At 46.9% G+C, this 238,466-nt stretch overlaps 1 protein-coding gene across 10 annotated transcripts; it reads right to left on the reverse strand.

Moving 5' to 3' along the window:
- Nucleotides 1-18,950: 18,950 nt before the first annotated feature.
- Arnt2 (aryl hydrocarbon receptor nuclear translocator 2) lies at nt 18,951-162,793 on the reverse strand. 10 transcript variants are annotated; one of them, XM_075953259.1, is made up of 19 exons: nt 162,577-162,793; nt 124,741-124,855; nt 118,175-118,222; nt 111,408-111,621; nt 108,345-108,558; nt 79,771-79,873; nt 74,622-74,687; nt 73,843-73,928; nt 59,056-59,132; nt 57,486-57,620; nt 55,628-55,702; nt 45,751-45,902; nt 39,861-39,933; nt 38,922-39,045; nt 36,035-36,134; nt 33,705-33,843; nt 32,689-32,839; nt 23,620-23,756; nt 18,951-21,793 (listed from the first exon to the last, which is right to left on the reverse strand). In XM_075953259.1, the coding sequence occupies exons 1-19, from the start codon at nt 162,605-162,607 to the stop codon at nt 21,695-21,697; spliced, it is 2,139 nt and encodes a 712-aa protein (XP_075809374.1). In that variant the 5' UTR covers nt 162,608-162,793; the 3' UTR covers nt 18,951-21,694. The 10 variants fall into 10 exon arrangements, with proteins under 10 accessions (XP_075809374.1, XP_075809365.1, XP_075809371.1 ...); XM_075953250.1 differs by having other exon boundaries at nt 111,408-111,609; nt 162,577-162,751; XM_075953256.1 differs by having other exon boundaries at nt 23,588-23,756; nt 111,408-111,609; nt 162,577-162,751.
- Between the last annotated feature and the right edge of the window lie 75,673 nt (nt 162,794-238,466).

Consider the following 238,466-nt stretch of genomic DNA (forward strand, 5'->3'; position numbering starts at 1 on the left):
AAAGACAGTACTGATTAGACTCAGTGTGTTACTAGAACTTAATGGGCAATTGGGAGAGGAACATGGTTGGAAGTCCAGGAGGAGTTGGAGGAGGAAGAAAGGTAATTGTAATCAAAATATATTGTTTATATGTATGACACTCTCAAAGAATAAATTAGAACATTAAAAAAAGTCCAACCACTGAGCATTGATTAAATGAATCCATTTATGAAAGGCAACCTAATAAAAATAATTGGAAATAATTATATGAAGACTAATGACATGGCTGAATAAAAATGCAGACTATGAAATATAAAACCCTAAATATATTTTTATATGTATAAATATATGGAGAAGGAGGCTTTAAAGACATAGCCCAGAATATTAACAGTGAAATAGATATAGAAAAACAAGTGGACAGTGCATCGATCCTTCCAAAATAAAAATCCCCAACAGGATTACTATGTGATTCTGGATACGGTAAAAAAAAAAAAAAAATTAAAATCAGGGTTTCAAACAGATATCTGTAGACTGTGACCCTGGCAGCATTATTCACCATAATCAAAGGGTGGGCATAAACTAAGGTTTTGTCCCAAGTGCTTTATGATGTAATCCATATGCCCCAACTCATACACTTAACACACAGAATAGTTTTAGTATAATCCTAGGGCTTGACACCATCCCCATAATCAGTTTTAGAAAGTTTTTGATGCTTCCAAGGAAGCTGTGAGCCTTTATCAGTCACTCCTCATTTCTTCCTGCCTAGTCCTGAGCCCTGGACGAGGACCGGGTACTTTACATCTTTGTGTCGAAGGATAGAAGATCTGGCAAGTTGCTATCACTTCGTTAAGTATTTCCAAGGTCTGGATGTGGTGTAGTGTGTATTAGGATAGTATTATTTCTATGCATAAATATATATTGTACAGATTTATTCGTCTGTTTATTAGTTTGTGAGCAGTTTTGGCATAGTAAATAATGCCGCTATGAGCATTCTTATACAAGGTTTATTTGTTTATTTGTTTGTTTGCTTATTTATTGATCTATTTAGTGAGGATCCCTGTTTGATTTTCTCCATCATACATTAACTATGTTATTTGAAGAACTATTGGATCTTTTTTAAGTGTTTGCCATCGACCACTCTCAGCAGCATTAAACAGATTTGGTTTTTGCTTTTAGGTCTTTGATAAACTTTTCAAAATTACATTTATTTTTTAGTGTGTGTGTACAAGCAGGCATATGGGCGTGGTGTGTGTGTGTGTGTGTGTGTGTGTGTGTGTGTGTGTGTGTGAGAGAGAGAGAGAGAGAGAGAGAGAGAGAGAGAGAGAGAGAGAGATGGATGTTGCTTTTCTCTTTCCTTCCAATCCATCCTATGAGCCTGGAGATTAAAACTCAGGTCATCAGGCTTGGCTATCTGCTGAGTCGCTTGGCAGGCTCTGGTAAATTTTGCTGAGAAATGGTATTTTCTTTTCCTTTTACCTGTGGGTGTCCAGCTTTTCCTTTGCGATTTGTCGAGAAGCCCATTCTTTCTCTCCCGGATTGGTTTCTTCTCATCTCTGTTCTTGTCCGTTCATCTATGTGTTTATCCTATTCCATTTCCAAACTTGGATTACTGTAGCCCTGGAGCGGGCTTCAGATCGGAAAGTTTGAGCCTGCCAGCATGGTCTGTTTTAAAGACATTCTTCCTACTTTGGGTCCTTTGAATTTCTGTGCTAGCTTTAGAATTCATTTGTTGATTTCTGCAAAGGAGTCAGCTGCGATATTCAGGCATCATACTGAATTGTTTTCTTGTTTTGCTTTAAAAAATCTTTTTATTGTTTGAGAATTTATAGATGCACATAATGTCTTTTGGTCAAATCCATCCTTAATCCCACCCTTCTGATTCCTTCTTTATTTTCCCCTCCCCACTCTCAACTTCCTGTGCTTTGCTCTATGGGTATGGGGTAGGACCAGCTACTGGAGCATGTTTCTCTCCAGGAGCACATTCTTAAAGACAACTGAGTTTCGTTCTATGAGCAGCCATCAGTTACCACTAGTTCCTCAGCTAGGGGCGGAGCTTCCTGAGCCCCTCTCCCTTCCACGCTGGGATTCCGGATGATTTAATCTTTGATCTTATGCATATAATGATAGTAACAGCCCTGTGCAATACACCAGGCACACAGGTCAGTTTGATCTGTGTTGTCCTCTAAATAACAGTGGGTCTTCTAATCCATAAACATGGTTGTCTCTTGATTGATTTAAATCTTCTATAATTTCTTTCAACAATATTTTTCTTTTAAGAGTTACAAATTACGTAGTGATTTCCTACCTTCATATAAGAAATTACAGTAACTTTCTTCCCCATTCCCTTCTCCCATCCTTTCTCCCAGTGGAGCCCCCTCTTCTCAATAAACGCCCCTCTTCCTCTCATATCTTCTTCTTGTGTTTCACCCACTGAGTTTAGTTTCCTGCCCTACCTCATCCATTTTTGGGTTGTAAATTATAGAACTCTTTTGTTAATGGGCACATTTTTGTGATAGGATATGAAATAAAATGTAACATTTTCTATTTTAAGGTATCATTTGGTGTCACTAAGAGCATCCCCATGGCTGTGCAAGCACGACCTGCACCCATCACTAGAATGCTTCCATTCATCCAAATGAAACTCCCTTCCATTAAGCAACAACTTGCCCCTGCCTCCTCCTCTGAGAGCCTAGAAGCAAGAGTCCCACCTTCTGTCTCTAGAATTTGATTGCTCCAGATCCCTTGTGAAGAATCATACAATACATGGTCTTGTAAGCAGAATGTGATCAAGCTGTCACAGTCAGACTCGAGTGAGCAGAGCCAGGAATTAAATCTTCAGAATGTGCTTTACTTAGGGCAGTCAGTCTGAGAAGACGGTGGAGTCCCATCCTAGAGATCTAATTCCGTCTCTCTATCTCCAGGCAGCAGACTCTACAGGGAGGAAGGACTGGGAGGAACAAAGGCAGTCATCAGCAGTTCTGTATCTCAGCCTTGCCCCTCTGGTCAGGTAGGGTGGTCAGCCACATCTTAGAGACTTAGGATGTCTTTGTTTCTCATGCTATTTATCCTTATTCTCTACCCTCAGTCGGTGCCTGGGCTCAGGCAATCTTTGAAACCCGAGTCAAGTTAGGTTCTACTGGCATCAACACTGTACTCCTCCAGGTTCATCAGGAGGAGGGAGGGCTTCAGGGGAGGGCCAACGCACAATAGACCACTAAGAGGTGTGCGCTTGCTCAGCTAGGGATTTCTACAATCTAGAGTTCAAGTGCGTCTTTATAATAAAGAACCTGAAAATGCTCCCTTCTGTTCTTTCTGCCCTCTGTCCGGCTTTTATTTGTATGTGTCTGTTACACATAGCGCAGTGTCTTCAAGGTTCATCCACACTGCAGCACGTGGAGCATCCCTTTCCTTCGAAAGGCTGCTATCGCATGTGTCCGCGGTTTCATTTACCGTAGATACTTGGTTCGTTGCCCCCGTTCGGTTCTTATGAGAAACACAGCGTTAACATGGATGCGTATGTGTCTATCTGAGTCCTACTTGTAGTTCTTTTGGATGAATCCCAGAAGCAGAGTTTCTGAATCATCTGGTGACTCTTTTTAATTTGGGGGTTATAGATAATTTCAATGTGCCTTTTTTTCTGTTTTCTGATTTATGGTGTGATAATAGACATTATTTTTTAAAATAGTAACGATGTGAATTCAGTCTGTATAGGAAGAACAATGGTTCTGCCACCCCCTCCTCCATCTCTCGGGATCTGCGGACCTGCTGTGTTTACAGCGGAGCCAATACATGTTTCTTGGAGTTATTTTATGATCATGTGGTAACTTATCTCCTTCCTTCTACAGCCTCGTGATTCATAGCAAGTACCCTGGATGTCTTCTGGAGCAATAAGGCTTGACTCTTGAGTATTCTGCAATCCCCACCCCCACCACCACTCAGTGCAGAGGCACTGACCTCCCTCAGCTCTGGACACTTCAGCTATGGACGCTCCAACAGTGTGGTCTTCCTTTTCCCAGGCAGCGTGTAAAATGGGCAGGGCCGAGTTCACCCGAGAAGCCTAGCTGAACGAGCCAACACGCAAATGAGAACAAGAGCCCCGGGACTTTCCTAAGACAAACAGAGGATCTGAAAGAACAATATTTAGCAGAACTCAAAGCTTCCCCTCCCAGATTAAGACAACAGCTTGGAGCAGATGACTTAAAATATTTAAAACCCACTTTAGTGTTAATCCAAAAGAGATTTTTGTTTGTTTGTTTGTTTGTTTTGCTCAACACAGTTCCAGACAAGGTACTCAGGAATGGAATTAGAGAGATGTGTTGTGGACAGAGGCTCTCATTGCAAGGCAGGTGTTCTAGCGACCCTTGTGTGGCCTCCTCTCCACCTTTGGCGGGTCCCCTCTGTCACCCATCCTTCTCTTGGTTCCATCCAGTTACCCAACTGCGTCATTTCCTGTGGAGTTGCCACTGTCCCCCAAGTCCTCGGGATTCAACTGAGCCCTCTTAGGAAATCAAGCTACCGACATTTGCCCTTTGGCAAAAGTGAGTCAAGGCTGGAGGGCAATCGTCAGACCTTCCTCTTCTGCAGGCCAAACTCTCCAAGGGCTGACACCACAGAGTTCAGATGCAAACGGAAGTGACCGGGCTCTGGCCCCAGGCCAAGGGTGGACTGAAAACAGGAATGGGACTGTAGGGAAGAAGCCACAGAGACCGGATATACAATGTTTCCAGAGGAGTCATCTTGGCCTTAAGTCCCAGATGGCCCAGATTTGAGCTTGGGTCAAGAAGCTCCAGCTATTACAAGGACCAATCTCTCACATCCTAGCTGACAATGGAGGCTGGTAAACATTTCAGATCAAAGACCTCAATCTTGTTATCTCTCGTGAATGTCAAACTAAGAGTATATATGTATTAAATATTCAAATTAAATATATACACATATAGTTTTATATATTTGTGAATATATTTAATTAAAAAATATATACTTATATACATGTATATACTTTTAATTTAAAAAGAAAAATATATTATTGTGTGCATATGCATGTTCTTTTTTGCATGTGAAGTGTGGAGAGGTATATATGTTCCACACTGTACAGGTAAAGAGGACAACCTTGAGCCAGTTCTTTCCTACCTTAATGTAAAACCCAGGAATTAAACTCAAGTGTCCAGGTTTGTACTCCAGTTTCGTTTATCCACTGAGTCACATTGCAGGTCCAACAGCAATTTTCAAACTATTAAAATCATTAATGGGAGTAGAGTTTTATTCTGTAAACTGTCAAGATTGCAAACTCAGCTATGGTTTCTCTCCTTTCTCTGTTCTCTCTCTCTTCTTATTGGCTAACTCTTTTTTTTTTTTTTTTTTTTTGGTTTTTCGAGACAGGGTTTCTCTGTGGTTTTGGAGCCTGTCCTGGAACTAGCTCTGTAGACCAGGCTGGTCTCGAACTCACAAAGATCCGCCTGCCTCTGCCTCCCAAGTTCTGGGATTAAAGGCGTGCGCCACCACCGCCCAGCTTTGGTTAACTCTTGTATCTTAATTTAGCCCATCCCCATTAATCTGTGCATCACCACAGGTCGTGGCCTACTAGCAAGGTTTCAGCCCATCTGTCTCTGGTGGCAGCTCCATGGCTTCTCTTACTCTGCCTTCTTTCTCCCAGCATTCAGTTTAGTTTTCCCCACCTAGCTAAGTTCTGCCTTGTTATAGGTCCAAAGCAGTTTCTTTATTTATTGATGGTAATCACAGCATACAGAGGGAAATTCCACACCAGACCACTTAATTAGAGTGGCCATTCTTCATTTTTTTAAAAAATGTAATTTTGAGAGGTAAGAGAGAGGAAGGGGGGGATCCTGTGTGTGAGTCCTGGTGCACATGTGGACGTCAGATGATCACCTCTGGGAGTCAGTTCTCTTCTCCCACCTATGGGTGCAGGGTCTTTCATGTTTCTGTGATGCTGTGTACTTCAGCCTAGCTGTCCCTCAAGCTTCCGGGTGACTCACTTGCCTGGGCCTCCCAACCTGCTGTAGAGATCTCAGGATTACAGGCACATGCTGCCGAGTTTGACTTTTTACATGGGTTCTGGGGCCCAAACTTATGTCACCAGGCCTGCCGGACAAGCACTTTGTCAGCCACTGAGTCATCTCACAGGCCCATGACTTATCATTCTTCTAGTCTCGAAAAGAAAAGAAGATCCAGGTTCAGTCCCACGTGAGAAGGACTTGCCCCATGGGGAATTTGGACACTTGTTCAAGACAAATTTTACATGAACAAGCATGGCTGGGATGCTGTGCACCCCCCGACACACACTCCTTACACTCATGATCAGACTCCCAGGCTCCGTTCCGAACCATGGTTATAGCCCAAGGCCAAAGACATCTTCAAAACCTTATTGTTTCCTTGTGGAAGAATAGTCACATGAAGTCTCAGGGTGAGAGCTAGGCTCTGTGGTTGGAGCAACAGGCAGTTTGGAGGAAGACTGTGCATACAGCAACTGCGCAGAGCTGGAGAAGGCTATTGTAGGGAGGAGTACCGCTTTAACAGGAGCCCAGTGGGAAGGGAGACAGCTGGTTGTCAGAGGTCTCTGAGTGATGGGATTCCATCAGTCAGAGGACTCACGGGTCAAAGGTCAGGGTGAGAGAAGGTGAGCACTGAATAGAGGAGTATGGACTCTGAAGCCAGAGCACGGTGTTCAAATCCCGGCTCTGTCACTTGCTAGCCATTTGGCTAGGTAAGATGAAGCTCCTTTCTCACTTCTATACAATGGGAATGGTGATTGCTACCACACTAAGATGCTACAATTACATTATAAGATAGCATTACATTATAAGAAATTGACTGTCATGTCCAAAACTCGACAGTGAAATTTCTTTCTTTTTAAGTTTTATATGTATGAATGTTTTGTTTACATGCACGTCTGGCCATCACATGCATGTTTGGTGCCTCCAGTGGTTCTGGATCCCCTGGAACTGGAATTATAGGTGGCTGGAGACTGCCATGTAGGTGCTGGGAATCAAACCTGGATCCTCGACAAGAGCAATGAATACTCTTAATTGCTTAGCCATCTCTCCAGTTCCTCTCTCTGTTTCTAATCATCCATTTCAAAACTATCTGAGGGCAGGAAATAAAGAACATTAAACAAACGGTGCTCACAAGCACTCAGGCAGATGGTGGCCATCGAGGGTGTGAGCCTTCCCCAAGACCTGTGACATAATGCACTCTTTATTTCTAGTCCCTCAAACGGCACAATTCAGGAGGGTTGGGCCAAGAGGAAACGCTGCCACATGCCAAAATGACAATGTGTTACAGATGATGATTTGTAGGGATTCGGGAAGCAGAGGACGACCCATTAACTTGTTTTTCTATTTCTGTTTAACGGTTTACAAAACTATTAATCAAAAAGCCCGTTTGGCTGAAAAACATCGGTGATGAGTAGCCGACACCAGTTTCTGTCACACTGGCCCTTCGCTGGTGGTTTCAGTAGTTCGAGACCGGACGACTTAGCGGTTCAGCTACTGTGGAAGGGATTTCACAAGCTGCGGGCTCTCTCTACTGCCTTCCAGACACCAGGGCTTGTTTAAACAAGCACGGGACAGAGATGAAGATTCCTAATAGTCATTTTAATCCATTTCTTCTACTGGGTGCTTATGAGACTTTGATTAAGCAAGGTAAATTGGACACTGTCACTGTCCCTCAGGATAGCTTGTCATGAAAAATATTCAGGGGTTGTTTCAACGTCAAGTAACAACAGCCCTATATCAGAACCACAGTGTGAGGGAGTTCAGAGCAAAAGCAGCCCACCAAACACCAAACAAGGCTGTCATCAGAGGTAGCTCTCTGGAGGGTGAGGTCACTGGAGCTATAGTGTCCTTAACTAAGGCTTTAAGTCTCAGATGTAAAAGCTACTGCAGGGGCAGAGACAAAGGAAGCCAGAGACAGGCAGTCTGCAGAGTGGCCAAGTGTGGGTCGGAAGGAAAGGACTCCCTGGCACCCAAGTTGGAGTCCAGTGGGGCCTTAAAGGAAGGTTCTGGACGCCATCAAATAATTGCAGACTCTCCCATAGGGAAGTATACAGTAAGAAATACAGGCCAGTCTGATTTGCATTTAAAAAGGATTTTTAAGGTGTGTGTGTGTGTGTGTGTGTGTGTGTGTGAGAGAGAGAGAGAGAGAGAGAGAGAGAGAGAGAGAGAGAAATAGAGAGAGAGAGAGTGAATGTGGGTGCCCGTGAAAGCCAAACGAGGTTATCAAATGCCCTGGTGCTAGCGTCACAGCCAGCTGCTTCAACGAGGTGGGCTGGCCAGCAACCTCCTAGGATCTGACTGTTTTCATCCCCAGGTTATTTATTCAGGTTCTGGGGATTTGAACCTACGTCCTCATGCTTGACCCTACCTTCTTCCCCAGCCCTACACTTTTATACAACTGTCTTGCAGTCAGTTCACACAAGCATCTTCGGGGAACATATGAGTAAACATGTGTGATGTCTATACTTCTAGGTAATAGGGGAGAATCAGGTTCAATAAATAACCTTGCAGGACCAGTATTGGGCATATGTATTTGTGACACCAGTCCTACAGAGATGTAACAGAAAGGTCTATTCACCCCAGCCAGGGAACCGATGGCAGAGCAAAGCAAAGATACAACTGAAATCCAGCTTGTGAAGCAATAAGTATATTAGGATTGCTTAGTGAAGTATGGGAAAGGGGCCGCTTAAAGAAGCAGGAATGAGTTAAGTGCAGTTGTATCACTGAAAGCCTTGCCCAGCATGGGTGAAGATTCATTAAAGACGGCATCCTGGGGACCTCTGCAGGACTTGCCAGAAGCTTAATAAGTCAAGGAGTCTCTTCTACACAGTTGTGCCGATCTGAGTCTCCTCAGCAGGGCTTACTGCCTTTATAACCTTGAGTAGGGGAGATCTTGTATATCTGCTAAGTTTTAGGGAATTACTGAGATTTGTGAGTTGTTTACTTCCTGAGTCCTAACAGCATTCCTTTAGAACGTCTCAAATCTTAGTGAACTTTCTCCCAGGATGGAATGTCCCAACTCAGGGGTAATTGATATACAGCAATTTTGGCTCATCATTGGTAAAAAGGGGCATGGCTAAAAGCCACTGAACACTTAAATCAACTCCTGTTAATTCTACTGCCTGCTAGGGGTAGATAGAGCCTATTCCTGCTACTTAAGTAGAGTGAGACAGGAAAAAGTAGGGAAGAGAGTAAAATATCCATAGCTTCATACTAAAATTTTCTTCATTATGTAAGTTACTAAAGATATTTCTTAAGCTTTTTTTCTTGGACTGAATAATTTTTGCAAAATAAATTCTGGTTATGGGTGAACACGTTTTGCTGGATATACATATTAGTTTCCATGACTTGTACTTAGAGAAAATCCTGTACTTAGAGAAAGTCAGAAACTTGCAATGATCTTCTCCAAGCCTCCTGTGACTCCATCCCAGCCTACAACGCTACATCACTGGGCTCATATGACCCTGTAGTGAAGGGCAGTATACAAGTTTAATTTTGGCTTTGTAAGACAACTGTGGGACACCACAGGCTCATCCCATGAGGCTGAGCCTGGCTGTGGGAACTCATGAATGACCATCCTTGTAGAGAGAAGTTGGGATCACTGGCTAGACAGTCCTCAAACTTGCAATGATTTGATTGGCCAGTTTTCAGCTCTCAGATGGTACATTGGAAAGAAGATGTACTTTTCCGGAAACCATATGTTGATGCGATGTGCCCATTTAGCCACTCCCTTCCTCACTCTGAGGACACCATTCAATAGACTGCACTTTATTATAAAGTGAGCTTTGTGTTACACGACTTTGCCAAACTCTAGCAGTGTCCTGAGCGTCCTTAAGGCGGGTATGTCATGCTATGATGTTCAGTAGGTTAAATTTATTAAACACATTTTTATTCATCATATCTCAACTAGCAGGCTTATTTTAAATCCCTGGAAGTCAAGGAGTATCTGTGCATTTCGGACTAGCTACTGATACAGGAAGTGACCCGAGGAGTCTCCCAAAAAGACAACAACAACAAAACCCAATACATATATACACACACGTGTATTTGTTTTTACTTCTTTTCTTTTAACCTTCCTTTCTTCCTGACTTCCTTCCTTCCTTTCTTTTTTTATTCGACAGGGTTTCACTATCTAGCTGTCTTGTAACTCTCTCTGTAGACCACACTAACCTCAAACTCATAGAGATCCACCTGCCTCTGCCTCATGGGTGCTGGGATTAAAGGTGTGTGCCACTACACTTTGCTTAAACTTTATTTCTAAATAGATGGGAAATAAGTAATTCCATCAAGCTCCCAAGAGAAACTTTTTCTTCTGTGAAAGTTTGCTGGGACACCAAACCTGTCAATCTTTGCAAACAGCTTCACCATCGTTAGCAAGGTTACCTTCACTTGCTCCTTGCAGGCCTGGCCTCTATACTTCTGAGGCAGAGCCTTTGGGGACCTGCATTTCCCTGTAGGGGATGTATGTACCTTGAGAAGTCTCCTATCACCCTTTCCCATGTACTAGGACTGTTCCGCCAAGTCTGTCTAGCTGTCAACAGCTGATGCATGTGTGAATATGGAAGCATGTTTGTGTAGATCTAACAGAGGCCTTGAGATGTCATTGTCCCCAGGTTTATGGGAGACTCCTATGCTGAGTTGCTAATGTCCTCAGAAGATGAGACACGGAGGCAAGAAAGAGGTGATGGGAAGTGGGCAGAGGTTAGAGGCATGTTGCCACATGCCTTGCTGCTATAAGAAGCTGAAAGAGACCAGGAGCTTGCAGTCTGAATCAACCCTGCAGTGCCTGGGCTTCCGGCCTCTGTTCCCCATAGTGGGAGAATATGTTTGCTTTGTCTGAAGCTGCCCAGCTTGTGCTGACATGCTAGACGGCAGCTGGAGGGGAGGAAGACACCAGCTGCTGCTCTAAGATGACCCCCTGGGCACACAGGTGGAGAAGGGTGCAAACTCTCTCCTTCTCAGAACTCTGGAATCATTTACACACACACACACACACACACACACACACACACACACACACACACACACCCCTAGATTCCCCATGAGAAAACATGGTATTTCTTTCTCCATTATGGTTTCTTGGCCCACCTCTCCCGCTTTTATCCCTCTTTCAACTCCCTAGAAGTAGCCCTTCTGGTCAAAGAGGAATAACAGGCATGGGTGTTTAAGTGGAGAGAGGAATGAGAGGGTAGAGTGGAAGAGGCAGTATGTGTCTGGGAGGAAAATGCTAAGGGTGTTTGAAAAAGCCACAGGCTGGTCTTGAACTCACAGAGATCCGCCTATGTCTGCCTCCTAGTGCTGGGATGGAAGAATGTGTTCCAGGGCTGAAGAGATGGCTCAGTGGTTAAGAGCACTTGTTGCTCTTGCAGAGGACCCAGGTTGATTCCCAGTACACACATGGTAGCTCACAACTGTCTACTTTTTTTTTCTTATAAAAGGAGTTTAATAGGCGCTACCCTACAGAGGGGATGATGCAACTTCCATAAGCCACAGGTGGCCAAATCCAAAGCTCAGTGCCAGTTATGGGATACCTCTACTCGAATTGTTGGTTGGGGTATCTCAGAGACCCCCAAGTCAACAGAGGCTCTTGACTGCCCACCGGAACCTGACGGTAAGACCCTATGGCGACACACTTTTGTACAGGACATGGAGAAATGATGTTGGCAGCTAAACGGACATAGTACCGGGCTACCCCTCTCAAGAAATATTCCTGTAGCCATACTTTCGTGCAGCTCCCAGAGAAAGTTAGCAAGGAACTCACGGCCGGCTAAAGTGCAGGGAAGGTGTCAGGGGAGTACTGAGCCACAAACCACACAGCTGTATCACAGAAATTCCCTGAAAGCAGAGGGATTGGAAGAGTCAGAGGTCAGAGAAGACCAGACCAAACGCTATCTTCTGGACATGACAGGATGGCTGTCTGCATAAGACCCACACAGGATCTGCACAGAATGGAGCCAGTCAACATTCCGGCACAGAGCGGGAACGTACGGGCAAGCACCCAGCTGAGGAGATATTGACAGTTGATGCCCAGGAGGGGAAAAGTCAGTTTCTCTAAGTGTGTGACTCTGGTAGGTGGGCCTAGGAGGAGTTAGGAGAATTGGGAGAGCAAATTGAATCAAAATATATTATAGGCATATATACAATTCTCAAAGAATTAGTATATTTAAAAAGCATCCCTTCTACATTCACGTGACATATGTATATATTTGCATATATATGTACTTAAATTTAGCTTCTGCATATGAGAGAAAAATGTGCACTACTTGCCTGAGACTGGCTTAAATTAATGCTATCTCCACTCCTATCTATTTCACTCCAGATGACACAGTCTTGTTCTACGCTGGATGAAACTCTATTACATCTTCTTTATTTGTCTGGTGGGACAGTTAGGCAGGTTCTGTATCCTGTTTATTGTGAATTAAGCAACATGTGACCATGGCATGGTAGCTTAGACTTCGAGCTCAGCAAGGATCCTGGGAGTCATGCAAGAGTATACACGTATGCGTGAGTGTGGCACGGTAGCTTAGACTTCGAGCTTAGCAAGGATCCTGGGAGTCATGCAAGAGTACACACGTATGCGTGAGTGTGGCATGGTAGCTTAGACTTCGAGCTTAGCAAGGATCCTGGGAGTCATGCAAGAGTATACACGTATGCGTGAGTGTGGCACGGTAGCTTAGACTTCGAGCTTAGCAAGGATCCTGGGAGTCATGCAAGAGTACGCACGTATGCGTGAGTGTGGCATGGTAGCTTAGGCGTCAGGCTCAGCAAAGATCATGCGCTGGTTTCTCCTCAAGGGAGAGAGACTGTTGTCTGCAGAGGTCTGGCTCAAAGTCTGCTATTCCTCCAGGATCTGAGTTACCAAATGAGCTCTCGGTCACCACTGCTGCTGTGGCGCGGACTCAGGCAGAGCAGGCAACTCTGACTGGTTCAGGCTTCTCCACGTAAACGTGTAAAGGCCATTCTCGACCTGTCTAGCGAGCTGTATGGAATGGAAACAGTCCCTCGGTTTCTGTATCAGGGTCTGACACTTGGTCTTGCTCATCTAGGTCTTGTCTGGGTGAAGCTGTGGTCTGTGTGTGTCTATGCATGTTCGCCTGTGTATGCAAGTGTGCGCACACATGTGTGAACGGAGGCCAGAGGCTGAAGTCAGCTGTCTTCTTTGATTTTCACCTCATAAGGAGGCGAGATCGCTCACTGGACCTGGAGCTCACCAGCCAGCTTGCTCTGTGGGTCTCTCCACTTCCCGAGGGCTGGGATTATCGGCTGGCCATCGAGACCTCCCTGCATTTATATGGACTCTGGAGACTGGATCGCTGGTCTTCACACCTGAGTGACAGGCACCTCCTAACCTATTGAGCCATCTCCCCAGACTTCAGCTTTTCTCTCTTGCTAAGGCTTTCGGGAAGGAAAAGAAAACTCTTTTGAACTTCTAGACTTCTTCCTCATCTGAGAACCTGGTCTCAGCTGTTGCTGAGATTCATGCCAGCTCCTGCCTTCTGAGGGCTTGCAAAATCCTGTCCACTTCCTCCTCTCCAGGACCCTGCCTTTCTTGCCAACAAATCCTGGGGTCCTGGGCTGGGTGACCAAATGTCCTAGTTTCTCAGGACTAAAGGCATTTCCTGGAACGTGGGGCTTCTGCTGCGAAGCGTGGAAAGTCCCAGGTAAACAAAGACAGGCTGCTCCTCCCAGCTCGTGTAAAAAACAGGTTTCTTTGAGTTCAAAGTCTTGTCCACATCTTTAGTATCAGAATAGTACAGAAACAGTCATTTTTCTTAAAGGAAAGATTAAATGTGTCCATCACAGGAAAATGTCCCAAGGGCCTGACATGTTCTTCCTAAGAGGGTAACAATAGTTGGCAGAATCTCTGCTTTCTCTGACTTCCTTAGCCCGGCTGCTTGCTCTCAACCCTAACTACCTCGTTTATATCCACCATAACACTGAGGGCAATGATCCTTTGGATTACAGGTCAGTCTGTGACTGATCCTTGTAATCAGGACACAGTGAGACCCAGCATTTCTATCCTGGCTACAGCTACACTTCTGCCTCTTCCATTTCTTCATCTTCAGGTCATTTGCCTGGGACATACCTTCATTTTATGAGCTGGCCCCAAGACTCCATAGCTGCCTCATGGTGGCAGGGAATCACCTCTTTCCCCATGCTTGTCAATCTTGTCTGTTCCTCACCCAGAATCTTCATTGACATGGAGGATCCATTTAGATGAAATGCCACCCTCTGCCCCTCTGTACAGGACCTCATTTTCCTTCCATCATCAATACACAAAAGCAAGACCGACTATCTGGACAGCTCTCCAATAAAACTAAGGTGCAAAGCCCCAGGATCCCCTGCTGAGATGCGTGTTTTCCGCATCTTTCTGATCCTGGCCTTGCCTTCTTCTCCCGGCCTGCCCTTGATTCCAACCTGTTTCTGCTGCTACAACCAGATGCCAGCCATGTGTCCACCTCATCTCTCAGCCTCCACATCACAGCTTGAAACGGGAATAAAAAGACAAGATACTGGCTTATAGCCAGCAAAGGGTTGGGGCAGCTGAGACGCACCTGGAAGTCACTAGTTTGCCATCAGTCAATACGGGCTCGCTCTAGACATGGGCCGTGAAGAAACAGCGGAAGACCCAGAGTGCAATGAGTTAGTGAGCTTTTAAAGGAAAGGAGTTGCTGGGCGGTGGTGGCGCACACCTTTAATCCCAGCACTTGGGAGGCAGAGGCAGGTGAATCTCTATGAGTTCAAGGCCAGCCTGGGTCTACAAGAGCTAGTTCCAGGACAGGCTCTAAAACTACAGCGAAACCCTGTCTCGAAAAACAAAACAAAATAAACAAACAATAAAAACAAACAAAACAAAACAAAAAAAAGGACAGGAGTTGAATACCATGGATTCTGAATTATGATGAACATAAACTCATCAACCAAAGTCCAGAGGCAACTTTCACCAGGAGTAATTTTTTTTTTCTCCTAATTCTTCTACCATGGTAGCTGGTAGCAAGCTATTTGGACCCTTAACTCCATGCTTCCTCACCTGAAGACAGAGCCTGCATGTCTCCAATGGACCTTTATTCTGCCACGGAAGGCGGACCTATAATGACTAAGCTTTAGTACTTACTTGGCTCTTGATGATCCTTGATGATCAAGTAGCTCTGTGAACTTTCCCCCCAGGAAGCAAAGGACACATTTTGCCATCAAGATGACATGGCTCAGGTCTGTGGACCCACCTTAAATGCAAACATGGCAGCAAGAGAAACAGGGTGACCATTTAAGGATGTAGAGAAAAATGAGCAGAAATTTCTTCTTCCTTTGAGGAGCCAGGGGAGAAGAAATTGCTCACAGGCTAACAGATCATGATTGTGAAATGTGTTCTTCGCTCATTAGCAAACTACTTAATTTTTTTTTTCATTTATGTATTTGACTTTTAGTAAAAATGTGGGAGGAATCAGGGGCTGGGAGGTTGTGTCTAAAGAACCAACGGCAGGACGCGTGCCAGGCATTCTAATTTAGTGTCCTGCAGGGAGACCGCACCTGTGGCATAATTTATTAGAGTCTTGGGATTTGAGATGGGAATGCTTTAAGTGTTCCCTGGAAGAACTGAGCTCAGAAGCTGTGAACCAGCAAAGACACTATTGTAAGCATTGCAGCTCAGATGGGAAAGGATCCCAGCAGTCAGGAGCCAAGGAATACTGCAAAGTCACTGTAAGCTAGCGGTTTGCAGCTCTGATCGAGGGAAAGGTTTCCCCAATGCAAGTGTAACAACTCTGCTCCCACAGGGGAATGTTTTCCCCAGAAGTTGCTACAACTCTACTCTGGAGAAGTGTTACAGCTCTGCTCAGGTCCCCTGGAGGGTAACAACTCTGCTTTGCCTGGGGAAAGTTTCCCCAGTAAAAAAGTAAAAAAGTTTCCCTAGTTACCATTCTGCCCAACTCCAGCTCCGGTTCCGGCTCCAGCAAAAGTTGTTACAGCTGGGCTCAACTCTTGCAAAAATGTCACATCACACAACAAACCTCTGTCAAGAGATTTGCTGGGAAGAATCCAGGAGGCTGGCTATCTCAGGTGAGAAACAGCAGCAAACTGAACAGGGCTTGTAGAGGGTTTCTCGCGTGGGGAGGCGGGCAGAGCTTTTCAGGGTGGCTTGGGATTGGTGGATTTTTGTGGTCTGATTCTGGGGCAAGATCAGGGATTGGTGGGATTTCAAACCCTGGTCCAGAGGTCAAGTCAAGGGCAGGGTGCTTTGCCAGTGGTTAAGTCGTGCTAATCACCTCAGCCTTTCCTGAAAGCAGCCCACTTTTATGTTGGTGCCCAATGGGTATCTTATTCCTAGGCTCTTAGCACATTCCAGAAATTTGTGTTCTGCTTGCTCGTCTCTTTCCCTGGGGATGGGTGACTCTTTATGCCCAGGAAATCTAGGTTTTCTTTATGTTAACAAAACACCAGCACCATGCCTAACAGGTGGTAGGTGTCACATAACTGTTTACAGAAATAACATGCTGGAGAAGGTCAACAGGCAAAGTGACCTTCCACGTAGCAACTAAAGATGTGCCTTAATTTCCCCGGTGGAAGTTGAGGGGAGACAGGGAGATGATGGTGATCTCTGGGCAGCAGCCTAACACATACCACAGCTTTCCCCACCCCCTCTCTGAATTCTGAGCAGCAAGGCCCCCTCACTTTTCAACTTGATCCTCCCTCCACTCGCTTCTTGATAATGAATTTGTATGTGGTCAGATGTGTGCAAGTACCTGCGCATGTATGGGAATGTGAAGACAGAGATTCACCTTGGATGCTCCTCACGAGTCATCTTTTTTATTTTTGGCTGTTGAGCCCCAGGGATCTGGCTATCTCCACCTCCCTTGTGCAGGGATTACAAGTGAAAGCCACTTAGTCACAGTTTAATTCTCAATAATTTTCTGTACTCTCCACATCACTTACGGGCACCATTAGGAAAATAATTAAGTAAAGCGTCTGCTTCGTTTCACAGTTTATCGGCAATGGAAGGAACACAGCTAAGGTGTCGGCCCAGGTCCTTGCAAGAATTTGGCTTTGCTGTCTCCTCCTGCTGTGTCCCTGCTCTGCAATCCCCCAGCTTCCCATCCACTTGTGCAGACAGGGCAGGCTGGTCTTAGACACTTCCCTGCTATCCCCTTCCCAGGCTAAACCCCTAAGGATTTCAGGATTTTTCAGGAAACAGGTGACAAATAACTTGTTTTCTTCTTCCTCTAGTGGATAATTTGTTTTTTAAAAATAATTTTTATTATTTTATAAGCAACGTGTACTCTTTAGAAAATAGGTCTGTGATGGTTAGCATTAATTTTTTACTTGACAGACTAGAATCCCAGGCAGATGGTCCTTTGGTATTCTTTGTATGTGTGTGTGTGTTGGGGGGGGGTATCATGAGTAGGATTGCTGACGTGGGAAGACTCAGCTTCATTGTGGGCAGGACCATTTTCTGGATAGGGGATCTGGGCTGTGTATATAATGTAGAAAGTGAGCTGAACACTACACTGCCTTCTTCTCTGTTTCCTGACTGGATGATGTGACTAGCTGCTTCATCCCTGTTTCCTGATTGTGGATGGATGGTATGACCAGCTGCTTCAAGCTCAGGCTTCCTTGACTTCTCGACCGTGATGAATACTTTCTAGAGCTGTGAACTAAAATAAACCCCTTTTTCCTCAAGTTGCTTTCATCAGGGCGTTTTATTATTTTATCAAGCCTGGCAGTGGTGGCACACACCTTTAACCTCAGCACTCTGGAGACAGACAGGTAGATCTCTTTGAGTTCAAGGCCTGCCTGGTCTACAGAGCAAGTTCCATGACAGGCTCCAAAGCTACAAAGAAACCCTGTCTCAAAAAAAAAAAAAAAAAAAAAAGATAAAAAAATAAAAGAAAGACAATAAAAAAAAGTCCTGTTAAAACTTTGTAGGAAGCCAGGCATTGGTGCCACACACCTTTGGGAAGCAGAGCCAGGTAGATCAGTCCAGGACAGCCAGGGCTACACAGAGAATCCTTGTCTTGAAAAAAACATACAAACAATCAAAACCAAAACCAATACCAACAAAAAGCACAGTAAGGAACCTCCATGTGATTCGACCATACTATTTTCTTATGAATGAGGGTTCCCCCCCCTTATTCTAAACAACATTTGTGATTTTTAGAATTCCTCTAGAACTAAATATATTAACCAGAAATGCCATATCTGTATCTGCTTTGTATGTGAATGCATATTTGAGATAGCTTCTCACCGTGTTGCCTAGGCTGGTCTGGAACTCCTGTGCTCATTCAGGCAATTCTCACTCCGGCAATCCCACTGCCTCAGCCTGCCTAAAGCTGGAACTGTAGGCATGTGCCACACTTAGCAGCCTGTCTATGAATTCTCGGGAAAACCACTGATGTGCTATGGTTCAGCTCTTCTCATTGGAACTCAGATTTCTGTCTTGAGTGGCAGGAGTAGTTTCTTGTACCCAGAAGTTCCTGGACACAAGTCTTCCTCAGATGTGTGACTCAGGGTTCCTCTCTTGCAGGAATTCTCTTGAAAGTCTTTGGAAAAACAAATACTTTTAGTGTCTGTGAAGTCCAATTTTCTAGAGAACCTTGCCTTACACAGAGTTTCAAGACCAGTGGTTCTCAATCTTCGTAATGCTGGGACCCTTTCATACAGTCCCTCATGCGACGATCATTTTTGTTGCTACTTTATAACAATAATTTTGTTACTGTTATGAATCATGATGCAAATATTATTTTGGAGGTAGAGATGTTTATCAAGGGAGTCACACAGATTGAGAATACTGCACAGGAACCCATTTGTTTCCTTTCCTGTCCTAAGTAGCTAGAACCTGCAGAGTGTGGCTCCTTAGCATGCCTGCACTGCGTGTCCTTGATTGGCTGGAGGTGGCGTCTCCCAGACTCCTGGGGGCAGGTGCCTCAAGTTGATCAATTACCAGGCTGGTCCTGAGGCACTCGCTGCTCAGAGCAAAGTCATTTTTTATTGTAATGAAAATTTAAAAGGAGTTACATTAGTTACACATATACCCAGTGACTTTAATACCTGTTAGTCATACAGAACGCTCAAGAAATACAAATGATTTACCCACGGCACAGTTCACATCCATAAGAAGAAAGGCTAAATGAGAGATGAATAAGTGCTTGCTGTCCACGGAAGCCTGCTTGTGAATTTCCTCTTTAAGGACACAGATGGTGGTTAGACAAAGCAAACTGCTGGGCCCCGCATGGCCTGTGCACAGCTCCGTTTTGCTACAGCCAATATCCACAAGGCTGTGCAGGTTGCCTCAACAAACCCCAGCTCAGGGTACAAGGCATGGCATGTCACATGTGGAAGTGTGCTCATGCCCTGTGAGCTCTCTCTTCAAAGTTGTCTCAGAGTCTAGGCAATGGAGGAAGCGAGCAGCCAGGTAGCTGGTGACGCCTCAGTACATGGAATGTGGCCAAGTTACTCAGCTATATATTTTTGAGATTGGTCTCATGATGTCACCCAGGTAGATCTTGAACTCCTAAGCTCACGACCTTTCCTGCTTCAGTTTCCCCGGTGGTGGCACTTCAGGTGAGCATCAGCTTGGCAGGATAGGGTTGGGTGGACTGGCAAGTTAGGACATAGCAACCCATGGCCACTTACAGAGTGGCCTTGTTTCTGTTGGTTAGCAAATGACTTGTTTTTGCTTGTGTGATAGGCCATAGCCATCACAAAGCAGATGAGCTCACACTGGGGAGTGACAGCCTATATAAACTGTGTCACATACCCAAGAAAAGCCTCTCCAGAGGCAGTAAAAAAACCAAACCCACAGCTCCTATACCTCTTAACTTACAAGCTAAAGGCCATGGCTGTTGTCATCCCTGAAAAGGATTCTCCACTCCTGAACTTAGCTTTGGGCCTTTTTCTCTTTTCTAACTTATGCTCACCACCTGAGGCCAGCTCCAGGCTGCTGGGGACAGAAGGTGCACCAGACAGCATACATAGGAGACCTACGTGGGATTCTGAGGCTGGGGTGAACCTCAGGCTGTGTTATTACTCTTCATGGAAGGGCTCAAGCTGTCTGAGGACCTCTGGGGCCAGAGTTTGTCAGCGACAGGGATCACCAAGGGCATCTGCTGAGTGAAGTAGAGATTGCAGGTGAATCCTGTAAAAACCCAAGTACGCCCTGGACAACGCTGAGGTTGGAATGCACTGGCCATCTCTGGAGCCTTTAATCCACATGTTCATTCTGCTCTCATGAGTCCTGGAACCTATGTACTCCCAGCATCCCAGGAGCCAGGCAGCAAGGCAGGGCTGGTCTGAGAGTTTAGCCTCCACGTTTCTGAAAGAGCTCAGGAGGTCCCCAGGGCCTGGGTAGGCCTTGGTGGCTTCTCTCACACCTGGGCATTAGTGGGCTGATCCATGGCCACGGATTACTTAAGATGGGGCTCGATTAAGTGAAGGGAGGCTGGCAGCACTCGCCACGGCACATGGGATGGGGGAGGAGCGGCAGGACCTGAAATTGGGGTGGAGTCTGAAGCTCTGTCAAACCTGACACAGGGACTCTGGTGTCAGAGATAAGCCAGGCAGAAGTTTCTAGTGGTTAGCTCGTAGTTCCACCGTAAGACCACTGTAAGAATGTGCCCAGAGCCGGGTTCCCGGCCTCCAAGGCCTGTCTGTGTCCCTTCTGAGGTACACCTGGCTTTTCTGTCTGCTGAGAACCAAGGCTCAAGGGGCTCAGAGCACCCTTCCCCACCCACAATGTGGCCCCACCTCAGTTACTGAGCAGAAGGTGTCAGGGACACTGAGAGGTGTAACCCTGTACAGAGGGCCAGGTGTGACTTCCTGGATGTTGGGCAGGAAACAGCTCGGCTCTGCTACAGAGCAAGAAGAATGCAGTGACCTCTGTGGAATCAGGACATTGTCCCTCAGGCCTAGTAAGGGAAGAGTGAGAGCTAAGGTTGCAAGGAGGAAGGGCTAAAAGCTTGACGTGGAGGCTGTCTGTAAAAGGGTCAGAGGACTGAAGAACTGACTTACAGAGTGAACAGCTCCCCAGCCCTGACTCCTGGGGACAGTGCTGGAGGGTTGGCCTGTCAGCCCAGCTCCCAGGCCCCTGTCAAGCTGCCCTCTGAAATGCAGCTGACTGGGGACAGCTTCTCCCACTTACTGGCCACACACGCCAACACGCCACAGTACATCCACCGAGTCACAACTTTGATTCTCGCTGCACAAAACACTCCCGGCCCCAGGCTATCCAGGACAGAGCATGGACAAAGTCTCAAGTCCCAGTGCTCCTGGCTCCAGCACAGGATGTGGAGGTTACTGCCTATCAGCCCGACCTGAAGCCCTCAGGCAGTAGCTGTGAAAAAGCAGAAAGAAACCCAGCCTCTGCACCAGGCAGACCTGCTGGTGCTGCAGCCATTGCGGATGCCGAGCAAACTTGGTGGGTGCACACTGTCCATGAGGAGATTATTCACAATGGAATTTAAGGACCCTGGAGGCCCCGTTCCGAGCACACAGATAAAGTACAATAAATACAAAGATCCCAAACCCAAGAAGCCAGGCCTGTGGGTTAGAGCCAGACAGATGATGCCATATCCAGGGAGACGGGAAGTCAGGGTGGCTTCTGGGGACTCTCCAGCAGGGCAAGCTGGGTGGGTAGGGGTGGTCCCTTTGGACATGAGCATCTATGCCATGACAAGAACAGAGCCTGGGCAGTAGGAGCCTGGCTTTGCCTGAAGCTACTCAGAGAATGGAGGGAACATGCCCAGGTCAGCAAAGTCCTCGATGTTATAGTTGCCAGTCCCCTGTGTCGGGTCCCCCGGCATAGGCAGCATGTCCTGGAGAGGAAAAGAACAGAAAGTCCCAACGGTCAGCAGCCTCACCCGGAGCCTGCCCTTGTCCCGGAGTCCAGCCCTGTCACTGATCCCCTTGGCCATCTCTCTAGTGAGCAAGTGTTCCTTTGCATAGCTTGGTATCCAGGATCAAATAATTTTGGGCTTCAGAGATCCTCAATACCTGAGCCCCCCTGGGAGCTGCTCTCCTGGGGGGTGGTCACGCTGAAGGTAAACACTGCCAGGTCATAGCCTTTATTCTAAAGCTAAGCCCACCGGTGGAAAGAGCCCATCTGGGCAAGTAAGGCCTAGAGCAGTAAGACAGACTGAACAGTTACGTGACTGTCAACCAAGCAGGAGCCTGAGCAGGTAGGACCTGGGTGCAGGGGCCAGTCAGGGTTGGTGGTGCTATTCCCGAGTGAAAGGTTGGTTACTTTATCTAGTCCTAGTTGGCTAGACCTTAGACTACCTGTCCTGAAAACATTGGGGAGTTTCAGTTCCTTAGGGCAAAAGTTCCACTGGGCTTTTGTCCAATTCCCAACCCATAGAATAATGGTGGGAAAAGAATTAATTCTGCGGTCAAACGTGCTTGGGAAACCAAAGCATGCTTTCCTACTATCTAGAGACCCAGTCCTCGCTGGTATCATAAAGGCTCTGGTAAATCCTGCAAGAAGGAAACCGAATAAGTTGCTTTAACGGGTGTCTCACAAAATTATTGACCAAGAAATTCTTTTTGGCAGCGTGACCTTGAAGAGACACACTGTTAGGAAATTGTGCCTTTTAGGGTCGCTGTGTGAGGTGAACAGTGGGTGAGGGCTGGTCTTTACAACGGGAAGGAAGGAAGTCAAAGGGAGGCCTGGGAAAGGCACCTCCCTGTGCTGGGAAGGGGGTACGACCCTGTGGATCTGAGTGACACCTAGACCTAGATCTGGGTCTGTGAAGATTACACTTGACCAGGTGGGAGTGAAATGGGTGTGTGTGTGTGTGTGTGTGTGTGTGTGTGTGTATGAATGGGACATTGAACCTTGAGCAGGAAGAGTGTGGCCTGAGCCTCCTACAACTTGGCTCTTGCCTGCAGCCTTGCTGCACAGGGCAGGCAGCACTCTGGGGGCCCTACAGAAGAGCCTAGGCGGCTGCTAGGAGGCTGGGTGGGCAGTCCCAACTCTGAGGGGAGAAACCTGGGAGGCTGAGCCCTGTGTGATTAGCTACCCCATGGCCTTGTCATCAGCACGGTGAGGTTGGTCTGTGCTGGGAATTGAGAACAGCAAGGCATGTCTCCAGTAGTGGCAGTGTGGAAGCAGCCTGGGATCCTTAGCCGGTATACAACCAGGTCTAGAGAGCTGAGCATTGCTCCAGCCGTCATGGGTTGAGGGTCTGGGGAAGGGAGTCCTGTCTCCTGGTTGCCATAGTGGAGAGGAGATAGGCTGAAGCAGTCTAGCCCCTAGGGACTGCAGCTCTTGGAAGTTGTACATACTGCCATGGTGAGCATCGAGGTCCTCAAGCCCTTAAAGGGGCATGGACCGTGCTCCAGAGTCCTACCGTCTTTGGCTCCATACATCCCTCCTGAGCAACTTTGGGGTGCGGCTCAGAAGGCAGCCTCCCCTCTGTGGGTATATCTGAAAGGCTGAAGGCCTGTCTGCATCTTCTGTGCACCCTCAGGCTTTGACCGGGCAGTGGAGGACCTTCTACTTGGGGGCTTCCCATATTACAGGCTGGGTGGGATCTCTTGCTGGCTACCGGGTAGGGCAGGCAGAGGTGCGGAGAGGGGCATAAGGAAGCAGAGAAGGCGCAGGTACCTACACCTACGAGAAGGCGCTGCTCGCTGGATTTACCTGGAACACTTCAGTCTGGCCAGGCTGCTGGTGGGAGTGCTGCTCACCGCTCTGCTGTCCGTGGTGCTGGCTCTGCCACTGAGACCAGACCTCCGAGGGCCGGCCCTGGAATTGCCCGCCACTCTGTCCACTCTCAGCTGAAACAGCCAATGGACACGACACTGACTGTCATATTCTGTCACTTTCCCCCATCCTACTGCCACCCGAGGGCTCCGCACTCCTGAGAGGCACGTCACACCCAAACAGGCTTTTTTTCCCCTGGCCAGGAAAAGTAGCTTCTGCTAGAATGTGCCTGTCAGGTGACCGGAGCTCCAATCCTCAGAGCCTTCTATGCCCATGACTGCTCATGGTGGCCTCAAAACAGAAAATAGAAGGAACAAGAATTCTGTCTAAACTATTTTGGCAAATACACATATATATGTATACACACACACACACATTAAAAAGAATATTGAGTGTATGTGTGTGCACTCATGTGGACGTGTGTGCATGCACATGCACATCGCACACGTGTGAAGTGTGCATGTAAAATACAAAAGACAAGATCAGGTGTCCATCCTTATCCTTGCAGCAGCCACCTCCTCTCATGGCCTGTAGACAGGGCTTTTCACTTCCGGTCTCTCTCCCATGGAGTTCATCACAGGGTCTTTTGCTCAGTCCCTGCTCGGGCCATGGCTTCTCTCACCAGAGTGCCCGTCCTGTAAGCTCACTGTCCCTACTGTGTTCTGAGTCCCCCTGCCATCCACTCCCAGATCCACAGGGCTCTGCCACCACCCTCCTGGGACAGAGAAATTGCCTACAGATGGCAGAGGGTTCCTCAAATGTGGCTTCATTCTTCTCCTCCGGCCTCACGTCTCTCTCCATATCTTGGTAACCCTACCCTCTGATCCTATTCACTTGGCAGAACTTGGGTGTCACATTCTGTCACTTTCCTGGTCTTCATGCCCTCGTGTTCTTTCCTTTTTAAACAAATAGAATTCGTTGGCATGTGCACGTATGGTGTGTGTGCGGATGCACACGTGGGGGTCAGTGTTCAGCTTCCACAGTGGGCTAAGGCAATCGTCAAACTCAGGTCACTGGGCTTGGACAGCAAACACTTGGACCCACTGGGTCAGCTCACTGATCCTGCCACTTGCTCCCTTGACTGGCTTTGCTCCTGCATTTTCTTGGTCATCTCATGGTCATTTCTTATGGAAATGTGAGCCCACGCTCTAGTTTCAGTTTGGCCTTCTCTCAGTTTGCCCGCAGCACCTGCGCCCCCTTTTACACAGTGTCCTTCATATTATTCTGACACCCTAGGTGGAGTAACAAGGCCTGGGTGTGCCAGGCTGCTCCGAGATGGTACTTGGAATAGAGATAGCTTCAGTAAGTTCTTAAAGAAGGGAGTGAAGACATAGGAAGGAGGGCAAGGAGGGCAAGGAGACAGGAGGAAAGAAGAGATAAAGGAAGGCGGGAAGAGAGAGGAGAGGAAGTGAGGAAGGAGGTAGGGGAGGGAGGGAGGGAAAGGGGAGAATGTGGACATGCTGTGTTGGTCCTCTTTGCATCTGAAGCCTCCAGATGACACACGAGGCATGATGAAGTTTCCTCAGTTGTACCTCAGGGATAATCGGAGGTAGTGTGAGGAGAAGCCGGAGAGGCCCGGAGATGATTAGCTGATTATTCATACCTGGGGGCACGTGGTTCTATTAATTACAGATAATATATTTCAAGATAAAATTTTTTTAGCCTTCTGAGACGGTAAATGCTGTTAAATATTTGCAACAAGGAAAAAAAATCAATTAATGATGCTGCTTTGGGAATGAAATGGAACGCTGAAGGATGGAAATGACAGTGTTCTGAAGCGATGAGAGCTGCGTACAACGTGGTAAGCTTGTCCTGGGGACATTATTTCAGTTCATTTCCAAGTCTAAGAGGTGAGTTTATTATCCGTGTTTCTTCAGATAAGGAAGCTGAGGGCTCGATGATATCAACAGATCTGTCCTGTTCATTTATTATATAAACCTGGAGGCTGAACTTAGATCCTCCTGACACGGAGCCTGCTTGCATCCATCAGATAAATACAGCTTCAGTCTAAGCCATCAGATAGTATGGGGATCGGCTTCATCTGCTGAGGGTGGCAGACACAGCTACAGCTCTTCTGAGGGGAACATAGGCTACCATGGGGTGTAAGAATAGGTCCCACCTAAACCAGTCTTCCTGGAGGAAGCCAGTGTGACCTGAATGAAGGGTAAGGGTACCAGTCTAGTGAAGGAGACTAAAGAGGCCCCTAAGGTGTTTCTGTCGTTCTAGAACGGGACTAGTAACTCCTCTAACTACAAAATAAGCATGACCTTCAGCATGGCCTCTCCTGGCTGAGGGAACATTGTGGGGCCTTCGCCTAAACCTCACCACCTGCTTTGTGAATGGTCAGCATGTGGCCTGTTCCCAAGGGACACAAAGAACTGCTTTCTGGAATAACCAGTGGTCGCCAAATGTCATGAGCTGCGTTCCAGTCATACTGCCGTGATATCCAGCTGCTGCTGGCCCTGGATAGATGGGTCAGCGTCCTGCTAGGCCAGGTGTCTAAAGCACTACACCTCCCATCTGAGGCAGCTGGGTGAACTTGCAGACCCCCTAGGGCAGGCTCTGGTCCTGCGGGATGGAGGCAAGGCTGATACCTTGTATCTTGTTAGTTGAAACTTAATGATACACTACATTTTTCCTGGGAGGCTGCACTGACTAGAAATTGCCCTGGGATTCCTGTGAAGTCAGAACGTGCAGCGCTGTCGGCTTTAGGGGAATGGTTCTTCAAGAAGGGAACCACTGGCCCTTCTCATTCTCACAGACAGCAGGATGCAGGCGGATAAACAGACGGGGAGACTGATAAACATCCTTCTTAAGCAGACATCCAGCCCCAACGGGGATTAGCCCAGCCCCTCAGCAGTGCGAAAGCTGAGGACTCCTGCTGGGTAAAATGAACGTGTTTTGAAGGAGGTAGCAGCTTCCTACATACCTACCTCCTGAGCGGACAGACAAGGACACGAACTTTTCAGTCCTCCGGCAGGGAGCTCACCTTTGAACATTGATTAGTAGGGTCAGGTATGTGCATAATTTCTCCAAATTTGTAGGCTAAAAATGTACATGGCTGAGATTTGGGGCAATGTTAGGGGAAGGAAAGGCAGGCTTGCGTCCTATTTCTCGGTGGAAGACACTTTAGATGTTTTTGGAATGATAAATTCCATTCTTCTCCAGCCTCCACTCAACCCAGACCGGATGGGGCACGTGGTGGGGGCGAGGAAGGGAATTCCTGGTGCCTTCCAAAAGAGGCTTGGGGGGGGGGGGCACTGGTGTCTTCTGCTGTGGCCTGATTTGATCTGGTGTCACCTGTCTAGACTTGTGTCATCATGATTGAATAGCTGGAACTATCTCAGCCTAAAATTGAAAAGCAGATGCAGAGGCAAGACATGCTGGGGCTTGCTAAGCCACTGTCTCTGCAAGCACACTGCTAAGCAATTCAGGCCGCATATAAGCAATGGTGGAGCAAGGGAGAGAGGGGATTCCCTGCTTGTTTTGGCATCTTGAGCAATACTCTCTGTGGGTTTGGCTTCCTATGTTTCTACAAGAAACACTGTACATCAATGACCAGATTGAGACAGAGCAATTAACCAATTTGGGGACTCACGTTGTACATTCCCTGACAGTCACCAACTTGTTTTATCTTAGCTCTAAATCCAGGCTTCATTGCCCAGCTTTGAGATACTGAACTGACCCCAGTTTCTGCTGTGCAAGTGGGTGCAGAGATGTACCAAGACTAGCTAACATGATAAACACCCTGAATTTCTGGGTTGCTGTCTAGTAGGTATGCACTACCAGAGTAAACACATGGTCACTGAATCCGGCTTTCCTGTCTGTCTGTCTGTCTTTTCTTCATTCTCTCACTCTCCTAGTCATATTTCTAGGAACAAGCAGTGAAGGACTTGGCACAAACTGGGCCTATCAAGAGCCTGGCCAGGTGATCAGGAAAGCAGACTCTTTTGAGGACTATGCTAAAGAGATGGGAGGAATAATTATCCCCTCAGTGAAATAATGGAGTCACACCCTCTAGAAGCCTGGCTTACAGATATTTACGGTTAAGCCTGCCTGACTCTCTTACGTTCTAACTCAAGAACCTTCCTCTTTGAATATCATCTAAATCCCTAAACACACTTGAGCCAATGCTCTGAACTTTCTCAGTGTCCCTCCTGAGACCATGCTTGCAGGCCTCCACTGCTGACCTTAACCCAACGGCAGGAATTTCTCCCTTTTCCATCTCCCTCCTCTGGAGACATGCCAGTATTTACCATTTGTCTGTCATGTTGTTTTTCTCTAAAATTCCAGCCGAGAAGGAAGCTTGAGAATCATTTTATTAGAATTTTAGAGACCTTCTCGGTCAGCTTTTAAATAATTTTACAAAGGGGACTAAGAAAGCACAAAAGGGAACCTAGGTTCTCTGTGACATGGGGTGACCACAAACAGACTTTAAAGCCACTCCTCTGGGGACAGGATAGATAACCATATCTATCAGGTAAGCCCATCCTGGTGGCCAAACCCCCAGTGGTTACTCATGGCTTAGATTCCTGGTGGGAAGATTTGACCTCAAGGCTTCTCTTCCCATTCTTTGAAATCTGCCTTCATAGGAAAAGCACATCTCTCCTTCCTTCCTCTCCAGACTCTCTCCCTCGGGGATAAGGGCCACTGGTCTAATGACATTAAGTTTAACTCCCCTTTTCTCCCTGGGCAGCAGGGCTATTCATTTGCATCACCACTGCCAGTCCCTTGGAGCCAGAGAGGCTGTGGATGGAAAGGAGGAGAGAAATAAATCAAGAAGACTAGCAGAATTGGCCCACAGACCCCGGACCAAAACAGAGGGGATTAACACTGCCTTTGGCCAGCAGGGTGTATGATCCTAAAGTCCCCAAGTAGTTGCTTTTTTTTTTTAAACTGGATATAGTTGCCACATAAAGGCTGAAGGGACTTTTAATCTAAGTGAACTGTTCTAAACAAGATGCTTTCTGAGGATCTTCAGTGTTTGCCAACTTGGGACATGACAGAGCCTCTGGTCTCAGGCCATACCATCCTCATGTGGAGCTAGGACCTCCATGTTATCATAGAACATTTCCTCCTCTCACGTGCTACCAAAGTAGCAACTCAGAAGCAGGCTGAACACAAGCCCCCTCCCTCCCAGATCTTTCATGGGCTTTTGCTCCATCAGCAGCTATAAAACCAAGGACCTAAAGCTATGGAAAATCAAAGTAAGGCCCAGGTGACATCTTTTGGTGTTCCTGGTTAAAAATCAGATTTCTTTGTGGCAAGACATGAACTCTCCTGCTTTGAAATGAGACCATAATACTGTCTACTCTTTTTTGTCTATATCTTTCTTCTTGCACACAACTCCATGCCAATGTACAAGATCTGTCGTATGTTCATGATTATCATGTCACTCACTCTTAATTTCATGTGTTCCCCTGTTTCCTGCCACACCTCTGCTAACCTAATTCAGGTGCTTTTTAAATTGAGGGGAAAAATGGGGATAAAATTTGATCTCTACCAATCAAGATAACTTGTAGTCACGACCCCCCTTGGCTGGGAAATCGTCCTTGCTGACTTAGGTATCCCCAGAAACAGGGAAAGCATACTACCCCAATTCTCAACTCTTGGGCTTTGGTTTTTAGCACCCAAAATAATTCATGCTTTACAGAATATCAGCAGAATTTATATGGAGGCCAATAAGACCATGCATTGGCATAGCTGCCAACTGGGTCTTATCCCGGGAGACAGCTGCCGATCCTTGTCCACGCCTAGTCTGTGCGATGCACCGATCCCATGAGGACTCGTGTCCTGTGATAAATGAGCATGTGGGACCCTGTGTGTGATCAGCCAAGTTGTGAGCCAACAAAAGCCACGTGACCACTGAAGCAGCGGTGCCCATGTGGTTGCTTAGCACCCCAATGCAGCTAGGGCCCTTGATTGCATACCCCCACACCTTTCTCTAACAAGGCATTCATTCATACCCCAGAACCCCCTCCCCATTCTTTCTTCTTTTCACTTTCCTGGATGCCTGCCAGGATCATGAAAGACTCAGACATGGCACCATCACAGTTCTTTCCCTGGCTTTCCTAGCACCCAGGATACACTCCTGGTGTCTCCAAGCTTACTTTATTTTCTCCTCTCTCTACTGAGGAAACTCTGTGGTGGTACAGGAATTTGGGGCAGAGAGGAAGAATGAGATGAGAGCAGCGGCAGAGCCTCTGTTCGAAAACTAAATGTCCAACTCCATAGCTGGGAAACGCAATGCGAGCCAGGCTGGGACTCTATGCTCTTTCTCCTCTCAGGATTCCTGTGCTGCCGACCCTGTAGCATGACACAGCAACTATCCTCAGTTCCTCTCTGTTCGCTTACTACAGAGTCCTATTCCTGTGGGTATGGAGATAATTCCTGAGGCAGAAAGAAATTCCCTGGGTGGGAGAGTCTCTGGCTGCTTACACTTTTAACCTTGAATGGCAATTTAAAAGAGAAAGAAAAAAAAGGCCAAAGTCTTTCATATAAGCAGGCGTCTTCTCTGAACCAACTAACCCACCAGTTCAGGTTTGCTTGCCTGTCTACCAGCCCCCTCCCTCCTTTCCTCCTTCCCTCCTTTTTTCTGTCCCTCCTTCTGTCTTCCTTGTAAAGAAACCTTATTCTTTTCTTTTTTTCTTCCTGAGACAGGGTTTGGTGCCTGTCCAGGAACTAACTTGTAGACCAGGCAGGCTGGCCTTGAACTCACAGAGATCCACCTACCTCTGCCTCCCTAATGCTGGGATTAAAGGCGTGTACCACCACCACCTGGCTAAAGAAGCCACCTTCTGTTAAGGTAAAGAAACACTCCTGAGATGTTCCCAGCAGGAACTTGCATCCAACATTTATGACTTACTCCCAAGAGTGATGATGCAGGTAGTTGGTTTAAATCTCAATAGCATTTGGGACACAGATATGTCCCTGATCCTTTGGGGGCTATGCTCAGACATTCTTAAAAATGGTGGGGGGTATCAGAAGACGGGAAGAAAGCTGCTTCTAATGGGCAGGGGACACCTCCTTTTCACCCCAGAAGCTCTAGGACTTATCTGTGTCCATTTAGGACCAGCATAGGGAACTTTTCTCCAGTTCCCAAGGACTATACTTGCTTTGACGCAGCCTTGAGAACTAAGGCAAGGTTAAACCTGGACAGTTGAAAAGAGGGGGCTACACCCCATTTCCCCTGTAATGCTGCAAGGTGCTGCTGTCAGCGCCCCAATGAAGACCAGGGTTATATGTGTGTGGTGCCCGGAGGCCCCCAGGCAGAGTGGTATCTTTCATCCACAGGCAGGATTGAGCCGGGCGTTCACTGAAATATGCATACTGTTTTAACTGTTTCATCTTTATTTAATAATTGATGAAACTGACCATTAATGGAGACTGCTCTATTTCTTCTCTCCTTTCCCCTGCACCCCCTGAGGTTGACAGCAAACCTCTCCCCCAGGTCCTCTTTCTAATTATACTCTCTCTCTTCTGACCTTGACCAAGGTTGCCCCACCCCCAGTAGGACCCTGCTTCTTGATGTCCTGGCCAGTGGAGGCTGAGGCCTCCATTAGCAGGGATTCACAGCCACCTTCTCAAGGTAGCATTCTCCACAGCCACTGATGGCTCCGGAGGGGGTCTCTGCTGGGCTCCTTCCCTCTCTTCTCCTCAGCTCCCTTGCTCTGTTCCCATTGCCTCCCCTGGTCATCCTTACAGCCAGGCTCTCAGACATGCTATTCCTGCATCCTGCTCCACAGCAGATCTCTCTCTCTCTTATTGTTTTTATTGAGCTATATATTTTTCTCCCCTCCCCTAGCTCCCTCTCCCTTCCCCTTCTCCCCTCTCCCATGGTCCCCAGTTCTCAGTCTTATGGGCCACTTTCCCATAAGATCGACAGGTGAGCCACTTAAACGGAAGCTCTGAACTTGGCAAGTGAAATTGGGAGGTTTAGGCTTGGCTTCCTGCTCACTTGAGGGTTTGCAAAGAAAATCCCTACATGCCTCTCTCTTGGATGCCACCCAGTGACGGTACCACGAGGGATCAGGCAGGGCCACCCCTTCTGTGGAGTGTGACCCCGGCCATGGGAGAGATGAGAGTACGTATCAAACACACCAAGAGCAACTGGCAGAAGTGCCTGAGACAGAGGCAGAAGACACAGCCACAGCCACAACACCTTTAACAGCCTGAGCCTTTCTCACAGAGCAAGGAAACATTCACAGGAGGTAGGGTCCCCTAGTGACGGATGACATGAAGTTTTTAGGATCTAGAATCACCCAGGAGACAAACCTCTGGGTGTGTGTGCGCGGGAGTTTAGAGGCTGGATTAATTGAGTTTGGAAGATTCATCCTCCCTGTGGGGTACCACTATCCATGGGCTGGGGAAATAAAAATAAATATGAAGGAAATACTAGATACGCAGTAAAGAGTGAGCTGAGCACGGGCACTGGTCTCCTGATGCCCAGCTGCAGCGACAGTGTGACCCTTCCCCTGTGATGATGGACGGACCCTCAAATTATGAGCCAACATAAACCATCCTGCCCTGCAGTGACCTCTGCCAGATATCTTGTCTCAGAATGAGAGGAACATAGCATACACCTTGCAGTATTAAGAAAGGGAACTTTCTGGGTTTGCTGACCCAGCCATCCATCCCTGGCTTCTCTGGGTTTCTGAATGGAGAATGGAGAACGGTTTACTTCTGGGATGTGAAAGTCTCTGCCTTGGGCCACGTAGGGTTAAACTAGCAGCGGAGTCACATCATAACACAGGGAAGAAAGGGTACCATTTCTGCCTTGCAATAGCCATGCTGAACCACAGTGTCAAGGTGGTATACTTCCAACACTTAGGACACCCAAGGCCCTCTTGATTGTAGCCAGAAAGGAGAGGAGCTGGGGCACTTCAGGGGCCCTGCCCCATATCCTGAGAGCTTGGGGCTTTGCTCTATACTCTGGAGGAAGCCCTGGTTCAGCTCCTGGACACAGGATGCTCAGAACATGAGTTCTTTCCTTCGTTCCCCACCTACCGAACCCCGGAGTCCTGTTGGCCAGACTGGGGTAGGCGTTTCCACTCGGCGAGGAGGCCGCTGGACTGGAGAGAGGACTGTAAGAGGAAGGGTCAGCAGGGTAGGGGTGGCCCGATCCAATCCCGAAGGCAGATGACTGCGTCTTGCTGGGCTGGGGTAGGATTTGTTCTGGTTAGGACAGAAAGAGGCAGGACCAACCCGCCTCCCATGAGCCCCACCCTTGAGGTCCCTTCAGGAACAGCAGGCCCTGGTTCCCTTCACTGCCTGGGATAAGCTCAGTGTGTGTCGGCCAGCCAGCATCCTAGCCCTGGAGACGTGGGGTGGAGCTGGTTAACATTACCTTGAGGACTACAATGGCCTGGCTTCTCCAAGTTCAGCTTATAAAGTCCCCTCATCTGAATATGACCTATCATTCTAGAACCTTCCAGGGAACCAGATTGGGTATTTATAGACCCTCTTGGCACAGTAGCTACCAGAGCTCCAAAGTGATGGGGGGCTTTCTTTTTTCTGGAGAAGCTTTGGGTGCCTGATTTATTCTCTCTCTCTCTCTCTCTCTCTCTCTCTCTCTCTTCCTCTCTCTCTAGTTTTATTGATTTTTATTGAGCTGTACATCTTTCTCTGCTCCCCTCCCTGCCTCTTCCCTCCCCTTCAACCCTCTCCCAAGGTCCCCACGCTCCCAATTTACTCAGGAGATCTTGTCTTTTTCTACTTCCCATGTCAATTTGATCTATGTATGTCTCTCTTAGGGTCCTCGTTGTTGTCTCGGTTCTCTGGGATTGTGATTAGTAGGCTGATTTTCTTTCTTGCTCTCTTTCTTAAGAGAAAGTTGTGAGAAGGGGTGTTGATCAGAAATCCTTGGGGACCCAGCTCTCAAAGTGCTCCACGGGATGGCAGGGACTCACGAGGAACTGGCTGTTCTAGCTGGGAGCACTGACCTACCCTCAGAGTTGGGATAGCAGATGGTATGTGTTCTGTCACTCTGAGCACCCAGGGTCGTGCCTCATAGGCATTCATACCTGCCCTGGGAAGGGTGGACGGCTGCCTGTCCATGCCACCTGGCCTTGGTTCAGCTGCCGGGAGATCTGGGATATGTTCTGGCCCGTAGAGGAGGAGGACTGGATGTCATTCACTCCAGGCACATGGACCACAGAAGAGCTAGGAGAAGGAGATACATTTATTCCCAGAAAATGGCCGGCTTTCCTGAGTCTCTGTCAAAAGATTCCACACCTGCTCTCCTTCCTCCTTGTACACTGCCCAGGGGTCCTTGCCGGTTTCTATTCTCAGCCTCCTTCTCCCCCAGGGTCTGTCAGCTTTTGGATTTTCCTACCACTGTCTTCCACTGCTCACCCCCAGATCTCTATAAAAGATTTCATTCCAAGAAGAGACACGAGTCTTAGAATACAAATCAGACTCCCGGCTACCTGCTCTCCGTGCTCTGGTTAATTTGTCCCTTTGGGGCCCTGAGGAAGCTTCCAGACTCTGCACATAGGCAGCAGGCTGTCAGTTTCAATACTGAGACAAACTGGGAATGGAAGGCCGCTGCGAGGGGCTCAGTCAGGCATGTTTACCTCTTCGGCCCTCAGGTGACTTAACTTGCTGCACTTTTACTGGGCACCTGTGGTATGGATCACAGTTCCTAGCTCTCTGTGCGCCTGGAGAGGATGCCCTGACACCATCTTCACTATATCGCCAGGTCCTTCTTCCAGGAGTGTTTTGGGCGATGTTGACGGTAAGCCCATTGAAAATGGAAAAGTCTGGAGGGAGACTTATACTGCTCCAGGCCCTACCTGGGTCTGTGCTGGGGGCCTGTGGATATACTGAGTGAGGTGGGCTGTGCCTAATTTTAGGTTTTTAGGTGGGTTTTGAAAGAAAGAGTGTATTCAAGCCTTTTCCTGTTTTCTCGGACTCCTTGCAGATTGGAAAGCAACTTTGGCTGTTCAAACATCACGTCTGTCTTTCTAGCTGGGTCGACCTAACAACACACTAGCTCTTTCCCACTTCCCCCAGGATGTTTCAGTTCAGAGGGTATTTTCTTTTTGCTTTTTTGTTTGTTTGTTGTTTGAGACAGGATTTTTCTTACTTAGTGGCTTTGGCTGTCCTGGAACTCACAGAGATCCGCCTGCCTCTGCCAGAAGGCATTTTTAGCCCAAGTGCTGGCATAAAGGATGTATGCCACCATGCCCTGCGGGGGATATTTTATTTTTGATTCGGTTTTCTTTTAAAAAATCAGTTATATTAATTATACAAAGTATAATTAATACTGGCCATGAATTCATGGCGATTTTCTGCCTCAGACTCTTGAGTGCCGGGTTTATAGATGACGGCAATCATGCCTAGCTCCCAAGTAATGGATCTCACCATGGTACTATCATATATACACACTTCCTCTGCAGCTCCCTTTCTATCAAAGGACATTTTCTTGTTCTTGTTCCGTGTGGTGCTCCTCCAATACATGCCTCAGCCTGCATAGCCCTCCCTGGGATGCTAAGGAGGAACAGCTGTAACTCTGCCTGGGTTTTTTGGAACCAAGCACTGGCCTTTGTGCCCAGCCTCCCTAGGGCCTCTGGTCACACCTGCTGCTGATGTAGGAAGTCTGTTCTTAGAACAGCAAGAAAGGGAGATTCCTATCCCATTGTGGCCAATGTAGTTTCTGGGCACTGAATTTGCATGCCCAACCCTGGTCCCTGCAGGGTCCCTGAAGCCCTGCTAAGAATTGGGCCAAGCTCAAGTGGGAGGTAGGGAAAACGCCACCTTGCTGGGTCTGGGGTATGCGAGGCTTCCAGGGATCTTAGAGGTAGCTGGTGGGGCATAGGAGAATGTCTTCCCTGAGGATTGCTGGCCTGTCCTTTGGTAAAAATCCTGGGTTCAAGCTTGCATTTCCTCGGAGAAACTGGAGGCCGGCCTGGTCCTCAGCAGTGATGTCAAGCTTCCTCAGTAAGCTGCAGCATGCCCTGATGCTAAGCGAGGCACCCTGCTTAGCTTGGTGCCTCGAATGGCCCTTGAGGCTGAGGCCCAGATACGACAGACCATCTTTTCTCCTTGCACTCGGCCATGGTCTCAGCAAAATCAGAGAAAAGGGCAGTTCTGGTTACTTTCTCAACAGCCCTATCTTGATCTTGGCACCAGACTCCTCCCCTCCCAGGATCATAGAGAGGCTGATACCTTTGGTGTCTGAGAGTCACTGACACTCAGTGCTTATGGAGGGACTGGTGGGCAGAGCCAGCAGTCCAGAGTCTCCATCCTGGCTCCACCCCACAGCACAGCAATGACCAGTCCCTATTCAGCTCGCAGAACCAAGGCTGACATTCAGGCTTTCCTTCCCACCATTCCCCTCCCTGGCACCTACCTGAAGGCCTTGCCCGAGTGCCCGGCAGGGAATGGACTTCCTTGGGAGTAGATCTGCTGGCTGCCGGATGCCGAAGCTGAGCTCATCATCTTCTTTTCCGCTAGGAAAACCATAGGAGTTGCAGGTGAAGGTTCCCGCACCCTTGTGCTGCGGGCCATGCAGGGGCACGGGAACGGAGGAGGTCCACAGAGGATGGCCTCCTCACCTTCGCCCTTGCATGTCCCCTCTTAGGTGGTCTCTCCTAACTCCTAGGGTGGCCCCGTCACCTGAAGGCAAGCCATTGAGAGTGGGGAGGGCAATGCTATATTCAGTATTCCCAATTTCACAGGGGGGGGGGAGAGCACACAATAGGAAATGGGCGAAAATGTGAGGACACCCTGGGTAACCTCAGCTGCCTGACCTTGGACCTCAGCTCTGCCCTTTGTGTTACAACTGCTACCTGGGATGCTCTTTGGACTTGCCCCTGCCTCAGTTTCTCCACCTGAAGAAGATAACTGCAGAGTCTATGGCACAGGACTGTGGTGAGGATTCTGTGTGTTAACACAGGTCAGATGTTTGCTGAGGGCAGTGCCGGGAAACCAGAAACAGCTTACACGTTTGCTTCCATTTTTACAGATGGAAAAACTGAGGCCCTGCCTGTCCCAGGTCACGGGACACCAAGGAAGGACCCAACTTGAATCCCGTCCAGGGCCCCTTCCCCCAACCTGATCAGCAGGTACTGAGGGATACCCCAGACTGACTGGCCAGGACAGCTGGGTGGTGCTGCCTGGCTTTCCACCAGGGGCTCTGGCAACACTCAGACCCAGGCTAGGCTGAGTCACCAAGACCACTGCTCTGCCAGAGAGGTATAAGCCTGCAGGGACAGGCTGAGAGGACTGGGCTCAGGTCACAGCCAGGCTTGTCTAGAGCTCTCATGGGAAGGAAGGGGCTCTCGGTGGTGATGTGAGAAGCAGGAAAGGATGCGGCCTCTAGACAGCCAAGTGTCAACCAGAGAGCACCCCTCCCTTGGCTCCATGATGCTCCTGAGGCCCTAGAGCAGCAGTTCTCAACCTGGGGGTCTTGACCCCCACAGGGTTTATCAGATAGTTACATTACATTCAATATCTGATATCCTGCATATTGGATATTGACATTATGATCCATAACAGTAGCAAATTCAGTTACAAAGTAGCAACGAAATCATTTTCCTATGGTGGGCACCACAACATGAGGAACGGTAGTAAAGGGCCACAGTATTAGGAAGGTTGAGAACCATTGGGCTGGAGCATCATGACGCCGATATGTCCCAATCATACTGTCACTCTCAAGGCACCAAGAGGAAGGACACCCAGCCTGGATGCAGGACAGTGACGATTCAGCATGTGTGCCCTCCTCCCTGACTCCCTGAGCCCAGCTTCCTGGGCGGCCAGAGTAGCAATGGGAAGTAGGTGATTAAGCTCATGGCCCTGGGGCTAGGAGACCACACAGGAGCCAAATAGCCTACTGCCATCTCTGTGTGGGGCTCTAAAGCAAGCCATTGTTAGATTGGAACCATGGGGCATCCTGAAGGGGCAGGAGCTCAATCTGCAGCCTCATCACAGGGCCTTAAGGGTGGGGCATGACGAGCAAGACTTGAATGGGGAGGAGAGAAAGTGAAAATGGACAGGGTAACGAAGACTCAGGCCACCCTCTTCTATAAACAGTTCACAGAGGCTGGAGGGTTAGCTGAGTGGTAGAGCTCTTGCCCAACATTCTCCAGCACCACACAAAGCAAGCGACAGTCAGTCAGTCAGTCACAGACAGACAGACAGACAGACAGACAGACAAATCAGCTACCACTGCACACAGCACGACTTTAAGCAAGCTACTTTTTTTCTCATGCGCTTTGGTGGTAAATAGTGGACACATTGTTCTTCTATGCTCTGGGACTCTGGTAGGGTACAGTACTTATACATGTACCAATATATGTTTATATGTGTATATTTACACATATAATCATACATATGTACACATTAACATATGTGTTAATGTATGTCATTTAATAATATATAAACATGAATACATCACATATTAAATAATATATATTAGTGTATATATATTATTTAGTCTTCTAAATCTTTCTGTTTTATTATTTTCATTGACCTGATTTGTTAAAAATGAGGAAAGGCTTTCTGAATTCTACTTTTTGTTTTTTTTTTAAATTAGTTTCTTCCTGTGCTTGTGATTATTTTGGCCTTTCTGTATTTCAAAGTTCATGAGATTTATAGTCAGTTCTGCCCACAGGGACATTCTGAAGTCTTTCTCTGGTGACACTGTACTTCCCCACTGGATTTGAAAGCATCTTCATCACTCGCCCCTGAGGGCTCAATAGTTCATCTCATTTTGTTCTGATTATGCTGGGTTGTGACAGCATGCTAATTGGGGGTTACTCATCTGTCGTCCTTGAATATTATCTTGACTTATCATTTTCGATATTCATGTTTCCTTGCCATCTTACTTTATTTTCCTTTTGAAATTTTGGTGATTTTTTTCTAAGTTTCTTTTCTAACTGAGAGTCAAAACAACCACTTTCCCTCTAAGTTGTTTTCTTGGGTATTTGGTTACAGTGGTGAAGTCTGGTGACTAAGGCATTGTGTAATGGATTAGACTTTGTGTGCTCTGACCTTTTACATTTTAGAGATGAGATGCCATGGCCTGAGGCTGGGTGTCACAGGTGATCAGGAAGGAAGAGGCAAGGACAGGAATACAGAGACTCTGTCCTGACTCCTGTACAGGCTTCTTCCGATGTCCTATGGCCGTCATACAAAAGTCGCCTTTCCTGCTCTTATCTCTAGGGTGGCTATCTCCAGATGGTCTGAACGCAACTGTAACCCTGCAGCCTCACGGCGTAGCACTGCCTGCCACTTACACGCACTGATGCCCGCAAACATCTCAGCGAAACGAGGGTCTCTCTCTTGGGAGAAGATGGCATCTGCCTTTTCCACAGACTTCCCCGCCTCATGAACACTGGCAGGTAGGTTGGGTACAGGGACCTGTGGGCACATAAAACACAATAGCAATCCACACATAAGGCACAGAGGGTACTTCCCACGAGTCACATGCTGTCCCCTGCTTATTCCCTTTGGGTGGAAGGGCTAGTGTTCAAGACTTGACTATTTTTGCAAGGTTGGTAGCTTATCCCTGAAGATCAAGGGCACCTGGGTTGGGAAGTGTGAATTAGGGGTTACAGGAGAGACGCCAGAGTCACAGAGACTTTTTCAGTGGTAAATGAAAAAGAGCCAACCTACTACAAACATCAGGAAGACAACAGCCTAAAGGTTAATTTGGGAATGAGTTAGGTACTGACCCATCTCAGTTTCTCTGATGGCCAGCTGTCAGAAGCAGGACCAGAGAGAGGAGGAGAGAAGAGGGGCAAGAGGAGATGAGAGAAGGAAAGGAGAGACACGGAGTATGACAGGAAGAGAAACATTAAAGCAAAACAGGTGTGGGAACAAAGGTGAGACAGATGCTAGGAAGCCAGGGAAGCCAAGTCCAGAGCCTGCTCTTGCTGGCTTCTGCACCTGTGAGATAGGCCCACACCGGAATTTCCCTCTGTCCCCTAAAGATACTCAGTGTTGGCAGACCAAGGCTCACCACCTGCACTCTCCCGACTTTCTGCTCCGTGTGGCTCACTTCCAGAAGGAAGAGCCACAGTGGGCACCAGGGATAGAAAATACTATTACTACCTCGGAGATCGGACAGAACAGAGCGCCTTGGGATATAGGGAATGAGTTTAGCTTTAGTTTAGGGTGAGGATTCTGGGGCGAGATAGGGCCAAACAGAGAAGAAGAGCTTCCCAGAAATTCACCTGAGATAAGTCGTATGACGACAGCCCATCTCGCTGGTGTACCTCCAGTTCTGCCTGCTGCTGTTGAAGCTGCCTGTGAAAGAATAAAGTCAGGGCAGTGTGAGGGAACCGGAAGCCGAGAGGCGGAAATCACACTCCTCAAAGTCGCCTAGTAGCCCATGCTCAACAGATCCCTTAAAAGGCTTTCCGCTTCTATTTTATTTCATCCCCTGCATTTCAGACTTAGGCATCTCCATGAGCTGTTAAAATGGTAAGGTGAAGAGTGTGTGGGTGTGGGCATGCGCATGTGTGTTCTGTGCGCGTGTAGAAATCACAGGCTGGCATCAGGAGTCCTCCTCAGTTAGTTCCCACCTTATCCTTTGAGGCAGGATCCTTCGCTGAGCCCACAGCCCACCAATTGGCTAGACTGGCTGGCCAATGAGCTCCAGGCATCTATCTGTCGTGGCCCCAGCAGCTCCAGGGTTACAATGAGCTGTTTACATGGATACTGGGGATCCTAACTCAGGCTCTCATGATTGTCCTGTGCTTTTTCCACTGAGCCATCTCCTCCGCCTTCGAATATTTTGGAGACAGGGTCTTGCTATGCACCCTGGCCTGGCCTGGAACTCTTGATCCTCCTGCTTCAGGGTTTTCACTTCTAGGAAGATAGAGAGGCGCCGTCACGCCTGGCTCAAACAGTAGGCTTCATCTAATGACTTTTGTTTCATGCAAGGTAAAAAGTATAGTACTAAAATTGTTTTAAAAGCAAAATTGAGGAAAGCAGTTGGTTTCAGCCCCTAACAAAGCCGCTGGTTGTAGTGTGCACACTTGGCTATCCGGGTGCATGTCTTCTTCTTCATCTCGCACCAGATTCTCATGGGGGTTATTTTATCCACATGCTAAAGTCGAGAAGCTGGAGCTGAAGGCTCGGGGTAGGTCAGAGATGTTCGGCTACAGCAGAGCAGGGTCTGACTTCAGGGTTGGTTCTCGAGGCGGTTGGCTCCTCTTACTCTGCTAGGCACCTCCTGCTCTGCCAGGCTGTCATGTTGGAGTTCTGGGAAACACCCAGCACCTTCAAGTTTTAAAGTAGGGAGACAGGATTGCTATCAGGGAACAGTGAAGCCCCTAACTCAGATGCTACAAGCAAGGTAGAGAGCAAGGAACTCAGTTCTGGAGACCCCAGGGAAGAGGCTCTGCTGAAGAACCTGCTGAGCAGCTGCTACGGAATCAAACTGAGATGTCCATTCAGTGAACTAGGCTAAGGCAAAGCAAACCCCCATAGCCAAAGACCAGTTCTGATGATTCATTCAGAAACCCCCAGATTCTTGCTCTGGTGGAACTGGGTGCCAGGGGAAGACAGAGGAAAAGACTGGGGTTCTAAGGGAGTGAAGGATTTGCCATCTCAGGATGGTACAAGAGCCGAGGAGCAAAGGCAAGGACGGGACTAGAAGTGTGTGATGTTCCCCAGGCAGTGGAAGCCCATCAGCAGAATGGAGCACCAAGAGTAATTTTCAAAACAAATGGAGATTTCAAAGAATTTTAAAAGAGGGTTAGGATGCAACAGAGTTGGTAGAGCACTTGCCTAGCATGCAAGAAACTGGGAGTTTAATTCCCAGTGCCACACACAGGCAGTTCCGGAGACCCTTGCCTGTAACCCCAGAATCTGCAGGAGAATCAGCAATTCAAGGTCATATTCAAGGCCAGTCCAGGCAACACGAGACCCTTTCAATTTTTTTTTAAAAGAATCAATATAATCTTAACTATAAAAGAAGCATCACCGCACTTCCTTGTTCTTACTCCATTATCTACTTTGTTTCCTGTTCCCTGCATCTCGGGGAAGGATGATGGCTCACTGGCAGGCTGCTATAAGACAGATCACCAGTACTCCGCCAACACTTTACATCTTTACGGTATAAGACAATCAATTATCAGATAGAGGAGACGAGGCTCGGCAAGTTTAAGTGGTGTCCCCAGACAGAACGTAGCACAGAAGGGATTCTAATTCAGTTTGGCAGGGCTGTGGACCTTGTACTTTCCCCTCTGCCCAGCCCAGAATAAACACCCCCCCACACGTCCCAGGGCTCCTGGGGGGGGGGGACTCTGGACACCTGGCATTGACTCAATCTGGATAGGAAATGATATGACCCTGTATCAGTTCAGAGAAAGTGCCCCTTGGCCTTGTGGGTTGGCTCGACAGCAGCCTGATGAAGGTGACCGTCCCCTGAGAGGCCAGAGAAGGACATGGGCTAGGGTCCCAGACACTGCCTAGGTTCAGAGCCTGTGATGGGAAGAGCCTCAGACCCTCACTGACTGGCAGTTGTTGCCTGGTTTGCAGAAAGACAGCTCCAGCAAGGAAGACAAAAGAGGACGGTGCCTTTGCTCCCAGCACACACTCCTGGCCCTGCTCCTTAGGCTCTGGGGTTACTGTTTATATTCTAACTCCTTCAGAGATTGCATACAATCCATTCTCCACCTACTACCAAGCAGGTAACTGCTACAGAAGGAGCTGAGTATGTGTGATCATTGGCTAGCTGAACCTTGGGCCTAGTGGGACTTTAAGAACCCGTGTTCGTACTCACATAGCTGTGTATACCTGCACACATGCACAGATTCATGCACACATAAGGACACATACATCTGTACCCAAGCATCTGTACACACACGGGTGTACACATGTTCCTGTGCATGTATACACACACTAGGAACCTGTGTCCTGAAAACCTGAGACAACCCCAGACTGTGCTATTTTAATAACAGAGGCTTGGCCTAAGGAGACTTGCATGTGAGTTCCCTGAAGGAAGGTAGGAAATGAAAGTTCAGGAAGGAGCTAGGCTGAGCCAATGTGAAAAAGACGGACATGATTGGCACCTAGTTAGCCTACGACTGGTCTTTCAGAGTATCTGCTCCCTAACACCAAGACCTGGCACTGTTCCGAGATGTGTACCCAGTCAGTGTGTTGCATCAGCCTGTTTTTCTGGGCCAGGAAGAAGTCAGAGGTGACAAAGAGCCTTTTCAGCAGCTTAGCACAAATGCTAAACACCCAGCGCTTGCTTAACTTCGTCAGGAAGTTGCTTTTGGATGCTCTCAGCTGAAGGTTACTGGGCAAGCAACTCCCCGCTCCTCCCACGAAGCACGGGGCATTGGAGGATCATTCCTAATTAGCTGCCCTACAGCTGGCAAGGCTGACCTCACAAATTCAAGAAAGCTCGTCTACTCGCACGTGTGGCTAGCACTGCCCTCTACCGTCTGCAAGTGAGCTTTGCAGCCTTACCACTGAACACCTCACCTACCGTAGAAAACTGCTGCTGCTCTTGATGCTACAGGTATCAATCTCAGGGGCTTTCTGATCTGCGTATCCTCCAGGAGCTACTGAGAATGAGCGGCCTGAGGAGGCAAGATAGTCCACCCCTGAACGAAATGCTTTTCTTTCTTTTCAAAACTGCCTGGCTTTCGGAAAAGAAGGCCAACCCTCTCAAGTGGGGCTGGCTTGCAGAGGGGAGTGACTTTGCTTCCGGGCCTCATGTCAAGGCTGCCTCCTGGGGGTGTTCCACAGGCCCTGGGGGACTGGTTTGTCTTCTTCTTCTGTATCTATCCACTGTCACCTGTCTTCCCCATGTTCTCATGGTTTTGAAGCCTGAGCCTTAGGTTTTCTGGGACCAGGTTCCCCTTAAGGACAAGAACAGTGATGTAGCCATCTTGACTGGCACAGGCCATGTCTGGTCATGGTGATCAGGAAGATCCAGCTTCATTAGTTGTGACTAAACATGTGACTCTGACAGCAGAAGGTTAACAAACACTGGAAGAGGAGAATGATGAAAACTTAAAGGCGCCAAACCTCCCCTCCAGACAAGGAGCGTCAGTCTGTCCTTCTCATCCAAATCTAGAAGGCTGCTGGGTGCCCGGCCAAGACTCAGGGCTGTTACTGTCGATGGGGTGGCTCTGACGTGAGAGAGGAACAAGCTTCATCAACAGGGAGGACTTAGGGTCGACAGTGTGGTGCAGATGGCATTCTCAAAGCTCAGGGAGCAGCGTCACCCATAGGGAGTAGGCAGCCTCAGGGCCCCTGCTCTGTATAGGCCTGTGCACACAACCATGAGTTACGAAGGAACAAAAAGGGATGAGGGCCAGAGAAGGAGGCAGAATCCAGAGAGGAGGTGGCTTTCCCTAACAACCAGCCAACCTGTTGGCATCCAAAGCGGGGAGATTCTGGAACAGTGTGCAGGACTCTGAGCAGTTGGTGTGTTTGTCTATTTCTATGACTTCTTGGCAGCCTGAATTGGCAGGTGTGAGGCCATATTGGGAGAGACAAGCCTAACGGCGGAGATCTGGCTCACACAGGTGCTAAGCAGGTCAGGGCTGGCACCGTACGTCTTATCCCTCTCCCTGGCAAGGACCTCGAGCCCCCAGATTGTGGGTACCCAAGAAGCCTGTCACTCCACACCTGGAACTCAGCAGCACCCGGGCCCTCCTGCTCCTATCTGTCAGCCTTCCTTAGCTTCATGAGACCTAGGATCAGATACGGGTGTGTCACTCAAGGGTGCCTTTGTGGTTCCCAGGTAAAGAGCACCCCTCTACCACACTGTGGCATTGATGGGGAGAAATGGGATTCCCTCATTTCGATCAAAAACCCAAGACAGAAGAGGACATAGAAAATTGAGATAAGATCATCTTTTTGCCCATCTGGATCCACGGCTTCTCATCTTTCTTCTGTTCCATTTACAGGTTTGACCAGCAGATGGGGTAGAAGAAGAATCCAGCTGTACCAAGTACAGAAAGGGAGAAAAATGTCTCGAATGAGAGCTGGTGCAGCAGACAGTTGGGGGGGAGTTCCTGGGAGCAAGAGTTGTGTGCTCCGGATGGCGTGCGGCAGCTGCTGGACTAGCGTGAGAGCCAGGTTGCAAGGGGCTGGGATGAGCTGAATGGTAGCAGTGGCCGGGCGAGGCCTGGTGGAAATGAATGCTCTGATGGAGGATCCCCTGCTTCAGGAGATGAGGCCAAGAAGGCCGTGGGCTCAGGACCATCCCCGACTGAACCTGGGAGATGGAGTTTGGGAGGTCCAGTGACCATGAGTGGCAGACACAAGGGCAGTATGCCAGTCTCATACATTCTTTGTCACCCTAGACGTGGCTTCCATGTGCTGTAATTCACTGGGACACCTTTGTGTCCACATGGTTCCTTGCTGGGTACGGTTGCCCCCTAGCTCACACCAGGGTCACACCTGATGAATCCAGCATGGGTGTGGTATTGAAAACAAGCACCAGTGCCCCTAACTCACAGCACCAAGTTTAGCCACACACGGAGAGTGATGGCTGTTTTTTTTCTCATACGTGTGTGGCTACGTGGAGCTGCCTCACACTGCCACAGCTTAGCATCCTGGGAGCTTTCTCTTCAGCACATTGCTAGCACAGGGGAGGAGCAGATTCAAGTTCAAAGCGTGGTTTCCCTTAAACGTGCAGCGCTTTCACAATACAGTAAAGTTAAATCATGGAAAACGGAGAAGCAGGTAGACCTCTGAGACTTCCAGGCCATCTTTGTCTATAAAGTGAGTTCTAGGTTAACCAGGGCTACAAAGTAAACCATCTCTCCAAAAAAAAAAAAAAGTCTCCAGAGCTTCCAGAAACTTCTTCTACTCATTAGCATCAGCAGGACCAGGAGTGGCTAGCACCACAGAATGTGGAGGCAGGCATGGGCAGAGCTCTTCTCTGCTTGGCCTGAATACGGAATGGATGCACGCACCCCACAGTCACAGGAACCCAGAGTCTCCCATTTTTTTCCTCCTTCACCCTGCAGGGGTTTCAGGCTGCAGCTACAGCCTGCGGGGGAGGGGGCGGAGGGAGGGAGCCTCCAGCAAAGCCGGTCAGGACGCGATTCCTACGTGAATAATCAGCCCAAGAGGGGACGGAGCACGTACTTGACATTGGTGTTGGTGCAGATGACATACTCGATCTCATCGGAATAGGGGTTCTGGAAGGTGAAGCTGCTGGTGCGGATCAACAGCCACTCCCGGTTCTTGGTGCGGAACCGATACATGACAGACAGCACTTGGCCCTTCAGTTTAACCACCTGCAAAAACATTTGGACAAGGAAGTCAGCAGGAGGAGGAAGAGGGAATGGGTGGCCAGCTGCTGAGAAGTCAGCAGGACCTCAGAGTGGGGTGCTGCGGCCAGCAACAGTGGGGGGGGGAGAGAGAAAGAGTGGACGGGGAGCAGCTAAGCTCTCACTTCCGTCTGCTTCCCCTTGAAACAGAGAGGGCACTGCCCTTGGGTCATTCAATAACAGTCAATGCTTCTTCTAATTTAGTAGATACAAATCAGATTGTGAGAACACCTTAAAAGTTGTGTTTCTTTCTTCCTTTCTCTTCCCTTCCTTTCCTTTCCCTTCCCTTCCCTTCTCTTCCCTTCCCCCTCCCTCCCTCCTTCCTTCCTTCCCTCCCTCCTTTCTCTCTTTCTTGCCTTGGGCATGACTGGGTTGGATGCTAACACTCTGGAGTAACTGTCTCACTGAAGCGTGCAGCAACAATGCATCATGGACTTAATTCACATACAATTTTAACCTCTGTTTGACATTGTAAAATAGATCAAATAAACTCTCAGGAAGGAGGTGAAATAAAATGATAAATCTGTATGCATTATTTATAAGCACGTATTGATCTGCCACTACTTTCATGTTGTGGCACGGTTTTCAACGCACTTTCATGGACACCCTGTAATGCAGCCCAGCAGGGTCTGGATAGGTGGCTTCACTGTTTACATATGGCAATACCAGGATGCAAAAGAATTAAGTTCTCCAAGACCAGACAGTTTTGGTGGTAAAGAGGGGACAAGAACTGTGATCTTACAGCCACAGTTTCAAGCTTATCTCTCTGGAGACAGCTTGTTTTCTCTCTCTATTCATTCACACAATACAAAGGTATACAAAGGAGGCAGCCAGGTGTTGCTCTCACAGAAGAGAAAGAAGTGGGTGATAGAGAAGCTATCAGAAAGACAAACAGACCTCGCCTGGACGTGACAGTCCCCCAAGGACAAGATAAGGCAAGCAGAAGTCCCTTTTGTAGGCACGCACAGCCCTCAGGTCCTGGGACTGTGAAGTCTGCAGTCTTCCTGGGTCTGAATGCAGTCGGATTGCTGACAACAGCAGAGCCGGATTCTAGAACTAGGCAAGGTCAGAGTCCTCCCAAGAGCACTGTGTCTGCATCCTGCTTCCCATTGGGGGTTTGCAGTCTCTCCCATACTGTACACAGCCTGCAGACATGTGACTGAGGCTCACACAGTCGAGCCCAGTGCCTGGCACAGAGCAGCACCTACTGCACACCTCACAAGCTGACTTTTCTTCCACAAGGTCCCTGGAGAAAACCAGGCGCAACCACACTGCACAGTATCAGACAAGACCCTCTTGGGGAACATATGAGTGATCCAAAAACCAGACAGAAAGCTGGAAGAGGCAGCGGTTTTCCTTGTCAGCACCCAGAAGGAGGCTGGCTGGGGGGTGAGGTAAAGCTGCCCTTCTCAGAGGATGCTGCCTCACAGACAGCTGGTCCCTGTCTCAGTCACTGTTCTACTGCTGTGAAGGGACACCACGGGACTTGGTAAGGCACATGCGAGGGACCTGCATGTTCAGAGGCTTAATTGTTTATCAGCATGGCAGAGAGCATGGCAGCAGATACTCATGGTGCTGGAGAGTAGCTGAGAGTTACATTCTGATCTACAAGCAGAGAGGAGAGGAGAGAGGGGTGAGGAGAGAGAGAGAGAGAGAGAGAGAGAGAGAGAGAGAGAGAGAGAGAGAGAAGCTTTTGAAACCTCAAAGCCTACCTCCAATGTGGTGGTTTGAAAGGAAATGGCCCCCAGCCCCAAAGGGAGTGGCACTAACAGGAGGTGTAGCCTTGTTGGAGGAAGTGTGTTACTGTGTGTGTGTGGGGGGGGGCTTTCGGGTTTCTTGTGCTCAAGCTACACCCAGTAAGACACTTCCTGTTGCCTGTAAGCCCTGATGTAGGATTTCCAGCTCCTTCTCCCACACCATGTGTGCATGCATGCCACCCTGTCCCACCATGATGATAATGGACTATAACCCTCTGAAAATGTAAGTCACCCCAATTAAATGCTTTTTCTTTATAAAAGTTGCTGTGGTCATGTTGTCTGTTCACAGCAATAGAAACCCCAACTAAGACACCCAGTGGCACACATCCAGCAAGGCCACACCTCCTAATCCTTCTCCAGTAGTACAGCTCCCTGATGATGAATCATTCAAATGCATGAGCCTTTGGGGGCTATTCTTATTCAGACCATCACAGCCTCCTAACAGAGATGTGACTCTTCCCTCACAGGAGCCAGAAACCAAAGCCACATCCTCTCAGGCCAGCAGCCTGAGGGCTCCCTTGGTGCCTATAGCATGCATGCATAGACCTCTGTCCTCTGTCCTGAGTGTGTAGAGGGTGTGTGCTTTCTGTTTCTTCCCACAGGAAGATCTGAAGGGGTGTGAGAAATCTTCATGGTGTCAGTAGATCCTACTTGTATAAAGCTAAGGGGGTGAGGGTAGAGAAGAGAGGAAGAACGTTGACAGCCCTGCCCCACCATTCCATGAGGCCATACAGCAGGATACTGCGTTAGAAAGATGGGCTACTGAGGCTTTGGAACCACAGGCAGGGAAAAAACACGGGCTTGATCTGCATCTTTGGTTTACCAACCTTAACACCCTGTGTTGAGTCCCCATTGCCTCAGTGAATGTTCTGTTCCAAAGTACCTGTCACCCAGCAGGGGCGAGGGAGACATGGAGAGCCATAACCCATAGAATCTACTAAAAACCCACAATGAAATGTCAGGGGCTCACCAGGAGAGCCAGGAGTTGGCCTGCTGTTGAGGTCCTGACCTGAATTGACGCCCAGACGTGTGGCTAACTGAGTCCACAAAAAACTTGAGAAGGCTTAAAAATAAGGGAGAGAGAGTTTAACACAGATTTTTGCTGTTTGTTGGTGGCGTGCTGTAGAGAGATTTCCTGATTTGGCAACAGCAGCAGAAAAAAAAGCTGCGTTATCTTAAAGCGCTGCTTCCTGGGGCTGTGCCGCCAGTGCAAACTCTGGCTTTATGTTTGTGTTCCCGCTTGGGATCGGAAGGAGAGTGCTCTGAGACCGTGACGAAGACTCAGAGCTCCCCGCCTGCTCCTGGGCAGAAGGCAGAATCAGGCTTAGGCAGGCGGAAGAGCATGGCGGATTCCTGCCGCCATACAGGGACGTGTTTTCAGACTGCGCAGTGCTCTGCGTGTCAGATTTGGATGTAACTTTGATGAAAAGAATTTCTGTGCTGCATGCTCAGTCTCAGAATTAAAGTGCTGAGTGCCGCTCCTACCTGGTAGCCCCAAGAGGCTTCCTGACTCAGCTTTAGCTGCAAAACCCTGCAGCTCATTAAGAGGTCCTGCCACGAAACACTTAAACGGTGTTGATGAAAAGCTGAACACATGCTTTTCGGTTTTCAGCCGTAGCAGGAAAAAAGCTGCGCCATTTAAAAATGCTGGCTTTCTGGGCCATCCTGCCAGGGCAAACTCTGACTGTTTGAGGCAGGAAGGCTGGCTACCGAGAGAGGATTTGAGTGTTGTCTGTTGTAGCTCGCTGGCTGGCAGGGACCTTGAAATGCTATAAATGTGGCTACAGCCTGTATATCAGCCATGAGGCTGGAAAGCTAAGGATCCAGCTGTCAAAGCCACACCTTTAGTCCTACTGATATTGCTTGGTAAATTAAAGGCTCTTGTGGTCAGAAAAAGAGAGATATACAGTAAAGAGAGATTCAAAGACAGAGAAAATTTCTGAATGGTTTAAAGTGTGTTAAAATATATGCAAGCTGAAAGTTGAAGTTCTTAAAGCAAAAAACAAAAAAAGGAAGAGAGTTGTTGTGTGTACACACCTTTAATCCCAACACTTGGGAGGCAGAGGGAGATAGACCTCTGTGACTTCAAGGTGTGGTAGCACACGCCTTTAATCCCAGTGCCTAAAAGGCAGAGACAAACAGATCTCTGTGAGTTCAAGGTATAGTAGCAAACACCTTTAATCCCAATGCCTGGGAGGCAGAGACAGGCGGATCTCTGAGAGTTCAAAGACAGCCTGGTCTACAGGGTTATTCCAGGTCAAAGATATGCGCTCAAAAAACAAAACCTTAACCTAGGAATGTCTCAGCTTAGATTCTTAAGCGCCTAATGATTTAAAGGCGCAAATCAAAACTGCTCCTGGATAGTAAAAAATTACAGATTCACAATAGGACAGATTCAGACTACTAAATGAGTCACACTGTTGGATAAATGTACGTTGGCTTGGGAGAGAGAAGAAAAAGAATATAGAGAATAAAGTTAATGGTTTAAAAAGAAAAAAGTAAAAGTAAAGTCTTTAAAGAGACAGAGTACAGATAGTTATAGATATAAATAAAAATAAGCCGCGTAAAGATGGAAAATTCACAGAGAGTCTGGATTATGTACATTGTGTTTTCTTTAAAATTTTTGACTGTGAAGGAGCTAAGTACAGAGAGACATTTCATTATATGGGCTGCCAAGTGGAACCAGAACGGATATCATGAGGGTATGATTTCAGAATTTGGGTCTAAGGATATGATGCTTTGGAGAGAGTCTTCTTTTGTTTTCACAGAGGATGAGACTCTATGGATTTCTTCTATTCCGATTTGGTATGATGGACCACGTCCTCCTGAAGGGTTGCTGTGAACATCTTCAGAAAATTGCCTTGCTCAACTGACAACTGAGATAAACCTGGCACACAGGTTACACCCTAAAATCATTAACGACGCCCCCATTCAGCAGGAAGCAGTTTGGAGAGAAAAAACTGCGCCCATGTTCCCAAAATATTGTTTATAAATGTTCTTTTACATTTAAAGGGGGAAATGATATAGGTATGAATAATTTGCATTGATAGAGATTTAAGGTCAATTTTGTTATATGTATAAATGTTTCTGATGTAACTTTTACTTATAACTGTTTTGTTATATGTAATTTTGCTATGTTAAGGTTAAAGCCTTCCTTTTTTTGTTTAAACAGAAAAAGGGGAAGTGATGTGGGAGTGTCATATCAATCTGTTGATTTCATTGGTTAAGCAATAAAGAAACTGTTTGGCCCTGTGGGTGGAGTAAACAGAACAGAACGCTGGGAGGAAGAGGAAGTGAGGTCAGACTCGACAGCTCTCCTCTCGGGAGCAGACGCAAGAGAGACGCCATGCTACCTGCTCCAGGGAAGACGCACACCATGCCCCAGCTCCGACCCAGGATGGACTTAGGCTAGAATCTTCCCGGTAAGCGCACCTAGGGGTGCTACACAGATGATTAGAAATGGGCCAGAGCAGTGTTTAAAAGAATACAGTGTCTGTGTAATTATTTCGGGGCATAAGCTAGCCGAGCCGGGCAGGCGGCTGGGGTGTTTGGGGACGCAGCCCTGCCGCCCCTATTACTACACTGAATGAAGAGTTCCAGAGGGAAAGGAGGGTAGGCATGACACTGGCAAATAAGACTGAGGGCTCTCTTTGTGGAGAGCACAGCGGGATAACCATGTACAGGCAAGAAAGCTGAGTCGTGATGGGGACTGAACTATGCATGCGAGCCGGGCTAGTTTATGTTCCAGAGTGACCACCATCGTGTGCTTCACTCAAATGTGGGGCTAGTAGTACAAGAGACTGCAAAGACCCTAAAACCTAGCTCAGTTCGGCTCTTCAGGAAAGCAGCTTTCACGGGTATCATCGTCATCATCGTCGTCATCGTCATCATCACTGTTACAACCACTGCCATCACCTTAACCACCACCATCCTCACTGTCTTTGTACATGTTCTGTTCCTCTAAAGAGATACCCTAACCATGGCAACTCTTATAAGGGAAAATATTTAATTGGGGCTGGCTTATAGTCTCAACTCAGAGGTTTAGACCATTGTCATCTTGGCATGACGCATGTTGGCAAGCAGGCAGATATGGTGCTGGAGAGGAGATGAGAGTTCTGCCTCTGGATTCACAGGCAGCAGGAGAGAGAGGGAGAAAGAGGAGAGAGAGAGAGAGAGAGAGAGAGAGAGAGAGAGAGAGAGAGAGAGACTGAGACTGATTGCTGGGCTTGTCTTGAGCATTTGAAACTCCAAAGGCTACCCTCAGTGACAAACTTTCTCCAATAGGCCACACCTATTCCAACAAGGCCACACCTCCTAATCCATGTCAAGTAGCACTACTGTCTAATGACCAAGCATTCAAATATATGAGCCTATGGGGGCCATGACTATTCATAATACCACAATTACTATCCCCATTATCACCCACCACCATCGTTACTACTACAGCCATCACCCTTACAATCGTTACTATTACCATCACTTCACAATCATTGTCAATATCATCACACTAATTATCATCACTATGACAATCACAATTATTGCCATCATCCTCATAACATGACCACTACCATCATCAACATTGTTACAACCACTACTGTCATCATCATCATCACCACTGCAATCACTGTTATCACCACAGTTATTGCCATCACCACCATCGCCATAATCACCACCATTATCATCATCATAATCATCTATAGGTACCACAGTCAAAGCCAGTACTAGTACAACCATCAGCACCATCCTAGTCATTACCATTATTACCGTTATCACTATTACTACCATTATGATCAACACTATCATCATGAGTGAGGACCACAAACCATCATCATCACCATCGCCTGCCATCCATCCTGCCCTGGGTCATGAGAGCAAGACCAGGGCCTCCAGAGCATCCACTCCCATCTCACCCAGGCTCCACTCTATCCTGTCACATTTGATGGTGTAAACTACAGATGCCACGGGAACCTCACAGGTTTGGGAACAAAAGGAGTTGAACATCTCACCCTGGTAGCCAGCTTCAATAACTTGTATTGAGACCTGCTACCTCATCCCTGAGTGAAAGGGAAACTAAGGCTGTGGCACCAGAAGGGGAAGCCCTGGCTCAGGTCCAGGACACACGGGCAGCGACTGTATAGCCGTTAAGACATCCCAAGGCACACCCAGACTTGGCCCGAGTTTGTGTTCTTTGGGCACTGGCCACCAACAATGAAGGGGACCAATGTTGATAAAGGGAAGTGGTTTGTTCTTGAGAAAGCTGAGTCAGCCCTTGAACTTTGGTTTGAAACAAAGCACTGAACTGCCCAGACAGGAAGCCCATAGAGCACACACACAAGTTCTGAATTTAGTGTGGTGTTAGTGTACCTTCCCAGGGGGCGGGAAAGTGAATCGGCTCCCAGAATCCGCTTTTCAGTCGGTTTGCCAAGAGGTCAAACAGAAGAGAGAAACTTAGAGCAGGCTCCTACTCCACACCCACTCTTTCTGTTTAGACATGCTTCATCATGATGGCAGTGGGAGTGGATGATACTCTTAGTCCCATTGTCTACTAGGGAAAACATGAGGACAGTATTTATGGGATAGGGTTGGGGGTTCCATGGAAAAACACGTGAAGAAGGATCTGGATAGTTACTGGAAACAGGATGACAGATCCATCACCATGAGAGACTCACATCCATATACCCAGAAAGATGAAACCCGCAGAGCCCAAAGCTGGCTAGGCAAGTCACCGTCACTTCTGCACACTTAGCAAACGTGGCACAAAGCATCCTGGTAAAGTCTCCCCCATTCTGATTTCACACTGTCCCCAAATGGGAGTCAGCTGATCTGCTTAGGCAGCTTGGTTCAAATCCGCCCTCATGGAGATGATGCTCACAAGTACGGGCATAGGGGTCTGCCCAGAGTCAAGCCAAGTTCCAGTGAAAGAGATGAAAAAAGAGGAAATCAACAGAACAAACAGCACGTGGTAAAGGAGAAACGAGGGGTACAGGAAGATCAGACAGACCTCTTTCTTAGCTGCTGGAAAGATCTCACAGATGACACGGGTTGAGAGCTGTCAGCCATGTGAAGAGCAGGGGGTCATATTCCAGCCAGGGAATGGCTAAGTCATAGCCAGAAGATGGAAAAGAGAATGTTCAAGAAGTAAGGGGAAGCCAGTGAGACTGAGGAATCGTGTCCAAAGAAGCATGGAATGAGCCTGAAACCATGGGAAGAAACAAATTTTAACTGTAGGTACGTGGACCATGGCTGGCAAGTTTTAACGAACTGTGTGACTAAACCCAGTTTGTATTTTTACAAAGGCTTGGAGTGAAAGGACAACAGAGAGAGAGAGAGAGAGAGAGAGAGAGAGAGAGAGAGAGAGAGAGAGAGAGGCAGGGAACAATTGCTCAGTCAGTTAGGAGGGGGCAGGGATGACAGGAGGAAGCAGGGAGACATCATGGTGTCTTGTTCTAGGAGGACCTGCCATGAGGTCTGTGCCTAAGGGATGCTGAGCTTTGTCCTGGGCAACTGGCTGGGAGTGGTGTGAGGGAGGGGCTGCCGTATGCTGGGTGTGGTGGACCCTGGCCCCTGGGATGACAGGTGAAGAGCTGCCTGGAAGGAGGCAGGCAGAAAGCCAGAGGACAAGTGGGCTGGGGCCACCCTGCAGTCGAGGTTAGGAGGAAGAAGTTCTCTGGTTGATATCCTCCCGGCTGCAGAAGAGTGTGAAGCAGCCGACCAGGCAGGGCTAGGGAAAGGAAAGGAAACCGGAGTGGGAAGGAGTGATGTCAGAACAGAACTGAGGTCAAGGAGGAAGCCCCTCCCCCCAGTGTCACGTAGGTGTGAAACCAGAGGCCCAGGTTTCTGCAGATGAGGCCTCCCCCGGCTGAGACTGAGAAACTTGTAAACCAAAATGCCAAGCAAGGTAAGCCCATCCTCCAGATGATAGCAGATTCCTCCCTCTTGAAAAGTGACTCAAAGGAAGGTCTCTTATGTTCATTTTTAACAACCTCCCCCCCCCCCAGTACGTCAGAGTCTGCCCGAGGGAGTTCTCCCCTCCCCCCAGGCCAGTTCAGGAGCCAACAGCCCTCCTTCTGAATTAGCTCTAACTTGCTGAAGTGTGACACTCTGTCCCTTTGCTTCAGTGAGCCTCTCCTAACTCCTGCCACCTTCCTCCTGGGACTCATGCTAGGGGTGTTGGTTATGAAATGATGCACACGGTGCCATTCTTATGGTGACCGTTCTGCCAGGCTGCCTCTCCCCCACTCTCCCCATCTGAGTGATTCTCTCCTTAAGTTGCCTTCCATGTCTGACTCTCAAAGGTTTTGCACAGCTTTGAGACCCATCGCTCATTCTAAAGGTCTGGCTTATCTTTCATTTCTTTTGTGTGTGTCCGTGTCCCTGGGCTTCCCAAGCAGCCCTTCAGAGCTTTGTTCTGCTTACACATTCAGAACAATTGCTACTTACCATCATGTGACCTGGGAGATAAGTGAGGCTCTACAGCGCTGCACAGGAGGCCCCAGACCCGACCTGGCTGGTGTCACCGCCCTCTACTTCCTCCTTGTCAGACCCAGGAACTTCTGAGGACCCTCCTAGCGGGCAGGCCACACCAGCATGTCTGGCATGGCCCCTCCTTCTGGCATGATCTCCCATGTCTTCTGTACTGTCCCTTGACAACTCATGTCAGCTGTGAGCTGGCTCTTCTCCCCAGTTACCCTCTCTAGACTTGGTGCTTGGGGACACTCTTCAGAACCTGCCCTCCTTTCCTGCCATATAACAATGACAATGACTTCCTCATGTATCTCACTCCCTTTGCCTGAACTCTTGCCCAGAGTGGGTGGGTGACATTATAGGAGGGCACTCCCAGCCTGGTAGCCCACAGTAGCCTCCATTCCTCTTGCCATTGCCTCCCCGCCAGGTAGGTCGCTAGGCAGCAGCAGCAACAACAGCCATGGGCAATACCTGCTGGAAGCTCTCCCGGAGGTGGCTCTGATCCTCAGGGTGGCAGAATTCCAAAATATCCTTTCCCAGAAGGTCCTAAAGGGGACAGATAGTTTTAAAAACCCCAAAGACCACTCTCCATCTCTTACCCCCCACTGTAGAGACAAAGGTATTGCTTACATCCCTGCGAGCCCATCTCCTCTTGCCTGCCCACCATAAAGTTAAACATAGAACGGCCCTTCCTCCTGTCTGCATCCATTCTAAACCCCCCCTGGCTCAGTCCTCACTGGTTTCTAATTTTGCTTGGGCGCTAGATCAGCAACTTCACAACACGGCTTTCTTCCTGTTTGCCTGGAAGAGGCAAACTGCAATCAACATATTTTTAAAAAAACATCCAAAGTAAGCTCAAGAACAGACACTGCTGCCCACGAAAACTAAAACTGTGTAAGAATGGAAAGGAGTGGCTGAACGAGGCCACAATAGCTGGGCTTGCCTCAAGCCTGTTCCTTATTGACCTTCACTAGCCCAGGTGTGATTCGAAAGATCCAGTCTTCATCTCCAACTTGGGTGTTTTACAGTGAATGGGAGAATACAAAAAAAAAAAAAACCATCAAAGAGCAACTTGAACACGTTCCAGGGAAGTGTCTTAAACGGCAAAAGATATGAGCTCGAGGATGGGGACCTGCATCAGCATGAGATGCTTGAAGCGAGCTGACTCAGCGGTCAGGGGCAGCTCCTATGTCCCACCCAGGAGCACACAGACGCTCAGGAAGCTGTTGCTGCAGGATGCACCGATCTGTCCAGAAATGTAAGGGCCATCGGCGTTTCCCTTATTCTATCTGAGAGGTGAGGTCACAGTTCGCACGAGCCTAGCTTCAGAATTATAGACAGTCTCTATAATGTTTCTGGTTAGGACTGTTCCTAGTTCTAAAATCTACACACAGGGCTGATTCCAGCATGGATAAAAAGTTAAGCAAATAAAAAAATTACACAAGCAATTAAAATAACTCATGTTAACACATCTCAAAGCTTCCCAAAGTCTGTTTCTTAGAACAAAGAGCCCTTCTTTTTTAATGATCTTTTTTATTTAAAAAAACTATAGAAAAGGTAAAAGGATATATAATAAATACTTGCATGTTCATTATATTGATTTAATTGTCAATATGTTACTAATATTTTCTTTCCTTTTCTTCATAGATGTCCATACACAAATGCAGCTGGGAGTTTTGTGTGTGTGTGTGTGTTAGCTAGATCAACTGACAATAAGTTGTAGATCTTATAACATTTCACGAAGTCTTTTATCATTAATATAATAAATGTCAGCATACTACAAAGCCAAAACATGATCACACCTAGGAAATCAGTGCTCATTTGGTAACATCTCCATCCTCCCACACTTGTCCCTAAGTGTCTCCTCTGGTAGACATCCTTAGGTTTAGGACACAGCTTTTCACTACAAGTGATTGAGGTTCCTCAGCTTCACCTGGGTGGCTCCTGCGTTTCCCATGCCACTAATTTTTCAGGAAGGATCTGGAGCAAAGACTTGAAACTATGCCTCAAGTAGAAAGGTTTCTCCAAAGGATGAAGCAACCTCCCTGGGGCATTGTGACACAGACTCAACTCCCCCTCCTTTGTGAAAGCTCGGTGAGAGCCACAGAAAGGCTAGGACCGGAGACAAGCAGTCCACTTAACGTGGTGCTGTCTTACGATGAACAGTTTTCCTTGGGAAGGGTGTCAGTCTAGACAGACAGAGAATCTAGACCCCGACGTGACTTCTCCAAGAGGTCATGGCGCTGAACCTTGAACAAGGAAGATGCACACATTTTGAGAGAAGCTAAATCTTCCACCAGCTTTTGGGAGCTCAGGGCTAGCCACTGACCTGGGGTTGGTAGCCAATCACACTGATGCATCTTGGGTCCACAAATGTGATGACCCCATCGGAGTTATGCCGGGACAAGAACTCTGTGGGCACCGACATGCCGCTCATGTCCATGCACACAGGAGAGCTGGTCACCTGGAACAGAGGGTGGATAGCGGGCGCAGGTGAAGACCTTGAAGCTCATACACAAATCCTTCTGTGCCACTGGAAAGATGAGCGTGGGGGATTTAACCAATGCTTGGCCACTTTCTTTACATTTCTGAGCACTCGTTCCCTTATTAGTCAGTGGAAATAATGGATAATTAGAATAATTTATAATTGTGATGCCAAAAGAGATACTGCCCGCTATGCTGGGGGATGGCTGGGTGCTCAGTGCTGCCACTTTCTCCCTCTCTCTTCTTCCTCTCTGTAACTGGTGTAGAGACTCAAAAGGTACGTATTTCTGGACTGAATTCACCCAACCATTCTTGTTTTACACCCCAGTGAAGACCCAGTGTTTGTTTTAAGTGAATGAAGCGCTTATTCATTTGTTCGAAAATGGTCAGACTTAGGAGACCAAAGATGTGAAACACGAGCCTTCTGGATTGTCAACCATGCCTCCCTTCTTCAGTTTGGAAAATACCGTGAATGTCAAAGCAAGAATGAATGAGCCAGTTGACTGAGTGGCTGCTGTATAGCAGATACCAGGTAAATTTAAACGTTTAAGTTTTATTTATTTACTTAATGTGTATGAGTGTTTGGCCTGCATGTATACCTTTGTGCTTGGTGCCTGAGGAAGAGGGCATCAATTCCCCTTGGGATTGGAGTTGCAGACAGTTGTGAGTTGTCATGTGGGTGCTAGGAATCAAACCTAGGTCCTCTGGAAGATATTCCAACTCTCTTAACACTGAACCATCTCTCCAGCCTCAAGTGAATTCACTTTTAACAGGACAGGGCCCCTAACCCAGAGGCCCTTGTCAGGCAAACGAAGTTGAGGTGGGAACTGTGTGTTGTGAGGGAGCGGCATCGTCTAGTGTGAACTAAGGAGATTGGTACTGAGTTAGGGTCTCAAGGGTTGTGAAGGCAGGAAGTACACAGAAGGAATGCTGAAATCAGGACGGCAATTAACGCAAGGTAGAAGAAACAGCTCGAAAATACTCATGGAGGTGGGGAACCAAGTGGTGGCGTCATGGGAAGGGAACAGTGTGGTTTGGTAAGAGGATGTGGTGAGATAAGAAGGGAAGGAGAGGAGGATGGGATGATGAGTTTGGACTTTGTCCCACAAGACCCATGGGAGACTTTAAAGGTGGTTATCAAGGATGTGACTTCTGGAGGAACTCACTTCTGCAGTAACCTGTAGGTGGGAGAGAGGTCTGCTAACCCTCAGCACAGTAAGGCCTCTGTGGTGCATCCTTCATGGTACCCTTCTTTTATCTCCAGGCTCAGCCTTATCCTTACCCAGAGTGAGGCACATAACCCCACAAATACTGAGTACATGGTACTTCCAAATGAAGAGACACCCAGACTCAGTCTCTTGTTTCTCACAGTAACAAGCCCTCATTGGAGACGAAAACGACAGGCATTTGCCTACCTGGAGCCTCCCAATGGCCACAAGGCAATATTTACTGCCTTGCCCTACATCAGCGTCTTCTTCAGGGATGGTCATTCCTGAAATGAGACATGCCAGCATCATCAACAAGCCCAAAGTTACTGACTAAGTGGGGAAAGCACCCATGATTTCATTCACGTAATGGAGACTACAGATCCATTGCTGTCACTCAGAGCTGGGAAGCTAGCCAGCTGCTCAGCAGCCCCACACCACTTCCTGTGCCTCCCTGCCTGACAGTGCCTGATGATGTCATGGTCCATCACCCTCTGCATCTGTGGATGGCACAGAGGCAGTGACGGAAGGTAAGATGGAAGTCACTCATCTCTACGTATGCACAATCTCGCTGAGGGAGTTGAGTGAAACACCAATAGGAAGACTAAGTCGGTCTTGTTGACATTGCAAACAATTCACCTTTCCCTTGAAGTGCAGAAGTGGCGTGCACTTGTTGGCCATTTTCTTGTTCTTGTTGTTGGTTTTTATTTGCTTGTTTGTTTAAAGCAAGGTCTCACTATGCAGCCTTGGCTGTCCTGAAGCTTGCATAAACCAGGCTGGCCTCAAAGTTACAGAGATCTTTCTTGCCTCCGCTTCTTGAATGTTGAGATTAAAATCATACGCCACCACATCTGTTGGTGCAAACGTGTGATCCCAGCACTGAAGGGGCAAAAATGAGCAGATCTTTGGGGCTTGCCAACAAGCCAGCTTAGATTATTTGGTGAGTTCCAGGCCACTGAGAGACTCTTTCACAAACAAGCAAACATACAAACAGGGTGAATGATACCCAAGGAACAACACCTGAGGCTGCCCTTTGCCCTCCACATACATATACGTACATACATGCACACAAACATTTACCTGCATAGACATGAACATACATGTATACAGACATACACGGTACATCTTAGGAACCCTTCAGATTTGTCCACAGAGCTAGCTCTTCCCCAGTTCATTCTCAGGACTGCACAGCACTTAATTGTGTTGATTCGCCATGTTTACCCAACCATCTCTCGTGTGTGAATGGTGAGGTGTTCTCAAGTGTTGTGGAATTAGAAACAATGAACATTCTAGAATGTATTATTTATTTATCATTGGAGTTGTACCTGTAGGGTACCAGTTATCTAGAAATGGGAATGCTGAGTCAACTATAGATATTCTTTCTGTTTTGATAGATTTCCCTCCAGATGGGCTGTACCAGTTTGCATTCCAGCCACTGATGTCTGAAAGTCTGTTCCTCCATGTTCTTGGCCAACAGAATGTGCCGTCAGTTTTTGTCAGTTTGACAGGTGAGAATAGATGTCGTAATTTGCATTTCAGTCATCAGTGTTACGTTTGAACACCACTTTATGTTTGGAACAGCTTTTGCATTTGGAGTTTTAATGAATTTTCTGTTCAGGTTCTTCCCCACTGTTCTGTTGGGATTTTGGTGACCGGCTCTCCAATGTTGTTTATGAGACATGTTTGCTATATCCCAGGATGGTTTTGAGCATCGCATGTAGCCAAGGATGACTTTGAACTTCTTATCCTTCCGTCTCCACCTCCTGGGAGATAGGATTATAGCTTCACACTATCACGTGGGGTCTCACTTGAAAAGAGCTGTCTCTGCAGAGAAAGATGCTATAAGTATGTTCTCCCATGTGGTCCTCTGTCTTCCACCTTTGCTTATGATGACGTGTCCGAACCACCGTTAGAAAGCCCTTTCTCTACAGAGATTAAAATGGCGTCTCCTTGCTTTCCCCTGGTGCTTTCCTGGCCTCAACATTTACATTTAGCTGCTCAGACACTCAATTACTCTTGCGTAGGGTATAAGATAGATATCCATGTTTGTCTTCAATTATGCGACTCTTCAGTTGTCCCACTGATATTTGTTTAGAGTACAATGATCTGAAATACCACTTCCATCCTGTGACAAGTCCCGATGCATGATTGGGTCTAATTATGGACTTTCTTTTCTATTCCACCAGTCACTAATCCGGCCCAGCCCCAGTGCCATGCTACCTGAACTACAGGCACTGCCCTGTGTTCTAATGTCTTCCAGTACATCCTCTGTAGGGTTTTCTTGGCTACTCTTAAATGTGTTTTTCCACATGAAAGAAACTTAATATCAACTTACCTAACTTCATAAAATAGTTTGATGATAGAGTTAATAGGCTTGGTTAAATTTATAATTTACTTTCAGGAGAAATGATGTCTTCGAAATATTGATGCATCCTCCCAAAGCACAGGGCAAGGTGTTTATTTTTATCTGAGACAGGGTTTCTTGGTAGCTTTGGAGCCTGTCCTGGAACTAGCTCTTGGATTTCAGGTTGGCCTCGAACTCACAGAGATTCACCTGCGTCTGCCTCCCGAATACTGGAATTAAAGGTGTGCGCCACCACCACTTGGCAAGGATAGACATGATACTGGCAGGTCCTACAGTTTACCTTTATAGACCATACAAGATGAAATGATGGTTTGTGATTGGATCAGGTCAGCAGAAAAGTAACACATGCAAAGAGAAAAAAAAAAAAAGGATCAGCTGCCAGAGAATCTTTGTGGAGAAAAAAAAAGTCAAAAAAGAAACAAAAAGCTTCTCCTCTTCTTCTTCTGGAAAACACCAAATGGCGGATGACGCCGGTGCAGTGGGAGGGCCCGGAGGACCCGGGGGCCCAGGATTAGGAGGCCGTGGCGGCTTGAGGGGCCGAGGCCGTGGTCGAGGCCGTGGCCAAGGCCGAGGCCGCGGGGCTCGCGGAGGTAAAGCTGAAGACAAGGAGTGGATTCCCGTCACCAAGCTGGGCCACCTGGTTAAGGACATGAAAGTCAAGTCCCTAGAGGAGATCTACCTGTTCTCCCTGCCCATTAAGGAGTCTGAGATTATTGACTTTTTCCTTGGAGCTTCCCTAAAGGATGAGGTTCTGAAGATCATGCCCGTGCAGAAGCAGACTAGGGCAGGCCAGCGGACCAGGTTCAAGGCTTTCATCGCTATTGGGGACTATAATGGTCACATAGGTCTCGGTGTCAAGTGCTCCAAGGAGGTAGCCACTGCCATCCGAGGGGCCATCATCTTGGCCAAGCTTTCCATTGTCCCTGTGCGGAGAGGCTACTGGGGAAACAAGATCGGCAAGCCCCACACTGTTCCTTGCAAAGTGACAGGCTGCTGTGGTTCTGTGCTGGTGCGTCTCATCCCTGCCCCCAGAGGCACTGGCATAGTCTCTGCTCCTGTACCCAAGAAGCTACTGATGATGGCTGGCATTGATGACTGCTACACATCAGCCATTGATGCACTGCCACCCTGGGCAACTTTGCCAAGGCCACCTTTCATGCCATCTCTAAGACCTGACCGCCGACCTCTGGAAAGAGACTGTGTTCACCAAGTCTCCTTATCAGGAATTCACTGACCATCTTGTGAAAACCCACACCAGAGTCTCTGTTCAGAGGACCCAGGCTCCAGCTGTGGCCACCACATAAGGGTTTTTATACAAGGAAAATAAAAGTGAATTAAGTCTGTTAAAAAAAAATAGAAAGAAACAAAAAATCAACAGCACAGCATCCTCCACCTAGGCTGTTGAAACTCTTTATACTTGGAGAAGCCTGGGGACATCTTTGAGTTACAGCTCTGCATACCCCACAGAAGAAAGGCACAAGCATAGTTTTGTTTCTAAGCAGCCAAAACATTCAGGGGGCTGGAAAACCGCATAGAGGAGAGTCAAAGAAACCCAGGTTAGAAGGCAATGTTAGCAACACACATAGCGGTCCAAATACAATAGTATCGAGACCACCAAGAAGAAATCAGGAAAGGCACAAAGCATCCTGGGACGAGAGTGCATGCTAGAAACAAGCAGTTCAGAGGGAAAGACCCACAACGTTGTCTGCCCCCAAATGGAATTTCCCATTAAACATGATTGAAAAGGCCACATCTCTTCTGAGTTCACACCAGATATCAGACAGATACGGCTTACGGGATGACGGACATGTCTAGAGATGCTAGCAGGCAGGGAAGGGAACACTCTTATCCTCCTCTGCAGGTACTTCCGTGGTAGCTGTCAATCTAAATCATCATCTTTGTACTACTTCTGGGCTTGAGCTTCAGAAACGTCAGAATTCATGGACAGAGAATCCTCTGCAGTGTGGACACTTCGCGAGCCCTACACCAGATTCCAGACTGGAGATGAGAGTCACGCTCCCCGCTGGAGAATGAATGACTAATTAAACGGCATGTAAAAGAATGAACTCATATAAACTATGTTTTCTAAAAAGAGAACAACACTAGAAGATAGTGCGCTTGACCTTCAGCGAAAACTCCGGGGCAGAAAGGGGTACTGCTACTGTTTAATTTAAACCTTAAACAAATTTATAATGGGCTTATGAGCGAATTTTCCTCTATCTTGAATGGTTTCCCGTATCTTCCAAAGTTTTATTAATGAACACGTTCTACGTTTTCATAATTTTTCTAAAAAGACACAAAATAAGGTGGGTATGGTGGTGGCCAAGCCTGTAACCCCAACACTTGGGAGGCTGAGGCAGGAAGAATGTACATTTTGATTTTAAATAGGCTAACCCATGATGCTTTGGTCCTTAGGCTTCCCACTCCTGAGAAGTCTTCTTGTGATGCTCTGTGCTCTCTTGCCACACAGAATCGTGGGTGTGGCATAGTGATACCCCGACTTAGGGCCCCGCCCTTCGGTTAGCGGCAATATGCCTGGTGGCAGCAGAGGCTTAGCCTGAACATTAAGCGGAGACACCACATTCTGTAACCAGTGTGTGGCTATCAAACTAGGAGGCAGAGAAGCACCTTTACTGGCTAGGCTGGGCGGCTGCTATTGAGTGGTCTGCTGTTAGATTTGGACTTGAGAAGCAAAACTCCATTCCCAGAAAAAGGGGATCTGCTCCCTATGGCTTCTTTTTAATGCCACCAGGACCACCTCAGCTACGCCGCCCTCAGCACTGACACAGGAGGTAGGGTCATCCTGGGGCTGAACTAGCATTCCCTGTGCTGATCTCTGCCTAGATGCAGGGCTCAACGATGATTCAGAAGGACTTGAGACCATCCTTCCTTAGGACGGAAGGTGCGTGCTGGCCCGTGATGCTGCCCCAGGCTCTCTGGCTGTGACATCATCTAGGTACAAGTACCAGGTAGGGGCCTGACCCTCTGCTGCAGAGGAGGGAGAAGCTTGTGTTTAGTCTTTGGAGCTCACCAGCTGATGGAGAAAACAGATTCAGCTCCTTCTGATGCCATGTGCTTAACAGTGTCACAGGGAACGGAACAGGGCCTGGAGGAGGGCCACAGGGCCACCGCTGGTGCCAGAGTGGGTGGAGAGGATTCAGGAGGGAGTGCTTCCTGGCAGGAACTGCAAAGCGGTTTTTAATAGGAACAGACTCATTCCAGCTATTCTAACAGGTTTTAGCGATTCCCTAATCAGCCTCACAAGCTCATTTCACCCCATATTAAATTACCTCGCCCTCCCTGGATAGCCTCTTCCCTCCCGTCAGCCAGGAGACTGTAAACAATGCAAATGAGATGGAACTGGAAACTGCTGTTGGGAAGGGAAGGTCCGCAGGGGCACACGGGCCAAGGAGGCTTCTTCATTCTTCACCAAAAGATTACAGGAACCGAGGGCAGAGACGTGCAAAGTGGGGCTGTTTTGCAGTCTCTCTGGAAAGAGGCTGTCCCTGGCCTTCACCTCCTCCTACGAATTAAGACATATTTTGTGCGTTCCACAAAAACAAAAGGCAGAAGGGGAACAACTGTCTTTGATTCAGAGCACTTGCTCACGCACGGCCCGCCGCCAATGCCTTCCCTGAGGAACATTTGTAAATTTTAGGGAAAAAAATTTACTTTTGCAAAAACACATTTGGGAAGCAGTCTCAATAAAGATAAAGAGGTTTCATCACTGTAGGCTTCTCAGAGACTGCACCATTGGCCAGGAGAGAAATGCAGAATGTGAGGTTTCTCAGTGGATTGCATGGAATCCTTTTGTTGTGGTCTAGGGACTTTTTATCTTGGTAGGCATTTTGAAAAGAATGTTGGCCTGCAGGTGTTTTGTATTTCAGGAATCTTGCTTGGTAATCCTCAAAGCCGATTTTCCAGTTGGTAAAGGGAAGCCACGGTGGTTACTGGTGCTTTTGGACCTAGCTGTCCCTTCCAATTTACAATAAAAGGTGCCAAGGCCTGACGTGGGATCTGAAGTGTATCTCAGAGCCAGAAACTGGGGAAGGTTTGCAAGGGTGGAGTTGTTTGGGGGATGCATGGATCAGGCCAGGTGGGCTTGAGGAAGGACACAACATAGCCTTCATCCCTGTAAATGCCTGAAGATTGAATGGAAGGTTTGCATCAGAGAGTTAAAGCTCAGAGTAAGATCTGCTTGAGATAAGGCCAGAAGAGGGGCAAGTCCCACGGAAGAGTCAGAGACTCCTCGGAAACTGCATGGCTGAAGATTTCCAAGATTCTCACTGGGGCTATTTGTGACTTGTAACCTGCCACTCTGGCCACAGCCCTGGAAACAGGCAGGTGAAACTTGGTTCAGGTGTTGTGAAGACTGCCACGAAGCCAAACATCCCTCTTCTGTCCTTGTCAAGGACTCTCAGATCTTTCCAGAACCTTTGCAATGGATGACAGAGCAACTCTCAGCTGTCAGAATGGACCACCGCATAGCGACTCATCCATGGTGAGGCGCATGGAAATCAGAAGTGTGGGGAAAAGAGGACATTAAGGGAAGGAACCAGAGCAAATAGTTTCAGTTGCTTTATAAAAGAGATGGAAAAAACATCTAAAGCCAATCCTCATGGGATCTGGAGGAGGTGATGGCTGCAGAAAGACAAGACTGAGTTTCGATGAAAAGCACACTTGTCACATTACAAAAGCTAAAAATGGAAATGGTAGCCACGAATAGAAAATCAGGTCAAGAAATTCTAAAGAAATGAATATGAGGAGCAAAATTCTAAGTGGGGGCCAAAGTCGACCCAGGAAACAAGTGTGGGACTTGAGGCATGAACAGAGCGCCCAAGACACAGGGCAACTCTGGAACCTGCAGAGAGAGTTCCAGCCTGCAACACACGTTGAATTGGTCTAGTTATTAAAATGAACCTCACTGGGGTATCTGAACAAAAATTTGAGTTCAAGGACTTTGGGAACTAGTCTACGCATGTTCTAACTGGAGAGGGGGAGATTCTAAAAGGAAAACCAAGGCAGACTTAGCCATCTGTATGCCGGAAGGTAGAAGCTAACTGCCAAAGATGCCGGGAAATGTCCCCATGGACACCTGACCTCAAGAACTCTTTTTGCACAGGACAGTGGGAAAATTCTCAAGTGGGGAGGATTCAGGAGTGTGGTGCCTGCTCACTCTTCCAGATGCATGTTATTTGGAGCCTCATCTTGACATGGAGGAACAGGTCAAATAATGTCAGAGTTCTGGTATACGGAAACAGGATGGACCAATGAGATCTGCTTACTACCCGGCCAACTGAACATAACATGCAAGTGGTAGAAAGGGAGATGATGGAAGGTAGGTGAGGCTTTGATAGATGATAACAGATTTGAGAGAGGAATAGATGAGAGAGATGACAGCCAATAGATTTGATAGATAGGTTGGTGACAGATGAATGATAGGTGATAGGTGACTTTTTTTAAAAAAGGTTTATTTACTTATTATGTATACAGTATTCTGCCAGAATGCCAGAGGAGGGCACTAGATCTCATTATAGATGGTTGCAAGCCACCATGTGGTTGCTGAGAATTGAACTCAGAACCTTTGGAAGAACAGCCAGTGCTCCTAACCTCTGAGCCATCTCTCCAGCCCCAGAGGATAACAATTTTTAAAATGTACTTTACTCTTTGAGAATTTCACACATGTATACAATGTATTTTGATTTTATTCACCCCCAACTCCTCTTGAACTTCCCTCCCATATTACCTTTATGTCTTCTTTTATCTTTCTTTTTATATTAAATTTTTCCTTTTGAGATAGAACCTCACTGTATGACTCTGGCTGGCCTAGAACTTACTGGAATTAAAGGTGTGTGGCAACACGCACAAGAACGTGTAGCTACATAGATAGCAGTTTGGATAGATGATAGAAGATGGATTATTGACAGATTTGAGACAGATCTCATAGATGGCAGATGATAGATAACAGCACATAAATAGGTGCTGCAATATAACAATGACCAAATAGTTGACATTCAAATTCTAGTCAAGATCGCAACGTGATCTGTGTGCTATTTTTGGAGTAAGGGAAGCCAGCGAAGCCTAATGATGACGTAATGATGACGCAAGCAGACAGACTCTGCAGTCAGACCTCCTGAGGGCGGGCTGTAGCTTTCTCACCTGCCTCACGTGGACCTTGCCCACTGCCACCCCTGCCCCATGTAACCTGCTTTGTCCTAGCTCCCTCGCATATCCCTGCCCTCGTGTCTCTCAGGAGTGAGAGACACGGGCACTAGTCTTCACTCTGCCTGTTCTACGTAGTTCACAGAACACCCTTCACAACCTGACACACGGAAAGCAGGGAAGGCTCCAAACTCTCAGGATCAGCATTCCATCCCCAAGATCTGATGCTGCTCCCTGGCGCCCCACCCACAACCCCGGTCACAGCATCCCTGTCCTTACTCCTTTACTAGCCATGGGTGCTAGGCTAACTGCTTCACATTGCTGTCTTTAGGTGTCCAGAAAGGAGGAAATAATAGTACCTGCACCTTGCCATGGTTCTTATGAAAATTAAATACGTGAAGCAGGTCAAGCGCTTTTCATTGAGCCAACCCTTGGCAGTCTCTTCCCAGTGAAGGGAGCCACTATTGAAAAACCTGATCTGCAGTGGGAGCTCAGAACACATTTATGGAGGGAACAAGAAGAGTCACTTCCTCCTGCCTGAGAATGAAAAGCCAGAAGACTGTGACTGTCATTCTCCATCTCAGAAGCTAACATGGTGGCTTTGACATCTAAAGAGATCCTGAGTATGTCACATGATAAGGCAGGATGGCTGGGGGCTGGGGAGCATAGGGGTACAGCCACTGCCTGTGATTTAGTGGCCTCAAATCCAACACACAACTTTTGGAGACTCTCACATGGTAGAAAAACAAACAGAGCATTCAACAAGGAAACTGCCAGAAGCCCAGAGCTGTTGGGGATGAGCTCATGGCGGGGCCGAGTTGTCGGGTGAAGTATGAGCCTGACCCCAGAGGCTTCTGGCCAGAACTGCAAAATAACCTCAAGCCTGTGGCATGCTGTGGCCACAGCTTACTGAAAGTCAGCAATGAAGTGAGAAAAAGACACCCACCTCATCCGTGAGGAAAGTGCTTAGTGCCAACACAAGCTCTTTCCAGCTCTGGATTGCCCCAGGGGTAAGTCATCAACTCTGGTGTCAAACTCCCTAACCTGGGCCAGACCTCGGCTCTCTTGGGCAGCCATTCTGCTAGGTAACCAGGCATTCTACATGGACTAGGTGGTGAGCCATGCCTCCACTTTAGAAATGACCCTGCTTGACAGTGAGCCCTCTATGAAAAGCAAGGCGCTGGGTGGTGACAATGGGAGAAAATAAGTCACACTTCTGGAAATTTAGTGTCCTTTAGACTCTGAGCACACCCCCAATGTATAAAACGTACCCTGCTTTGAGTGGTTTGTGACAAACTAAACAACCGCACGATGGGAACGATGGGAAAAAGGAACTCAGTGCCTGATAGTCCAACTCTAAATACTGGACCAGTACAGTGTAAAACGTTGTTAGGCTAATCAGGAAGGCTACTTTATAACAGAAAGGGCTTCTGGAATATACCAGAATCTACTTTGAGGTTTGTATAGCATGGGCAGAAGGAAGAAGAAAGATTCACGATTATACAGTTAACTGACCCAGGCCCAAGTGCACGTGTTATGAGTGGCTGTCAAGAACTCTGTCCACACAGCTCTGGTTTGCACTGCAAAGTCCATCCTGGCTGCTAACCTTTTCTGGAGGTTGGGTTCTGATATTTATAGTGACTTTAGCTAGCCATCATAAATCTTTTCCGTAACTTAGTCATTGTTAATGATTTGGGAGTTTGAGCAAGCAGGGCCAGCATTGTAGCTAATAGTCCTTACCAGGAGCTGTTTGCTAATCTAGTACCCCAGTTCCATGACCTTAGGAAAAGGTAAAAAAGTCATGACTTAATTTAGCCACTCATCTAGACCTCACACTGTCTTTAAGTGTCTTAAAAGAGCTCCATAAACACTGAATTCTATAAACTTAGAAATTCCTTCAATTCCTCTAGAGTCATGATTTTTCTCTCTTTTTTTAAAAAAAACAAGAGCCCTTCTTTTTTTCACTATCCCCTCTCCCATCCACCCACCCATCCATCCACCCACTCGACCTGTCTTCATGAATATAATGTTTGCTATCTGAATGATGTATGGGGATGAGAACAGGAACACAACATATGCCCTTGGGTCTTGCAGGATGCCAACAGTAAGGTAGAATTGGTGTTTTATGTGTGAAGAATGCAGCCATTAATCAAGAATCAGTATCGACAGCCATGGAACAAGGCAGCAGGGGCAGCTAGGTCCCCTGTAGGCATGCGTGAGTCATGATACAGGAAGATGGCCTTCTTCTCCGGAACCCCTGTCTTCATAGATGCACCCAGGAGAAGAGCAGACCAAGAAGGCAGATAATGACATGCTTTAACTTCACTGTAAACCACACGATCTAATCATCTTGGATACCTCCTCTGAAATTTCAGATTGATGTCTCAAAACATCATTTTCTCTGGTTATTAAAGTCAGGTTAAACTTTGGGGAAATGCAGACATGAACAGAGAAGAAAAAGCTCCGATAATCCAAACACAGAAATAAGTGATTAATATTCCAGTTTTAACATACACCAATCTTTTATTCATTTATAATTTAAGAATCAAGATGTATATGTCTTATAACCATTTCAAACCAATTATTCATAGTTTATTTCATTCTTGAATATCTCATGTTCTCACTGGTGTCTGTCCACCGTGCTGGTGTGTATAGATTCCACAGAATTTTAGCCAATTCTCTGCCAGTGACATTCAGATTCACTGGGTGCTTTCACGATTGCTAAATTGTGCTAAAGCACACAGTCTACAGACATTTCTAGTCAATTTTTAGAGTAAATTCCCATGAATCTGAGTGCCGGATCATAAATTGCACACTGTCAAATGTTTGACACATAGCACCCCGTTCTTCTGCTCAAGCACTGCACTAATTTGCATTCCTACCGGCGCCGTAGAAAGCATCTTTTCTTTCCCAACACTGGGCATCATTTGCTATTTCCCTCTTTGGTCCATTAGGAGGTTAAGAGAAAACGGTACCCAATTGTTTTAAAGTGCAGCTCTGGTTAATCATAAAAACTGTTTTTTTCCATAGCTTAATGTGTCTATCTTGCATTTTTAATGCCCGTTCATGCCCTTGGCTCGCTTCTCGCTTCTGTAACTTTCCTCTTTTGCTCCTAGCTGTGCCTCCTGGAACTACCCTGAGACTAATTCCTCCTTCAATATGACACCCCCTCAAATACTTGAAGACAGCAATCATGTCTCATTTTCTCTAAGTGGAACACCCTGGCTCCTTCAGCCATTCCTTAAGTGGCAGTTTCAAGGACCAGTATTTAAGATGAAGAACAAGCCCTCCTGCCCCCGCACAAGCAAACAGCAACAGTTCTGAGACCCTTGCAGCTCCAGGGGAGCTCATCCTCTGAATGCCACCATCGCCTGCCTCTTGGGCCACAGCCTCTTTTCTCACAGAGGCTGAGAGAGTTTTACCATGCTAATGGCATTCGTCATGTGAAACCATGGGTGTGGAGCCCCCCAAAAGGGGCAGAAAAGCAGAGTATTGAGCACAGAACCAGAAGAGGAATTTGCCTAGTATAGTAAGCATGATGAACTAACTTAAAGCAGAGAAAGATTCAGTAGGAATCGAGGCATTCATTGGCATGGATCCCAAGAAGGTTTTGAACTACTGATGAAGACTGGGTATGGGCATTCTTCAGGGCAACTCTTCTAACCTCAGTTGGCTTAGGGGCTCATCTACCCCCAAGGATGACTGTCTTATAAAACACTTTCCTATCACTTCTGGACACACGGTCTCCCCATTTATCTGAGGACTCCTAGAAGAATGGGCCTGGGGTGTAGCCCTGAGAGACTGGCAAAACAATGGCCACACACACCATACTTACTGGATAATGGAGACACTGCTGCCTGGCTCCCTCTCAGCACCACAATTGTTTGCTCTTATTTCCACCTCCTGGAACAATCTCCTACTACAAACCTACTTTCTCAAGCACTATCTGAGGCTCCTAGGAACAGCAGCAGACGGGATCAGCCATGCCGTTTACGAAAGGCCTCGTACTATTACTGCACTGCTTCTTGCTAATTCTTCCGCTGCTGGGAACTCTGTATTCCAGGGGTCTAGCTGGTTCTGTAGCACTATCAGAACTGAGGGAGCGGGTCTCCTAAACTGAGGGTTGGAGGCCTTCTCAATCCCTGTTCTTGGGTCTGATTCAGGCCTTTGGCAAACAGCATACTGACAGTTTAATAAGTTGCACTTCCTATGTTTTAAAGATATCTTTTAGGGCACAGGAAAGATGGTACAGCAATGAAGAGCTTTGGCTGTCCATCTAGAGGACCTGCATTGGACTCCCAACATAGTGGCTCACACCATCTGTAACTCCAGTCCCTGGGGATCTACCTCTTGCAGGCACAGCCTGTACATGGTGCACAGACACACACACAAAACTGCCATACACATTAGGAGAAAATGTTACCAAAATTTTATGAGTTAGAAACTTGAAACCCCAAATTCTTATGTTGATGGTATTTGGAGATGGGGCCTCTTGGAGGGGATGAGAGTTGATTCAGATCCTATAGTGACCTCATGATGATGTTAGTGGCTCCTTAAGAAGGAGAGGCTGTGTGTGTTGGCACACTCTAATCCCAGTACTTGTGAGGCAGAAGCAGGTGGATCTCTGTGAGTTCAAGATCAGCCTGGTTTACATCATGAGTTCCAAGCCAGCCAGGATACATAGTAAGAAGACCATATCTCAAAAAATAAAAGGAGAGAGACCTAAGCTCATAGGTTCCAGGTGTCAGTTTTCTCCCCAGATGACACCCTCTGTCATAATCTGACACACAACCAGAAGACCCTTGCCCAATGCAACCCCTTAGTCCTGAAGTCTCCACCCTTATAACTGTAAGAAATTTCTTTTCATTGCAAATTATCCAGTCTGTAATATTTTGTGATAGCAATCCAATAAAGCCCAAGAAAATGCTTTAAGGAAAAAAATCTTTTTAACTGACAGGTTGTGCATACATACATACATACATGTATACACACACGTGTGTGTGAATACATGTGTATACATACATAAAAAGTCAGTGTGGGGTGTTTAGATTGTACAGTTTTGAATTGCAGGTGCGCAGACTTTGCCAATACCATATTACTCTTGCGATCGTTCTAATGTCTGGCATGGGGAACACTCAGAAAACAGTTATTATTCTTACAATTAGGCGTGCATTTCAGAATTCTGGAAAGGTGCTGATGATATTCACAGACATAAAAAAAAAAAAACCTCATCCTTTGAAAAACCTTAAACAGTACGGAGAAATTATCTTACTTCCAGACAACCCATGGTACGGCTGAAAATCAACATGCCAGATCAGAGGTACAATCTGCTGGGCAACAGGCAGCAAAGCGTCACTCTCCCTGTGACAGTCAGTGTCAGTCAGTGAAGGAAGGGCCCCTGTAGATGCCTGCACTGGCCAGAAAGGCGCCTTGTACAAACCCCTCCAAGACAAAAATCCAGTTCAGAGTGAGCACAATCCAGCTCCCTGCCCAGTAGAGCCAGTGCTATAACATCTAGTTAAAACCCCTTTATCCTACAGTTCTTTGTTTTCATTTGCTTGCCAATGGCCAACGTGCTGTTTGCATTTATTCCAAGCACTAGGCTGGTTATTGATCTATGTTCTTAAACTGTATTATGGCCACAGTCTTTATGTACTTTTCTTTGTGGGATTTCTATGCCACACAGCAATACTCTGGTGATTTAGTAATCCCTGTACAGATACATGAAATTTTGTTCATCTATCTACCACTTCATGTATATTCGAGTTGTTTTTAACACTTTGTCCATTATGAATAAATATTTGTGTTCAAATTCCTTTGTAGATCTAGGTCTTAGGGTTGATATTTAGGAGTCAAATTGTGAAGTCATATAGTAACTGCATGCTTAACATTTTGAGACTGTTTTTTCCAAGTGGCTATGCTATTTTACTTTCCCACCAGCAAGATATGATGGTTTCGTTTCTCCTTTTCCTGGCCAATGGTTATTATGATCTGTCATCTCCCTGTGACTTTGACGTGCGCATCTGTGGGAACATGCTGAAACTCTCACTTCAAATCTCCACACTATCTTTGCAGAGGTTGATGATGCAAAGGCTCCACCAATTCCACTTTTTGGAAACCTATTTCAGATAGTGGGGCTTTCTCTAGTAAAAACGACATTCTAACCACAAAGAAAATGGTGATACTCTCTTGTTTTTTCTCCAAGAATATTCTTTGGGTTTTGTTTGTTTGTTTGCTTGTTTCTTAAGACACGGTTTCTTTATGTAGTATTCCTGGATGTCCTGGAACTCCCTTTGTAGACCAGGCTGACCTTGAACTCACTGAGATCTGCCTGCTTCTGCCTCCCGAGTGCTGGGATTAAAGGTGTGTACCCCATCACCACCTGGCCTCCAAGAATACTCTGAAGCCAGTACAACAGTTGAAGGTGAAGGCATTTGCCTTCTCAGAAATCTGTCAGGAGTTCTGCTCACCTGCTGGCGGCCACGCCTTGATGTAACCTGTGCAGTGGACCACGGCATACTGGGCTTCTCCTTCTTTCACAGGGCCAAGGCCATTCCTGAGAAAGGACACACATGAGGCTGTCTTCACAATATGGTGATGGGGGAGAGTCTTCTGTTTTGTGTTAATTTCATTGGTTAAATAAAGAGACTGCCTTGGCCCTTTAATAGGACATAAAATTAGGCAGGCGGAGTAAACAGAACAGAATGCTGGGAGAAAGAAGCTGAGTCAAGGAGTCGCCATGATTCTCCTACCGGACACAGATGCAGGTTAAGATCTTCCCTGGTAAGACACCTCGTGGTGTTACAGGGATATTAGAAATGGGTTAGATTGATATGTAAGAGCTAGCCAATAAGAGGCTGGAACTAATGGGCCAGGCAGTGTTTAAAAGAATACAGTTTCCATGTAATTATTTCGGGTAAAGCTAGCTGGGTGGCAGGAAGTGGCCCGCCGCCCCTATTACAACAATATGGGAACAAGGCAAGATGCTGGCGACCCCTTGGGTATCTAAGCAACCTTCTCCCTTGTTTCCTTTATGGTTTTAAATCTCGATTTCCCACCATCCTGACCTGAAAGTCACACATAAATTCTACCCAACTCCCGGTTCTCATCCCAGCCACTGCCACTCTGACACGTGCCCTCCTGGGCCTCCACTTTCCACCCCTCTTCAAGCTAAATTATTCCCCAGTGTGGGGCCATCATAGCATCTACTAGCTTAGTCCCCGAGTGCATCACAGAAAGGAATGCCCACCTGAATCTTTTCCGCATGGTGGTTATTCTGTTCAAAGGCAGGTGGTCTAGGGGAGCATTTCCACACCTAAGAGTCAACACATTATTATTAGGACCAATGAGGCTGCAGTAAATACACGAAACTCATGGTGCTTCTAACATAGACAAGGGGAACGCACCTCACCCTGAAGCATTAGGCAAGTGTTAAGTGCTTTTAAAAAAAAAATCACTATTAGTGTAAGCTCATTGTGTGTGTTCAAGTGTGTGCAGGTGCAACGTGTGTGTATGTCTGTACAAGTGCAAGTTCTGCATGTACATGTGGAAGCCAGAGGATACCTCAGATGCTATTCCATCTGTTTCTTTGGAGATAATGTTGCTCACTGGTCTGCAGCTTGCCACGTGAGGCTGGTGGTGGCTGTGCCTCACGGATCCTCCAGGTCTTGCATTTCTGATGCTAGGATTACTAAAGTGTGCCACCACACCCGGTTCTGTTCACGTGGACTCTGGAGGTCAAACCCAGGTCTCATAAGGCAAGGACTTGACTAAGCCATATTAGCAGCACATACGATGAGTTCTTTTAATTTGCCAGCAATCTTTCTGACATTCCCTTCCTTATCAATAAGGATGTTGAGGTACAGGGGAGGGGGAAATTAAACATGGGGGTGTGCACGGTCATTGAACTTCCTCTTGCATCTCTGACTATCTTGAGCAAAAGGAATATTAGTCAAGCAGCCAGTGAAAGAACCCTTACGTGAGCACAGGCTCCTCTGAACTCTTCATAGACACCTTGTAAAAACTACTCTTGAAGGTGTAGCCTGAACCAGAGCTATCTGAAATAGTTTCTTCCTGGAATTTTAAACTCTTAGACGCCTGGGTGAACTCAAGTTAATCCTACAACTATTTCTACCTAAGCCAGGAGGGGAGCAGAAGACTAGAACTGTAACGGGGGCAAACACTAGCCCGCGTTTGCATGCAGAGATTGCTGTGACTGATGCAAATGCCCCTTTTAAGCTGCCTCTTCAGCTCACTTTGTGTCCCCCCCATCTGGGGAACACTCTGCTGTCTCTCCTGCTATGACAATCAAGCCCAGTGAGAAGATTTTCTGGAGCAATCTTTTCTTAATTAACTTTGCTTTGTTGTTGTCTTAATTACTTTTTTATTATTAGAGCTTGAGCTGGTAACACACAAAACAGAAGTAGCAGAGAGAGCACAGGAATGGTGAAGGCAGAGGCAGGAGTGCAGTAGGGCCAGCCCTAGCTAAGCAGGCTGAACTGCGTGGGGCAGGATGCACAGCTGCTTGACAGCAGACGGCAAGAAGCCCGCGGAGTCAAAGAGAAACCGTCAAGAGTCTCAGCATCGCCTGCCTGGGAGCTGTAACACTGGCTGTTATCACAGCTGAAGAATATGATACCTCAACAGCCTGGAGACTGTCATGCCAGCTGTAGTCAGGAGCTGAGGACTCTCAATATCTTTGACCAGCACACGAGCCTTCACCCTTGCAGGACTAAGGATCCTTTCACCCAAGACCTGTACAGAACCCATCACACTCACAGATGCCTCCCGCTGCTGCTCCTGCCTGCCACCACTGGCTGCTGGCAAACACCAAGTGATACAAAGGTTACCTAGGACCAGCACCTTGTAAAATTCCTCCCCTCCTTTCACTTTCTGTTGCCCCTCACGCTGAAGGGTAACCCTGCTATCAAGCAGGTGGTTCTCAACCGCTGTGTCCCACAGCTAATGTCCTTCCAAAGGGCAGGCGTGGGCTCGCCTGCTTTTCACTGGTTGCCCTACAAGGGAAATTTGGACAGTGTTTCACATGCACGAGAAACATATCACAGTCCATCTTTGCGCTAGAGAGTTGTGGGAACGCTGAAGGAGAAGGCCAGTCATCCTTGGCCCCACAGATCATTTCAGTGGAACCTGTGGCTTTGTAGAAAGGAGGAGGGTGATGATGGCCGCCGTGTCTGTGCAGGCCCAAGCAGAGACACCAACTCGAAACAGATGCTGACAGCTGCGGAACAGAAGCATCTTCCCAGGCTTGAGCATCACACTGTGGACGCCCCTCCCTGACCAGGGCAGGCTCTAGGAACAACCACACAGCTGGAAGCCTGCTGATTGAGGCAAGGGGAGGGTGGAGACAAGGAATCCATAGGCAAAGAATCAGGTCCGCCTGTGAGTCCCTCTATGGGACCCAGGGGATGAAGCACTCTCCACAATGGCAGGACCTCCCTGATCACTTCTCAGTGACTCTCTCAGCATCCCCAGGTATCAAGGTCTGGCCACCTCTTGGCAGGCCCAAAGTGCATTTCCATTTCCCAACTACACGACAAGCGCCAAGCTGGATGTCTTCATTTGCAACATGCAAAAAAAAAAAAAAAAGAAAGAAAGAAAACGAAAGAGTCCAATTATGTTCTGAGACCTTGGAGGGCTGCCAGCACCAGAGCAATTTCCATAGTAGGATCAATCTGTGACATTGCCACCCAGAGATGCCAACAGGGCCCTCTGCACCTTCTGCTAGCCTGGGCCCAGTATCTCAAGGAAACTGTGCTGCTTTGTTGGTGACATCATGCTCCAGGCAGAACAAACTGCTGCACATCTTTCAAGCCAGTCCAGGTAGCACAGGTTCCTACTCTGGTGAGCAGCTCTGAGTACGTTCTCTGGAGGCATGCCTGGGCTCGGAAAGACGGGCTAATCTGGGTAGTGACAGTGGCACTGTAACGGCTAATCGAAATGCCGTGCTATGCCTGCGAGCAGTTCATCCACAGGATTAATTAAGAATTCATATCAGCTGGCCTCACTAACTGTCCCCAAGCTAGGATAAGAGGACCCCGCTGTGACATTAGCTGAGAATATTTTGTTTCTGGCTGGATGCTGTGCACAATGTCCAGCTCACTGGCGACATCAAGCAGGCAGCCAGCGAGACTCCATCCTAAGGCAGAGAGACGATTTGCACATTGTCACTCTAGCGCCTTCCTGGCACCTTGTCAGGGCTTTCTGGAAGAGGCCCAGCACTCAGCCTGGAGAGCAGCAGGTGCAGAGAAACCACATCTCTCACCGGACCCCTAAAGTGATGTTTTGTAAAAGGGAGTTCTGTAGGCCCACCTAGGCGTAAGGAGCAGGAGACTTTGGTGATACATAGGTTTGTACATTTCGCTCTCTCTCTCTCTGTGTGTGTGTGTGTGTCTCTGGTGTGTGCGCATATATACAGTACATGTGTTCACATGTATGTAAATGTCTGTATGGAGGCCAGAGGACAACCTTAGCTGGTCTTCCTTAAATGCCATGCACTTGTTTTTCTGAGACACGGTCTCTCACCTAGGATTTGCCCAGTAGGTAGCAAGACCCAGGAGTCTGCCTGTCGCCACCTGTCCCATCACTGGGATTACAAGTGCACACACCACCATGCTTGACATGCCTGACTTTTTTTTTTTTAATAACAGAGCTATCTTTCCAGGCATCAGCAATAGATTGACGTTGAATCAGGAAAGATAAATATTCATCTTAAAGCATTTTCTCCTTGAAATGTTAGAGTGCCCACAAGATGTACAAGTGTTAAGTCACTTCTGGCAGCAGACAACCGAGTAAAAGTGACATTAGCCAGTGGCTCTGCTCTGCTTGGTCTGGGGTGGGCAGCTCAGTGGGATCACACAGCGTAAAGGGGAGGAGAGAAGGCTGAGGGTGCCGGCAATGCTGTGCTGAACCAAGATGGACGCAGAATTCCACACTGGTCAGGAGAGGTATCTGAAGGCAGTCCCCGGGGGAAATGCATCTCAGGATGGGCTGGGCGAAAGAGACAGAGTCTGCATTGTTTGCCTGCCTTTAGCTCCAGTTTCCGCTTCTCACTCTGAGGAGTAGCCTTGGAGCCTCAGACCTTGCATTTGGGACTCAGTGGCATTTCGGATACTTCCTTCGCTCTCTCTGCTTCGCTCTTGCCTGCCTGGATGCTCAACTGAGCTTTCCAGCATTGGGGGAGCAGGGCTCCATGCGCTGTCCTCTGATGTCCTTGCTCCATTGCCTTCAGGTGACTTTTTTTCTCAGCTCAGCTGCCACCTCAGCATCGATCCCTGAGCCCTTCCTTCTTCAGTTGTTCCTCTGGGTTCTAGAGTTATACACCCGATTGGCCCCTTATCTTTTCCATCAGTTCTTCCTTTGGGGTCTAGACTTATACACCTGATTGGCCCCTTATCTTTTCCATCAGTTCTTCCTCTGGGGTCTAGACTTATACACCCGATTGGCCCCTTATCTTTTCCATCAGTTCTTCCTCTGGGGTCTAGACTTATACATCCGATTGGCCCCTTATCTTTTCCATCAGTTCTTCCTCTGGGGTCTAGACTTATACACCCGATTGGCCCCTTATCTTTTCCATCAGTTCTTCCTCTGGGGTCTAGACTTATACACCCGATTGGCCCCTTATCTTTTCCATCAGTTGTCTTGTTGGCACCTCAGTCTGAAAAGGATGACTACTTCCCTTCACGCTAAAGGAGTTTCCAGCCTTTTTCCTATCATAGTAATGGCACCCCATTACTCCAACAGGTCAAGACATAGCATAGCTTCATATCTGACCTCTCTCATTATTTTATACCTTATACGTGGCTGGCTGATCTCATCCCCTATTATCACCTTAATGATACAAAAAGCTTCCTTGACTTTTTTTTTTTGTCCACAAAGAACCTAAACAATCTAACAATCCCCCCCCCCCCCCCCGTGCCTCTTATTCCCTTTCAGATTTTGCTGGTGGTGAGGAATCCTGGGCCCAGTCTTCCATGAATTCAAGCAATAACTATATACAATAACATTCTATTGAAAGTCAAGGAAGTGAAAAAAAGTTTTAACTCATCTGGGCAAAGGTGGCTCAAGCTTGTAATCCCAGCCCTCAGGAGTCTGAGACAGGAGGATCAAGGGTGGATGCTAGTCTTCGAGAGTTAGAGGCCAGCCTGGTCTGTAGAGCAAATTCTAGCCTTGACTAGGAATCCATAAAAGAACAAAAACGAAAATTAAAAGAACAAGGAAGAGAGAGAAGAAAAACACAGCACACACAGGTGCGCAAAGAGCATGGGTGGAAAAGAGTGAACACTACGAGGAGGGATAGGAGGCAGCCTTGCCTGAGGCTGAGGGCACGGGCTCGAGCCAATGCCCCCACCCCTGGCTTTGGTCTCTGCCAACCCACAAACCTCATCCTGCAGATGAAGGAGCGGCGCGAGCCCATGCACATGCGCATTGACGACTGCTGTCCCTCCTTCTTCACCGTCCCCGTCTTCAGGTCCAAGATGCGGCCTGCGGGAGAGGGAAGCAGAGCAGGGCGTCAGCCTCTTGTGGAGATTACGGTTGGGGAGCGGTGGCCAATTCGCCCAAGCTCTGCCACATGGGGACAGGCTGGACAAGGCCGAACAGACTATTTTCTTGGCTTCCCCAGTGTGCACGGAGAGCTGGAATCCACACGGTTCACAAGGCCTTGTTTTCCCCGGTGCCGTCTCTACTTGTCAGCTGTATTGTTGGGTTCCTGAGCCTCAAGCCACCGCAGTCTGGCCACCTTCTCCCCAGCCCCATGAAAACGGCCTTTGCCAAGGTCACTGAAAACTTCCCCACTGCTGAATCCAAAACACATCTTTCCTTTATTTGATCTGGCTGCTTTGCTGAACTCTGCAAACTATACATGGCTCTCTTAAAAAAAAGAAAACAAAACAAAACCCCACCAAGCTGGGCATGGGGGGGGACTCATCTTTAATGCCAGAACTCAGAAGGCAGAGGCATGGACGGATCTTGAATGTTCAAGGGCAGCCTGGTTTATATAGTGAGTGCTCAGGTAAGTTAGGGGTGTGTGTGGAAGATTGTCTTAACAACCAAACAGCCTTCCCAACCTGGACTTTTCACTCCTTTCTGGCATCTCTGCTCTTTCCCCATGAGTCCCTTTTCTCTTTAGGGGCTCCAGCTCGTCTATCTTTTCTTGTCCTGTACATACATCCCTTGGGCAGTTTATTCATGCCAAGTTCTTAGAGGTCACCTCTGGATGCTGGTGACCTAGTGTCTTCTCCCACGGCAGTCCTGTCAAGTCCTCTGCTGGTGGAGCTATGGCTTTAGAGGAAGACGTATTGTTGGAATCTCCACGTACGTCTCATACACTGACGAGATCTGTTCTAGCCCTTGAGCCCTTCCCACTCAGCCAGTCCCAAAGTCTCCATTCCCTGCTGTCTACAAAAACAACATTACAGCTCTTTTATCATGGAGGAGAGCAAACAGAAACCTTCAGTGATCCAGAAGGTCCTACCTTCTCTCTTCAGCTGCAGGTGGATTGTTCTATCATGGTCTGTAAGTTGGTCTCCTCGCAGTGGGGCACCCCTACAGCCTGCCATTACCCTACAGCTCCATAGATACCATCTAGTCCAGGCCACAGGGAAATCTCCATGCCAATTCTAAAATATAGGCCTTGGCCTGTTTTCTCTTTGTCCCTCACTTCAACATGACCCTGATAATATTCTTGCCCTGGAACATCAAGACTTTCCCATTTGTGGGGGAGCCTCCTCTTCCCCGTCCCTTACCCTCTCTTGGTGCTGGGCCTTGGACCTTCTTGTTCCCATTTCCCTTGAGAGATCTTTAGTGACATTTTCCTAATCCCTCCTGCATACTGGTGACCTCATGACGCCCATCTCCAGAGGTCAAAGACACTCTCTAGGGGCTCTGAATCTCTCTTAAAATGGGATTAGCTTTGGTCTTCCCCTTTTGGCCTGAAGGTACAGTTCTGGAAGGATTCCTTGAGGTAAATAAGTGTTACAAGTCTGCATGAGTAGCCTCAAAGGTCCATGTCTTAAACACTTGTTCCCCCGAATGGTATCACTGAATACGAAAACAGCAAACCTTCTAAAGGTGGGGCCTAGAGGATGGTCCTTAGGTCACTGAAGACTGTGGGACCAGGATCTCTTCTTCCTTGTGTGACCTAGCTGATGAGTTAGGCAGGTTTGCCCTGCAGTACATCCCCCGCTTCTGTCATCCGCACCCCATTAGAGCTCCAAACTACCATTCTCTGGAATCTTCAACACCATGAGTCAAAGCAAACATTTTATCTTCACTAATTATGCCAGGTATTTTATCATAGTAGTGGGAAGCTGAGTAACAGTTTTGGGCAAAATCTCCACCCTCAGTACCTGGCCTCCACTACCATCTTATCGCTGTGGCCTGCATTCAGTAAGCACTCTTGCTGAGTGGTTCTAGCAAGAATTCCCTATACCTTAATGTTTATTCTTAGTAATTCCCCACCCAATGAGTCCTCGCTCTTTCTCTGGTTCTACATTTCTGTTTTTCTCTGTTGGATTCAGAATTCAGTACTCCCTCTTCCTTCCCTGCAGAACGCCACTGCTGTTCTTACATCACAAACAGAGTCCGTCTCAGCATATTCGACAAGCACCAGGCGGCCAGACCCCCTTTAGATGCTTCAATGTGTCCAGCGGTCTATTTGGCATCACAGATGCAAACAAATGCATCCTCCTTCCAAAGCTGCCCTTTCCCCATGGCCTTCGTCCCTATGACTCAGTTGCTCAAATCCTCCATGGACGAGCATGACAGACTGGAGAGATGGCTCAGGGGGAAGAGAATACTTGCTGTGTAAGTGTGAGAACCCCAATCCAGACCTTAGTGCCCATGTAAACTAGCTGGGCCTGACTATATGTTTGTAATCCCAAGGGTATTAGGAGATGGAGACAGACTGTTGGGCCTTGACGGCTATCAGCCTAAACCAAGGTTCAATGAGAAAGAAACCAAGCGGAGTGATGGACAGTCAACATGGTAGCCTTAAACTGCCATACCTTTTCTTGGCAATGTCTCATGCTCCCCACCAATGGTCTCCAAAATCCACACCCTATACCCCAGTATGGAAGTATATAGCCTGGTCTCTGCTCATCTCATGACCCTCCATGGCTCTGCTGGGACCTGGTTACCTGGTGAGTTCACGGCTTCCCAGTGGGCTCATGGCCCTGAGCAGCCCCTCTCCTAGACGAACTCCAAGAATTACATCACGACACCAACTTGTTACCTCGGGGATCACACTCACTCAGCACTAACAATTCCCTGACCTAAGTACAGGAAAGGCCATTACTACTGGGGTGTGAGAGAGGATGGACCCTAAGGGAAAGCAATGGAGTAGGACAGAAAAAAAAAGACTTTCAGAGATAAACGCTAGTGAAGGACACACTCAAAGAAAGCAGCCTGAGAGGCTCCTCCTTTGGGGTCACTTAAGTGAGTCTCTCTCCTTAGAAAGAGAAGGGAGAAATATCCTTCCCCAGTTTGGGCCTGCCGAGCTAACGGAGGAAGGAGACGAAGGAGGAGGAGAATGCACAGCACGGGCAGTCACCTCTCTGGACTGCACTCCTGCGGCAAGCTGAGCTTTCCTGAGCTGGCTCTCTGGTACTTATTAGTACCCTTTGGCAAATATGGCTCTGAACTGGGCCTGATCAGCTTGCCCTCCTCACCCCTGTAATAATCTGGGACTTGGCCCCTTCTCTGCAGACATGGAGCACAGCTCTGTAGGTGCATGCTCTCCACCGACACCAGAATCGCCATCTTATCCGCTGCTGAGGGACAGCGCCAAGCAAGGTGCCCACACAGACTTCAGCTCCCTCTGGAGGGGACCTGGGGCTCTGCTGACTGCACTGTCTGCTACTCCGGTTTTGACACCTGTCTGTCTTGTTCACAGACAGCATCTTTTACAGCTCTCTCAGTGTAAACCATCACTCGCTTTATCATCAACCAAATGGCAAAAGGGTTCAGCCGGGAGGCAGCATGCAGGCGGGTCTGTCGAATTCCAAAGTGCTCTGAAAATAAATCCCAGCTGCAAAGCCCGCTCGTGCTGCAACATGAGGAAAGGAGCAAACACATCTCCACGAGCTGCCGTGGGGACCCTGAGAGACGGCCGCCCCACCGTTTGTTTCTCCACGTGCATCTTGGGTTTCCTCGGGCCCAAAGAGCCCCCACTCCAGGCTCCTCAGGAATGCGAGCACGCTCGACTGTCTCGTAGGTGTGTTCCTGAGAGGGTGTGTGAACTGGATCTGCCAAATGGAGCAGTGGAGATGCGTGAGGACAGGTGGCCGACCCTGGCACTGTGCCCTGCATCCCGATGAGAGATGATATGAATACAGCTCTGCTCACAGGCCCTGGGGCAAGGGCTGGCTCCCGATGGGACTTCAGAAGGAATGAGCATAGAGACCATGCTAATGTTTAACTCCTTCCGACCCACAAAAGCCTTGGGGCTGGCTGGTTTGGATGTCCCAGGCGAATCCCAAGAGATGCCTGGCAGCAGTTAGTTGAGGCCAATGGTTGACTTCTTACAACACGCCTTCTCTACCCCATCCTCCTCCTCACGGACAGGACGACTTGTTTTCTCAAAGTTCCGGGGACTGAACCCAGAGCCTCCCTCATGCCAGACAAGCGCTCCACTGCTGGGCAACATCCCCAGACCAAGGTGGGAAGATGCGTTCTTCCTCACGCTGGTGTCTCTGGCTCATCCCACGTTTTGCCTTCCATCTTGTTCTCATTGACTGGACCCCCTAGTCACCTCCTAGCTTCTTCATGCTTGGTCCATGCCCCCTTCTCTCCTTCCCATAGGGTCTCCCAGTGCCCTCTAAAGGCTTGCCCTGGAACAAGCAGTCTTGTGAACAGTCAGTCCTTCACAGAGATTCCCTCAGCCAGTGTCTCAGTAAGAACCAGGCTGACCTCTTCTGTCTAAACAGTAGTTCCAGGAACAGAATGAGCTTGCTCTCTTTCTCTCTCTCTTTCTATGTTTCCTTTGTTTTAGAGATGCTGGGGACAGAGTCCAGGATTTAGCATGTGCTCGGCAAGCATTCAGTGATGAAGCCATATTCTAAACCATCCCTCACACTTCAGAACCTGGCCAATCTTTCTTTCTCCTCACTTCAAGACTGACCATCATACCTTGGGGTCTCAGAGTCCCTATGCTAACCCCCCCCTCCAGTATTCACTTTCCTCCAATCAGAGTCTTCTGATCTCCTCCAGGAGGCCCCTCCCTTGCCATGACACCTATTACTTCTTATGTGAAATTTTCTCTCAGTATCATCACGGGGCCACTGTTTTGCAGCCTCTTATGGCCCTCAATATGGTTCTCCTGTGTTATGATTTGAATGTGAAATGTCCTTCACAGGCTTTTGGGTTTGAACCCTTGCTCCCCAGCCGGCAGTGCTGTTTGGGAATGTTATGAAATCTTTGGGACACGAGGCCAGTCTTGAGGGTTATAGCGTGGCCCTGACTCAGGTCTGACTCTCAGCTGGTCTGGCCATTATGTAAGAAGCTAGACCACATGCTTCTATCACCATGAACCCCACCAGGACTTGCCCTCTGTGATGGACTCAAACTGTGAACTAACATAAGCACTTCCTCCATGACGCTGCTTCTGTTAAACACTTTCGTCATAGAGATGAGTAAAGTAACTGATGCATGCCAGTTTCCTGTTCTTTGAACTCTGTGAGCATCTAGTCCTACGGGCACCCATTTCCCAGTACGGACACGAGGGTCTTCTCTGTGGCCCTGGCACCCAGTCAGCTAAGCCAGGATGGCTCAAGTCAGGCAACAGCTGACTTTACCACAGAGGCCCCAAGCACTTTCCAATACATCTGGAAACGGCTATCTTCCTGGATCTGTTATGCAGAGAGCTGGCAGTGAGTGAGAACACTGGAGTGGCAGAAGGGTCCAAGACACAGCTGCTCCACACAGCAGCTCTGGGAGTTTGAACAGGACACTTACTTTCTGAGCCTCAGTTTCTCTGGCTAGAAAATAGGGTCACCTATCTCTACAGGGTTATGTGAAGAAGACGAAAGGGCTCTACTAGGGGGCTGGAGAGCATAGTGCTAGAAGGTTCTAGGCAGCAATTTGTGAGCCCAAGAGAGGACAACAGCCTCATGGGCCAGAAAGTCACAATGGGATGCATCTCCCAAGGCCTCTGGAGTGGTCCAGCCCCTGCCCCTGGCTTCTCTGGGAGACAGGACATCAAGGCCAGCCTCAGAATGTGAAGAGCTTGGCCTCAGGCTGAGAGCTATATAAACTTGGTCTAGCATTTTTCTCCGGAGACGCTTTTCTCTTCTGTAAGTAACATGATCACTGGAGAAAAATGCCCCCACCCACACACGCCCATACCCATATATACATACACCCATCAAGTGAGATCCCACACAATCTTCTACAGAGAAAAAACACACTTTCCATGTGGGCGTACTTGCTGTCAATCTTTTTCTCTATATACTTGCTCTTTATTTTAATTTGCTGAGGTCTCGTGGGTACATTTTCCCACTTCATGTCAGTTAGCATAAACTAATAAAAGATTTTATAACAAATCTCATTTTCATGGTTTTATAATATGATTTTACATGGAGAATTTACTGTTGAACATTTAAGCTGTTCCCAAGTTTTCCACATGGTAAGGCTGCTGAGGTAAATATATGCACACATGCATGTTTTCATGTTGGTCAGTATGTATGCACATATACACATATATACATATAGTCTTGTGTATATGTGCATGTGTGAATGTATTTGCATGTGTGTACATGTGTGCATGGACACATGTTTGTATATCTGTGTGCATATCTGTATGTGTTCATGTGTGTATATGTATGTGTACTTGTATCTGTGTGTATATATATGTGTGCGTTGACATGCATATGTGCATATCTGTGTATATATGCGTGTGTTTGTATATATGTACACATGTGTGGACATACATATGCGTTTATGTAATGTATATGCGCATATCTACACATGTGCATATGTGTTTGCATATGATGTATATGTACAAACGTACATATTCTTATGTATATGTTTCATTACACTAACCTCAATCATCCCAAACCTCCATAGATCGTGCTGAATTTCATTCTCAACTCTTCAGTGTTCCGTTTGCACTCTATTGCTGTGAAGAGACACCATGACCATGGCAACTCTTATAAAGGAAAATATTTAATTGGGACTGGCCTATGGTTTAGAAGTTCGCTATCACTATGGTGGGAAGCATAGAGGCACGCAGGCAGACATCATGCTGGAGAGGTTGCTTAGAATTCTACATCCAGATCCTCAGGTGACATGGGGTCTGGCTTGAACATTTGAAACACCAATGTCCATCTCCAGTGACACACTTCCCTTTACTAAGAGCACACCTACAATGAGGCCACACCCCCTAATAGTGCTATTCCCTATGAGACTATGAGCCCCATTTTCATTCAAACTGCCACACCCATGAAACGGAGCTAAAAATGATACCCATCCACTTTAACGTTTTGAACTATACTTTTCTTCAGACAGTTGAAAAGCGGGAAATGCTCAAGAACTGGGGTAGCTGAAATCTGGCCCACCATCTGCTTTTGTTAATAAAGTTTTAATGAAAAACATTCCTGCCCACTCACTTGTTTCTGATCCATGGCTACAAGCAAACTACAATGACCAAGTTGAGTGATCATGGCAGAGACTACATAGTCCGCAAAGATACCCATCACCTGACCCTTGACTGAGAGACATTTTAAAGACTCCAGAGCAGAGGACCTTTTCCTGGGAGCATATGTCCCTTCCATAACATTTTTGGAAAGCTGACTTTTAAGTTTTATTTTTCTTAGTAGTGACTTTTTGAAAAAGAAGAATCAGAAGTTTGTTTTGGATAAGATTACAAAAGAAGACTCTGTGCACATAAAAATGCTCCCCGGGCTACAAGAGAAATACAAATATAAATTGGAAATATTTCATCAAAAGAACCTTGAGAAAACCAGAAACATCTTATCGTGGTTTTAAAAGGAAAACCAAGATAGCAAGGGAGAAAAACAAGAAAAAAAAATTTTGTGACAAAACAAAGTAATGGCCCCCACAATAGGGCGGTATTTGATGTGGTTCCAAAAATGTGTGGCCCTCCTGAAATGGAGACCCTGGGGTTGAAGACGCCTCCATTGGGGTTTCAGTGACAATGTGTTCCTTTTCTCAAAAGGTTGACCCCCACCATCCTAGCAGCTGTACACACAGGACAAAACACCCTGACCCAGCAGAGAAATTCAAGCTGAGTGCAATTGGCCTGAAAAAGCACAGAGAACAGGGCCCTCTACCCCTAAAGGTGAGTTTTAAGGCTCTGGGTTGCTGTAACAAAAATGCCTGTCTTGGGAAGGGTAATTTGTAAGCAGTCAACTTTATGATTCATAGTTTCTAGAGGCTGAGAAGTTCAAGAGCAAGGCAGTGGCAGATTTGGTGTCTGATGAAGGCCTGTTCTTCATAGATGCCATCTTACCACTGCATCTCCGTGAGGAGAAAGAGACAAGCAGGTTCCTATCAATTTCTCTCATCAGAGCCTTGGGGTCTGTCCCTCAAATATCCCCCACAGTCCTATGTGTTGAATGCTTATTCTGAAACTGACCCTGTTGGGGAAGGTCTGGAACCTCTAGGCCATGGAGCTTCACTGGGGGGAAGTGGGCCACTAGGGGTGGCCCTTGAAGTGGTACCCAGTCCCCAGTCCTGCATGGCTCTGTTGTCTGTCTACGGTGAGATTAAGCAGCTGTCTCTGGCACATAGTCCTGATGCCACTGATATCCAGCTGATGGACCAGGCCAGCATGGACTAAACTTTCTGAAATTTTGAGATAAAGCGAACACTTGACACTTCCTTGAGTTTTTCCTGTTGAGTATTCTGATCGCGGTGACATAGAAACAGCTGACAGCTACTAACCCCATCAGGCCCTATCCTCAGTGCTCACAGAGAGGGAACTAGGGAGACTGCAACATTCAGATCACACAAATTCCTCAAATTTCATAGCGCATGGCAGCTGTTCGGGGTGATGTGTCGATCAGTTCTCTAGTTCTAGCCAAACCAGCTTCTCTCCTAGGCAAAGGCAGAGAGCATGGATGGGCAGCTGAGCTGCGTGGAGACAGCTATCCTGGCTATCAGGCACTGCAAAGCTTCTTTAGAATGCTGCTCGGGCTCACTTTCATTTATTATGAACACGGAACAAGGAGTTGCCATTTTCTTACAAGAGCTGGCCACCCTGACCACAGAGACTGGCCATGGGATAGCACCTGATGCAAGCTGGGCTCACTCCTGCCAATACCTAAGCACCTTGCCCACCTTCCGTCACAGTGACTAGTTCTAAGACTGCTATTCTAAGCAGGCCAATCAGAGTCCTCCTTAGACAAAATGTAAGCTTGACTACTATTCCATCTCTTTTACTTTGGGGTCTGAGCATGATGCTTGCAGTAGCAATGCCTCATGGGAAAACTGGGTTTACAGCAACGAAAGAGCAGTGAAAATGCAGAATGTGAAAGGGGGTGTGGCCTTGTTGGAGCAAAGGAGGTGTGCCACTTGGGGTGGGATTTGAAGATTAAAAAGCCCACGCCAAGCCTTATGTGACTCGAATGACAATGGCCTCCTCAGGCTCATAGGGAGAGGCACTATTAGGAGGTGTTGGAGGAAGTGTGTCACTGAGGGTTGGCTTTGGAGGTTCCAAATGCTCAAGTCGGGCCCAGTGTCATTTTCTCTTCCTGTTGCCTGAGGATCTGGATGTAGAACTCTTCGGTTTTCTCTCCAGCATCATGTCTTCCTGAGTGCCTCCATGTTTCCCGCTATTATGGTCATGGACTAAGCCTTGGAACTGTAAGCCACCCAAATTAAATGTGGTGTATCTTCACAGCAATAAAAATCCTAATACACCCAGTATCTATCGACCTATCATCTATCTATCTATCTATCTATCTATCTATCTATCTATCTATCTCCCTCTCTCCCTACTGTCTATGGATCAGGACATAAAGCTTTTCAACCACTCCTTCAGCATCATGCCTATCTGCTTCCTGCCTTGATAACGACGGACTAACCCTCTGAAACTGTAAGCAAGTGCCCAATTAAATGATTTCTTTTAGAGTTACCTAGGTCATGCTGTCTCTTCACAGCAAGAGAACAGGGACTAAGTCAGTGGTCTTTAACAGAAAAGAACTAGAGAATTAACCACAGTCTACACAAGGCCAAATATCACACAATAAATGTCTACACATGTAATTTTGTGTGTTCTATAGAATAAACTTAGGAAGTAGTTCAGGTAGTATTCATCTCTACCTGGGATAATTACTATCCTAGTTAGCGTCAGCTGTCAAGATGACACAGCCTAGAGTCTTCTGAAGGAGTGTCAATGGACGGATTAGCCAGACTAGATTATCTGTAAGCAATTATCTTGGTTGGGGATAGATGTGGAAGAGCCCAACTCCACTGTGGGCATCGCCATCCCTGGGCAGACGGACTTGAGCTATATGAGAAAGAGCTGAGCATGAGCCGGAGAGCGAGCGAGCTAGGAAGTAACATTCTCCAGCAGCTCTAAGGTGCTTATGAAAGCTAAGTTCCTGACTTCTCAGCAACCAGGAGGCACCAGGAAGCACCCCTCCTAGCACCTCGAGTTCTTGCCTCGAGTTCTTGCCTCGAGTTCCTGCCCTGGCTTCCCTCAATGAAGGGTTATTACCTGGGAATTGCAAGATGAAATAAACCCCTTTCTCTCCTAAGCTGATTTTGGTAATAGTGTCTGATCACAGTCACAGAAAGCAAACTAGAAAAAGCATGGAAAAGGACATTTAGAAGTCAGCCTTAGAGAAAAAAAAATACCTTACAGCTCACAGACCAGAAACTGTGGAAACACAGAGGGAAAGGGAAAGAGATGAATTCTCTGTAGCTTAATATTGTGACTATGGTCTGAGCAGTGCAGTTCCCCATCCCCCTAGGCGGATACTCTCAACAATCCCTCCTGGCTCATACCAGTCGGCTTTATTTTCCTATGAAGAAACTGAAGTCCAGACATACTTAATAACTCAAGAAAGATGGTTCCATGGCTGAGGAGTAGGAGTTGGGCTACTAACCACACAGTCCAACCCCTCCATCAGCTCTTCATGCCCCATGGCTGAAGATGAGAAAGTACCCATTTGTTGGGACCATTTGGAGTCCTGGCCTCCAGCTGCTCTTCCCCACTAGAGATCTTTACTTTCCTTCTGATTTGAGTTACTGAAAGCTGTGTCAAAGTTGTTTACCAGCTCTGCTTCACGAGTGCGTGTTGCCTTGCCTTGAGGATCAGAGGATAAGGTTTTCACCTGTTGGCCCACCTGACTGTTGGGTATATAAAGCCTCCATGATGCTATTGAATAAGGGGCTTCTTACCAGTGACTAGAGGGCTGTCTCTCTCTTTCTCTATTATGTTTCAACCTCTAGCCCCTTCCCCAAAGCTCGCGAACTGTATGGTAGTGCAAAGAGCGCAGACAGGCGTTGTGTGCTGCACCCTTCATACAGAAGCAGATGGATGGGGGGGGTGTGTGTGTAGGAAATCAGCTATCTTCAGGGACCTGCAGCTAAACCATGCTTGCTGCAGAATCAGTAGACCCAGACTCGGGAAATCTGGCTCTGGTTTGGTTTGGCAGTTCTTCCTGTGTATTTGTTTATTGCATTTTTATTTTTTCCTTTTGACTTAACAGTCATTTGGATCACTCCAGTCTGTCTCAGCAGTTCCTAGAAGAGTGGGGTCAGGGAGGTGGAGGTTTACACGTCCGTTTGGGTGGAGTTATAGAAAGAACCGTTCTCTCAAAACTGGAAGCCGTCCAGACTTTTGGTTATTTTACTGGCAGTTAGATTTCATTCTCAAAGTATGGTACTGTGAGCAACAGATAACCCACCCAGTCACCCTGGGCAAGGTGGTAGGCAAAGGAAGAATCCAAGTCAGAAAGGAGCCCCACCTCAAGGATGCTAAGCAGCTCAGGCAGCCTCTTGGCTCTCACTCAAGCCTGTCTGCTCATAAGACAGGGCTTTGGTTTATTTGTAGGGATAGAGGGTATTGCTATAAAAGCTCCTAAAAGCTAAGTATGCCATCAATGCAGTACCTGCTCCCGGGAGGGAAGAGAATGCAGCTGGACTTGATCACTGAGGGTTCAAGTTCATGCGAGTTCAGTTCAGCAGGGGGGTGGTGTGGGGGGTGGGGGTAGGGGGTGGCTAACACTCCTGAGCAGTCAGAAAGCGCCAGTCCTCCACAGAAATGTTTTCTGTGGCCCAGATGGAGCTGTTGGCTGTACCTGATATTCTTTTGGCCTGAACTCCTCTCAGGCCAGCGCTCATTAGGAACCCCGGAGGTTCAGCTTGCAGCAGACGTGTAGAAAAGAACACGATGCTGAAATCCTAAGACAGCCTCTCCTTTTTCTCTAAGATCCTTGCTCTGGAAGAAGGGCCCTTCTTTATCATGTCCTCACCAACACACCCAAGCTTATCAGCTCTCGAACACTTCTCTACTCTCAACCTTAGGGTAGCCAGTGTGAGGACCTCAGAATGTCAGAATCAAGGTACAGACTGAGCTGCGCTTGTGCCTGGAGAAGCATGCACTTCTACCCGTTCAGTTTCTTGGCAGGATTAGGTTCTGCGCAGCTGTGGACTAAGGTGCTTATTTCCTTGCTGTGGCTGGGGTCACTCTAGAGCTACCCACAGATCCTATTGGCAGTACCCAAGTTGGAATTTTAGGGGTTTCTGCATGGCATTCAACAGTACTGCTACTTGGGTGAATGGCTTGCCTCCTTTCCTAGATTAAAAACACAGATAACGGGGGGGGGGGGGGGACGGGGGACGGGGATGCAGGTTTGTGTCCCTGGGACGAGGTGCCTCATCACTGTAGGCTTCCAATAGCTCTATCTGGAAACACAGCATCTCTTTGGGAGGTTACATGGCCACCGAATCACAATTCCTAATGTTCTCCTGTGGGTGCCCATTTGTCTTTGTGTTCCCATTTTTCTAAGGGACTCCTAAAGATTTAAGACACCAGCCTCTGAGGACAGGTCTCAACCCTCATCTTCCCTGCTCAGCGGAAGTACTGAGCAGCATATAAAAGCTAAGCTCCTGACTTTTAACGACCACAAGGCACCAAACATGGGTCCCTTGTGATACGTGGGTCACCAAGCCCCAGATGCAGCTCCCTTAGCCTGCCTTTGTGTGGTAATCCAAACAGAGGAAAGATCAATAGCACCCAGAGAATGACCGGTTATGTACAGTACATCCCATGGTCCGGTTCATGTTGGGACCATTTGGAATCCTGGCCTCTAGTTGCTCTTCCCCGCTAGAGATCTTTACTTTCCTTCTGATTTGAGTTACTGAAAGCTGTGTCAAAGTTGTTTACCAGCTCTGCTTCACGAGCGCGTGTTGCCTTGCCTTTGAGGATCAGAGGATGAGGTTTTCACCTGTTGGCCCACTTGACTGTTGCATATATAAGCCTCTGTGGTGCTATTGAAGAATGGGCTTCTAACCAGTGACTTAGAGGGCTCTGTCTCTGTTTCAATCTCCAGCCCCTTGCCCAAAGCTCGCAAACTACATGTATGGTAGTGCATAGAGCATAGACAAGCGTTGTGCACGGCACGTTCAGAACGATTTTCCCACTGAACAGGGGAACCAGCTGCTTCACATCCCCATGCAAGCCCTCCCTTCTCTGACGTACCTGACCCTCCCTAAGCCAGGAGCCCAAACAAACCCTTCTTCCTTTAAGTTGCTTTTATCAGGTATTTTCCCTGATGAGATGAGAAAATCAAGTCATAGAAGAAATTAAGTGAGGCGGTTGTGATGCATGTCTTTAATTCCAGCACTTGGAAGGCAGAGGCAGGTGGATCTGGGGTCAAAGCCAGCCTGGTCTACAGAGTGAGCTCCAGGACAGCCAGAGAAAACACTATCTTGGGGAATTAAAATGGGTGGGGGATGTAGTTAACTTTTCTGCTTCCCTTTTCTTTCGCCCCCTTCCTCTGTCTCTCCCTCTCTTCCCTCTGGTCCACACAGGCCTGTGCTTCTGATGGCCCCATTCAACCTTCATATTGTCAACAAGAGATTGCTTTCAAAGGCCAGAGCACCATGACCAGAGTAAAACTATTTTCTCAGAACTTCCCGGGAAAATTAGGACAAACTGCTCTTCAACACACATCGATAAGGCCGATTTTAGAAGCGGAACTCTGTAACTCACGCATTTATAGCCAATACTAGCCATTTAATACTTGGAACAAGCACACGCCATTTGGAGACATAAGTGCCCTGACGAACACCAAGCTAGACGAAAATGTCTGCTGGGGAGAAGGGGAGACTGGTAGCCACGGTCCCAGCCACCCAGCAGAGCAATGCACCGCCATGGTTCACAGGTGGAACTGTCCACATTCCGAGCAGGTTGTGGAGAACCACACCCCATCCCTCTCTTGCTTTTCTGAACACGGGGCTGTGGTGCTGGGATTTAGCCCCAGTCTGTAAGGGTAACAAAGAAGGGCACTGGGGTGAGACCCGATGGGGACTGGCAAACAGTCCCCGATGGGCCCCCTGTCCCACTGACACTCAGAAGGAGCTTGCCTGCCGAGCTGTCTGGTTTGGCTTACTGGCCCTCTGTCCCCCACCTTCCTGCTGGTGAAAGCGCTAATGAGGTGTTAATTAGCAAGGGGGCAGGCAGTAGATGGTTAAAACAGGGCAGTGGCATTCCGCAGGGAGCAAGAGAGCAATCCTCTCATAAACAAAGGACAGACTAAGGTTGGGGGGACATCTCTACCACGGGTCAGAGCACCAAGGGAACAGACCATGCCACCTCGACCACCGCAGCAGCTGGGGCCCCTCGACTCTCGGGAGAACTCCAAAACTCTTTCCTGCATTTGAATTCCAATCGTAATATGGAATTACAGGGCGCCTCCCGCCGCAGCCTGCTGCTCTGCTCTTCATTATGGAGTCATCACTCACAGCTCCCCCCGCAGCTGGCACCTCTGCTGTTTAATCTGCAGACAAGAGTACAAATCCCTCATCTTGTTTAGAGTATGTCGGAGTGCGATTTAGAGAAATAAATTCCTCTTGGGGAATCATGCTACAAAAATGCCAGAAATGTGAGCCTTGAGGGTTTTCATTTCAAGGGTAAATGATTGTCCATCCCGGGCTGAAGACAGTCCGGCGTGATGGGACAGCAGGAGGCTGGAATGCTACAGCCAGCGGTTGAAAAAGGCAACTTCAGGTCTGGACTCCTTTCCTTCACAAATTGCTAATGAGATGACTAAAAAAAAAAATATCTAAGTTCCAGGAAATTCTAGACTCAGGAAGAACAATGGGAGGCAATTAGATCAGACAGATACTGAAAAACAAACCAAAACCCAACAGTAACAACAAAAACAGTGTACTGGGATGGACAAGTGTTCACACACTGTGGGTCAGCTGCCTGTCACTGTAGCAAATACTCCGGAGTTCATCAACTTAAAAGATGAGGTTATTCAAGGCCGTCGTTTTGGAGTTGCTTCTCCCATCATCAGTAGGTCACACTGTGTTTGGTCCTGTGGTGAGGTAGCCCATCATCGCAGGAGGGCATGTGGAAGAAACACGCTCACTTGGTGGCTAGCAGGAGAAAGAGAGGGCCTGCTTTCCCCCATCTTCATTCGTGTCCTTAATGATCTGAAGACTTCCCACTATGCCCCAGCTCTGAAATGTTCTACCAGTTTCCCACAATGCAACAGTGGACATCTGAGGGACGTTTGTAATCTGAACTCATACAGCATTTACATTGTATTAGATTTAATAAGCTAACTAGGGTGATGTCAAATCCATAGGATGTGTATAGGCTACACACGACCACAGACCTCTATGTAGGGCATCCCCACCATGGTCCCTGACTTCAGAGGACTCCAAGTGACTGCAAGAAGGAATCGCCTGCAAGAAAGGAAGCAAAGGAGTCTAACAGAGAAGGGTCCACTCTCCAAGCAGGAGATGGAGAACAGGGAGTCAGGAAGCAGAGGCCTGGGGGTCCAGGGCTCAAGGCAGAGGGGGCCAGCTGACCTGCCAAGGTAAAGAGGGAAAGGTTCTTTTAGTTGCTTCCAAGGGCAGGGCTTTAGTGAGAGGAGTGTTCCTGCAAATGACCAGGAGCAAAGTAATACATCTGCCTGGTGTTGTTGAAGCCCCTTGATACCTACTCCCCAGATTTTAAAAATGTTAATCTTATTAAATATTAGAAACTTAGCTTGAATGAAAAGGGAAAGAGATTCAGTATAGGAGAGAAAGGAAATGATGGGGCACATGTGTCAGGAAGTGGATCTACTCTCCCGAGGCCATCAAACTCCATCAAACACCTCTCACGTATCTGTGAGGCATAAGGGACAGGGAAAGACTTGGAAGAAGCCAAAGACCGAATCTCCCAACTTCAGCCATCAAGGATAAACAGAAGGCAGAAGGTCTGAGAGACATGATGCACGTATGTAACTGATGTACAAAGGTGGTCCAGGGAGGGAGGGAGGGATGGGCCCCAGCCATGGGGCTGCAACTGAACAGCACATGCCAAAGAATGCCCTGTTTAAAGCCTGCCTGGAGGATTTAAGGAAAAGTATTCATGAAGTCACCTTGCAAAGCACTCCTATAATAGTACATAAATATTAGTTCTTATTCTTAGATTTCAAAACCACATTTCCGACCCAGCACCCGGAACAGCCGCTGTCCATAAAAATTCAGACCGTGCTAACATCCTTCCAGGGACTGCGTCTTGCACTATGAGTAAATCAAATCTTAAACGCAAAATGTTTCTCCGGGGCCAGAACTAGTTGGCCTTTAACGGCATCCCACCCACGGCAGCCTTCCCTCCTCAGACTCGCTAACCCCACAGCCCGAGCCTGTGAATTGTGAACTTCCAGGCCAACACGGTCTCAGATCTTTCTGAGTCACCGCCCCTCCACAGCCTCCAACACAGGAGCTGGGGCCCGGTTTCTGTCTTTCCCCCACTTTCCTCTGAGGACACAGAGCCTTTCCAGTCTGGTTTCCCAAAGGAGCCATCTGTCCATGTCCTAGCCACACTGGGGGTTCTATTGTGGATAACCATGTCTGTTTCATGTCTGGCTGCATTCTCCATTTCCATCAGAGACATGTATTTTAATTTGTGGAAGAAAAGAGAGGGGCCTACAATAAAGAGGCCTTCCTCACTTATGAAAAGCAGGAACTCAGTCTCGGGGACTAGACTCAGTCATAAGCCAAAATGTTGAGAGTCCCAAGAAGAGTGGGGACTAAGCCCCATGACTTTACTTCCAGACTTAGCACACCTGACACTCTCTGACTATCCTGAGCAAACCTCAGCTGCTCTAGTGGTCCAATAACCTTGGGACTCACCACCTTTGCCTTTGGGTTTCCTTACTTTGAAGGACTCTTCAGATGGCTCACAGAGGCTCCCCTGGGCCTCTTGTCCCAGGAGGACAGGAGAGTCTTTCCTCTACTTGTTAGGGGCTCCCCCTGCATCTTCTGTCCTAGAAATCACTTGGCCTGAAGTTTCCCCTCTCAAAGCCTGTGGTCAGAGACTGCTTTAGGATAGAGTGGGTCAAAGACTACATCCTTGCTCCAGAGGGTCATGGAATATTGCTTTAACTAGGCAAAGATATGCTACATTTGTTTATGCTGCAGAATATTATTTTAACTTTGCAAAGGTGTGTTACTTTTGTTTATGCTGCCTGTTTAATTATGTAAAGATGTGCTACCTCTGTTTCACCTTGCCTGCCCATGGCACCTGATTGGTCTAATAAAGAGTTTTGACAATATAGCAGACAATAGGTAGGCAGAGAAAGGACAGGTGGGGCTGGCAGGCAGAGAGAATAAATAAGAGGAAAAAAATCTGGGTCTGCGAGGAGAACAAGAAGGGGACACACCTGGGATAAGCCAAACAGCCACCTGGCAGCCAGACACCAGAAGCAGTGAAAGTAAGATACACAGAAGGAAAGAAAGCCCTGAGGCAAAAAGTAGATTAAAGAGAAACAGGTTAAATTAAGAGCTAGCCAGAAATGAGGCTAATCTTGGCAGAGCATTCATGACTAAGTCTCCATGTCATTTTTGGGAGCTGGTTGGTGGCCCCAAAGAAAAAGCCAAGTATTCACTAGATGGGACAGTTATGTGCAATTTATACTCCTGAGCCCCATTCCTACAGATCAGACCTCTCCTGAAGACCTTTCCCTTTCTCCCTCAATAGTGTTCACATAACTCTACCAAATACAAAGGTACCAGGTACCAAAGATAGGGGGAAAAGGTGGTGGCTGAGGAATAGCAGGAATGGCCTGAGCACCATCCTCACAACACACTGAGGAGAAAATAGAGGCTAGAGGGGAGAATCCTAACCTTGGCCAAGGTCATCCAGCAGGCAGGGGTGAAACCTAGATTTCCAGAACAGAATTTGTCTCTGTGGTCCCCGCCATTACCTCACTGATGGCCTTGCAAGCCTACAGCTCTCCCAATACAAGCTGTGCTGCTTGAGAGAGGGACAGTCACGGGCCGCAATACACAGCATGCTGAGTACAAGCACCACTGTGCTCAAGTAGAAACGGCTCTCTCCCGAGGCCACTGACTTTACTGCTACCTAGATTCACAGCCACGTGGCCCCATGGCAAGCAAGTCACAGAGGGAGAGAGATGAACGACAGGCGGGGTCGGCCCCCACAACCTCACTGTGTAGAGCTCTCGTGATTCTCAGGCCGCAGAACACGTGCACTGGGTCAAGGTTAAAGAACAACGTTGTAAATAGCTCCCTGAGGAGTAATTTATGTCATCACTCGAAGGGGAAAACGGCAAGCCATCCATGCATTTTTCCATTGGACCAATGCCCAAGCACGCAACTGGCAGAGGAGGCTTTTTGTCCGGGTGGAAGCAAAGAATTTACAAAAATAAAGGGGAAACTGGATGCAGACGCTTTCTTCAATTAGCATCCAGCGAAAAGGCAGCGAAGAAGGACCGAACTTGTGCGTGAATTTCCACTCAACTGTGTGCCTTAGGTTTAGGTCATGCCACCTCTTGGGGGAGATGTGTGTCATTCTGTGGTGAAGCTGGAGGGGGGACTATTTTAATTTTCTCAAGCATGCGGGGGTTTTGCAATCAAGCTATTTTTAACCGAAGGCTTCGCCAAAGTCTGACCATCACGTGAGGTTTTTACCAAGATCTAAATCACAACACCAGGAAGCAATGATTCAGTTTGTCTCAAAACGTTCCAAACAACTCAAAATAATTATATCTTCCTAAAAACAATACTATTCCTGGGCTATTTTTGTCATAGTTTCTTTCTTTTTTTTTGGAGGGGCCGGAGTGGGGGGTGGACTGTGGACTCCCTGGTTTCAGTATCAAGGCTGAGATGAAAGATACTTAAGAAATGGAGATGAGCAGGGTGTTTAAAGTGTGATGCTGAGCGGTCTCCATCATTCTACGCATCTTTATCATTCTGCCCGTCGGTGAAGTAAAATCAAAAGCAGCCTTTTCATCTAAATGTTCCCTCCTAGGCATAGAGCAGATTAGACTGCACTTGTGGGGTCTTTCCTTTAATTCTTCTGTTGCTGTTGTTCCCAGACATCGTTTTAGGATGTGGCAGTGCTTAACGTCTGGATCGTGTTGGAGCCACAGATTTTTAAAAATTCAGATTTTGGGACCGGAGTGGAGGTTTAAGTGGTTAAGAACACTTACTGCTCTTGCAGAGGACCTGGGCTCAGATCTCAGCACTCGCGTGGTGGCTCACGTCAGTCAGGGGATCTAAGTCCCTCTTCTGTGTCCCCATAGGCGCCACCAGGCATGCACGTGTCTGGATGTGCTTCTGCCAATGCAGTGGGGGAAGCTGGCTAGGACTCACGCGTCAGGTAGTGAATTGAGTCAGAACAAAGGAAGGCAAACGAAGCAAGACAGAAACCCAGAATTCAGGCAGATAGGAAACATGAGCAAGATAATGACAAGGTAGACTGGCTGCTTGGCTCTGACAGGACCTGGATTCGGATCCTAGCAGATCTAAGTAGGGTAGGTAGAAATATACTCTTTATCTCACCTAGCAAAGACTTAAACTCACTGGAGTTAAGTGGTCTGGCTGGAAAGCAATGAAGAAGGATCAGGTGAGAAACAGCAGAGGGATGGGGGAGCGTGGCTCAATCTACATCACGTCCCCAGCTGAATGGGCTCGATGCCAAGATGTTTTGAGGCAAGCAGGGTCACATGCCACCTCTATGACTGCAAGACCCAATCTTAGAATTTTGATAACACATCGACTCACAAGGCAGGGTGGGTCATAGTTACAGCATTTACAGCCCTGAACATGCTTACTTCTGAGCAGGTCACATTACAGTAGTTGAAGCAGGCAAAGACGCTAGGTTGAGTCTAGGGGGGGACCATCATTAACCTCAAACTCACCACAGGGAGGGATAAGTTCTATGACTGGACTCAAGAAGAGCTCAGGGACATGAATGGGGGTTTCCAACTCCTCTATGGCCAAACTTCCTTGTGGTAGAAACAATTTATCCATGAGCACATAGGACAACTCAAAGTTGACAAGGGCCATCCTATCTGGTTACAGAAAGAACTAGAACCATTGTATCTACTCCTCTGATTGTTCTTGTTCGTTGCTTTTGTTTTTCAAGCTAGGGTCTCTCTGTTATAGTCCCAGCTGTCCTGGAATTTGCTCTGTAGAGCAGGCTGGCCTTGAACTCAGATTCACCAGCCTCTCTGATTGGTTTGTATGCCTATAATTCTCTTGGATATAACCACTTCCTTCTATCTCCACTTTGTTCCCTGGACTTTGATTTAATGTTGTACTCCTCAAATGTACATCCTTACAGAATCCGTGGGCCTTCTTTGAAAATAAGGTCTTTTTAGATATGAGGTCACACTGGATGAAGGCAGGTGTTAGTCCAATATAACTGGTGTCCTGATAAGAGGTGAATTTAGACACAGACATCAAGTGTAATGAGGGAGGCACGGAACAAGAGGCATCTATAAGGAGAGGCAGGAAGGAGGCTTAGAACATATTTTCACCCCGAGCCCACAGAAGGAACCAGTTCAGTTTCACACTAGGGTTCCAGAATTCTGGTCTCTAGAGCTGTAAGAAAAGTTCTTTTGTTTAAACTGTCCCAGTTTGTGGCTACTCATTATAGCAGCCAATGGAAAACATCACCACCTAGCCCCGGCCTGCATCATCTCCACACCTGCGTGGGCTGATTCCTTCCATCTTCTGAGACACCCCCCACGTCCTCCTGAGATGAAACCTCTATATCCTCCCGAGATGAACTGCCTCCTACACACAGCCAGTCTGTCTTCCCATGCCCATCCTCCACGCTGTGGCCACAGTGAGCTTCTCACATATAACAGGGGGCACAGGTTCCCTTTGGCCAGAAACCCTTCAACTCGAAGACTCTGGGAAAAAGAGCCACCCTCACTCTACTGACAACCTTACCTGGTTCACCCTTGCCATCTCTTACCAAGCAGCACTCGCTCACCCCACAGCCTTCCCCAACCTGACTAGACCAGTCCAATGCCACATCACTGGCTTTCGCTGCCCTTTAGGACTTTGTCCTATGTCCCACCATGTTACATGAATTAAACATGATCTTTCTCTGCCTGTTTTCCCCTAAGCTGTGTAAAGACCACAAGAGCCTGGCTACTTTGGTTTAATTTGATACCAAATCCCCAGCACTTAGCATAGTATCTTGATAAAGTTGGTACTTGATGGAAGACTGAATAAATGGGACAGAGAGGCTTTTCTCCCTGTACTCCTTCCAGGCCTGTGCTGACAAAGACACTTTCAGCGGACAAAAGAAATTAAGCAGGGTGAGCAGGGACATTTGGAAGGCCACCCATCTACATTAGTGGCTCTGTGTCATTCTCAATTATTAAGAAATGAATGAAATACTAGTTTCCAAACAATCATTATGCTGTCCCCCACAGATCAGCTCTCGGAATGCTCTGGATTGGTCCTTAGGGGATCTGTATCTACAGATGAGAAAGTGTGTCTGAGTTTTCAAGGTAAAGATTCACAGGCTGCAAATGTCACCAGGGCCAGCTAACCAAGGGCAGGACCCCCCACCTCCCCTAACTGCCTCTCCACGTCCTCATGACTCCTCATCTCCTCTTTGGTCCTGTGCCTGAGCCCCACTGGATCATCTCGTGGGACTTCTGGCAGCGTGCTAGGAAAACAGCTCAGCTGGAGTCTGCAGCGTGTGCAGAAACACTGCTCCGGCTTCTTCATTTGTTGTGACACCCGCCACGATAATGATCCCGGGCAGCTCAGGCTGGAGCTCTGTCCGGATTCATGAAATAGCTTTCAAGATAAAATAGGAGCGAAAAACAAACAGTTCCGGGGGCATCAGCATGCCATGTATTCACGAAGCCAAACAAGGCAGGTTGTGTAAATATTTAACAACGAGAAAAGGAACTGAACCCGCTCCAGAGAAACATCTGGGATGGAAAGCACTGCGGTTTCCAGCGGGAGTGTCTGCGTGGAGAGGCAGGGCACCTCGCTGTGTGTGCTCAGCTCTACGCTTATGTGTGCTCACTGCGCACCTCTGACAGCCCAACTCTGAGCACTTTCTCTGCTGCTTACGTGTTTACTACATAGCTGGGCAATTTCCAAGGGCTTCACTCAAATGTGCACGCTTTTCTAACCATTAAGATGTTACATTTTCCCCTTCAAACAACAGAAACTCAATAACAGTGTTAATAGTGGAGATAAAATCCGCAATTGTTTTTTTTTTTTCCTTCTGTGTTACCTAATATGGCAAGAAATGGCCTGCTGAGTGTGCTTTAGGGTTTCAGGTTTTGGCATTAGTCCAAAGACTAAGCTGGGGCATTCCAAAGAAAATAAACGATGTACTTGAAAATATGGTTTTCATGAAGTTACCTTCATGACTGACAGTTGGAAATACACCATCTTCTTCCTGTACTGATACCACAGGGTGGACTGCATAGTTCACAGAACTCCTGTGGGACCAATTATCTGCCTCACATTCTTTTCCCCTACAGGACCCAAGTGCACGGCTCAGTTCCACATAATCTGTCTTGCCCTCTCTTGTGAAGTGTGACCAAGGGAGCCCAGCTGCCTTGGGTGGGCTGAGACGGAATGGGGACAACGGCCACTATTTTCCCAGGCCCACTCATCGCATGACCACCCTGTCTCAGGCTGCTCTTTGGAGAGCACCTGGCCTTGTACTCCCAGGGTGGCAGTGTGGGTATCCCTGAAGTTCTCTCCTATCTCACAGTGAGGCAGGTTGCTGATGGTGAGAAGGACACCCATGAAGTCCTGGCCGTATCCTTGAAGATCTGGGCTTAACAAGAGAACCTGTGTGAGTTGCCAGGGCGGACCATTACCTCACATCAAGTATGCATGCAAAGGCTGCTCCTGACCCTAGCTACGACAAACACCCTTTCACCTCTTCACTAAACCCTTCAGTTTCCTTCCAACGGGATTGATGTTAGTTTAGTGTATCTACTGTTCAAACCAGAGAACTACAGAGTGAGTGGGTTTTGGGGGAAATCTGCCTTCATCAGTGAAGATCCCTCATTGATTAATCTATCACCGGCTCAAAAATCTGAGTAGATAATCAGGGGAGTGTAAAACTATGGAAGGTAGAAACTAGCTGGGGAGTGTGTCATTGCAAGAACGCTATGGAAAAACATATCTTGTCCCTGGCTGCTGCCTGTCCTCCCCCATCTCTCCCTCTTCCTCTTTCTGCTTCCTGGCCACTCCAAGGTGGCAGTCTCTGTCACATGATAGTCTCTCTGCCTTAGTCTCAAAGCAATGGATCCAGCCAATCACAGGCTAAACCCCCTGAAACTATGGGCTGGACCCTCAAAACCATGAGCCAGAATACACCCTCCCCGCTTTTGCTGTGCAAGAGTCTGATGAAAACGCAGGCCTTTGAGGAGTTCATGTTTCAAGCAGCTCTAGGATTCAGATGCTGACAGACCACAGAACACTGTCTAAATCTCACCAAGATCAACCCGACCAGTACGGATCAACGTGAACAGAGTTCCATAATTAATAAGAAACTTGACAGATTCTATCTCCTACCCTTCCAAGGTGGAACTTAAACAGGTCAAAAAGCCTAACAAGATCAAGAATAAAGACCCAATCAGAGGAATTAAAAAAAAAGGCCCAAGACGGCATCACTAAGTTGGTAAATCTCAAAGTTCAGAGTGCATCTCAAGGACTGGGGGACATGGCTAGACAGACTGCTTCATCCTAGCTTCTGATTTAGTGGGTCCAGGGTGAGCTGAGATTCTCATGTCCAGCCGGTTTGAAACCTGATGTTCACATAGCTGACAGGGAACCTCTGCTGGAGATGAGGACCTTTGAGGGCAAGGAGGTGAGACACCCAGACTGTCCGCTCTAATCACACAACTCTGACACTACCCACCTCCCATGCACCCCTGAGCCTTCAACGCTATGCATGCTTGGCCCTGGACTGCTCCAATTGCTGGTGCTGCAGAGATACTGGTAGCAATCTCTATGCTCAGGACTTGAAGTGACGCTGAGGAGAGGCCATCTCTGCCTTTGTGCCTCAAGTCATCACCTGGGCCAGGCTCCCTGGCCAAACACTGGGTGAGGGTATCTGCCAGTTCTCTGCAAGGATGGAAGCTGGTAGTGTGCGTGGTTAGTCTCTACAGGGGTAAATAATGCCAAGAAATGTAAGTGGATTAATTAGGTATTAATATTTACACTGTTAGGGTTGGATGAGAAAATGAAAGTCACCAAGCATCCCCAGAGTCCCACAAGTGTCTTCTCTCCCAGACAGGCGAAGAGACTCTTGAGTGTAGGTGGCATCTTGAAGCTCTCATGGAAAATGCCCGATGAGAGGCTATAAGCACAGCTGGCTGGATATGGCTCCCTGGTGGCGGGCTCTTGGAGAAGCTATCTGTGCCCAGACCGGAGCCTGGCCAAATACTGTGATCCAAGAGTCAAAGCATCCCTGGACTTCAGCAAAGCTCCAAGGGAGATAGGAAAAGCTTAATCACAGCTGATTGGGATGAGTGACTCACATACTGGGGCTTTCCAGCTAAAACCTTGGGGACCAACCCAGCTTGGGTTCTCCCCAAATTATCACAAAGAATCCAGGCTGCAACAGTTGGGAAATGGGGGCTGATCCACAGACAGAAGCGCAGGGAGTGTCTTATAGGTGAGGAGCTGGAGAGGATACATCTCACGTGACCTGTCCACAACTGTACAAGACAGGTGACTGAATTAATGGATGAATGGTCATGGAAAAAAGGAAAAAGGAAGGAAAAAAGGAAGGAAAGAAGGGAGGGAGAAAGGGTAAGAAGGAAGGAAAGGAAGGAAAAAAGAAAAGGAAGAAGTAACCTTGTTTACCTGTTTCACCCACTTCTACCACTGATCAGATTTTTTTCAAAGTTATTCCCTATACTGACTCAAAATGCTGACCTAATTACCTGAATGCAGGAGAACCCTGCAAATCCCTCAGCACAAGGCAATGCAGGGGACATGGGCCAAATGGATTTCCTCTTGAAATGCCCACAGATTAACCTCTCCCACATCCTCTTTCTGGCTGGAGAACCAAAACCTCCCAGTGAGGTGCTAGGGTCAGTGGCAAAGCGCCTCCCGTTTCTGCTCACCAGGATTAAGGGTTTTCCAGAGTTCAACCACCAGAAGACAGAGAATTGGCTCCCTCCCTCCATGTCTCCAGGGTAGTGTCTCTGCTGCCCCCTGCTTGCTTTCTGAACCTAGAGCTTGGGCATATCCAGTTACAGCTAGATGCCTGTTGTCACCTGAAATGCCCTGGGCGTTTCCACACCCACCCCACCCCCATCCCCACTGAGAGGGACTACTCAGACCACTCAGCTCCAGTGGCTATTTCTGCAGGCCCCTTGTCCACAAAGCACTACTTGCTCTCAACAACACTCCCTCCGCCATCAGAATCACCTTACACACCACTCACTGCTCAGCGTCCTTCCTTCCTCAGAAGTTACATCAGCTCAGGAATCCAAGTGCCATGGACGGAGAGGTAGCCTCAACCTGGCTCTGAGGCTCCTTAGCCCTCAGGATGGGTCAGAGCACGACAAAGCAAAGGGGTAGAACCAGAGCTAAGAAGGACAAGCTAAGAACGCTCACAGAGACTTTGACAGAAATCATCCTGCCGGATATATACTGCACAGCCAGAGGCCCCAAACTCAGAGCTGCGTGTAAATGTGTGAAGTCACTTGAAAAGCCCCACATGAAACAAAGAAAAGCCAGGGCTGGAAAAAAAAAAGACTTGAGATCAATTCATATTGTCAGATAGTTATGCTGCATAAAAGCTACTGTGGATACTGGATGAGTTAGCACAGAACCATGGCTCCTAAGGGGGGGAGTTCAGGGTTAGCTTCCCATAAGCCCCGGCTCATGTTTATGTCAGGCAGTCAGTACAGAGCCTGGTTTTATGAGGTCTATTTAAAAACGCATCGCCATTCAGCGGAGACTGCCAGTCGATGAACATGACGCTCAGAATGGCCAACACTGCAGCTAGCGCCTGGATACAAGCAGTTGGACGCGCCCCTCCTTCCTCCACAGGGGCCACTACTGCCTTGGAGCCGTGGTGACAGTTCTTCAGCACAGCCCTGGTCTGTTTTAGTCCCTCTCCTCCTACAATTTTCTAACCAGTGGACTAGGTCCTACTTGGAAACCTTAGATGAGAGAATAAAACCGCAGCGGGAGTGAGGCTTAGGAATCTCGTGTGATGGGGGATAAGAAGAACGAATATCAAAGAAAGGAACTTCCAGGATCACTAAGAAAAGACCGACTAGAGAGTGAAAATAAGTCTCCCAACTCCCTCTCCATGGCTATGTCTATGTCCGACATTGCCGTTGCTATCTGAGTGAGGGCGCCATTGTTGCCTCTTGGTAGTATTAGAGTCCGGCACTCATTCACGGAAAGATCAGACCACTGCAGTGGCCCACACTACTGCTGCGCTTCCCAGGATCTTCTTACTGCCCTGGTCACACCTGGCCAGCTATTGAAAGATTTAGCTCAACAAATTAGCCACTTAACAACACCCTTGAACGGAACCTGCCTTGCGCTTGGCCACCACTTCCCTTGTCATCTGCCCCAGCTAGATCTCCTGAAGAGTTTGAAGAGGCCACATCCTGTGGCCAAATACAGAAAGTCTGGGGTGTGTGTGTGGGGGTGGGGGGGGCACCGGCTCTTTCCAGAGGAGGTGATTTCAACTTTAAAACCAACACTTCCTGGCTGACTTCACAGTTCCCAAGTATTGAGCTTTATGTTCTGTGTAGTAAGACCCAGCCCAGCGAGGGAGCAACAGTATCTTTCTAACCCTGCTAATACCATGGATAAAATGAAAGAAATGCTTGACTACAACTTCACTGGTTGCTACCCTAATCCCCAAGGTCATGAGGACAAAACCTTGTGACTGTGCCATCCTTCCTATCCTGTGAGGACACAGCTAGTAGGTCCCCAAAAGTGGCCCATCACCAGGCACATTTACTTACAGCTTCCTAATTAGAGACTTCCTAATCTATAAAACTATGAAGACTATGTATTGATAGATTTAGTATGAGGGTACACACACACACACACAGACACACACACACAGACATACACAGAGAGAGAGAGAGACACAAAACTTTCATTTTTATGTGTGTGGATATGTCAATGTGAGATCAGTTGTCTGCAAAGGCCAGATAAGGGTCCTGGATCCCTGGGGTTGGGGTTACAGGCACTTGTAAGCTCTACCCATTGTGGGTACTGGGAAACTGAACTCAGGTCCTCTGGAGCAACAGTAGCAAGAGATCTTTGCCTCTGAGCCATCTCTCCGTCTCCATGAATAGATTAAAGCTAGTGGTTCATAGTGCTTTGTTGCAGATGAAGGTAGACTAGGAGGTTGAAATTCCAGTCTCCACACTGTGAGAAAGTCAGTTCCTGCAGTTTGAGTCACCCACTCTGTAACCAATGTCACAGGGACCTAAGCTGACTACAGTGAACAAACAGCGGCTCACTTATTCACTAGGCTGTGACATGCAAAACATTAAATTTAGCATTGTACTAGACACAAATGTGAGAACCCCAGTAGTATACAGTGCAGTCAAGGAGGAATACAGCACAGTTGCATGCTATAGAGAAGACCAATATTTTGACAGAACAAATCTATAATTTTGTTATCAAACATATATTCCAATTTGATATGTTTGGCAACAATCCGAGAAAAAATGTGAGTTTTGTGTTTGCTTATCAGTGAGAAATAGTAGATGAATACAGAAAAATGCACCTGGCTGAAGCAAGCCACACAGAGAGCCATATCACTCACACACTCCAGACATCTACCAGTAACGTCAGCTCACCCTGAGTTCTCTGTATTTGGTGATAGAACCCTCCAGCTGATGTCACATGACTGTCATTGACACATTCCACGAGAACACACAAGTGACAAAACCTCCTGAGACTTGTTTCCCCAACCAAAACTCATTTTCCAGGCCAAGAACCATGCTTAATATTTGTGACCTTCCATTTGTCACCTAAAGCCATGCGGTTTAGTAGGTTCCCACTTTTACTTTTATCTGCTATGGAGTGTTTTACTTCCAATCCACTTCCCCCAGTGAATTCTACACATCCGATTGCATGTGTTTTGTATACAGAGGTGATTTTGAAGAATGTGTTTGTTATGTTATGACAGACTGACTGACTTAGATATTTCAGTAAAGAACTGTACTTCAGGTGGCTAAGGCCTAGGTTGTAAGTGAATGGGTATCATACTGATACATAGAGATCCTATGGGTCTCACAAATGTAGCAAGAACACCTCCTACTGGCTGCATGCACTAATTACAGGAAAAATTTCAAAAACCAAAAAAGCGACTCCTAAAAATTTGAAGGAAGCCCTTACACAAACTTAATACAATATATCACCTTACCTTTAGGATATTTTGTGACTTCCAGCTTTCTCTAATATGTTTATGGGATAAACAATTTTCAAGGTCAAATGGCCACCCACATGCAATAGTTACCCTTACCTGTCATGGAGTTTTCTGAAGTGCACAGCTGCTCTCTCAGCTTCTCCACGTCATCAGGGTGTACCTGTTCATAGAGGGTGCTCCCAAACCACTCTGACTGTGGCTGATTCAGAACAGGAGTGACGGAATCAGACACGTAGATTACTCTTCCTGTCTCAGCTGCCACCACAAACAGAAATCCATCAGCAGCTTCAAGAATGAGATGCTTCAGTTCCTGGGGAGAAAAAGTCATGGTCAGCAAGTGTACTGACAGATCCGGGTCAATTATCTTCTCTTAACTAGCAACCTCAGCTTCCTTTGTGTACCTATTCATTCCGTCATGTGCGTGGTTGTGTCAATGAACATCACTTCACCTGGTTAGCTTATTTTCTAGAGAAAGACCCAAAACTTGCACTGCCCCTAAAACACACTGTCTTAGAATGACTGGGGGAGATCTTTAGCATGGAGAGATGAGAGACCAGGCAATGATGATCAAGAGGGGCTGAGCTGCCGGTTCCCTGAGATACTTTCCTCGTGTACTGAAACTTCAGTTAGCTGTGACACTGCCCAGAACCCAGTTGTACTGCACAGAAGATGGCAGGAAGGAAGGAGAATGAGACGGGGAGAAAAGAGAAAGAAACAGACCATGAGGCTTCCCACTGTGTGAAGATACTGCACTCTTGTTCCCGAAGCCCTGCTGTCACCCCAGGGGGCCACAAATGAGGTAAACTTTGCTAAACTGCCTAAAGGTAAACCATGCCTAAAGGCAGCTCGGTGGTAACTATCCATAGCCTGTCACACCAAGCTAAATAAAGAACCTGGGTTCCTGGCCTGCAGGAGGTGTGGAGCTAACCCTCCACTAGAGTCTGTTCCCACCACTCCAACTTTCTCTCACACCATCCAGGCCCCAAACGAACAAAATCATCCTTTGGGATCAGCAGTAAGCCAGCATTCCCCACCCCAGATTCAAATGTTTAAATAGAACCTCATGATGAATGGCTACCACCCATATCAGGGGCAGCTGAGAGGAAGCCAAGGATAGAATCTGGAACATTTGGTCAATCAGAGTGGCCTCTTAGTGGTCAAGAGCCCAAGTCCCTAGAAGACCGTAACTTCTGAAGGCACAGTCTAGGAACTCTGGCTTGTGTGCAGTCACTGGCTTGGGATTGAATCAAATGCACTCAGTCTGGGATACCAAGGTGGATGCTGACAGTGCAAACATTTTCCAAACCAACGCTCGCTCTGTCAATTTCCCATGCACACATCTGCTTCCTGTGTCTCTTAGATGCTTCCGCAGTTCTAAGAACATCAGCATTCTCATTCACCATGTCAGGAAGATCTTCCCAACACGAAGATCCTTAAAAAACATGGGAATAAGATGTCTGGGAGGGAGAAAGAATTCTATGTCACCGGATGAGGCTGCGTGGCTTTGTTTACACATGCATGTTTTAACCCAGTTTGCAAGGACAGCAAAGATCTGATGGGATGGAGCCACCCCCCACCCATCTCTTCCCATCCTCTCCCCTGAGGATCAGCATCTCATGACTCATACATGGCCTTTCCTCCTTCCCCCAGTAAGACAGTATGGGTTTGGGAGTAGGAAGGATTCCATCCATGCCCATCCACTTAGCTTTACAACTCTGGCGTGATACTTATTGGCTCGGGCTTCTGATAGTTCATCAAGTTTACTTTCAGTGAAATTTTTGGAGGTTTAATGAGCCTCTGGTGTGCAGGGCTGACACAGTAAGTGTGTACAGGGCTCTGTAAATGGACGTGTGACCGAGCGTGGCACGGAGAGGGCACACGAATGCGTGGTTGCCTTCTCTCTGCCGTCCCCTATAGATGCGTAGAGTCTTTTTTGTAAGGATTAAAGGAATTTGGAGAAACTCTCTGTACTGACCCTAGTGCTAGTGGTACTTAAATGAATTTCCAGCAAGTCATGTCTCTCTGTTCGTCATTCAACAGCAACATCCCCATGCTAAGCAGTCTACACGGGGATGCCTTCCCCATTACATCCACAGAGCTGGGGGGGGAGGGGCTAGCACGGTTTTCATCTTTTGAGATGGGAATGAGGATGGAAGCCTGTACCTGGGCCACCATGCTCCACACCTCTAAGACCAAATATGACCACTATCTTCTTCCTGAAGCGAGGGATCAAGGGAACCCTGGGAGGATTTCAAAGGGGTCAGAGTAGGTGAAGTATCTGCCACCAAAACACCTGCACCGAACAGAGGACAATGGCATTGGTTTATCATCCTCGTTCTTCTAGACCTGTAGCCACAATGTGGACAGATGCTCTGTGCCACACAGCTAATGGTCCCTCACGCCTTCTCCACTCCTCCCTCTGTACACACTGTGCACCCCTTAAGAGTCCCCAGCTGACTTCTTTGTGCCCATTCTGTGGCTCCTTCACAGCCTCTGTCCTGAGCACAGTCCCTGGTGCAGCCCAGTCGCTTCCACTCGGTTTCATTTGAGCCTCACTTTCTACCTTATTAAACAGTCCATTACTCAAGATGTCACCCACGGAACCCTTGGCATTTCCAAATGAATACTCCCGACAACCGTGTCATCTCGCCTCTTTCTACGGAATCCCATTATGGAAACTAGAGAGTCAAAGCTTCATGTATGGCTAGACAAGTCAGCTAAGGCTTTTAGCACTAGCTGACTCTCGCTGTGACCACCGTGTGAAGGACAAGGACTTGGAGCACAAGCCACCTGGCTCATGCAAATCTGTTTACTAATGCTGTCTTGCTATTTCACCCATTTCTTCCCCCCAGTTAGCTCTCGTTACCCTCACATACAGGAATTATGACGTCAGTGTCACTCTCCTGTGTCAGCATCCTCATCCACACCGTGTTGTCACCACCCCTCACGGGGGCATATGGGAGATTAAAGAGCAGAAAACAAAGATCGGGCACTCTTGAAGAGCATTTCTTGCTGATGAAGAATGGAAGCGCACATTCTGGCTTTCACCCCTCCCCCAGTCCTGAACTCCACGTTCCCATGGAATTTATCTCAGGCTTTGTGACCCTAAGATGCTCCCCCACTTTGGCCACAACACCGAAAGGGGTAACACTGGGGCACCTGCTCAGTGAGGAAGGAAGGCTTGTACGCGCCGTCAGTGGATTTGTTCCCGGTGCCCCTCATGGACTTCATGTGTGAAACCGCCATGCGCAGTATGGTGAGTTTGTCTGGCTTCCGAGCCAGGGCACTGCAGGTGGGAACCATGTCGGAGAGCTCCGTGATATACTGAGTCATCTTGTTCCGCCTGCGCCGCTCAATCTCACTGTGGTTCTCTCTTCCCAGAAAGCAAGAGGTCAGGGGGAGGGAAAAAGAGAAGGATCAGACCAGGGTCAGCGGTAAAATAACACACTGCTAACATCAGATGGCCAGATTCCTAGGCCTAACTCATAAGGGCTAAGTGCTTTGGTCCTTGTGGGTTGAAGCCGAGCCCTGACACATCTGTAAGCTCTTGTCTATGTGCGGGGAGCATGGACCTCTGTGGCCTCCTTCTCTAAATATGTAATGGCACTTCCTAAATTGCCCACATATCTATAGCTTTTTCCTAGACATCCAAAATTAAGACCAGGAACCATGGAAGACCAAAGCATCCTGGCAGGCTTTCTGTGTGCATCTTTCTGAGTGATTTTTAAAATAAAGGTCTGGGCTCACAGCTACAAAGGCAGCTCCTGACTGCTTACACATGTGATTTGATATACTTCATGGTATGAAGCACTATAAGAGAGCCTCCATCTTATGCCCCTTTAGTTTTTTGACGGTGATAGCCCATTCCATAAGCACTGTGCCTCAAAAGACATAGAGCACCGACCATGACAAATCCCCACACAGTCAAGCTGCTTTCACTTTCCATACAGCACTCGATATATTGCACAGCACCTCAGCATCCGCCTGTGATGAAGGGATGTGCTGGATGCTTAGGCGAGTATTCTAATCTGGCCAAAGGCAGCCCACTCCAGGCCAAGATGTGCGGCAGGGGCTGTATCGCATGCTTTTCTCCTTAACAAAATCCTCAGCTGAAAATAGGCTTGCAGTACCTAACCCTGTCACAAGCCTAACCACACTCTGTATCACTAAGGAGACTGTTGATGATGTAGATTCACTTCCAGTAAAGCTGTGAACGCGCCTTTGTTCTACACCCAGTGTATTTCCCCCCGCAGCGTGGCATAGTAACAGAACAGGTGTGACCCCTTATTAACCAATAACCAATTAAAAAAATAACTGTGGGGGATTACCTAACACCATCTTGGGGATGCTTACAATGAAAGTCTAACAGAAGGGCTGGGAGACTATTTCTGTCTCGAGTTATTTATTACCTTTAGGCGCAAGAGAGAGTAACAGCCAGCCCCATTCAACTTAAGAGAAAAAGCTGTTCCCTGGGATGAAATCGTGTCTAAAAATATGCCCCATGTGTACTGCTGCAAGGACGGGAGGACTTGGTGGCTTCTCTGGGAAGGAGAGTGGCGCTAACAGTAAGGAAGATCCCCAGGCAAGGCTGCTCCACACACTGCATCCTTCCAGGAAGCAGAGCGGCATGGCAATCAGGCCCGACGGTCTGATGGTGTGTGTGCTGAAATGTGCATGCTGCGTGTACCCAGCGGCGGTCCCCGTGGTGGCCTGCTGTGAGCCTTCTGGAGCAGATCCTCTGTGCAAGGAGTCCCGAGACAGCCCCCCGTGGGGAGAGGATGACAGAGAAAACAAGGAAGCTCAATGTGGTCTTCAAGCAGTTGGAAGGTGCATTGTGCACAGCAGGAGAGAAAAAGACACAGAAGTGGGGGGGGGGCTAGAAGCGGCTGGGGCGGTGCGCAGAGATAGACGTATGTGGCGATAGGAAAAGGAAGAGTGTTCTGGAGATAGGGTCCATCTGGAGGGTCCAAAGGAAGACTTAGGATGGGGAGGATGCATCAAGAGCGGAAGACACATTCCTGTAGGATGGGCAGACCTGGTGCGAGGGGAAGTTGAGGAACTTGGAGGCTGGGGAGCAGGCCAGAACACAGTGAGAAATCTAACGGAAGGCAGGCCAATGGGCCCTGATGTTTTAGAGGTTCACAGGTGGATGAGCTTTGTAGGATAGGGAAGGAAGACAGGTTAAGACCAGTCAGCAGATTCCTGGGGCCAACCCCACCTCCCAGATACTAACTGGAAAGATGTAAACCAGCCAGCGAAGCACCAATGTTCGCGTGCACGGCAAAGACCCTCCGTGTCAGGAAAGTCTACATCCTCCAGGCAGAAATGGGCAGAGTTTGCTAAGTAGGGGAGAAAGGGCCAACCAATAAGAAGAGGTTGAGGTGGGACACCTACAAACCAGAGGAAAGAAGGGATGCAAGCAGGAATTTGGTCAAGGGACTTCTAGCTCTTGAGCACAGGCCAGAATCTTGCCATAGAGAGACTAGAGACCCTCTACTCTCATTCCACAGCCACGGAGCAGGTCACGTGGTGCAGACCACACGCTTCAGCTGGACATTTGCTCATGAGACCCAAGGCAGGGCGAGCTCCCAGAGGCGCATACTCCTACCTTGCCAGCTCACACTTCCCGGGCCACCCAGAGAAGGTGGTACTCGGAGAGCTGATGAAGGACGAGGAGGCCAGACAGGAAGCTCGGGCACTTATGGGAGAAGATGACTCAGGCAGGACCCAGAAGTCCCTCCCTCCACAGCACCTGCCTGCATCTTCCAGTGAGACAGGCCTTCTTCTCCATGCGGTGCAATATCCAAGGGGAATCTGCCTGCCCCGTCTGGAGTTGAATTGACCCTGGAGTCTCTCAGTCTGACCTTCAGGATTTGGGATATCCTGCCAGTCCCATCCACTTCTCCCTGAATCCCCTTCTCCATTCCAACACAGAGGCTGCCACTCGGCACCTCTCTGAATCATAGGAACACTATGCCTACTCTGACTTATCTCAGGGCCATGCTGAACTAGGCTCCTTCACCATGAATGTCCACCTGTGGCCAAAACTCCTACAAAAACCTCTTGACTCTCCTCCCCTCCCCATGCCCAAGCTCACTGCCCACTGTGGCTGACACCACCCGCCTCCTCCCACCTTTCCTTTCCCGCCATCTCAGACCTTGGATTGTCACCAGACTGACAGTTCTGTCTGACGCTTAAAGTCCTCAGCGGTGGCTCCCAAACCTAGAGTTAAGTCTAAAGCTTTGAAGTAGTATCTGTGGCAACCAATGGGACCTTATTACCGGGGACTAATTTTCTCTATAAACATTGGGAGTGGGCTTTGTGAGGTTCTCTGATCGATCCATAGATAAATTCAATTTGTGGGCTGAGGTGTAAAGGATAAACAAGGTAAGATCTAAAAGCTGAAAATTCCATTCACTGACCAGTGCAGGGAATGATACAATAACCTTAGGTTTTATGAAATAAGCCTGAGCTACTTAGCAGTATGCCAAAAAGAACTGAGAACGGCCGGTTGCCCGGCAACAAGATCTGAGAAACAAGTGCTATGCATTGATGCGTATGGATTTCATTTTGAAGCCCTCAAGGATGCAGAGGTGAGGGAATGCCACCTTGTGAGAAGAGAATGACACATCCCAAGGCCCTGTCTACTGACCCAAGTTTACCTTATTCCCCAAGGGAAAGGGACAATGGGATCAATCTGCTATGCCTGGGACTGTGGTGTCTATGAGCATCCATAACTGACAGGGGCCAGGCAGCAGCAGTAAGGAAATCTTTCTCTGTGTATGAAGGAGAAGGGTCAAGGGCTCTGTCATGAGGACAGAGCAGGAGGAGGTGACACCTCTCTGCTGGACCAAGACAACCTAGGGCTTTGCCTTAGAGGACAAGCAAGGAAATCGGGACAAAGAAGGGTACTGCTAGGTGTGTGGTAACTTGGGTTTCTTCTCCAGCTCTGCTGCCAAGGGGGCCTCTCCAGTTCACTCAGCAGTGGGACATCCATCACCCATCTTGATTAACATACAGAAGGGGAGGCACTTTGTAAAGTCTCCCACTGACCACCAGGAGAGGCCGATACAATCTCTGCATTGCTCTTTTGTGACCTAAAGGTAAAAGGTCATATGGGATGGTGTGACAGTAGGTGACAAAGAGGGCTCCCTAAACCGAAGTCTCAATGAATACATGTAGGAACCCAACCCCAGAACCCAAGACACTGACGGCAGGATTGAGAGGAGCTACGAAGTCACGGGCTAAGACTGAGTGCCTCTCATTGCCTCACCTGGCATGGGGGGAGGGGTCCATGGGAGTATAAGCAGGCCCTACAAGTATAAGGCACATGGAGACCGTGGTATGTAACCTTGACTTCTGATGATAGCTTGGGAATGTCAGCTGTCCCAAGCTGAAGTAATACCTGAGATGCCACTTGCTGCTGGTGGCAGCTGATGCCAGCCACAGCACAGGAACAACTTGGGACATTCAAGAAGGATGCCATTGTGTGTTGCCCAGTGTTATGAGAAGGCTGGGGCATCACTTGTAATACAGGATGCTGACCCTTTGAAGGGATGACGGGCACCAGGTCCTGGTGTCCTTTAGGGAGGTTGATGTTTTTCTCTGGGGTGTGATCAGTCTTCTAGAGGCAGAGAGCCGCATCCCTGTGAGTTGATAATGGAATTTAAGAGAAAAACAGGAGTCAAGCCCAGTGCTGGTAAGTGGAGGCTGTTTCCTTAGGCTACGCTGGGGAAGAAAGCCAAGCCCCATACTTCCATTCCTTGAGAAAAACAGGGAACTCTCACTAGACTCCCATCGGGGGACAGAGATTATGATGCTGCCTCTGCCCAGATGATGAATCAACTAATAAGGATGGGAACTGGCTTGCATCATAGTCTCCACGCTTTCCAGGGCACAGTTGGGGACTGATTGCAAGCATGGGAGAGAGGTCTTAGAGTGCACCTTACGAAGGCTGGCAGCAAACATCCACCTTCCCCCTGGATGGTTAAGTGGAAGGTAGGGAGGAGACTTGCTTGTCTCCCCAACTCCGAGCGACTCAGACGTACCCACAGGTCCATCAGCCGTGGATTATTTCAAATGTCCTGTTGTCTAAGTCAGTGGCCTCTGGGGTCCCATGAACCCAGCCTCATAAGTAACAGCACATGTTGGAAGTACATTCCATCTCTCTCTTGTTTTTAAGGCCCAGAGGAAAGGATGTGGTTGAGAGAAGCCAAGGTCTGAACTTGACTGGGTAACAAGTGACTCACTGGCAGGTTCAGGGCGTTACCCAGCATGGGGTGGCTGCTGCCTCACACTCGGGCCCAGTGAGCTCTGTGTCCCTCTGCGGTTGTTTCATCGACACTGATATGTCATATCAAGCAAGTGTCATTCCATGTTTCTCTTCCTCTTTTTGTCCTGAGACCCAGAGGCATTATTTCCTGAGGTTCACATGCTATGGTATGCAGTCTTGAGGGGGAACTTTGACACAGAGGACTCAGCGTCATTGTTTCTGTCTACAGAAAGGTTGTGAGTGGCCAGGGCAAGCTTTGACAGAGAGGAGAAGGGGACATTTCTGAGGTTTGCTCCTTTCCAGGAAAAGATCACTCCTTGCTTATTAAGACAGAACTTTAGATACCAGGGCATTTAAAGTGGGTCCAGTCTACACAGGAAGAGATAATCCAGTTTTGTTGGTGAAGCTCACGTGTTGTTTTGATAGGAAACTTCAAGGTCATTAATGGGTTAAAAAAAAACGTGTTCTCATTTCTCATGCTTCAGTTGAAGAGGAAGTTGTGGAATGGATGGATGAGCTTGATCTCAAGGGTAAAAGTTTATGGGGGTGAGGAGATATTTACTGTAGACTAGAAGATTCTGGGAATCCCTACAGAAATGAGGCATGGGTCTCTCCTGCATTGGTAGAGAACACTGCTTAATCCACAGCTACCATTTTGGTTATGGGTAAAAAAAGAACCCAAACGATCTGCATGGAGAAAAGTAGAGAGCCAGCCCAGTGGACTTGTGTGGACATCACACTCCTCAAAACCGCTTCAAACAACCAAGGCTGTCAGTCCGAAGGTGGAGTATGAATACGACAGACGGGCACCTATCACCTGCCATGCGTTTTCTACGATCAGCAGTAACCTCGGAGGAGGTCGGAGTGAGGGGGGCAGCAAGGCAAGCCCTGCCGGAAGAAGATGGCACAGATGGGAGTTATAAGAATGGGAGAATGACATCTTCCTTCAGCGCGCATACTTCCAAGTGTCCCACAGTGCCTCAAATGAAACAGATGGAGAGAATCAGAAGTCATGATTCTCCCTTGCACCCCCAGTACAGGTGACCTGGGAGCTTTCCCTGAAGGTGGGCTAGACGGTGGCCTGCCCCACAGAGCAGCTGAAGACACTGTCATACACTCCGTAGCTTGAGTGTGAGGATCTTGAAGTCAACCTCAAACAGGCTTACACGTTCCTTGTATTTCTAATTTTCCTTACTAGAAAAAAAATGATTCTTTTTAGAGAAGGTTGATAATCTTTAAACTTAAGCCTTATGTTTTTTCGCTTGTTTGTTTCAGGGAGCCCATTAAAGTTAGTGACCATTGTTAAATGTAAAAGCAAACAGAATTAAGAACTAGGCATCACTCCCCTCTTCTTTTGCTATGCCTTTTGAAGACAGGGTCTTGCTAGACAGCTCAGGTTTGTCTTGAATTTGCTCTCCACCTGCCCCATACTCCCACGTGCTGAGATTTCAAGCATAGAACACCAGGCCAGGCTTGGGACATATCAGGATTGCTAATAACTGCCTACCACTAGGCCAAATGCAGGCACTAAGCCAGGCATACGCAAGATGGTCAAAATACAATGGTTTGCTCAATGACAAGAGGCCCTAAGTGCCTATGCATGCCGGTCATGTGACTGCTGGCTACAGGCTTAAGAAAGGCAAAGTAAACTCACCTCGAAAATTTACTGGGACCTTCACCATCTTCATCATCGAAGTCCATTCTGAAAGGCCAAAGTCACAAGTGAGCAGTGGTTATGACTTTTAGGAGACTGTAATTAGCATCATGAGCTGTGGGAGCAGGGGAACCCTCATCCCATCACATCACTGTGCAATGCTTCCGACATTTGCTAAGACGGTAACCCTGCAGTCTCAGGAAGAAGAAAAAAAACACAAATCACAGTATGTGCGTGGTTAGTTTTCTGGTCAGAAGTGGGAAATACTCAAGTCACCTTGTCCCCCTAGAATGCTTCTCAGATCATCAAAGGACAGCCCAGTCCACGTTGGGAGAAAACATCAATGTTTCTTGTCTCCCAACATCTTTGGGGTACATGGTCCCCTCCACATCATGTATTCCATATAAACACTTCATTTCTAAAATGCATGGTATATTGCTCAAGGGACTCAGAATCCAGGAAGTCCAAAGAGTGATGAAGAAATCCCGTGACCTTGTCTGGGAATACTGCTTGTGACTTGGTGAGTCTCCATGAACCTCAGGGCAAAAGTCATTCCAGACAATCATTCTGTCACACCCAGGACCAAATAGGAGGCTGTGGAGAAGGAAAATGGCCATTTGATATCAAAATCACTCAAGCAAGTGGCTGTCTGCTCGCCGAATTATTCTTCAGACCTCTTCTTTACTGGGGCTCCCCTTGTAAACATCAGACAAAGTAGGGCGGGAATTCGTGCTTAACTAACATACCAAACGTTCCTTCTCAAAACCCCATATTCCTCTCACGTCAGCAAATAGTAGGCTGGAAGATGTTAGGGCAGAGAGGGAACTTAACTATGATCAGAGTACTCGGAGTTTTTGAGGAAGAAAATGAGACACCTATAGTAAATGTGGTCTTGAGATGGCATCTCGGGTCCTGAAGTGTCCTGCTTGATCTCGGTCTGTCTGAAGGACTTGGTGAGGCCTACCCTCATGACCCAAGCAAGAAGGGGGAGGGTAGTTGCAGCTATGTCTGAGGAATCTCATGTTTTAGCAGCTTATTATGAGAATGGAGTGTGCTGGGAGACACAGTGAGATTCTGTTCAAACAATAAACAGAGAGTGGAGGATGTGCCAGAAGACCACAGTTATAGATATCGGAGCTTCTGCTTCTCGCAGGGGAAGTGACCCTCATTCCCTAGTCTGTAATAGGTGACCCAGGGAAGGTACAGGGCACCTAGGTCACCAGAAAGCAGTCATGTTACACATGAAGAGCCATCCTTGAACGCAAACCCAAGACGGGCCCCAGTAAGATGTATGGTGACCTCTAGGCTTTGAAACCACTTGGGAGACCTAGGAACTACGGTCAGATATGGCAAAATAAAGGGAGAGAGGTTCGGAGGACAAGGCAGTTTTTGCACGTCTTTGTCCTGGGTTATGTACGGTGTAGTCTGAGCTGATGTGATTTTGCCCAGCATTGCCTGATGGGATCTTTAGTCTTCAAAAGCCAGTTGTCCTAACACTAAGAATAAGAGATGGAAGGAATGGCAGTTTTGTGATCACAAAAATGCCTCTGTACAGAGAGAAAAGGAGATTGGTCAAAAAGGAGGACCACACACATGCCACCAGGGACACAGACATTCAAGGTCCCCACAGCATCATTCCGGAAGTCCAGCACTGGACTGCAGAGCTGTGTATAGGACAAATGGGGCTGAATGTGGGATTCCAAATGAAGAAAACTCATTAGTGCCCTGTATAATTACTGAGCTATCTTCTCACCTTCCTGGAAAATTCCGTGTGGGGAAATAACCACCAAACTGAGGCCGGTTGAATTTTGCAGAACCACACTGCCACCTAGTGCTCATAAAGTGAAAGATCAAATTCTTTGCCTACATAAAACCAAACCCACCATATATTCTGAAGAATTGTGCAAATATTTATCAAATGTGGGTGTGAGATACATAAGTTCTCTTTAAAATTCTATTCCGTTCAATCTGATATCAAAGTTCCTATAACAGTGTGTGTGTGTGTGTGTGTGTGTGTGTGTGTGTGTGTGTATGTCTGTGGAGGTCGAGGACTCTTTCCTTCTACCTTGCGAATCCACTTATCTAACTTAGGTCGTCAGGCTTGGAAGCAAGTGCCTGTCCCACTGAGCCATCTCAAGGTACTTTGATAAGACTGTGATCATCACACTCCTACAAAACGCAGCTGACTAACCAGCCCTCACTCAGAGCCTCAAGACCAATGAGATGTTTGGGGTGACCAAGGACGGGGCATTCTTGGGATCCACAGCTTCAGTGCTGAAACAGTCTCAACTGATAGCCAGTCCCCTATGGAGCAGATAAACAGGGAAGTAAAGGGCCACAGCTTGGCCGGGTGAGCTGCAGATCAGGCTAGCAGAGGGTAGAAGAAAAAAGCCTAGTCTTAGACCCCGAGTTTATTGGAGTCCATTGGGAACTTGAGTCATGATTTATATATAAAAAAATAAATACCAAGAAATTATGGCTCTCATATGTGCAATCACATACATGCAGCAGGGAGAGAAACTGCACCCACCACCTGTGAGTGTGCATGCAGTCACATGCGACATGGAGGGAAACTGCACCTGCCGCTTGTGCATGCATGGACTGACTCACTTGGCAGATCATGCTTAGTAATCTGGAAAAGCATAAAGTGGGCCCAGTCCAGGAGATAAATCAGGACCCCACATGATTGCTGAGATCTTCAGGATCATTCATTCTACACAAACAGTCTCACTAGCCCTCTCAGGAACACACACACACACACACACCCCATTGCTCCTGACTAAACAAAAGACCTCAAACAACACTTGCCCCAGGAGCACCTTCGGGTCTCTGCCACCATGTCCAACTTTAAATATGACTGCAAGAAACCGCGCCTACTTCTTCTGCTATAAAAAGGGGAAGTAAATCATCCTTTCTTTTATGTCTTTTATGCTTCGCTATTATTCTGAAACATCTGGATAATAAAAGAAATCAAAATACGACTTTAAGCCTGCTTGGATTCACTCTGAAACACACACAGCACGGTGGATGGGTGATCCCAGTCTTCAAAGGGTGAGCCAGAAACACACTTGACCCCACTTCCCCTACCAGTGACCCAGGATAAGAACCCTGGATGGGCGTTTCTGAGCAAAACTTGTGTGAAAGGGAGGCAATGAGGCTCTCGCTAGCAATGCTTTCTAAGGATAATGGTGCAGCAGCAAACGTGAGCTTCCGCACAGCATGCGCTTCTGCTATAGCGGACAAGGAGGAAGGTCATTCTAGTGTGGCTGGTCAAATAGTGGCTACCATTAACAATCCTGGGCCTGGCCATGGGTCCCCAGAACGCAGCAAAGTGACAGTGTGTCTGAAAATGTTCTCCCTTCTGGCTCCCTTACAGCCTAACTACACATTTAAACATCAACCTCTCTCTCTCCATTCTTTCTTTCCTTTAATTTTTAAGAGTGTGTGTGTGTGTCTCACTATGTAGCCCAGGCTGGTCCTAAACTCTGGAGCCCCCTGTCCCCCAGCCTCTATCTAAGGAGTGGTGGTCTGCCAAGCAGTGGCAGGCGCGGCTACATTCTTGCCCATCCCTGCCTGCAGCCCCCACCCTCCCTCCATCCCAGTGGGTAGCTTTGGAGTGGGCTCAGCTTATCACTTAACTCATCACTGCCACTTCCTCCCTGAGGATGAAAGTACCTGAAAGTTTGCCCGGAGGGAGCGGAGCCTCCCTTACCTCTTGCTGAGTTTAGGGAGGTCACAATGGAAGGGGTCATTATTAGGTGAAGAAAATTTTAAAAATGTGTGTCAGGTGACTTGCTTCAACTCATTTCTCCCACACGTGTGGGTCTACTTCGGAAAGAATCTGAAACCTCTGAACCTTCCTTTACCTAGTGTCCTAGCTGCCAGGCAGAGAGCAGTGCCCTGTGGAGATTCTCACTGCTAAGCCTGTTAGTGACTTAGTGACGTGGGAAGAAAGAGCAGCCAGGGAGGACTCCCAGCACAGGGCCAGGCACACGTCCGGGAAGAGCCAAAGTCCTCTAGGGGTCAGCTCTAAGAGGCAATGCAACACGAGAGAGGTGTGCACAGCTGTCCCCAGCACTTGGCACACTAACCTCCAGGAGCATGACCGTCGGTGGGGTGGGAGAGCAAGGACTTGGAAAGGAATGGGGACAGCACACTAAGGCTGTTTTTTCCCTCCTGACACCCCATCCTCTTCCATTTCCCTCTCTTTGAGTCTCTTCAGGGGTGTCCCACGATCTTAACAGAAGGAGCAGTTGGAGACACCACACTGCTGATGGTGACGGCAGACAGCAGTCAGTGCGAGCCACAGCACAAGGCCTGTTGATACACACAGCCTCCGCCGGCGTCTCACAATGGAAGGGGTCATTATTAGGTGAAGAAAATTTTAAAAATGCAAGATGTAAGAATGACTACAGAAACCTTCTTAGAGTAGGGCGAATCTCTAAGTCATGGAGTGTGTTATGCCCACCACCTGACAAGAGGAAAGGACAAGGAGCAAACAGGTGCCGGGCTTCCTGGTGAAGGTCCAGTTCCTTGGTCTGCCCTCAGAGAGCCCCACCTTCATCTTATGGCAGTGAAAGACCTGGATAAATCCAGACACCCCCCCCCCAAGCAGGAAAAAATAGAGCCAAAAATCTAAGCAGGAAGAGAATCAGAAATCTAGGATTAGCTGGTTCAGTGACTGTTGTTTCAGTAACTAGCTGAAGATAAAGTTAGATTGTAATCTTGAGAATAATCTTGAGAAATAGGGAGTTTCCCCCTTGTGATTTGGAATACTGTGTTTCAGGAACTACCTGATTATGACCTGGAGAGTGATTTTGAGAGGCAGGGAGTTGCCCCCTGGTGATCATCACTGGTATTTTTGGAATTTTCTATGATGCCCTCCCTCCAACAGAGAAGGAAGGGAAACCGCCTGTGTGGCGACACAGGACACAGGACAGCCGTGGGGAAATCCAGGCTTGTCATCATCCCTAGTGCAGAAAGCAGGCTGTTCTCCAGGATTGGGTTAGGACCCTGCAGGCCAAGGCGGAAAGCTGCTGGGGATGCACACCAGCCCACACCATGAGGAGACAGAGGCTCCCCAAACCCCCAGCACAAGGAGGGCCCGTGGGACAAAGTATGTTTGCTTAGACTTGGACCAACCTAGAGTTGCAGGGCACACTCTGGTCTCTTCTGGAAAAAGACGAGAAGGAACAATGGAGCTTCTCTCTCTAAAGAATGTGAGTTAAGATAGTAACATTGGAAGTAATCTGGAATTTTTATTGAAAAAATTAATATTTGAACACCATACATATTCTTTTATCGAGCCATACGGCAGAACTCAGGCCACAGTTAGCAAGAACGTTGGCTCAGAGAGCAGGCGGCTGTCCATGAAGCCCTAGAGGCAAGCTGCAGCCTTGATCAGGTGGTGCCCTCTGAGGAGACCCAGCAGCAGCAGACAGAACACGGACTGCCTGAGAGAGAGTGTGCAGGATCAAGGCCTGGCCTTGCCACCATGCGCAGATTCTCAGCCCTCTGAATGCTCACAGTGACCATGCTCCTCCCATGGCCTTTCCCAAAGACCCCAGCACGCACAGCGGTCCTTCTCGTTAGCTGGCATTATAACACCATGGTGTCTCATCCTCCATCCCCAGACCCTGGTGTGCGCCTGTCCCCTTGCCTCTGTGCTTTTTTTTTAAAGCATCACAGGGTTTGGAAGAGGCTCTTGGGATTAAAATGCTGGACCATTTCAGCATGTGTCCAGGCTGCAGTCTTAGGGCTATGGAAGGTTCTATTCTGTTTTGTGTTCTGTTCTCACCGAATAGGCGAATCATGGGCGGAGTGTGTGACCAGAAACGGAGCAACATCATGAGGCAGCTCATTTATTAATTATTAAACTGAAATTTAAAAAAAAGGATCAATGGGGAACTGGGTTGAGTAATACACTGAGCTGGAAAATACCAGTTAATGTTTTTCCTTTGGTTGATTTGATTTGGGATCTGGGTACAGCCGCTAATATCATTCAGCATAAGTAGGTGCCTGTTTTGGTTTCATCTGCTCCAAAGTGGTCTGTGACCTACCAGAACCAGTCTAGTCAACAGAACTTAATACTTATTCTCTTTATTGTCTGAGCCATATTCAACTTATCTGGTTGGCATTCAGGTGCCGGCTCCTTGCCAAAGGAATTCCTGCATATTCCTACGAAAGATGAGCATCGGAGGGAAAAGGTTCGAGGGCCCCGTTAGATCATTTACAGTTCCTGGGGCTGGCGCTGCCAAATGAGGCTGGAATGTTCTGGCAGTTGAGACTGAACTCCTCCCTTCTGAGAGCCCGGCCCAGTAGGACCCCACAGCGCACTCTCCCTACAAGGACAGGCAAACAGAAATCCCCAGCTGGGTGCCAGGACCCAGAATGCGCAGAAGCGAATCATGTGCATAGTTAGGACACTTGCAAAATCTAAACAGGATGCAAACTGCTGAGCTTTTACTCTCTAGGAGAGGGAGGGGGGAACAATACTTTTCTAACAGGTCAAGAGCATTGCTCAACTTTCACTAAGGCTAGTTCCTGGAAGCGCTGGGTCTGCTTACCCGGATCGTCGCTTTCCTCCTCGGGCAGGCATGGCTCCTGTCATCCTCACCTGTCCAGCGGCCGCCATGGGGGCAACAGGCAAGGTCACAGATCCAGGGATGTCTGAAGCCATTTCTGGATGTCAACAGAAACAAGACGTTTTTGTAAATGACATAAAAACCCAATAACAAGCAAGGAAACTGTCACACTTCACCCAAGAAAGCCCGCCCTTGGGAGGAAGTCCTTGGCCACCTTGCTCACTGCCAGTCACTTTGGGCCTGTCCTGGGCTCCAGAACCTCAGTTTTCACCTCTGCAGCAGTACCCTCCGACCTCTCACCTCCACCTTCACTTCCACACAGAGCCCAGTCCCCACCCTCAGGGAGGACTCAGAAAAACCCTGACTGTCAGACCCCATGAAGTCAGGGGTACTTGAGAGTCTCCCATTAGGCTTCATCATGAGGTTGCGTCACGCAGAGGAACCCAGATCTCCCTAGCCAGGCTTTTACAGGAACAAATACCAACTTAAAGAGAATGCTGGGCAACAGAAGGGAGTAATTTTTTCCCCCTATTCATCATGGTTAACATTGTTTCTAATAAGCCAGACATCTCTGGAATCTCTTTAACACCAAGTTTTAAACATCCTTGACTTCAAATCAGTCACCCTGTCAAGGAGTTTCTTCTTCACACTCCCTGGGCTGTCGGCACCCTGCACTGACGATCAAGTCCCTATCAAGAGAAACTCTTGGAGCAGCCTCGCTGACAATGTTCATTTTCCCTGGAATGTTTTCTGCTGTTCTCGCTCACTCTTAGCTCAGTCCTCTCTGGGGGCAGAAGGGACATAGCGGTCTATAGAGATAAACTTCAGCAGGACAGTGGAGGATCACATGGCATTGGGCTCCTCTGAGGACAGAAGGGATGGCCACTGAGGCCGCTGCTGCACCCATCCTGGGGTTAACACTGCTTTTCTCTACAGAAACTAGAAAGTCATGTGACAGACATCCCAGAGGCTAAAAAACACATCTGAGCCATCCTACCCCCAAACTTTTGAAATCTTGAAAGACACCGATAACAACCTTAAATCAGCCCCTCCGCTGTGCTTGCAAAGTTTTGAGGACCGCGGTGGTCTTGAGTGCACACATTGGGAAAATATACAGGAAAAATCCCTCACTTGGGCAGTTCCTGGGTTGGTGACTATGAGGTGGCAAGGCACAGGGACACCCTGACAAGCTTGCTTCTGACAAGGTATCATATGTCTTTCTGAAATAGCAGCTGAACTCCCCAGCTTCTATTGAGTCTCAAGGTGGAGGTCAGGATGGTCTGTGGCAGACAAGGTGAAGTGGCAGGTCACGACATCCTGAAGCAAGTTCTCCAGAGTAGTCATCCCTGCTAAGTTCCCAGGATGGAGGGCTCCAGAGGAAGCACGTTGGGAAAAGCTGAGCATCCATCTCCTTTATTTAAAAACGCCAATGCCCATTACAGACATACTGAGAAATCCTATGTGAAGAAGGTACACAGCAGATAATAAATGTCCGGGATTCTGGGAACACCTATTGCCTGCTATGCTAGGGCTCCAGGCAACACTGGTTTCAGCATTTTAAAGCCAACAACCTCAAAGCTGTGAGTCAAGCATATATCAGAGTGGAAGTGATCATGGCCGTCATCTGCAAACCTCACAAGGTCCATTGCTTCTCCAGGCCAGCTACTCCCAGCTCAGAGTAGGAGGGATGTGGTAACTGAAAGCCAATACCTGGTACAGCAAATGGTACATGATAATCACTAAAGTTTATTTTAGGAAAACAAAATTGCCAATTGTGATCCAACTTGCAGAAAGTGAAAGCCCCCCCAAACCCTGGCTCGCAAGACAAAGTGGGGGAGGTAATTTTGAAGACCCATTCCTGTCTGTAAGGGACACAAGGCAAAGACAATGAGATGGCTTTGCACAAATATCCTGTTGACCTCAGCATGCCCATCCCACAATCCAGGATCTCTCCCTTCCTCCCTTCTTCCTTTTCCTCTCTAGTTTCTTCCTACTGAAAGCATTTCAGTAACGATGACCTACAAAGGGTTGAGGAGGACCAAGTTGATTTACAGTCAAACAGTTCCAAATAGCTGCTCAGACAGGTGCCAGCTACCAGAACGACTGGGCCACTACCGATCACAGTTACCAATGACATGCTCAAAATATCTATCTTGTGAAGTCATTTTTTAAAATGAAGACTAATGTATGCAACAAGCCAAACAATGGGGAAAATAACCATCCAAACAACACAACTAAAGCCATGAACACGGTGTTGGTGAACAGCTCAGCGTGTACTGGAACTTAACTGGGAAGAGGTGCTGGTTGGACACAGGCATTCTTTGTGTCATGTGACACATGTCCCGTGTCAACATTTCACAATTTAGTAAAGGGGAAGATAATTCCATTTTAATCCAGTGCCATGTTAGTAACCATAATACAGTTCTAGACCTCCAATCAGTGAAATGGAAGATGCAATCCTTGAGGCTTGCCTTCATGTTAAAGGTTAACTGTTTCCCAAGTCAGTTTTTAGGAGACACTTTTAATAGATTCCAACAAAACAGAAAGCAGGTCTCTCTCTTCTGACTGGTCTGCTGGTACCTCCCTTGGAAAGGAAACTGCCTGCCTGCTTTCTCAAACCTGGCCGCTGTTCCCTTTAACTGATATATAAGCACGCAAAGATGGCAGGGTTCTTCTGAAAGATGCTACAGAAATGTTCCCGGCCAGGTCTGAGCCATGGCCTGGTACAGCCAAGATGCCCAAATACTAACAAGCAGAGTCACCCTGTGGAACACTGTCGATTTGCTCCAGGGTTTCTGAATTTCACACTTAATTAAGGAGAAAGGGACCCTGGTGAGCCAATTGCATGGGAAAGAAATCATCCCTCAGAGCCAGTAAGATCACAGAGGGGCCACCACCACACTCTGCAACTGGGGTCCATGAAGACGGCCTTCCAGGAGGGCAATGCCACAGCCCAAATGGAGACATTTAAGTATCCAGGCCCCACAAGAGAATCTGGGGACTGAGGGAGTGTGTGGTGTGGTGTGGTGTGTGTGTGTACATGGGATAGTGCGCGTATGCATATGTGTGTAGGAGCCTGAGCTTTACATTGGTTAGGTGTCCTCCTCCACTGTTGGCCACCTGAATTTTTGAAACAGTCTCTCGCTGAACCCGGAGCTCACTGATTCAGCTAAGCTGCTGGCAGCGAGACCCAGGGATCCTCCTGTCTCTCTTCCTGCTGCTGGGACTACAGACAGGCACCCCATGCCTGGCTTTTTCCATGGGTAGTTCCGAGCACCTGAACCCAGGCCATCATGCACGTGTATAGCAAGCACTTGACCAGCTGAGTCATTCTTGCAACCTCACTGTGTGCTATTTTAGCATTAGTTTAATATGCGTCAATTGGACGTCACAAACAGACTAGCAAATGTTCAAACTTTCACGAGGAACACAGAAAAGACTGTAGTGTAGTCAGTGAACTGGAGCAATGCATGCACGGGTCCGAGGCTGAGGAAGGGGGGCCTTTCCAACAGGCATGTCCAATGATGAGCAGATTGGCTTGGTAACAATGACAGAATTTTGTTCAAGATTTCTATTAGGTACTGTCTTTCTGGAACCCGTCCACCTTCCTGTCATGAACTTGACTTCCATCCACCCATGAAGTAGATACAAAGGCATCCCTTGTCGCAGGCTGGAGAACTCGGTAGGGAGAGGCGGGTGCCAGGCCACAAAGCTGGAGGGTATCAGAGCCTGCTCAGGTTTTAGCCACGCACTACAGGACTGTCTTCCTCAATGTGCCCAGGCAGAAGTGGGGTGCGCTGGCAGACCCCACCCAGCTACCCCAAGAGATGAACAGACACTGAGGTTCTAAACCATGGTCCCAGTGAGGGTGGGTGGCACACAGGAAATGCCACGGTTCGGGGTCGCTCAGCTGAGTTGCAGGGTTATGGGGAGTGACTTAACTCACCAAGCTACGAAGTCGGGCAAATACCTACATCCTGGAGCTGCTGTGAGGACAGAAAAGCATGTATAATATCTACCAGAAGAAATTTCCCATCTCTTATTTTTCCCCAGGAAAAGAATGTCTTTCAATAGAGCTCTTTCTCTGTGCTTCTGTCTTACACACACACACACACACACACACACACACACACACACACACACACACACACACACACAGAGTGGGAATGTTTCATAACCTTTGAGCAAATCACTTGTCCGTGCCTTGCTCTGCTATCTGAAAAGTGGGAGTGATCGTGCGCATGTCTGAAGTCATGAGGCTCAGAGACACTGATGTGTGGGCACGGCACTCAGATGTGGCACCAGGCACAGAGTAAGCGTGCTTATTCGGTTAGACACACCCACAGGTGCTAACAATTATCTTACCATGAGGCTCTTCCCTGCACTTCTGGGATTCTTGTCTTTCTGGTCCTGTCTCACAGATGTGCATGGAAGGCTACGTTTTTGGGACCCGTGTTCCTCCCAAAGCGCTCACCTGGGACGGCTGTCACCAAAGCACGAGAACGGGGACTGCATGAGCCTGGACTGCCTGTGGTGGGCTTCCTCCTGGGCAGAGCGGGTGCAGCCCCTCTCTGTGCCAGTTGGCACCTAGCTACATCTGAGGGACGGGTCAGCCGACCAGGCACGGTATCCTCCAGTGGAGGTGTGTGAAGCAGTGAGCCCCCACTTTCCGTGAAACCAGCACTCTTCACCTCTCCCCTCCAGGCGTCTCTCTCTCTCTCTCTCTCTCTCTCTCTCTCTCTCTCTCTCTCTCTCTCTCTCAATCTCTCTCTCTCTCTCTCAATCTCTCTCTCTCTCTCAATCTCTCTCTCTCTCTCTCTCTCACACACACACACACACACACACACACACGGAATCACATATGAATACCACACTCATACACGCCAGACAAACCATACAGATGCAATGTGCACACTAGTTGAGGGATCAAGGGAGATACTAATGGGAGACGTGTACACACACACACACACACACACACACACACACACACACACACACACTGCACACCTTGGCTTGGACCTGGTACAGTCATAGTTTCTCCCTTGGAAACATGGTACCAGCTCTCATTCCTGGCTTGGCAGGTTCCTACAGCCCAGTACTTCTTCAGAGGGTTGATGTATGCTGATGAGGGAACTCAGAAATTTTGGATGCATCCTTCATCCTGCTCTCAATCCCCATTCCCTATAGGCAGATCAAGCAGCGCCTGGTCAGGCTTCAGCAAGGATGCGAGCTTCACACATACTGATGGGAGTTTGCCACAGTCAGCAAGGAGGGAGTCTGGGGCTGCACAAAAACTCAGATGCATTCCATGATAATAACGCCACAGGCCAAATGCAAATCTTGAAACAGATTCAGGGGTTTCCATTGTGCGAGGGAAAGTTTAAAGCAGGGGTGAAGCCCCTACATATGGCTGCCTCTCTGCTCCTCCCACTCGCCTGCCCTTCTTCTCTTAGACTTGCTCTTACGAGCCCACCAGAGGTCTGGGGTTGCACATACAGTGGCCACAGCTGGTGATGGCCAACCATGACTCTCCAGCTCTACCCTCTGTGGGATTGGTTCTCCAGCCTTACTCAGGCATCCATCCTGCTTCTCAGGCATCCTGCCAGCTGCTGCTCTTCACCAGGACTCCAGGGCACCCTGGGCGGCCCCTTCTATCCATGTTTCCCCTCGGTGACCTCCTCCAGGTGTGTAACACCACCACCACCCCGCGGATTCCCAAGCCTGCTGTCCCGGCTGCAAGTCTGTCTACCTTCTGCTGTTGGTCCAACTGGTAACACCGTGGCCACCTGCTGTGCCCTGGTCCTCTTATCTGTGCCCACTCCATCAGATGGGATAAGGCCAATCACTCCGCTCTCAGTCTCAACTTCTCTTTACTCTTGCCACTGACTGTGTGGAGTCCCTGCCATTGCCAACTTGTTCAGGCTGCTGCCACCTCTGCTGCCCGTCACTCTGGCTCCAGTCAATCTCCCTGGCCATCCTGGTACCATACCATATTCTCTCCCACCCAGGACCATCGCACACACACCATCCTTGTGTGAGGAAAACTATCTCCTCGCTCAGCTAATTCCCTAGTTGTTCAGATTCAGCTGCAGGGCCGAGTCTCAAGGAGGCCTGTTTCCAACCAGCCCCTCCCTCCCTGGCGTAGCTTTGCTCCCACCCTACCTGTATTCCTCCTGAGAAAGAAGGAAGGTCACAGCAGTCCAGGTGAGCTACCAGGGCTGGGATGGCAGAGCCTCAAAGAGGAAAGATGATGATGTCACTGCCTCAAAATAATGGTGTGTCAGCCTCAAGGCTCAAAAACGGAAAACCCAAAAAAACCTTGGTCACCTGATCCTCCTACACTGAATGGGGAGAAAATTCTGAAGAAGGAAGAAAACACGGCTGGGATGGCTGGAAGTTTGCATGGCCTCTGTCCCAGGCGCTTGTGATGGGACCTGTTGCAAAGGACAAGTGTCTGTCAACTCGGAGGACACGGGTCCCACAGAAGCCGGCGCTGCGTTCAGTTTCTCCAGCCATACTCCCGCTAAGAAACCAGACTAACCAGGTGCCTGTCCTTTGCTCAGGCTGCTGTCTGTCTGGATTATAAGCACCATTTGCAACGCCTATTTTGAGCCACAGGCTGTGCTAGGAGCCAAACGGCAGCCAGAGATTTTTTTTAAAGGCCCCGTTGAGACTGAGCATGAAACCGACTGGGCATTTCACACTGAGTGCTGCTGGTAGTGAAAGACAGGAGGTTCTGTACTCTGGGGATGCCAGGGAAGGTTCCAGAAGGCTTCCTGAAGGAGGCTACCCCTAGGAAAACCCTATCCATGGACTACAGAGGCACAGCAGAAGTTCTTTCCTGAATGCCCCACAATGTCCAAGCATACCCCATATCAGTCACCTTCGAAGGGTACGCCTTCTGGGTCACTTTTAGTCACTGGAACATTCTGGAAGTCTTTGACCCCAAATTGCCACTCTCAAACAGATTCACTTATCCCCCCTCAGTCCAACGTGACACTCTTGTCTGTGCTCAGGGTTACTCATTGCAACTGATGGCCAATATGGAAACAGAAATATCAGCCCCCACTCCACCTGCAAAGATCCCCCCGGGAACACTGTCCCCCACTACAAAGGGGTAAATGCCTGCTTGCTAGCTCCTAGATAGTCCTGCTAAGCTATACACACATCAGAACATCAGGCTGGACTAAGGGATGCAGGCTTCACCACAAGACATACAGCGTATCTGGCCCACGGTGCAGCATCAATTCAGATCCAGCCATGCTGTGTTGGATTCCTATAAAAACAGAGCAGGCAGGGATGGCTTGGGAAGATGTGAAACTTGAGAGTATTAAGATGAAAGGAAGAGGAGGGATGCAAAAAAGGCATTCTGCTCTCCTCCTCCCTATCCATGGAAACCCACATAGGAGAAAATGGCCCTTGATCTTCACACGGAGAAAACCAACCACATGCAAACTTTCACAGTACAAACACATGGACTTATCTTCATGATCACTCAAATAAATAAACAGCCCAAAGGCTCTCCCCACGGGTGGAGAAGAGGAAGGGGAGGATGCTAAGCAAAGAAAATGCTCCCTCCACACCCATCTTTCCCAGAGCGACACTCATCACAGATAAGCACATCAAACGCTCCAGCCCTACCTTCGCAGAGGGTTGAACAAAGACCTTTCTTCCTTGTGAACAACACCTTCTTAGGAGAATGTGCTGCCCGGGTAGGAAAAAAAATGTCAGAAACCTCTGGGAGCAACGGCGCTGCATTTGTATTCTGCTCAGAAAATGTCATCACAGATCTGTTTACCTTAACTGTGGACCATGATTCAGCCGTGACAACTGTCTTGCATACTGATCAATTTATTTGCGGCACAATTTCCAGCGTTAACTGCTTAGGTTCTGAAAAACTGGATACTTGGATTTCTTGTGCAGCTGCGACACATAAAGGAAGGATCTCGCCTGTTACCAAAACATTTCAGTGAGAGACTAGGAAGGATTTTTCTTGAAGAGTGGGGAAGGGAGGGTCCCTTCCTCTTCCCAATAGAAGGCAGAGCTCACGATTCCTGCAGGCCCTCCTCAGGGTGGGATGTTTGCAGCACAATGCAAAGAAAAAAGAATGTCAGCAGGGCGTACAGGGCTCTGCAGCCAGGTTTCATACTCAGCCACAGGCAGTTGAGCCAGGCTCTGCTGTAGGGCAGGAGGTGGCAGAAATGGAAGGGGTTGTGACTGAGGCCAGGAGAGCAGGCAGAAGTAAAGCCCTGATCTCTCTGGCAGCAATCATCCCAGACTGGACACTGGCCTCTCCTAGCAAGCAGGTCTTAGCCTTGGGGACAGGAAACAGACTGTGCAGACTGGGGAGAGACCCTCCCTCCTCGGCAGGCAATGGTGGCATCTCCCCAAGCCCCACTGTGCTCTGAAATACTGATGTCAATATACAGGTTCTCAACAGTGTTCATGCCCATAAACTAGCTTCTTTTACCTTCCTTCTGGCTGAATGCCAGGGTCTCTCTGCTAAACTCTATGCTTTTCATTTTTGAAAATTTGCTCCATATGATATATTCTAATCATGTTTTTCTCCTCTCCCATCTCCTCAGATCCTCCCCACCTCTCTACCCACACAATTTAATGCTCATTCTCTCTCCAAAAATAAAATTAAAAAATGAAAACCAAAACAATAAGACAAAAATTACCAAAATGAAACAAAACACACACACACACGAAGTCTGTTATATCTTAGACAGCTACTCTTGGGCAACAGGCCTGCCGTAGAGTGTGGTTGATACATCTGGTAACACTCCACTGGAGAAAACTGATTCTCTCTTTCCTAACAGGTTATCAATTGCAAATGGCTTCTTGGTTAGGGGTGAGGCTTTGTGTCCATTGTCCCTTCTCCGTGTGGGACTTGGTCTGGTGTGAACCTGTGCAGGACTTGTGTGTGCGGTCATAATCCTTTGGGCTCCTATGTGCATCAGTCCTATCTATGTCTGGAAGAAGCTATTTCCTCTAGCTGTTTCCTTTTCTCCAGCTCTTACAGTTTTCCCAACATCTCTTCTCCATAGATCCCTGAGCCTTGAGGGGGGAAGGGGTTTGATGATCCAAAGTCTCTCACTCAATGCACATTTAGACTTCTTATTATTTTCAGCAGCAGAGGTGCAGAAAGAGGATCAGAGACACTAAACAAAAGCCACAGGTCTGAGCAAAACGGGGCATCTTCCCACAAAGGGTCTTACTCCTGAGGCACACCAGACCTCACAACAGCCAGGGACCTTCAGAGAAAAGCTGGGGTTATTGTCCATGTAGAAGACAGGCCAGGACACCTGGTGGGGAAGGTTTAAAGTATACAGGACAGATTGTTGCCAGAGGGGCTCCGACCTGGCTAAACCCAGGCTGAGGTTTACCAAGGCCTAGGCCTAGGCAGTCTGGCCAGGAAGGGAGGAGAAAGCACAGAGTGCGGGGAGCTGGTGGGAGACCTAGCAAAGGAGAAAGCTCTGCTTCTCATACTTGGAAGTTTAAGAACCTCAAAGGAGACAAAGTTCAGATGCTGTGAGGACCAGAACATACGTGAGGCAGAGTCTGTCAGCCTAGAGTTACAGTCTTTGAGGAAGAGGAGGAAATGAAGCCATCCTCAAACACCTGAGGAGAGACTCCCTGAAGAATCACGAGAGACCAGTTCCCTAGTGTGGAGGTTTCCTCACAATGCTGACAAACATGGAGGGGTGAGGAACAGAAGGAATGACAGCGTCCACACTTTGCCTGTCCAGAGACAGTCTAAGGCTGACCAGATACCAAATGAGTGAGCGTGCCTGACATAAAGAGAAAAGCTAATAAATCAGGGAATAGCCAGACAGATGAAAGTCATTCCGCAGTTATCACGATTCAAAGAATAATCTTATAGGCGGCAAGTATTAGAGTAAGTAATAAGAACAGGATGCAAAGTCCTAGGTGAGTGTGTTTGTCAAGGATCCACCAGATTCAGCTTCAACCACTCTATCTGCCCAAATACGACTGGGCAGCTTTAGCTTCCGAGTCTTGCTTTGAGTGCTGAATGTGCCCAAAGGGTCTATATGTGATTCTAGGTTTTCTTCTCTTTCATTTAAAAAGAGAACACACTTCCTTTCTCCTGTCCTTTATCTTCACGGAGACCCTAGCCACTCTGACCACAGTTATTCCCACTCGCTCACCAGGGTCCCTCCCCTCCAGGCTGTCCCTGCTCTGAGCTCATCTCTAGTCTGTGAGGTCTGGGGAATGGTGAAGTCTTTAGGAGGTGGGATCTAGTGTCAAGAAGTGACATCATTGGGCGGGGGGGTGAGGCTGATGGGAATATTAAGACCTGTGCTGTGTAGTATTTTTGTCAATTGCACACAAGTTAGAGTCGTCTGGAAGGAAGGAACTGGAACTGGGATAAATGTCTCCACATGTACTACAACATGGCACAAACATGCTCCCATTTATCTATTCACACCCATGGGGCAGGGGTGATGGAGCAGGAGGTAAGAGCATGTGTTGCTTCTGGAGAGAGTAGGAGCTCAGTTCCCAGCACCCACATCAGGCAGCTCACAACCACGTGGAACTCCAGCTTCAAGCCAGCGGATGCACTTTTCTGGCCTTCAAGGGCACTCAGATGAATATGCACATGTACATACCAACACAGAAAAAAAAATGAACATCAAGGAAACAGTACAGCCAGGCGATGGTGGCGCATGCCTTTAATCCCAGCACTCGGGAGGCAGAGGCAGACGGACCTCTGTGAGTTCGAGACCAGCCTGGTCTACAGAGAGAGCTAGTTCCAGGACAGGCTCCAAAGCCACAGAGAAACCCTGTCTCTAAAAACCAAAAAAAAAAAAAAAAAAGTACAACTATTGAGAGAAAGAATAAGCTTGTTACCATCACAGGCTGTTATGTCGTTTCTAAGCAAAGGTGTATCTAAAACCATAGATAACAATGTAAAGCAGAATAAAAGAAATTATATATCAATCTATATGGAATTATTTTATAAAGTACCTTAATAATAAACAATCTTTAGGATCTCATTCCCTTGTTTGTTTGCTTAGAGAGTACGTCTTTCTGCCAGGCAATGATGGCACACGCCTTTAATCCCAGCACTAGGGAGGCACAGGTAGACAGATCTGAGTTCTCGAGGCCAGCCTGGTCTATAAGAGTTAGTTCCAGGACAGGCCCCAAAGCTACAAAGAAACCCTGTCTTGAAAAACAAAAAGAATGCACCTTTCCATGTCTTTCACAGGATAAACTAGCAATCATTTGTCATGCTTGTTCTGCCAAAGATTCTCAAGGAGTGAAACCTCCAAAATCACCACACCTATAATAAATCGTCAGCACGGGAATTATTGAGACGACAGAGAGAGACAGAAAAGCAGAATATATTAGGGAACTATAAAGTGGCTCCAATTTGCCCCGTTTCATCATAACACTCAGCAGCAAACACACCTGCTAAACATCACAGCTTGTATCTTACTCAGCATAAGAACATCTAACAGGGCAGTGCCAAAGACCACCGTTGTTTACACAGAAATATAATTTCTGCAATGTGAGTACCACTAATAAGTGACAATAAAAATAGTAGCAATACTCATGCTTATTCAAACGTCAGATTGTCATTCAGTCCTGTCACATCTGGCTTCAGCCTGGATCACAGTCACATTGACTTGGAGGTTCCACTACCAGCAGTTAAGTCAAACTGAATTAATTCAATGCACATTCAATGTGTGCTCGTGCAAGGAGAAAAATATATTCTCTCTCTCTCTCTCTCTCTCTCTCTCTCTCTCTCTCTCTCTCTCTCTCTCTCTCTCTCCCTCCCTCCCTCTCTCCCTTCCCTCCCCCTCGTATGTGTGTGCAAGCCTGTGCAGTGCACTACAAATGGAACAAAGCTAGCATATTAATGTTAAGATTACATATGAGTTTTACTTCCACTTACTCTATTATCTCCAAGTTGTTAGAACATAAGATGCAATATTCCTGTTGTTAGGAAAGAATGCAAACGATGGGGCTGAGTGATTTTTTTTTTTAGTTGCACTTATTCTCTATTATCTCCACGTTCTTCATGCATAGAATGCAATATTCTTGACATCAGGACACAAGGCAAATGGTGGGGCTGGAGATAAATGTGAGCACCAGGATGCTGGAAGCAGGAGGCAGGGGGAGTGTCACAGGAGCCAGTAGGTAAGAAATCTTGCAGCCTCCCACCGCTGAGCTAACACCCACCAGGAAGGGTGTGCTGGGAAGATGCAAGTCAGAATTGAAAGACAAAGTGTCTATTGAGTTCCAAAGAGGTACCAAGACTGAGCAGACTCAGGAGCCCTTACACGGCGTTGTGAAAACAGCAGTGTTATTCCCGTGTTCTAGGGGAAATGGTGTTTGGTATATTCTGATTAAGACATATTTTAGTAACTGTGTGTGATAAACAGTCTGACCAGTCCACAACCCAAATCAGGAACCAGAAGGAATGGGAAGGAAAGACTCCCAAGATGAGGGAGATGAGGCTCCAGGAGACCAGGAGATCCATTCGTTAAGGTCAAGGAGATGCTGTTACCAATAGAAGTCAGGACAACGGTAAGGGTACCCAGAAAAGTGTGCCACACACATTCTAGAAGTGACTACGTGACTCAGTCCAACTTTACGGGGTTTCGTGGTCAGAAATGCCCAGGGGGAAGGGTAGCTGCTGTTGAGAACCAGAGCGAAGTTGCCAAGAGAAGAAGCTGAAAGAGCAGGTTTTTGCCCTGAGGTTCCAGGACAAAAAGAGGCCCCTGAAAGGAATGTGTAGGTTCAGCGGCCCCTGCCTCTCTGGAAGCAGCAACTGGCCAGATAATGGATGGCTTTCCTCAGCAGGATTCACTGTGCCTTAAATACTAGAGCCTGGGGGAGAGGGTTTACTAAACAGTAAGAACAAAAGCAAGCAACCAAACAAATTCCATCCACTCAACCTCCACAAACCAGAATGGAATGAGAAGTCAGAGCAAAGGGACCTTGGGAAGAGGTGGTGGGGAGTCCTGGACCAACATTCAGAGAAATTGGAGGATGAGGAGAGTGGAGGCCCAGGGTTGTGCAGCTCAGATCACACGGCCACGCAGGTCATGGACTGTATGGGTGAACACCGTGGCATTGTGAACTCCTTGGGAATGGAACTTCAGAGACAACAGTGGGCGTGAGACAACAAAGATTTGCCTGGCTCCATCCTTCACCTAGACTTACAAATCCAGGCTCCACCTCTCAGGAGCAGGACTTGGGAGAAATAAAAGATGGGGTCTGGAGAGGATGGCCCAGGAGTTAACAGAGCTTACTGCCTTTGCAGAGGACCTGGTCATGTCAGATGGTCACATCTAACTCCAGCTCCTGGAGATCTGACACCCTCTTCTGATCTCCACCAGCACATGGGTGCACACACACAATTACAAGTCAATATAAGTCGTCTGCGTTTGGATGGCTCTGGACATAGGTACGTCTGCTCCCCCATCCCCACCCACCTGTCACCAGGACTTCAGAAAAGTTTATGGATAAACGCACTGGCTGGTTTTGTGTGTCAAATTGAAACAAGCCAGAGTCATCATTGAGGGAGGAGTCTCAGCTGAGGAAATGCCTCCATGAGATTCAGCTATAAGGGATTTTCTCAATTAGCAATCAATGGGGAAGGGTCCAGCTCACAGATGGATGGGTGGGTGGCGCCATTCCTGAGCCGGTGGTCCTGGGTTCTATAAGAAAACTGGCTGAGCAAGTCACAGGAAATAAGCCAGTAAGCAGCTCCCCTCCGTGGCCTCTGCATCAGCTCCTGCCTCCGGGATCCTGCCCTGTTTGAGTTCCTGTCCTGACTTCCTTTGGTGATGAACAGCAATGCTGAAGTATAAGTCAAATAAACCCCTTCCTTCTCAACTGGCTTTGGTCCTGGTGTTTCATCGCAGCAATAGAAACCCAAACCAAGACAAAAAAAAAAAATCTCCACCCAGGCAATCTTTTCATCCTTTGTAACGGTTGATCACCACCGTCAACTTAACTAGACTGACACCACCTGAGAGTCTCAGTCTGGGCATGTCTGCGAAGGTGTTTCCAGAGAGGAAGGATAGACCCACCCCCAAACGTGGGACCCCATGGGCTCGTGTTGTGTCCTGAATAAAAAAGAAGAAAAAGGAAGCTCTGGTACTCCTCTCTCCAGGGCTTCCGTTCTTGCCCTACAGTTCAATCCACTTCTTCTGTCACCTTTGCTACCATTAGGGACAGCAGAGTCAAGACAAGTCCTCCTCTCCCTAAGCTGCTTTTGACAAGCGTCTTGTCTCAGCAGTGAGAACAGTCATGAATGAGCTGGAACGGATCCCCTTCTTAAGCCTACTCAGTCTGTTCCCTTGCTCCTCTTCTTGTCCTACCCCCTCCTCCTCCGTCCCTCTCCACCCCTTCACATCCTGCTTCTCTCTTGATACTGCTTGCTGCCTCTACCCCTGAGCCGCCTGCTCCATTTCTCTCGGTCCTCCGCTCCATGCCTCACTTCCATGTTCTGACATCTTTGTCCCTCTGGCTCTCTCTGATTCCTGGGCATGGCTTTTCTATTCCCTCCGACAAAAGCACCAAGGAATGAACACAAACTCTGCAGGTCCTTCCTGCCCGGGTCACTCTCTGCCTCGTCCGTCCCTCTAACCTTTACCTACGGCTTCAAGTTGGCCACACAGCTGCCTGCCGCTGTTCAACTCCAAGGAAAGATGCGTGTCAATAAAAACATTCGCATAGCAAGACAGTAGGAAAGGCAAATTCGCTATTCTCTCATTATTCAACTAGAGAAAAGCTTCAATGCAGAAATAGTATAAAGCCAGAAAAACAGCCTATCATACCATAAGCGCGATTCTTCTCAGAGAATGTCTTTTCTAAAAAGGAAAAAAATTAACATTTCCCCCTGTTTACACAACAATTGATTAAGTAAATCACATATCTCTCCATAATACAAAATTCTCTTTAGGAAGTCTTATGAAGCAAAGCGGTTTCCTTGTTGAAGAATATATTCCTTGATGACTACATTCATCCATCATTCCACAAAACCATTTTGTGCTACATTTTAAGCAGCGAATTACTCTACAAATATAAAACATGCAAAATAGTAAAAAAACTGTTTACACACGAAGCCTTAGAATGGCTTCTCTTGTTTGCGCGGTTAAGGTATTCGACCCTGCGCATCATAGACCAAATGGGCTCTGTCAGCTACAGCTCAATTTCCGCTCTTGTATTTTGATGTCAGATATCCCCCACCGACTCCCGTGTTCGAATACTTGGTCTCTTGTTTGCAGTAATGTCTTCAGAGGGTGTGGAACCTGTAGGATGTGGGGGCCTCACTGGAAGAAGTGGATGGCTGGGGTCAGACCTGAAGTTTTATACCTCAGGCTAAGATTCCTATCTAAAATTTGCAGCCTTTTCCACCACCTCGATGCCAGATTCGAAGTCGCAGCTGTATTCTTCCATCACAGTGAAGCCATCTGTCACCATGCCCTCCAGCACCATGGTCTTCCTTAGGGTTTCTGTTGCGGTGACCAAACACCATGACCAAAAGCAAGTTGGGGAGGAAAGCATTTATTTGGTTTACACGTCCGCATTGTTGTTCATCACTGAAGGAAGTCAGAGGAACTCAAGCCAGGGCAGGATTCCACAGAGTGAAGATGGACAAACGCATCCACACTGGCTTCGGCAGATGACAGGCACGGAGGAGGGGGTTAGAGTAATTCCCTGTGCCACCCCAACACACTACATTCCTAGTACCTCCACATGCCACCGACTAGGAAGCTCCCAAACCTGTGCACGTAATCCCCATGACTCAGGCATAACTGATGAAGTCCCTGGCTGTTTGGGATGAACTCCATCTCGAGTCCCTCTTTGCTTCCATCCTGGTTAGTTTAAGTTGCCAATTCAACAGTTTAGAATCACTTGAAAGTCTCAACCCGAAGGGGACTGCCCAGATCAGACAGGCTGCCGCCACGTATGTGAAGCATGCTTGACTAATAATTGAAATGAAGGTCCTCTGTCCCTATGGGCAGCACCATCCCTAGGCAGGGGATCCTGGGCTATGTAAGAAAGCTCACTGAGCATAAGCCAATGAGTGAGCCTGAACAGCCATCCCCCCCTTGTTCCTGCTCAGGGCTCCTGTCCTGACTTCCCGCTGTGATGGCAGTGTGAGCTTAAGTAAACCCAGTCCTCCCCTAAATTGCTTTTCGTCACGGTGTTTATCATAGCAACAGGAAAACAAACTGGAACCCTCTCCAGGGGTCAGAGATGGGGCTTAAAGTCCTAGCCTCTCCTGCCAAGGTCTACCTGGTAAACGGTTCTCATTCTGGAGTTACCAGAGTCCCAGCCACTAGTCCTATAATTGGCATACAAAGGACACCTTTACCCCTCTAAAGATGCCAAAGGAAACGGGAAGACCAAATACATATTTGATAGCACATACTGAATAGCGCACACTTCAGCTAGTGTCCATCTACACTGTTCCCCTGTTCTACAAAGCTGCCCATCCCCTGCTGCTTTCTGATGTTTCCCTAGCTGAAAAGGGAACTATAGAAAGAGTATGCTAGGAATAAAGGATCTCCGAGTGGCATAAAGTATGTGTCACGCCCACCAGCGTTGATGATCTAGCTCACTGCACACTGCAAAATGTTTTCATCTGCTTCTAGATCCAGAGGGCAGATGAGAGAATGACGACGAGAGAGAGGGAATGGATGTTGGGAGCTGTGTGTTCAAGGGCTCATGGTATCTGCTGCCTTTGACATTGTTCTCCCTCTCTCCTGCAGGGGGCAGGATTCACCCTTGTTAAATTAAGAGATCCACTTCAAAGACTTTGGAAGGCAAAGCTGAGAACCTATAGGCTTCTCTAAGACCAGGGTGTTCTTCGGCATCCATTTCCACCCAGTGGCGGTAGTTACAAGCACCTGAGGTCGTTCTCACTCAGGCAAACGTGACATTGTAGTTAAGAACAGAGGCCAGGAATGCTGGGACCTCATCTAGGTTCTTTGCTATCTTGCCCAGATAGTTGGGTACGAGGCTGGCTCCTTCCACATGTAGACTATACATTGCGCTTACACTTGGGCCTCATCAGATGGTGTCAATGACATTGTTAGTAAGGGCATGGGAGAGCATGGAACATCACTTCCACACTGGCCCGTAAAGGTGCTCAGAGAGAGGAGATACCTTCTTGAGGAGAGCGCTCAACCCAGACTATGGTGAGGACCACATTGCCATAGCAGCAAGCCTCTTGAGCACGGCTCAAATTGGCCATTTCCTTGCTGGGATAACAATTATTAGCTAAAGCAACCTAAGGAGGAAACAGTTTGTTTTGGCTCAAAGTTTGGAGGTGTAGTTCAAAATGGCAGGGAAGGCACGGTGCCCAGGGTGGCAGGGGTGTGAGACAGCCGGTCCCATGGTGTTCACAGAGGAAGCAGCAAGAGAGATGAATGACTGGTGTTCGGCTCGCTGTCTCCTCTTACACAGTCCAGGACCCCAGCTCCTAGAATGAGGTGATGACATTCCAGATGGGACCTGCATTTTCGGTTAACACCCTCTCACTTCTCTAGAGGTGTTTTTATAGTGAGTCTAAACACAGTCAGGTTGACGATAAAGATATAGAGGCTGTCTCCTCAATAAAGAAGACTCTGCAAAAGCTGTATGCAAACCAATAAGCAGCCCAAACCTGTGACACACAGAAGCACCTCGCCAACAAGGGTAGACCCCAGCTGGACTGCCGGCCCTGTGCCCTCCTTTCTTCTGGTAACAACACTGAGATCCTTATTTGATTGACACATGCCCCTTCTTTCTCTTGGTCCTTGGGATCCAGATACATCTGCACCCAGGAGATCTTCCCAGTGCACCCCCAAATCTAACCACTCAGAGAACATAACTTTTGACCAAAGACTAGCTTAGGGATGTCAGTTGGCCCTCCTATCTAGGATCTCTGCTGGAATTCCCAATGATGAGATGTAACTGGGCCACAACCTAGGGGGACCTGCCAGGGAATAAAACTAACATGAGGAAGGTGGGCAGAGCCAAGTGCCTCTCTAAGCACCAAGTTTTATGGTTTATTTAATCTAGTTTAAAATGGGCTTTTTTTTTCCAGAGAATAGGATACTGGAAGATTATGATATTCATGTTTTCTCTCTCTCTCTCTCTCTCTCTCTCTCTCTCTCTCTCTCTGTGAGAGAGAGACCTAAACTCACATATTCAATAAACATGAACTGCTTCTACAATATTTACAGAATATTACTATTAGTATGGACAGAAATCTCACTAATATCTCAGATCTTAGCATATATCTTAGTAATATTTTCAGCCATACAACATTATCATGTGTCTTTTATTCCAGGACTAAACAGCAGTACCACCTGGCCCACAGGGCATCTGTTCAACAACCCCAGGCACAGAAGGATACAGAGCACCCAACTCTGGATATGTTATTTTTTCCTACATACAATACCCATGATAAGTTCAACCTATAAATCGGGCACAGCAAGAGATCAGCAATAACTATATCATAGTAAATCTTGTAAGTTGATGATTCTGGAAATTTTCACTTAATAGTTTCAGATCCTATTGGTTCTTAGTAACTCAGAAAGCAAAGCCATCTGTGAGAAAACTGCCGTTCACATTGGGAAAGACACCCACAGCCTAAATAACAGACAAGGGTTCAGCCTAACAGTGGATGGAAAAGGACATTGACATAGCCAGTACTGTGACTCAGAATGACGTAAGTGTCCTTAGTGATGTCCTCAGGATGGCCACTGTTCAGATTACATGAAGGGGGAGTGTTTAACCACTTGTGAAACGGTCTCAGATAAGGGCAGTGGTGATGATGGTAGCCATATTCCTGGCCACGGATGCTGGGAGGTGCTGAACTAAACAAGCCACGTGCATCATCTCATTGACCCACGCAGCTCTCCTGTGAGCAAGGGATCATTGTTGACATTTTACAGGTTAAAGAAGTCAAAGGACAAGGCCGATAAACGTGTGTGAAGTCACACGTGGCCAGGTGAACAATCCAGGCAAACCAACACAAACGTCTAAAGCAAAAGACCGTGCCTTCTAGGCACAGAACACAAAATGCAAACACAACCTTAGGATTACATTTAAATATGTTTCATTTTATCAGAAGGTGCAGGATCAAAAATGCTAGGAATTCTAAATAGACAAAAAGTTGTACACAAAAGTTTGACTTTTCAGGCCCAGGGAGTTGGCTCAGTGGGCACAGTGCTTACCGCACGGCATGAGGTCGTGAGTTCAGATCTTCTGCACCCACATAATCGATGGCTGTCGTGTTGCCTATGCATAGCATGAGAAGACAGGGACAGCTAGATCCTAGGAGCTCACTAGCCAGCCTAGCCGAAAAGGTATTCTACACGTTCAGGGAGAGACCCTGATTAAAAAAATAAGATGGGGAATGACAGAGGAAGACACTCAACCTCGACCTCTGGCCTCCATGCATGCACACGCTGGCAATCACGCACACATTACACAAGCAGACACCCAGAAAAAGACAACGTCTCCATGCAAGTGAATGTCTAGAATTACAGTACAATTAGAATTATCGTATATGATTTCCTTGCTTTAAGTTAATAAATCATAAGGAATTTTCTCCATCAATAAAAATAAAATGAGACTGCCTTAATGTTTAATTGGCAAGCCATTAAAGACTATTGTACATATAAGCCAGGTGCAGGGATGCAAGGCTATAGACCCAGATACTCGGGATGCCAGTGGATCCCTTCAACACAGGAACCCGAGACAGCCAGAGCAGCACAGCCCTTGTCTCAAAAAAGTGCTCTAAAGAAACGATGCACTTGAAAGAGAGAAAGATGAGGTACGTGGGAGGCTTTGAAGGGAGAAAAGAGACGGGGTAAATGGTGAAATTACAGTCTCAATTTTTAAAAAAGTATTGTAGAGGCTGGAGACATGGCTTAGTTGGTTAAGAGAGCTTCCTGCTCTTCCAGAGATCTGAGTTTGGTTCACAGCACCCATATCGCCACCACCTGTAACTCCAGCTCCAGGAAACCGGACACCCTCTTCTGGCCTCTGCAGAGGCCCCCACACATGTGACATTTACACACAGAGACAAATACGTAGAATAAAAGTAAGCATAAATCTCCCTTTTAAAATCCAAGCCCTTGTGGGGCTGTTTTGTCCTCATTGGACACCCGGATTCAGTTACTTGTAACTGTTAAGACTCCTTCTGCCTTTGTAAACGACGCTGCAAAACACTTTCCTGAGAGATTACTTGGAACTGGGATGCATGCCTGAGAGCCAATGGGCACACCTGACGCCTGAATCATGTCTGTACACGCACCACCACCAAAGCAAGGCAGGGATCTGCGTCCCACCACCAGCAAACAGGCAGACTTCCCAAGCATGCCAAGGTCACCATGCTGCTGAGTCCCTGCCAAGAGGACCCCCCCCCAATACACTTGTTTCATCCTCCACGCCTTCAGTTACTACTGGATCTAAGTGGGATTTTATGAACTATACCTTTTGTTGCTTTTGAATTGTCTATTTCTGTATTTCAAAAATGTTTCCTTGTGATCTGTCTTCCTGTAGTTGTTTTACATACACGCTCACACATACATACTTGTATACACACATATATGTGAAAGATTGATTCTTAACTACCATATAGTTTTAAAATACTTTCCCCATTGCCATTTAACTTGGCCTAAATGAATCTTTAAAATATAACTTGTGAAAAAAAATTAGGACACATCAAATTTCCTCCATAATAAATAAAATGTCTATACAACTGAAGTCAGAAGTGGAATCCAAAATATATTTTAAATATCTCTTACCACAATTGAATCTATTTTTAATCTGTCATTTTTTTCTTCCTAATGCATAGATTTTAATTCATTTGTAGCGACTATTTACATATCAGATTCATTCCCATCGGTTCTCATTTGCTACCTCGTTTCCCAGGTCTTTTTTCCCCTGAATTGTTCATGCTGTGTTGAGGACAGGGAGTTCCAGACTTCAGTCTATGACTTCTTTGCCCTACTAATTTAAGGTGATTTATATGCACTATTGATTATTCTAGAAATATTATTATGCACACTACAGCAAAAGGTAGGAGTCCAGAACCACGCGGCTTTCCCTCTGGCCACGCCACACAGTGCGTGTTGTTGTTATTGAAAGTCAAAGGACGTTGATCTTTATTCTCATGTTCCTTATTTTCTTAGCCCATCCCTCCTCCTTGCATCTGAAAATTCCCAACGAGTTCACTTTTCATCTTCTACAAGGAGACCTGTTAGGATTTCATTTAGCAGGGCCCTTGGCTCTCTTAATTTTCTGAATGTTTTTACTTCTCATTCCTGAAAGACGAATTATCTATGCACAGGGGTAAAAAAATGCAGGCTAGTGGCAGAGGTCTGTCCTGTCCCAGGTTTGGTCTTCAGCACAGTCATCCTTGGCTTCCATTGTGGTTGCTGAGAAGTGGCTGGCTACTCTACCCCAGCCCCCCAGACTTGTTCCCTGTTGCTGCGGCTCTTCTCTGTGTCTGATGCTTTCACTACATTTTATTTGGGTTCCGATGTCTTCGTTATTTATCTCGCTGAGGATTTATTGTCGTTCCAGAAGCTGTTTTAGTTTCATTTCTGCCGCTGTGATAAAATTTCCTTAAGAGACAAAAGGGATTCTTTGAGTTTATAATCCCCGGTTACAGCCCATCACTGTGGGGAAGTTCAGACAGGAACTTCAAACAGCTAGTCATAGCCATGCTAAAAAAGAGAGAAACGAATGCATGCGTGCTGGCTAGCGGTTCCGCGTGACTTCTCCACGCATACCGTTTTCAGCACTCTGCCCAGGAATGGTGTCACTCACCGCAGGCTGGGTGTTCCCACATCAGCTAACTTAAGTAAGACAATTCTCCCCACGCAGGAGTGCCCACAGGCCAACCTGATGCAGTCGATCCCTCACTGAGATTATCCCCACCATCACACATCATACAAACTAAAGCTCAAAGCCACATGAACACGGCAATTACCTGAAGCATTCTTCTCATCATTTCTAACTCCGCCACTGGGCTGGATTCTTTGTGTTGTTTTTTTTTTCTTCTGTTTGTTATTTGGTTTGTTTGTCTGGCCTGGTCTCGGGTCTCCCAGGGTAGTGTAAGTCGTCCTTGGCTTTCTGGTCCTCCTGTCTCTGTCTCCTTAGTGTGCTCAGATCACAATCGTGTGCCACCGCACAGGGTTTAGTGCACGTGGGGCAAGTACGACCAACTGAGCGACACCGCTGAACCCCTCTGTAATTTCCTTCATCATGCGTCCTGAGTCATCAATTCTCCATTTGTCTGTGGTTATTATCTAACACCACTGATTTACGACACTTATTTTCTTCAGTTACAAATTCCTGAAAACTCACCTGAATTAAGTGACAATCAGTCTTAAGAGAAAGGACTAATGCTTGTTTCTAAGTTCTATAAGCTATCCAAGGCTCAAGGTGGCACAAATGACCCCAGGGAAAATGTGTACCTTTCCCAAAGATGAGACTGTGTGCTCAAAGGGTCAAAGGGTGGTTTAATTTGATGGGTAAAATGAAGCAATTAGATGTAGTGTGCACTCAACTGTCGACAAACATCACAACCATACGACACTGTTCAAGACCAATGAATATAGGATAAAATGACCTTTTACCTGCTTAGTACTGTGACCGCACCGTCCCTTGTGTTTGCCTGGCTCGACAGACTCTTACCTTCAATTTAAATCACTCTTTTCCAGCATAAATACTATACTAACGACAGCACTGAATTTTGTTGTTCCATCCAATTAATAAATCTCTTTTTAAAGAACAAAATCATCCAAGTGCTTCCTTTCAAAGTCACCTTTCCCCTCGTTGACAATAACAGAAAAAACACATGACTTCATGTCTCCTATCCAGCACCCAATTAGCAACAGGAAAGGAATTCTAATTGAAAATGCCAGTGAGCTGGCCCCAGTCCCTGGGCAGAAAGGATGGGAAGTCATAATATACATATATATATATCTCCCAGAAGTGATCAAGGCGTAAGGTAGGGGAAAACTGAGAGAAAAAGTGGACTGTGGCACTCAATCCAGGATTCCAGACACAAATATTGCAAAAAATAGTTAAGAGGGGGTTTATTTATTTTCCATTATTTGAACTGAAAGTTGAAACTTCTAGATTGTAAGTGCCCACCCCAAGGACAAGGAGAAGATTCCAGATTAAATTCTCCTGGTGTTCAGAGGTGAGGGGGTCCCTCAGAGGGAAGAGAATTCTGAAGACCCCTAATCTACATTAGTGTTACCAGAGGCTGCAAGGCAACGGAGAAGTCCTTTGATCCGCAGATCTCTTCTTGAGCCAGATGGACAGAAGGCTCAGACTGCACATCTGTGAATACTGCCAAAAAGCCAACTGTGAAGATACTTCAAAAGATCCTAAACTGCCAACACAAGAGTGCACAGTAGGTCACCTACCCAAGCCTGCTCCTAAAAAGGTGGCACCCCCCACAAAAAGACATTCCCAAATTTGGCAACCTGGATAATGAAGGTTCAGGTGTCCATCTATGCCAAAAATAGCTGATGGCCAGGAAGGCTACCCACTCTGGTTACCACTCTTTTTTTGTTGTTTAGTTTAGTTTTTTTTTTTTTTTTTTTTTTTGAGACAGGGTTTCTCTGTGTTGCTTTGGAGCCCGTTCTGGAACTAGCTCATGTAGACCAGGCTGGCCTTGAACTCACAGAGATCTTCCTGCCTCTGCCTCCCTAGTACTGGGATTAAAGGCATGCACCACCACCGCCCAACTACCCACTCCATCTTAATGTGAGAAAGCTTTATGTAACATCAGCCTGGTAAACAAGTGTCTTTTCAAAAAAAATTCAAATTTATTTATTTTATTCTATGTGTTTAAGTGAGTGTTTTCCTTGCATAAGTGTATGAGTACCATATGTGCCTGGCACCCAGGAGGTCAGAGAGAGCATTCAATGCCCTGAAATTGGAGTTATGGGTGTGAAGCACCACGTGGGTGCTGGGAACCTAACCAAGGTTCTCTGCAAGAGCAGCCAGAGCTCTTAACCATGTATCTAGCCCCAGAGTGGTTTTCTTTACATCACCTTTAGTTGTTTAATAATCTACACTTGGAAAACAATCCATACACTCTCTGTGCACACGGACATTTCCCATTGCCTCTTAAGAAAGAGCAACACACATTGCTCATCCTTACTATGTGCCCAGCACTGCCTTACATATGTTCATCATGTTGCGTGTTCATAATTCTCCAACATGTAGATTCTCTGCTGAGTTAATGGATACTGCCCTTCACCCCCGTTACAGTAAGGACAGAAAACAAGACCCAGGAAGATTAAGTTGCTTACCCCAAGTAGCAGAGATGGAGGTCTATCCCAGAAATGGTTCTCTTATCTCTACCATATCTCACTGACACTTCAAGGGAAACAGTCTGTCATTTTTATCGGAATAAATATAAACATTTTGTATACTGATGATGTATCATCGTATGTTTCTAAGAACATTTTTTTAACCAAAAAGAGAGTATGACCATAGAACTCAAAGACAGATCCAAAAATGGTCCATGGTGTGAGATGACAGAATGGAAAGAGACTCAAGGAACCAGGTGGCTAGTAGGCTGGAGAGAGGGGGGAGGGGAGGGGAGGTGCTTGAGCTATGTGCTATCAATCCCCCATCATTCTAGGCTTTCCCACACAAACACTTCTCATTAGCAACCCTGGAGCTCTTTTTACCTGGCCTCTCCTTCTAAGACCACCGGGGTTGCAGCAAAGCACCCCTGCCATCCAGAGCTGCTCTGCTCACAAACATAGCTGCTCCTCCACGCTCATCTCTCCAAACACACTCAAATTCCCTGAGCATCACTTGCATACTAGAGGTGTTTGCTTTCATGGCCAAATCTTCAGGTTAGAGATGAACAAAGAGAAGTTCAAGGGAGGAGGAGAAACAGTTGTCTATGAGCATTGATACTCAGCCGCAGCCAGGAACAGCCCTGCGAGCAGACCCTCCCCACTCTTTCCCTGCTACTGGATACATGACTCCTGACTCCTCAGTACAGTTAATTTGTTAGTTGTCAGTTCCCTTCTGCTTTTGCCTTGAATGTGGGGGAGCCAGCAGGTCCCAAGTCTTAACCTCTAAAGGTCCATATTCTCATCTGTGAAATGGGGCTACCAGAGGTGACCACCACAAAAGTTAGAAAGCAAGGGAGTGACCCATTGGCACCTCCCCGTGTGGAGCTGAAGTGTGCTCTCTCCACCATCTCTGGCTGCAGTGGCACATGGAAACATGTCAGGAAGGCAAAGCTCACACTGCTCCCAGCCCTGCTTTATGGACTCGGGACCTCAGAAGTAGCCTTCAACACACAGGCTAAAGCTGGGTGTGACCCGGTGAAAGGAAAGAATGAGTGAGAGGAAGAGAGGGAGGGAGGGGGAGAAAGAAGAGACTTAGGACAAAATCCTATAAATGGGAAGCTCAGTAAATTTCCACAGGCAAATTAAATCCACAAAGTTTTAAAACTTTTATTCGTTTATTTTATATGTGTGAGTGTTTTGACTGCATGTATGTCTGTGAATGCCTAGAGCCACATGGGATGCCTAGAACCCACAGAGGACAGAAGAGGGCACTGGATCCCTTGGGATTTGAGTCACAGGGAATTGTGAGCTACCACGTGGATGATGAGAATCAAATCCAGGTCCACTGGAAAAGCAGCCAGTGCTCTTAATGGCTGAAACATCTCTCCAGCCTCCAAACTTATTTTTTTTAATGAAGCAGAGTAAAGTACAAGCTTGCTTCTAAGAAGAAATTAGAGGAAGCAGGAAATTAAGTTTCCAAAATAAACACAAATATGCATCTAAATATGGATGCGCACCAGCACCCAAGAATGGGGCAGCAGAATAACTGCTGCTTGACTGTAGATCCTACTGTTAATCAGAGCTCATTCAGGCGTTCCACACAGGCAGCTTACCTGAAAAGCCTTTTCAATTGGTATGTCAGGGAAGTTGGCAATTAAACACTTGAACCTCCTGTTGGCTTTATTAAAGATATGGTAATCCTGGCATAGTTAACTTATAATTATTCTGCTTATCAAATGAAGCTGATATTTAGTTTAGGAAAAGTGTCAACCCTGAAGCTTTTAGGTCAAGACCCCCAAGACCTGTATTCTGCTCTGTATGTTCTTACAGTGGTGAGCAGAACTCAAGAGAGGACATGTGGGTACATGTGTGATTAGCTGGGTACAGTGTGACCTTGATATAGACACCTTAATGACTCATTTTTAATAACAACTATCAAAAGTAACCTCATGATATAACAGCAGTTGTATGGTGAGTTGTGTGGTGCTCCTGCTTATGATACTTAAAATTTGAAGAAAGAAAAAGGTGCGATACATAGATAGATAGATAGGAAAAAACACAATTTATAATTGAGAGGCACATCCAACAGAATCAACTGAAAGACATTCCTCAAAATAACTGTATTTGACAAAGAGTTTTAAGTTATGAAAGACAAAATTAAAGCAATTGAGATATTCCAGAATCAAAGGAGACATCACAGTTTAATGGGTTTTTCTAATCCTGGATCAAACTCAGAATAGGAAAATAAGTTTCATGTGATAAGGACCAACTGGCAAAATATGAAAACAGGTCCCAGACAAGACATAGCAGTCAGATGAGTGACACATTCCTCAGTGGGGCCACAGATGGTGGGAAACACCATCCTTAAGAAACATGGAAGGTCTGAGTCTGAAAGTGCATCCTACAGAACTAGAAAGTCATCTTGAGTAAGACAACTCAAATCCAGAAAGATACATATGGTATTTATTTTCTAAAAGGTGCTGATATTAGCCATTAAATAAATGATAACCAAGCTATAATCCGAAGACTCAGAGGTTAGGTATAGAGGAAGGAACTAGGGGCAACAGATGGATCTCTCTGGAAGGGGGGAACAGAATTTATTTTGTAGGTTGTCTGGGGGCAGAAAGGGAATGGGAGCAAGAGAAGCAGGTGGGGGAGGGTATATGGGGTTGAGGGAGGGAATCTGGGGAGAAACAGCTAGAACTGAGAAGCATTTGAGGGTAGCATGGACACCTAATGCAGTGGAAACTTCCTAAAATATATCTAGGCAATCCCAATGAAGTCTCTAAATAATGAGGGAGATGAAGTCCAATTGGCCATCTCCTGTCACCAAATGATACTTCCAGTACCAGGACTGGGGTTGCTGGCTGAAAGGGTCCTGCGGAAATCTCCAAACAAGCCAGGCTGTTGCTAAGACAATAGATTGTCCTCCACAAACTGACAGCAAGGTCCCATTGTTGAAGACAACACCCAGAACTCACTAAATAAGAAGAGGGCAAACTGGTGCCTACATAGGACCTTTCTTTACTCCTATATTCTAGTCTCTTTGGTACAGAAAGGTACTCTGCATGCTACCAAAAGAGATCTGTAAACATCAACCCAGACACAAAACCTTGGATCTACAATCTGTCCTGTGTCAAAATATTCTAGGGCAATGGTGGTATAAAACTTGTGGAAGTATTTTAAACATAAAGAACAATAAACATAAACCAGCCTACAAACCACAATCCCAGAGAATTTAGACAACCATGAGGGGACCCCAAGAGAGATTTACATAGATCTAATTTACATGGGAAGCAGAAAAAGACAAGATCTCCTGGGTAAACTGGGAGCATGGGGACCTTGGGAGAGGATTGAAGGGGGGAAGGGAGAGGCAGGGAAGGGGAGCAGAGAAAAATGTAGAGCTCAATAAAAATCAATTTAAAAAAATAAAACTTGTGGAAGTAACCAACCAATGCCTGATTTTACTTAAGGCCCACTCTCCAAGATGGAACCCATACCCAATACTGCTTGTGTAGTAATATTTCATTTGTATCTCAATAAATAAAGCTTGCCTGAAGATCAGAGAGTAAAACAGCCCCACCAGTCAGCCTTTCAGACCAAGCAGTGGTGACACACACCTTTAGTCTCAGTAGCCACACTAGTTTGCCATAGAAACTGGGCAGAAAGTGGTGCATGCCTTTAATCCCAGTCCTAGAATATAAAATGTGAGGAGACAGCTCTCACACACAGTCTCGTTCTGAGCTTCCTGGAGGCAGGATCGCCATTTCAGACTGAGGTAAGAGCAATGACTGGCTGTTTTGTTTTTCTGACCCCAATATCTGTCTCTGGGTTTTTTATTAATTATGCTACATGCTTAAGAACCAGAGACTAGACCAGAGACTTAGTGTAGAAGCAAATACTATTGGTCTATAAAACAAACAAATAAGCAACCATAGAATTACTTCTATCTCTTCTATCTATTCTACTATACTCACACATACATCAGTGTCTCACTCAGCCATCATCAGAGAAGCTTCCTCCTGCAGCCGATGAGAACAAATACAGACCCACAGTCAGACACTGTGGACAGAAAGAGAGAGAGAGACCCTGGAACATACAGCTCTAAATGAGATGTCTCCATCAAATCTCTTCCCTCAGAGCTCAGAGAACCCCGAGAAAGAGGTGGGAAATGTGTCAGAGTAAAAGAGGATATGGGACACCAGGAGAACAATGCCCTTTAGATCAACTGAGCACAGCTCATAGGAATCCGGAGACTGAAGCAAGCACAGGGCCTACTCAGGTCTGCACCAGGTCCTCTGCGTATACGCTGTAGCTTTCAGTCTAGTATTCGTCTGGGATTCCTGAATGTGTGAAGGAGTGGATCTCTTCTTGTGACTTCTCTTGGGGCTCTCTTTCTTCTGTCGGGTTGCCTTGTCTAACTCTGACAGGATGATTTTCGCTTTATTATATTTTATTTTGTCAGACTTGGTTGATATCTCTCAGGAGCCTGTTCTTTCCTATCGAGAGACAGAAAGGGAGTGGATCTGGAGGGGTGAGGAGGTGGGGAGTAACAGGGAGGCGTAGATGGAGCGGAAACTGTAATCAGGATATATTGTATGAGAAAAGAATCTATTTTTAATAAAAGGGGTAAGGAAAATAAGTAAATAAATAGAAACTGCATTCTGCCTGCTGTTTGCTTTCAAACGCTGCGGAAACTCATAAACCATCAGCATCAGCAACTGGACGGAAATGGGAGCTCAAAGGCTCTCTGCGCCGCACCAAAAACTGCCTGTGGGCCTCAGGGAATGAAGTTACCAACCCCACTCAAAAATCCCTTCGAGTAGACATGTCTCTTCTCATAAATTTAAAATTTAGGGAATTGGGAGGTTTTCCAAATTCATTCATTCATCCAATAGACATTTATTAAGTACCAATTATGTAGCAGAAACTGAAGAAGGGAGGAAGAGAGGGGGAAAGGAAAGAACAAAAGAGAAAAAGACCTGCTCGCAAGGTGGGTGGGGTGGATGTGGAATGAAGCAACTCAGGTTTCTGGTGGATCCACCTCTGAGCTCAAGGTACTTCATTCACACAAGTGAGACCAGACTCAGGACCTCTCCCAAGCCTCCAAGAATCTCTTAACACCCTAAATCTCAGGTCCAATGGGGGAAAGGATGCTAACTTCCTAGCTGGCTAAACGAGGAGCTCACTGCACCCTCTCCTCATCATTGTTTCTTCCACAGGCTCTACTAGATCTCTCCCAAATACCTGCAGGCTCCATCACCTGGTCCAGACCCCCGAAGGAGCTCCCGGCAGACCTCCTCCCCTGGCTCGCCTGTGGCCACCACCACGCATGCTCCTCACTCAGCGGCCACAAAGATCTTTTCAGAAGGGACCCCTGGGTATCACTCACCCCAGCCGCACCTACTCCAGCAGCTTCGCACTGTGCTAGAAAGCAAAGAAAGCAAAGACGCTCCTCTCTCACCAGGCCTTTTGTAATGGGGTCCTGTGCATCTGACCACTCGGTAAACGGCCAACTTGCCAGCAACACGGCAATGCTCAGGGAAAGAAGAAGCCATGCCTGGGTTTGCACACCACGATGAATACACACAGTTGGCATTCAATTAATATTTGTTTAATTAGGTGCATAGGCAATTAAAATAATTAATGTCTGGCCTGGACCAATGAATGGAGCGTGGTGCCATTAGCAGCCATGGGGGTTCCAAGGGGAGGAGTACGCTAGGGAGACCCAAGCTTTGTGGAATCTATGGGACCCCACAGACCCAGCAGGCAGCTGAAACACAGACCCGCCCTTGGGGATACTGATTAGGAAAAGGCACACTCTCTGGCCACCACAGCGTGGTAGACTCCAAAGCCATTCCTTCAGCTTTCTTCCTATGCCTGCTGGAAAGAATCTGGATAATCCACATCTCCTCTGCTCACCAATGACAACTATCATTTGCATAAATTTGCATAAACCTGTCCCAAGGCTGCCTGCTGCAGGGACTAGCTAAGTCCACACCACAGGCAGCCAGCCTGTTTCATCAGCATCTTTCATGCCCTCTACCCCCCAGCACGGTGCCCTCTGCTCAGGGAAGGGGGGGCGGTGTGTTCAGGGAAGCTGGCTGAATAGAATTGGAAGTTTTCTGGTGTGAAATGCTTTTTTTAAAAAAGGAGAGAGCACAGCTGTGATCCTTGATCACATTCATTCATTTTATTCTTTGGAGGACTTGGAATCCATCAGGCATATCAAATTATGGCAAACGATTCCAGACTATGCCTCATTTCAGATTGCTGATGCGATAGAATTACCAATGCCATTCTAAAAATAAGAAAAACTTCTCGCACTTCTGGTATCTGTCACACGGAAATGAACTTCCAGCGTGGATTTTCATCACTATCTCAGAGGCATCATCAAAAGTCAGGTGTGGGGACACATACCTGTAGTCCTAGCAGTCAGGAGGCTGAGGCAGGAAGATCGAGAAATTAAGAATAGCCTGAGCAACACAGCAAAGTCCAATCTTAAAACAAAACAAAACAAAAAAAACAGGAAGGGGTATCTCCTGGCTTTCAACGTTGTCGTGTTTCCTGCAAGTCAGTCCCTTTATGGATGATGACACACGATGATGGGACCTTTTGTATTTTTTTCCAGCTGTCACCCTCCAGAGGCCTGTGACTAGTTTATCCCCATAGGTCAGAGCTTTTTATCAACTTCTCTCGTGGCCAGTGAGTGTGAAGAAATGGTCACCCTGAGCCTGAGAGCCTGCTGAACAGCATCGTAACCTGTATCCGAGATGCTGGGAGCTGGGACCAGCGAGAATGTCTCCAGGCTTTGCGAATGCTCTCATTTGAGATGCAGTATGCACCTGCAACCTCTGAGCCCAGGTGTCCATCTGACTCACGGGAATGTGCAAGAAGAGGAAGGGAATGTATTTTTGCATAACTATGAATAAAATTATTGGGAACATAAATTAACTTTAGACTTCTTGCTGTTGGCCTAAAATACAGAAAGGAGATCATTACGATGGTTGGTTTTGTCAACTTGCTAGGTTTAAGAAATATGTAAGACAGGCTGAAGATGGCTCATTGGGTATAGGCATGGACTGTGCAACTCCAGAGACCTGAGTTTGATCCCCGGAACCCACAGGGAGGTGGAAGGAGATGACAACTTCACAGAGTTGTCCTCTGATCTTCACACAATGTCATTGCACAGGTACACCTGCATACACACACACACACACACACACAATTTAAAAACAAACACCTAGGGTATTAGTGAGGTACACATACGGGTGGCCTACTAGGCTCTTTCCGTAGAGGAATAACTGAGTGAGGAAGGCCAGTCCCTGAAAGTGGGTGCCATCACCCCATGAAGGGAAAAAGAAGAAAGTCATCTGGGCAACGGCATCCCATCTCTGCTGTCCTACCCAGATGAGGGCAAAAAACCTTCTACTCCTCAGCCGTGCCTTCCTTGCCGTAATAGAGTAGACCCGAAATAAATGCCTTCTGTCTGGTATTTCATCACAGCAATGAGAAAAGTTGCTAATATTCTTACATCTCAACCTGTTACACGGGATTACCACGCCGCTTCTCTGGCCTCTCTTCAGCCATGTGACAATTAGGGTGACTCAAAGGTCCAGGCAAGAGAATGACCCACCAGGCTGAGAGACAATGAGGGGCACAGTGGATCCCCCAGGGTCCCACTGAGTATCTGACGTGGGAAAGATCACCTTCTTCTTTGGCTCCACTTTGCTTACCCAGATAGGAAGGATCTTAAGAGGACCTCAGTGGGGCTTTACCAAGCATCTTTCCACTCCAGCCACCGTCCTCTACATCTGGACTAAGAATTGTAAGTTTCTGTGGGCTGCACAACTTCTCACCTTATTATATAAAGTCTAGAGGAACTGGTCAGGTTAGGGATTACCCTGCTAGGATGTCCACACTGAAACCAAATGACCAGAAATAAAAGTCCGCTCTAGACTACGGAGCTCAGAGACCCAGACATACAGGTGCGTTTTTTTCTCTCAAGGCAGGTAAAGAAACCACACATGAATAAGACAATTCCTTGGTGTCCATTCACTAATGACTCTTTATAAAGGAAAAGCAGTACAGCAGAGACTCTGGTGGTTACAGGGACAGGTGCACTTCCTGCCTTTCTGGATTTCCAATCAGACCAGGGATATGAGACCATCCATCCAACCACATAATCCATTCAATTCCAGCTGAGCAGGGGTGCTCAGTCACGCCTCGGAGAAAGTCACGGCATGAATATGCCACCTGGATAAAGCGCTGGAGATGGGTTTCCCTGAGGGCGCAGATCTCCTAAGGGCTGAGGGAAAAGCTGTGATAGGGAAATGGCCAGGTGTGAAGAGGGGCAGGAGCAGGGAAGGAAAGATGAGCAATTCATCACTCCAGGAGGGGCCCAGACACAGCAGCAGTCAACGCTGTCAGGAGAATCGTGATAAATGGGAAATGACATTTATCCTTGAAACGCCAAGGCCCCTGTAGTGACCTGAACTTCAGCCTAACCAGTTCATATCAGTGCCCTCCGAGGAATAGCTCACGGCTCTGGCAACCTTGCGGCCTTGACACACAGCATATTCTTCTAGAAGCTCTGTCTCCTTCCTTATGTCACACACGAGCACAGGTCTTGGACCATAGACACACACGGGAAATGAGTGAATATGTGGTTTGGGGAAAGACGCAGGAGCCGTGTCCCTTTAACTTGGACCACACTGCATCTCAGTAAAGCCATAATAAAACAGTGACCAGAAGCCCTGATTGACAATTACGTATTCAGCCCAAATACTCTGTATTCTGTGACCCTTCTAACCCCGGGAAGCACCTTGTGCTAGTTTGCCTAACATCCCTGTTTATGTCTTCAGCCCAGATGCCTGGGCCCCTCTGACAGTTCCAATGATCCCCTCCACACAAAGGTCTCTTTCGGAAGCCTCCAGGATGCCCCATTGGCTACCTCGCTTCTCCTGGGCACCTCCACCCACCGAGCTCTCAGGACAGAAGCCTGGGACTCACCCATCACTTAAACCCCAACACTTTCCCTATAGTCAGGAAGCCTCTGCTCCAAAGAGAAACATGCCCTGCCCAACCACAAAGAAGGACAAGTACGTAACTGGGGCCCTGGCGTTGTTCAGCAGAGTGTTCCTGCTGTATACATGCACACCTCCTATCCATGTCTCTCACGGAAGACTTCATCCTGCCTACCACAGCACCTAAGATGAGCACCTGATTGTCTGTACTCTCTCATCTGTTCTGTCCAATGCCCTTTAACAGCTTTGTACTACCTTTCGAAGCAAACTGGAACCGGAAACCAAGATCCATGACCTTCCCTGAGCCCGCCTCTTCTCACACCTTCAGTCTCTCATGCTTCCTTTGTCTTTGCTCATCACTAGCAGTACCGTCCTTTCTGGTTGCTCCTGTCTGTTAATTGTTTCTTACCACCTGCCCTTTGTACGAGCCTCTCCCTGTCAGCCCGGGAAGGTGCGAGTTCTCTTTTGCACCCTTCTCTTCATCCCTCAAAGCCTTCTTGAAAGGGCTCATACAGACCTTCACTGACTTCACAAGGCTTTGGCCAATCGTCCCATCTAATTCAAGTTCCTTGGTTATTTATCTCAGGGTACCGTTTCTCCCTAGCATTGACACGTTTTGCTAGCCCATCTATTTCGGTGTTCCAACTTTACCCGAGGCTGGACACTTTGTAAGCACAGCATGCATCTCTCAAAATCTCTCGATCCATTGCATATTCTCGGGTCACAGGAGGATTTCCAGTGTCCCATCCTCTCCACCTTATTCCCTCGAGACAGAGTTTCTCACTAACCCTGAAGCTAGGTTGGCAGCCAGCAAGCCCCAGCAATGTCCTTCTTGTCCCCTCCACAGCTTTCACCCCTGCCAACATGCTTTTTCCCATGCATGCTATACACTGGAACTCGGGCGTTCAGCTTGCACAGCAAGCGCACTCCTGTCTGTTGTGCCATCTTCCTGACCCCGTTATTTCAGCTTTTTATAAACAACATTAGCCAGTTTATATAGCTCCTTTCTGAGACTATTAACTTGCTAAGATCAAGGGACATTCTTCCTCATCTTATCCGTTACTCTGCATCCTGAAGAGGGTTTGACACACCAAAGATATTCAACAGAAAGTCCAACCATTCCAAAAACTGCCTCATCCACAGTAACCTGCCCAAACAACTTCCTGCTCTCTGTCATCAATAACACCCTAAAATACCAAAGGGACATAATGACTAAATCCAGGGGGGTGGTAAAGGTGAAACCCTAAATCTCTTTAAAACATGCCTTTAAAATCCTTTAGCATACACAAGCTATATTAGTCACTTTTCTAGATGTGACAGAAGCATCGTTTAGGGGGGGGACACAACCCATCACGGTGGGGAAGACCAGGGGCAGGGGCTTGACGCAGGTGGTCATGTTCCATCTTCAGTCAGGAAGCAGAAACAGAAGGGTTCTGGTACCCAGCTCACTTCTTCCATTTTATTCAGCTCAGGACCCCTGCCCATAGGATGGCATTGCCACCTTCAGGATGGGTCTTCTCTCCTCAGCTAAGCCTTTTGAGAAACACCCTCACAGATATGCCAAGCAGTGATTCTAACCCTGTGAGAATTGAGCTTAGCCATCACGGGTCTTATTAATCATTCTGTAGAACTCATTTCTGAGAATCCAGTCAATGTGTGAGGCTATGACTGCTCGAGTGAGTGTGGACCTGATTTCTTTGCACTGAAGTTAAAAAGGACTCACGACACTGGCTTCTTTGAGACTATGCCCTGTCAGGAGGAAGCACCCTGAATGCACATAGCTAATTAAACCTGCACAAGTTCATAAAGTCAGAAATGCTTGAATATCATCTTTAAAAGGTTTGAACAATACCCGCCCCCTACACACACATAGCTCTAGAACTCCTTTCTCTATTCCAGGAGATGAATACATCATCCCTGGTCAGAAATAACAGAAGAAATTCAACCCCTAAAATAGTAGGGGACCAGTGAAAAGAGTGGGAATGGCTTAGAAGCTGCAAGGTACCCAGAGCTATGGAAATACCTAGGAGTCATCCCCTTCCTCCAGAGACCTCTGTTCCCAGAGGGTAACTGGTAGAATAGAATGCTAACTTAAATCTCAAGCAGGAGGCCGAGAAGGACCGGAGTAAGGGTTTGAAGCAATGCTAGAGGTGAAAAGACCTAGTTTCATCCGCCATTGTTGAGGTCCCAGGATACACCAAGGTACCACATCACAGTGTCTCTGCAAATGTTCAGCTGGAGGGCAGTGGTCTGCTGGTGGGTATGGGAGGTGGCCATGTCCTCTGAGTAAGATCAGAGACTAATCGTACTGCCTCTAAATCCATCTAGATGTGTTTATCAGGCTCTCATTACTGTGCAGAGCAACATCTCGGGAGAGGGTGGAGGTGGGAAGAGAAATTCCAAAGAAACATCACGTGACTTCTGCTCACGGGGGTGAGCAACTACCCAACAGAACTTTCTTGTACAATCTGAAATATCTCTCTTTGGCTCACATGTTTAACCATATTCCTTGAGACTAACTCTTCTGCCCCAAAGAAGCAGAAGCCTTATAGGGAGCAAGGCCAAGACCCCTACAGACCCAAAAAGCCATCACAGAGGACCAGTTAAAGAAATGATGGTGGGCGATAGACTAGTTAATCACTGCAAGACACTTTGAGAAACTCTCACCAGGGTCAGGCTCTTTGGTATTTATGTCTACTGAGAAAAGACCTGGACATCACAGTGTATCAAGCGGACCAGGCAGTGACCGTCAACACTCCTTCCACGTTCCAAGGTTGAGGCTCTCACGCACTGGGTGTCTGACTGTACCATCTTTATCCCACATAGCATAGAGAGCAATGTAATGGACAGAGCAGTTTCCAACAGTGATGTCATGGAGGATGAGTTATGTAAGCCACCTAAGTGTTTGTTCTTTTTCCCAACAGAAGCCCATTCTGAGCTCAGCTGTCTTCATTTTTTTTTTCTTTGCTTTTTCTAATCTCATGGCAGTTAAATCTATTAATTTGCTATTGATTTCTAGGTAGCAGAACAGGGTCAGCGTGCTTCAGTGGTAAACAAAATGACGCAGCTGGGCTTCCAAGCTGGTCACCTACCCACTCAGTGCTCCAACGGGGGACTCCATGTCTTCTCTTCTAGGACTGCCTGCTTCAGTTCATCAGCCTCCTTCCTGGGAATTATAAAGGTTCCCCACCTCCTTGCCCCCACAGGCACCTGCCTCTGTGTATTCTGACTTTCCTGTTTGCCTTTACTCCAAATCTAAACAAGGCCAAACTCTGTTGGCCCCTGGTAGTTTCATTCTTCTCTGTTTGAGCCACCACAGCTAAGTCTGACCTCTTCCTTCTGCCTCCTTTCAATGCAGCTTCCAGTCTCACTACCTTTTACTTACCTCAACACGGCTCACAGATTGGCCTTACAGGAAAGCAGCGACCATGTGGCTCCGCTGCTCCCTCTCTTAAGGTGGGAAGAGGAAGTCACAGCTCTTATCTTTCAAGGGCCCTTTGAGCCTGGGCACACCCATGGAACTCAATGTAAGTCCTTCTCACACCTCACTCACTGGCCTCCAGCCCATGCGTAGAGCGGTGCCCATCCTGACTTCATGACTTAGGGCTGTCTTATGCCTGTCTTTCTGCATTCTCAAACTGTACCTTCTGCACGATCCCAGCTAGTGTCCATTGTCCCCCAACTTTCCTGGCCACCCTGGATGGAGTTATCTTTCACTCATAACTTTGAAGACATTCTTCACCCCACCGGGTCTGCACCCCAACACAACACCTCTTTCACTGGGCTCTCCTGGGGTCTGAGTTCTTTGACTGTTCCTACCTCAGCCACAGTGACCTATGATTCTCCAGGCCCACAGCAGACAACACAAAACCTAAAACTTGGGGGGCAGTCACATATCCTATTCTCGCATGAAACCACAGGGAACTTTGCCAACGAAAATAGGGCTCCCCTGCCACAGCAGCCCAACACTCCCACTCATTCATGAACTCCTTTCATTTTTCTAATCCGCCGGCATGAGACTAGCGGTCACAGGCTGCACCCTGGGAGAGAGCAGGCAATCGGTCAGGGACAGGGCTGCTCCAGTCTACATTATTACCAATTAGGTTTTTCGTGTCCAAAAAGGACTGGGATATACAGTGACCAGGTGTAAACCCCGCCAAAGCCCAGCGCTGGGGAGGCGGGGCCGACAGGCGAAGAGTCCCAGGAGTTCTGCCCTGTTGAATCCCCGCTCCAAACTTTTCTCTCGCTCGGTGCGACACCTGGCATCCACCAGCTCCTGTGGCTCTGGAGCCCGCGGGCGAGCATTGAATCATCCGCGGTAGCGGCGGGCGCCGGCGGGACCAGGTTGAGCACCATTTATGGATGAGGATGCCGCGGCCGGTGCTGATGCTGAGGCTGCCGGGCGGCGGCCGCTCCCCACCCCCGGGCTGCGCGGCTCAGGCTGGGCCTGCCGCTCAGCCGCTACTCACCCGGAGGATTGACGGCGGCCGGGGTTGCCATCTTGCCGGGAGGGACCGGCGCGCCGGGCGGGGGCGGGGACGGGGACCCGGGGCGGGCCAGCGCCGCCGCGGCCGCGCCACACAAAGGAAGGTGCGGGCGGTGCTCCCCGCGCTCCCGCGCTCTGAGAGCGCCCCGCGCTCCTGCCCGCGCTGCGCCCCGCGCGCTCCCCGCTCCTCCGCGCGCACCCGCGCCTCCTCCCTTCCCGGGCCTCCTCCGGGTTCAGTCTTTGTGGTGCGGTGGGGGTGCTGGGCCCGCGGCTCCCGGGTCCGAGCCGTAGCACCGCGAGACTTGGGCCAGCGGGCAGCGGGACCCCCTCGAGCCCGCGCAGGTGCCCAGGCTGGAGGTCTATGCGCACCCCCTTATACGCCTTCTCAGGGTCCCCAGGTGTCGGGGACACATCGCCAAGGGGCGCTGTCCCCTGGCGGAGGAGCGAGTGGGCGAGCGACCCATTTGAATGCAGAGGATAACTGGCCTCAGAAACAAAGGCGTCCCAGTACTGCCACTTAGCATGCCAAGGCCGCGCCACTGGGCTCCCGGGCTCCCCAGCCAGGGCTGTGGAAGAGGGCCTACGGGAAGGCGCCCAGAAATGTGCGAGGCCACCGTCCCTCTAAGGCACCCGCACACAGCTTCAGCACGGAGCTTGGCCCAGGAATGGAGAGGAGCCAAAGCGGGTTTGAGGATGACAGTGTCTAGCTCTGCCTTCCTGAGGACATGGCCGCTGCCAGTATTATTGAGTCCTCTCGTGGGCCTTATTCACACCTCCAGACTGGGGGGGCTTAAGAAGGTTTCTAATGATTCCATCTGTGTATCTGGGGGAAATTAAAGTGCTGGGAACTTGAAGAGTTGTTTTCTGGGCAGCCGCTAGGCTTCCTGGAGAGGATGTTCCACAGTGGATGCTCTGGTAAGGTGAGATTGGAAGGCTGGTCACACTCCCAAGTCACAGCTGAAGACAGTATGGCTTCTAACACTGACCCATCTGCCAAAGATACCACACTATTTCTAAAGAACCATGGGACAGGATAGGAAAATAATGCTTGGGATGTGTTTCAAACCAACCTCGTCTATGGACAGTGTTTGTCTCCACTGCCCTAATAATATATCAATTGGACAAATATCGAAAAGTCTGTGCACCCAGCACAGACCTAGGTGTTGAGCGTAAGAGAGTCATATCCTGCAGGGCTTTTAGGGTAGGTGGGTTATAAGGCACCTGTTGTCTGGGGGTCACCTGCTTCTGGAAGCTTAAACAGAACCCCTGAAACTGGGTCACTGCTGAGTGAAAGGGACAAAGAGGAGGTGACATTGAAAGCTGCCTCTGAGGAAATGACTCGAATATAGTCAAGTAGAAAGGCAGGGACGCTGTGCGTTCAGACTCAAGACAGGCCAGGCCCAGACAGAAACAAGGAGAGACCAACGGGGATATCAGCCAGGGGCTGAAACTTGAGTGGGTGTTTAAGCCGAAGAGTCCTGAAAGCCGCACAGCAAACCAAATGAGACTCGGCCTCTTTTCCGTATTCCCCCAAAGAGAACACTCTCAAATACCCTCCAGGACTTAATCAATGTACACCATACACTTGTTTTGTTTCTAGATGGGGGCTCTCCTTCCTTAGCCAAGGCCAGCCTTGGACTTGTAAAATTCTCCTGCCTCTGCTTCCTGAGTGCTTGGATTGCAAGTGTGTAGCACCTCATCTGATCTCTATATGATGCTTCTTAAGGTAGGGAAATAAAGTCTGGACCCTACCCATGGGTAGCTCTGGTCCACATGCAAGACACTCGGCATCATCCCTGAGTTCTTTCCTTCCTCCAACTTTCTACACACCTGAAAAGTAATCAAGTGTCCCTCCTTGACAGATCCGTAGCAGCATACTAACCAAGTTCAGTCACGTGAGGCTTATTTTGTCCCCAGACATATGCCTAAGAGTTGCCCCCCTCCAGAATAAAATTGTAGCAAACACAGCTGTTAAACACACACACCCAGGCACAATAGGTTTCTATTGCCACGTTCTTGTCCTCTCTCCATTTTCTGAACATTATTCTGTAAATACTCCATCCGTGCATGTGTGCATGTGGGTGTGGGGGTGTGTACAAGTGCCATGCTACTCGTATGGAGGTCAGAGCACAACTTGGGGTAGTCTATTCCCCCTTCCATTGGGCTGGTCCCAGGGATCAAATTCAGCTAGGCTTGGAGGCAGGGTAAGCGCCTTTTTATATGAAGAAGCATCTCACTAGCCCTGTAAAATCTCTGATACTGGATCTCACCCAGTGTCCATTACAATAAAAGATAGCTATCAAGTGAACAATAGCTGGGCTTTCTATAGTCTGGTGTCTGTCTTGTGCTGGGAGTTGGGGTTTGGGGGGTGAATTTCTTAAGTTAGGAGGTGCTTCATCTTCCCCAACACGGACCCACTTAGGTAGAAAGTGCCTGTACCAACAGTTAACTTTCCAGAGAAGAAATAAACTCAGAGGAGAGAAGTGAATTTATCAAGGTTGTACCGTTTAATGGCTAGAGGAGACTTGGTGCTGAGTTACCCCCAGCATGAGGATTCGGTGGCTGGGCAGAGAAGGATGGACTCTATGAAGAAGGAGAGGAGGAATAGGGGACCAGACCCACATTAGCCTTCTCTGTCTCTCAGAATTAAATAGGTTCAATACCCAGAAACATTGATTGTGGGTGAAAGCCCCCCCTTAAGTAAACAGTCTGGAATGGAGCGGTTAGTCATTGCTGAGCACAGAGAGGTGGCGCTTATACAATACAGTGGTGCTGTGCTAATTAAGAGAGTTAGCCGACTGTGACCAGTAGCAGGCTGAGGAATTCCACTCAACCTTAACCCAGAACTCTCAAATGCCAAAAGAGGCATTAGACTTGAAGCTGAGATTTACATTTTTAAAATGCATGCCCATAGCACACAATTATGGGTCTAGTTTTCCAGAAATGGCCAGCACTGGTCTTGTCGGCCAATCCCAAAGCATTTATTCCTTTCTTAACTTGAGAAGAGGAATCTGTGACCCGATTCTGCTTCATATCCTTTGAGTCCTGACTCCAGATGCAAAGACCTTCTTCTGCAAGACATCAAATGATTTGAAGAGTGTTTAGTTCCTTCTAAATTCATCTTGGGGTCAGCAAGAGACTGAAAGAAGGTGCATGGCTGCTGATGGAAAGAGGAGTTAAAGAGTAAACAGCAGGCCACCAGGAACCCAACCTCAGGCTTGAGAATTTCTGATGGTCCCTTAAAAAGCCACACCTGTGTTGATGGTTCTGCAGCTGATTGACTGATTGGAACTTCTGCGACTGGGGAGTTATAATGTTGCAGATAGAGAGCCAAGATCACCTTGGGTTATCTTTAATTCCCTTAATAGTCATTTATTGCTCACTTCTATGTTCGACCAACCCCCCTACCAGTACCAGGTAATAAAGCCTTTAGGATATATTCTTAGAAAAACAAAAGGAGCTTCCATCAACCTCAAAACCAATAATACTATCAGATCCTATGTGGTGGATCCTGCCTGTAACCTCAGTCCTAAGAGAATGCTTGCAGAAAGAGTGTTGAAAGTTTGACATCAGCCTGGGTTACATAGTATGTTCCTGCCAGCCTGAGCTACAGAGGAAGGCTCAGTCTCAAAAACCGAAAGAAAATCAGACAGTACTTTGGACCTATCGCAGAGTTTGCCATCCTTTGCTGTGACCTGTTGTCCCCACCAGTGTGTGTGTTGGACTCAGGATAAGCTTCACCACAGGATCTGTTTTGGGATCGACAGGCTTTTCTTCCTATTTCCTCTCATTCTTCCTCATTCGTCCATTTTTACTTCGTTTTCTTTGCTGGAAAGAAGGATGTCTGTGCCCCTGCCAGCTCACTCTCACCTCCTTGTCTTTCGCTCGACTTGTCCAAAATCTGCCCGGACTGGCATTGCACCTGCCTATATTCTCTAACAGGTCTCTCCTCTTCTGGGAGAACCACAGATTTCGACAGACGGAGCAGATGAAAACCTAATCTTATGGAGCAAGGTTTGCCTTTTCTGCCCGAGAAGCAGGTTTTCCACTGTTACTGATTCTTTTGTTCTGGACATCTTGCTAATCCCCCCCTAAGTCTCATCTTCATCACCCATAAAATGGGACGGCATTGCCTACTGTCCCAAGTCATCAGGAAGACAATCCACATGCTATGAGCACGTGAGAGAGGGCAATATGCTGCAGATGTATTGCACCGTGAAGGATGTGTGACAAGTCCCTGTCCAGAAGAGAGGCAGGAGGCCACCATAGTAACCTTTATTGCAGAGTGCGGAGACAAAAGGAGAAGAGGAAAGAGGAAGAAAGGGTCTGGGGAGGAGAGGAAGGAAAGGGTAATGGACCCACGGTAAACCTGTGGGCCTGGTTTGCAGGTTCTGAACTCAGTCTCCAAGGACTGACTAGTCACACTAGTAGAGAGAAAACTCAAATATGGAGGGACCCAGGTCTGCTTTTCATTTAGGGGCAAAAAGGAGCCTCCCTAGGGCAGTTCTACAGGGACAAGAACTCTGAGCCTCACACAGGATTCTTGTTACCTAGAAGCTTCTTTGCACCCCTTTAACATGGGTTTAGAATGTTAGCAATAACAAAACTGTTCAGGTATTTAAGGAGTGGCTATGACAAAAATCACAACATGGCGGAAAGTTTGACCAAGTTGTGATCTTTGGTAGACCATGAAACAGCAATAAAGTTTAAATATAAAACACATACTTTACTGTAGGTCAAATTGAGGGAATGTAAAATTATTCCTTGTGCCTTCTACATAACCTCTCCTCTAAAGCAGGTCAAAATTATCCTAGATCTGGGGGAAGACAGGTGTCTAAGACTGAGAGGGTTCTAGATGAGGCAATTTTGGCTCATAAGGCTGCGGCTATGCGTTACTTTTTGGAAATGTCTAACTCGTGGGAGTTTTGCTAGAAGCTGGTACCCTAACGCCTGATTTACAGCTCTTTGCTGTGCTCTGGCTTCCTCAATGGTTCCTGGATTCTATGCTGGCCCTTGTCATATCGAGCACCAACTCTAGAACAGTTCAGACTTGGCTGTTCTCAGAGTATGATCCTGGAGCCACACAGTACTATGTTAAAATCTCAAACACAGTAGACCCGCTGTGTGAGTCAAGTTTTCTGTATCTCAGTTTCCCTTCTCTGTGAAGGAAAGATAATGATAATGCTGACCCTAGAGGAGTTTCCCGAGGACCCTGGGAGCCGAGAGCCTCTGGTATGTGGTTGGCATGATGTATGTGTTGGTATTATTACAGAGAGGCTAAGAAAGGTTGACCAGCTAGGATTGTGATTGGATTGTGTCTTCGTTATTTCCTATTATAAAACACCATGACCAAGGCAGCTCATAAAAGAAAGCGTTTAGTTTGGAGCTTATAGGTCCCAGAGGCTTAGAGGCCGTGGTCATCTTGAGAAGCAAACACGGCTATGGAGTACTAGTTGAGAATTTACATGTGATCCCCAAGCACGAGGCAGAAAGAACTAACTGGGACTGGCCCGGGCTTTTGAAACCTTAAAGGCTTCTCCCAGAGGCACACCTCCAATAATGGCACACCTCTTGATCTTTTTCAAAGAGTGCCACCAACTGGGGACCGGACATTCAAACAGATGAACCTCCTGTGTGTGTTGGGGGGAGGGGGCGGCTCTCATTCAAACCACCACAGAGCAAATAGAAAGGAAAAAGTTAAAACCAACAACCGACAAATTTTAAAATCGTCATGATGACCCCTGTCCATCAGTAGCCATATCTGGAGAAAAACCCATTCATGGTTATTAAGGGCAGAAGAAAGTAAGTGAACTTAGCATTTATCTTAAAAAATCTTTGAATGGATTGGAGTTTTGTTGTTCATAAAAGTGTCCTACTTCAAACTATCTCTCAGTAGTGAGCTTCCTAGGGAGATGCTTACAATGCCCAGGTCATTCAGAGAAAAGTAGAACAATCAAAACACACAGGGCAGGGATCTACTTAAGACTCAAGGAAAACTAGAACCAGGTCCTCGAACATCATGGCGGCTGGGCTGGCCTTTCTTCTCTTCTGGCTAGCCTTGCGTCTCAACCCCAGTTCGCCTTCTTTCCCGTGGTGAAGAACACAACTCAAGGTAGACTTGGAATGTTTAGAGAGAAGTTTTGTGCTCTCCTCCACTCAGAGAAAGAGTAAGATGAAAAAGAGCTGGTCACCCTGCAGTTTACACGGCATGTCTGAGGCAGAGTCTCTTTGCTGTTCACCCCTGCCTGCATCAAGCTAGCTGGCTCTTGGAACTCTGGGGATGCTCTTGCTTTCTGCCTCGTATCTTGCTGTCGGGATACTGAGATTAAAGATGAGAGCCACCACCCATAGCTTTAGCTGGGCTTTAGGGACCCAAGCTCCAGTTCTCATGCTTACACAGTAGACGCTTTATCCACTCAATTCAACCGCTGATCCTAATGGCTAACTACTTTCTGATTGCATTCATTCAAACTGGAAGGTCCCCAAAGGAGAACGGATTTTATTTTATTTTCACTATGGTTCTTTAGGTGTTTCAGTGACGCATGCCAAATATGTGTATTTGATCTTTACTCATATTATATAAACAGAGGTAACTTTGCTTTCAAGTGTCAAGAGAATTAATAGGGTTGGTTAAAAATTAATCTCTCTCAGTGATATTCAACACTTGGCTGCCACCCACACTGGTGACTCTGATACAATACAGCTAGCCCAGGTTCATTATCCGACTGACTGGCTGGAGACTGCTTAATCATTAGCATGCAAATGTCTACAATCAAAGGGCAGGTGACAATGATTTCCTGCGAGACACATGGTTGGATAAAGCCAAGCACATTTCTGGGTAAGAAAATTCATTTTGAGAACACTCCAGCTAGTCATGGGAGGGGGCTGGGTTTTGGTGTATTGAGTATCTGGCTGTTTTAAGCACAGCCAAAGGAGCTTAAGGGAGTGGACATTCAATACTCTTTGGGATACAGTGTAAGAATGGCTCTATGGAGGTCCCCATTATTCTTCTTGCTGTATGGATTAGGAGATTAAATGTTTGAGGTTACGTAAGTTGGTACCATGTTAGCTTTGTGGTTGAGCCAGGGAGGAGTTGTTGGTTGCAGGGGAAAGGACAATCACTCGAGCATTGCACACCCCTCCCCTTCGTCTTTCACAAGGCTCCCTTCCCAAGACGTCTTCAAGGAATTTGTATTTGCCACACATCTTTCTTGATTTCTTCTTGCCACCCAGGTTGGCCACTCCCTGACCTGTTTAACACAGCCTTCTCCCTAAGCCATCCCCCATCTCCCCTGGTAATCCTGGTGGATTTCTGTGCTCCTTGTGGTGGGGAGAACACAGGGCCACACCAAGGTGAACCCCAGACAACTCCAGGGCAGTCAGACCCTCTCGGCACCTGGGGCAAAACACAGAAGGAGCTCCAGTAGCTATCAGGCCCTCCCTCACAAAGCTTTTACCCACTGCTTACACTAAAGTCGGCAATCAGTAGAATACCAAATCAAGCCAAACATAGGTGGGTCAGCATCAGCTGCCCCATCTGCATTTGTGTGCCCACCCCCTCATCATTCAAGTGCCAGAGCCGGTTACGTCTGCAGACCCAATTCCATCCAACTCCCCAAAGGACAGAGCCTCCACCAATGGCCAGCCAACCCAGACTCCACCTAAAGGGATACAGATGGAAAAACAAAATTCAAATCCAGCTTCCTACACTAACCGTGAATATCATTTCTGACACCGCATGAATGGATTTTACACACCAGTTTTTGTGTATAGAATCATATTCATCTCACTTTTGTTTTGGATGTTGGCATTAAGGCTTTTTGTCATGGTCATAAATGTCGCTGCAGTCCAGCGGGATAGGAAAGGGAGTATGAAAACCTCAGCCTACTGGACTGCGGCGAGAGCACAGAGCGAGCATGTGTGTGGATACACTCTTCCAGACCACAGGAGTGGTCCGGTGGGTAAGATGCACCCGACACACCCTTTAGAGTTGTCCACTTTTGCTAACCTTACCTTTCCTGGAACCAATGTGTTTCACGGTTTCTGTAAATATCAGACCATCTTGCCCCTTCCCAAAGACCACATACATTATTGGCAACTGAAATCCTGGGAACCATTTGTGTTTGCTTTGGCCTTTGCCATGACAAGAAGCCAGAACGTATATGCTTCCAGATGGTCTCATCCTCAGATTTCTTGTGCCCAGTGTCATTATGGTGTGTGCCGTCACCCCCTTGTCACAGGACTCCTGGAATAACTGTGGACATGGTAGATGATAGAACCAAATCCTTTCTCCCGAATGCTCTGAGAACAAATGTCTTTTACTGTCTGCAACTCTGCATTACAAACAGCTCGAAGTGGACATAGTTTAAGGACTTGCCATTAATGGCAAGGTCAGAAAACACAGTGGGGTTGACCGTGGCTAACAGTGGACCACCGCGGTAGGCAGGGGCATCAGTCAGTGGCATCCTCAAAGCTTCATCTCACCTCTGAAAAGGAAAGTCGCTGACAATCTTGCTGAAGGCTGGACTGATCAACTAAGGCTTTTCCTGAGGCCCTGGTGTGTGGAGAAGAAACATAACCCTTCTCCAAGCCATAAATATGCTTGGCAGAACTACTAATAGCCTGAGGTCAGGGCCTTGGAGCTCCCCGCCCCCCAGCATACACACCAGGGTCTGATGAATCAAGAAGGAAGTCAGCTTCTTCTCTAAAACCAGAAACATGCTTGACCAAGCTGGTAATGGCCTGGGGCTAGGGCCTTGGGGGAGCTGTGGCTTCAGATCCTGAGAACACAACTCTTGCCGCCTGGGGAGGGGGAGGCTAGGCTATCAGTTCCAAGGACATTGTGTGCCCTGGTTGTAATGTTCTTGAGATACCCTGTGTTCCCTTTGTGCAACGTTGTTTGATTAGCTTCTTGCTGACTCTGTCCCATTTCTTCCCTGGAAATAGTATGCAAGATGCTGTACTTCTTAATCAGCCTGCTTGGCAGAAGATGTAGTTTGTGCAAGACCTCTGAATCCCTAATAGCAGCATTTTTGGAAGCCCATTTCTCCCTTCTTCTAGGGCTTGGCATGTTTCTAAGTAGAACTTTCTAGAAGCACTTACTAATAGTGTCCAGGGAGTAAAGGAGCCATTTGATGAATCACCATGATGGATCCTGGAGCTGCTTCCCAAGTTCCCAGAAAGCAGGGAACTCAAAACGATGCAAAATAGATGAAACTTGTTAAAGAAGAAGCTAACTCTAACCTTTTTGTTCTCTTCCTTTCGGGGTCAAAAGCAGAATGAACATTGCCTAGGAAACCTAAGTGGGTGAAATAGCATTGGAGGGGGATTGACAGGTAAAAATTAATAACACAAACCAGAAACTGAACGAGGAGGCAGACTCTGGCACGCCTCTGCTGATGGGAAAGCAGGCAGAAGCAACAGTGGAAAAGAAATGGCAAAGAACACAGTGGATCCGGGACTCGAGCCCTCCCCAAGACATGTGGCCAGTTCCCCCTTATGCAGTGACCCAGCCACAAAGCACCCTTTGTCATCTCCAGCCACTCAGTTTCAGCCTCAAACCTCATCTGGATAAGCACACCATCCTCTACAACGGTCCCTAATGCTGGAACCCTTTCATACAGTTTCTTTATGATATGGTAAACCCCCACAACCATAAAATTATTTTCGTTGCCGGGTGGTGGTGGTACATGGCTTTAATCCCACTGTTTGGGAGGCAGAAGCAGGTGGATCTATGTGAGTTCGAGGCCAGCCTGGTCTACAAAACCTAGTTTCAGAACAGGCTCCAAAGCTACAGAGAAACCCTGTCTCGAAAAACAAAAAACAAACAAACAAAAAAATCATTTTTGTTGCTCCTTCATAACTGTAATTTTGTACTGTTATAAATCCTAATGTAGATATCTGATATACAATCTCTATGAAAGGGTCTTTAGACCCCAAGAGGGTCATGACCCCCAGGTTGAAGGTTGTTGCTCTATGGCCTTCAGAGGGCACTCTGATCTCTTTTGAATTTCTCACTGGAGGGTGATGGGCAGAGCAGCCTGCAGAAGCACTCTGGTATCCCTAGTAGAAACAGCTGGTGTATGGTCAGCCTGGTCTGTTCCTGGGGGCCTGATGCTTTCTACTAGAGAGATGAAAACCGGGCAAAAGCAAGTCTCTGTGCCGAATGCCATGTTGTGTGACTCAGGCTCTCCGCAGAGAGTCTTTATCTCTTTGAGTGCTGGTTCTCATGGACCCACTGTGTATTTTAGTTATTTTTCCCACTGTAATGACCAAATAAATGCCCAATGCAATTTAAGGGAGGAAGGGCTTCTTCTGGCCTATGGTTAAAGGAGTTCATTCGATCGCAGCAGGGAAGAGCAGGAGGCTGGCTGGCCATATTGCATTCACGCTTTGGAAATGGAGAACTGGAAATGGGGCTGGGCCATAAAGGCTCTACACGCTTAGCCAATGGTCCCACCATCTGGGGACACTCTATTCAAACACGTGAGCTTATGGGGATCATTTCACACTTAAATCACAGCACTGTGTAGCCCCTGCATCGCCTTTATAGTGTGTGGGCATTTTTATATAACGTATCCGTGTGTGTAATAGCTATAACATACATGTCCTGCCTGCTTTGCTGTCAGCTCAACACAAGCAAGAGTTATTTGGGAGGAGCGAACCATAATTGAAAAAATTCCTCCATAAAAGTGGCCTGCAGGGGGGAGTCTGTGGGGTCATATTCTTGACTAATTATTGTTGAGGGAGGGCTCAGCCCCCTGTGGGTGATGCTATCCTCGGGCAGGGAGCCCTGATGTGCTTGAGATAGCAGAGAGGGGTTCACGGAGGGTAGGCAAGTGAGTGGTGTTCCTCCGTGGCCTCTGCTTCAGTTGCAGCCGAGTCTGCCTAAGTACACACGCTGTTGATGGACTGTAGCCCTGTAAGCCCTTCGGTCATAGTGTTTATCTCAGCAATGAAAACCTAACTAGACGAGGCAATACCTTCATATATATTTCTATAAAATGGCCGAAAGATCGCAAAATCATTTCGCATATCTTACTTAACCCTTCATCGTCGACTATAACATTCTAATGCGGTTATTTTTATTTCTACCTTATCCGGCGACTGATATTCAGAGAGGTGAAGCGTGGCCCAGCTAATAAGCGGCATAGCTAAATATGTGAACCCAGGTCAATCTGGCTTGGATGTTCCTGCTCACTCAATCTCAGAGTATTGATTTATGCAAATAGAGCTGTCCCCGATGATCATGCTTCCCTGTTTCTCACGGAACGCTGAAATGGAACTTCTCTTGTTAAACGAGTAAAGTCATTGGTATAAGATCCAGCGGGAGCTCTGTAAAGAGAGGAACCAAGCGACGAACAGCCAAGCAGGTATCTGTGGTTTGACTGGCTCACACTAGTGTACTCTCCAGCTCCCAAGAATAACTTAATTAAAGGTAAACAGAAGCTGAGAGATTCGTTAGCTGGTTGAAGACCACATGGCTAGTGAATGCCATGGTCAGGATCCCACACCAGGTGCACATATAAACTAATGGACATAGGAGGTAACGGGGTCACTGTGCAGAAGTGGCCACTGTGTGGCTACAGTAGCCAAGTGGATGCTCTTGTGATAAGCACCTGACAGGCTGGGGCTGGCATAAGAATCAAGAGAGGAAATAACAGGGCTTGTTGTAATTAATAACAGCATTATCACTATACTTAATTCTTTTGTGTAATAGACTTAAAGCCCTAGATCATTAGTAAATGAGATAAATAATGAGAAAAAATGAGCAATTAGAAGGCAACTGTGCCCCTTAGACATAGCCACACTGAGGGAGGGGGTGTCCCTAGAATACAGCAGGCTTCTGCATTCTGCTACTGTGGAGATTGCTCGTGTGAAATATGGCTCGATTAGAAAAAGGCAGGCAGAACTGGGACCATGGTATATCCGAGCCACGCTGCTGCCTAGGACCACAGCTGGATCCATGGTCCTACCACAGCCAGGGTCTATATTGATATCTATGGCTTATGTTGCTGCCAAAGCCACATAGATGCCTGGGGTCTGGGTTACAACCTGTGGCTATGAGAGTGGCCAAGGGCCTTGATGCCACCAGGAACACCTTGATCTGAGTGACCTGTGCTGTCAGCCAGGGTCATGGTGTTGCCTGGACCAGGGCTGCTGCAGAGGGCTGTGTCTTCATCTGTGGTACAGCAACCAGGATCTGAGTCGACATCCACGACTCCTGCTGTCACTGAGGGCCATGTGGAGGACCAGGGTCTGATCGGTCACCTCGGACCACATCAGTGTCTGAGAAGTGTGCCACACCTGCGGTCATGCTGATTTGGATAGCTGGTACTGCCACCTGGAACCATGGAGACTTCTAGGCACGGGCCGCTTTTTAGGGCCATGTCTGGGTGCTTGGCCCTGTGAAGGCTGGAGTCTGGGGCGATGACCATGTCTCCAGTTGCCACTGCAGGGTCTGTGGATGTCCAGGGCCTAGCTAGCTACCTGGGACCATGTTGATGCCCAGTGGCCATGCTGTTGCTGGGACCAAGATGATCAGAGGGGCGTGTGCTGCCAGAGGGACCATGGTGGTACATGTGCCTCAGCTGCTGCTAGGACCATTCTGGGTCCATGGTCCCTGCTGCAGCTGGGGTCTATGGAGATATCTATGGCCAGTGTTAGCATGGGGACCATGGGAACCAAGCTCTGCTGGGCCATCCCTGCCCTTCACTGGCCCTGGGCTGGCTGGCTGGAGATTGCAGCAGGTGAGCTGGCCCTACCCCTCAGGGGAGAACTCACCCCCACCCCACTCAAGAAAGATGGCCCCACTCCTCACCATGGGCATGCACCCTAGCTGGGAAGCACACTAGAGCTGACCCTGTGGTCAGGGACACAGGTGAGCCATCCCTGAGGGCATGAGAGCAAAGGCGTTGACCCTGTCCCCCCTCATCTGTCTTGTTGTGGCATGGGTGAGGAAAAGATGTCCTCCCCCCTCACCTGTTAGCAGTTACGGTAGGTGAAAGAGCTGGCCCTGGGGTCATAAGAGCAGGAGAGCTAGCCCTGACTCTCACTGACTGCAGTGCCGGAGGAAGCAGCCTCTGCTTCCTGTCTGGGCAGCACACTAGAGCTGACCTGTTGTCAGGATCACAGGTGAACCAGCCCTGAGGCCATGAGAGCAGGGAAGCTGATCCTGCCCCCCTCAATCCTATCTTCCCCACCCCATCCCCGGCCCCTACACTTATCTGGAGAGAGGGCCCTGTCCTGCCTGGATAAAACAGTAGAGTTGGCGCTGGAGGGAATGGGATGGTGGAATTTAAGGGCCAGAGAGCAGGAGAACTGGTCCAGCTCCTTGCTGTAGGCTGCATTGGGTGAGTTCGCCAAGGCAGTCCTGGAGAGCTCACCCCAGTAGTGAGGATGAGGGAAAAAGCTAGTGAGCTGACAAATTCAGCTACCACCCAGGCCCAGAACCAGGTCTATGAGTTGGCTCACCCCAACATCCACCGAATCTATAAACTGTTGAAGCATGCGAAGGGGACAAACCTACAGATCCAAAACAGCGGATCTCAACGACACAGGACAACACAAGGATCACTAAGAGGAGCCCCAGTGAGAGCCAGTAACAGTGGTGTAGCAGACACCAGAGGCCTGGAGCCAGACCAAAGACTCATAGCAACCAACACTTGCAAGTCAAGATGGATGGACTAAAGGGTAAACTGTGTGACTCCCAAGGCCACACTACAGCTTCCATGACACGATTCTTCTTCTTTACTTGGTTGTTTTATTTCTTTGTGTTGCTTGGTTTTGGGTTTTTCTTTTAGATTTGGTTTGGTGTTTTGGGGGCTGGGTTACAAGGACAGAGGGTGGATGCCAGGGGACAGGGAGATAAGTGGGATCAGAATGAAAAAAGAAAAGAAAGGAAAGAAGAAGGCAGAAAGAAGGATTCCCTTCAACAAGACTTTATTTGTGCACATCAATGATGAACGTTGATAAGGGAATTTATAATGCTGTCTACGGTTTCAATGAATTAAATCTGCTTTATGTGCCCCAACTTCCTTCGGGAGTAATTTTGTTTCTTCAGTCTTCTATACTGTTTTAAGATTTGAAACATTTTTAGTTTTTGCAAGCTTCTATAAAAAATAATCAGTAAAAATAACTTACCACAGTCCTTATACCCCAGTTAACAGTATCTTATCCCATTTGCCTTATTATTTCTCTGTGTATGTCTGTGTTGTTTTTCTGGCCTTTGGAAGATATCACACCCCTTTCTGCCTGAATACTCCAGTGTGTGCTTCTCAAGAACAAGTGCATTTTCTTCTATAACCACATTCTGATTATCAAATCAAGACCTTATTATTGATTTAACATAATTACACAACCACCAAATCTTATTTATTTGTTTCTAATTATCTAAAAAGTGACCTTCATGAGAAAAGCACCTCGGGTTCAGGATCAAATCAAGGACCACAGGCCACGTTAACTGTCATGTCTCTGTCTCTTTTCAGTCCCCTTTCATCTAGCAATGTTTCTGCTTTTTGGTTTTTTTCCTAAAAAGACTTTATATTTGGGGCAGTTTTAAGTTCACAGCACAGCCGAGTGGGAAGAATGTGGCACCCCCCATACACTCTCTGTCCTTCAACCACATGCCCCCCACTGCCAGCATCCTCCATGGAGAAGTATATTTGGTACAGATGATGATCCAACACTGTTACATCATTGGCATCCACAACCCACTCTTGTTTGGACAAACACAGGATGCTGTGGATCCACCATTTTGGCTTTACGGAATACTTTCCCCGCTCTACAGATCCTGTGTTCCACCCACTCACCCTAAGAACCTCTGATCAGCCCTTCCATCAGCTTCTAAGAACAACTGGTCTTTTCTCTCTCTTTACAGATATTTCAATGAGAAACATTATAGATACGGTTCCAGCTGCCATCTAACTGGGATCCTGTATGCTGTTCAGATTGGTTGCTCTCACGTTACTAACCCACATGTAATTTTCCTCTACGTCTTTTTGTGGCTTAACCGTTCTTTTAGCACCGAATGCTATTTCATTGTCTGGCTTTATCACAGTTTGTTTATTCATTCACAGAGGGACATCGTCCAAGCCCGGGAAGATAGGAATAAAGCGGCTATAAATATCCGTGTGTAGGTTTTTGCTTGGCTAGAAGTTTTCAGCGGGTTTGAACATAAGCCAGGGAGTCTGGCTGTCGAGCGAAGTCCATCTAGGTTCTTCCAAAGATGCTCCACTGACTTCCAAAACCTTTGTACCATTTCCCATCCCCACCACCGGTGGACGAGGGCTGCTCCTGCTCCATGCCTCCCCCAGCACTTTGGGTTGCGGGTTGCCCATCGTTTAGACATTCACCACTTTGGTAGCTGTGTCGTAGTGACATGGTGCTGCTTATTATAACACAAGCATCTTAGTTAGCTCACGGATCACCTGTCTGGGCTTACAGCAACACTCGCTACAAGATTTTGACTCAGTGGGATTGTGTGTACCAAACTCATTCCTGGTGGGGTGACCTTATTTAATAACCATGACTAATATAGCTGAACTTTTCCTAAGATGGGGCTCAGGGATGTTCAACTAACCATGCACTGTGTTAAACTTTTCCCTCTGTGATCCGTTTGTTCAAGGTCAAATAGACAGACATTCCAAAATACCCTTATTTGTCGAAGCCTGTGTATAATCTATTACCTTAATTAGTTAATTTGTGTGACATCACTGCTTTTCAAATTAACATACTTTAACATGCTAACGGCTGTTACTTAGCACATATTAAGCTCCAGCACTCTTACAACCACAAGGAAAGTGTTATTACACACTAGTCTGAGGATTCTGCCATCTACACCCTGGAAACTTGCCGCTGAGGGTTACTAGTGTGTCACAGTAATTGTTACAATTGATATCCTTTGTACAAAATCTACACTGAAAGTCTTGATAACCCTTTGTGTAATACAAGAAAAGTTAAGCATAAGATCAACAGAATGTTCCAGAGACAGCAGCAGAATACTCACATGGGACATTCTCCAGCCCCCACATTCTGGGAGCCCAGAGAATGCTACTTGTAGAAGAAATGCAGACGCAGACTGAGTTAAAATTGACTCGGATCCGAGTCTAAACAAATCTAAAAGAGCTCTTTCAGTAATATGGAATGTCACTTCATTTGCAAACTGAAGCAAATGACTTGAGAAGCCCTTGTGTTGTCTTAGGCAAGACCTGGGCATCAGGCAGGAAACACAGAAGCAAAACTGGCGAGCAGCTCAGCCTTCCTTTCTATCCCGTTTTCATTGTGTGTGTGCGTGTGTGTGTGAGCTGTAGATTCCTAGAAACAGTTTCTACCTGAGACTCCACAGAGGCCACACCAGGCTGTGTCTAAAGTGTCTACATAAATTATGTCAGGAAATCAACAGAACAAAGTAAGTTAGTCAAAGGTAGACTTTTTTTTTTAAGATAAATTTTTATTTATTTATTTAACATCCTGGTTGCAGCTTCCCCTCCCTCCTCTCTCCTCCCAGATCCCCATCTCCCCTCTGTTCCTCAATCTACTCCTTCTCCATTTCAATTCAGAAAAGGGCAGGCCTCCCATGGATATCAACAAAACATGGCTTAACAAGTTGCAGTAAGATTAAGCACTTTGCCTTATATTAAGGCTAGGCAAGGCAACCCAGTATGAGGAATAGGGTCTCAAAAGCCAGTAAAAGAGCCATAGACAGCCCCTGCTCCCGTTGTTAGGGAGACTAGAAGACCAAGCTACAGAACTATCACATATATACAGAGCACCTAGGTCAGTCCCATGTAGGCTCCCTGGTTGTCGGTTCTGTCTATGTTGAGCTCTTTAGAACCCAGGGTAGTTGATTGACCCCTCTGGCTCCGACAATCCTTTCTTCCCTTTGCTACAAGATTTCCTGAACTCCACCTAATGTTTGGCTGTGGGTCTGCATCTATTTCAGTCAGTTGGTGGATGGAGCCTGTCTTATGACAGACAGTTGGGCTAGGCACCAGTCTGGTCACAGGAGATGGCCAGTTCAGGCTACCAATCTGCTATTGCTACAAGTCTTAGCTGGGGTCATCTTGTAGATTCCTGGGAGATCCCCTTGCTCCAGGTTTTTACCTGACCCAGAGATGCCCCCCTCTTTCCAATAGTCTCTTTCTGTACTCTAACCTGATTGCTCATGTTCCCACCCAACCCTGCCCTCAGTCCACTCAAGAAATCTCTATTTTCCCTACACAGTATGGGTGTCCTTCCATGAATCCTCCTTGTTACCTAGTCTCTGTAGACTGTAGCATGATTATCCTTTACTTTACAGCTAACATCCACTTATGAGTGAGTACACACCAGGCTTGTCTTTCTAGGTCTGGGTTACCTCAACTCAGAATTACTTTTTTTTTTCTAGTTCCATCCATTTGCCTTCAATTTTCCCAGTGTCCTTGTTTTAAACAGCTGAGTAATACTCCACTGTGTAAATGTACCACCTTAAAAAAAATCCATTTCTTGGCTGAAGGACATATAGTTTTTTTCTAGGTTCTGGATATTATAAACAAAACTGCAATCCCCATTAAAATCCAGCACAATTCCTTACAGACCATGAAAGAACAATACTCAATATGAAAAAAACAAACTCAGGATATCTAAGGAAAAAAAAAACCCATACTTCTAGATTTATCACCATCCCTGATTTCAAACTCTACTACAAAGCTATCGTAATAAAAGAGCATGGTATTGTCATAAAAATAGACAGATGGATCAATGGAATTGAAGACCCAGATGTACATCCATATAACCACGGACACCTGATTTTTGACAAAGAAGCCAAAATTATACAAAGGAAAAAAGAAAAGCATCTTCAACAAATGGTACTGGTCTAACTGGATGTTGGCGGGTAGAAGAATGTAAACAGAGCATTATCTATCACCCTGAATCAAAGACCTTCACATAAAACCAGATACACTGAACCTCTTAGAAGAGAAAGTGGGAAATAATCTCAAATGCACTGGCACAGGAGACAACTTCTTGAGCAGAACACCAACCAATAGTTCAGGCACTAAGATTGACAATTAATAAATGGGACCTCATGCAACTGAAAAGTCTCTGTAAGGCAAAGGACGCCGTTAATAGACGCAACACATACAACGGCAGGCAACAGAATGGGAAACGATCTTCACCAACCCACAGCTGACAGAGGGCTCATTTCCAACATATATAAGGAACTCAAGAAACTAGGTATCCACAAACCAAAATATCCAATTAAAAAATGGGGTACAGATCTAAACAGAATTCTCAAAGGAAGAATCTCAGATGATGGAGAAACACTTAAAGGAACTGTGCTACATCCTTAGCCATCAGGGAAATGCAAATCAAAACGACTGAGATTCCATCTTACACCTGTCAGAACGGCCTGGATCAAAGGCACAAGTGACGGCTCATGCTGGATGTGGAACAAGGGAACACTCCTCCGTTCTCCGTGGGAGTGCAAACTTGTACAGCCACTCAGGAAGCCCCACTGTGGCGGTTCCTCAATATACCACAAGACCCAGGTATACCACTCTTGAGCATGTATTCAAAGGATGTTCAATCATACCTGAAGGACACGTTCTCAACTATGTTCATAGCAGCTTTATTCAAAGGGAGTTGAGTACCGTAAATGAGCTCACCATACTCCGCTTTTGGTACCTGTGGCGCCCCCTTGTGGCCCATGTACAAGCAAGCGGACAGTTCTTCCAGGCTTGCCACAAAACTGGACTCCCTTCTTTTCTTTCTGAACGCACCTCATAAACGCATTCAGCTGTTGAAACTGAATTTTATCTTCGTTAACTCAACCCCAAAGACACCCTTCCCCACTCTCATGGGCTGCTTGCCCTATTTCTTCCAGGCCACATTGGAGGAAGACTGACTTCTCATCGAGGTCTCCCGTTTTGCTGGGAGCAGAATGTTCAACAAAGAACATTCAATTTAATTAGCACATTAACATAATCACATCAAGCGTAGACACAGCGCTTGACAATAGGAAATTGGGTAAATGAACGTGAATGATTTCAGCCCTGTGCTTTATAATTAGCCAAAGAGGAGAGAACGCTTAATGCTGCCCTGTGTGTTCAATGTGCTGGTTTCTGATTGAAGAGGCTGGGGTTGTTGACGCCAAAGACACTTAAATTTATCTTACTATTCAAAATGAGACAAAAGAGTAAACACAGAGTCCTCCGTTCACGGGCACTTTCTGACCTTCTGTGTGCCACGTGAGCTGCTCCCTCGCTGGCCGCAGCCTTCATCAAAGCCGGAACGCTGCAGCGAGGAGCTCTATGAACGAAAACAGGTACCGGTGCCAATTTCTAGAGCTCAGGACACAGAACACATAAAAGGTGACCAAAATAAATAAATAAACCCTCATGGAAAATTCTAGGCTTCAGCCCGCCTTTTATAGTGTTCCAGGAGTTTTGTTTCCTTTCCCAGCCGGGGTCTCCTGTGGCTCGGGCTGCCTTCTGACTCAACCGGCAGCAGCTGAAAATGACCTTGAACTCGGGGTCCTCCCGCCTCCCGCTCACAAGTGATGGGATCACAGGTGGTACCTCCGAACCATCCATAGACTTCCCATTCTCAGCCCTGTGCCCTCGATCAACTCTAGGCGACCTACAGTTAGAGGTTATTTTCTCAGCAGAACCTTTGAGACATAAGACAGGAAGCAAACAGGGCAAGGCAAGTCAGAAACAGCAAAAACCCCATGTGGCTGATGCTAGTTGTTTTGACCACCCAGAAGTTGACAAGTAAAAGACAGAACATTTGAAGGACAGACATTAGAAAGGCCATAGATACTGGCATTGATGTCACACAAACCTAAATCTGCTGCCGTGATGGTCAGTCCTTATTGTCAACTTGGTAGGATTTAAGGTCACCACGGACTATATATTTCTAAGTGTGTCTGTGAGGGTGATTCTAGAAATATTTAACCAAGGAGAGAAGACCTGCTGTAGTGTGGGCAGCACTGTGCCCTAGGCTGGAGGCTCAAACTGAATTTTAAAAAGTGAGTTGAACACCAGTATTTGTTTCTGTCTGCAGATGATGTCACAATCACACCCCTCTCCTGTCTCCATGCCTTCCCTGTCATGATGGGCTGCCTTCCCTCAAACTTCCTGACTCAGCTTTAGCAGCAAAACCCTGCAGCTCTTTTAAGAGGTCCTGCCACAAAACACTTAAATGGTGTTGATGAAAAGCTGAAGGAATAAAAGGTTTTCAGCTGTAGCAGGAAAAAAGCTGCACTTTAAAATGTCGGCTTTCTGGGCCATCCTGCCAGGGCAAACTCTGACGTTCAGGCAGGCAGGACGACTAACTGTGGTCTGTGAGCAGAATGCTGTAGCTTGCTTGCTGGCAGGGACCTTGAAACACCATAGAGTTGTAGCAATAGCTGCTCTTCCCTGCTAGAGATCTTTACTTTCCTTCTGATTTGAGTTACTGAAAGCTGTGTCAAAGTTGTTTACCAGCTCTGCTTCACGAGCGCGTCTTGCCTTGCCTTGAGGATCAGAGGATAAGGTTTTCACCTGTTGGCCCACCTGACTGTTGGGTATATAAGCCTCTGTGATGCTATTGAGTAGGGGGCTTCTTACCAGTGACTAGAGGTCCGTGACTCTGTCTCTCTGTCTGTGTCTTTGTGTGTTTCAACCTCCAGCCCCTTGCCCGAAGCTCGCGAACTGTATGGTAGCGCATAGAGCGCAGACAGGCATTGTGTGCTGCGTGTCATGACTAAACGGTCCATCTTCTCGTGGTTTAGAAATTACATAGACCACAGGAAAAGAAATCCATGTCTCCTCTTTTTTTTAAGAGATTTACTTTTACTCTTATTTAAGAGCTAGTTGGGACTTTCTGAAGATTCTGTGGGTATGCGTGTGTGGATGCCATGTTGTATACGTGTGTAATGAGGTCAGAAGAGGGTGTGGTGCTCCCTGGAGCTGGAATTACTCAGGCCTTCTGCCAGAGCCCTAACCACTGAGTCACCGCTCCAGCCCCCATGTCCTCTCTGCGCATTTCATTTCACCCAGCAGACTGTGGTTTCAGGAAGAATAAGCAGGGCTGGCCCTTGAAGTGCCACACAAATGCGAGGCCCAGCAGGCTTGTTTTGGTATTGATAATATTAACGCTACAGCCCTCAGGAAACACGGGGCAGAGCTGTCAATCAATCAGATGTTCAGACTCCAGCTCTGTCAGAAAGAACTAGAAGTTAGCCTCCACACACCTGAAGCTGCACCTGACCCTGGTTTCCAAAGACTGTATGTCCTTGTAAAAGTCAGCTTTCTCCCTTGACCTGGCTTTGTAAAGCTGTGGTTCTGTTCCTATCTCTCTCCACAATCTAGACAGCTTTGTTGCTCATCCTCTCTTGTCTCGGGCCTGACTTCCCTATTGCCCACCCCTCTGACCCATGGGAGAATTCTCACCAAAAAAAATGAATGGGGTCAGACTGACAACAAGCCTCAGGTCCCTCTCTCCCTGCTTCCAGACTCAGAAAGATTGAGCCACGAAGAAAGATTATTGCTGGAAAATTCTGTGGCACTTTAGCAGGCTGGGAGGCAGGGCTAACCAAAGCACTTGGGAGCCTGCCTTTGCTCCTCAGCTGCTGTGATATTGTGTAAGGACGAGCCTGGTGCAATGCCTGAACTTGAGGGGAAAAGGGGAGAGAGCAGGATTATGTTTCTGTGTCAGAAGAGAAGCTGCCTGGCAATAATTAAGCCTCCCGAGTTAGAACTTAATAAAAAAATGTCCTTGCTGTGGGTTTCCAAGGTTCTCTGGTGAGGAGAACATAGTGAAAACATTTTGAGAAACACAGAGAGAGGTTTCAACGCTCAGGCAGGGTAGAAGCCGTACACCTCCTACTATTCGCTCCTGTAGTTTTTATGAAGCGGAGTTTTGCAGGGTCTGGGAGATGCCTTGGGGAGCATTTTCCTTCCAATTCCTGACTTTAAAACTCAGATAAAGAATAGAGTCCTAGGTTTAGAGAAAGCTGCACCTAAGTTCACCACTACTTCCAGACAGCCTACCAGGAGGGATGCCTTCAGAGAGAGACACTGTCCTAGGCAGCTATGTTCAGGAAAACTTTGGACTGTGGAGGAAACCCCCACAGTGATTTCTCCTCGTCCTTTTGACCTCAGCCAGGAAAGCAGGTCCTCACTTAGACTGGTGGTTGGGAAAAACATGGGTAGAGAGGAGGAATGGTGGGGAAGACAACAATGAGGAATTATGGGGATGTATAAGCTATGGTGCCTGCGCCCTTATGTTTCTGGGGTCTGGATAGCAAACAGCCTGGGGTCTCCTTCATCGGTGTCTTCGATGACCTCATGGGATCAACCTCTCTCCCCCCTCTACCAACACTAACTTCTTTTATGAATTGTGTCCTTTGGCCCTGGGTCCCAACTGATCCAAACAGCTCAAATGTCTCTGAGCCTGTTTTCCTCACCTGTAACAGAGACAGCAGAGGAGCAAGTGGTTCCGTTTGTGGAGAAGGTTATCAGCCTGAGGAAAGGATATTAATTGGATTCTAGCTTCATGTCTCCAACTTGAGTGGCCCCAACCCTTCCGAATAGCTTCGTTTACATCTAAGGGCTTAACTTTATTGTGGCCAGAAAAGAAACCCTTGCATGGCCACCTCTTGTCACTGCGCTATGCCAGCTGGGCCTCTTATCACTCCGCTGCAGGGTCGTCTACTCAGCTGCTCTGACCGCCACTCTTCTCTCCTCCCTTTGGCTAGGACTCCATCTGGACAGCTTCTTTCTCCCATCGTGGCCCTTGTCTGTGCCACGAGACTCCAAACCACCTCAATTAGCAATAGTTCCTTCTTCAGTCCTGGCCTTCCCTTCACACAACCAAAGGGACATTTTTCAAAGAACAAATCAAGCCCAGTCCCTGCTCTCAACCTTCAATGGGCTCCAACGGAATCTGCCCCTCCCTGTTGGGGTCCAGAGTCCTCCAGACCTAGGCTGCCCCCTGCCCAGCCTCATCTCCCTGTCTTCTCTGCCTCCACCGTGCTGCCCCTGGTGAGTCTCCAGTGAGAGGGACCTGCCTCCGGGATCTCCCATGAGCCGTACTGCAGTGGCCTCGATCCTTCCTTCCCCAGACAGTGGCATCTTCGGCCTCATTTCCTATATGGCTCTGACATTCTAGAAGCCCCGCCTAGAGATGGCACTGGCAGCCTCTCCATGCTTTGGTGTGTTGCCTGACTTTCTCCTAATGAATTTCATTCTTGGTACCGCGTTTCATTGTTTCTCATGCGAACAGGACGTCTAACGCCTTGTTTGTCGTCCCTGCCTTCAATTTCTACATATATTTCTAACACAGCAAGAAGTCGGGAAGTGCTTGCAGGAGCCACAGATAACCCAGCAATGGTGCCTGGCACATTCAGCAGCTTCTTATTGCCAGTGTGGCACAGACACTGCCGCCTAGTCACTTAGGAATGTTCCCCCAGGTAAAGAGCTCTGTATCATAATTGAAATAGAGTATCACTGTATTGAATAAGCATCATAAAAGGACCTTGACATCCTTTACTTTGTTCTTAGGCCCTTCTTAAATAAAGTTTTATTAACACCAGGTTGCCAATGAGGAAAAGAAGAATCAAAATGACCAGCGACCATCTCTCCACCAAGCTGGATCTGAGAGCAACCTCCAGCTCCAAGTACACTGCTCTCTCAGTCATACCCACCTTCAGCTTCCAGAATCCCAGGCACAGTGACCGTGGCAACCCATCCAGTCTTCAGTAGGGATCCAATTCACCCTGACCTCCTCTGTTTTAGAGGGACTCCCCCTCGCACCTTGTGAGCTCCCTGAGAAGAAAGACTGGGTTTTGTCCCAGGAGCACGAGGCTGGAAGTACAACGGGGTCTCAGAAACAGCTCCACTAGGCCTGGATCTCCATTGTAAGGAAGCAAATAAAAGGGGGAAGCCACACAGGGTTGGGTCCTTTCCGAAGAGGAGAGAGTCGTGTTTTGACACTTCAAAAACGAGAGCACCTAAGGTGGCTCTTGTGGAATATGAGTTTTCTGAATTCTGTTGGCCTGGTAGGGCAGGCAGTGAGAAGGAGGAGCTGTAAAAAGCTACATGAGAGTTCCCAGTGACAGTCATCAGCATGGCTGGGGGTCATCCCAGTCCACTGAGAGGCAGGGCATGATCTTCACAACCTAAACAATATCCTTTATTGCTGAGTGCTTAATGGCCAGGACGGCAATTCCTTTGGACGTCGTGTCATGAAAATGTCTCCTTCTGAAAGAATTAATCTGGAGACATTTAGAAGGACGGTTTCAGAGACTGGAGCTGAGATGAGATTTTGTCTCTGAGTATTCTAAAACCTTGGGTTGGTTGGACAGACTTGATATGCCCTTCAGGACTGGGAAAGGCTTCTAATGGGAAGTCTAGACATGCCGGAAACAAGAGCAAAAGGTTCCAGCGATAGAATCCCAATGAACATCGTTCATGGTTTAAAACGGAACCAATTTCCTCTCTGAAGAGAGATTGAGATCCTATTAATATTGTCGGAGTGTCTGACCTGAATATGACTGAGAGGCTATTTTTCAGTCCGCCACAAGGAGTGTTTGGATTGTTTGTACCGTTTCACCCTCTTGCCCATTTTAAGTGATGCTACTTAGGGGTGAGAAGAATTTCTTATTTACACTGAGCACTAGACACTGAAAAGAGAGCTACAAATAGCTCTTTCCCTTTGAGGTCACCTCTTCACTCTTTTGATTGAGTCTTTGAAAAATACAAAAGGTTTAGTCTTAATGAAGTACCTTTTAAATTACTTTTTCTGATGTCATATCTAAGTCACCTTACCTCGGGTAAGGAAATAGAGATTTTTTTTTCTAAGAGTTTTATGATTTTATCACTTATTTTTAAGTCCTTGATCATTTGAAGAAATTTTTGTATAGCATATGAGACAAGGGAATGGCTATAATCTTTGTTGTATATATACACATTTGTGTGCGTGTGTGTCTGTGTAATGGTTCATTTTTATTGGATTTGAAAACAGCTTAGCAGCTTAGTAAAGCTCACAGAGGTCAGATCATGAGGACCCTGATCTAACAAACAGCTTAATACACTGATGGATGAAACACTAGACAGCTCTTTCTGTGGGGTAGAGGGTCGGTGGCAAGCCGGGCTTGATTGGGGGAAGTAGGTCACACACCTGATTGTGTCCTTACGGGCACTTTCTTGATCTGGGCCTTTTGTACCATTGTTCCACTCTGCTCTGTGTCTACCAGGATGTGAACTTTACTATACAGTGCACACCTCTCAACACACCAATATACCACCACACCACCAGACCACCAGACAGAAACCTCTGAACCCATGAGCAGAACAACCCCTCCTTTGTTTCTTGTGTGTTTTGTAACTCTGATATTGTCGAGTGAACAGGATCTAGAATCCCCTAGAAGACAAGACTCAAGGTGTGTCTGTGAGGGATGATCTAGGACTATCTCTATTAGGGTCATCAAGGCGGGAAGATCTACTCTAAAAGTGGGTGGAGCCATTCCCTGGACTTGAACTCTAGAGTCCTTGAAAGGAATCAAGCTAACTGAGCACAGCCATCACCATCATTCTCGATTCCCTAACCAGAACCTCATGTGACCAGATGCCGGGAAGCTCCTGCTGCCTTTACCTGTCCGCTACCAGAGACTGTGTACTCTTGAACTGTGAGCTGAACCGAGCCCTTTAAGTTGCTCTTTGGTCAGGTGTTTTGTTGCAGCAATGAGGGAAGTAACAAATTCTGTAACAGAACAAGAGTCAAACACAGTCGCCAATTATCCTGGCATCATTTGTTGGAAGACTGTTCTTTCCTTCTTGAATTTTCTTGATGCTCTTGCCAAAATCTGGCTGACTCTAACCACGAGGGACTAATTCTGGACTCAGTTTTGTTCTGTGGATCTATATCTGTATCTCCATGCCAGCAGTGCATTGCCTTGACTGTTGTATCTCTGTAGCAAAATTTAAAATCGGGAAGTGCTAAGTTCCAAGTATTCAGAAACACAATTTTATTTTACTTGGCGTCTTGCTGGCTTGTTTGTTAATAGTCCCCTCCCCCATGGTTGTTTCTGGGGATTCTTTAAGATTTTCCATATATGAGGATTTATCACCTACAAAATGGAGAGGCTTTTTTCCTTTCTCGGCAGGATGCTTTTCATTTCTTCTGCCAATTTCTCCTGCCTAGACTTTCCAATCTAATGATGAATTTAAGTGCTAAAACCATTTTTGTCCCGATATTAAAGTGGCAAAACCATGTCTTTGTTTCCTGATGCTAAAGGGAATTTTTCCTATAGTGTTAAATAGAATATTGGTGGGTGTTTCTTACAGATGCTTGTCATCCGGTTGATGGGCTCGACTTCTACCCCTAGTCTGTTGTCTTTGATTGATTTTATTAAGCTATACATTTTTGTCCTCTCCCTTCTTGTTCTCCTCTCTCCCCTTGTACACTGTCTCGTGACTCCCACACTCCCAATTTACTTAGATCTTGTCTTTTTCTCCTTCTTATGTAGATCCATGTATGTCTCTCTTTAGGTCCTCTTTGTTGTCTAGTTTCTCTGGGGTTGTGACCTATATGCTGGTTTTTCTTTGCTTTATGTTTAAAAGCCACTTTTGAATGAGTACATATTTTATGTGTCTTTCTGGGTCTGTGTTACCTCACTCATTATAGTTTTTTTTTCTAGATCCATCCATTTGCCTGCAAATTTCAAGATGTCATTTTTTTCTGCTGATTAACACTCCATTGTGTAAATGTACCATATTTTCTTTATCTGTTCTTTGGTTGAGGAGCATCTATGTTTCCAGTTTCTGTCTATTACAAACAATGCTGCTATGAACACAATTGGGCACATGTCCTTGCCATGTGATTGAGCTTCCGTTGGATGTATACCCCAAAGTGGCATTGCTGTATCTTGAGGTAGATTGCTTCCTAATTTTCTGAGAAATCGCCATACTGATATCCAAAGGGGCTGTACCAGCTTGCACTCCGACCAACAATGGAGGAGTGTTCCCTTTACCCCACATCCTCTCCAGCATAAGCTGTCATCAGTGTTTTTGATCTTGGCAATTCTGAGAGGTGTAAGATGGAATCTCAGAGTTACTTTGATTTGCATTTCTCTGATGGCTAAGGATGTTGGGCATTTCCTTAAGTGATTTTCAGCCATTTGAGATTTGTCTGTGTAAAAAAAAATCCAGGATAGTCAAAATAATCCTGTACAATAAAGGAACTTCTGGAGGCATCATCATCCCTGACTTCAAATTCTACTATAGAACTATGGTAGTGAAAATAGCATGGTATTGGCATAAAAACAGACAGGAGGACCAAGGGAATCGAATTGAAGAACTGAATATCAATCCACACAACTACAAACACCTGATTTTTGACAAGGAAGTTAAAAACATAAAACAGAAAAAGAGCATATTTAACAAATGATGCTGGCATAACTGGATATCAACATGTAAATGAGTGAAAATAGATTCATATCTATCCCCATGCACAAAACTCAAGTCCAAATGAATCAAAGACCTCAACATGAAACCAACCACACTGGACCTCATAGACGAGAAAGTGGGAAGTACACTTTGAACGCATTGGCACAGGAGACCATTTCCTAAATATAACCCCAGTAGCACAGACACTGAGAGCAGCGGTTAATAAGTGGGACCTCTTGAAACTGAAAAGCTTCTGTAAAACAAAGGGCACTGTCAACAAGACAAAAAGGCAGCCTATTGAATGGGAAAAGATCTTCACCAACCTCACATCAGACAGAAGACTGATCTCCAAATTACACAAAGAACTCAAGAAACTTGACATCCATATAACAAATAATCCAATACCCCTAATTTGTTAACCATTTCATTTTGCCAAATACCTTTTAGTTTCCATCGACTGAGATGATCTCGTGAGAGTTCCCTCTTCATCTTATTAGTATGGCTTATTACATTAATTTTTCATGGTCTGAAGTAGTATTGCATTCCTCTGATGAAGCTGACTTGATTCTGTTTTATATGTTAAATGTAGTTGGCCTAGTGCTTTGTGCAGGGGCTCGGAGAACTGGGCTAGGACCCTATGACAGTGGCAGAGAAGAGAGCTGAGCCTCAGAGGCCCAGACAAAGCTTTTGGCACCTGTGTGTTTTGCTGCTTAACTGTCACCCAGATCCTTGACTGGACACACGACAGACTTAATGTTTCTGTGACGTTCACCTATAGTTAGAGAAGATGGGGAAGGTAAAGGATGGTGATCTCTCCACACTCCTGTGATCTTCTGGAGCCAAGAGCCGGGTTCACTCATTCAGCTACAGAAGACTGAGTGGCCCTGTCTTCTAGCCAGAAGCATCTGAGAACATTGCCACTAACGTTAGGCTGCTGAGTCCTGATGTAGGAGGGCTGGGGTGCACTCCATTCTCGTCCTCCTCCTCCTCTGGGAATCTCCATCACATCTTCCATATTTCCACACCTCTGAGTATCTGAGTCCCTAGTATGGGAGAAAACATCCCTTGTGCCCAGAGCAAGTGGTGACAGCAGTGACTTAGGAAAGTCACACTCTGGAAATAGGTGTTTAGTCTCTGACGCATTAAGGGATTTTTCTCTTTGTCACATGGATTGGCAAGCTGATTCCTTTATTGCAACCTTTGCTTAAGGCTGGATAAATTTTCTGGACACTTGGAAAATATTTTAAAACCCAAAGAATGTTAAGGGTGTGTGCCCACTCTGAGACACAGTGTAGGGAAGTGGATTTTTCTCAGTTATTTCAGCTAGCCCACAGCCAAAGACATGATCACCCCCCTTCCACCATTTTTGAGGGGAGGCATTTACAGCGGGAGGTAGCGAACCAATTGGTACATAAAGGCTCTCCCACATATAGTCTCTCCCTAAGGCTTCCTTAGACAAGCAACAATAGGTGAAAATGACCTTTCTGAGCAGACAATCCCTGAATGTGTCCTTGTCAGATGAACTCAGTCAGGGTGGAAGCAGAAACACGTGTCCATGTCTAGGAGCTTTTTGATGCCAGCCCCTCCAATGGTAAATAGTGGGCCTCAGTTGCAAAATGCCACTCAGTTGCAAAATGCAAAAAGGCTTTGAGTATGTCTATAGGTATATGGGTAAATCAGAAGTCAGGGTGAAGAAAGAGGAAGGAAGGACAGATCATTGTCCAAGGAGGAACATGGATCAAAGTTTCCCAGCTCCCCGTTTCCAGAGCCTTCGCTGTGCGTTTTTTCAGAATTGTCTTCTGTTTTTTCCATGCAGTGTGGTAGGGAGACTCTCTCCACACAGCTCAGCCTGACGTGTGGCCAAAGCTCTGATTTCCGATTCTCCATAACAAATATATTATTGAAATTCAATAAAGAGTGGCTCGTAAAGATGAAAATATGATTACGAAACGCTGTCTCTTAACTCCTAGGATCAATGTTAGAAGAAATTCTTCCTAAGAGCTGTGAAGGGTTTATGATCCATCTACATATATGGAACATTTATGCGCAGCACACCGTGGCCTATGTGCATCAGTGTGTTTACCTCCCCAAACCTTATAAGGTAGACAGTTTTTTTTTAATTTTTATTTTATTTTTATTTTTATTTTTTTTATTTTTCGAGACAGGGTTTCTCTGTAGCTTTTGGTTCCTGTCCTGGAACTAGCTTTAACACGCTTTACAATGAGGAGTCTGAGCAACAGTTACCAGTGACAGTTAAAGTTCAGATCAGACAATCTGATTTCAAGGCACAAACTCCCACTGTCCCCAGCCCTCGTCACAGGGACAAAACTCTTTTTAAGCTATAAGGAATCTTCTCTGAGGTTTGAAGGGTTCAGACTAGTGCTTACTGTATGTTGCACATACACCCCTGCATGGCACCAACCCTCCTTTTGCTGACCCCTGCCATTAGTTCCCTTTGTCCCCTAAACAGCTTAGCTTTGTTTTCAAATTGGTATATGCATGTCTGCTCTTGTGTCTCTCTAGGAACCACAAATGAAAGAAACGCACGCTATCCCCTTTTGAGACCGACTTAAATCACTTTCTATATAATGATCTCTAGTTGTATCTATTTCCTTGCCAACTCCATGACTTTGTTCTTTTTTATGAATTTAAAAAAGTACCTCTATTTCCCAATACACAGGCAAAAAGAGCTCACATGTCTCGGTGTTTGAGTCTTACCCACTTAAAAGGAAACCGGCAGGCTGTGGTTTGGATAAATGCTCCTTCAAGGCCCCAAGGTGGTGCTAGTGGAAGGCAGGAGCCTTTTCAGGATGTGAGGCCCAGCGCCCACTGCTGGTGCAAGTGTAGAATCATGCTCTCTCCTCAGAAAATGGACTTGGGGCAAAACAGTTAAAGGTGCTCTTCCTGGTCATCCCTCCCACTTTTCACGCGAGAGAAGGGGACGCGCATGCCCATTCCGCAGAACCGCACTCTGCTTCTGTTTTTACTCCAGAGCCAGCACGACCCAAGCGTTCACCACCAGGTGACTGACGGGCAAGGTTTGTGTATTCATACCCTAAATAATGACTCAGCAGCGAACAAGCAGCAAATCTAGGCCACACACAATAACAGGGCTGCATCCCCTAGTGAGCGTGCTGGTGAGAGAAGCCTGGCAGGAGAGAACTCTATTAAATAATCCCATGTGTGGAAAATAAAAAGGAAGCAGATTATGCCTGCGGCGGAGGGGAGGGAGGAAGAGAGGGAGGGCTCTAATGGGACAGGGGAAGATGGACACAAAGGGCTTCGAAGTTCATAATTGGCGCTGCTACGGCACCGTACACGTTTAGATTAAGAAGCCCTTGCTGCGTAAGTGAGGATCCGAGTTTGAGTTCCTAGAATCCACATAAAAGCCGGGCTTGGTAGCGTGCGAGCGTCCGCAATCTTACTTCTCCTACAGTGAGATGGGCGGAGACCTGGGAACTCATGGGCCAGCCAGTCTGCAGTGATGAACGAGAAACACTGCCTCGAGTGAGTGAGGTGGATGACAGGGACTGCTATCAGAGCTTGTCCTCCAGTCTCCACAAGCACATCACGCATGCTCGTGCCCACACTCCTGCACGTGCACACAGAGGAATAAAGGGTGAATGTGTGCACTGGACAGAAAGGGTTGCGCAGGTATCTGATGATCAAGAACACATACATTTGAGAACGCCTCAGGGCCAGGGAAATGTCTCAGTGGGTAATCTCACAGCGGAGGACTTGAGTTGAGATCTATAGTAGGCACATAAAAATGTCAGGTAAGGACAAGTACATCTGTAATCCCAGCTCTGGAGGGATGGAGACAGGTGGATCCTTAGAACTAACTGACCACTTGGTCAGTACCGGTCCAGTGAGATACCACCTCAAAAGACAGGACAGAGAGCAGCAAATGAAGACGCCTTGTAACTTTTAGCCTCTTTGCACACACACACACAAATTTGTGCACGTATATGGACACACAAATACACTACACGCACACAAAATCTCTAACATGCCTTTTTAGCTTGCAACTATTTAATCTGAAATAAATCTGTCATTCTTGGGCTTATTCAGTGTCTACACTGCAAGCCTAATTGTGCGAATAAATATCCTCCTGAAATGATTGGAAGTGGCATAATTGATTCCCGTGAACAAAGACTGCTTTTTCTGGAGATTAAATATCTCTCACCATATGTTTCACGAGTCTCCTAATTTCCCTTCAAGTACTGCAAAACCCATCCCAAATATGGATATTCCCCCCTTACTTGCACACAAATCGTCTCTCTGCTTAGTTTCCCTACGCAGCTCCTAAACAAAACTTCACCCTGGTCTCTGTGAACTTTAGCTAGCAAACAGAGAGAGATTTGCACAGCTAAATGAAATTACAAATGCCTAATTAATGAATGCCCTTTCTTAGTTTTGCGTTTGAATAGACATTTAATTCCCAAGAAAATACAGATCTAAGTGTGAGCCCTCAAGTCCTTGAGGCTCAAGAAAGCCCCACATTTCCATGCCTGTTGCAAAGCAGAGTGTTGTTTTGATGTGGTTCGCAAAAAGGCTAAAACCTTTTTATTTATTTTTTAAATGAAAATATAAAAAAGTCAATGAATTGGCTTTAAAAAGAACATCAACCTCCGCATAGTGAATGGAGAGGGAGCCAGCTCTGGGATCTTGGCTCACTAAGCCCGGAGTGGCTTAATCAGATTATAAAGACCCATATGTAGCAGATGAGCTGGACCCTGCTGAGCACTTGTGCATCTGAAAGTTGATTTCTTCTTGAACTGATGTGGTTTGAAACCCAGGAACTTTTAATGGAATGGTTCCCACACTCAGCCTATGGGTGGGTATTGGTTATTAAAGGTGTATTCATTAATACACAGTGAAAAATATTACTTGTTCATGTTTGTCTCCCAACTTTGCATAAAAAGAAACAGTCAATTAAAGCTTAAAAACAGAACAGAAAGTAAACTGGAATATTAATGTCTACTCTAGGACAAAGTTGCCACTGTCTTTTCAGGGTGAAATACATACTTTGTCATGTTCTCTTTACATAAGCTGACAGGGCTCCAAGATGCTCACCCCTGCTTCCTAACTTCAAGCGTTCACTTCCTCACAAAACCAACTCCACAGTGTGGCTTGGCCTGGCTTCTAAAGACCGGAGCACAGCACCGTGGTGCCACTTTCAATGTGACTCCCCTCTCTTGAAGCTGGCGCTGCCCCCAGTTCTCACTGCTCCGATGAAGCCAGCAGCTGGTCTTGAGCTACAGTACGGAGAGGCCCAGCTGGCAGGATCTAGAGATAGCTTGTGGTCAATAGCTAGTACCCACCAACAGTCAGATGGGCTGGGAAGCAGTGTCTTCCTAGTCGATCTCAAGGTGACTGAAGCCCCATCCCTTGGCTGGACGACGACTTGAGAACTCCGAAGCGCAGGTCCTCGGAGCCCTCAGCAAAGGTGTGATCTCATTTGTGGTTTTGCTCAGAGCATTGGGGCTACTTTTGCAGGGCAGCAATAACTGTCATGTATAGTCCCGACTGTTCCTGGTGGGTGTAGCTCATCATTTCTATAGAAGCAGACCTAGGGAAACATCTTTAAATGAAATCAGAAATTGCAAGGAAAAAAAACATTTGTTGAACATAGAGTCATCCACTGCACACGCGTGCATGCATGCATGCACACACACTCACACCAAAATCTGAAGATATTCAAGCTCCTTGTACAAAATGGTGTCTAGAACTTGCATGTATCCTCCATGTGTGTTATCTCTAAGACTGTACCCCAAAATCTGAAGATATTCACTCTCCTTGTACAAAATGATGCCTAGAACTTACATGCATCCTCCACGTGTGAATCTCTAATTCAGATTGTTAATGCGATGTGAAGGCTGTTTATGTAGTTGCTACTCTGTTGTTTAGGAAGAGAAATCATTTTTACATTAGAAGTACGAGTTTTTAAAAATGGTTTTTATGTGCAATTGGTTGAAGTCACAGAGGTAAAACCTTCAGGCACAGAGCTAACTGTATCATACCTTGGTGTCACATGGTCACATGTCACAGACAGCTTCAAAGCAGATGGTTTTTATTTCAATTTTCACAGAGAAGACTGAAAATCATAAACTCAATGGACAAATTAGAGGTTTGGAAAGTTCAGTGTCTGTGGTCATCACCAGGGTTTATCACATTCAAGCCCATTTAAAGAGATGAGCTAAGCAATGACAGGAAATCTAAGACAAATAATTACAAAGTCTGTGATTGACCAATCTCTGCCTGTTGCTTGACTGTGGATCTCTGCACCTGCTTCCATCAGTTACGGGATGATGGTTCTATGGTGAAGGGTATTCACCAATCTGTCAGTTCAGGCACCCTCTCTACTATTGCGAGGAGTCTTAACTGGGGTCATCCTTGTGGATTAACAATCCCTGGTCATTAATATCTCTTAACAACAGTGGACTCGTTTCACCTATAAAAAGACACAGACTGAAAGAATGGATAGGAAAACAGGCTCCATCCTTCTGCTGCATAGAAGAAACACACCTCAGTCTCAAAGATAAAAATTACCTCAGAGTAAAGGGTTGGAGAAAGGTTTTCCAATCAAATGCAACTAAGAAGCAAGTCAGTATAGCTATCCTAATATCTAACAGAATAGACTTCAAACTAAAATTAATCAATAAAGATAGAGAAGAACATTTCATATTCACCACAGGGAAAACTCAACAAGACCAAGTCTCAATTCTGAACATTTATGCCCCACATAGAAGGGCACTCACATATGTAAGAGAAATGTCACTAAAGCTTAAATATCATATCAAACCCACACACTAAGAGTGGGAGACTTCAACACCCCACTCTCACCAATGGACAGGTCTGCCAGACATAAAATTAACAGAGAAATAGGAGAACTAACAGATGTTATGGCTCAAATGGACTTAACAGACATCTATAGAACATTGCACCCAAGCACGAAAGGGTATACCTTCTTCTCAGCACCTCATGGAACTCTCTAAAACTGACCACATTCATGGTCACAAAGCAAATTTCGATAGATACAAAAGAAGTGAAATAAGCCATCGGATCACCATGGCTTAAAGTTAGAATTCAGCAGCAAGACTAATTCAGAAAGCCTACAGACTCATGGAAACTGAATAACACTCACCTGAATCACCACTGGGTCAAAGAAGAAATAAAGAAATTAAAAAGCATCTTAGAATTCAATGACCTTTAAAGGATGAACTGAGTTTTGCCACCTTGCCATAAAAACAAAGCAACTAAGTCTCCAGCCAAAGCATCAAATGCAAGATGCAGAATTACATTTGGGGGCTCATGAGGATAGTCGTTTCTGGTGCATACGAGGATAACAGAAACTGATCAGGGGTTCACTGAATTAATAAGTTACAGAACCTGCTTTGAGAGAAAGTTCACATATCTTTGCAAAGTCTTACAGGAGCTGGCAAGTTCTGATTGGTGGCTGTCACTTGTTGCTTGGTAGGATTTTGTAGTCTTTGGCATGATGATTGGGATTGGAGTTAGCTCTCTTTTTTAAAGGTGTACACAGTCTGAGTGCCTTTTTCTATGGCCCCTGGACTATTTTGTGAGATATGACTTAAGTGACTCCATATTGTATAACTTTCATAGCCATCATCAGATATCAAACTACTGGTGCTTTGCAATCGCAGAGAACCTAGACAACGAAGAGGACCCTTTTGGTCAATGTGAACCCTGATCGTGAACCCAAGAACAGAAACTGCCTTGACTGCAGAACTTTCCCATCTGAGTTTGCATTGCTCTTATCTCTGGTGTTTATTGCATTGGAGGAGAACTGGCTTCTTTGCTGTAATGTCTATTGCTACCATTGAATTATGAAGAAGAAGGGGGGGGGGACTCTTACAAGGCTTACAGGAAAAACTATATTTGAGGCTGAGTGCTTCCCCAGGATTCTGTGGTCTCCCATTCCTTCCCATTGCACCCCAACAGTGCCTGTAGCTATTGATGACTGTAGCTATCCAATCCTGGGTAAATTTTGGAGCCACTATCGGGCATCTTCTGGATTATGGTTTTAACATTTGGCTTGCAGGAAAATGCCAGCCAGGTCATAGGCAAAATGCTGCTATTTCTCTGTGGCATCTATGTGTATCCATAATAGATGTTTAAGGTCAGACTGGAGGGGGGAAAGGCCACTGTGGTGCATCGAGGGACAGACACCCTTTGGGGGGTTTCTCAGGGAGTTCTAAGGAAAAATTTTGTGAGGCCTGATCTGGTGAGATATCTTTGAGTCTGAAATGAACGTCAGGCCAGGAGATGGGAGTCCCACCCAAGACCAGCCAGAGAAATTTCTAGAAGAATGAAACATGGGCAAATCCTGGGTGCTGAGCCCCCTACAAAGGTCAAGAAGAAAGAAATAGTTCCCAGCTGTATTCTGAGAGAGGGAAGACTAGGGATACTAAGGACTCATGATGTGGGAGTGTCATATATCAATCTGGTGATTTCATTGGTTAAGCAATAAAGAAACTGCTTGGCCCTCATAGGTTAAAACATAGGTGGGTGGAGTAAACAGAGCAGAAGGCTGGGAGAAAGGAGCTGAGTCAGGGAGTTGCCATGGTTCTCCCACTCCAGGCAGACGCAGGTTAAGATCATTCCTGGTAAGCCAGCTCGTGGGCTACAGCAGGTTATTAGAAATGGGCTAGTCCAGGTGCGAGAGCTAGCCTAGAAGAAGCTAGATAGAAATGGGGCAAGCGGTGTTTAAAAGAATACAGTTTCCATGTAATTATTTCGGGTAAAGCTAGCCGTGCGGATGGCCGGGTGCCGGAACGTAGCCCGCCGCTCTTACTACTACAGACTCACCTACCCTTCTTTATTGGTAGCAGTTTCTGGGGGCCCCACACCCACCTAACCCACGAGTAACAGATTCTGAGGATGGCAATGGATTCTGGCTGAACAACAGGATGTGCTGAAGATTCTAGCCTCCAGCTCATCATTTCTCAACCATCCCTGAAGACCAGTGTTTAATGGCCAGCAAAATAATTAATGATCTTATTGGGCTTGGTGAGTTGTAACATCCCTCTTGTCCTCTGAGCCTTGCAGGAGCTATTTGTTTTAGGGCAAAGATATTAAATTCATGCTTGAGAGTATTACAAGGGGAAGACAAACGGCCTTGAAGGAAATTAACGACTTCTCAAGGAACATTTTTCTTGAGCTGTTCCAACATCTCATCGTCTACAAAACGTTTCGGAGTTTGAGTTTTTTGTTTGTCTGCTTTTTCTTTTTCACTTTTACCTTCGGACTGAACATCTGGCTTGGTTTCTAAAGCACATCTATCCCAGCATTGTCTGGACCTGGCAGAACTGACCACTGTCCAGTTTGGGTCCATTTCTTCTCCCCTGCAGCTTTCACCTTTACGAAACGAGGCAGAGGATGTAATGATGTCATGGCCTCATCCTTTTAACTCTGAAATTTAAAGATTCTGGGATTTTTTTCCATCTCTCAACTTTGGGCCTCTGTGTTACTGACCACAGAATTAGAAACTTCAGAGTAAAGTCTAAGTGGAAATAAATTAGAAATGAGATTAGATCTAATTGGAAATTAAAAGATAAGCTTTTCTGAAGTGTGGGTTTCCATAGCACCCAGCTGGAGTGGACCATTTGAACGACACACATCTGTTCCAAGTTCTTCCTTGATTTAATTAAAAAATGAATGCCGCAGACCACATTCATTAGGCGGTCCATATCGCGTGCATACTAAGGTGCCGTGGAGCCTTCAGCTTTATTCAATAACGCCAGAAATGGATGATGAAGTTACACTTAATATTTCAGCTGGTGGTGGTGCAAGTGAGAGCAGGCAAGCTGACTTCAAATTAAAAGCAGAATGGAAGACCATGAATCATCCTCAATGCGGGCACAAGGCATTCAGCTTTGATTTTCCACTTTCAACTCAAGTGCTTTCCACGTTATAACGTTCTGATGAAGGATGAAGGGCTGCTCAAGCCAAAAGGATCGCAGTCCTTTGACGTGGCACCCTCTGCCACCATGTGCCTGGAGAGCCACCATCCTAATCCCTGGGTTGGCAATAGAAAGAGCTCATTCCAAAGAGAAGTCCAGAGCTCTGTACACTCCGGGGACATTGTGAGCGGCCCCACAGACAAGCCCACGTGTTCCTCTCTGGAAGGGCTGAAGCTGTATTTTCATAGCTCTCATTTCTGGCCTGAGCTTGAGCCCCACTCATGCACTGAATCATCTGTAATATTAAAGACATGTGTACTGCTGGTCACCAAGAACACGGAGATGAGGGACAGTCCCATCCCGAGACGAAGCAGCAGACTGAGTGTTCCCCACACAGGGAAGCCCACTCTTCTGTCCCCAGGACTCTTTACTCTCAGAGTCACCAGGGGTCTTGCAGAGCAGTTTGGTCCCCTACCTACTTGCACTGAGGCTGTCAAGACATCTTTGTATTCACACTGACCAGGCAAGAATCTGGCAAATGGCAAACACTACTGAATGAATAAAATATCAACTATTTCACAAAATAATGCTGTGCTTCAAATTGGTTTAGAGGGGCTTGCTTGCATTTATTTCTTTATTTTAAGGATACAGAGTTTGGTCAGTGGGAGAAGGGTATAAACTGGGGAGGGGATGAATATGACCAAAAACTAGTGTATAAAAGTCTCAAAGAGTTAATAAAAATTCTAAAGTGAAAAAATAATACTGAGCTTAGAGATTCCTCTCTACAATGATTTGCTGGTCGTCCATTCAATAGAAGACTTCAGGGCTGGCCTTGAAGGTCTGTGGCAGAGCTGCCTGCCTAGCACACATCTTGGGAAGTTCGCTGGCCAACCAACCCAGCTGGAACGGGGGCGCCAGGTTCAATGACAGACCCTGCCTCAAAAAAAATTAGTGAAGAGCAGTCAGTAGAGGAAGATATTTGTAGTCATCCTCTGGCTTCTACATGTGTTTGCACAGGCAGCTGCACCTGCACACACATTATCTATCATCTATCTATCTATCTATCTATCTATCTATCTATCTATCATCTATCTCTATTATCTCTTGTCTATCATCTATCCATGTATCTATCCCTTCTATCTCCAAATAGCAGCATCATATGCATATGATACACAATGTTTACAGGATCAGTCTCAGTGATCCAAAGCAAAACAATGACAACTCCATCAGACACTCAGGGTTAATGACTGGATAACTGGTCCACTGTGGGGAACGGAAAATCACTAACTAGAGCAGCACTGCACTGTGAGCACAAAGCGTGCAACAGGCCCGACGGAATGACGACATGAAATACGTAAGTCCAACCTATTAGGCATGCAAGGAGAGAAACTGAAATTTGGTCCATTGTCTGTAATGTTTGCTGAGGATCAATAACCATCACTTCAAGGACTTCACAGCAATTTACCAGGCTCATCATTGCAGCAAAGTTTTAAGTCGTCTTTCTAAAAAGGCTTTGGCAGTAGTTTGGTTGGCAGAGGTCTGGGCCTTATCTTCAGACTGTGCTTGAAGAGCAGCGTAGGTGTTTGTTGCGGCTGTGTGTAGAAATTAGCTCGATTCGGGAAATAACCAGGCTAGCTAAAGGATAAAACAATTATATTTTCATTTATTATAAGGGGAAAACTCGTGGAACAGGAATGAGAAGTCCAAGCTCAGCTGTGCCCCGGGGGAAGCACACAGAGAGCGCACCTGGGCCATGCACCCATCTTCTCCTGGTCCCAGAAAGCCAGGCCTTAACCCGGACCCACCTCTTAAAGATAATTGGCTAACAAGGCTTCCCCATCAGCTGTGCTCTTCCTGAGAATTTTGGATGTTGGGGGCTGACAGAGGATGGAGTGGGGTGTGGACTTCCATTCTGTAAAAGCTTTTTCCAAAGCCAGGCACTGGCCCTTAATACCCGAGTCAGGAGCTCAGGGCCTTCAGCGCCAGATTCAACACATGACTTCAGAGATTTTGAGTACTGAACTCATTGTCCCATCTATAGCCTCCGTGCGTATACATGTGTGTGCTCAGATACACAAATACACAGAGTAGGCTTTGTTTTTTGAAGGATAGCATATTTCCAAATTAAAATTACTACATTTATCAAATTTCACCTTAAATCTTAAGAGGCAAAATGTGCTCACCTAACACTCACATTTAACAGCAATAGATGTTAAATTATAAGTTATAGATGGGATCAAATATTCTGTGACATGCTGCCAGATTCTTTTGAAAAGGAGGGAAAATGTTATTATATTTATATAACTGATTGTCATGATTTATCACGGATTTAAATTTTCAAATGTTGTTGGCCCAGGAGAATGTTCTCAACACAACTTGAAAGTCAAGAATTTACAAGTGACCTTCCAGGCAGTATGATATCTAACAGTTATCGTGCGCAGCATGGATGTGTTTATAGAGATAAGGAAAGGAAAAGCAAGTCCTTGAATTTGGTTGGACACGTGCCCTGCTGGTGTTGGCAGCTTCTCTCTCTGCTGGTGGCACTCACTGACTGTCTAAAATTAATAGCATTATCTATTTTATCACCAGCAAAACCAGTGATTTGGGGTTTGGGTGAGGCATGTGAGGAGGGAACAGTGCTGAGGAAATAATGTTTTATTGCTTCATGGCAGCTAACAGTGTGGGCAGAATGATGCCATCAGTTACAGATGCTGGGCCACCACCCTCCCCTCCTACCAGCTGAAACATCCGGTTCCACACAGGTCACACAACATATGGCCTTGTCAGGGCTCCCTGGGCTGCAAGTGGCAGAAACTCAATTGAAGCTAAATTTATGCTGACAAAGGTGGAGAGCAGGATAGATTGACTCCTGACTGAAAAGTCCAGATGCCAACGATGGTATATTCAGGTACCAGACAAACTGTCTTGTCCCTACACACCTCCGTTGACTTCTTTCCTGTACACCCATTTCGACATGGTTAGGCACAGGCGCCAGCAGGGGACAAGTCTCCTCTTCAGCGTCTGTGAAGTCCAGAATGGACCCACTGCTGACTGCAGAGATGATGGTGCAGCTGGCCCCCTGTGGAGGACTTGAGGATCTCCAAGCCGGATGAGGAGTCTGCTCTGTCAGATTCATGGGAACTAATATGCTAGCCAGCTGCTTCCTTGTGAACCTCACTGGGGATGGGCTTTGAGGTTTTAGAAGCTCAAGTCAGACCCAGTGGCTCACTCGTTCTTCCGGCTGCCTTCAGATGCAGATGTTAAATTCTCAGCTACCTCCCCAACATCATGTCTGCCTGCATGCTGCCATGATTCCCACCATGGTGACAATGGACTAACCGCACCTGTAAGCCAGTCCCAATTGGATGTTTTCCTTATAAGAGTTGTTGTGGTCATGGTTATCTCTTCACAGCAATAGAAACCCTAAGACAGGAATAATTCCTAACTGCATTCTAAAACTCATCCTCATGCACATAGATAAGCATAGCTCTCACCCCTCATCTAAGAAGCTCCTCTTTACAGCAGACAGAGTCCATTTAGATCATTATGTAGAAATCAATGGGTCATGTGGAGCCCATCCCAAAGGATGATGTGGGGTTCCCCTCTGTATGCTGTGAATACCATTGGTTAATAAAGAACTGCTTTGGACCTATAGCAAGGCAGAATTTAGCTAGGTGGGAAAGACTGAGGTAAATGCTGGGATAAAAATGGTGGAGTCAGAGAGAAGCCATGGAGCCTCTGCTGGAGACAGACACACTGAAACTTTGCTGCTAGGCCACGACCTTGTGGTGATGCACAGATTAGTAGAGATGGGCTAAATTAAGATGTAACAGTTAGCCAGAAATATGCTTAAGCTATTAGCCAAATAGTATTGCAAATAACATAGTTTTTGTGTGAATATTTCTGGAGTCTGGGCAGCTGGGAAACAAACGGCCTCTTTACAACAAAGGATACATCTACAACACAACGTCTCCATCTAAGGCTCAAGGAACATCTCTGAAGAGAGGTCAGAATGATTGTAAGAGCCAGAGGACCAGGTAGTTTACTGAAACTGTGTTGTCTAGAAGTGACAGGGAAGCTCCAAGATATCCCAAAATTGTGGCGACCTAAACAAGACTATAATAATGCTGATATCAACAGACTAGCTAATGTGGAAGAGGGAAATCTTATAGGGTTCCACCCATAGACGAAGAATTATAAGCAACTAATGACTGCAGAGAGAGGGAGAATTGGCCTCTCCAAGGGATGGGCCCTCCAACTGGTTATCTAATACAAAGTAGTCTTTAAGTTGCATATACATACGGCCCATTAAATGAACTCAGCAAGTTTTACTTACATATTTATGCATTCAGATAGATAGATAGATAGATAGATAGATAGATAGATAGATAGATAGATACTTCATATGATGATGCTACAGTGTTAACTCTTTTTGGAAGCTGAATTTTATGTTTATATTTTTCTGTATTTTGTGATTTTCTATAATGAGCACACAGCTCTTCCTAAATAATGCTAAAACATCAAAAAGTATGCAGTGGCCATGTCTATGGCAGGCTCACTTGTGGAAATACATTCTAATTGGCCCCAGGGCTCTGGCATTGGCATTCAGAACCCCGTGTCTTTTTCAGCGATCAGAATGAGGATGGATTATTACGATTTTCCAGATTTGCTTTTAATGTGATGCTGACAGCCTTAGAGGCATTACAGGTGCCAGCAGCAAAACTCAAAATAACCTCAACCAACGGGACCAAGAGCATAAATCTAAGGACAAATGCACTCGAGAGATAACGCACTTCCAAGTGGGTTCAAAAGCTAATTGCTTGATCCAGAAATGCATGTATCTTAGCCAAGGGTGTGATTCGAAGGAACGGAGGGTTAGGTGGACTCTAAATGCACCTTCAGCCAAGGAGTTGACAAAGCACCGCAAATGATTGCCGACACTGTAGTAACGCAAGCAGAGCGTGCAGAACTAGGCAGCAGATGGTCCTCGTCTTGAGGCCGCCACCGGTACCACGGCTACAGAGAGCTCTGCAGTGCTTTGGATGCCCTCTGTGGGGCTGAGTCAAGTGAGGTCTGCCCAGAAGAAAGCAAGGAGGATGTCCTGCAGGAACCACATAGCTCAAACCACAGGGTCAGAAAACTAGAGGAAATAAAAGGGGCTTGGGGGCATGTGGTAGCAAAGGGGCCCCCTGCCTTATCACAAGAGAAGCAAAACAGCAGTGCTGTCTTCTATTGCTCACCCAGATTGGCCGGCTTAGCACCATGACAATGGGCTGGCCCTGATGCCTTGCTGAGGGACAGTCCAGAGCAGGTCACCTTAAATACCCACTCCTCAATACATGTTAATTATCACGAAATTCATTCTTATTTTTGTTTTTGAGACATCTCACTCTGTAGTTCAAGGTGTCCTCCAACTCATGGAAATCCTCCTGCCTCAGTGTCCTACGTGGTGGGATTACGGTTATAAGCCACCATGTCTGGGTTACTAGGAGCTTCTATTATGAGTTATAATAATGAATTATTTGTATCAAAAATGTAATTTAAAAAAGTCTATGGTTGCGATCTGAAAATAAGCGTAGGGTTATTTTTTTTTCTTGCTCTTGAAGTTGACCTACATCATTAATCATACTAGTAAAAAAATGGTAGGGTACAAAAATAAGAATACAGCACAAAACATAGCGGATGATTTAAAATTTCATCAGCACATAGTGGCTCGGCTGTAGAAGGGTCATGTCATCACAGGGCTGAGCAGTAAGCTTGAAGGTTTTGTTAAACCTTAGCTTCAGCAGAATTTTAAGCTTTGAAAGTGACAGTTCAGTTATGACAATGAAGAGCATAACTGAAGAAATTCAAGTCCCCTTCCTCTTTTCAATCATCTTCCTACGCTCAGTTCTTTTAAGTTCATTGGTCCTTTTAAACGCAGACACGGATAGCACGCGGAGTATGCAGACATAAGCTACCTGCAGAGTGAACCCCTGGCAACCAGAAGCTCTCAGTTTTGAGAGCTCTTTTGTTTGTCTCTGTGCCCTTGAAAATGTAGCCATATCTGGAGGGGACACCTGAGAATCATGAGGCCACCGATTTATCCTCCACATAGACAGAAGGCAATGCATATATGTTGAACATGATAAGTCATATCAACTGTAGCAAGAACTCAGAATGTAGATAAATGAGTTAATTACTTCTCTCACTACCGTGACTACCTGACAGGTCAACTGAAGGGAAGGATCGTGGTTTGAGTGTAGAGTTGGTTATAGAGTATGTGTATGTGTGTGTGCACGTTGTGTGCGCGTGTGCTCATGTGTGCGCACCTGACAGGTTAACTAAAGGAAGAATCATGGTTTGAGGGTAGAGTCTGACATAGAGAGAGAGAGTGAGTGTGTGTCTGTGTGTGTCTGTGTGTGTGTATGGGAGGACACACGAGAAGACCTAGCTTCTCTCATTGTGTCCAAACTCCAGAAGTAGAGATGAATACTAGTACTCAGTTCACTTTCTCCTTTTCACTGAGTCTGGGACCTCAGTCCGTGACATGCTCCACCCATAGGCAGGCTGATCTTCCCATCGCGTAAAACCTCTCTGGTAATACCTCACAGATATACCCAGGGGGTTGCTTCTCAGCCGATCCTAAATCCTGTCAAGTAGACAACCAAGTTCAACCCCTCCAACTCAACACACAAAACATCACCCTCACTTCATTACATCCACACCCGATCTCTAAAGTCTCACGTTCATCTCACACTGCAAAATGTGTTTATCTGCTAAAGACCAAAAGTCTTAACAATTCCAAAAGTGTTCAAAAGACTCAGACAATCTCTTGACTGAAGACCTGTGTAAAATAAAAAGTTCACGTTGTAAGCTTCCAACATACAATGTCACAGAGTAAACATCTCCATTAAAAAAAAGGAAGGGATGGGACCACGGCAAGGAAATACTAGACTAAAACCAAAGCCAGCAGAGAAAGCAAATTCTGCAGCTCCCTGTCTGGCATCTGGAATTCATGCTAGAATCACCTAAGCTCTAGCAGCCTTGAGAAGAAGCGCTAGTCCTCCATTTGTGCCATCTGTAGCGTGCATGCCCTCTGTGCTGGACTGGCTCCGCTCTGTATCATCAGCTTACTGGGGCAGATGTCCTCTAGATCCAGTAGCTCCAGCGTTCTTGGGTTTCCATGGCAACCCTGGATTTACCTTCATAGCTTCATGCCATGATCCAACTGGGGGCTCCCTTGCAGGAAATATAGAAATACCACATATTGCCCAGTCTTTATGGCTTTAAGAAGTCTTGGTGAAAATCTCCAGAACTCTTTTGAATGGCTATAAAAAACAGCTTTCTGTGAATGACACTGTCAAGTCTTACTGCCAGCTTGAGTTGTGTTTGGTCCCATCTGGGTACAGCTGTAATGGCATCTGTGCACTGTAATATTTGAATGTGTAAACATAGCTTCCCTGATCAGTTACTCAGCTTTCTTTCTTCCTTCCTTCCTTTCTTTCTTTCTTTTTTCCTTCCTTCTTTCCTTTTTTATTTCTTTTCCAAGACAGGGTTTCTCTGTAGTTTTGGAGCCTGTCCTGGAACTAGCTCTTGTAGACCAGAGCTGGCCTTGAACTCACAGAGATCTGCCTGCCTCTGCCTCTGCCTCCCGAGTGCTGGGATTAAAGGCGTGCGCCACCACCTGGCCCCAGCCTGCTTTCTTATACAATTCAGGACCACCTGCTCAGTGGAGATGATACTCCCAGTGGTCTGGTCTTCCTGCAGCAATGATTAATAAAGAAAATGCCCTCCCAGTCTAGCCTACAAGTCAATTTGATAGAAACAATTTCTTCACTAAGGTTCACTCTTCCAAAATAACTCAGTTTGTGTTAAACTGAAAACGACAACAGACCAGCACACTGACCCCTCATATATAAAAGGGAGACTGTGAACTTAAGTGTCTATTCCGCTGTGTTTGCACAATGGAGGTATAGGCGCTAACTTAATGAGAAGGACTGTGGGAGTAAGGAGATAAATAGAGGGACTGATGGATAGACGGCTAGCTACCTTAAAGAACCTCTAAAGCTAGTATAGTTTTTTAATAAGTATTTGAAGAGAACACAGAAATGAGAGCTATAGTGCTTCTCATTCCAATGAGAATGTTGATCTATCGCCAAAGGACAGGTTCATTTTGAAGCTGTCCATCATTTTTCCCTAAACACCGATCTTCTCTACCGTCGGTTCTCTAACGGTGTGACTTGTCAGGATACTGATGTTCCGTTTGTCATCTCCAGGAATCTCCTGCAGAGGACCTTTTCTGTATCTTAAGGGCTCACTTCCAGTCATGAGGCACAAACCCCGATGTGGACAGGATATGGTCCTTCCCAGCGCCTGCTGCCTTCCCTTGCCTTCCCTCTCCTCTTTGCAGCCTCTGAAGGTCATGCCGATGCCCGTCCTATTCACATTCAAGCGCAAATAAGACGTAGTTAGTCTCAGCTGGAATACTTAAGAGACAGCAATGGAAACATCAATGCAGCTGAGTTGTCCAGCTCAATTAATGATCAATACCAGGAGATTGCAGGCCACACTGGACCGAAAAGAACAATGATTCCAGTACCGTGAGAATCAATTTTCCACACCAAGGAGTAGAGACTAACTTTTCACAGACTTTCCATAGACTTTCAACATATGCAGGGCCCATTAAAATCAATTTTCAGGGAGTCACCGAGACGTTGGTTGTCAAGCTCGTGAAAGGAAGGTTAAACTAATTCGTCAGAAAGGCAAGAAGAATATGCTGTGTTCCTACTTGTAAATATGTAGTCAACAGACCCGCCATCCATGGAGCAAAGTCACTCTGAGTGGAAAGCTCTCTCTGAAGCTAGAACATGGTAACTTATTGCTTAGGACTTGGGGGGGAGGTAAAGATGGAGTCGCTTCTGCTATTCAGCCAGGTTCAGGGGTGAAATGATTAAAATGTTCTAAATGAACCTAGTGATAATCACCTGTGACTGTGCTTTAATTACATGATACATTTAACTAAGTAAATAGATACATTATATGGCATGTGAATTTCATCTCAGAAAAATATTAACCCCAAAGGCAAATAGTATAAAATATCACTTTCCAGTTTATAAAATAGAAATGTAAAATGAGCATATTATGAAAAACGGATTTTGTAAAGCTTGTAAGAAGTAACTTAAGAGAAGAGAGATTTATTTTAGCTTGCAGTTTGAGAGGATACAGTTTATCCTGGCAGGAAAGGAAAGAGTGGCTTCAGCTGTGACAGCAGGGACAATCAGGAAGCAGGTATTGGACAACAAGCAGAACCAGGCAATAAACTTGTGCCCAACCCCAATGACTTACTTCCTCCAATGAGCTTCCACCTACTGGAGGATTCACAACCTTCCAAAATAGATGCCCATCTAGGGGCCACATAGTCAAGCACATGAGCCCTGTGGAAGTCATTTCCTCCCTCCACTCCCAATTTCCCCTCCCTCCACTCCTCCCAGTTTCCCTTCCCGCCTCTCCTCTCCCCCAGATCTACTTCTCTTCTGTTTCCCTTCAGAAAGAAGCAGACTTTCTGGGGGTATCAACCGAATAAAATATAGCATTCTACAACAAAACTAGGCACAAACTCTCAGAACTGGGCAAGGCAACCCAGTCTAGGACCAGGGTCACAAGGGCAGGCGAGAGTCAGAGATATCCCCACTTCCACTGTTAGGAGTCCTACAGAAACCCTAAGCTAACAACCATAACGTATTTGCAGAGGGTAGCAGATCTATGCAGGCTCCACGATTGCCGCTTCAGTCTGTAAGCCACTATGAGCCCTGCTTAGGTGATTCCGTGGGCCCGGTTTTGCTTGTGTCTTTGAGCCCACTAGGCTCCTACAATTCTTCCCCTGCTTCTTCCATAGGGTTCCTGAGCTCCAAGAGAAGAGACCCTGGGAAGGCCTCCGCCTAATGTTTGGAATTGGGTCTCTGTATCTGCTCCCCTCAGATACTGGAGCAAGCCTCTCTGCTGGTGATTAGGTCAGACACCAATCTATCAGTATAACAAAATATCATTAGGAATCATTTTATTGATTTTTTTTCAATCCCACATCTCTGAACTGTCTGACCTCTGGTAACCCAGACCCAGAAAGATAAATATGGTCAGAGACTTATCCAGTTACCATCAGAGAGGCTTCCTCAGAGACCCACAGCCAGATGTTACTCTGATAGAGTCTAAATGGGAAATCTCCATCAAATTCTTCCCTTCAGGGTTCAGGGAAACCAAAGAAGAGAAGCAGAAAGAGTATAAGAGACAGAGGGCGGCCATCAGGAGAATAAGGTTCTCAGAATCGATTAAGCCAAGTGCATATGAACTCACAGTGGCCGAAACAGCAGGCACAGGGACTGCGAGGGTCTGCACCAGGTCCTCTGCAAATGTGTCTTTCAGCCTCGTGTTTTTATGGGACACCTGAGTGTGAGAATGAATGGGTCTTTGATTCTTGTGCCTTCTCTAGGGCTCTTTTCCTCCTGTTGGTTTGCCTTGTTCAACTTTGATATAATAGTTTTGCTTTATCTTATTATATATAATATTGTCATATTTGGTTATTATCTCTTAGAAGAATATTCTTTTCTAATGAGACACAGAAAGGGAGTGGATGCAGAGAAAAAGGGGGACATGGGGAGGAACTGGGAGGAGTAGGGAAAGGGAAAACTATAATCGAAATATATATGTATGAGAAATTAATTTTCAATAAAATAAAAAGGTTCTCAAGTCTTCACCATTTAAAGAAAGGAAAAAAAATCTGCTTAAGAATATCTTGTTATTCCCCAACATGACTTCATCTCTTTCTGCTCCTTCTGGGAGCCCCTTAGCAATTGTCCATGTTCAATGTCTCTACTCCTTCCCACAGATTTCCAGTTCCCACCGCCCAGCTTTCAGAAAACTGCAAAAGCCAGAGATCTCATGGTCCACACAGGCTTTGAAGCAACTGCTCAGATCTGTAGCTACAGCAGGACACCGATGTGGGATTCCCCTCTATATGCTATGAATATGTTTTATTACCATTAGTTGATAAAGAAGCTGTTTCGGCCAATGGCTTAGCAGAGTAAAGCCAGGCAGAAAATCTGAACAGAGATATACAGAGAGAGTAGGCAGAGACAAGAGACACCAGTAGGACACAGCCTTGTGATGATACATAGATGAATAGAAATGACTTAACTTAAGATGTAAGAGCTAGCTAGAAATACGCCTTAGGCACTGATCAAATGTGTTGTAATTAATATCATTTCTGTGTGATTATTCGGGTCTGGGCAGTCGGGAAGCAAACAGTTTCTGTTTACAAAATGGCGCCACAGCGTGGGGCAGCTACATCCACATAAAACCTGAGAGAGTTTGGGAAGGAATTCTAGACATAAAAGAAGAAAGTTAAGCACAGCTTCTTGGGATTCTTGGGAGCTGCATTTTCTTTCAGATAGGCTCTGTTTGCTGGTGGCGAGCAGAGAAGCGGCTTCTTTAAGAGAAGGCTTCCTGACTCAGCGTAAGCAGCAAAAGCTGCACAGCTTCTGTAAGAGCTGTCTTTCCTTTTCATTCCTTTTCTCTGTTGACAGACTCTTTCACTGAAATCTGGAGCTTGATTTGACGAGGCTGGCTAGTCAGTGAGTTCCGGGCATCCTGTTGTTTGAGCTTTCCCATTGGATGCTACTACACCTGATTTTAATGTGGGCTCCGGGGATCAAATTTACATCCTCCAGCTTGTATTGCAACCGCTTTGCCGACGGAACCATCTCGGTTTTATTGGGGGAAGATTACCATTCCTTTGTTGATTTTTAAAATTTTCTTCATGAGCTGAAGCTATTAGTCCTTTGTTGCATGCGATGTAAAGTGTTTTCCAGCAGGGCCTTCGGTGAAGAAGCCACACAAGCTTTGGGGCTGTGTGCGTCGTGCTCATTCATTTATTCTCCCCCTGGTGCACATTGATGTTGCCCTGCAGTTGCTGTCAAGGCTCTGGTGGGGGCAGTGCCTGCAGGTCGGTGCCATAGAAGTCACACACATGGCACGCAACACCCTTCCCTGTGAGCCTCATTTAAAAAATAATTTCAACATGCACATATTTCCTTCACCTGAAACGTGCCCCACGTGCACGTCTCTCTTTATTTGCTTGAAATTAGTTTTATTCACAGCTGGGAAATGCCATCACTATCAAATTTTAATTTGGTTAAAACGCGTAGTGTCCTTTCCATCTCTCTGCCTGCTACTGAAACTCAATCAACCATTTTAATTGTCGCAGGTTTCAGTCAATACTGAGAGCATAAGATCCGCCATCATTATTTTTATTTCCTTAAAAATATCTTGACTCTTTTTGGATATCTATCATTTAAGTGCATGTAGGGTCTACTTGACTAGCTCTGAAAATAATTCTGTTTTTTTTATTAGAATCATATTTTATCTATAAATTCGTTTGGGAAAAACTCATATCTTGGTAATTACTGCCATTGCCTGGATGTATCTCCTCAATTACTCCAACCAGGTTTTTATGTGGTTTGGGAGATAGAAAAGGAGCATTTATGAAAATAAAGATACAAACCCTTGTTAAGTTTCCCTTCTGCATTCTCTAAATTGGAGTCTGTTTATTTTCTAGTTGCCTATTGCGAGGAAAAATATGAATTTTAATATCTGTATAGTTTTTCTTGTTCTTTCTCGTGATTATGCTTCCTATTTTTTTTCTTGGCTGAGTGGTGGAAAACGCCAATGTTATGTGAAGCCACGAGAGTTTGTTAAAGGGTCTCAATAATTTATCTAGGTGTGGGAGAGGGCAAACACTCACTAATACAGAACCAGTTCGACACAGCCGCTGACCCAGCCACCTTTGTCCAGTCATTCTGCCCAGGGGCGAAGAGCACCAATCAAGCCCTCTCTCTGCCACCTGCTCAGCTCTGATCACCCAAGAGAACACCAGAACAAGAGAGTGTGTGGCTCTCTTCCTCAGTTAGGCTGTCACAGAGGCAGACAAGACCACTCCCTAGGGCTTGCTGTCCCAAAAGTCATTGGCCAAATGAATCAAAATCCCACCACACTCCAAGAACCAGAATACATTGATAAAAGCCATCCCTTTTTCTGACTCTAAGGGAAAACCACTGCATACTGGCTGCTGCTTTGAGTTACTCCCAACCATACTGAAACATGCTTTTTAAAAAGTCTTTTAAATTTTCTGTTTGCTCCTTTGTACACCACATATGTCTGTTGCCCTCAGAGGTCAGAAGAGGGCATTGGATCCCCTGAAACTAATTACAGATGGTTGTGAGTAGGCATGTGGACCCTGGGAACCAAACCCAGGTTCTCTGAAAGAGCAGCAAGAACTCTTAACCACTGAGCATCTTTCTAGCCCCCGAAGCAGCCCAAATTTGTCTATCTCTGGCCAACTCTCAGAACAGAGACAACACCAAGTGACCCTTATGAGCAAAGTGCAGAAGCCTGTCCCCTTCTCTAGTCTGTATCTATTGTATTACATGGATAGACACAAAGGCAGCAGAAGATTTGCCCTTCAGGTGTCTGTTTGAGCCAGGCAAGCGGGGTGGTTCCTGTCTTCCTGTACGTGGCTGTTTATGAATATGAATATGTCACACACTTTGTGAGGGGGCAGTTGCCTCAGGCCCTCAGCTGGCTCAGGGTGACGGCAGACTACTATCTTGGTACGTGCGGCCTATCCCAGCACGGGACTGCTCTGCTTAGGCCAGGAAGCCACTAGTCCAAAGGAGCTCCTGCCTTGCATGACTGAGACCACTAATTGCTCCCCAGAATCGTTTTTCATGTAATAGCTATCCACTGCACTTCAAAACTTAGTCACCTATGGCAAGGATCAAAATATTCCTCACACTCTCAGGAGCTGCCCAGGCTCAGCTGCGCTGGCCTTCAGCTCATTGTGCCCTCAATAACTGCATTCATCTGGTTTTTTGATCTCTCCCTGGGCTGGGGTGGCCAGCGCAAGTCAGAGCCTCCCTACCCAGCCCGTCTCCAGGAAGTCGTCATGCAACTGTCTCATCCAAGTGTCTTTATAGGGAGGCTAGATCTCAAAAATAATGACAGGAGAGAGCTGCTAAGGCTCTTAAGGACAAAACCCAGAAAGAGCACCCACATTTACTTGTCTAAATGTGTCCCAGGCAAGGATCAACAGCGCATGATGCCAGGAGCCTTGCTGTCATGGTGGCTCCGTGAGCAAAGTTACAGCAACAGCCTAATCTCATTCAGAGAGCAGAATACACCTACCAATACATATCACTACAAGCAGCTTTACCAATGTGCTGACTGGAGACTTGTGTGTGGATAGAAGACCTTTCTGTTTGAATTTCCATTTTCCTGAGGCACCAGAAAGGGAGCATTTCTACAGATTCATGTATTATGTATTTTCACTTTACATACATATTTACATCTGTAAGTGGGTTGATCCCTTGTGGAGAGAGAGACATTTTAAAATAGAAGCTGGAGAAAACCATTTGCAAACACGGTGACCCTTGCGTTGCAATATAAAGCCCCATTGTTTCCCCCCATTCTTTCGCAAACAGAAGACCTGGAATGAATTGTGCTCAAAATTTCTCTTAATATCTCAACACTTCAGACCCTGGCCATGATCCACAGATATCTCTACAGCCTGCTTGACTTCTTTTATGATGGTTAAACAATAAAAAGAAAAAACTTGTCTTCCTTACCAATTTGTAAGCAGATTTTCCTGTCGCATTAAGTACAGCTATACCGTTGTACAATGCATCTCCAGAACTCTTTCACATAACACTGAAGCTCTGCATCCCTTAACAACAATAAAAACAACAATAACAACAACAACAAACCTCATCCCTCACCCCCACTTCTACTATGAGTCCCTGAACTTGGTGATTCTGGGTAGCTCACGTGAGTTGTATTTAGTCATGGTAGTAGGTCTTTTGTGAGTAGTTCACCATGTCTTCATAGCTCATTCTTGATATAGCTCTTGTCAGACCTCTTTCCTGTTGGGCTGAGTGGTGCTCCCAGATGAGGGATGCTCCATGGACTTGATGGAACGTGATACTTGTTATTCCTCCCCTAATGGATTCCTGGGCCATGCTCACTTTTGGCTACTATGAATATGTACCTGTACTCATTGGGCATACAAATATCAGTCTATGTGACTTTGATGGGTTCTTCCTGCTTCTCTCTTCTCCTGAACTTACCGTTACACACACTCTGCATCAATACTTTAGTAGGTTCATATATTCATTCCCAAGCACACTGACCAGCCAACTAGCTGGCTGTGATCATCAGCACATGCCATGCAGAGGAGGGCTGGCTTTGGTCCTTCACAGGCAGATGAGTGATTTTTACCCTCCACCCAGCAAACAACATTTGAATAGATGGCAAGATCACACCTTGGTACTCCTCGCAAGGGCTCTGTGAACTTCAAGTCAGGGTTCCATGGCAGCAGTGAGAGTGGGTTGCAAATCCGGATGGCTGGAGGGCTAGGAACCTGTGCAGCTGAGGCCCCTCATGTGTTTCTAAACAATTCAGCCTCCTCTTGGAACATTTGAAGCCAGTCACCTCTGTTTGTGCCTCTCTGTGGCTCAGATCATTACACAGAACTCTGTGACACGGTGCTCCATTAAACCTGAGCAAATTGAGAGAGAAGTTGACTGGAGATGATGCCCCGTGATCAGAACCTGGTGTCAGAGGGTTTGATACTTGCACCCACGATCCCAGGAATGGTGGGATACAGTTGGTCTAGTCAAGTAGGCATGGGTCAAACTGTAGACAAGAGGGTGGTATAGCTCACCAAAAGGAATGCTTCAGCAGGTCTTCGCTCTCAGTCACACTTGAAGACCACAGACAAAGTTATAGAAGACAGAGCTTCTGATTGTGTAAAGTGATGTTCTCTGGGGAGAAAGGTGCTACCCACAAAGCTGAGCCACTGATCGGAAGGCCGTGGCTTTGGAGGGTCAGAATGCTACCGATCAAGAGCCAGTTTTCTTAGGCCATTGGGCAGCCATCTGCCATCTACCTTTTTGTCTGACCTAATATTCTGGCAATGACTAAAACCTTTGGAATGTGTTCTCAGCAAATCATTCATGTCTACAACCCAGAAGTTAAGAATTTAATTGGAAACCAACTGAAATCTACAGCAGAGAGTTCTCAGCTGCGCCATACTTGGTCTCTTGGTACCCGTACTTGGTAAAAGCCTCAGCTTTTGACTTTCTTTGTGCTGTAACGAATAATATCACATGTTTTTGTTTCTATGCCATACCATGTTATTTTTGAGAAGCTGAACTTGTGTTCTCAGGCTACGGTTATTATCCATCACTCGTTCACATTGACTTCAAGTACACCAGCTCTTCTTCCCTTTGAAGCAAGACCTGTGCCTTTCACCAAGGTGTTTGCAACTGACTGACAGTTCTAGAGCTGATACACACATAACTAAACACTTACAGGAAGACAGAGAGTGCACAAAGTCATCGCAGGCGGTGAGGGTTTCAGTGCCAGGCTCCTGCCACACCTGGGGACCCTAGAACAGCTGTGGCAGTCTTAGGAAAGATAGGAAGATAGATGATAGCATACAAGTCTTAAAAGACATGGAGACAGTAGCTGCACATAGTGGGGGAAAGGAGAATAACACAGGGATGGAGAGGTCTAGTCAGTGAGCCCCAGTGTAGGACCCTAAGATATTGCTGAGTCATTGCTCTGCCAATGGCTGACTCTGTGAAAGAAAAGAGATACAAGGCTGAGCAGAGAGGTCCCATCTTGCTTCTTGGGTGGCTACATGACATCTGTCTGACTCTGCCTTCTTTCTCCCTGTATTCAGTTTAGTTTTCCTGCCTAGCTACATTTTGCCCTGCCATAGGCCAAAGCAACTTCTATATTAACCAATGGCGATAAAACATATTCCTAGCCTACAGAGGGGAATCCCACATCACTGGTTGACCTACATACAAACAGGTCGCTGCAGTCCCTGACATTGAGACACATCATTTGCCCAAGCACACCACCATGCTCTCACTCCTCAAAGCCCTGATAGAGTTGGAAGCTGCTTAGACCCACCCGGTGGAGAGAGGCAAGCTACCCATGCAGGGGAGAGCTGCAGTTCCAAGATCCCCAGAGCCTGGGTGTGGATGATATCTCGGATACCCATGGAAGACAGGCCATCAGACCATGCTCCAAGTCCCAGGACCAAGCTGCTTAGAACAAAGGCAGGTGAGCTAGGGAGGTGGTGATTAAGAGGTGAGAGGTTCTCCAAGTCAAGCGACTTCAAGTCTGGGAAGTGTGCCCATGAGAGTGACACATCGGGACTGCCATCAGCAGGAACACATAGTCTCTGTCACATGGAGGCCTAAAATCAGGACAGTGTATGAGCTTTTGCTGGTGAAGCTCACGAGAACATGAGCTAAAAATGTCTCTTAGTATCCAGACATCTGTACTGGCATGCCTTTGGGGTCCTGACAGCTCTCTCTCTCGCTCTCTCTCTCTCTCTCTCTCTCTCTCTCTCTCTCTCTCTCTCTCTCTCTTCTCTCTCTCTCTCTTCCATCATTCTTGTCCCCAGGGACCAGTCTCTGCCCCCCTTTCTGCCCTCTTCTCTGTCCCCTTTTCTGCCCCTTCTCCCTCCTCTTTCAATAAACCTCCCATGTGAGCCCTGTTGTAGGGTGTGACTCCTTTCCTGTTGTTTCAAAAATAAATTGTAACAGTGTATACACATTGGTTCAGGATTCAAATTTCCTCCTAGCCCTAATCCACCATCAGGAAACAAACCCCTCAAAAGCTAATAATTTTCTTACCATGGCACCGCTGCCACCTGCACAAAGGGACCCTGTTGTTGTTTCAATAGTTCCCGGGCCTCTGCAACCCGGAGATGTGAATAGCACCACAGCCAATGGCAAGTTCTATCATTTGGGTGGAACTTTAAAATGGCAGGACCCATATGGAGAGGAAATTATTTTGAAAGGACCAAAATGTCTAATTTGCATAACCTATGTTTCTTGTTCCTGTTTTCACCAACTGGTTGTTATATGAATATTTGAATACTTGATGACAGATTGATATAACGATATCATTTGCCAAAACCTCCCAGTGTTGAGAAGGGTTTGAACCAATCTTCTCGTGTGGATCAGGATGCCAGTATGTGGAAAGAAATCAAAAGCTGCCAGAATGGGTGAAGGAAAGTTATCTCTAGCAACATGATATTTTAGATGTACAAGTGTAAACACGGGGCTTCTAAACCCAAACTCATTTAGAGACAATGCCCAAAGTCATAGTTCAGGCCCTTGCTCCTACCCAGGCTGCAGCCGTCGGCACCAGTGTTATTTGGAGCCCATCGTCTATATCCTATTCTGCATAGCTGGTGGGCTTTGAATCCTCCAGCTAAATCTCCTACTGGATTGGTCATCAAAAGATTAATAAGTGAGCCCTACCCAAACTTTGTCGCGTGGGGCCACATCTTTCCTAGGCTAGAAAAAGTCAAGGGTGCCCACCCCGCGAAAGGCCATTTCAACCTTCTAAACATAACTACGTTCACCTCGGGATGGTAGATCTCATCATCGTGTTTTTATTTAGACCAAACTAAGCCTTGTGGAAATTGTTTCTTTCACTCACCCACACAGTCTTGTTTTTTTTTCCTTTTTGGTAGGTTTTTATTTTCTCCTTTGATAATTATGATTTTTATATTTGTGCATTTTAAACTAGCATACAAAATAATGCTTCTTTTTTTTAGCCTTTGATATAGGTTTATCACAACAATAGGAAGCAAACTATGGCAATGGTTCATCTATATCTGTTTATAGTGTGTATATCATATCCACAAACATATATTTGATATATGTTCCTTAAATATCTAGGAAGACAAATTTACTGATACCAAGATGAGTACAGAAGTATCTATCACATATAGATAAATAAAATTGTTACAAGGAATTAACTCCTTTAAATAAATGTTGAGCTGTCCCATAATTAGCCAACTAAAGACCCAGGAGAGGCAGTGGTGCAGACTCCTAACCTGAGTACAAAGTTCTGGAAGCCCGGAGATCTGGTGTCACAAGCCTGAAACAGTTCAAGAATTGAAAACTGCACCCACACAGTCTTGTGATGACTCTCTCGCCACGCTATCTGTGGTCCGCTATGGGGCACAGAAGCCCCACCCCCCGCACATATGCACTTGAGGCAGGAACAATGTGCAGTGGGAGGGATGGGGGATGGGCTCACCTTCATCCTTCATTGAGATGAGTGAACAGCCCATCCTCCTGGGAACATCATCTTAGGAAGTTACACAAAGAAAACAGAAATATAATAAATTCCACAGTGAAAAGGACACTGGACTGCCAGGCGGGCCTCAGCAGCTTCCTTCCCCTTTTCCTGGGTTCTTTCACTGCCTTCATGCTTGTTCCTAACCACTCACATCCCTCCTTCTCAACTTTCCTTCTTTTCTTCCCCATTCCTTTCTTCCATCTCTTCCCTCCCTTCCTTTTCTTCTTCCCTTTCCCTCCACTGAAATCCAATGGAAGTGATGGAAAGGAACCAGGAAGATTCACATGGATACCATCTGGTAAAGGAAGTAGAGATGGTTTAGAAGAAGGGACATCATGTGTTTACACATTTGGATCCATGCTGGGATGGCTGGGATGTGTGGAAGAAAGGAGTCTCTTGACTGGGTTTAACCTTCAGGAGCCTCATGCAGTTGCCTTACATCCGTGACATCTGCATGCTTTGTGGCTTAAGCCTGCACGGTAGGTGGATTTTCAGACGTCGGGGCTCCTCCTTTGCTCTCTCCAGCTGCTCTCCTGAGGACGTTGGTCTTGGCAGCCTGTGGAGGCAGCAGAATGCCAGGGAAGACCAACACTTGCTGTTTTTTCTCTTTTTCTGGTCACACCAGGACCCAGTGACAGGTCATACCCCATGTGGGGCAGAAGTTCTGCACCCTGGAATCCTTGCTGCCAGACTTGGCACTGCCTTCTGGATACTAGCAGTGGGTTCCCCCAAAACAGAGGCAGAAATGAAATCTGGGACACCTGCTGTTTATCAGGGGTTGCATCTGTCTGAGAATAGGGGACCCACACCTGGGTCCGCTGAGCACATCACTCTGTACAGAAGTGACAAGCCAGGCTGGAATATGGCCTTGACCCCTAAGAACCACATTTATCCTTTCCTTTGCCACAGCATTCCTGGCTCAGGGAGATGGTTTCCATCCTACAGGCCCAGTATTCCTTTCCTCATGAAGGGGTGCCATGCTGGCCCTGATGGAGTTACTCCTCAAGGAGAGCCAGAGGGAGAATGTCTCTACAAATCAGAACGTGAAGATCTCCCAAACCTTCCTGAGGGCCAAGAGACTCTTTCATGACCACAACTCCTGAAGCTGGACTTCTCTGGAAAGTGAACTTATCCTAGCCCACCCTGGGCTGAGCCATGACTGTCAGAACCCCAAGGAGCTCTCCAATTCACGGGACCAGCAGAAGAACATGGGCAGCTCATGCCACCAACAGCTGGGCCTTTAGGGTTCAGAATAGACCTGATCCAGGACAGCGTCAGGGAATTCAGTGCCAACAGCCCAACACTCTGGGCAATGCTGCGGGTCAATTAAAGCAAGGACTCTGTATCTCAGAGAAGAGTCAGTTGTTCCCACTGGGCACAGGGGTGACCAGATTCATTAAAGGCTAGATCCCATGAAACCGAAACCTCATTGGGATCCTTCCTAAGGGAGAGCAGCTGTGACCTAGGCCACTGCCCAGATGGTCTCGCTTGATGACAGAAGGAGCTAGGGAGGGGACCCCCTTTCCCAGTGACTGGGAGGCACTGTCAGCTTAGCTTGTGGCAGAGGCAGTGGAGGCCAAATTACGGAGCGGCATCGGAGCCACTCAGGTGACTGCAGGCAGATGCATGTCAACACAGGCTGATCCTCATCTCCCCCACTAAACCCTCCCATGCCTCCCACAACCACCCCCTACCAAGGCACAACTCTGTTGGAGCCACTGTCACACACAGAGGCCCCAGGGTTGTCCCACAGACCCCCCTCTGTGACTTGCCTGCCACCTCACCATCCTATCCACTGTTCCCTGTTGTGCCTAGTAGCTTTATGAAGCCACATACTGTGACATCTACCCTTGCACCGGCCCAGCTCAGTGGGCTGCAATAGGCTCACAGCTGCGCAAACATCACTACCAGGTGATTCCAGCGCATCTTCATTACCCGGAAAAGGCCATACTCATTAGCGGTCAACCTCCATTTACCCAGTGCGGAGACACAAACCGCCCTAAATAAGCCCTCATAGACAGGACTATTCTATAGGCATACACATGTGACCTCTGGAGCCAGTTCTCTTACTGGCATAAAGTCAGGATTCCTCTACATGAATAACTTGGTCTGTGTGGTCAACTAGCAATCTCCTACGTGGTTGTGCCAAACTTTTGTCTGTGGATTTTGACTTCTCTGTTGACAAATAATGTTAAACTTATTTTTATGTTTTTTATTCTCTCTCTCTCTCTCTCTCTCTCTCTCTCTCTCTCTCTCTCTGTCTGTCTGTCTGTCTGTCTCTCTCTCTCTGTCTCTCTTTGTCTCTCTCTCTGTGTGTGTGTGTGTGTGTGTGTGTGTGTAGAAGTGTCTATTAAAATCTGCTGTCTAATTGTTAATTGGATTTCTGGTTCATTAGCTGTGGAATGGTAAGAGTTTTTCAAACAGTATTGATAGGAAAAGAAAGAAGAGAGGAAAATCACCCGCTGACTTGGGGCCACTGATAGCCAGGTTGGGATAAAACCGAACGCAACAGCGCAATAGGAAGTGGGAAGTCCTGTGGGCTCAGCAGAGCGCAGAGGTAAAGACAGCACACTCAAGAAAAGAAGTGGTGGGCTGGAGAGATGGCTCAGTGGTTAAGAGCATTGCCTGCTCTTCCAAAGGTCCTGAATTCAATTCCCAGCAACCACATGTTGGCTTCACAACCATCTGGCGCCCTCTTCTGGCCTTCAGGCATACAGACAGAATATTGTATACATAATAAATATTTAAAAAATTAAGAAAAGAAGTGGATCATTTTTGGAAAAGAGAAAGAAGTAAAGTTGGGTGGGTAGGAGGTGGGGAGGATCTGGGAGGAGTTGAGGAAGGGGAATGGGATCAAAATATATTGTATGAAAACAATTATAATTAAAAGCAAGTTTTTAAAAAAGAAGAAAAAGAAAGGGAGGTTGGAGGGACTTGGAGGGGATACGCCAGTATGGGGGTACACTGACCCATATGCATTCTTCTTCTTGATCTGAACCGAATGCTTTCTTGATACAATTTATTTAATTCTTTGCCTCTCCAGCCAGTCCCTAACACTTTAAAGCCAGGGGTAGTTCTAGCAATGGTCCCGATGGTACCTAACACATAAGCGATGATCAATAACAGATTTGGAAGTGGGGTGTACCTATCTGAATAACAAGTGTTGTCTGGGTGAGACCATCCCACACCATTCCAAGAGAGCATGACTTGTTTAGACAGGGTCCCCCCACTGCTCCCTATAGCATCTTAAACTGTCATCCAGGTAGAACTCATGGATTTTTCACTATATGCTCTGTGCTGACGGCAACCAGAGAGAGAAGATTCCAGCTCCCATGAGCCCCCGGATGTGGGATAAGCTCAGCCGGTGATAGCGAGCATGGAGAAGAACCAAGACACTTGGCATCCTTACTAGTCCAGACCTTAAAGCCTCAGAGCTGCTCAGCCACTGCTATGGGAGAGCCATTGCTGTGGGCTGGGTGGCAGATCATTGTCCCTTAGCTCCACTGGCCCAGAAACTAGGTAGAAATGGCCAGCAGGTCCTTCTTCCCACAGTGATTACAGATCTTGAAGGTGGTTGGGTCCTCCTTTCATCTCATGCTCATCTCTTGGGCGATCTGCTAGGGAAAGGTGGAGAGGAATGAATAGTGGAGTCAGACCCATCTAGACAACTCCAATTTCCAAGTTCACGTAGTACCTCGGAGCCTTTGAGTGTCTGTATCTCTGCAAAATTAGCTTCCATTGTGCTGGGTTTAAGTGGAAGGGGCATTGGGAAGTAATGGGGATTCCATATTCTTATTGGGATGAAAAGTCTTCTGTCCTTTTTGCCTCACGGGGACACAGGAGGTACTGTCCTAGAGAAATGAATCCTTAGCACACATACCACCCACGGAGGCTTTCATATTTGACCTCCTGGATGCTTGTACTGGAACCAAATAAGTCTGTACTATTGGTAAACTATCCAATATTAAGGTATTATAATGCAGCAACTCAAGATTAAAAACCCTAACCTAATCTCCTAAAGAATGGTCCTCATGGCTTATTTGGGGCACACGGAAAGATATGTGGGCCTTTGGTATGTTTCTGTTACCTTACTCTTTCCCAGGTCCCATTGTAGTCGAATTGTACCAGAGGGCCAGATACACCTGTCTGCAAAATGTATCTCAACAGCCTCCATTGCTGCTGTTGGGAGGTAGAAAGGGGCACAAGCTGTCGCCATATTTAAACCTTATACATTATGACAATCGTACTAAAACAGGAATCCAACACAAAACTAATGCGCTGTGCACACAAAGATCCTAATATGCTTTCTGCGTTTTCTGGTTAAAGAGAAAAAGAAGGTCAGTAATGTAAATCTGGAGAGATGTTACTGCTCATTGAATCTGAGGGACAGGTGTGTGCTTATCTACAGCAAACAGATTTGTACCCCGAAGTGGCAGAGATGGGTGGAGGGAGGGGATGGTTGGCGGGGTGGGTGCTACATACATTTTTTTCCCGTGGAGAAGTGAGCAAACATCTTTCAGACCCAGACAGAGCACTGAGCAAAGAAAGCGAGGCAAACCGATGAGTTTATTGGGGTCACTTGCGGGAGCATGGGGGTGGTACAGGAAGTTGCTCCACCAAAAACCGTGGTGGCAATTTGTCTTCAGAGAGGCTTCACCTCGCAACTTATGGAAATAGATGCAGATCCACAACCAAGCATTAGGCAGAGTTTGGGGAATCCTGCAGAAGATGGGGAGAAAGGATTGTAGGAGCCTGGTGGATCAAGGACACCCCAAGAAAATCCACAAAATACACTAACCTGGGCTCGTGGGGACTCATAGACTGAACAGGCAACCAGAGAACGTGCATTGGACTGACATAGACCCTCTGCATATATATTATAGCTGTATAGCTTGGTCTTCTTGTGGGACTCCTAAGAGTTGGGAGTAGGGGCTGTCTGGAGGAAAGAACTGCATAATGGTGTGGCAATTACTAAATCATGACCAAACAGCCTGCGTGCAGCAAGGTCAGGGAGCCTTGGAGCTGAGCTGGCTTTAAAAATTGGGCTTGGTGAAGAGCTACTGGCAGTTGCTGACTGCTGAGAGAAGGAGAATCAGCATTCCCCAGAAATGAGCCCATAACTGGTCATCTGATATCAAGAAGTCAGTTCTAAAGGCATATGTATGCAAGCAACACTAAGGAGACTCCGTAGGTATCTCTCCTTCCTGTCCTTCATCAGGATCTCTCTAGTCTCATCCCCAGCCTTGTCCCAGACTGCCTGCTTGCTGGTGCCTTTCCTCCCACCCTACCTCAATTCCCTGAGAACTCCACAAAACATTGCTGCAGACCCTCTCAGCACCCCCTTCTAGCCCATTCCCACTCCTTGTATTACCTCCTGGTACCTAGAAACACCTTATGCCTGGGACCCCCAGTAGCCACACCAGACCTGGACTTAGCTTTTTCTCCTAGCTCCTCTCTGTTCCTCTCTGCCACTCACTGCCTTGCCGAAGCACTTTCTAGCAGGTAACTGCAGCCACCACACTTTCCTAGGATCCAGAGAGGTTAGCAGAAACCGAGGAATGGAGCGCCCACAAAACAAAAACTAGATCAGACGCCAATATCTAGAATCCCCTCCACCATCCTAACCACAGACACCAGTGAAAATCACAAACATTAACAGTCAAGACAGCGTGTCTTCACCAAAAGCCAGTAACCCTACTGCCTTAGGACCTGGGGAACGCTATATAGCTGAAACACAAGACAAGAACTTCAAGGTAGTATTCTGAATTCGTCTGAGGAACTTAAAGAGGCTATGAATAAATTCCTTGATTAAGTCTTCCTTAAGTCTGTGAGAACATAAACAATGAGTGAAATGAAATAATGAAAACAGTTCAAGACATGAAAGTAGAAATAAAACCACTAAAGAAAATATCTAAACTGAGATAAAATTGGAAATAAAAATTTTTAGGAAGTCAAGCGAAAACCCCAGGGACAGGCAAGCCTCACTAACAGAGTGCAAGACACGGAAAAGAGAACCTCAGCCAATGAAAACAAGGTAGAAGAAATGAATACCTCAGGCAAAAAAAAAATGTTAAATCTAAAAATATCCAGGCACAAAACATCCAGTAAATCTGGGAACGAATTAAAAGACCAAGTCTACAAATAATATGACCCTGTTTTCAAATCCAATAAAAAGACAGATTAACACATTGGATTCAAAAACAGGATCCATCTTTCTGCTCCATCTGAGACACACACCTTAATATCAAGGACACCCTCGGGGTAAAAGATGAAAAAGATCTTTCAAGCAAATGTAGCCATTTTAATGTCTGAGAGAGTAGACTTCAAAACAAACCTGATCAAAAGAGACGGGGATGGATACTGCATACTCATCAAATGAAACATCCACCAAGAGGAAATTCTAATTCTAAACAGCTATAAACTAGACAGAAGGGCACCCGAGTTCACAAAAGAAACTCGACTACAGCTAAAATATGCAATTGGCCCTCACACAGTGAACAGTGATAGCAGGTGACTTTAATACTTCAGTCTCATCGATAGCGCTGATGGCATAAACCAAATGAACCTAACAGATATCCACAAAATATTTCACCCAAACATAAAAGAATATACCTCCTTTTCAGCAGTTTATGGGACGTTCTCCAAAACTGTGACCACATTCTGGGACACAAAACAAATCTCAAGAGATAGAATGCAGGATGTTATTTCAATTTTCTTTTATCTGACCACCACAGACTAAAGCTGGATTTCAATAACAGTAGAAACAACGGAAAGCTTACAAACTCATGGAACAGCTCATTACTGAATGAAAATTGATCAAGATAGAAATTAAGAAGGAAATTAAAAACTTTCTAGAATTGAATGAAAATGAAAACGTGAAATGCCCAAACCTATGGGACACATGAGGGCAGTTCTAAGCAGCAAGTTCATAGCACTCACCGCTTACATTCAAATATTGGTGTGATATCAACTTAGCAACTTAATGGGACACCTGAAAGTTCTAGAACAAAAAGAAGAAATGACACCCAAAAAGAGTAGACAGGAAGAAATAAACTAGAAATCAATAAACTAGAAAACAACAACAAAACAATACAAAGAAGCAACAAAATAAAGAAAATTAGTAAGGTTGCCAAAACCTTAGGCAAAAATACCTAAACCACATAAATACCCAACAAGGAAAATTAAAGACCAATTCTCTATATGAATATCATTGCAAAACTCTTCATAAAATATTTGCAAACCCTATCCAAGAACACATCAAAAAGATCATCCACCATGATTGAGTAGGCTTCATCCCAGAGGTACAAAGACGGCTCAACATATGTCAATCGATAATCCACTACATAAACAGACTGAAAATCAAAAACCTCAATGTAGACAGAGACTGCTCATTCATTTCCCAGCAGCTCATACCCAAATAACTACACAGAAACTATATTAATTACAACACTGTTCATCCAATGACTCAGGCATATTCTAGCTAGCTCTTACATATTGAATTAAGCCATTTCTATTAATCTGTGTATTGGCATGAGGCTGTAGGTTACTGGTAAGGATCCAGTCTGTCTCCTTTGGCAGCTACATGGTCTCTTCGTCTCTGCCTACTCTATTTCCTGCCTGGCTTTACTCTGCTAAATCATTGGCAGCAGCAGCTTTATTCATCAACCAATAAAAGCAATACATATACAGCAGGACATCCCACATCATCATAATCCTTATTAGGAGATGCAGAAAAGGCTTTTGACAAAATTCAAGAACGCTTCATAATAAAAGTCCTGGAGGGGCTAGGGATACAAGGGACATACCTCAGCATAATAAAGGCAATGATGTTGGCCCACAACCAACATCAACTTAAATGGATAGAAACTCAAAGCATTTCCACTAGAATCAGGAACAAGACGAGGATGCCTGCTCTCATCCACACATATCCAGTATAGTACTTAAAGTCTCAGAGCGAAGTAGCAGTATACAAAACTACCTCATAAAAATCAGTAGCCTTCCTATATACGAGTAACAAACAGAAAAAGAAATAAGGAAAATAATACCTTTTACAATAGCCTCAAAATATATCTTAGGAATAACTATAACCAAGCAAGTGAAAGATGATCCCAGCTAAGACTCCTAGCAAAGATGAATGCGTAGCTTGAACTGGCCATCTCCTGTGACCAGGGGACTTCCAGTGGAGGGAGTGAAACACAAGCCCAGCCATACAACTTTGACCTACAGTCTGTCCTGCCTTTGGGTAGTGTGAGGGTTGGGTGGAGGAGAAGGGGATTCGAGTGGAGATTGTGGGAGTGGCTAACCAATGATTGGTATAATCTGAGACCCATCCCATGAGAATAAGCACATCTCTGACAGGACCCAGAGGCCCAAAGACCTAGGGAAAAAAAACCAAACAGGACTAGAAAAAAAAATGTCAACATAATGGATGCCTAATGATATTCTGCTATACTCATAGATCAGTAGCTACCCTAATTATGAGCAGAGAGCCTTCATCCAGTAACTGATGGAAACAGTTGCAGACCTATAACCTAGCTGAGCTCCAGGAATCCTGCTGAAGAAAGGGAGGAAAGATTGTAGGAGCCTGGGGGTCAAAGACAACACAAGAGAACCCACAGAAACAACTAATCTTGGCTCATAGGTGCCCACAGAGTCTGGACCAACAGCCAGGGAGCCTCTATGGGACCAACCTAGGCCATCCACATATGAGTGACAATTGTGTAGCTTGGTCTACTTGTAGGACTCATAGCAGGAGGGAACAGGGACTGTCCCTAACACTTTGACTGGCTCTTGGAAACCTACTCCTCATTCTGGGTTGCCTTGCCTAGCCTTAATACAAGGGGAGGCGCTTAGTCCCATTCAGTAAGTCATGCTCTGTTGATTCCCATGGGAGACCTGCCTGTTTCTGAACACAAACAGAGGAGGAGTGGATTGGGGGCTGGAGGAAAGGTGGGGAAAGGAAGGAGAGAAGGGAGGGGGAACTGTGGTTGGGATGTAAAATAAATGAGTACATTTAATGAAGAGAAAAAAAAATGGTGTTTCTTGCTTAAGCCTTGCACAACCAGCAGAGGGCAGCAGGAAGCTCTATCCCTGGAAGATCCAGGTCTGTAGAGTCTTATTATTTGGCAGGGGAAGAAGGAGTAAAGAAGGCTCTGCAGCTGGCTAGAGAGTCTGGGAGGACCACAATTATAATCCACTAGCTAGAGACAACATCAAGTGCAATCTCCGTTTTTGCTCAGGAGAGGAGAGCTGACTGTGGCCTAGAACTAAGATCACTACAGAGATAGACACTCCCAGGAGCTCAAGACTGCCCAGTTCTTCCTTTGGACTTACTGCACAAAAACATGCGATCTAGGCTGCAGCTGGGTAGAGGCGCTTACCACCAAGCCTGATGTCCTGATGCCAATTTTCCGGGACCAGCATGGCAGACTGCCACAAGCTGTTCTTTGGCGTGACCTCCGCCTCTGCAGTGTAACATGTTCACCCAACTCGTTTCTACATACACACACATGCACAAAGCATGAAATGTTGCAAATACGCAATTTATCTAAGAGACGAGCATGTTAGAGAATCCCCCTGCAATTCCATCACTCCGACAAGGGTTTTGGTTTTCAATCATTTTCTTCTCCACTCCATATTTCTGTAGAAATAACTTCACCGAGATCGATGTTTCTCTTTATGTGTTCCACTACATCAAAGGCCAAGTCCTTTTTTACACAGCTCCATGGTCGCCATCAGCATCATCCTAACAACTGTCAATCACCTCAGTTCCTGGTTTGTCCTATGTTCACTATATAAAGGGCATAGTCTCGGGTGCTTAAAATACATCATCTGTTTCTGAGTTAGATGGATGAACCCAGCCCTGACTAAAGATATTAGGCTGAGAGAGGTCAGAACTGTTAAGTTGGGAGCATAGCCCCCAGCCTCTGGCATCCATCCCAGCCCCCAGGCCTTGGAGTTGCTTTGGTCTGGACTCCAAATCCCAGCATGCCAGGGGTCAGGACCACTCCCACAGTGTATTTAAGTAGGCTCCCAGAGGAGAAACAGTGGTTTTCGGGTCTGCATGGGCTCCCTGCTTTCTTGTCTCCCCTGCCATGCACTCAGCTACTTGAGAGCATCTTACTTAATAAAACGATGGGCATTTTGATTTGGTTTGATTTGACCTAATTGGATTTCTTGCACTGGCGGAGCCGCTTTTTTTTTAATTATTTTTTCTTAACAAGTACTGCTGGACAAAATTTGCTGAATAAAATATTAAATCTTTGTTGTAACTGTTATTGATGTTTTTTTCCTCTGGGTAATTGAAACTGAAAGGAGTAAGGCACTTAGTTGCTTGATTGACAGCTATCACCCTCCTCACCTTGTGCTTGGATCCCTTGAGCAAGGAAACTGTCATCCAAACTTTGATGATCGGTCAGATTGTCAACCTGACATTCTGGTCACTCTGGATACTTCTGAATACTTCACGGACACTCCAGGACAATTCTGCTTCGGCTGCAAAGACCACACAGGGGCTAGGGCTGCTGTGGAAGCCATGGACTTTGCCTTGGGAGGTCTTTTTCCAGTCCCAAGTGTTCCACATCGCTCGCACTGACTTCTGGAGACTATGCCTTAGCCACAAAAAACCCTGGTGACCTCTAGACAGCCCTGCCTGCGGTAGAATTGGGTGGCCACATATGTTACCTAGTTATTCCCACTCGAGCACTGGGAAGCCCTTCTCCCAGTAGCTCAGCAGCAAGCCTGTGGTTGGCAGAGAGGAAGCTGTGCACGTGAGGTTTGTGGCTGATAACCAAGAAAGTTGTGCATGGTTCTACCCCATCCTTTTTTGGGGGAGGGCATATAAGCAGCCTACTTCTTGGCCTTTCGGGGTCAATTCAGGCTTTCATCCTCCTCATTGACCTGCTGTGCCCATCTTTAGCAAAGCTGCTCTGGAATGGCCTCCTGTATCCACAGCTGACTTTTGTCCTTATCGTAGGTAGAACACACTAAGCAGGCTGCACAAAGAACAAATGACTCCCTGGGGCTTCCAGTTTATTTGACAGCAATAGATGATGGCAAGAGGGTGATTCCCGGTGTTGTAAGGCCCTGAGGATGCCTGCAGCTGTAAGCCTGGGCTCCTACGGCTGAGAGGACACAGCTGGGGAGAGGATGGAGGACGGCGGAGGAGCTGAGCAGGCATCCGTGGGTGGAAAGGTAGGACTGGAAACACTACAAAGATCCAAGTGGAAGGACTGCAGGCCTCCGCCAGCGGAAGGGTTCCACACATCTGCCTCTGGCTAAGAGCTGAGAGCCTTGACACCAGCAGCTAGGAACTCTTACACTAACTGCTGAGTGCTGGACCATCGGTACTCAAAGCTTAAAGCCATAAGCCTCTGCCTCAAGTACCTCGAGCTATAAATCTCAGGCTTTGAAAGCCTAGAAAGCTGAAATCTCAAGGCCTAGCTGTAGAAGCCGGTGGGTTAGAAACCCAGCTCACTGTAGACTGCCTTGTTGCTTGTTCATTTCCATCCGAATAGAGTAAAATGAGCTGTTTTGTTGAGGTGGTTTGTTTTGTTTTTAAACAGTTTAACCCTCACGACACCCCTAAAATGAAGACATCATTCTATCCTAATTTATAGATGAGAACCCCGAGACTCTGGGGCAGGAATATAGAGACCATACTCTCTTCACAGGCAGGTAACAGAGTCAGATTTAGAATTCACGACAAATACCAGATTTTCACACTCAGCATATTTCATGGCCCCAGGGCTCTCTGCTCCTGCCCCCCCCCATGACCTCTACTTCCTCTTCCCCTAATGACCTCTACTTGCTGGCAGGGTGAGACCCTCCTCAGAGCAGAATCCCGCAAAGTTTTCGGTGACAAGGTAGAGCATTAGGGAAGATTATCTCTGCAGGGGAGGGGGACATGTTATGACTTGCCCCAAAACTTGTGGATTTCCTGAGAACTTGCTCCCATCATGCCGCATCTTTCTCTCCTCACCTCCTTTGGCCCGAATTGCCACTGTCTCGGCTCTCTCCAGAGTTCTCCCTGCTCTACTCCAGTCAGAACTCCGAAGCCTTTGGAGCTGAACTCCCAGTCGTCTCTCCAGCGAGCTTGTTCTCTGTCTTTGCTCCCTGTCCTCTTGCTGCTGCTACCTCGGACTGCATCTGTGCCTTTTCCCCAGGCAGAGGAATTCACCTGTCTGTCGATGCTTCAGCTCTCCTCTTCTCACACCCTGAGATGGGAGTCCAAGATGTATGGACCGCTAAGAGCCCATCTTCTTGGGAAGGTAACAAGGGCTGGTGAATGGGCACTTCCCACACCATGTCCTCTGCCTCACACTCTGTTCCTGCTCCTCATGGTGCAGCCAGGAGACTGGAAAGGGTAGCGGCCATGGCGGCATGGTATGCCCCTTCTGGTATGAGAGAGAGTTCCTAAGCTCATGTTTGCCTCCATATAGCCCCTCCTGTCAGATCTTTCTCCCTCCTCTACGCTGTTGGCTCTTAGGGACTCAAAGCAGTTATGTTCTTGAGTCTTCCCTTGCTAGCTAAATAGTCTGAGTCCTCAGCTTGAGAGAACCTAGGGAGGCATTAGCCCAGGGAGTGTGCTACTTAACCACACAGTAACAGTCTCTGTTTTCATGTATGACAGAGTTCCAGGAGGATGCGGTAGAAACTGTCAGACAAGAACTCCGAAGTCTAGAGCACTAGTCCTGGGACTTGAAACTGAAGCCTTGAGACCTTGGTTATGCCACTTAACCGACCTCTGCCTCTGTTTCCTCATCTGAAGACGGGTGCCAGTTGCCACCCACTCTACCCTCTTGTAAGCTGATAGCTGAAGTACCTAGGATGCGTGGGAGTGGCACACACGAGACTGGTCCAGCAGGCAGCAGCCATCTCTTTCCCTTGACTGTCTCCTTTCCTGGCTGTATCATCCATCAGCTCTCCCAAAGAGCAAAGAGGAGGGATGGGCTGTCAGCAATGCCTGCTTCTCGCTGCTGTCTAGCCTCCTGAAAGTGAGCCCATGAATCAGCCAGGAAACTGTGGCCCTGAAGCCCGTGGAATGAGCAGAAGGAGGAGCTGACCCCACAGCGGCCATGCTGTGTCATCGGCAGAGGCAGGGAGCCCAGAACAGAGGCGGAGATGGCAACTTGAACTAAACAACAGCCAGCAGCTGGGTATTTGCCAAAGCTTCCCTCAAAAGCAGTCTCTTGCCCCTCCACCTCCTCTCTGTCCCCCATCCAGGGATGGAGGAACGGAAAAGTCAGCACTAACAGGAAGCTCAGAACGGCCTGGACCCCACTACAGTGCAAACACTGAGACCAAGACAGTAGAAGACTGGCCCAAAGCAGTGCGTAGACAGGATTATCCAACGTGCGGTCACCAAGTCACTCATGAGCTGGGAAAGAGAGCTCTTTTCTGAAGTGGCTGTCTCATCCTGCCTCTATGGGGCCACTGTGGCTGCTCTGTGCTCCAACAGGGAGCACAGGAGAGAAGTCCAAAGCTCAGCTTTCCCTGGGTTAGGAGCCTCACCTGTCCTTGGGAAACAGCTGTGTTCGGCATCGGGACATTTGTGGTCTCCACTCAGACCCAACACCGATGATACAGAATCGGACTGGTATCTCTGCCCTTGCCGGCATACCTGCTTCCGGGGTAGACAGAACCAGAGTGAATGAGCAAGCGTGCCCCTTGACACAGGAAGGGCTGTGGAGCAAGGCTAGTGAGGTGGATGAGGTAGAACAGGGTCACTGCGCAGAAGAGAACTATCATGGATGTCATGTGACATCTGGGTGAGGAAGGGAACGGGCTTTGTGGCTCTCTGGAGGAAGAGCATTCTGAATAGGAAACCTCAGAGAGGAGAACAAACTGGAGGACAGGGGAATAGCTTACCAGCTGTCAGACAGGCTGGGGAAGCAGGAATTAGGGAGGGGCATCAGACAAGAGGGTCGAGAAGGATCTGGTGACCTTTTAGGATGCTCTGAACCATTCAGAAGGGAATGAAAACCACCGCTGATCTCTGTGCCAATCAGTAGTGTTCTCTGACTTGGGCACTAAGGGGTTTTTTTCTGCTGCTTGGAAAACTAAGCGCCTTTGAAACGTATTGATAGGCAAAGGCAGGAAGGGAGAGAAGACTGGAAAGGACTCCAGGTCGGGAGGCAGGGAGGTATTGTCTTCCTGAACTGCATTACATGTGGCAGAGAGGTTTCTCCACATATGTTCTCCTTGTGGCTACAAGACTGTGGTGGCTCGGAAGCACAAACACCCAACTGCCTTTCTATAGAGCCAGGAACCCAGGGCACTGTGACCTGGAAGAAGCCTAGAAAACAATAGCCAGACTTATGCCAGAGCTGAAATCCCCTGCAACCTCTTTCCAACATTGCCTTTGCTTGAGAACATTAACATCTACCATGGAGTGGAAGCCAAAGGCACTTCATCTGTAGCATTGACAGTTCCCACAGGGTAAACACTCCCCCATGAGGAAACTGATTGGTCAGGGAGGGTGAACGCTGGTTTTGAGTTACCAGTTGTTTAAAACAGCTAGTAAGGTTCCTGAGAGACTGGATTATTGGCTCCGTTGGTAGAGTGCTTGCCTGGCATTGGTAAAACCCTGGCAGCACATAAACTGGGCATGGGGGCGCATTCCTGTAGACGTTTATTTTCCCCAACCAGCTCCTTGTGAAACTCACAACACAAACAGAAAAAGACCCACTGTCTAGAACTGTAGTCAGGATAAGCTAGGTTGTGCTTTGATAACAAACAACCCCTTCAGTGGGAGTCAGGAAGCTAAATGAACATGCCAACGTTGGGGCATGGTTTCTGGACACATGTCCCTTGTTGCATTTGGCATTTGTAAAGATGTGAGAAGCCCACAGACACAGATTTGGGGCTTTGCCTGTATTTATAGGGTACAAACCAAAGTGACGATGAGGTCTGGACTAGGGTAACATTGATATCCGTGCAGTCCTTTCAGTCATGCCCACAGAGAAGGCAGGTTTCCTCAGAAGCCGGCTCCAGCAATGCGCTGTCCACTGAGCCCAAGACTGAGACCTGCGAAATATGACATCCGTTCTGAACTGTGAGAGGGAGGGAACACTACAGCTGCAAACTGAGCTCTGACAAGTAGGTGAGATAAAGGACATGCCGCTCAGCCGGATCCAGCCAGTCTCTGGACGCGTATTTCAAAGTACATTGTACACCACGTTTTTGCCGAGCAAAAATAATTACCTAATTAAAAAGCTCATCTGGAGACTGTACATCTCTTTGCAAGCAATGGCTGCTTATTTGCAGTGAACGCAGAGGAAAGATAGACTTCCTTTTGGAAAGATTACAGTGAGGTCAGATCCTACCCTGCCACACTGCTTACTGGTTTCCATTTGATGCCAAATTTGATCTCTCCAGCAATCCTAAAGGAATCGTTTTTGCTTCATGACTAAAAATATGGCAAATCCCATGATAATCTGGCAACTGGTTATCTACCCAGGCCTGTCTGACTCCAAGTCCTGCATTTCATCCAGAGTCCTGTCTTCATGATCATTGGGATCAAAATTTATACAATTGTCTGCCAAGCATCCCACTATTATTATTATTATTCTTTCTCTTCCTCCTCCTCTTCTACCCCCTTCTCTTTCTTGCTCTCACTCGATGTATATGTGCATGTGTGAGCAGGTGCATATATAGATCAGAGGTCAAGGTCAGTATCTTCCTATATTGCTCTTTACCTTATTTTTGAGACAGTTTCAGACGCTGCATCTGAAGCTTGCCGTTTCAGCTAAACAGTTAATCCTCCCATCGCCGCATCCCCAGTGCCCGGGGTGACAGGAGCAAACAGCCATGCCCAGCTTTTTCCGTGACTGCTAGGGATCAGAACTCAGGAAGTCATGCTTGCCCAGCAAGCAATTTACCAACCAAGCCATCACCCCGGTCCTCCCCTCCTTTTCAATGTAGCCATGTCAGAATGTGGTACCACTGTCTGCTCCATCAATAGTTGTGATGCTCGATGTCATCGGCTATTACCAGCCCAAGCCCTTGGTGTCCTGAGTGTGTGGAGCTGTAATGCTGTTCTAGGAAGCTGAAATTCCCTTGCTTGGCCAAGTGTATTGTTCTGGTCACAACTTTACACGTCAGACCATAGTTGATGACAATCTTTCCTGGTTCTCCCATGAGACCAAAGCACTGAAGACATAAACTGCTTCTCCATCCTGGACTCCCAAGTGATATTACCGATATGAAGCCAATACACAACCAACCCATCATGGATGTATAGCCTGAGTCACGGATGGATAACTGCTTCCAGATGCTGAGAACTAGGGGCTGTTTGTTACACAGTACATGTAACCGCCTAGTTGGTGCTCTACCCAGTGGGCATATGCTCTCCAGCTTGGGTTTGTAAAGCCAAACTATTTTGATATAGACATCTTTAAAGTGGAACCCAACAGAATTTAACATTTCTTAAAGGTGATTCTTACACAAAGTTCTGGGGGCTGCTTGTTTTTATAAGCTGGAGAGGAATTTAAAAGGAAGCCACTGAAAATAGACAGGAGAGACAAGGAGTGGAGAGGGAAGCCTTAGACTTGACGGCAATAGCAACACCTTGAGCTAACGTACTGCTCAACTCTCTGTCCTGTTTTCTGGAAAACGGAGGCGCTAGCTATATAATTCTTCCTACTGGCCGAGGAATTCTTTATTTTGTTTTGATGAGCAAACTCCCAGGAAGGGCTTAAAATCATCCTGTATGAGTTTAAAGTCTCAACATATACTACCTTTGAATTTTCTTAACTCGTTCTTGTATCTAGGCATTTAGATTGTGCCCGTTTTTTTCACTATTTTAAATTATTTTTGTAAAATAACGAACGTTTGTGGTATTTGCTTTATCCCGAGGTCAGTGATTTCTTCTTTTGATTAACTCATGTATATTTTATGCATATGAGTGTTCTCCTTGCATGTGTACCCTGTACATGAAAGGCTCACAGGGGCCAGAAAAGGGCACCGCATCCCTTAGACCTGGAGCTGCTGACAGGAGCCACCATGTAGGTGCTGAGAACCACAGTCCTCTTCAAGAGCAGCAAATGCTCTTAATTCCCTGAGCTACATCTCCAGGTCACTCCAATGATTTCCTTAGAAAAACTCCTGAAAAATGTATTTGATTTATTATTCTGAACAATGAGTACACAACTTGGCATTTGCTCAAAAACAGCTTTCTAGAAGTCCTGCACTAATTTACATTTTCATAAATGTATTCTCATTTATCTAAACCCTTTGTCAGCCCTGGATGTTGTCGATATTTTTAATTTTTCCAGGTTTACTTAAGAAAAGCTTGTTTTTCTATTTGTATTTCTTGCATCACCAGAGAGAATGATGGGTTTAACTTGTTATGTAAGTTCTTTTTTTGCTAATTGCTTCCAGCTCTCTTCTACCCCTTTTCTGGCGTGTGTGTGTGTGTGTGGGGGGGTGATCCTCTCTTTGTTTAATGATTAGATGACCGTTGAGAATTACATTAAGATGTTTTCCTATTAGGGCTGTCAGAGAAGATATAGGACCACCACCTTGACTTTTGAATACCCAGTGAGCCAAATTATTCACACTAAAAAGTAACTCATGGGAGGCAGGCAGTGGTGGCACACGCCTTTAATCCCAGCACTCAGGAGGCAGAGGCAGGTGGATCTCTGTGAGTTCGAGGCCAGCCTGGTCTACAAGAGCTAGTTCCAGGACAGGCTCTAAAGCTACAGAGAAACCCTATCTAGAAAAACAAAACCAAAAACAAACAAACAAAACAGTTTGTAATCTGAGCAAGCTGGAGGCTGAAACAGGAGGGTCACGCTTTCAAGAAGAGCCTTAGGTAGCCAAGAAGTTCCAAGCCAGCCTGGGTCACCCACTGACGTCATGGGGCAAACAAATGAAAGTGGGGGACAGTTGTGAGGCTTGGGCAGTCTGTGGGGCCACTGGCAGTGGGAGCGGGATTTATCCCTAGTGCTTGAACTGACATCTTGGAGCACATTCTCTTTGGAGGGATACCTTTGCTCAGCCTAGATATGGCGGGGGGGGGGGGGGGGGGGGTTGGGAGGGGCTTGCTCCTGCCTCAAAGTGAAGTGCCAGACTTTGTTGATTCCCCAACAAAGCCTTACCCTTTCTGAGGCGTGGATGGGGGTGGGGGAGAAAGGTATGACGGGGGAGTGGGAATGGGGATAGCTATGTAGAATGAGAAAAGATTGTATTAAAAAAATTCTTAATAAAAAAGTTAATGAATTATGGTCTATCTGAACATCAAAATGAACCAACGGTTTGCTTTTAAAATTAAATTTAGCAGCCCCCTACCGCATGTATAGTAAATATTTTCCAGCTTATTCACTTTCCAATTCTGTTTACTATGTCTGTTTATATAGAAATCATTTGCACTCTGATGCTCCTATCTATCGGCATTTTTCTTAATGGTTTTATGATGTATCAGAAAGGCTTTCAGAACCTCAGATTTACGGTAAATACCTATATATTCATCACTTGGCTTCATGATTTTTCATTCATCATTTGAGTCATCTGTAACTTACTCTGCTCTAGGAACCACGTAGAAAGTCTATTCTTGCCCCGATTACGACTACAGTCATTCCAATATAATTTATTTTAAAGCCTACGTGTTCCACTCGCTGTGCTACCTGAAACCCTGCATTTTCCCTGCACTTCTCCTTCAGGCAGTGGATCTTGCCATGACATTGCAGTCACTGTTGCTATGTGATGGTGCCACAGAATGTGACACAGAGGTTGAGATTCCACAGGCGTCAAATCCCTGGCTTCTCTTTTCTACCTGTACGACCTCGGGCACACACTTCCGCTGCGTATCTGTGAGTGGCAGCCGTGCTATTATCTGCTTCCTAGACGTGTAGTCAAGAATAAAGCGCGCTAATGCCTGTAAAGCCCTCCCGAGGCAGTAACACCCTGCAGGGCTGCGTTCCCACCCTCTTCTGCGCCCCCATTGCGTTGATTGCTCCCCTTTCCCAACTGAGCCCTAAAATCACTGAGTCAGTTTACAACAGCAAAACATTATTTGGAATTTGACGATAATTATGTTGGAAATGCAAACATGGAGGATATGACTGGGTGGTAGGGTTTCTTTCTCTTGTCGAAGAATAAGGCTTGTATCTTAATAGAATCCAATACCTCTGTTCTTCCAATCAAAAATAGAAGGGTCCCCAGTATGAGGTATGTTCCCAGATAATGTTACTGAGGAAAGTTGGGCTCTCTCTCAAGGTTCTTAGTACCATTTTTTTTTTTTAAAAAAAGCATTTTACGAATGCTTAGAGGAAAACGTGGGGACAACTTCATGGAGTTTAAAAGAAAACCCCCAGCGCAAGTCAGCTATAAAT

This window comes from Microtus pennsylvanicus, chromosome 18, assembly GCF_037038515.1.
Source record: "Microtus pennsylvanicus isolate mMicPen1 chromosome 18, mMicPen1.hap1, whole genome shotgun sequence".
NCBI classification, from domain to species: Eukaryota; Metazoa; Chordata; class Mammalia; order Rodentia; family Cricetidae; genus Microtus; species Microtus pennsylvanicus.

Bases quoted from the DNA above. Each gene is read 5' to 3' on its own strand.
- Arnt2 (XM_075953259.1), bottom strand. From the start codon at position 162,607: ATGGCAACCCCGGCCGCCGTCAATCCTCCGG. The intron at 111,622-118,174 runs GTGAGTTTACTT...CTTTCTGGGAAG, and splicing joins GGTCCCAGTAAATTTTCGAG to AGAGAACCACAGTGAGATTG. The intron at 74,688-79,770 runs GTTTGTGGGTTG...GTTGACTCTTAG, and splicing joins TCCTTCATCTGCAGGATGAG to GTGTGGAAATGCTCCCCTAG.